Below are 285,368 nucleotides of genomic sequence, written 5' to 3' on the forward strand. Positions count from 1 at the left end.
AAATAATGGGAAGGGTTATTAGAATGGAGTCGTGAGACAGGTAAACTGAGCCTTGGCAGCTAGGAAGTGTCAGGTAGTCTGTAAACCCTGCCGTACCCAACCAACGGGGAACTGGGGAGGGAATTTGCAGTTGGGATTAGGGGTGGATATAAGCAGTGGCTTTTTGCCCTGTTTTGTGTGCCTACCTTTAGGTGGAACACCCGACCTTGCAAAATCGTTAATAAAATATGCTTTGCTGAGAGATCCTACCTGAGCCTATTATATTGGTGAGATGATAACTTCCTGCATGCAATACAGTGCCCAGTGGGCACTGCTGAGCACATGGGCAGAAGGCCTCGATGTGTCTGGGAGGGGACCCATGGCATGCTGCATCCGCCCGCACCTCGCTGCATCCCCTGTACGTTGCTGCATCCGCCCGCACCTCGCTGCATCCCCTGTACGTTGCTGCATCCGCCCGCACCTCGCTGCATCCCCTGTACGTTGCTGCATCCGCCCGCACCTCGCTGCATCCCCTGTACGTTGCTGCATCCGCCCGCACCTCGCTGCATCCCCTGTACGTTGCTGCATCCGCCCGCACCTCGCTGCATCCCCTGTACGTTGCTGCATCCCCCCGCACCTCGCTGCATCCCCTGTACGTTGCTGCATCCCCCCGCACCTCGCTGCATCCCCTGTACGTTGCTGCATCCCCCCGCACCTCGCTGCATCCCCTGTACGTTGCTGCATCCGCCCGCACCTCGCTGCATCCCCTGTACGTTGCTGCATCCCCCCGCACCTCGCTGCATCCCCTGTACGTTGCTGCATCTGCCCGCACCTCGCTGCATCCCCTGTACGTTGCTGCATCCGCCCGCACCTCGCTGCATCCCCTGTACGTTGCTGCATCCCCCCGCACCTCGCTGCATCCCCTGTACGTTGCTGCATCTGCCCGCACCTCGCTGCATCCCCTGTACGTTGCTGCATCCGCCCGCACCTCGCTGCATCCCCTGTACGTTGCTGCATCCCCCCGCACCTCGCTGCATCCCCTGTACGTTGCTGCATCCCCCCGCACCTCGCTGCATCCCCTGTACGTTGCTGCATCCGCCCGCACCTCGCTGCATCCCCTGTACGTTGCTGCATCCCCCCGCACCTCGCTGCATCCCCTGTACGTTGCTGCATCCCCCCGCACCTCGCTGCATCCCCTGTACGTTGCTGCATCCCACCGCACCTCGCTGCATCCCCCTATGCCTCACTCCATCCCCCACACCTCGTTGCATCCCTCTGCGCCTCACTGCATCCCCCTACTCCTCGCTGCAGCCCCTTGTGCCTCCAACGCTCCCTCGCAGCTCCCTCACCCTCTATCTGCCTGACTTCCCTGACACCCACAGCCCAAGATTTCTGCCTCCGCTCCACTGTCTCTGTTCCTCGGAAGCTTTTGGCAGAGCTCAGGCATGCACACAGCTGAGGAGAGTGGAAATTGCAATGCGTCCCTGCCCTGTATTCCCTGTGGAGAGATGCAAATATTCATGTCCCACACAGAGCTGCTGGCTAAAGTGTAAAACACACCAATCTCCTTCCAAAACAGTCACTGCTTTTCCTTCAAATCACCTCTGCCTAGATAATGGTTGTTTGCTGCTGCCTGACAGAAGACAATGTTAGGTGCTCACAGCAGGGGGGTTCACCCCAGCTGAGGCCAAATCCACAGCCGCCTCTGCTCTCAGCGTCGCGGGGCAGCAAGGCCGAGCATCGCGCTCCCCTCGCAGGCTTTGCACTGGGACCACAGTCACAAGCCACAGCAAGAGCAGAGCAAAGCTCCTCTCAACCCAGCTATGAGTAAGCAATCAAGCGGTATTAAAGAAGCGATGGACAACGTGCACCCCAAATCCCTGCAACCCCAAATCCCAACTAACCCTGCACCCCAAATCCTGACCCCCAGATAATGTCCCCAAAACCCCTACATCTCCGATTCTTCCCCCTAAGCTCTGCACCCTTAAAACGTGCACCCCTAAATTCTGCACCCCCAAATCCTTCCTCCCAAGCCATGAACCCCTCAAACCTGTGATACCAAACCCTGCAACCCTGAACCCTGCGCCCCCAAACCCTGCACATCCCATAATCCTGTACCCCCAGATACTGCTCCCCAAAACCCTGCACCCCCAAACTGTATACCCGAAATGCTGCCATCCCCAAACTTGCACCCCAAACCCTGCACCCCAAAATCAAGTCCTCCCCCAACTTGCACTCAAAACGCTGCCCCCTAAGCTTTGCACCCCCAAATGCTGACCCCAAAACCCCGTGCCCCCAAATCCCACCACCCTAAATCCTTCCCCCTAATCAATGCATTTCCAAACCTTGCACCCCCAAATCCTCAACCCCATGTCCTGAACTCCAAAACCCTGCACCCCCAATTCTGCCTCCCCAAACCCGGTACCCACGGGTTCTGCACCCCAAACTCTGCACCCACAGGTTCTGCACCCCAAACTCCTGCTCCCCCAAGCCCTGCCCCCCAAACTCTGCACCCTCAATTCCCGCACTACCAAACCCTGCACCCCCAGATCCCTCACCCAGACCTGCACCCCAAATCTGGCCTCACCCAGCCCTGTGCCCCAAAACCCAAGATCCTGCTCCCCTACATCTTGAACACCCAAACCTTGCACCATCAGATTTTGCATCCTCAAATCCTGCACCCCGAAAGTATTCATGCCCAAATCCTGCACCCCCAGATCCTGCACCCCAAAACCTTCACCACAAACCCTGCACCCTCCACCACCTTAGCACTGCACGCCCAAACCCTGCAGCCCCAAATCCTGCACCCCAAATCCTGCTCCTTCAAACCCTTTGCCCCCAAATTTTACCCCCCTAGACCTGCACCCCCAAGCCTTTCTCCCTAAAACCCTACACCCCCAAATTCTGCACCCTAAACCCTGCACCCCCAGATCCTTCCTGCAAGACTCTGCACCCCAAAATCGAGCACCCCAGATCCCGCACTTCACTGCATCCCTGAACCCCGAACCCTAAATCCTGCACCCAGATCCTGCAGCCCAAAGCGAGCACCCTAAAATCAAGTCCCCCCAAACCTGCACTGAAAATGCTGAACCCCAAATCCTGCCCCCCAGATCCTGCACCCTCAGATCCTCCTGCCAAAAACCCTGCACCCCAAACCCTGAACTCCCAAACTCTGCACCCAGAGCCCTGCACCCTCAAATCCTGCACCCCCAGTTCCTGAACACATGAACCCTGCACCCCCAAACCTCACCCGAAAGTCCTGCGTATCCTGCTCTACCAAACCCTTCAGTGCAGACCCCTGCACCCCAAGATTGTGCTGCCCTAAACACTGAACCCCCAAATCCTGCAGCCCCAGATCCTTGCCTCCCAAAACTCTGCACCCCCAAATCCTGCACCCCAAATCTCTCACCCCCAAATCCTTCCCCCACCACCCTGCAGCCTCAAATCCTTCACCCCATCCCCTGCACCCCAAAACTCCACACCTCCAAATCCTGAACCCTGAAACCCTGCACCCCCAAATCCTGTGCCCCAGTCCTGTGCACCCCACACTCTGCAACCTTAAATTTCCCCCCAAACCCCTGCACCCCAAACTCTGCACTCTTAGACCTGACTTCTAAACCCTGCACCCCCAACAGTGCACCCCCAAATCCTGAAGCCCCAGATCCTTCCCTCCCATACCCTGCAGCCCCAAATCCTGAACCCCACAAATCCTGCACCACTAATCCTCCACGCCCTTAACACTGCACTCCCAAAAACAGCACCACCAAATCCTTCACCCCCAAAACCTCCCTCCTCCAAACCCTGCACTTCAAAATGCTGCACCCCCAAATCCTTCTCCCCAACACCCTGCACGTATTTCACATCTGAGATGGGAGAATTAGAGGCTAAATAGCTCTAAATCCAGCCCTGCTCCAGGTGCTGTGCCCACCTCTGCAGCAGGAAGGGGCTACTGGAGGAATCTGCAGCCTTTTCTTTAATATTTTTAGTTAAAAAGTGTAGTAAGCATTTTAAGAAGCCTAGGAGGCATCAAAAGAGCTATATATTTTCTAAAACGAAGATGGAACAGATGAGTCCTCGCACGAGCTGGGCTGCAGGAACAGCGCTGCCCCTCTCTAAGTGCACATCTCAAAGCCGCATATTTCAACACAGAACTGTCAGCCCAGCTGACAACACATGTTGATTTTTAAAGGGGATTTTGCACACACTGTGGTGTCAGTACGAAGGCACAGACACACAGGATCCTTCACTCATGAAGGAGGATGCCAGATCCACAGCATGTTAAGAAAAGGCAGGTTTCGGGGCACATGCTCCAAAATAAGTCAATATTTTTACTTACTTGTCAATATTTTTTACGTATTTTGATTTTATTGACTTATTTGTCTGGGTTTTTTGTGGGGTTTTTTTGCTGTCTGCAGGGCTGGTCCAGCTCTGGGTCCTCAGCACAGGACACACATGGACCTGCTGGAGCGGGGCCAGAGGAGCCCCAGGAATGATCCGAGGCTGGAACAGCTCTGCTGGGAGGACAGGATGAGAGAGCTGGGGGGTTCAGCTGGAGAAGAGAAGCTCCGGGGAGACCTTAGTGTGGCCTTTTCATACGTCAATGGGGTTGATAAGAAAGATGGGGACAGACTTTTGAGCAGGGCCTGTTGCGATAGGACAAGGGGTGATGGTTTAAACTAAAGGAGGGAGATTCAGGCTGGACATGAGGAAGAAATTGTTGCCCTGAGGGTGGTGAGAGCCTGGCCCAGCTTGGCCAGAGAGGTGGTGGATGAACCATCCCTGGAGACATCCCAGGCCAGGCTGGGTAAAGATGTCCCTGCTGCGCTGCCTTTTTTCTTTTTTTTTTTTTAATTAGCAAAAAACTAAATAAGGATGATGCACAAGATTTGCCATCAGGGAGCTGTGCAGGGACAAACTTTTAGCCTCGTACTTCAGCAGTCGTCATCCTGCAAAAAACGCCCATCATCGGGGACTGAGCGCAGGGAGCCAGCCCAGCACATGCTATGAGTGCTCTGAATGAGCCTCCGGTTCCTCTTCCCCCCCAGGAACACACTGGTTTGAGACAATGAGTGTCCTGAGGACCCAGGTGTAGAGGTAAATTACGTTTTGAAAAACTAGGTGGGAATAATAAGAATTATTAATTAGCCTTTCTTTCAAGGTGTAAGCAAGGCTGGCGAAGAACAGATGAAATGTAGAAAGCAGCAGTAAAAAAAAATCTTTGGATTCCCACTCCACACGTGAGCACAGAGAAGCAGTTTGCTCCAAAGTGGAGGATTTCTCCCCAGGCAGTGACCAGTGTGACAAGTCACGGAATCCCAGAATGTCAGGGGTCGAAGGGACCTGGAAAGCTCATCCAGTGCAATCCCCCCATGGAGCAGGAACACCCAGCTGAGGTTCCACAGGAAGGGGTCCAGGCGGGTTTGAATGTCTGCAGAGAAGGAGACTCCACAACCTCCCTGGGCAGCCTGGGCCAGGCTCTGCCACCCTCACCAGGAAGAAGTTTCTTCTCGTATTTAAGTGGAACCTCCTCTGTTCCAGTTTGCACCCATTGCCCCTTGTCCTATCACTGGTTGTCACCCAGAAGAGCCTGGCTCCATCCTCCTGACACTGCCCCTTTCCATATTGATCCCCATGAATGAGTCACCCCTCAGTCTCCTCTTCTCCAGCTCCAGAGCCCCAGCTCCCTCAGCCTTTCCTCACACGGGAGATGCTCCACTCCCTTCAGCATCTTGGTGGCTGCGCTGGACTCTCTGCAGCAGTTCCCTGTCCTTCTGGAACTGAGGGGCCACCACTGGACACAATATTCCAGGTGTGGTCTCCCCAGGGCAGAGCAGAGGGGCAGGAGAACCTCTCTGACCTACTGACCACCCCCTTCTAACCCACCCCAGGTACCATTGGCCTTCCTGGCCACAAGGGCCCAGTGCTGGCTCATGGTCACCCTGCTGTCCCCAGGACCCCCAGCTCCCTTTCCCTTACACTGCTCCCACCGAAGGGCAAGCACTTACAGCAATCTTGGCCTTGATACTGGCCAGCTTGTCCTGGGCAGCCGCCAGCTCGGCGTTGGCCCTGCTCAGAGCCTGCCGCTTGGGCTGCACCTCGCAGAACACAGCGTGGAACCGCACCATGTTCACCACCCAGGAGCAGAGCCCGGCCGCCGCCAAGGACTTGGTGGTCACAAATTCGGGTTTAAACTTGGGATCCTGTAAATAGGGCTGAAGGGCTTTGAGGCAGTTCTCATGGATGTTCTCCTTGTCGAACTTGATCAAGGAGTCCAGGAAGCCATCCACCCTGGCCATGGCGGCCAGACCTGCACATGAAGAACCAGTCACCCTGCTGCTGCTCGGGAAATTCATTAAAAATACCCGTCTTTATCTACATATTTCAGACATGAAATGACATTTACCGTCTTTCCATTCTCTTGTTGCTGGGTTAATGATGCCAAAGAGCTCATCATTGGTGACTGCCTTGGGGTTGAGGTCTGTCCAGACAGGACGTCGCTTCATTATCTGGTAAGTCCTGTTCAGGGATCTCATCACCTGAGACTTGCCCGTGCCTGCGTTACCCACCACGAAGACAGAGTGCCGGACCGTCAGCAACTCCTCCAGCTGCACCACCTGAGAAAAACACTCCCAAATTTTAGACAAAGATGCCAAACTGAAGTTCAGGTCTATAAAATAGGTCCCACTGGGCCACCTCTTTAGAAAGACGTGACCCTGAGACACAAGCAGATTTGACAATTGAGTTTGGTCCAGCCACTCTAATCACAATGGGTGAAATCCTCAGCCTGCAGATAAACTTTCAGCGCTGTTTATACTTGACAACCACCACCTGATGAGGCCCTGCTCTCCAGGGGCTACACTTTCATGAGCCTACAAAAGTTGGCCCCTTTGGAAGCCCAGAGACTGATCCAGTGCTGACTTCAGGAGCAGGTGCAGCTGCCTCAGACCCAGCACAGCTGACTGCCCTCCAGCGAGATCTGCCTGCAAGGACAATGCTGTGCAGAGCTCTCTTTGTAGAAGCAAAGCTGTTTGAGAAAACCCAAATGATTTGATGGCGATGTGGGTGTAGCAGAAGATCTCTTGGTCTTACTTTGAGCACAAAGTTGTCCTCAGCCTGCAGCCGGAGGTCCAGCACAGCCTGCCTCACAAACGACTCAAAATTCAGGTCACGCTTCCGAGGCACATCCAGTGCAGGGAATAGATCCCCAATCAGCCCCATAAACACCGGCACATCATCCGTCACAATCTTGGGGATGTTGAAGTCACGAAGAGAGCGCATCAGAACCTGGTCTTCGGGTCGCTCTGGGTCATCTCGCTTGAGGGAGCCAGCAACAACCAGCACTGACTTAATGGCACGCAAGCCCCAGTCGTAGTGATCCTACACCAGAGGAAGAAAAAAAAAGAGGCATGAGTTTATGCTTAGACAGTACCATGTAGGGTGAAGAACCACCATTCCCAAACTGCCAGACTAGTAAGCAATGAAAATACATCTAAATCTGTTATTTGCATTGTGGCCAGAGACCTTCTCCAGCCTGAGTGACCTGGTTTCCATCTCAGTAGGTGAGATTCCCGTCAGGGACAGTATTAAAGAGTCAAATAATTCAGCTGTTCAGACCATCACATGGGCTCACAGTTGGCAGTAAGACAGCAGCAGGATTTGCACTCCAGAGACCAAAGCAATTTGTTTCACCTAAATCATAAAGCACCTATAGCAAGGCCAGCCAGCCCCCTGCATCTGCAGGAGCCACCAAGGTGAAAGGCTTGTGAGTCCATTATGAGGCCCCAAAGACCCAAGTTTCTCCACCCTGCCCATCACAAGATGACAAGCCTGTTTGGTCTCAGAGGAGGTCCAGGAATAAGGGGTCAGTAAAGACATTGCTGAAAAAGTACCACAAAACGGCATGAGAAGAACTCTCAAGCCAACAAACAACTGTTCATATTTCTGTCCTGTTAACACCCTCCAGAGCACAGCTCGACAGCTGACTGCTCTGTGTGGGAGGCCATGGCTTCCACCAGGCCCCTCAAGGCACAGCACCAAGTTTCTGCGACAGAGCATATCCCACCCAGCCTCATGCTGGCACAGCCAAGATCAGGTTTGTATCATCAGGAATCCTGATTCAGGTCTCCTCTGGACCCAGCTTCGATCTACACAAATAATGACAAGGAAAAATCTGATTTGCTTTGCACTGACAGTAACTCTAACAAGACCTGGAACCAGCCTAAGGCTGAACTCAGAGAGGGACACCATAAACCCTTTGCAGGCAGGAGAATCAATAGGAAGAGACTGGAAAGCAAAAGGTCACTGAATACTACCCCAAACATGGTGTCATTTAAACTCACTGAAAGGTCTCCCATTAATGCAGCTGGTCAAATGCTTTTGTCCCTGCAGATGCTCCAGTACAGCAGTCTGAAAATTTTATTGCTCCGATGATCACCAACCCTCTCCTCCCCCAGCAGCCAGTGCAAATGCAGCCATTAAATAAAAGCTGTGAAACGTTAGCCATGGAGCTGAGCAGCACAGTGCCATGTTTCTGCTGATTTTGGAGATTCATCATACCACTCAGCCACAGAATCAGGCTCACCTGCTTGGACAGGAGCTCTTTGCAGAGTTGGTAGAGAGTAATGAACTTCCTGGCTAACACCCGGGCCTCGATGAATCCCTCAGCCACCAACATAATTTCACAGATCAGCTCAAAGTCTGGCACAACCATCGCACACGGCCTAAAATGACAGGTGAGGAGGCATTGCAGAACAAGTATTTCTTGACTACAGGTCTTATAGGCAGCGCATTTGCAGCTTCATCTTCTAGGCCTTCTTTTACGAGCCAGGTCACCCTCTGCCTTCCCCACGACAAGGGACAGAGCTCCTTTGCCCTGCCTGTGCGTGCCCAGACCCAGGCCTGTTGTGCAAGGCTTAAACTACCTGCGAATGCCCTATGCAAGTGAATTCCCCAAGGACATGAGGTCGAGCCTGGATGTTCCAAAAGACAGTTTCTGCCAGGTCACAAACCCTGACCTGGGCTCACCTGAAGAGAGCTTTTAAATTCTCAGGTAGCTCTGTTCGCCCTGCGTAACCAGGGTTCATGGTGATGAAAATGCCTACTGATGGTACTAAGTTGATGTCTTCTCCAAGAAAATGGAAGGATTTCTTCTTCTCCCGTATTGCATCCTGCACGCTCTTCACCTAGAAATCAAGACAGTACTATAGTATCAGCGTTCACTGATGAAAAACACATCAGACAACGGTGCTTCCTTCGTTACTCTTGGCCTCGTGACAAATGGGGCTAATCACTGTTTTATTTTTTACCGGCAGCATAAAGCTTTATACACTGTTTGGAGTACATCAGCATGGCAATATCAATTTCCCATCTCAGTCAAACTCTGGCAAAGCAGAAAAAAGAGCTGAAGAGAGTGGAAAGTCAAAATGCAAAGGAGTTGCAAGACTTCACACCTTTGCTCCATGAGACAATGATGAACGTGGGTCAGGAAGAGCAACTCAGGAGCGGGAAATGTCCCCAGCACTGCCTGCATTCACCTTGGCTTTTGACATCACCTGTGGGACACTGCTCAGCACATCTCACAGCAAAAACACCACCAAAGGCTCCACCACCTCTGAACCAGCCAGCCCAGCAGAGGTCTGATGTGTGAGAGAGACACAGGGCAGTACAGGTATCCACAACATAGCCAACACCCAAACGCACTCCCCAAAGTCTATCACAATATGGGCCCATTATTCCCTTTACCCATCTCACCTCTCCCCACACAGCGTTGCTCTTCAGGACATCCCAAAACCCTCCTGTGCCTGCTCTGTTCCCTGACCAGGCCCAGAGAAGGGGTAGCACCTCCCAATAAGCTTGGCCTCAGCTCAGTTGTAAACTGACCACTTGATATCACTTTTAAAGATTTTGGGACATCAGATGTTTGATTTAAAACCAAAACCAGAAGGCAGAAGCTGTAAAACCTCTCCTAACACCTTCACTCACTAATATTATATTGTTTTTTATATTTGCCTGATTGCAGCTTTGTTCTGCTCATTCCTCTCCTTCCGAGGAGTTCACCTCTCTGCAAACAGCACCTCAGCGAGGGGCAAATCTCTCTCTATTCACGGCTCTAACCTCACTACTGTTTGCCATCTCAAAGTAAAGCAATTAATCGAATTTTTCCCTGTAAGGAACCATATCGACATCAGCTGCATGAGTAAGACAGCCAATTAAACATCGCCATGGTAACACTCCTAATAGCAGCCAGGAGACACCATGACGGAATGACGGCCGTGCCGCTTTCTTCAGCTGCCACGCTCCAGCCAGGAGCGAGGGAACCATCAGCAGTTGAGTCATTCCTGGGCTTCTTTTGTTCAGCTTCCCTTTTTATTTCAAGATCCTCAAAGACTTTTTTTCAATGACAACTTTAAACTAGGACCTGACGGAAGAGAAATTGAGAGGGAATGATACATAAACTCTTGTACCTGCCTGGGGCTTCTCTGGGATGCCACATAAGGTACCAATTATGAGTGAAACAGATGAGAAGAATGAGGAGTTCATGGAGGGGTTAAGAACAATGTCTTTGACCGAAACATTTACAGAAGTGTAGAAACTTCTGAGCTTTATATCTTTCTATAACACTGAGCCCAAAAGGGAGTCCAGGAACAATTCAGCACCTCAATCAGATATTAGGATCCTAAAACACGCACTCAGCTGACAGTTGGATCCTGAAGAACTTGGGCACTTTGGCACCTCAGTTTTCTGCACTGAAGCCCCCCAAGGCTTCCCCTGTATAAAATAATGCCAGGTTTCCTCATGGGCTGGTAAGAGGAGGGGAAGGAGGACGCGAAGTGACAGATTATATATATAAGCACGAGAGCACAGGACTTTCTGGCACGATGGGGAGGCCAGTCTCCCTTCCAGCCCTTCTCCAGGGATGCTGCTGCGCTTCACACGAGACTCACCAACACAATGCACTGAGCAGCTGAACTACAGAGGAGATGAGAAACCATTCGCCAGGGGAAACACCCATGCCCAGCTGGGCACCGCTCCAATAGCTCTGTCCCAGGTTTAATCCCACGGTGTCAGGGTACCCTGGGCAAGCGCGTCAGCAAGGGCCGCAGATCTGCCCCAGATTCCAGCTCCCGAGTGTCACCAGCTGACACTGGCTTTTGGGAGCACCACGGGGCTGCACACATTCCTCCAAGGAATGGTGCCAGTTGGCCAGGAATACCTTCCAAAGCCACTTGGCAGAGCTGTCGTTACAGACACCAGAACTAAATCCACAGCCATATAGTTTTGGAGACAGGTTAAGAAAATTAATCCTGAATGTATTCCCATTTCCTGAGTATGACACACAACCTGTGCCTGACCAGGGGTGATAAGGAACCCCCAGAAGTCCAGCGGATCTGCCCCAAACACCCCTCTTCCCCTCTGTGAAAATTATTCCCTACATTGCAGACTGAGCAGCCGCAAGTCAAGGCAGCTTCTCTGTCTTGAAACGATGTGCTGCAATTATCTCACAGCAGATTAATGACACGAGTGCTTTCCTGAGGAGGAACAGGTACAGAGCCATGGTGCGTAGTGGTCTGGGAAAAGATGCTACAAAGAATTGTCTTGGCACAAATGCTGTAACTGGGGCAAGAAAAGTGACAAATATCTTTGCAGCACGTAACTGCGACATCTTGGCAGTGCTGTGATATTCATGTGATTAATCTTGAGATCTAATCCCACACCTGCCTATACACAGAACTGAAACCGGCAATATGCAATTGCCATTTTTACCCTTGCTCCAAAGACTGCAGAATGGCTCTGCTCTGTTTGTATTTATTTATGAGTGTTTCTCCACTCACCTGTACAGCAACCACAGAAAGGACCTCAACTGAGATCCTGTTAAATTCATCAAAACAGCCCCAGGCTCCCGTCTGGGAAAGGCCTTTGTAAATATTCCCACACGACTGGAAAAACAAAACAAAAACAAAGATTACAAGAGTGAAATCATAAATGGAATCAACTCCAGCAAAAAATTGATTTTATTTCCCAGCCTGTTTATTTATAGCAATTTACAGTCTATTGTGGGTATTTAGAAAAGTGCATGGAAACAGCAGGCACAACTCAATTATAATATTTACAGCTCTGCGCAGCTTGCCACTTCATCTGCTAATTGCACTTTCTCGATATATCTGTGCACCAGTTTCATTTAAAGGTCACTTGTGCTGAATTACTGATGGTCCCGTTTCCTGGGAGAGCCCACAAGCTAAATGAAATATGATCCGAGGCTACCAAAATCACTGTACCGTGCCAGACTGGCAGAGAGCAAGACTCAGCCTAATGATTCAGTGCTCTGTAGCGGCTGAAGGTTCACTATGTTTTGGGTTTATTCTGGGAGAGGATCCTGAGAAAACCAGGACAGGTCCCTCCCCGTGCCAGGGGCTGCCAGGTCGCGAGCACGCCGAGAAGAAACGACCAGGGTCCAACTATCAGCACAGCCTTGGTCTCAACTGAACAGACCAACATTTTTGAAGAATTACACATGAAATCTAACTCCAGAAAGGAAGGGAAATGCATAATGAGGCAGAGAAGATAGTTCGGGTCTCTGCCTCCTGAAGAACCTTGTGCAAATCTTAGAGAAGGAACGGGAGGAGAAGGAAAAGGCATTCAGCTTAAAGGAGTGTAGCAGGGATTTGGAGAGAGGTGATCACAGAATCCCAGCCTGGTGGGGCTGAAGGGACCTCTGCAGATCCCCCAGTCCAAGCCCTGCTCACGCAGGGTCACAGAGCAGATCACACAGGTGGGTCCAGGCGGGTTTCAATGTCTCACAGAAGGAGACTCCACACCCGCTCTGGGCAGCCTGGGCCAGGCTCTGGCACCTCCCAGCAAACAAGTTTCTGCTCATGTTCAGATGGAGCCTCCTGTGTTTCAGTCTGTGCCCGTTGTCCCTCACCCTGGCGTTGGGCACCACTGAACAGAGTCTGGTCCATCCTCTGACACCCACCTGAGATATTGATCCCATTGATCAGATCCCTCTCAGCTTCTCTTCTCCAGCTCAACAGCTCCAGCTCTCTCAGTCTCTCCTCACAAGAAAGAAGCTCCAGACCCCTCAGCATCTTTGTAGCCACCGCTGGACTCTGTGCAGTTATTCCTTCTTAAACTGGGGAGCCCAGAACTGGACACAACTCCAGATGTGGCATCACCAGGGCAGAGCAGAGCGGAAGGAACAACCTCCCTTGACCTGCTGGTCATACCTCTCCTAATGCACCCCAGGTACCATTGGATTACTCTCATCCTTCAGGTTTGCTCGGGCCCTGAGCATCCCCAGCCCCATGTGACCGCACTGCAGCCGAGGTGGGAGCCATACCTTGTAGTCCATCTGCTCGGAGCAGTTAAACACGTACACCATGATGCCCAGGGCTCGCCCCAAATCTTTCGTAGTCTCCGTCTTGCCAGTGCCCGCAGGGCCTGCAGGTGCTCCGCTCATGGTCAGGTGCAGTGACTGGGTCAGGGTGATGTAACATCTGTCACAGTGAATGATGAATGAAAAAAGGAAATATGTCCAACAGGTCAACTGTGGGCTGCAGGGCAATAGCACTAGAGCATTGCACTCAGCAGAGCCTCTCCTCTGAAAAGCTGTACGTGAGCAGGGGTCATGTCTGAGCTGAAAGCCTTCTTGGCATTAATTACCACCTCTGCTCAGCTCTGTTTTCTCCAAGAGATACTCATCTTCCACCAAGGTCTGCCCAAACCTCTTCATGTCCAGCTTGTGTTCTCTCTGGATCCTCATACAACTCATGGATATTGGGCACATCTCAGGCAGTATGAGAAAAGGACAGCTTTTCTGGAAGACCTGTCACTGACAGAAACCTGCTCAGGTGGCCTATGAGTGAACCCAACTCAAAGCTGCAGCAAGTCCCAAAGTTTCTCCATCATGTTGATGATGGACACTGGGGTGGTGTCCACATGTGAGTATCTATACTACCTGTATAAGCCACAGAGGTGTAGTCAATATAGCCAACAAAACCTGATGATACCTGGGGGCTTGACGCAGCTGACTAACACAGGTGACTAGAGCCACCTGAGATGCTCTTGGTTGCTGAAATGTCACATAGGGTGGAGAGATATGACAAGGGGTCCATAGGAGACTTTTACACTTCTGGATTGGCAGCTGGAAGCCAGGTGGGACAACACAGAGTATCTCAAGTAACCCTAGGTGTCCCCACTGAGGCAACCAGGTAGATGTCTGCTTCAAGATGGGATGAAAGCTCTCTAGACTCACCAGCTTTATGGACTGTGGACATCTTGTGCACAGGAAGACACCCACAAGTGTTTTAATGTGTGAGCTGAATCCCACCCAGGGATCTGATGTACAAATTCCCCAGAGGGTACCACCAAAAACCAGATAAGAGTTAGAGCTCGACCACTGGAGTGCTGGGACATGGAGACAGAACAAGAGGGATACAGGTGTCTGAACTAAATCCATCTTTGGTTGGCATCTCTCTCTCTACCTGTGTGGCAAAGCCCAGCTATGACATTGTGTCCCAGGGACTTACCTGTCGGTCAGCAGAGTGATCACAAGCCGAGGGGTATTGCCAAGGTATTCATAGGAGTACAGGAACTGGGCGTCACAGATGTTGGCAAAGCAGTGCCGTTCCTCATCTGACCATCTGTGCCGGAGCTGTGACAGCCAAATGAAGGCCTGGGCATTGTCCACCTGCAACACACCCACAAACACCATCACAGGAAGGCCGGGGATGCCAGACACATGCAGCTCGGGGGCCAAAATAGCGACTGCTATAAAATTTTCATGGGGGATGACTGGTCCTCACTGCAAGGCAGGTGTGGTGAGGAAGGCCGCCTCCTTGCAATGCGGTGAGAAATGTCACCTCCCCATCTCCCATCAGTAAAGGGGAGGAACCAAATTAGTGACCACATTGGTGGGAGAGGAAAAAATTAATGGCCAAGAGAAAGAGCCTTACAAAAAGACTCCTGAATAGATTTAAGAAGCAGCAAGTCATGAAGAAGGTCTCATAACGCAACCAGAGTGAGAGAAGGAGCAGAGGCCATCTAGACAAGGAAGAGGTTGCAGACAGCACCAAGGAAACAGACTGGGGACAGGTGGACAAAGACAGGCATGGCCAGCGCTCTCTGCACAACCAGCAGGCAGGTCCAGATGCATCACTTCACCCCAGGCTGGACCGAGGCACCACTGAGCCCAGCTGAGCCTTGAAGACAGAAACCCCGTGAGCAGCCTGGCTGCCTCTGAGATGACACAGATGAGGGAAGAGCCACAACCCAATACATTCAGGGCATCTTCCCACCCACCTGCAAGGCTAAACACTTGGCATGGTGTCAGGGACAGGGGAGTAGTGTGGGAGAGGTGTTGCAGGAGAAGGGAGTCCCACATAAGTCCCTGTGGCCCCACACCAGACAAAGGACGCTACAAAGAACAAAGCTTGAATGCTTTTTCTTACTTTCTAAAGTCAAAACTGAGACTGAGTCCAGCAGCCTCCCAACACACCACCATCATCCACCAGCACATGTCTTGGCACCAGGACGCAGTGCCGCGCTCTCACTCCTGGTGTGAATCTGCAGCAACTACAAGTTGGTGTTGCAGGGCCATGACACAGCACAGCTCTGCAGGCTTACAGGGGCTTTCTGCACACTTACTACAAACATTGTAGAAATAAATTTAGTCATACGTCTCCCACTGAGACCGGCAGTGATCTGAATGGCCAGTGGTTGGGCCCCCTGAAGCCCCCTCTCCAGCACCCACAGAACTGTGCTGAACTGCCAACACCAACCTTCTGTGCTATCATCTTTGCCACCACATCCCGAGCATGCACGTCGATGGTGCAAATGGTCATGATTTTCTGTCTGTCGCCCTTGGAGAGCTGCCCGATCAGCATGGTAACGAGGGTGTTCAGCTGGGTCACTTGCTTCTTGTGATATTCCTTCATCGCATTCTCGTAGCCTTCCTCCACCCTGGCAAAGGCAATCCCAACCTCGGTTGTCCACCAGATCTGGGTGCAGCAAAGCGCCACCTAGGGAAATAGGCTGGTTCAGTATCAGGGAAAATACCAAAGCTTCCTTATGTTCAAGAGTGTCGGATCCACAGGGAGATCAAGGATGAAACATCCGTGACATGAAATTAAGTATTTTTTCATACAGTAGTCACAGCAGACAGTACAACAAGGATCTGCTCCATGACATTCATTTAAAACACCATATCAGTGATAGACACATTTAGCAGCTAGTTATAAGTAAATCAGCACCTTTCACATGCCTGACACAGCAGAGGAGGAAGAGTTGGAGACCACGAGGTTGTCAGAGGTGCATCTGAGGGGCTCTTCACTCTTATCAGGCCTCACCACTTTGCCTTCCTGCTGCACCTCTCACTGCTCTGGCTGTACAGACTGCACTGCCCAAGCCCCTGGGCTCTGTCACCCAACCAAGAGCCCCAACCAGAGCATGGAGCTCAGCCTGAAAACTCCATCAGGAGACCGCCAGGATAAAGGACAACTCATCCTCCCTCTCTCCTGGATAGCAAGGTGGAGGCCAGAAACATGCCTGTCCACAGCTGCTGAAAGAAGGGAAGGGCAGGACTGATGGGGAACCCAAGAGCTACCTTTCCACGAGCCAGCCCGAGTGGTGATAAGAAGCAGTGGCAGATACCTGGGCAGGATAGTCAAAGAGCCATTGTTCCCTTGGTTTTTCCTCATAAGCCATGACGGCTTCTGTCATCTCATCTCTCACAGTAGCCCTCATGCTGTCTAGTACATGACTGAGCCAGACTTCAACCTGGAAAAGAGATTAAATCCCAGTAACACATTTGCTCTTCTTAAGTGCCTTTGGTAATTAGTGAAGATAGGAAATGAGGCAAGCATCTCAGTTCTCTTTAGACTGGACATGAGGGAAAGGTTCTTCACCCAGAGGTGCTGGACACTGAACAGGCTCCCAGGGAGGTGTCACAGCCCCAACCTGACAGTGTTCAAGGAGAGACTGGGCAACGTCCTCAGACACACGGGGTGACCTGTGGGGTTGTCACTGCAGGGACAGGACTTGGACTCCATGATCCTGGTGGGTCCCTTCCAGCTCAGGACATTCTATGAGTTAACCAAACCTCACAGCCTCCTTCAGACTGGGTAGATTTGGCTAATTCTGGTACTGTAGGATTAGCATCTACTTCCAGACACCAAGAACAGAAGACAGATTTTTTTCTTGAACTCTAGCTACAGGAGGAACCAAAATGAACTCCGTCAATGAATAATTTGGTCAGGTGTGTTCCACCTCCAGGCCATGACAGAATCCCTGGTGGGATGTGGGCAGTCTGCCAGCAGCAGAAGAAAGATGCTGCCAAACTTGGGAACACAATTCCTGCTGAATTTCATATTTCACAGGCAAAGCCCTCAACAAGAAGACAGACTGAACGCAGCAAGCTCCATTGCTGGGGAGCTCAGTAGCCGGTATTACGTACTTTAGCTTCCTGTAATAGACCGTGCAGAAAGGTGAAACTACCAGGATAGATAAGCTGAGCAGCAGCTTGATTCTTACATTTCATACTTTCACTCGTGGTATGAAATAATGAAGACTTGAGAAACAGGTAAAAGGCCTTCTCCTGCCAAACACACCCGTGCAGAGGTACTATGGAATAGCTTAGTCTCTTTTCAGTCTGCATCCCCTCCCTCACCGAGGATATTTGTAGCAAGCTTTAAGACTAACCTTCAAAAGGTCTTAGAAAAAATCAAATTAAAAACCTAGTCAGAAAAATGGCACAGCTCTTTCTCTCACAGTGGACTGCGACATCCACGTCCCCCCTTAGTGAGGACCTATCCAGAGTGACACGAAAGGTTGTGGTGTAAGGAGGTACTAAATCACCACCTCTTCCAGCTTTTCTCATGCACCAGGGGAGAGCAGTGAAGCTCTATGACGTCTTGGCAAGGGATCTCACACGAGGGGCAGGGGAGCAGACTCCACCGGACAGTTCTGATAGACAAGGACTTCCCTCTCACCTGCCCACTGCAGTCACAGGGCTCGCTGAAGCTGACGTACTCCTCCTCTCTACTGTACATTCCCAGGCCAACCTTGGTTGGCTTTTGCTCAGAGTCCAGCTGGAATTTCATCCTGGCCAAGCTGTCAAAGAGTTTGGAAAGATGACGTTGCACCTGCAAAACGGGTTGTGTAAATAAAGCAACCGAGATAGGACGAGCGGAATGAAGATCACTATACATGTCACAAGCAAAATCATGTTAACAAAATATCTTGGATATTTAGGTAGCACCACATCTTCTCAAATGTGGCCAACATACTGCCAACAAAAGCCTCTTGCTGTCTCTTGTAATACTTCCACCTATTTCTACGTAATTTAGAAAACAGACATGCCTTAATAAATCATGTTTCTCCATTGGGAAATCTTCCATACAGAGCAAAAGCATAGAAAACATTGAAACACCTCATGACTCCTACCCCAAATTTCCCTACATGTAGTGATGAGAAGTCTGTAGCCATTTCTCCACCTCATCCTATTCTCAGCACAACGTGGAGTTTTCTTCACTATGAACTTTCCTGTTTTTCCACTACTAGAAACTGATTTTGTGCTAGTGAAATATCCTAAATTCTCTTTCATGGAGAAGAAAGATCTTTATTTCTGCCTAAGACCTATGATAAACAGCCCAGACCTCCTATAGAACAACCATGTTCACCAAAAGCACTCTTCCAGAAAGAAAAGAATAATTCAGTTCTCTCCTGTTCACCTCCATCTGAGTCTGCAAAGCCAACAGGGAGATGCTGTGGGCTCTCAACATCAGCATCTGCCTGCTGGGAGCTGAGCAGGTCACCAGCACTTCTTCCAGACCACTGCGTAACACACAACTGCATCACTGCGCGCCCCACGCCAATGAAGGTGAGATTCTCCTAGGATTGACGTCCCCACAGAAAGGGGAAGCTCCCAAAGCAGTCCCAGACAGGAGCTGCCTCTCTCAATTACAGCAGAGAGGTAGAAAAACTCCCATAGGGGAGATGAGAAATGAGGGAAAGGGACCTGGGGGTCCTGGGGACAGCAGGGTGACCATGAGCCAGCACTGGGCCCTTGTGGCCAGGAAGGCCAATGGTACCTGGGGTGGGTTAGAAGGGGGTGGTCAGTAGGTCAGAGAGGTTCTCCTGCCCCTCTGCTCTGCCCTGGGGAGACCACACCTGGAATATTGTGACCAGTTGTGGCCCCTCAGTTCCAGAAGGACAGGGAACTGCTGCAGAGAGTCCAGCGCAGCCACCAAGATGCTGAAGGGAGTGGAGCATCTCCCGTGTGAGGAAAGGCTGAGGGAGCTGGGGCTCTGGAGCTGGAGAAGAGGAGACTGAGGGGGGACTCATTCATGTTTACAGATATATAAAGGGGGAGTGTCAGGAGAATGGAGCCAGGCTCTCCTCAGTGACAACCAGTGATAGGACAAGGGGGAATGGGTTCAAACTGGAACACAGGAGGTTTCACTTAAATTTGAGAAGAAACTTCTTCTCAGTGAGGGTGTCAGAGCCTGGCCCAGGCTGCCCAGGGAGGTTGTGGAGTCTCCTTCTCTGCAGACATTCAAACCCCCTGGACCCCTTCCTGTGGAACCTCAGCTGGGTGTTCCTGCTCCATGGGGGGATTGCACTGGATGAGCTTTCCAGGTCCCTTCCAACCCTGACATTCTGGGATTCTGCGTGAGATGCCCAATGCTCTGATGCTTTCAGAGAAGGAAGGGTGGAGGTGGATTTGTCCATCTAATTCTGACTCACTGACTCACAAAGAACTACAACCCTCCCTCTCATGAGCTGTGCTGCAAGTGGACGCAGCTTCTCACACACATACAAGCAGGGCCAAACCCTGGGAGGTGCTAAGTGACTCTGAGAAGCACAGGGCACTCAGCATCCCCCCAGATCACAGAATCATTTTGGGTGGAAGAAACCCTCAGGATCAAGTCCAGCCATACCCTAGCTCTGGCACTAATCCATGTCCCTAAGAACCTCGTCTAAATGTCTTTTAAACCCCTCCAGGGATGGTGACTCCAGCACTGCCCTGGGCAGCCTGTTCCCATGCCCCACAGCCCTTTCTGGGAAGAATTTTTTTACAATATCCAATCTGAACCTCCCCTGGCACAACTTGAGGCCATTAAGCGTATCTTGAGGCCATAAGCTTATCTCTTTTCAAACCGTAAGTAAACCGTAGAAACTTTTTCTTACATGTAGAAGCTTCTGGTCACAAATCCCCAGCTGCCCCTTCCCAGACCCTGTCCAGTCTGGAGGGTTCGGACACAACCCCAGCACTTGCTGCGATCCTGCTGCCAGAGCCCGAACGCACCTGAATCTGCACAAGTTCAGCACCCAGTTCACGAGGATAATGTCATTGTGTATTTAATCCTCCTTTAGGAATCATCAGACTTTGAAACCACATTGGGAAGGCTGAGAGTGTATCTATGTATGATACTGCTTGACATTTACTTTGATTTTACTGCAAATACTTTTGAATAACAGAAAACACCAGGAATTTCTTCTTACTCAACAGAGCATTTCAACACAGTATCTTTGCTTCCTGTGGTTTTTTTTTCCTCTTCATTTTCAATATCAATCAACTATGTATTTATGATACTCTGTGGGCTGAAATCACCCAGCAGCAGACACAGATAGAAGCAGCGTTAAAGGTTAGAGGGAAACAACAGCATTTCCAAATACACATGCAAACCTGCTCCATTCCTGTGCTCACATCAATACTGAAAATGGTGGAAAGCCTGAAGAAAGTGAAAATACTCGCTACCAAAAGACAGAATTAGGACTTTGTTCATCATCCAACACTCGCCTTTTGCTGTGAACGTTTTGACTGGTTTTATGCACCAACCTCTGAATAAAAGATGCGTCCCAAACAAGGCCAAGCAGAGCTGTGCAGGGGTGGGTGGCAACCCAAGGAAGTCCTGCCTTGGCCACAGCCACTGTCTGACCACCAGCTGTCTTACCTCTTCCAGGCTGTGTTCTGCTCTTCCCCTGTAAACAGGCCATCCCAAAGACCTTTGCATGGGGGAAGGAAGAAGTGGCTGACTAGCAGATGTCTCCTCTGCCTAAAAACAGAGACGTCTCCAAGCCCTCGGTTGTCAACACTGTCACATTTGAATGATCGGTCTGTGGCTCTTTCAACAACAGATGCTGTTTGCTGGCATCCCAGCTTGGGGAACCAAGCTCAGCAACAAGTTTTGGCTGAGATCCTCAAGAAATGGTTTCCCCCAACCTCACTGTATCCCAGCAGAAACAAACCCACTGTTTTTATGGTATCAAGAACATAGCTCTGCTCTGTGCAGTGCTTTCAGAACCATCTGCAAGCATCACCAGGGACAGATGGGACAACATACGGTGTGCGCATTGCCTTTCAGAGACGACAGATGAAGGCCAGCAGTGAAAGAGTTATTGTTAATCCAAGTGAGGGTGGGAGAAAAGGCACTCAAGAAAGGATAAGCTACAGCTGAGTCCCTAGACAGCATCTTCCACCCTGACATTACTGACAGCTGGAAAATGTGAAGGTGACATAGTGCAAGGCTTACCAGCTGTGGGTTGGTGCCATTGGAAAGAATATCCAATACATCTGCTGAAGAAACAAAGTAAAATCTGGGAAAGGCCAATCTTTTCATGTCCAAATATTCAGCCAAAGCCTTCTCACACAGGGACAACCTGGGGAGAAGAGCAGAAAAACAGAGCCCAGGACAGGCGGGTGAATATCCTTTAATGTGTCGTGCTACAGTTTGGGTTATCGAGCAGATTCTCCCCTCCCATGGGGAAATGCCAGACATGAGCTGAGCCTGCAGGCTGGTCCTTTACAGCATTTTCCAAATAGATAACAAAGCACATAGTAACTCATAGATCTCTCTCCACTCCCAAGGGTCAAACAGACAAAGAGTCAGAGAATCCTCACCAAAAAGCAGACACACAGGTGGAAGAAGAGGCTAGAAAGGCTTTGCAGTCTGACTTACTGTTTTAGACAAGCTCTCAACTGCCACAGGTGATTTCACACTAGGATGAAAGTTTCCAAAACTGCTTTTATTCTAATGAGCACATTTTAAAGTCTGATTCAAACCCACTCAGCTTTTTGTGCTTGTGAAGCCTGAAAAGAAACTTGTTTGCTCCGTTCTAAAATGAATCTCTCAGTGTTTACATGTTAAACTGCTGCTGAGCTTTCAAAGCTCATAAATAACATGCAGTTAGTCCTCTGTGGGGAACACGGGCCTTATCTGTTTAGGAAGTAAAATTAGATCTCTATTTTAAATGGACAGTTATTACTGACACAACAGCTATCACGTTAACTTGTTAGGTGTGTTCCAGGTAGAGTAGCTCATATGTTAGGTGAGAACTGTATCCATCTCTGGACATTAAGGTCTTTCTCAGGGAGTTTAGTTATACCATCTGTGAAGGGTACACACACAAAGATAATTTTGTTAATTAAAGCACATGGGATCGGCTCTGCTGCAGATATCCCTGCTTGGACTGCTAAATAGATATTTAAGACACCAAATTTGGGGTGGCAGTGAGGCCACATGTTATTAAAACCAACTGAGTGCCCAGCTTTGTATGTGTGCAAATCAATATTCAAGATAAGAGTTTGCACATGCGCAAAGCCAGAATCCACCTTGGGGGCTTCAGGGTGATGGATCATGAATAAAAAGACTCAATGTGTGAATGCAAAGAACGCACAGTCCAGAAGGAAAGCCTTGGAGCACAGGTTAAACCAACTTGTTAGAGCTGATCCCAGTCTCTGACAAAATCCTGGGACTGAAGTTGTACCTACCTACTCTGAATGTCCTCCAGTTGTTGGGACAGACCTGGTTTATTGGTGGCCTCAACCACATTTGGGGTTTTCTGAGTTTCAGAGGCCAGTTCTTTAAAGTCCGCATCAATCCCTTCAAAGCGTTTGGAGTCCTAAAAAGCAACACAAACATGTTCATGGTAAAACATGGATTTTGTGCTAAAGGTCTCCATCCTCTGGGTGCTGTCTTTGGGTTGAGGGGAAAACCTTCTGTCCAGTGCAGACAGGGACCCCTCCACCATTCCAGAATGGCTCTTCCACTGACTTGCCTGAAACTAGTCTTCAAACAGGCACTTGCCTTCTTGTCACTGTATCCCAAAGGGGTTGTGGATAAAGTGCTCCATGCAGGAGGCAATGTCTAGGACCAACCATTTTCATGGGATTTAATTCCCCTTGGAAAACCTCATAAATCTCTCTCTCCCATGTCCAGGTGAAGTACCAAGTTTCCCTGGCTGCAGCAGCAGGAGATGCTCCCACACCGTGGAAAGGCTCCCAGCCTCATGCGAGTGCACTCCTCCCCTCCTGCTACAGCACAGGAATCCCAACACCCATCCACAAAACGGGTATGATGACTCTTGTAGAGGAGAGCCCTTCCTTGCCTTCAATGAGGGTATGGAAACCCCACGTCAGCACCGGAGGCCCACATCAACAATTATGCTCCATATCTAACAGGGACTCTGAATTTCTGGAGCTAAACACTGAAGAATAAAGCAAGCTATGTTCAAAACATCTCTGCTCCTCCCTTCTTCCCAGGTCAGGCCTCCTAAGTGAGGCGGGACACTGAACAAGTGCTCCAAGCAGTCCAGGTAACACTTCCACGCTACCCTGTGTTCAGCCCCAGGAGCAAGGCTCCATCTGGAAGGTTGAGCCCTCCCTACACTCACGCCACAGATCCAGCTCCAGGTGAGCATCCCACAGCCTGTCAGCACATCCCCCCAGCCCTGGATGCATCCTGAGGGTGCTCAGCTACAGAGACTTTGAGCTTCAGTCTTTCTTTTACGGAAGAGAAGCTGCTGACTGAGCCACCTGCGTCCCTGGAGCCAAGAGGGCCCCGTGTCCTGGTGCATCCAGCACAGCACGGCCAGCCGGGCAGGGAGGGGATTGTCCCGCTCTGCTCTGTGCTGGGGCGGCCTCACCTGGAGCATTCACTGTGTGCAGGGCTGGGGACACAGGAGAAAAGGAGATAAAGGTACTGGAGGGTGTCCAGAGGAGGGACATGAACTTGGTGAAGGGTTCGGAGGGGAAACCGTATGAGGAGCGGCTGAAGTCCCTGGGTTTGCTCAGCTGGAGCAGAGCAGACTGAGGGCAGAGCTCATGGGGCTGCAGGTTCCTCAGCAGGAGCAGGAGGGGCAGGGCTGAGCTCTGCTCTGTGACAGTGACAGAACCCAGGGAATGGCAGAAGATGTGCCAGGGAGGGTCAGTGGGACATGAGGAAAAGGTTCTTCACCCAGAGGTGCTGGACACTGAACAGGCTCCCAGGGCGATGTCACGGCCCCAGCCTGACAGTGTTCAAGGAGAGACTGGGCAATGTCCTCAGACACACGGTGTGAACTGTGGGGTTGTCATTGCAGGGACAGGAGTTGGACTTGACAATCCTGATGGGTCCTTCCAAGTCAGGACATCCTATGGTTCTATGGTTCATACCACTGCCAGACAGCTACTGAGATGCAGACAGCTGCCCAGCAGGATGCAAATGTAAATCATGATGCAATTTCATACATGACATTAGATAGCTCCTGGATATTAAGAGCTTGCTGGCACATGGTACAGCCTCAGGGCACTGGTTATCAGCACCTGTATATATTGCCCAGTGAGCGAGGTGTGCCCAGAATCATAGAATCATTTAGCTGGAGGAGACCATTGAGATCACTGAGTCCAACCATAACCTAAATCTAGTACTAAACCATGTTCCTCATCTATACATCTTCCAGGGATGGTGACTCCAGCACTGCCCTGGGCAGCCTGTTCCAATGCCCCACAGCCCTTTGGGGAAGAAATTGTTCCCCAGATCCAACCTCAGCCTCCCCTGGCGCAACTTGAGGCCGTTTCCTCTGCTCCTGGCGCTTGTTCCTGGGGAGCAGAGCCCGACCCCCCCTGGCTCCAAGCTCCCTTCAGGCAGTTCAGAGATCAGAAGGTCTCCCCTCACCTCCTGTTCTCCAGCTGAACCCCCCAGGTCCCTCAGCCGCTCCCATCACACTTGTGCTCCAGCCCCTCACCAGCTCCATTCCCTTCTCTCAACTTGCTCCAGCACCACAAGGGCTTTCTTGGTGTGAGGGGCCAAAAACTGCCCCCAGGACACTCAGCACAGCGTGCTCTCTGAAGCAGATGGAGGAACAGTCCAAGCAGAGCAGAGTGCAGGGTTGGAGACAGAACAGTGTGTTGTCCAGGGGTCAATGGGCTGCGCACATCCCCTCGTGGGTGTTCGTCCCACAGTGGTGCTGTCAGCGATGCTGCTCGTGAACAGGGACGGGGGTCACACAGCCAACTGTGGGTCACTCGTGAGTGAAAGGCAGGTTCCTCCACAGGGCTGCGAGTGGTCCAGCGGGGCCAGGAACAAGCTTGGAAGATTTTCTAAATAATCAAGAGAATAGGGAATAAGACTGGAAGCTGGACTCAAAGACAGCCCTGAGGAGGTCACAACCCTGAGGAGGGCATCAGTGACAACTCTGCTCAATTTTCTGAAGCTGAAGTGGGAGAAGAGCTGCTCTCCTGCTGCACCAGCACTGGAGGCAGGGAAGCGGATACTGCAAAGCTGCCTGGTCCAGCTCTGATTTGACAATTTGCACCATCTGAGTAATTATCTCCGTCTTCTCCCCTCCAAGGAAAGAGGGAACATGCCTGTATCACTGAAGGAAGCCAGCAGCCTCCTGCTCAGCCTCCAGGAACTCTGCATCTGCTGTGCAATGGTGGAGGGGAGGAAAAACAGTTTCTCAGCAGGGTTCAGGCACAACCAACAGTACAAAAACATCCTGGGGCAACACTGGGGAAACTGCTGTAGCATTAAGGGAGCCTCCAAGAAAGCAATGCAGCAAGAGAACAGTCCTGCTTGGGGGAACACGGCAATATAGACAACCTTCTTCTGTGTAATGGAGGCTCTTCTTCAACGCTTTCCACACAGGAAAAATAGGATTTGGGATTTCATACCTTAGGAAGCTGTGCCCGTATATCTTCTGAGCCTATGAATATGCTCTCCAAGTGAGATCGCGTACGCTGCACTTCGAACCAGAGAGAAATGACGGAATCTGTTGTGGACAGCTTCCTCTGCCATATGGACACTTCCTCCAAGAAGAAAGCAATACATTTGGATGGCATTAAATTCTGCAGCTGCACCTGGTTGTCTTCTAAAGTTTCTATGAGTTCCTCGTCTGACTTCAGCAACGGGATGTTCGTCCGGGGGTGAGGCTCATACTGAAACTCCATGGTGCTCCAACTCATTTTTAGCTCCTTCAGGACTTTCTCCATACCCATTTCTCGTACCGCTTTGTCCACAATGCCACGAACCTCATCCTCAAAGTTATGGAGGTTGAGCTTCAGGAGGTCAGCCAGCGTGGTGTCCGAGTCCATCACAAACCTCACACCCGTCACCTGCATCAGCTGATTCCAGTGCCTTTCCCTAATGGCGGGATTTTGAAGTTCTGCCACAGCTTTCAGGGCCGTCAGCATGTTCTTCACCTTGCTGTCCAGCCCAGTGAAAGCATCCCACGCCCTCACCTCCTTATCCAAATTCCGAATCTCTCTTGCAAACTTTTTACACTCCAGATCCATGTTTTCCACGTTAATATCCGCCCATTTGGTGGTCTGCCAGTCATCAAGGCAAGTGCCCACAAGGGAGATCATATCCCAGAGCTCTTTGAGAAGACACAGCTCCTTTCGGCACTGCTTCAGTTGTTTATAGTCTGGCACTATGACTTCAAACAGACCAGCTGATTCATAAATCGAGGTCATGGCTGACTCCATTTGTTTAATCTCAATGTGCTTTGTGTCCAGCAGTTGATAAGGCTTTTTGGTGTCAAACCTAGAAAGAAATGTTCATTCTTCATAAGTGATATTGTAACAACTTCTAAAGAAAACATAAAACAAATGGTGCCTCTGAGACACAAAGCAGACATGATACATCTATAGTACCCATTGATGGTGCAGCCACATGGCACTGCTGACAACCCCTTTAAGCAATATTGTGCACTCAGCATCCAGATTGAATCTCTTGCTAACACCTTACAGTGTTTGCAGGGACAAAACACCCAGGGCATAACAGATACAACACCGTGAGCAGGTAGGAAATGTATGCAAGGGTTCGAGAACACATCCTCAGGACACTCCGAGATGATCCCATGAAGCTTTTCTTCCTCAGGGCTTCTCTGATGTTATAATTTCACTGTACCTGAACGGTGCTTCTTTCCGAAATCGCTCTCTGAATCTGTGTTGCTCAACATCAAACGCCGCACAGCTCTTGCGCACAACTGTCATTTCGTTCGCCTGCAGAGGAGCCACATGCTGCTTCACAGCTATCGCCAGCTTCTTTATATTGTTCCATTTTTCTGGCAGCTCCTGCAAGCAAAATTTAAATGACGGTAGGCAGTATTTGCTATTTGATATAAGATGTGACTGATCTGTTTAGGGACAATCACAGAACAGGAAAAGCAACAGATTCCATGCCTAAAACTGCAAGGAAGTTTTGTTGTGATGCAAAAGCTAAACACAATTTGGGATAAAACTTATCAGTTATCCACAATTTTGAAGACGAATGAAGACTGAGACTTTAAAACTGACTGCTCTGATTGCAAAAACATGTTAAATAACTTCAGAAGAAGGGTCCCAGACCAGATCCTGGGCTCCCAGGATGGCTCGGTGGTTGAGAGAGCACAGTTCTCCTGACACCGAGCCCAGCGGGACCCAGAGCTGGCTGGAGGCAGGAGGGTGGGCTGAGGATGCAAGTTCATCAGATCGTCCGGCTTCCCAGAGCTAATTAAGAAACAGAGCCTGGGAAATTTCCAGCCAGCTCTTAGAGCAGAAGATATTATGCCAGAAGGACTTCTACAGAGCTTTCTGGGGCAAATCCCTCCAGCCTGCCTGTATAATATTAGTACTAAATAAGACAGTTTCTTTCTCAGGACTGCATCCAAGCTGCTGGTGCACAGCACTGCTAACAATCCACCCTTTGCACCTGGGATTTTATTTAGAAAGAGATTTGATTTCTTCTCTTCTCACTAGACTTCTCGAGCCAAATCCTCACCCCAGACAGTGACACCAGCCAGGGCTCTGCTGTCCTCAAGTCCCACAGCTTTGCTCTCCCACTTCCCCAGGTACTGTGCCAGCCTACAGGAAAGACTTTGGGCTTCCTTTCATCCCAGTGCACATAGTTGAGAAGACTAATGGAGATGCACCAACACTATGCAAAGAAGCGAAATAACCTGGAGGCAGCAGAGGCGGCCAGAGCAGGGCCAGTCCCTCCTGAGGGGTCTCTTTCTGGCACTTCATGTTCCAGTCTCTGTAGAAATCACTATCCATGACCATAGCAGGGCACACATGGAGCTGCTTCCTTGTCCTTCTCATACAAACTATCAGCTCCAGCCCATCCATCTTCATGGCCATGGAGGGAGCGGTACCTGGAGGAACTTACTTTGGTTTTCCTACTGTGTACAGCAGTGAATGAATTATTCAACTATGTGTTGCTGTCACTTGCCAGAAAGAACGAAACTGTTTTGTTATCTCCTCCATCTGAATGGCTGCCCTGCATACCTCATTTCTTCTGTCAGAAAAATAAATCAGTTGTTCAAATCTACACGCACAAACAGGCACCAAGCAAGCAGCTCTTGGGCAGAGGAATCAGCAGAGCTGGGTTCCCCATAGCACCATTTTTTATGCTGAACTGAAGCTGCTGTAGCAGCCAAAACATTCATTTAATGCAGCTCTTCTGTTTTTCAGGGTGTCTGTAGGAATCCAGTTATCTTTAGGACCCTTACCCGTGTCAGATTTGGTGATACAACCATCCGTGGATCACGGCTGCACCAGCAGAAAACTGGGGGATTGCTAAACCCCGCTCAGGTCCCATCCAAGCCTGCAGCAGAGGGAGGAACTTCTCCCCAAAAAGCTCTGCCTTAAACCTGGTGTCCTACACAGAGCCCTCTGCACACAACGCCCCGTGACTAAGGGGTATCCATCAGTATGCAGCCACACGCTCCTCCACCGTAACATGGTGACTGCTGCCAGTTCCCCAAGGCTGGCTGGGCATCCCACAGGCTTTTCCAACCTTCACCTCATGGTCCCCTGTCCAGAAATGAGAAGAATTCCCCAAAGAAAAATTGATTCATCAGGGCCAGATGTGGAAAGGTGCTGAAATACTTTCATAACGTGCTCCCAGTGATGTCCTTTGGGTCAAGCAGATTGGGTGTTATAGACCTAGTGGAGGACTGAAGTCCTATGAGAAGGCGACTCCTCTGCCAACATTATCCTTCCCATCTCCACAGTTGCCAAGAACTGGCTTATTTAAAAATAATTATAATTCAAACTAATTAACAGATGTATTTGAAAATGCATTAATTTTTTTCAAGAGTAATCGCTGAGAGTTGGAGCAGGCAATTCTATGTTTTTCATACATAACAAAAGGCTTAATCTCTGCTTTAAAAGAAAAACCTCAATATAACTCCAAAATTTAGAGCTATTAAGGCACATCCCACAATAGTAAAATACTATCCACTGAGGCCCTCTAATGACAGGGAGTGGGGCTTTAAATATTCCTGCAATGCTCTTAAGCTCATACTCTTTGACGCTGGCTACTCGGCAAACCGCCGTGTCCACCGCAGCTTTTCACCCACCTCCAGTTGCTTATAGACTTCCTCCGGCAGCTCTTGCTCATACGTCTTCAGCAGTTCGACGGTTTGCTTCAGGGGCTCGAACATGGCATCGGTGACACTGTGCCTTTCCTTAACGGCCAGGAGATGCCCCATGATCTCCACCAAACCATCATAATCGCCTTTTTCAACCTTTTTGCTCAAACCTTTGTCAGCAGTTTTTATGAACTCGTCCAGGTCAGACAAGCTGTAGAACACAAAACAGGAAAGCACCAAATGAGAGCAGTTCCTACCGGAATCATCCAGGCAGCTGGACTGGCACGGAGAGGGAAAGGCCTGGCTAACTCTGCCCATCACATGGCAACATGCTGAGGGCATCAGAACCACAGTTCATGCTCACAGGGATCCATAGATGTGGTACAGCTTCCTGTGAGGAACGGATAAATGGGTTGGGACTTCACAGGTTGGAGAAAAGGCATTTGAGGAGCACAAGTCTTACGAGGAGCAGCTGAGGGAGCTGGGGCTGTTCAGCCTGGAGAACAGGAGATGAGGGGAGACCTGATCTCTGCAACTGTCTGAAAGGAGGTTGGAGCATGGAGGGGGTTGGTCTCTTCTCTCAGGTAGCAAGTGATAAGATAAAATGGCCTCAAATTTCTCCAGGGGAGGTTCAGATTGGGTATTAGGAAAAAAATTATTCACAGAAATGGCTGTCGGGCCTTGGAACAGGCTGCCCTGGGCAGTGGTGGAGTCACCATCCCTGGAGGGGTTGGATAGACATATAGATGAGGTTCTCAGGGACATGGGGTAGTGCCAGAGTTAGGTTATGGTTGGACTCTGTGATCTTGATGGTCTCTTCCAACCAAACAGATTCTATGACTCTATCCTATGATTCTATAAGGGAGACCTGTGAGCTCGGGTCTGTGGTCTCAAGAGAGTGAATTTGAAAGGACAGTTTTCATGTCATCTCTTCCAATACAAGAATTCAACAAATGAACCTGGTAGGTTGTAAAGCTACAACAAACAGGGATTCTTCTTCGCACGCTGCCTTATTTCAGAGGGTAAGTCTCTGCTGCAGAAGGATGCAGATGTTAAAAATTCACAGCGGTTCAGAAAAGCAACCGAACATTTGTGGGAGAAAAAAAAATCCATCCAGGTCTTTAGATACAAAGGTACAACCCATGACTCTCAAAGTCCTCAGGTATGAATGGTTAGAGACAAGGAGACTATTTGGGGGAAGTTTCCCTACCTGCTTCTTGATCTCACCAGCTGCTGGACACTGTTAGCAGAGCTTGACGGGCTCCTGGATCTTTGGTCCTTTCCATTCTTCCCTTCTCAAAACGCTTACTTTTGAAGTGCCCGCTTAAATTCTGTGGATGCTGCTGGACCAAAACATAGCCCTAAACACTTCACCTATTAAAGACTAAACTGCTGAGTCAGGAGCTCTTAATAAGAACTCCTAAATGCCTGTTCTAACCTATGCAAAAACCTCTTTGCACAGGAATTATCGTGCTGAAAAGAACGCAAGAGATCACAGCAGCCACCACACGCAGCAGCCTTCACTAGTACATATGTCTGTAAATATTTCTTCGTAAGCATCCAAGCCCTGTGGCATCCTTCAGCTGCTACTACTCAAATAAATCACCTAACACATCATCCTGCAGAGACCAGGCGGCTGAGCAGCTATTCAGAGCAGGGAACACATGTTAATTCAAAACTTACATCCAAAGCTCCTCCTTTTTGTAACCTTGAAACTGCCTCCCCATGACTGCTCATGCCAGGCAACCCAAATTACTTTTTTTACAAAGAGTGCACTCAAAAGAGCACTGCATTTAGAAACGGAGCAAGTATCTCATGGCATTAATGCAGCTTTACTGATGGCAAATTCAACAAAATAAGCATAGAGCCCTAGAAGAGATTAGATTAGTTGGACCAGGATGAACAGACAAACAGACATCCTGTCCAACACCACACAGTAGGTCGTAGGAGCATCAGCTCGCAGGATGTCGATGGTACCGAGTTCGTGGAACTGTTTGCACTTTACACACTCAGCTGGACCAGCTGCTCCCAGCAGAGACGAGGGGATGAAAGTTAGCAGAGATGCGATGGAGCTGGCAGGGGGTGTGTGCCCCCTCCTCTTGCTCCTGTATTAGCCTTTTGCTTATCAGTGTGAAATGATAAAGCCCAGCCAACACAAGAGAAACCCACTTTGGTTCTGGGAAGAAGAGGTAGAACGGTTCCTACCTGTGCATGACGTGGTCCATGAGATGCTGCTTGAACACCAAGCTCCACCGTTTAATCACATTCAGCAGAGACGCTTTGAAAGGCCGAGCATCAACTTTCATCCAACTCTGGAAAATGCTGATGGGCTTGATGCGATTCACCTCCTCATAGATCTTCTCGTAGGAGTCAATCTGCTCTCGGAACTGCTGCAGCGTGGGAGGTGACTCAGGGACCCCGTTCTCTGCATGGGCCTCGATTTCTGCCGCAGTGAGAATGTGCCCGTAGAGGAGGAACTGGCGGAAGAACTCCTTTCTGTCCTCCCCGTACAGGCAGGAGTAGTGGTCGAAGGCACTGCGGTAATCACAGCAGGCCGCCATCACGGCCTGCACACGCCCCATCAGCTCATGGCGCATGTCGGCCAGGTCAGCCATGTCCTCCATGTCAGCCTGGAGAGAAGAGGAGAGGAGCTCGCAGTGATGCGGGGGCAGCGTGGCACCTCCTCACTGCCACACAGCGTGAGGGAGCTCCACAGCCACGGACCTGGTAGTGGAGGAAGCCGCTGTGCTCAGCCAGCCTGGGCACCAGCGATGAGATCCGGTAGATGTCGTTGAGAAGACCTTCCACCACGTCGTAGAAGCCGTCGTTTGTGCCAGGGTCCAAGGAGGGTTGAAATATCAAATCTGGGATCACCAAATCCAGCTGCACCTCAAACAGGGGAGGAAGCCCTGCCTTGGGATCTGGTAGGGAAGAACAGAGGTGCCAGGTTATTTTTGAAGGGGAGAAAAGTGATCTAGAGCCACCACTAACATCCCACCACAAGACACACACATGCCCCACAGGGACACCAGGCAGGTGGGACACCCACTCGCTGGGTCCAGTGACATTGTGTCTGCATACAACGCAGAGGGGAGGCTGCCAAACCAGCTGGTGTTCTGGTACCCACAGGAGATACTGGAGAACAGATGAGACACAAGTGATTTAAGGACCGGAAAAATGCTGTGGAGGGAAGCCTTAAAGAGACCAGGCTCTTCAGCTAATCAAAAGGGAGTCTGAGAGCTGAACAATTACAGCGCATAAGTACTTAAAGAGGAGAAAAACAACAGGAACCAAGAGGCTCTTTAATTTAGTGGAGAAAGGCATGAAAAAATAAAACACCAACTGGTTTCACAAATGTGAAATTATGTGCTTGTTTTTAACAAGATGGTGAGGAACTGGATGCAATTCTCCAGCTCAGTGTGCCTCCACATCCAGGAGGGAAGCGTTCTGAAGATGTGCTTTAGCTGGACACAGCTGCTCTCAGCAGAGTGACCCTCCGTGGCAGCCTTAGGCAGGAGCTCTGCTTTGGTGACCCCTCTCCTCACTCCTCAGTGATGGAGGTTTTTCTTTCATGTCTTTCATCCACAGAACCAACTCTTGAGACTCTCCACAAACGAAAGGTTGTGTCACCTTGATGCTTTGTGCATGGGAGGTCAGGAGATGGCTGATGCCCAAGAACAGACTTGGAATGATGCCTCAATTTTGTCTGTTCACAAATCCCAGCAAATGGTGCACAGTCATCTCTGTCCCTTCCCTTGAGCAAGGCTTTGCTCCAGCGACCAGGGGACAGAGTTACCCTCTGAGTCTGGAGGCTCCTCCAGCACTTGCTGTAGACAATGCAAGAGGCAGAGTAGAAAGACCACCACAAGTCAAAGCACAAAACAGAAACTTCCTTTTGGTGAGACTGAAGATGGTATCACGGCCAGAGCTGAGGAACCAGCAGTTACCTGTGTTTTCGAGGAGGTACTTGAGTGAGCACTCAATGGCAGTGAAGAATCCATCCAGAACTATCTCATCCACGTAATCCACATAGGCCTTCCAGATGTCAGATGCTGGGTCTGCAAGTAAGAGGCTCTGGTTTTCCTGGAAGAAAAAGACGACACTTTGAAATACAGCGGGGCTGAGTCTGTCCTACAAGAGCTGCCCACAGCTGAGGACTCATGGCAATGAGCACACAGGTACCAGCCCTGCGGGGGGTGAGAAACCAGACAGACGGATGTTGCTGCTGGTAGCATGGCCACAATTTTCTCCTTCTGTCAAGGGCTGCTTTGTCATCTGAAGCAACTCAAAATAATCACAAGGTAAAAATGGAGTGCGTGAGAGACTTAGCAGCCCTGCAACCTTCTCCTCCCTCTTCTCTGAGGCCAAAGGGCTCAAGGGTGCTTTGCAGACCTGGGCCAAAGGCTCATCCCAATGCATGAAGCCTCAGTCCTTGTGGCCTGTATAATGTTACCTTGGGTGGATGAGTCCTTCCAAGTGGACTGCTTACACCTCTGCCCTACAAATGGTCATCTCAAAACAAGAGAACTTTAAAATTCAGAAAAGGGTTTTTAAATAAACCAAGTGAAAATAGTTAAAGATTGGGATCAGAAGACAAAGGGTTGGCTTACAGCCTCCCTTCTCAGCTTATTGCGTTCCTTACCTCCAGGCAAGTTCACAGTCAGGAAATTCACGGTTTTCTAGGCCACAGAATGGCCCCATCCTTCTTGCGTCTCCTCTTCCACACCCACAAGACCAGCCTGGGTATCCATCCCCTGCACCTCCCAGGCTCTGCCGTGATCCTGTTCCGGCCTTGCTATGCCCTCTGAGGGCTCTTTCTCCTAAGCCTGCCAGGGGCTCTCAACACAGGCACGGGCTCAAAAAAAACGTAAGGTCCAGCTTGCAGTCTGCTGCCAGGGGTTCAAAGCTGGCTGTATTTCATCTCTGGGGACACAGGAGAGGGTGCCATTCCCAGTGGCATGGCAGCTTGGCACACATGAGATCATAGAATCATTCTGGTTGGAAGAGACCCTCAAGATCATCGAATCCAACCATAACCTAACTCCACCACTAACCCATGTCCCTAAGAACCCCATCTGTACATTTGTTAACACCTCCAGGGATGTGACTCCACCACTGCTCTGGGCAGCCTATTCCAAAGCTTCACAATCCTCTCTGTGAATTATTTTTTCCTAATATCCAATCTGAACTTTCCTTGGTGCAACTTGAGGCCACTTCCTCTCATCCTATCTCTTACTACTTGGGAGAAGAGACCAACCCCCTCCATGCTCCAACCTCCTTTCAGACAGTTGCAGAGAGCAAGAAGGTCTGGCCTCAGCCTCCTCAAGATAGAGTGGCATTGCCAATTGGGCTTGAGTCAACCCAGAGTTGCTGCTCCCCAACTTTACACATCAACGCTGAGTGATTAAACTGTTAACAGAGCAAGCCAGGGCTCTGGTGCCTTGCAGACTCACCTCCACATTTTGCTGACACAAGAGAAAGGGGAACTTCACAGGACTGAACACTATGGGAATGCCCATTTGAAAGCACCACCCCCTCTTCACCGTCCCATGCCCTTGTATTTGACAATGCCCCCTTGTCACTGGTGTTCTACTGAACCTTTACTCCAGAGGCCTCATCCTGGTGCAAAAGGGCAATGCAAGCCAGCATCTCACTGTCCTGCCTGTGCTTGTGGGTGCACGTACCCAAACTCTCTGTGCTCTTCTCTCAGCAGCCTCAAGACTCACCTGCTCAAAAGAAGACCTGAACACCCAAGGGAAACACAGCAGACCAGCTCTTGGCCCCTTTGCTGCTGTTCCTCCAGGTTTGACCAGCACAGCAGGACAGACGCATGGGGACATCCTATTTTGGGCCACGGTGCCTTTCCCTCCCCAGGACCTTCATGCTGCTTTGCAGTTGGTCCTGCCCTGTGAGCCACCAGAGCAGCGGTGCCAGCCCTTCTGCCTTGGCCACAGCCCCATGTTCTCTCCGGTCAATTTAGGAAGTGTTCCCATCTTTTGGGTGTAGCTGGAGGTGGTTGAGCCTGTCACAGCTGTAGCAGCAGGACAACGTGGGCATAGTAAAATCCTCGCCGTGGGTTCAGAGGGTACAGAAGTGGGTCAGAAGCCCAAGGCTGAGTGCAGACAGTGAAGTAAGGTGAGCAACAAGGGCTCAGTGTCCCAGAGAGGGTCAGCCCAGTCTCTCCAGAGTCCAAGGCCAGATGGCGACCCTCAGGAGTGGGCTGGACCTAAAATCCATCTGCCTTCCAGCCAAGGTGCTGTCCCTGACACGCTAAAACCTCTGGGCAGGTGAGGCGCAGAGATTTGGGCTTTCTCCTGCTCTGCAAAGAGGACTCTCAGCTCTGGCAAAGCCACTGGAAAAAACCCAGGGTTCAGACAGCAGCTTTTTTCTTGTTACTCAGCTTCTCCCTGGACTGACAGCGTCACCTCCTGCTCCCACAGAGGAACAACAAGCCTAAAGCAGAAAGGTCAGCCACAGCCAGCTGCCTCTCCATTTTAAGGTGAATATTTCGGAGGAGTTTTTCCTCTGAGCAGGATCCCAAAGCCTGATGCACGACTCCCCTCTAGTGGCTTCACAAGAACCAGGACTGGGAGCCAGACTGGGCCGCATCGGCTCCCACTCCTGCTCCAAACTCGGTGCCTGGTCAGCAGCCCCGCACACTCAGCTGTACCAGCTCACCCATCAAAGTATTCCTTAATCAACAACAGGTAAGTTTTTCAAATGAGTTAAGGGAGTTAATTTTAAGGTGAAGCAGCTCTGGACATTTTCACCAGAGCGGAGAGACACCCAGAGCCTATGAAGAGTCAACAAACCCCTGGAGAAGGTCCCCCCTCACCTTCACCAGCAGATGAATCCTCTGCCCTGACTCTCGGACAAGGCTGTAACGCCGTTCCAGGCGGTCCTGACAGTCCTCCAGGCTCAGCAGCGATTCTCTTTTACAATCTCTTCTCACAAATATGGGCGACGCCCACGATCCCACGATGGTCTGGATCTCCTCAACATTGTTTTTGGCTTTCTGTATCCTCTGCTCGAGGTCATGGACATCATCCATCACCATGGAGATGTGATCCCAGACACCTGGTAAAAAATGAGATGATTGACTACTTTTTTTCAGAGCTGCATGGCCAAGCTCTTGTGCACTCTCCATAAGACTTTTCCCCCACGGTTTCATGTATTTCTCACCCATCATTAACACAAGAGACTTACCACCTCAACCAAAAGAGTCACTTCTAGCTCCCTCCTACCCCAACAATCCATGGTACAGCTGCAGCCTCTGTTTTCTGCCAGGAGCACCAGCACCGTGGGGACGTCTGACACTTCCCCCTTTCCCGTACCCAGATTTAATCTGCTACCAGAGAGAGAACAAGGACAACAGGCTGAGTGTCCCTGCCACTGTCACTAGAGCAGGGACCCACAGCCCCACAAACACAGGCTGTGACAGCCCAAGGTACCAGCGAGGGCTGCATTTAGATTCAGGGAACTTCATCTGCAGGAAAGTCCCTTCATCTTTGTTGTGCAATGGAGAAAGAGCTTTTCAGCATGAGGAATTCTGCTTTGCAAGTTCCCAAGGGAGGACACTTGTTCCTGTTCATACCACAAGCCTGATGACAGAAATATATATTCCAACAGCGAGCAGTTTGCTTTCACCAAGAGGAAACAAATTGTCTTCCTCCATTCTGCTTTGCAGTTCAAACTGATCAAGCAAGAACACTGGTTAAATCATCCCAAAGTCACGGTGCACAAACCTCACCACTAACCACAGTATTTCATCTGGCTGGAAAGGATAACGAGGTGGCCCTGGCCCCCACCGGGAGAAGTCTGTCCCAAGCCAGATGGCTGGGCCAAGGGGTCCCAGTCCCTGCACAACTCAGGGAGAAAGCAGTGCCTTGGGGACACAGGGACATGACCACACAGTGGGTCACTTGGGCTGGCACGGGCAGGGAGCAGACTCTTCAACCCCAGCCTTGCCAGCTCTCACAAACCCCAATCTTGCCGTTTCCTCAGCATCACTGCTTACAGGGCAGCCTCTCTTCCCCAAAAGCCCAGAGGGAAGCTGAAGGGATCAGGATCCTGTCCCCAGCCCAAGCAGATCAAGGTAAGATGGGAAGGAGCAGGCAGGCTGGGGGCTGCCCTTTGTCTCCCCAGTGCTGGCTCTGCTGGAGAGTCCCCTGCCCTGCTGTGAACTGTCACTGGGAACCAGGTGATGGAGGCTGGGGACATGGGAGGAATCTGATGGGACCCAAGTGAGCAGGTTAACCATGAGCAATGTGCCCTGTGGCCAAGAAGGTTGATGGTACCTGGGCTGCGTGAGTAGGAGTGTGGCCAGCAGGTCGAGGGAGGTGAATCCTCCCCCTCTGCTCTGCACTCGTGAGGCCCCATCTGAGTGGTGTGTCCAGTTCTGGGCACCCCAGTTTAAGAAGGACAAGGAATTACTGGGGAGAGCCCAGCGGTGGCTACCAAGATGCTGAGGGGTCTAGAGCATTTTTCTTCTGAGGAAAGGCTGAGAGAGCTGGGGCTGTTGAGCTGGAGAAGAGAAGCTGAGAGGGATCTGATCAATGGGATCAATATCTCAGGGTGGCTGTCAGAGGATGGACCAGACTCTGTTCAGTGGTGCCCAGCACCAGGGTGAGGGGCAACGGGCACAGACTGAAACACAGGAGGCTCCATCTGAACATGAGCAGAAACTTGTTTGCTGGGAGGTGCCAGAGCCTGGCCCAGGCTGCCCAGAGCGGGTGTGGAGTCTCCTTCTCTGAGACATTGAAACCCGCCTGGACCCACCTGTGTGATCTGCTCTGTGACCCTGCGTGAGCAGGGGGGGTTGGACTGGGAGATCTCCAGAGGTCTCTTCAGCCCTCACCAGTCTGGGATTCTGTGAAATCCTGTACGGCCTCTTTTGCCCTAACACAGAGCTAGCTCACCCTCCATCTTCCAGTTGAGTGTTTCTTCTGCCTTCTTCAGCTTCAAGTTAATATCCCACAGCTGCTCCTGTATGAGAGGGTATTCGACCTCCAGGACTGTCTTCAGGACCTTGTTGTATCTGTTCACCATCAGCTCCAAGTTGGCCGCCAGCTGCCGGTATGACTCCTTGGAGGAATAGATTTCTGCTGCCGTGGGTGGGATGGCTCCCAGCCGGCTGCCAGACAGGTAGCTCAGCTCCCTCAGCACCGACACCAGCTGCAGAAACAAGGCAGAGAGCTGAATGTGAGACAATCCTCCCCATTCACCTGGTAGACACCCTCCCGTCAATTCTGGGGATCTTAGGGGGTTCCTGCTGTTTTATTCACAAAGCAGTACGCTCTGAGAAGGGCCTGGACACCTCCTAGTCCAGACCATCTCCCTCCCATTGATCTTTGCCTCTGATTTGCTTCCCAATCAAAGACATCTAGCTCTGTTAACTACCCAGCCAGCAAACCCTGTGCAGCCTCTAAAAGCCATGATGATCTCTGGTCTTCTCAGCTATCCTCATCAATACAGTCTTTCAGCAATACTGTGCCTGCAGGAGGAGGCACAACCAAAAGCATCTTTGAGTTGTGATGGAACGGGATTGAGTGGGTTATTAAACTATAAACCCAAGTAGAAGTGAGTCCCTGCAACAAACGGAGCAGCAAGGTCTTCCAACGCAATATATCACTTCTAAGACAAAAAAAAAAAATCTTTGCTCAGTTTAGTGGCTTGTGAGAGGGAAAATGCTCCTGAAACGGCACATTTTGGCTGGGTGACAGAAATTCAGTATATTGTATGGGCAATGGCAGGGGTGAGGAGTATCTACAATACTAAAGTGACTATGTCCACAATGACAAGAAGAGGAAAGAAAGACGGAGCGCGGAAGGGTGAAGGGAGCAGTTTGAGGAGGTGGATGGAAGAGGATGGGATGGGAGGAAGGGAAAAGCAGGGGATTGAGGGAGCAGGAGGCCAAGTGAGATAGAACCAAACTCCCCTCCCTTTTATGCACTGGAATGTCTGAGACAGCCCCATCATGGTGTCAAGGATGTCTTACCCTCTTTCCCTCTCCTCCATGGAAGGTGAGCTCTGGAAGATTCTTTAATGTTGAAGGGTTGCAAATACATCCTCCCTTTAGGCAAAATGAGGTGCTCCTATCTGCTCTGAAGGGCATGAAGGGGCTGCTAAGCAGGCACCTGAGGACATGAGGCAGTCCTCAGTATGGAAAGCTGAGAGCAGCGCAGAAGCACTCAGAGACTGGAGCTGAGAACATGCTCAGCACGTCACAGGCTCCAAACCCTGGCACCAGGGTGAAGGGTGGAAAACATCCCCTGGGGCCATTTGCTTCCCACCTTAGCAAGGAGATTCCAAGGAGCTGGACAAATCCTTTGTCTGAGAGCCAAGCTGGAATGAGCTCTGGAACCTCAACACTTTTCTCTAACAGCAGCAAGTCCCAGGGAAAGGGGGAAGTGTTTGATGTTTTCCCAGGCCCCTGAGATTCAGCACCTCCGCAGCAAATGGCATTTCACATTTGAGAGGCCCCAGCTCTCATCAGGCCCCAGAACCTTTGAATCCACCTCTGCACTCTGCTGGCTTGGACCCTGCCTCTGCTTTGGGCAGGGGGATGGTCAGGCCTCCCTGTGCTGGAGAGGGCAGCCCTAGGGAACAGAGACCTACTGGAAGCCTCCTGCACCACAATTAAGGAAATCCAACAGCCACAACACTGAAGTAACAAAACAAACCTTTCCTGGGATTTTTATACCCTTTCAGGAAGCTCAGATTTCAGGTAAACATAACACGAACCCACGTCTGTGGGATGATGCTCCTACGCTCCCCACACCAGCGTCAAACCAACCTGCTCTGGAGATGTTGACACCAGTTAACATCTGGCTACTCACAGACTTTCTGGCTTTAATTACAATCTGCGCTGCTTAAACTGTAATCCTGATATTTTACCAGGAGACAGAGCCCACAAAGGGGATGGTTAATTCATGTCACCCATAACAGATGCTCCAGGGACCTCAGCAGAACAGATCTAGTAGCGATCCCACCAGACTTGCCATGCACGGTGGGGCACAGCTTGGAGACGTGCCCTCCGGCAGACAGGAAAGCTAGTTCTTACCTGGGGATCAAAATTAACTGTGATCAGTTTGGTTTCTGGATCTCGCCGGATAAGCGGTTGAGTAAGGTTGTACTGTGATTTTTCAGAGACTGTCTGGGACCAGTCTGCATAGACCTTCTCCTGATACCTGCCGAAAAACAAACAAACAAATTAAAACATCCACCACGTAGCTGCCAAGCCCGCACACCAAGACATAGAACCAAATAAAAGCCAAGTCCACTTCTGAGGGCTGAAGAACATCAAGGAATATTTAAAACCCACCCACACCACCTCCATAAAGATCTTGGCTTCAAAGACAAACACCTGAAAACCAGTGACAGCATCAAGTAAGGAAAACAAAGATCCCCCAAGTACCATTCTTAGCAGAGGATTCAAATTTGGGGACAAACATTCAAAAGCTCAGAGCAATCAGTTCAGTTTTAGCATCAAACATTAAGATATTAAGTGAGGTGCAACGAATCCCACTCCCACTTGTGGAATACACACATTACAGCCACGGTAAGTACACTGTGAATGGGCACAAGTGGATTGAGACTTCTGGTCAGCTCAGGTTTTCTACCACAGCATCTCCTACATCCAAAAGAATCTCGTTCCAACATTTCTGCTGGGCTGCACAGCCCCTGTCCCTCCCATGCAAACTTCTCCTTTCAAGATATCACAGAAAGACTGTGGTGTGTAGCAAAGGATTCCTCCTCCTCTCTCATCACAAAATTCCTTCTGGCTTAGAAAGAGACATTCTCAGGCCCTGGGCTTGCAAACGTGCTGAAAGGTGGTTTAGAGAAGGAGAAGGAAATGGCCTCAAGTTGCACCAGGGGAGGTTCAGACTGGATATTAGGAAACATTTCTTCCCCAAAGGGCTGTCGGGCATTGGAACAGGCTGCGAGGGCAGTGGTGGAGTCATCATCCCTGGAGGGGTGGACAGACGTGGAGACGAGGTTCTCAGGGACACGGGGCAGTGCCAGGGTTGTGTTAATGGATGGACATGAGGGTCTCTTCCAACCAAAACAATTCTATGATTCTATAAGGTTTGGCTTTTTTTCATATAGTTACAGTCATGCCTGAGCCACCACTTACCTGTCGAGCAGCTGGATCATTTCTTCATACTTCTCTATCACCCTTCTTCCTTCAGCAGAGTCCAAGCAGCTGGTGGCACAACAGACAAGCTCAGCGTTACATTTAGCCCTGTGAGGCTGCAGTCTCTATTTACCCCTTCCCAAAACCACCCACCACCTTGCAGGCAGAGCCTGGCTGGGGATCTTACATTCCAACCCCACCATATCGCCCAAAACCATTTCACTGCACAAAAGCTCTCCAAGCCCCAGTGCGCCCTTTTGCGGGTGTTTGCATGGCAACTGGCAAATGAGAACCACGTCCTGGGGGAAGAACAAGGGCCCAGAGCTGCTGGAGGAACACTGGTCTCCGTAACATACTCAATGCTCCGGTGTTTGCACAGAGCAGGGCAACCTCTGCTCACCAGCCACCACTTTCTGAGGTCAAAGAGGCACAGAAAGAAGCAGAGTGTGGCTCCCGGCAGATGAAGCTCTTGGCGGTGCCCAATTCATGCCCCTCAAACCGAAGAGCAAAGGTGTCCCAGAGTGCGGGAGGCAGAGCCCTGGCCACGCTGCCAGGGCTGTACAGCCCAGGGAACAGCAGGCCAGAGGAATTCTTATCATGCTGTCTTTTCCCCACTGTTTCATCTACAATATCCAAGTTTTCCTCAAGATGGTTGTTGATTTTGGAGGACATATTGACAAAACCTGAATTAACTTAACCAAAAGCTGGAAAAAAGGAGCGCCTGAGCAGTCACCGCTGGGCAAGTGCTGAGAAACCTGCTGGAAGTAAACAAGTCCTCTGAGCAAATCCAAGTAAATCCCAGCAAAACCACTTTTGTTTCTCCTTTTTAATCCTTTTTCCCTTTCAACAGCATCATGTCACCACCGTTGCAGAGCATGTTATTAACTACTCTAAACAGAGGACAGAAAATCAGTGTGAAATGCAGATCTGGGTCCTTCATGGTGGACAAAAATTTGCCATTTAGGTTCAAATCAGACATGATAACTTGGGCTCTGTGCTGGGAACAGCCCAAGAGTTTGTTTCATTGCACCAATGTCTTTGCTGCTGCAGAATAACTGTGCACTTAAAGACACTTAATGGCAAGATACAGTGAGAGAAGGTTACAAACATGGTACAGTGACGGTCAAGTTATTTTGGTCAAGTACATTAAAAAAGTGGATCCATTTACACAGAATCCTGACCAGCACACGTGAAGCCATTCCTGTGAGCTACCAGGTGCAGTCCCTAGAACACCCTCAGTTGTCATAAGTCCAACACTGCCTTGCTTACAGAGCTCTTAAATGTTGTCTCATGTGGTGCCAGCTGTGAGTATGAGGCCATACTTCCCTGACACCATCCGTTATAACAAGCATTTGGGTGATAAATATACCAGCATTGGTTTCTTTCCTTGATCTTGGGAGATGGCTCCTTTGTTTAACGCTGAGAAAGTTTTCTTCTGCCCAACAAAATGCTCGTCTGCTCCCCAACATGCAAACCCAGCTCCATCGACCCATCTCAGCTGAGTCCAGCCCAGCACTTCTCTGCTATTCACAGTTTGGATGATGCCAGAACCAGGACTTGCAGCTGAGGAGGTCCTGGAGAACACGCTGAGTGGGATTGCAGCAGGAAAGGTTCTGATACCTCTTTCAATTGCAACCCGGGAACTATGTCTGAAAGCTGAATAGCCCACTGTGCCTCTTAATCGCTTCAAAACAAATCCAGTTAATGAGTTTCTTAAAAAAAATAATGATCACAAGGAAGCTGAAAAGCACCAGTGCAACCACTTCACACCTCTTTGACTAAGAATTATTTCAGCTATAACCATGGGATAATGTTCACCACAGAAAGAAAATCAGATTGATTACAGAGAAGATAGCAAGGTGGTCATAAAGCAACTTAGCTGGAACAGACACGCACAGATGTGGGATGTGCCTGAAGTGATCAAACGGCACCTGGATTCGCGCTCGCAGCTCCTGCGCCCAGCGCAGCGCTCCAGCCACCGGCGGCATGTTCTTGTGCACAGGGGGGATCCTGGGGAGGGCACATTGGAACAGCGTTTGACTGAACGCTGCACTTGTAACCCCAAAGATGCAACAACAGAACCTCATTTGCAGAAAACTGCTCTCATTTCCCAGCTTCCTTCCTTAAATCCAACATCTGCCACACTGATGTAGGTCTGTGACCAAGGCGAGTGCCTCTGGATCTTGAATAAGGAGCTGAGATCGAACGAGAAGCCCAGACTATGTCCAAACCTGAGCTGATGTGAGGTGTCCCTTGCCTGGGACACATTCCCCGCCCCTCACAAACACTGACATAGGGATTTCTGACCAGGAGTTACTTCTGTCCGTCTTATCTAACAGCCACAGAACAATAACCACAAATTCACAGCAAATGATTCTCTCCATGATTCTCTCCAGTCCAGGACTTGTCTCGTTCCAGTATGATCTTTCTGAGGCAAGTAAATAGGTTATTGTTCAAAATGACACACTTGAATCCTCATAATCTGATAGAAATCCACCCATTCCCCCCTGTGCCAACAGTCACGGGGAATAATAAACTTGGAAAAGGCTGATTAAACCCTTGGTTACAAAGTCCCACTCGCATACTTTGCATTTTAAGCATTGTAAGGGAAACAAAATAAATTCATTCTGAGGAGCACATGAGTGGGTTTGCAGGTCCCATGGGGTGTTGGAGGCAGCACACAAATGTGGAGAGAAACCTCCTGTCACAGCCTCGCTGGGAGAAAAGCTCAGCATGTGTCTCCATTCCCAGTCACATATCATGCATACACATTTGAAAAAGGGTATTTTTACTCCTAACCAATTATTTGCTTTAATACTAAGAACAGAGCTTTCCCAGGCATTTCCATTGCCACTAGGAGCTACAGAGGCTGAAAACATCTGCAATTTGTAAAGTTTTGGGTTCCTTAGAAAAATAAATCATTTCCCCCCCAAATTAATCTCAATCAAACTCCCTGTAAAACCCATTTTACTCAGCACGTTCTACCTACCGAGCTTCAGCTCTGCCTGGATGTGCCGGGAGTAGATCAGCCTGGCGTGGTCCAGGGCCCTGCTGAACATGCTGATGAGGACGGAGTATTTGCCAGCAGCATCTGCAGCGACTACCGGTCGCTCCAAAAGGCTCCCGAACATGTCCAGCAGCTGTTGGGGTGAACACGCAGGAAAAGAAGAGGGGAAAAATTTACAACCCCGACTCCTGCAGAGAGATCAGCTGGGACCTTCCTCCCCAGCCCAGAGGCTTCAATACTGTCCGCACCGATGGGCACTTTGGAAAAAGGAAATTTGCTCCCTTTGTTACGGGGCCTCTCAGACTTTCTCTGGGGTTGGACCACATTCCAACTGTTGTTCTTCAAATGCTTCAAGATTTTCTATTTTTTTCAAAAAACTTACAAAGATAAACACTGTCACTTGCTAAAGGCTTTTCTACAAATGCTTATATTGATTTTTTAAAAAAAATACCATTTATTATTTCTGCAAGATAGATTAATTGATAAATAAACCAGCTTTGTTTCTAGAAAACCTGTTTCCAAAACTGAAACAGATCCATGTATTAATAATATTAACAAATTGATACTAACAATATCAATTCTCACCAGGAAATCCTAGAAAAAGCATGATTTCCCCCGACTTGCAGAGAGAGACACAAATATATCTCCTGGCATCCAAAAGCTTTGTGAGGGACCCACCAGCCTGAGCATCCCAAACCAAGAGCAGCCCAAAAGCTACAAGTCCCACTGTCCCACCAGCAAACACCAGCCCCATGTGCCTGTGGCTCCAGCACTGCCTGGTCTCCTCAGCGTGATTCTCACCGAGCCGGGTGCCCTGATTTCCCTTTTAGGGAAGAGCAAGGGAGCGATAAACAAACCTTGAAGGCGTGGTCCAAGTTGGAGGCGTCATCAAAAGCCTGGATGAAAATGGTGCCCAGCCGACGGTCCATGTCTTCTACTTTCTGCTGGAAACCAAAGGCATCCTGCTCAAAGTCCTGCACAAAGGCAAAACACAAGCTGTGAGGCTGCAAGATGGCACTAGGAAGGTACCTGTAACTCCTCGATCCAGAGATGCCCTCTCTTATTCACCGTGAACTAAGCCACGCCTCTGGCCAATCTTCAGCCATCGCAACGTGGCAAAGTCCTCATGAAGCTTGAGAACATTTCTGTGCTGTCCCATGGCTGAGATGTTGGCCCTTTCTCTGGGAGGGACCCTTTGGTCCTGAGGGCTTTCCACAGCCCACATGGCACTATCTTCAGCCTACAGGCAAGATGGACTATTTCCACACCCTCTCCCCCACCACTTGGCCTGAAGACCACACCATCATCCAGAAAACCCACGGATGCACCTGCTGAGTCCCAAATCCAACCTACTTTCAAGTCAAGACAAGCCTGTGGTTCCATGGTGAGCTGGTTGTGAGTGAGGCAGTTTCAAAACACTCGCACAGGTTGCCCAGAGAGGCTGTGGAGTCTCCACACTTGGACATAGGTAATCTTGGAGATATTTCACCTGACCAGTCACAGTCCTGCTCTAGCTGAGCCTGCTTTGAGCAGGGAAGGTGGACTGGGTGATCTCCAGAGGTCCTTTTCAAACTCAACAGTACTGGGTTTCTGTAATTTCCATCATCTTCTTGCACTGCTTTTCTTGCTTCAATTGTAATAAATCCTTTGAACTTCAAGAGTAACATCTATATTTGTTTTCCTACACGTAAAAGAGTCCAAATCAAAGACTGAACTTGACAGTCCGTGACAGTCCTTCTGTTCTAGCTTGGACAAAACCACTAAAAATGAGGTCATGTGTCTCTTTTCCAAAGGACAAAGTGCAAGGAAATAGCTTTTACTATTGCTACTGCTGAGCTCCAGCAGATCCAGATGCCATGTTTTAGCTAAAAAAAACGGCTCCAGCAGTGGCAGAGGGTGCAAAACTAGAGCACTGAAAGAACAAACATGACTCAGAGTCACACAAATGGCCATGGGGTCACCAAACCCAAGCCACCTCCTGCAGAGCCACTGTCACCTCTCCTCTGTGCCTGCCCTGCTGAAGGAGGGGTGCTATGGAGCAAGCAGCTTTCCAGCAAGAAACACTGGGGACGTGCCACCCCCTGCAGAGATGTACTGGGAGCTGCAGGAAGCAAAGCACGAGCCACCCATCCCCACACCAGGCAGGTCCCAGAGGGCTGGGAATATTCCTTTAATTAAAGCACTACTGATAATAAAATAGAGCATCCTTGAATTCTGAGAGCCCCAGATGCCATGTGTTCATCTAGGCAGGAGCGAACACATCCCAGAGATGATCTGAGTTGGCCCTCATCAGGCAAACTACCTTGTTTTTCCAAAACTAAGACAGAGTCTTATATTAATTTTTGCTGCAAAAGATGCTTACTTTTTTACATGTATAGCTGCCTGGACCCTATTTAAATTGACTTTTTTATGAACTGTAACTAGGGCTAATTTTTTGAATAGGGTTCATATTTCAAGCATCCTGAAAAACCATGCTATAGCTTGTTTTTGGGGTAGGTCTTATTTTTGGGGAAACATGGTAAATACCAAGAGCAGGAAAGCAAAGAGATGTGGGTGTTGGTATAGCTCTTATACCTCAGCAAGCACCATGTACAGCAAAAGCTTGTGCATAACTCATGGAAATCCCAGTTTCCCAGCTGCACTGATCTAAGGTGCTGATCTAGCAAGATATGTTAGATATAGACGTGCAAGAAGTCCCAAATCTCTGCAGGAAAGGCCAGCGGCTCCCTGTTCCCTCCAGTACCAGATCAGATCATAATGAAAGGAGGAAAGAGCTGGGAAGAAGATAGCAGGAAACTGCTGCTTTGGAAACATGCACATGTTCCTGATGTTCCCGCAAACTGGTCCCACCTACCGTGTTGGTCAGGTCAAGACAGTCATAGGTTCGCTCTGAAAACACCTTGTATGCCTCCTGGAATTCCTCATACATGTCCAGGACCTGCTGGCCCAGGGTCTTCCCTTTAATCCCACTGAATTCAATTTTCTCCAGCTTCATCAAGTCCAAGGAAGTTGCCAGGAGATCCTTCAAAGTCAACGGAGGGAGACACAGGTCATGATGTTGACAAAAGAAGATGACAACAGTTGTCACGACAGAGTTGCACTTGCTGAGGGACCTTCCCAAGCACAGCGCTGGTGCTCAGGCTGGGTGGCAGGGATGGGAAGGGGGGAGCCTGATCTGCCTGTCCTGAGCATCAGTGGCTGCTCATAACACGTCCCTGCCCAGTGAGACCTGCTGCAGCCACTAGAAATACCATGACAACTGTAAAATCGCTTTTAAGTGTATTTAAAGGACAGATCCAAAGCAGGATATGAGACTCTTATATGTCATCCAGCATAGCTAAGAATCCCAATTTTATAGGTATTAACCAAGGACAGATTTCTAATATTTACAGGTACCCAAACTGTCCAAAGCTCCTGCGCAGTCAAACCTCCACGTGTCCAAGTGGGTGTTGCAGCACCTGCCCCGCTGGCCCTCTCTGCTGAGGTGGCACACGGGTCCTTCCCTTCCCTTCCCATCCTCTGCAGCCTGGCAGTGTCACCTCTTGGGAAAATGTCCCGCTCCCCCAGTGGTGGTGGCAGCACTGGGCAGCTCTGCTGCCATCCCACCTCATCTGTCTCCCTAGGTAGGGCCACGTAAGGGCTGGTTGAACATCCATTGTCTCAGAGGACCAGGAGAAATGTGCACAGGAATGTACTGGTGGCCACTCTCTGCTTGCACTTGTCCTGGGGCCACCCGAGCAGGGCAGCAGGTTTTACCACAGACACGTAATATGAAACAGTGCAACGAACCAAAGGAAAGGGATCCTTCCCTCTTCACGTGCTCATGGGCTACCCATGCACCAGTGTAACTGCAGCTTTTATGAAAATTCGAAAACAAATGCACATATGCATTCATATTCACTTCGACACACCAGCACATCCGCTTGAACAAATACCTAGTAAGGCAAAAAAATAATGTGGAAATACCAGTTGTCCCTTGCTTTGTCTTGCAAGGTTGCTTGAAATGAAGTGATGAGGGGAAATTGAGACGGAGAGAGATGCAGCAGTTTTCCTCATTAAAAGGCTGGTGTGCACTATGCTTTTAATTATTGTTTTACAGCTCACTCCGCAGGCTCTCCCTCTGACTCCAGATACTGCAGCTTCTACTGTCCCTGGAGTGTGGGACAGCCACGGAAGGAGGAAACAGACACTGGTCAAAACGCACAGTGCCCCAGCTCAAAACCTCCCCACTGGCTTTTGTCTGCAGCCCATATCCACAGTGTGCCCATGGCATCCATGGAATCCCAGCAGTCAGTGCCCCAGAGCCTTTACAGGGTCCCAGTAAACCTGTCACCAACACTGTCCTCATGATAACCTGCAGTTATTCCTGTGTCTATTTATATTCCTCTCTACACTGACCAGCATAATTTGGTTTATTTCACATCAAACCCTACTGGAAACCATCATTATGAATACTTTTAAAATAGGCACCAGTCATGACAGTTTTCAACATAGTTAATTAAGGAACACATAAAAGTATATGGCACATTTAAAGCAGTAAAACTGCAAACACCAGCAACCTGTACACTGGCCATCCAACCCTACACACTGAGAACGCAGCAACAATCAACAAAGAAATTCATTTGGGATGTGTGTGGAGAGCAGATGAATGTGTGTGGTTAGCCACGTGAGAGATAACAGGTACATGCAAGGTCTGTACAAGAGGTACATACAGTATCTGTATAAGAGGTATATACAGTGTCTGTATAACAGGTACATATGGTGTCTGTATGTCTGTGGTCTCCAGACACAGCCATGTGGTAAGGAGAGCATAGGGAGCTCCCACATTCACACTCAGACCTGCTCTCTGCAGAACATCTCCTGTGGCTCAAGGAGCCCTTGGCCACACTGGGAGCTCAGGGATGACACCCCAATGTCCCTGCCTCAGGTGACAGATCCGGCAAACAGGGACACCCCTGAGCCACAGCACCCCAGTTTGATGGACTATGAGGATGCGAAGGGACAACCTGGTGAGGAACGTGTCCCTGCTCCTCCCCAGGCCCACGTGGCACAGCCAAGGGGATCCTGCCATCTGGCCTCTCCAAGACAGGCAGGACCCAGCTCCAGGGTGTCATAGAATCATAGAACCATTTCAGTTGGAAGAGACCCTTAAGATCATTGAGTCCAACCATAACCTAAATCTGTCTCTGATGGCACCAGGAGACCTGGGAGATTACATTGCTTTATTTACAGCTGTGCAAACCACACCTCCAGTAATCCTCCTTTTCTTGCCCCAACAGGAGCAAGGAGTCCAACGGGACTCCTGAGAGCAAAAAACACACCTATCAACCTGACCAGCTTACATATGCACTGAGCAGGACATAGTAAAACACAGTCTTAGACTCGCTGTAACAGGAGACCTAACAGCAAAAGAGTGGCCCCATTCCCTGGTATCAGGTGAAGCTATAGAAAGGAAAGATGCCAGCAAGTGATCTCCTGGCTACAGAGTTCTCCTGACGGTTTGCAATGTTTTTCAAGACCAGAGTCTCACCTCCACCATCTCCAGTCTCTTCAGGAAGGTGTCCAGCCTCGCAAACACCATCGTGGAGCTGAAGTCCCACTCCCTCACTTCTTGGCCTGGTTCATAATACATGTGCAGTTTTTCCCTTCTCTCCTCAAATGCCTCTTTGAACATGTTCAGGATACCGAGCACCATTCGCACCTTGCCCAGGCTCTCCTCCATGTCCCCTTTCAGAAGGTCTTCTGGAGACAGGTACACCAGGGCCTGGAAGAGCAAAATCACACCTGAGAGGTCACTAATGCCATCATGGAAAACAAGGACTTCTTGTGTTGAACACATTTGAACCTGTTTATTAAGTTAAATGTTGCCTAAAGAATCACTTTTCCAGGGAAGGACAACAGGAAGAAGGGGAGAGGGGACACAGGGGACTGCAAACACAGGCATCACAGCCACAGACCTGCTCAATGAGAAGGTTGCAGATCTCCTGGAGCAGCACCACTATCCGCACGGGCATGTTGTAGTGCTTGGAGGTGACCCAGATCAAACACACCACGTGGAGCAGGGGGAGCAGGAAAGGCTTCACCTCGCTGAACTCAACCCTCTCTACGTCTTCCAAGCGGCGCTTGAGGGGTGTCAGGTGCAGGTGAACGTCCTGAGCTTCGGTCAAAGCTGTGTTGAGAGACGTGAGAAGCGGTAAGAACCACCCAGCTGCGGTGTGCTGGGTTCCCAGCTAGGTGCTGGCCTCACCACATGGAAAAGTGCCTGGGAAAAGAAACTGTCCTGACAAGCACTGAGCACCCTCAGCCACCTGTGTGCTGCAGGTCACTCACTCGTGAACATCACTCACCTGCGGCAGTAACCAGAACAGAAATAAGCTGATGTGATGGCAGGGGACAGGGAGCTGGGACAGGGCTTCGTGGAGAGCCTGAGTCCACAACTGCTAAAAAGTCACACGGAATTTGCCCAACAGCACCAAAAATACAGTGCTGCCATGGCTGTGAGCCATGGCCTTGCTGTACAGCACGACAGGCTGTACAGCCTTGGCCTGAGCCCTTTTTAGCTCAGTTTTGGCTCAAGCAACTCCTTGTCCAGTGGGCAGATGACGACGGCCCCACTAGTCCTGACTGTAATAGAAAACCTGTCAACAGTAAAGCAACTGATGTCTGACTCGTCGAAAGCTTTAGCTTAGCTCTGTACAGCTGTGTGGTTTTACCCTGAAGAATTACCCCAGAGCGCAAGCATTAATAAAACCAGACCGTTGTGCAATTAAACCTGTGGACCAACAAGAAGTGACAGAAGTGCTTGAATGCATGCAAAAATAACCCCTAAGGCCCAAGACCAAGGAAGAAGAGACTCCCACTATCAGCATCACCCTCCCAGCAAATCCACCAACAGCAGCCACACCAGTACAATGCCAGGGAAAGGGGCAGAGACTTAAAAGCAGGTGCACACAAATCTGAACTGCGCTGTAATGGAAATTAACAATTATAGTCCAAATTATCCAATTAGGGTTAGTATCGCTGTAGCCGGATTAAAACCAAATATTTGTTGTATTTTGATTAAACCCTGAAAGTATTAATTAGTTTAACAATGAACCCTTGGCTCCTTATATAAGGGGTGTTTCTCCAGCCCATTTAAACTGCACAATGCAGAGTGTGACACAGATCCTTAAGAGATTCAATGTTTGCACGTGAAGTGGTGAAGAACAGTGTTTTCTGCCAGCACGTGCACAGCTAACACAGTCTAGATGGTTTCATTGTGCCAGAGAGCAGCTGGGTTGGACATGGATGTCCAGCTGTGTTGGTCTGCAGGGACAGACCAGCAGGACTACACTGTTTTTCACTACAGACAGGGATTTGCAATATTTCCTTGGGCTGCGCTCAACTCCCCTAAGCAAAGCAAAGCAAGGAAATTCGGGCTGCAGTGGCCAAAGCCTGAGAAGCAGCGCTCTAACAAAGCAGTCTTAGGTACAAGATCTGTCCTCTTAGTCTGAACTCCCGTTCCTGCATAATAACACCAGAGGAGCTGGTGGAAGTTGAGGTGAGTCCTGTTAGAGTAATGCAAACACTTTATTACAGCAGAATAAATTCCCAAACCCATTCACCCTGAACTTTGGCAAGAGTCTGGCTCAACAGACCAGCGATGGAGCTTGTCCCAGCCTGGAAACAAAAGCCTAGACTCAAGCACAAGCAGCCCAGTCTCAATTCACAAACTAGAAAGATTTGGCTTGAAATCAGTCACACCAGGCCATGAAGAAAGGCCAGAAGCCAGCACTGTGGTAAAGTTGCCCCAGCATCTCACCTGCCTCAACATCCATTAGCATGGTTTTGAAGGCTGGGATGTAGCTGCTCTCAACTCTCTCCAGCAGCTCCATCATGTTCCTGACCTTCCTCGTTGTCAGCTGGTTGTAAATGCATTCCAGGTCATCACACCTACAGCAACCGAGACACAGAATCACAGAATCAGTTGGTTGGAAGAGACCCTCAAGATCGAGTCCAACCATAACCTAACCCCTGGCACTGCCCCGTGTCCCTGAGAATGTCATCTCTGTGACTGTTCAACCCCTCCAGGGATGGTGACTCCACCACTGCCCTGGGCAGCCTGTTCCAATGCTTCACAACCCCTTCTGGGAAGAAATGTTTCCTAATATCCAACCTCAGCCTCCCCTGGCGCAACTTGAGGCCGTTTCCTCTCATCCTGGCGCTTGTTCCTGGGGAGCAGAGCCCAACCCCCCCTGGCTCCAAGCTCCTTTCAGGCAGTGCAGAGATCAGAAGGTCTCCCCTCAGCTCCTGTTCTCCAGCTGAACCCCCCAGGTCCCTCAGCCACTCCCATCACACTTGTGCTCCAGCCCCTCACCAGCTCTATTCCCTTCTCTCAACTCACTCCACTACCTCAAGGTCTTTCTTGGCCTGAGGGGCCCAAAACTGATTTGAGGTTTGGCTTCCCCAGCGCTGAGTACAGTGGGACAGTCATTGCCCTGGGCCTGCTGGCCACACTGTTCTTGATGCACACCAGGATGCTGGTGGCCATGTTACCCACCTACACTGGGCCATCAGCTGTCCCCCAACATCATCTGTTTCCCCTGGGCCTGATTCAGGGCTTCCTCCAGCTACACATGGACTGTGGAAATGGGAGAAAGCTGCATGAGGCACAGACAAACCCTACAGGACAGAAAGTGCTGAGTTCAGCATGACAGCAGCTCTGCTACTGACAGAACATCGCTGAAAAAAAGCCATCGTGTTTCTGCAGGCATTAGCAACAGCTCTCCAGCCAGCAGGGCTTTGCCCCGAGTCAGCCTGAACCAGTACAGCACAAAGGTTTTCAAAGGGCAGGAGGAAATACCACTCCCAGGCTCCTGAGCATCTAAAGCCCCTCTGGCCCTGACAGATGAACAGCAGCCAGCTGAGATGCACCATTTCCAGACAGCCCCCAGCAGGTGTCCATCAGCAATTACTCCTGTGGATGGCTCCTAGTGAACAGTGACGAAAGAGTGCCCAGAGCGGGTGTGGAGTCTCCTTCTCTGAGACATTCGAACCCGCGTGGACCCACCTGTGTGATCTGCTCTGTGACCCTGCGTGAGCAGGGCTTGGACTGGGGGATCTGCAGAGGTCCCTTCAGCCCAACCAGCCTGGGATCCTGTAAAGGGCATTTCTGAAAAAAGTCCCTTGAGGTGTAGCCCCTGTGGTGGGGCTAAGTTAAAACACAGCCAGCTGCCCAGTGACCTCCCAGGCACTTTGCAGATCATGATGATTTTCTGTGCGGGAGCAATTTTCCTTAGTTGAAGCCTACATGAACCCCAAGTGGCCTGTTCTTCTCAACTCATGGAATTAGCAGCTCCACCACCAGCACTCTCCCTCTACACAAAACCAGCACCACAGGGCACCATGCACTGGCCAGGCTGCTCTGGGTACCTGTTCTTCCAGAACTCCAGCTCCACCTTCGGGTTCGGATTGCTGCCTTGCAGGAGAGGCTCTGAAGACTCTTTCTTCAGTGCCTCCTGGATCTGGTGGCTCCAGTCTATGATGGCCGACTCCATGGCATACACCAGAGATTTATCTATCCGTTCCATGCTGTAGTAAACAGAGTACGTGATTAACTTTGTTGATGTGCATTGCTCAGTTGGATCTACTTCCAATGGCCGTGTGGGCAGCTGGATTTTACAGGGTTTCACATTTCAAAACCACAAAACAATCAAACCCCATAAGATTTTGTCACTGGTTTAATATAGGAATTACACTCTGGAGAAAATGGCTGAATGTCTGCAGCAGTGTGGGCAACAACACTGTTCATAAAGTGAATGGTGGAAATGAAGAGCCAGTCGCCACCTCTCTGCACAGCCAGTCATTGTCACATCAGATCCATTCAGGTTCAGGATCTGACCTGGAGACTCACACATCCAGCAAGATTCTCTCTCCCCATACCATTCTCCCTCAAAATATTCTACATCCCTGCAGTCATTAACTCACTTAATTCAGCAAGAAACACCACCAAGTGGGCTGGGAAGCTGAGGACAGGTCACCCCACTGCCTTGGAAGCAGTAACTTCTCACAAAATCCCACCCGCACCACGTCCTGTCTGAGGAGTGATTCATTCCACTGCACCCACACATCTCCTGGGGTTCCACAGGGGCACGCACGCAGCCCAGACACGATGACAACTTGATGTACAAACGCATCTGCTTCTCTGGACCTTCCAGAACCTGTTATTTTGGGGTGGTACTCACGATTTCTCATTTTCCAGATCAATGTCCTCAATTCCCTCTGAGCCAGCCGGGAGAGGCAGCAAGGTCTTGCCGTCTACTTGGCCAACAACTGTGAAAATGGTACTTTTGAGGTTGTGGACATGACGCACGATGTCTTGTGACACCACTTGTGGCCAGCCCTGATGGTTCTTCTTGTTCGTTAGGATGGGCACGATCACCTACAGCGGGAGTCACGGAAGACCAATGGAGAAAAAAGTGCAGCAGGAGACGGACAGGCCACCAGGCTCTGAGGTCTGTGCTTGGCCAAGCCTGGAGACCCATATTCATTGCTGTCTCAAGCAGTTCCCATGTGAAATAGAGGCAGCTGATGATGAATGGGCATCTCTACAGGCCCACTTTATACAGCAGAACACCCTTTTCCCCAAATCCAAGCAGCCAAGGAGGGTGGAAGCCAGTAGGCAAAGTGAGCAGCCCCATCCCCAGGCTCTCCCAGCCTTTCAAGCCCGCAACTGGAGATGGCCCCATGGGCTGCTGTCCCTTGCCCTCACAACTGTCCCCGGTGCTTGGTCCCCATGTCCCTGCCCATGGGCACAGCCGTCAGGCTGCCCTTTGAGCCTGCCAGGGCTGGGCTGAGCTCAGTGTGCTGCAAGGGAAGGTCTGCTGGTACCCCCTGGGATACACTGGTGGTGAGGGTCCCCCAGGTCCCAGCTGCAGCCCACCAAACAGGAGCTTTGCCTTTATCAGCACTTTTACTGACCCGGCAGCATGGGGTTGTGGGGCTGGTCGGGGTTTGCCCAGATTTGAGCTGCTTTTGGCTTGTTTGAGCTGTGACAGCAACACCGTGTCTGTCACCTATCCTGGCTGGCTCTGCACTGGGACCAGCCTGTGGCAACAGCCTAACAAAGCCAGGTTGTCCCTAGTGACAAACAACAGCCCTTTGTGTTACTGGACTCAGGGTGGGGGTAGGGGAGGGGGGGGAGGTGACTAAAGGCATAAAAATAGCTGCAAATGGACATAAAATTGAAACGGAATAAAGCAGCTCAGCACCTCCATGGTGCTGTCCCAGGATGCTGAAGACTCTTTGGAACTGTGGCTGGCTCTGCAGACCCGAAGAAGACCCGACCAGCCACCTTCGTGCCCAGGGAGCCGTGGGAAGGGGGAGCACAACCCCAGGGAACACACGGGCAGGTGCTGACGAGTTCACCTTCAGCAGTTTTAGCTGCATTATTAGCAAGATGTGTCTCTATTACTTAAAGCATGTGGACTGCTAATGCCAGTGATGTTGTAACCAGGCAAATGATAGCCGTTCATTTTCTTTCTGACTGTTAAAATGACAACTGGACTCAGGATGAAGCCCCAGCCCACAGAGCAGGTGTGTTCCCTTCGGCACCGCAGGAGTGAAGCAACAAGTGGACAAGGTCACCAGCTGTGACCCCTCACTGAATAAAGACAAAGTGTGGGCAGAGGAACACACGACCCCAACCCCAGGAAATTCAAGACCTTTTTCACCTTCACGCAGACCCACCCCATCTGCCTGACCCAGCACCACCGCTGCTTTTGCCTTCAAGTGAAGCTTGAGAGGAAAATCGGATGAAAACCAGGCACAATCTGCTCCCTGCAGAAATACTGCATGTCTGCACAGGGGAGAGCAGAGCCTGCAAACACGCAGCTGGGACGCACAATCCCGGCTCCCAAAGGCATTCAGAAAACAGGATTTAACAGGATCTGCCAAAGTGTTCCTACCCCACCATCTACCCATAGCAGACGGTGCTTGCAATGCTATTGGCCAGCCGTGATGCAAAACCACTGTTTGTGCAGACTTCGCAAGACCACGGGGCTCATCAAAACAAAAGCTCCCCGTATAAATAATGTGTTTTCTCACAAAACCAGGATAACCAGTCTGGCAGCCTGCTCTTGGGAATCCAATCTATCAGTCACCATCTTAATATACCAAACATCATGATCAGAGCTTCTCAAATCCAGCAGCTCCTCTGCTTTCCCATTACAGCCTCATTCCTGAGACTTCTCCAGGTGAGGAGCCATCAGGAATAAACCGAAACAACATTGTCTAGTTCAGGCTAATAACACAGCAAAGCAAAAGCACTCGAACCTCTTGACGATCTCTTTAAGAAAACATCAGCCCACCTGAGATAACCCAACACTGAGCTACAGGAGGCTCCTGAACATCACAAAACACTTTTTCACTATGAGAGTAATCGAGCACTGGCCCAGGTTGCTCAAAGAGGTTGTGAAGTCTCCATCCTTAGAGATAATGAAGAGCTACCTGGACATGGCCCTGGGCAACTGGCTCTGGATGGCCCTGCTTGAGCAGGGGTTTGGAGTAGGTGACCTGCAGATGTCCCCTCCAGCACCTGTGGGTACATCAGTCCCACAAGGACCCCACTGATAGACAGAGCTGATGTGGATCAGCATTCAGGTGGTTTATATGAGTTCTAAAGCCGTCCATGGTACTGCAAAGGGCAGAGTTAAGGGTACAAGTGCATCAGCAGAGAAGGGAGGGAGGCCAAGGAGCCTGTCTGTAGGAGGGGACACCTTCCCCGCTGCCATGTGCGAGGGGCACCCGGTACTCATGGGTGCCAGGGCTCCCTCTGCACCTCCGGGGCTGCCCAGGCCTCACAGGATCCCAGCCTGGTTAGGTTGAAGGGATCTCTGCAGATCCCCCAGTCCAAGCCCTGCTCACGCAGGGTCACAGAGCAGATCACACAGGTGGGTCCAGGCGAGTTTCAATGTCTCAGAGAAGGAGACTCCACACCCGCCCTGGGCAGCCTGGGCCAGGCTCTGCCATCTCCCAGCAAACAAATTTCTCCTCATGTTGAGCCTGCCCCCGTGGCCCCTCATCCTCACCTCCTCCACGAGGGCGGCAAAGTGCCGCAGGGCATCGGCGGGCAGGTCCCCGCAGAGCAGCTCCCCGGGGCCGGCGCCGGGGGCCCGCAGGAAGAACAGCCCCTTGCGGCGGGCGGCGGGGGGCGGCGGGGGCGGCCCCAGCTCCAGCTCCCCGGCCGGGCCCCGCCAGAGCAGCAGCGCCGGCCCCGCCGGCCCCGCCAGGAAGCTCCGCAGCAGCGGCCCCGCCGCCTCCCCGCCTGCCCAGCGCTCCCAGCGCTCCGCCGGCACCCCCAGCCCCCGCGCCGCGCACCGGCACAGCCGCTCGGCGCCGGGCACCGGCTCCACCGCCTGCTCCATCCGGCCGGCACCGGCGGGTGTTTGCGGGGAAGAGCCGCGTTGCCCGGGGGAAGGGACACTGCGAGGAGCCGGGGGCGGGCCGGGGCGGGACCCAGCTCGCCTGGGAGACGCAGCTGCCCCGGGCAACCACGGGTATCAACACAAGCTGGGGATGGAGGGCCTGAGAGCAGCCCTGCGAAGGACTTGGGGGTGCTGGGGGATGCTCCCTCTGGGGGGGGTCTGGATACCACTGGATCCACCTGGGCACCCCCAAAGTGGCTTTTTAGCACTTATTTTTCTCCTGAAAAAGCAAACACAGTGGGGCTTTCTCCCATCCTGCCCCATGGAACCCCACTCAGACCACACCAGTGCTTGGTTGCCCATCACCATTTATTGCAGCTGCTGCCTGCTCAGCGCCCGGGGCAGTGGGACCGGGCCCGAGACCCCCATCCTGCCCGGCTGTCAGGGAGTGATTCACTGCGGGGGGTGGAAACTGGGGATCCCGTACCCCTATATATATGCTAAACCAAATTATTCGGTTGCAAGCAGTGGTTGAAATAATAAGCAACCAGACGGCTGAGGCACCGAATCTCATAGCGAGACAATTGTCTCAGACCAGAGCTGCAGTGTACCAAAATCAGGGAGCGTGAGATTGGCTTTTAGCTGAAGAGAGGGGGGCGTCTGTGGGAAACTGAATACTTCGGAGTGTTGTTTGGAAAGAGATAACGATGGGGAAGCCATAATGAAAATAGCAGAGGAGATAAAACGCGTTGCACATGTACCAGTACAGAAGTGGAATTCTGTACTTACTAGCCATTGGTGGGGTAACTTATTTGGGGGAGCCTGGTGGAAGAAAATAGGCTTCATGATAGTATGTGCATTTCTGGGTTTACTGTTTGTGCCACGTACGACCCCGCGCTTTGTTCAGTTAATACATTCAGTAGTCCAAGTCCTCCCCACCCCCCGCCAGCGAGTTCGCCTCCCCCCCGGGAAGCCGGGGCGTCCCTGCCGGCTCCGTGCCCGGGGTGGACGGGGGTGGACGGCGGGGGGGGGTGGACGGGGGGGGGGGGGGGGGCACGCGGGCGTCCCGCGGTTTCTCAGCCCCGCTGTCGGAGGCCTAACCCCCTCACCTGCCCGTGCTGCCGCCTCCCGCGCTTCTTCCTCGGTGGCTCGCTCGCTCGGTCCCTCGGCCCGCTGCCCGCCCCGGCCGCGGGCTGAAGAAGAAACCGACCCCGCCAGCGGCTTTGCCTCCCCCCGGGGAGGCATAGAGACACCGCGTCCCCGTCCCCGTCTCCCCGTCCCGGCCCGCCTGCCTCCCTGCCTACCCGCGCGCGGGGTTCCTCGGCCGATCGGCAAGACGCTCCCGCGCTGGCCTCCCCGCGACCGCCCGCCCGACGGGCTTGACTCCGAGCGACTGACCGTTGGGCACCTGGCGGGGGGCAGGGGGCCGGTTGCCGGGCGGCGGGGAGAGCGCGCATGCGCGGCGCGCGCAGTTGCCGACCCCCTCCGGCCCTTCCCGCGGGTGGGCCGGAGGGGGCGGGGGGCAAGGCGAGGGCGGGAGAGACCGCGCTTTGGGGTGCGGGCGGGGGGGGGGGTGTTTGTGCTCGCCGTGCAGTCTGAGCCGGAACACGAAGTGAAATTATACGGCGGCGGCGGCGGCAGGTGCGGGTGGGGGGCACGACGACACCACCACGACCCCGCCGCCCCTGCCGAAATAAACCCCCACCAAAAAAAAAAAAAACCACCGCCACGAAACCCGCATCCCCACGCCACGCGCGAGCCCCGAAACTCCAGACACGGACTCGCCGAGCGTGTGCACGGATCGCGAGGGTCGAAAAGCTCGACTCGTAGAGTCGCGTACACTGTCCCGCAGCGGTCCGGTCCGGTTCGGTTCGGTTCGGTTCAGTTCAGGCCTTTCCCGCCAGTCCGGTGCAGTCCGGTTCAGTTCAGTCCTTTCCCGCTGGTCCGGTGCGGTCCGGTCCGGTTCAGTCCTTGCCCGCCGGTCCCGCTTACTTAGAGTAAGCCTAAAATGCACAGATCTCTCCATAAGGATGGGTTTTATACTCTACTTCCACAATCTGCTGGCAGTACAAAAGAATAAGCGGCAGATCTACTTAGGCTGAGTCACGGTGCTTTGCTCCTAAGACCATGCATACCATGGGAATATTTCAGCTGCATGTCCCACCCCAACCCCAGAGAGCAAGAGCTCCAGGAACAGGTGGAGAAACAGGGAAGGACACTGCAGTGCTTCTGAGAAATAAAGCAAGGACAGAAAGGCAGACGGGCATGCTGTGGAACCTTCTCCTTACCCGACTGTGCTGCTGCCACTCACTTAATGACACTGTAGAGCAAGTACTTTTAGCACCTTTTTTGTGTTTCACGTTCCAGGAACCCTGCCCCTGGAGGTCCAGCTGCTGAGGTGGAGACTCAGACCTGGACCCCATGGCTTCGGGGCAGAGGCTCTGATGGAGAGGAGAGGAGATCAGGGGTTGCACTGGGAAATGTGTCTGCACTGCAGGGGATGTGAGAGAGGTTCCTAAATCCCATCCCCAGCATTTCTGGTAGCAGTTAACTCTTCCTGCCCATGTCTGTGCTCCTGCAGCTGTGTCTCTGTCCCTGGGTCTGCTCCCTGTCCGTGTCACAGACCCCGTCCCACCCGCTGTGTGCTCAGCTCTGTCCTGCTCACACCGCCTGGCACTGCCCAGGTGTTGCTTTATCCATGCGAGCCACGGAACCTGACACACCAATGTGATGTTCACAGAGTTCGCTTTATTGTCGGACCGGGCTGGCTTTATAGCAAAGCTGCCCTGTCCACGCGCCTTACAACAACGTGATTGGTTGTAACTCGTGCTATACAATAACATGATAGGCTGCATGTGCTGTCCAGCGCTCTGCACGCGTGTGTCCGGCGATTGCTCACTCATTATCACCTTCTAATGGTGCTCCTTTAGTCTCTTTTGTCTCTGGCTTCACCTCTCAGCCAGGCCGGGGACAACCCCATCCCCCTGGGGCGGGGGGGGCTCTGCCACTACATCTCCCCCTCTTTTATTTAATATTAACAATACGCCATATCATGCTTTAAATACAGTGTGAAATACAGGGTAAGAACATTAAGGCTAATACAATTACAATTAACAAGAACAAACCTGTTTTCAATATTCCTTTTAACCAAACAAGGCATTCACCCCAAAAAACCCAGTATCTTCTGTTATTTTCTTGTTCTGCAAATCTTCTATCTTTTTAACTTTTAAGTTCAAACAACACATACAATCAAACTCTTCATAACTGTGAACATGTCCAATAACAAAAAATTAATTGCTGCTCTGTTTTACAAAGTGGTATTCTCAACATTGGCTACATTCATTGCTTAAAGCGATAACATGTCTGAGGTTAAGGGTTGTCATCACTGCAATCGGTTTCTTCTCTGTTAGCTGGCCAAGGTCTCACCCACTTTGCTGGGATCCATGAATTTTTGTGGTTACCTGTAGAAACACAAGCATATCCCCTTCCCCAGGTTATTAGTGACATAGGACCTTCCCATTGTTGTGTTGTCGGATTAAACACACTAACCTAGGCACATTTTCGGAAAAATCTTTGACATTTTTGATTTGGTGCATAACAACCGGTTCCATTTCAGTTTCACTTTTAGGATTAAGCCAGTTCAGCACATACAATGCCTTCATCAATACCTCTTCTGGGCTCACACCAATTCCCCCTTGTTTTTTCAAAACAGACAAGAGATTTTTAATGCACGGTGTGCACGCTCAATAATTGCTTGGCCAGTAGAATTATAAGGGACTCCAAACAGGTGCTGTACCTTCCACTGGGTGAGGAAGGCTGCGAGTCTGTCAGAGCGGTATGCAGGGCCATTATCTGTTTTGATTTGTGTAGGGACACCCATGACAGCAAAAGCTTGTAGTAAATGACGTTTTACTGCCTTTGCATTTGCTGAGGTCAAGGCTGTAGCCCACAGCAGTCCTGAACAGGTATCTATGGAGACATGAATGTACTTTTGTCTGCCAAATGGTGCAAATTCAGTAATATCAGTTTGCCATAACTGACCTGGCTGCAAGCCCCGAGGATTTACTCCCTTTTGTTGGAGAGGGACTATGCGGGCACAATCAGGACAAGCTGCGATAATGGCTCGAGCTTGTTCCTTTGTAATTGTAAACTGCTTTCGGAGTGCTGCTGAGGATTGATGAAAGAATTCGTGAGCTTGTCTGGCTTGTTCAAAAGGGGATATATCTGCTACTGCCACAAGTTTGTCTATGGTGCTGTTTCCCTCTACTAGACCACCTGGTATGTTAGTATGGCTTTTTATATGCATGATAAATACTGGTGCTGTCCTATAATCTAATACGTTCCACAAATCTAACAATGCTTCAAACAATAAGGAATTGGAAACTCGCTGCAAAAGTGCTCTATGTATTCTTTGTACAATTCCCACAACATAAAGAGAATCTGTTACCAGATTAACTGGAGAGTTATGCCATTTTTGCAATGCTGCTGTCACCGCTCGCAATTCTAAAATTTGAACCGATCCTTCAGCTATGACAATCTGTGAATGCCACTGACCATTCTCAAACCATACAAAGCCTCCTTTGCATGAGCGACTACTCGCATCTGTGAAAATGGTTATAGCATCTAGTGGATGCTCACTAAAAATTGACATAGGCTCTAAGGGGAGGTTGGTCTTAAATATAGGATGTGGTGGATAATGATTGTCCACCTGCACCGGAATCCGGGCAAGAGCTGAGGCAAGATCGTCATGTTTGAGAAGGATCTGTTCAAACAAATTGAGGGAAATAGGGATCACAATTTTAGCAACATATAGTCCAGACAATGTCAGAAATCTGCTTAGTCCTTTCACTATCACTTGGGCAATGGCTTCCCACCTCTGAATGATGGTTTTTTGTTTTTGGCTGTTTAAAAATATCCATTCTAATATTACCAATGGATCCTTTTCTTCCGTGCTCCACTGGGCCAAAAGTCCTGCCACTTCCTTATTGGTATTATAGACATAGAGAGTAACAGGCAATTCTGATCTTACCCGCTGAGCAGTATTCTGTGAAACTTTTCTTGCAATCTGCTCAAGCGCTTTCTGTGCTTCTGGTGTGAGGCACCGTGGTTCTTGGGGGTCTCGTCCCCCACGGAGGAGACTAAACAGCGGTTGCAAATCTGTATTTGTAATACCCACAACATTTCTTATCCACTGTAAGTCCCCTACTAACTTCATTGCATCGTGAAGGGTTGCTATCTTTGCTTTCACAGTAAGCTTCTGAGGTCTAATCATGGCCTGAGTTAGTTCATATCCTAAATATTTCCATGGTGCGGTTTGCTGTACCTTTTCTGGTGCCACAACCAGACCCCATTGACCTAATTGCTTTGTCAACTGAGTTATTATGTCCTTACTAATTTTCTCTTTATTGCACAAAAGGATATCGTCCATATAATGATAGATGATCATCTGAGGGTGTTGTTGCCTGAATGATTTTAAAGCCAAATCTACATACCATTGGCAAATAGTAGGAGAATTTTTCATTCCCTGAGGTAGCACTACCCAATGATATCTTTTTGTGGGAGCTTGATGATTAAGCACTGGAACAGTAAAGGCAAATTTTTCACAATCCTCTGGGTGTAAAGGAATCGTGAAAAAACAATCCTTCAGATCAATGACAGTTATATCCCAATCTTTTGGAAGCATGGTTGGGGTAGGAAGACCTGGTTGTAGTGCCCCCATATCTTTCATTACTGCATTAATTGCCCTGAGGTCCTGTAACAAACGCCACTTCCCTGATTTCTTCTGGATAGTAAAAACAGGTGTATTCCACGGGCTGGTGGAAGGGACCAAATGTCCGAGACTGAGTTGCTCTTCAACCAGCTCCTCTAAATGTGCGAGCTTTTCTTTTGGTAATGGCCATTGATCCACCCAGACAGGATCATTTGTTTCCCAACTCAGCTTCATACATGGCCGGGTGTCGCTCGCTGCAATGGCCATTATTAAAAAGGTGACTGCATAACTATTCCCCACTGAGACATCACATCCCTTCCCAATAATGCAATTGTTGTGTTTAGAACATAAGGTCGTACCCATGCCTCTAAGCCCTCGCCCTCCTCCCTTATCTTAACCATATGTGTGCTGATGTGGGTGGGAGTGGCCCCCCCTATCCCCACTACCATGGTATTTACTGCTTCTAAAGGCCAACACAAAGGCCAGTCAGTGCGAGGGATAATCGTCACATCTGCGCCTGAATCTAAAAGCATTCTTTTCCTCTTAATCTCACTGCCAGGCCCAATAATGGAAACTACCCTAGATGGTTTGTCCAAAGTCAGTTTTTCCGTGAAAGCAACCACAGGGGCTCCAGTAGAACCAAAACCTTTCTGACCTCTTTCTGTATTTAAAGCCTTTGGAACACATGCTTTAAAAGGTACCAATTGTGCTATACGGGTCCCCTGTTTAATAGTCACAGGGGGTGTTAAGACTTGCAACATAATACCTATGGGTCCAACATAATCAGAGTCTATTAATCCTGGCAAAACAAACAACCCCTGTCTTGAAGCAGAAGAACGACCTATTAAAAGTGCACTCAATCCATACCCTAGGGGCCCTGTTACTGTAGATGGAACTACATGTACAGACCGGTCTGTTATTGTGACATCTGTTCCCACGGCCAGATCGACGCCTGCGCTTCCTGAGGTTGCTGCCCTGAGCTCGGACAAGCAACCATGGCTGTTCCCCCTCTCGGCTGGTATTGTGGTGTCATCGCGCCCCAGCCCCTGGCGCTGGTCCTCCCGTTTCCCGGCAGCGGTGTCCCATCTTTTTTAAATCTTGATCGACACTCCACTACTCGGTGTCCATACTTATCACACCGACTGCACGTGCCATCAAAGCGCAAATTATTGAGAGGGGCTGGTGACTGACTAGTGCCATTACTAGGTCCCCCTCTCCGAGTATACTGAGGGCAATTTCTTCTAATATGTCCTGTTTGTCCACAAGTAAAACATGCTAGGCCGCGAGAAGAAGGGCTTCGACCTTTCATTGCAGGCTTAAGTGCTGCAGCCAAGGCCGCAGCGTGGGCTTGAGCATGTATTTTGCTTTTTCTACCTCCTGTTGCATAATTGGTACCTGTGTGCAAGCTTCCACCATCTCTGCTAAAGAAGCACTTTTTCCCAAACCGGCTAGTATCTGTTGGCATTGGGTGTTTGCATTCATCATAGCCAAATCTTTCCCCACAGCAGCTTTTGCCTCTGGAGTCAAGTTAGGACAGGCATCTATAGCTTCTTTCAAACGATCTACAAACTTCATATATGGTTCCCCAGGATCCTGCTTTATTGTAGAATAGGGTGGCACAGGGTTACCTATATTTGGCAATTCTTTCACTGCTGCCAAGGCAAGCCCTTGCGTTTGCTGCAAAATCCTTGGATGAAGTGCTGCCTGAGTAGCACCATCCGCATATTGCCCACGACCCAGTAACTGGTCCATGCTCGCTAACCGCAACGGATCATCAGCTGGTAAACGAACATTTTCTAATACTGCCAATTCCACTTTCCCCTGCCACGTGTCCAAGAACAGCAAATACCCCGTTGGAGGAAGCAATAACTCCATCAATGCCCTAATATCTGTTTGAGTTAGTACTTGCCCCTTGAAAAATGAATTGATTAGCTGCATCACATGCTTATTATCCATACCATATTGCATAACTGCACTTTGCAATTGCTTAACCGTTTTCCAATCAAAAGGCGACCACTGCCTTTGTCCTCTATTATCTATGTGCACTGGCATTGCTGTAATACTACCAGGTAACATGATCCCTTCAATAGTTGCATCTCTGATTACCCCTTGCCAACGTTGCCCTGCATTATAAGAATGATCTCGAGGAATATCTCTACCCTGACGCACAGGGGCAGCACCCAAATTATCATTATTATCACTGCTATACAATTCCCTTGTGTTTCCCTGTGGATCAGTAAGTCGACGCATATTTGCAAACCGATCTGCTAACCCAGTCTCCAGCCCTTTTCCATATCGCGCTCTCAAATATTCATCTGCTTCTCTTACAGACCACATCCCATCTTCAACACATTGTCTAGCCCATTTTTGTATTCGCTCCCTTTTGATACGGAGCTCCTCCGGAGTGAGGTCTAATTCCGCCCCCTCCCTTTCCTGTTTTCCCCGTTTTTCACATTCCCTGCCAATTGCCTCCAGCCCGTCCTTAATTGCATCTGACGCCTTTTTATATGCTATTAACCGCGAAGTTTTACTGTTACCGCCATCCAGTCGTTTCATAGCTTCTAGAACTTCTTGCATCTGGCTCTCCTGCCGTCTCAGTAAGTCCTTCAGGCTCTGCACGTCGCTCTCCTCCTGGCAGTCAGGGCGATTCTGCGGTGCTCCGTCCTGGTGTTCCATCGGGTCCTCCGGCAAAGGCACGTCGGCTGGATTAACTTGTCCTGGCTTGTTGAAACTTGCCGGTTGCTGCCATTCGTTGTCGGAGCCAGGCAATGGCTCAACGGGCGCAGAGGGTGTAATTTGCTCTCCGCCCCAGAACTCCAGATCTGATACGGGACATACCAGCGGTGTTGATTCTTCGGAGTTCTTGGAGGGTGGGCAGCTCGCGGCGGGTGGCTCCGAGGGGACGGCACACAGCTCGGCTCCTCTGAGACTTCCTGCACCAGCTGCCTGACCTCCCGCCAGGGTCCGGCGAGATCGCAAGCCTCGCGGCTCCCCCTTGTAACCGCTTCCCATAGTTCGGTCCCTATGTCCTCCCATGTACCGGGAGAAAAAAATTCGTCCGTCGAACGAACACAGCCCTTACGCTGGGCGAATAGTAAAAGGCGCTCCACCGCGTCTTTTTCCAAAATTCTTCCTGTTCTTGCAGCCAGCTGCAGAATACTTTTCACTATTATTTTTTCTTCCACGGATGCCGTGTTTCCCATGCCACCTGCTTCTTCGTAGGCCTACTTTCCGCTATGATTGAGCGCTGGGCTGGTGTCGCCCCCAGGTGGCGTCCTCGCGTCTTCACTTCCGGCGATCTTGCTTCGATACGAAGGATCACGTCGGGGTCACCAAAGTGTTGCTTTATCCGTGCGAGCCACGGAACCTGACACACCAATATGATGTTCACAGAGTTCGCTTTATTGTCGGACCGGGCTGGCTTTATAGCAAAGCTGCCCTGTCCACGCGCCTTACAACAACGTGATTGGTTGTAACTCGTGTTATACAATAACATGATAGGCTGCATGTACTGTCCACGCGCTCTGCACGCATGTGTCCGGCGATTGCTCACTCATTATTACCTTCTAATGGTGCTCCTTTAGTCTCTTTTGTCTCTGGCTTCACCTCTCAGCCAGGCTGGGGACAACCCCATCCCCCTGGGGCGGGGGGGGCTCTGCCACTACAGGTGAGCTGTGGCCAAGTCCCAGGAAGGGACAGGGCTGGAGCCAGAGCCTTGTTGGGGACAGGGACACTGGGACCCACCATGTGGGATCAGCTCTACAGGGCAGGACCCGGGTTGTCTGGGAGGGCACAGTGACCCCGGACAGGGACAGGTGAGAGCCAGGGCAGGGGATGTTCCCTCTGCTCTGTTCTCAGCTGTGGCTGCAGACTGGACCAGTTGGGGGCTGGCGGTGCAAGGGAAATGGGGTGGGCTGGAGCTGGGCACTGACACCACCCCAGCACTTCCCCCAAGCCCAGCCCTCCTCTCCCAGAGCCCAGGATTCACCAGTGCTCCCCATTGGCAGCGCCACCAGTGACTGAGGATCCCAGTCACCAGCTGTCCACATTGCCCCAGCTGTCCTCCCACCTCCCAGAGTTCCCTAGTCCTGGGGTCCCTGGTGCCCCAAGAAGAGGAGTGACTCCCAGCCCCTCATTTATTTAAGGGGCTGGAAAGGGCTCAGAGATAATTGTGCTTAGAGACCCCAGATTTGAGGCTGGTGTCATCTCTAGGGGGGGTTCCATAGGGAAAGACTGGCCTGGGAGTTGAGGGGCACTGGGAGATGGTGGTGCTGGGAGGTGAGGGGCACTGGCAGGTGGGGGGTTCAGGCTTTTGGGGTTGTTGCAGGATGGTTTCGAGTTGGAGCAGTGGGTCATCACCATAGGGTGTCTGGCTGTCAGGGACACACTGCTGTCCCCCCTCACCACTGTGGATGCCTGGGCCCTTCCCCGTGCAGCTGCCCCATGCAGGAAGCGGCACTGATGCCAGGGAAGGCAGCTGGATCAGTGCTCAAGGCGGGAGTGACTCTGTGCCAAGGCTGGGTTGCCAGGGCGGGTGTCTCTGCCAAGCTTTGCCCTGGGGGCTGGAGGCGTAGGGAGGGGCAGGGAGTCCTCCTGGGAGGGATAAAGGTGCCCTCACCTTTTCTGGCATCACCCAGGACTCGCTGCACCGCAGAGGAAGATGAAGGTCGCAGTGCTCAGCGTGGCCCTGCTCTTCACCATCCTGCTGTGCACCCCAGAGGATGCGCAGGTGAGGCTCCAGTGAGGGCCCCCACCGGTTTCTTGTCTTGGTGCCCCCACACCCCTCCTCTTTGGGCCTCCCCATTCCATCCTTTAAGACCCCTCAGGTATCTCCTCCTCAGGATCTCCTCTGTGTCCTATAGAGGGTCCCCAAATGCTCTCCCTTTGATGGATGCCAACGCCTTTCTTTCCATCTTTCCACTCCGCCCTTTGCCTTTCACCCTGTCCCCTGCGGTAGTGCCCCCAGATCCCCCTCCTTGAACACCCCCTCCCAAACACTTTCCCGATCCCCGCGTTTTGTTCCTCTGCTGTCCTCTTCCTCCTGCCCCCACCAACAACCTCACCTGAATTCCCCGTGTCCCCTCCCCTTGAATTCTTTACCCCTCACTTGCATCCCATGCAGTCCTGTCCCTCCAGCACCCCCAGCCCGGTCCCTTGGGTTCTGCGAGTTCACAACAGTGCCCTGCCTCTGGGTCCCCCCCAGCCACCGTCCTCCTTGGAGGCCCCAAATTCCCATGTTATCCTTTTCTCCAACCCAAGCCCTGGTCCGCCATGAACAGGTATCCCAGGTGAAACTTGGAGGAATGAGGTTGGGGGGAGCAGAAGGGATTTTCACGCTCAGATGAGGGAGAATCCAGGGGCCTTGGTGGGGCTGGGGACACCTGTGCCCCACCCACAGCCCCATTTGTCTCCAACCCCTTTCTCTTCTTTCATAGGCATTTCCAGGAGCATTGCTGGAAGCAAGTGGAGGGTCTCTCCTGCATGTGAGTAGTGGGGCGGACTTGGAGGGCATCCAGTCACAGTATCACAGTATCACAGTATGTTTGGGATTGGAAGGGACCTCAAAAGATCATCTAGTCCAATCCCCCTGCTGGAGCAGGAACGCCTAGGTGAGGTCGCACAGGAATGTGTCCAGGCGGGCTTTGAATGTCTCCAGGGAAGGAGACTCCACAACCTCCCTGGGCAGCCTGTTCCAGTGCTCTGTTACCCTCACTGAGAAGAAGTTCTTTCTCAAATTTAAGTGGAACCTCTTGTGTTCCAGCTTGATCCCATTGCCCCTTGTCCTATCATTGTTTGCCACTGAGAAGAGCCTGACTCCATCCTCGTGGCACTCACCCTTTATATATTTATAAACATTAATAAGGTCACCCCTCAGTCTCCTCTTCTCCAAACTAAAGAGCCCCAGCTCCCTCAGCCTTTCTTCATAAGGGAGATGCTCCACTCCCTTAATCATCTTTGTTGCCCTACGCTGGACCCTCTCCAGCAGTTCCCTGTCCTTCTTGAACTGAGGGGCCCAGAACTGGACACAATATTCCAGATGGGGTCTCACCAGGGCGGAGTAGAGGGGAAGGAGGACCTCTCTCGATCTACTGACCACCCCCCTTGTAATACACCCAAGGATGCCGTTGGCCTTCCTGGCCACAAGGGCACAGTGCTGGCTCATGGGCATCCTGTTGTCCACCAGGACACCCAGGTCCCTTTCCCCTACACTGCTCTCTAATAGGTCATTCCCCAACCTATACTGGAACCTGGGGTTGTTCCTGCCCAGGTGCAGGACTCTACACTTTCCCTTGTTAAATTCCATCAGGTTATCCCCCACCCAACTCTCCAGCCTGTCTAGGTCTCTGGATGGCGGCACAGCTTCCAGTGTCAGCCACTCCTCCCAGCTTAGTGTCATCAGCAAACTTGCTGATGGTACACTCAATTCCCTCGTCTAAATCATTAATGAATATATTGAATAATATTGGCCCCAGTACTGACCCCTGAGGCACTCCGCTAGATACTGGCCTCCAACTGGACTCCGCACCATTGACCACCACCCTCTGGCTTCTCTCTTTAAGCCAGTTTGCAACCCACCTCACTACTCTATTGTCCAGACCACACCTCCTCAATTTAGCTGTGAGGATGCTGTGAGGGACTGTGTCAAAGGCTTTACTGAAGTCAAGGCAGACCACATCCACCGCTCTGCCATCATCCATCCACCTTGGTACATTCTCATAAAAGGCTATGAGGTTGGTCAAGCATGACCCCCTTTGTCACTGGGGCCCATTGTGACATCCCAGGACCCCCCTTTGTCTGCAGGTCCCATTGTGACATTCAGGGGACCCCACTTTGTCCCCAGGGCCCACTGTGACGTCCTAGGACCTCCCTTTGTCCCCAGGGCCCATTGTGACACCGTGGGGACCCTCTGTTTTCCCCAGGGCCCATTGTGACATCTGGTGGACCCCCTTGTCCCCAGGGCCCATCGTGGAACCGTGGGGACCCTCCTTGTCACTAGGGCCCATTGTGACACCATGGGGACCACCCCTTTCTCCCCAGTGCCCATTGTGACATCCTGGGGACCCCACTTGTCCCCAGAGCCCATTATCACATCCTGGGGACCCCTGTGTCCCCAGGGTCCATTGTGACGTCCCAGGACCCCCCATTGTCCCCAGGGTGCATTGTGACACCGTGGGGACCCCCTTTGTCCCCAGAGCCCATTGTGACATCCTGGGGAGCCCCCTTTGTCCCCAGGGCCCATTGTGACATTTCTGGACCCCCCACTGTCTCCAGGGCCCATTGTGAACATCCTGGGGACCCCTCTTTGTCCCCAGGGCCCATTGTGACATCCTGGGGAGCTCCGTATGTCACCAGGGCCCATTTTGACACCGTGGGGAACCCTGTTGTCCTCAGGGCCCATTGTGACATCCCAGGACCCCCAATTGTCCCCAGGGCCCATTGTGGCACCATGGGGAACCCTCTTGTCACTGCGGACGCATTGTGATACAATGGGGACCCCACCTTTGTCTCAAGTGCCCATTGTGACATCCTGGGGACCCCCTTTATCCCCAGGACCCATTGTGACGTCCCAGGACCCCGTTTGTCCCCAGGGCCCATTGTTACAGGGTGGGACCCCCCTTGTCCCCAGGGTCCATTGTGGCACCATGGGGACCCTCTTTGTCACTGGGGCCCATTGTGACATCCCAGGACCCCACTTTGTCTTAGAAGGTCACTGATCGGACTACTGGTACATCCTGACTCTGCTTTCTCAATAAACATTGAAGAACACCTGGGGTTTGTTTGCTCCAAGGGAAAACTTCCCTGCCACGGTTCCTGGTTCCCGGTCCTGTTTCCCGGTCCGGTTTGGCTTCGCTATCAGAACAGCTGCTGCCTCCACAGCCGCGCTCAAAGTCCCCGTTGTGACACCGGGATGGCGGGAGAAGGGGGGTGGCGGGGGCGGCAGCGGCGGCGATTGGGGGGGGGCAGTCGGGGCTGGGCGGACAAGCGGCGGCTGCTGCGGCTCCTCAGGCAGCGACAGCAGCAGCGATCGGGGGGACGTGGGGGGCGGACAAGCGGCGGCTGCTGCGGCTCCTCAGGCAGCGACAGCAGCAGCGATCGGGGGGACGTGGGGGGGCGGACAAGCGGCGGCTGCTGCGGCTCCTCAGGCAGCGACAGCAGCAGCGATCGGGGGGACGTGGGGGGCGGACAAGCGGCGGCTGCTGCGGCTCCTCAGGCAGCGACAGCAGCAGCGATCGGGGGGACGTGGGGGGCGGACAAGCGGCGGCTGCTGCGGCTCCTCAGGCAGCGACAGCAGCAGCGATCGGGGGGACGTGGGGGGGCGGACAAGCGGCGGCTGCTGCGGCTCCTCAGGCAGCGACAGCAGCAGCGATCGGGGGGACGTGGGGGGCGGACAAGCGGCGGCTCCTCCGGCCGCGGCCAGGACGTGGCTTCGCCGGCACCGGGGCCCGAGACCGCGCGCTGTGGGGCTGCGGGGCGGGTGTGGGGCCGGGGGCCTCCGGGGGTCCCGCAGCGGCCGCTGTGGGGCGGGATGGGGCGGCTGTGGAATTACCTGTGGGGCACTCATGGGGCTGCTGTAGGGGTCTTAAGAGGCATGTCTGGAGCACTTATGGGGCGACTATGGGGCAGGTGCTGGGCTGCTACAGCGGGACCTGTGGGGCAGCCATAGGGCTGCTATGGGGTTGGTTATGGGTCACAGATGGGAGGGGGCAGCTGGGTGTGGCCCCGCCTACATGGGGTGGGGTCAGTGCCGAGGGGCGGGTACTGAGAGGGCACGCCCACGGGGAGCCCCTCGGGGGGGCGGAGCCTCTGTGTCACGCCCCATGGGAGGTGGTCTGGGGGCGGGCATTCTCTGGGGCACGCCCCCATGGGAGGAGCCTCTTGGGGTAGGGAGAGCGTGCGGTCAACATGGCACAGCCCCAAGGGGGCGTGGCTTAGCTCGGGAAGAGGTGGAGCCGAGAAGGGGCTGCCCGACCCGGCTCTCCAGGCGGCTCTGAGACGGAGCGGAGCGGGCCGGGCGGGGCCGGGCCGGGCACTCCCCGGGGCCTCGCAGAAACAGCGGCGCAGCGAGTCCGCTCCGGGCTCCAACGGTGCGCGCACGTGGCCGCCGAGAGCGCCCCGTGCACCTCGCAGCGCCCATTTCTGCGCATGCGCATTGGGAAGCCCTCGAGACAACCCTTCCCCCGCGGCCCGCCCCTTCTCTTCCCTCTCCGCAATCTGATTGGCCAGCTAAGCACGTCAATTTCCATTCTCTCCGCCTATCATCACCCGTCCCCGTTTGCCCCGCGCTGCGCTCTGATCCAGTGTCTATTTACACTTAAATACATTTAAACTTCCATTTTAACACTCAGGTATCTTTTCAAATTTACAGATTTTGACATATTTACAATTATATATATTTAGACTGGGATATCGATTTACATTTATTAATAAATTAAAGGTATGTATACGGGTGTGAGTGGATATATATAGATGATATTTATTACCTATTTAGACTATGTAACACGTAGTAATTATACAGAGCTCTGCCTACTCACACTTTTTTCTATTTTAAGTTCCTATCTAGAGATTTTTTTCTTTTTCAAGTCCTTCACTTTTTAATCTACAAATAGATAAGATGTTTGTATTCTTAAAACCATCAACAGAAATTTTTTACATTCTAAAATCCTTTATATAACAGAGTAGAAAAGGGGTTTTATTTTAAAATCATTTTATATCTACATGAATACCATTCTGCAATATATAAATACAAACGACAGACTTCTCTCTGTTTGAAATTCTCACGCTCATATTTACAGGGTTTAATAAGTTTTATCCTCCCCCAGGAATTTTCAGGCATTTTTGGACTGTGACCCCCTCTTTTCAGGGGGACTCCCTTTTGAGCCCCACATTGTGGGGGATTTGAGGGATTTTCTTGCAGTCAGTGAACATTGTATGGAACTGAACTGAACTGAACAGGGCTCTGAGGCCTCTGTGTCCTGCAAGAGAGCAGGAGCGGAGCAGCCCCCGTGTCTACGTGACTGTGCAGCCTTCTTCAGTATTGGAACCGAGCTGCTTCGCCTTCTGTTTGTCCACGTGCACACACACCATTCCTCACTGGAAAACAGGCAGAAACCTTTCCACACGCACCCAGGTCTGTGCACCCAGGCCTTGTCTATTCCTGTCGGGTTTGCTGGGCTCTGTCAGGCTCCTCTGGCTCTGTCGTGCTTTGACAGCCTCTGTCAGGCCCGGCCAGACTCCACTGTTCGCTGTCAGGCGCTGTCGGGATTTGTCGGCCCCTGTTGAGTTCTATCAGGCTCTGTCAAGCCCTGTTGGGCTCTGTCGCGCTTTGTCAGGCTCTGCCTGGCTTTATCATGTTCCATAAGTGCTCCAAAAACTGGATGCTCTTGCGATGCTTGTATTCACACAATTATCGCATATTCATTACAATTTGGGGGAATTTTTAGCATCAAACGCATCTATAGTAAGAAAAAATGTCATAAACCTAGGGTTAGACTGAGGTTAATAATTTCATGGTCTTTGCTGCCATCTAGCGTCCCTTAAGAGAATGCACAGAACACGCATTCGGAGGGTGCCTGCAGGTATGTGCCTGTTCTTGGACGAACCTGTGCGCGAAAGCCTTAGTGCCTATAAACGTTGGTCTGTCCACATGTGAGTGCCTTGATGTCAGCTCCATTTATGCTAAAGCTGGAGCATCATCGTTCAGACGTGTGCGTGTGTGCAGTGTGCCAAACATCCACGCACGTGTTTACCCTCAAGCATGTCAGTACATTTCACGTACGCCTTTCTGTCAATAGATGGGACTGGGCACGCTTGTGGAAGTGTGCGTGTGTGTGGCCACGTGTTTGCTTACACATCAGTGTGTAGCTGCGTGTGCGTGCACGCGGTGCTGGGTGCACATACCTGGGTGCCCCACAGGTCCCGCTGTAGCAGCCCAGCACCTGCCCCATAGTCGCCCCATAAGTGCTCCAGACATGCCTCTTAAGACCCCTACAGCAGCCCCATGAGTGCCCCACAGGTAATTCCACAGCCGCCCCATCCCGCCCCACAGCGGCCGCTGCGGGACCCCCGGAGACCCCCGGCCCCACACCCGCCCCGCAGCCCCACAGCGCGCGGTCTCGGGCCCCGGTGCCGGCGAAGCCACGTCCTGGCCGCGGCCGGAGGAGCCGCCGCTTGTCCGCCCCCCACGTCCCCCCGATCGCTGCTGCTGTCGCTGCCTGAGGAGCCGCAGCAGCCGCCGCTTGTCCGCCCCCCCACGTCCCCCCGATCGCTGCTGCTGTCGCTGCCTGAGGAGCCGCAGCAGCCGCCGCTTGTCCGCCCCCCACGTCCCCCCGATCGCTGCTGCTGTCGCTGCCTGAGGAGCCGCAGCAGCCGCCGCTTGTCCGCCCAGCCCCGACTGCCCCCCTCCAATCGCCGCCGCTGCCGCCCCCGCCACCCCCCTTCTCCCGCCATCCCGGTGTCACAACGGGGACTTTGAGCGCGGCTGTGGAGGCAGCAGCTGTTCTGATAGCGAAGCCAAACCGGACCGGGAAACAGGACCGGGAACCAGGAACCGTGGCAGGGAAGTTTTCCCTTGGAGCAAACAAACCCCAGGTGTTCTTCAATGTTTATTGAGAAAGCAGAGTCAGGATGTACCAGTAGTCCGATTAGTGACCTTCTAAGGCAAAGTGGGGTCCTGGGATGTCACAATGGGCCCCAGTGACAAAGAGGGTCCCCATGGTGCCACAATGGGCCCTGGGGACAAAGGGAGTCACCAGGATGTCACAATGGGCCCTGGGGACAAGGGGGGTCCCACCCTGTAACAATGGGCCCTGGGGACAAAGTGGGGCCCTGGGATGTCACAATGGGCCCTGGGGACAAATGGGGTCCTGGGACGTCACAATGGGTCCTGGGGATAAAGGGGGTCCCCAGGATGTCACAATGGGCACTTGAGACAAAGGTGGGGTCCCCATTGTGTCACAGTGCATCCCCAGTGACAAGAGGGTTCCCCATGGTGTCACAATGGGCCCTGGGGACAATTGGGGGTCCTGGGATGTCACAATGGGCCCTGAGGACAACAGGGGGTCCCCACGGTGTCAAAATGGGCCCTGGTGACATACGGGGCAGCCCAGGATGTCACAATGGGCCCTGGGGACAAAGGGGGCTCCCCAGGATGTCACAATGGGCTCTGGGGACACAGGGGGTCCCCACGGTGTCACAATGCACCCTGGGGACAATGGGGGGTCCTGGGACGTCACAATGGGCCCTGGGGACAAAGGGGGTCCCCCGGAAGTCACAATGGGCCCTGGGGACAAAGTGAGGTCCTGGGAAGTCACAATGGGCCCTGGGCACAAAGGGGGTCCCAATGGTGCCACAATGGGTCCTGGGGAAAAAGGGCGTCCCCAGGATGTCACAATGGGCTCTGGGGACAAGGGGGGGTCCTGGGACATCACAGTGGGCCCTGGGGAACAAGGGGGTCCCCAGGATGTCACAATGGGCTCTGGGGACAAGGGGGGATCCCCATAGTGTTACAATGGGTCCCAGTGACAAGGGTGGTCCCCACGGTGCCACGGTGGGCCCTGGAGACAAGGGGGGTCCCCACGGTGTCACAATGGGCCTTGGGTACAAAGTGGGGTCCTGGGATGTCACATTGGACCACAGTGACAAAAGCGGTCCCCATGGTGTCACAATGGGCCCTGGGGACAAAGGAGGTCCCCACGGTGCCACAACGGGCCAGAGGGACAAGGCGATCCCCATGATGTCACAATGGGCCCTGGGGACAATGGGAGGTCCTGGGATGTCACAATGAGCCCTGGGGACAAACGGGGGTCCCTATGGTGTCACAATGGGTCCCCAGTGACAAGTGGGGTCCTGAGATGTCACAATGGGTCCTTGGGACAATGGGGGGTCCTGGGATGTCACAATGAGCCCTGGGGACAAACGGGGGTCCCCATGGTGTCACAATGGGTCACCAGTGACAAGGGGGGGTCCCCAGGATGTCACAATGGGCCCTGGGGACAATGGGGGTCCCCATGGTGTATACAATGGGTCCCCAGTGACAAGGGGGGTCCCCAGGATGTCACAATGGGCCCTGGGGACAAAGGGGGTCCTGGGACTTCACAATGGGCCCTGCGGACAAGGGCAGGTCCCCAGGATTTCACAATGGGCCCTGGGGACAATTGGGAGGTCCTGGGATGTGACAATGGGCCCTGGAGTCAAAGGGGTGTCCCCATGGTGTCACAATGGGCCCTGGGGACATAGGGGGGTCCTGGGATGTCACAATGGGCACTGGGAATAAAGAGGGGGTCCCCAGGGTGCAACTATGGGCCCTGGGGACAAGAGGGTCCCCAGGATGTCACAATGGGCCCTGAGGACAAGGGCAGGTCCCCATGGTGTCACAATGGGTCCGCAGTGACGAGGAGGGTCCCCATGGTGTCACAATTGGCCCTGGAGACAACAGGGGTCCCGATGGTGTCACAATGGGCCCTTGGGAAAAAGGCTGTCCCCTGAATGTCACAATGGGCCCTGGGGACAATGGGGGTCCCCAGGATGTCACAATGGACCCTGGGGACAATGGGGGGTCCGGGGACGTCACAATGGGCCCTGGGGACAAAGGGGGTCCCCAGGATGTCACAATGGGCCTTCAGTATAAAGTGGGGTCCTGGGATGTCACAATGGGCCCTGGGGACAAAGGGGGGTCCTGGGACGTCACAATGAGCCCTGCGGATCAAGGATGGTGCCCTGGATATCACAATGGGCTCTGGGTACAATGGGGGGTCCTGGAATGTCACAATGGTCCCTAGGGACAAAGGGGGGTCCCTTGGATGTCACAATGGGGCTGGGGACAAAGGGGGTGCTGGGATGTCACAATGGGCCCTGGGGACAAAGGGGGTCCCCACGGTGTCACAGTGGGCCCTGGGGACAAGGGGGTCCTCAGGATGTCACATTGGGCCGTGGGGACAAAGAGGGGTCCCCAGGATTTCACAATGGACCCTGGGGACAAAGGGGGGTCCTGGGACGTCACAATGGGCCCTGGGGACAAAGGGTTCCCCAGGATGTCACAATGGGCTCTGGGGACAAAGGAGGTCCCCAGGATGACACAATGGGCCATGGGGATGACGGGGGGTCCTGGGACGTCACAATGGGCCCTGGGGACAATGGGGCGTCCTGATATGTTACAATGAACCCTGGGCACAATTGGGGGGTCCTTAGATACCACAATGGGCCCTGTGGACAAAGGGGGTCCCCACGGTGTCACAATGGGCTCTGGGGACAAAGGGGAGTCCCCAGTATGTCACAATGGGCCCTGGAGACAATGAGGGTCCTGGGATGTCACAATGGGCCCTGGGGACAACGGGGGTCCCGACGGTGTCACAATGGGCCCTAGGGACAAAGGCTGTCCCCTGAATGTCACAATGGGCCCTGTGGACAATGGGGGATCCGGGGACGTCACAATGGGCCCTGGGGACAAAGGGGGTCCCAATGGTGCCACAATGGGTCCTGGGGAAAATGGGGGTCCCCAGGATGTCACAATGGGCTCTGGGGACAAGGGGGGGTCCCCAGGATGTCACAATGGGCTCTGGGGACAAGGGGGGGTCCCCATAGTGTTACAATGGGTCCCCAGTGACAAGGGTGGTCCCCAGGATGTCACAATGGGCCCTGGGGACAAAGGGGGTCCTGGGACTTCACTATGGGCCCTGGGGACAAGGGGGTCCCCAGGATGTCACAATGGGCCCTTAGGACAAGGGGGGTCCCCAAGGTGTCACAATGGGCCCTGGGGACAATGGGGAGTCCTGGGACATCACAACAGGCCTGGGGACAAGGGGGATCTCCACCCTGTCACAATGGGCCCTGGGGACAAAGGGGGGTCCTGGGATGTCACAATTGGCCCTGGGGACAAAGGGGGTCCCCATGGTGCCACAATGGGCCCTGGGGACAAAGGGGAGTCCCCAGTATGTCACAATGGGCCCTGAGGACAAGGGGAGGTCCCCATGGTGTCACAATGGGTCCTCAGTGAGAAGGGGGTCCCCCATGGTGTCACAATGGGCCCTGGGGACAAGGGGGATCCCCAGGGTGTCACAATGGACCCTGGGGAGAAGGGTTTAGGGGTTGTGTTAGGGGGTTGGAGGATTAGGTGGTGCAGGATTTGGGGGTGCAAGGATTTTGCGGGGCCTGATTTGTGGCTGCAGAGTCTGGGGTTGCAGGTTCCAGGGGTGCAGGATTTGGGGGTTCAGGGTTAGGGCAGTAGGATCTTTGGGTGCAGGAGTTTGGGGTGCCGGGTTTGGGGGCCAGGATTTGGGGTTGCAGGATTTAGGGGTGCAGTGGTTTGGAGTGCAGTGTTTTGGGGTGCAGGGTTTGGGGAAGGAGGATATGGGGGTGCAGGGTTTAGGAGAGCAGGATCTTGGGGTGCAGGGGTTTGGGGTGGGGGGCTTGGTAGGGCAGGATTTGGGGGTGGAAAGTTTAAGCGGTAGGGCTGGGGGTGCAGGATTTGGGGGTGAAGGGGTTGTGGGGTGCAGGGTTGTGGGGTGCAGGGTTTGGGAGATCGGTACGTGGGGCTGGAGGATTTGGGGGTGCAGGGTTTGGAGCAGCAGGATCTGGGGGTGCAGAGTTGGGGGGTGCAAGATTGGGGGTAGCAGGGTTTTGGGGAGCAGGGTTTCGGGGTCAGGCTTTAGGGGGACAGGGTTTGGGGGGCAGGGTTGGGAGGGATGATTTTGGGGTGCAGGGTTTAGGGCAGCACGATCTTGGGGTGAAGGGGTTTGGTGTGAAGGGTTGGGTAGGACAGGATTTGGGGTGCAGGTTTTTAGGGTGCAACTTGTGGGGGTCAGGATTTGGGGTACAGGGTTTGGGGGTGCAGGGTTTAGTGGTGCAGGGTTTGGGGGTGCAGGTCTTGGGGAGGCAGAATTAGGGTGCAAGACTTGAGGGTGCAGGGTTTGGGGGTTTGGGACATGGGGCTGGAGGATTTGGGGGTGCAGGATTTGGGGTGCAGTGTGTGGGGGTGTGTCCTGGTTTTGTTAAAAACAAGTTTCTCTTTTAGTGAATTTGCCTGTCAGCCAAAGCCTTCATGTCAGCTGCATTTTCCTGGAGAACCCAACACATGTTTTGGTTAAACCCAGCAATGGAATGGAAACTTATTGATAAGCACGGATGGACATCTCGCGAGGGGGGCAATGAGAAAACTGATGACTGAGAGACTGACCAACGGTGAATAACATTCCGTTCACGTGAATACTTCATATAAAAGTGGGAGATCACGAGGATCTCGCCCCTTTTCCCTTTTTTTCCTCATGGCTGACATTAGGAGAGGACCTTGCTGGTCGTCCCTGCGAACTGAGGCCAGTGACAGACTGAATCCAGCTCCGGTTGGCTGCAGAGTCTGATCCAGGACTTTGGGTGCTGGCTCTGCAGTTGCTCAGACTTACAAGATGGGTTTTGTATATTTGTATTATTTTCTCTGTTCTCATCAGTAGCATCAGTAAAACATCTTGAACTTTTCCAACTCTCTCCCCTCTGTGCTTCTTCCCCTCCCGATCGCCTGTGCTGAGTGGGAAGGGGGGAGAGGGAGGGGCAAAAGGGGGAAGTGGGGGGGAGAGGAGGTTGACAACACATCTGCCAGGGTTTGATTGTCACCCCGCAATCCTAACCCTCGACAGATAATTGGCGCCCAACGTGGGGCCAGAGAATGGGGTGAATTTGGAGATTTTTGGCTTTTCTCCTGCTCTGACGTACCTTTCAATTTTCTTGGCACGGTGCTAGCTCATAGAGTTGTGATACTCGCGCGTCTGTTTGATTCGAATATTATTTAGTTGTGATGATGATCCTGTGTGGTTTGGCACTGGTTTATTTCATTATACTGCAGCCGCTAATGTATTTTTACTCGTTTTTGCTTTACCTTGAAAAACCTCCAGGAGAGAATAAAGAGCGGAATGGCTCTATATTTGCTAATTGGTCAAGCGAATCTTTAGAAAGGCTGACTAACAATACTTTTGTGATTTCGCTGGGACAGTTTGCAAATGTGTTAGAGAACTTTGAATACCCTTGGAGCTTTGATAGAACTGTGATGGTGTTATCTGGTTTGCTGAATGTGTGTCAGTTTGCGTTACTGTTAAGAGAAATGAGGTTCAATAGGAGGTTTGCGTCTCTTCTTAGTCCTGAGATTTGCAGTGCGTCTTCGGAAGCTTTAGCAAAAAGCACTCCTGGCCGCTCGAGAAAAGGCAAAACAGCCAAAGCTGCTGCTGCAGCCACTGCCCCCCCAACCGCGGCTTCGCAGGCTGAAGCTCCAGCTCCTCCGCAGAGCTCCTCTGCCAAGGGCGCTGCAGATAACGTTACTTCTCCAGCCTCAAAGGCTGACAAGGCAGCCCCCCCGCCTTCACACACTGGGCACTGTTGCTGCTGTAACCACAGCAATCACTGTGACAGTCATTCAGACTCTGGAAATGAATCAAATGATGGTGAACCCATATCAGCATCAGTTGCTGGTTGTAAGAAAGTCACTAGAAAGACCACCCGTGCAGCAGGTGATGGCACAGGGCCAACATCAACCCAAGAGGCATCATCACTAGGACAGGGTGGAGATGAAGTGACCACCACTCGGTCCTTTTCTCCAGGTGAGCTGAGAGACCTGCGAAAAGACTTCAGTCGTCGTGAAGGCGAGAATATTTTAACCTGGCTGCTGCGATGCTGGGACAACGGGGCAGAAACAATTGAATTAGAAGGTGGTGAAGCCAGGCAGCTGGGATCTCTGTCAAAAGATTCCACCATTGATAGGGCAATTTCAAGAGAGTCTAATGCCGCTACTCTCTGGACCCGACTCCTGGCAGCTATGAAAGTCAGATTTCCCTACAAGGAAGATTGTATATCCACGTTAGGGAAATGGAATACAATGGAGAGAGGTATCCAGTTCCTGAGAGAATGAGCTGTGCGAGAGATCATCTATCTAGGACCAAACAGCCAAGAGGGGACAGACCCAGATAGAATCAATTGTACAAAATCTATGTGGCGCAGATTTGTACAAAGTGCACCACCTGCATATGCTAAGTCATTGGCAGGAATGGTCTGGTCAGCTAGAGGTATACAAGAAATTAATGAAGTGATTGAGCAGCTCCGGTACTTTGAGGACAGCCTTGCTGGTTCTCTACGGGCTTGTGCTCCACTGTGGAGAAACTGTGTGAAAAATCTGATGACCGGTTTGAAAAGCTGCTGCAAGAAATCCAAGAGCTCAGAGCAGACTCGTATCGTTCACGACCTGCACAAACCTATGTTTCAGCTGTTAGGAGAAGGCGTTTCCAATCTCGAGAGAGAGGGCAGAGACAGCCCACAAAAAGAGGTTCACTGTGGTTCTTCCTACATGAGCAGGGAGAAAACATGAACAAGTGGCATGGAAGGCCGACCTCAGAACTTCAGGAACGAGTACGTGAGATAAAAGGAAAAACTCCTAGGAAGGTGGCTGCTCCAGTTTACAAAAGGAGCAGAAGAGATTCTGATGCTCTTGAAGGAACCTCTAATCCACACCCAGAGACTGTGCAAAACAGGAATTAGAGGTGCCCTGCCTCCAACCAGGTGGAGGAAAGGGATAAGAGAGTTTATTGGACTGTACAAATACAATGGCCTGGTACAACACAACCCCAGGAGTACAAAGCTTTAGTGGACACTGGTGCTCAGTGCACAATAATTCCTTCTGATTATAAAAGAACACAACCCATCAATATTGTTGGAGTGACTGGGGGATCCCAGGAACTGACTGTTGTAGAGGCTGAAATGAGCCTAACTGGAAAGAACTGGCAAAAGCATCCCATTGTGACTGGTCCAGATGCTCCGTGCATCCTTGGTATAGACTACCTCAGGAGAGGGTATTTTAAGGACCCAAAAGGGTATAGGTGGGCATTTGGTATAGCAGCTGTGGACACTGAGAAAATTGAACAACTGTCTCATTTACCGGGTCTTTCAGATGACCCCTCTGTTGTAGGACTGCTGATGGTTGACGATCAGCAGTGCCAATTGCTACCACGACGGTGCATCGCCGGCAATATCGCACCAGTCGAGACTCTTTGATTCCTATCCAGAAGCTGATCCGTCAATTGGAAAGCCAGGGTGTGATCAGTAAGACTCGCTCACCTTTTAACAGCCCAATCTGGCCAGTGCGTTAGTCTGGTGATGAGTGGAGACCAACTGTAGGCTATCGTGGCCTGAATGAAGTTACAGCACACTGAATGCTGCTGTGCCTGACATGCTAGAACTGCAATTTGAACTGGAGTCAAAGGCAGTGAAGTGCGATGCTACAATTGACATTGCTCATGCATTTTTCTCTATTCCTGCAGCAGCAGAGTGCAGGCCGCAGTTTGCTTTCACCTGGAGGGGCATCCAGTACACATGGAATCGCTTGCCCCAGGGGTGGAAACACAGTCCTACCATCTGCCATGGGCTGATCCAGACCACGCTGGAGCAAGGTGAAGCTCCAGAACACTTGCAATATATTGATGACATCATTGTATGGGGCGACACAGCGAAAGAAGTCTTCAAAAAAGGTGAGAGAATAATTCCTATTCTTTTGGATGTGTCTTTCAGATCAAGACAATGGTGATGAAACCAGCGCTGGCTTCTTCGAGTGGCGCCCGACACCTTCTTCGAAGTTGGTGTCCTTAACCCACCAACAGTGGTCATGAGATGCACTTGGACCATTTTCCCTGCCCTGGGAGACTGTGGTGACAAAATGAACTTAATGAACTTTTCAAAGGATGGTCCACTGATTAATTACTCCTGTGTATATATGTACATATATATATATATATATATATAGTAGTAGTGATTAATTAGATTGTATTGATAGATTGTATTGATAAGGTTTAAGTATTCAGTGAATGTCATATGATAAGGGGTGGAATGTCCTGGTTTTGTTAAAAACAAGTTTCTCTTTTAGTGAATTTGCCTGTCAGCCAAAGCCTTCATGTCAGCTGCATTTTCCTGGAGAACCCAACACATGTTTTGGTTAAACCCAGCAAGGGAATGCAAACTTATTGACAAGCACGGATGGACATCTCGCGAGAGGGGCAACGAGAAACTGGTGATCGAGAGACTGACCAACGGTGAATAACATTCCATTCACGTGAATACTTCATATAAAAGTGGGAGATCACGAGGATCTCGCCCCTTTTCCCCTTTTTTCCTCATGGCCGACATCAGGAGAGGACCTTGCTGGTCGTCCCTGCGAACGGAGGCCAGTGAGAGACTGAATCCAGCTCCGGTTGGCTGCAGAGTCTAATCCAGGACTTTGGGTGCTGGCTCTGCAGTTGCTGAGACTTAGAAGATTGGTTTTGTATATTTTGTATTATTTTCTCTGTTCTTATCAGTAGCATCAGTAAAACATCTTTAACTTTTCCAACTCTCTCCCCTCTGTCCTTCTTTCCCTCCCGATCGCCTGTCCTGAGTGGGAAGGGGGGAGAGGGAGGGGCAGAAGGGGGAAGTGGGGGGGAGAAGAGGTTAACAACACATCTGCCAGGGTTTGATTGTCACCCCGCAATCCTAACCCTCGACACTCTGTCTACAACTACCTAATAGGGAGTTATAGAGAAGACTGAGCCAATTTTTTTTGGAGGTGTATAGCAAAAGGACAAGAGGTAACAAACTGCAGGAAGGGAAATTCCAACTGAAATAAAAATATATCAGCTTCACCGTGGAGTGGGTTTAGTGGTGTGACAAGGGTCGGAGAGGTTATGGGAACTCCAGTCATGGAAACATTCAAAACTTGGCTGATCAGCCTGACCTGACTTTGAAGCCAGCACTGCACAAGAAGGGTTTGGACAAGAGAGTGTGAGCTAAATTATGAGTTTATGAAGATTGAATGAAAGTAACACATGGAAATGCAATCCCGGAGTCCAGAGCTTCTTTCACACTCAATTTCAGGAAGAAAATTGTGTTCCCGTAGGGACAAACAGGATATCAGGAGATCTCAAAAACTCAAGAATATTTAATGTGAAGGAATAATCAAGAATGAATCCAAAAGGTAAGGAAGGATTTCAAGAAAAATTGGACCACTATTTCAATAAACATTATGAAGCCCAGGAGCCAGACTCCCCCACTCCTGAAGCCACGCGATAAACCAAACAACACCTGAGCTCAGTCGCTGCTCCTGCCCCAGCATCCAGACCTGGCAGGACATTTCCTAATATCCCACAACCTGAGCACCTTTCAAGCAGGTTACAGTTAAAATTAAAGCTTCCCATGGAAATGCTGCTTTTCTCTCTCTGCCTTTCAAAGCACAGATTAACTAGAAGTCAGGAGTTAACACGACCCACATCTAACATCAAAAGCTGCTGATGTTTAGCTGAGCATAAGTGACAGGTCTGATTCTTTCTTGGCACAAAAGAGTTATTAACTTTTTCAAGGCCCTGTTTTTGCTTTTCCCACTACGTCATTACTTCAGTTCTTGTGTGATGGACCAGACCACAAGGCACCAAACTTTCAGTACGTACTTAGGAGAACAGGTGTTAAGAAGGACAGCAACAAGTTACAAACCGGGGTTCTACAAGAGTTTATGGTGTTCCAAACCTCTCGATTTGGCTGCTGAGAACCTTCTCAAATTTTACTAATCAGCCTTAAACTCTGAAAGGCTCTTTGAGCAGTAATATCTACTGCTTCAAAGTATGAGATTTCAGGGGAAAAAAAAGTCTCTCCGTTGTTGGAAGAAAATATTTCTAAATCTGAACAACTTCCCCTTGGTACAGAACTGGCTCTGGTGGAAATTCAGGTTTAGCAATTAAGTCAAAGCTGGGTTTGATTCAATTATCACCTTTTTAAATGCCACCCTTCATGCACATACTGAGCATCTGACCATCAAGAAGCTAAGAGGACATGCCAGTACAGGCCAACAAGCTAAGCTGGATCTAACTTCAGGGCCAGTAACCCACTAACTATCCACCACCTGCTTCAGTACAATAAAATACTTTGCCTGTGTGGTGGAACAGTGCCATTAATCCCCACATTTACACGTGTGGAACTGAGGCTCCCAAAGATGAGCGCAGCTCCATCGCACTCACCATCAGTCATTTAAGTGCTGAAGTCGGAAGCCCAAAGCTCCCTTCAGCTGGTCCCTTCTACAGCCAGAGGGCGTTTCAACCCACCCCAAACCTGCACATCCATCTGGAACTACTCATCCCTCCCCGCTGACCACAAGAGGCTGGAAAGTAACTAAGCTTCTCAAAGCCATGGGCAATGGTTCTGGAATCCATCCAAAACTAACAAGGAATTAAGGAATGGCCTAAGGTCACCCACTTTACTCAGGGCACACATGTGCTGTGTCATTTTTAGGTAGGAGACTGCATTCTGCCCACCAGAGCTAGAGGAACACAGCTCCGCAGCCTCTTGTAGCATCGGGACAAGCTTCAAGTCCCACAGGACAGCAACTGCACTTACTTGGAAGATATTGGAGAAGTCTCTCAAGTTGAAAATGTAGTGGAACTTGATGGCTGTTGGAAGGAATGTAGCGGCTACTTTCTGGTGCAGTCCCAGGGCAAGGGCAATCAGCTGCTGAGCTGATTTTTGCACAGCCCCCGAGAAATTTCCACTTGTCAGGTGCTGCGTTAAAATGGTGCTATAGATCCTGGACAAGGCATCCTGCCCAGGGATGGACAGCGCGAAGACACAGAAGTGACGCTGAGGGAGAGAAAGGAAGGCATGGAAAGGTCAGAGAGGTAGAAAAACACCTTTCAAGCAAAATGCCCTTGGGGATTTGCTGTGATAATCTCATCTAGGCTCCCTTTCCCATGAAATGCTGGACCAGATGATCTTTTGAGGTCCCTTCCAACCTGGGTTGTTCTATGATTCTCTGATTTGCAGTCCACCTGAACAAGGTTATTTCCCTCTCCCAGTTTGCCAGCAGAGCTCAGGTGGGAAGTGACATCACTCTGCTCACTAAACCAGGGATTTTCAACTGCATCTCACCAATGCTACACTGCAAGTGCAGTCCATTGAAGAGCCAAAGGGCTCTGAAGGTCCCACCGACCTCTGACAAAGCCCAGTCACTGTCTCTATTAAGAGCAGCCCCTGGAAGGCGCCATCTCCCAGAGGACCTCTTTACTAATTTGGAACTTGCAAAGTTGCCCATGGGACACTTCATTTTAACTCCACACCTTGCTGAAGAGGAGCCAGGGTCCAAGCTGACTCTGGTCATTAGGTTTCTCCATGATGAAATGAATTTTGCTCACTGCTACCCAGTCCCTCCATCGGTTGGCAGCTCCCAAAAATCAAAGTCTAATGTTTAAGATCTCTTCCCAAATCTTCTGTTATCAGCAGCGCTTGAACTGCTTTTTGTTTGGCTTGGGGTTTTTTTGTTCGGTTAGGTTTTTGGGGGGATTTGGTTGGTTGGTTGGTTTTGGTGTTCTTTGTTTTGTTGGTTTTGTTTGGTTGCTTGGTTTGGGGTTTGTTGGGGTTTTTGTTGTTGTTGTGTTTTGGTGTGGCTTGGGTTTTTTTTTAGTTTTGTCTGTTTTCTTCGTTTGGGTTTCTCCCCCACACCTCTTTTTACTGACAGCTGCAGCAGACAATTCTGGAAAGCAGGCGGCGTTAATGCACCATGCTTCAGAGCTAAATACGAGCTAAATGAAGGCGAAATCTGCCTGTATGGACCAGAAGGTTGTCCTGAAAGTAGGTGTTAAGCTGGCTGGCAACTTTTGACTTCCTCCTCTGACGGAGCTGCAGAATGCGAGGAAAAACAAACAAGGGAATAAGGGACCCAGTTCGGTGCTTCACTATTAGGAATCACAGTCACTCGACAGATTCGTGCCATTTGTACTGATAAAACAACAGCAGGATCTGCCAGTGGTTGTCCTCTAACCTCACGTTTAAATGATCCACCCCAAAATAAACCCAGCGATGCACCTGCCGTTGTGCAGGGCTTTACCTGCAGCCGAGGGTTGATGGTGAAGCTCCCCGCCGTCGGGTTCACGCACGACACATACTGCACGTTCGTGATCTCCTTCAGCGACAGCTTGGTCCGGTCGTACCTTCGGGCAAAACACAAGCAGCAGCACAGTGACCACGGCCACTGCCTCTCTCAGTACGTGTCCCTGGGCTGCCAGAGGCCGCTTGTCTTCAGGGGGTCAAATTCTGCGTCTTGCCAAGATGAGGCCCAGGCCCAGGTTGCCGGCCTATCTGTACACGGCCTGGCACACGCGAGTCCTGCTCCTGGTGGAAATCCTTCAGCTTCAACAACCTGTAGCTAATATTTCTATCAGTAATAAGCACTGAGCAAAGCCCCTGGGCCATACTCTTCACTTGCATGGAAATGGCAGAAAACAGCAGGAGTGTCTCTGGTTTGATCCCAACCCGGGACAGGGTGTGAGAGACTACAAGGGTGACTCTCAAACACTGTGGCAAACCCAGCCCTGCAACACCCAGTCATGGGAGACGGGCCATCGTGAGCAGGTGAATGGTGATTTACATGTCAAGGCCGAGGTGACAGCCACAGACAAAGGCTGGGTGACACAGGCAGTGCTGTGTTGAAGGACACGCAGCCTGTGCGCTGACAGGCCCGACACGGTGTCAAGGCCCAGGCTGAGAGACCCTCCGGGCCTCCCCCATCTTCCACAATCACCCCCAGTGACGCCTGCACAAAAGCCCAGGTGATCCCGAGGGCTATAAACCCTATAAAACCTGTGCCAGCACGGGCAGGGTGCCACCCTGGGGACCCTTCCACCCACCGGGCTGACCACGGGAACCGAACCACACACCACAGGGTGCTGAACCCTGACTACAGACCCAAGCATTCCTGCATAGGAACTGGACCTGAGACTACAAACCCCTCAAACACACCACGGAGCCCTAAGGGTGGTGAGACCTTTCCTTTCCCTTTCCTTTTCCTTCCCTTCCCATTTCCTTCCCCCTTCCTTTCCCCTTCTTTTCTTCCTCTCTCTTTCCTTCCTATATTCCTATTTCTTTGCCTTCCTTTTTGTGAGTAATACAGTAACATAAGGTTTAGAGCCCCACTTGTGCCACAAAACTCTTTCATGTGAATCTTTTCGCTGCTAAACTGTTTATCGATTGAGCTTAAGTAACATAAATCCTTCTCCCACTGAGTCATTTGCCAACTGGACCAAGCTACAAAAAATAAAGGTCTTTTGTCTGTGGACCTTCAGGATTGTATGTACTTTTTTCCAACCCAGGGGACTGACAAATCTCAGTCACACTTCCCCCAACCATAGCGCCAGGTGGGACATGACCAGGGTCAGCAGGCTGCTGCTGCCGGGGGAGGACAGGGAGTCCTGGGCTCCCTGGTTTAAGAAGGACAAGGAATTACTGGAGAGAGTCCAGCGGTGGCTACAAAGATGCTAAGGGATCTGGAGCACCTTTCTTGTGACAAGAAACTGAGAGAGCTGGGGCTGTTGAGCTGGAGAAGAGAAGCTGAGAGGGATCTGATCAATGGGATCAATATCTCAGGGTGGGTGTCAGAGGATGGACCAGACTCTGTTCAGTGGTGCCCAACGCCAGGGTGAGGGGCAGCGGGCACAGACTGAAACACAGGAGGCTCCATCTGAACATGAGCAGAAACTTGTTTGCTGGGAGGTGCCAGAGCCTGGCCCAGGCTGCCCAGAGCGGGTGTGGAGGAATTGAAAACCATTCCAGTGGTTAAAATTCAGACAGTCAAGAAAACACACCTTCAATGAAAATAAAGAAATAATGGGAAGGGTTATTAGAATGGAGTCGTGAGACAGGTAAACTGAGCCTTGGCAGCTAGGAAGTGTCAGGTAGTCTGTAAACCCTGCCGTACCCAACCAACGGGGAACTGGGGAGGGAATTTGCAGTTGGGATTAGGGGTGGATATAAGCAGTGGCTTTTTGCCCTGTTTTGTGTGCCTACCTTTAGGTGGAACACCCGACCTTGCAAAATCGTTAATAAAATATGCTTTGCTGAGAGATCCTACCTGAGCCTATTATATTGGTGAGATGATAACTTCCTGCATGCAATACAGTGCCCAGTGGGCACTGCTGAGCACATGGGCAGAAGGCCTCGATGTGTCTGGGAGGGGACCCATGGCATGCTGCATCCGCCCGCACCTCGCTGCATCCCCTGTACGTTGCTGCATCCGCCCGCACCTCGCTGCATCCCCTGTACGTTGCTGCATCCGCCCGCACCTCGCTGCATCCCCTGTACGTTGCTGCATCCCCCCGCACCTCGCTGCATCCCCTGTACGTTGCTGCATCCGCCCGCACCTCGCTGCATCCCCTCTACGTTGCTGCATCCGCCCGCACCTCGCTGCATCCCCTGTACGTTGCTGCATCCCCCCGCACCTCGCTGCATCCCCTGTACGTTGCTGCATCCGCCCGCACCTCGCTGCATCCCCTGTACGTTGCTGCATCCACCCGCACCTCGCTGCATCCCCTGTACGTTGCTGCATCCGCCCGCACCTCGCTGCATCCCCTGTACGTTGCTGCATCCCCCCGCACCTCGCTGCATCCCCTGTACGTTGCTGCATCCGCCCGCACCTCGCTGCATCCCCTGTACGTTGCTGCATCCCACCGCACCTCGCTGCATCCCCCTATGCCTCACTCCATCCCCCACACCTCGTTGCATCCCTCTGCGCCTCACTGCATCCCCCTACTCCTCGCTGCAGCCCCTTGTGCCTCCAACGCTCCCTCGCAGCTCCCTCACCCTCTATCTGCCTGACTTCCCTGACACCCACAGCCCAAGATTTCTGCCTCCGCTCCACTGTCTCTGTTCCTCGGAAGCTTTTGGCAGAGCTCAGGCATGCACACAGCTGAGGAGAGTGGAAATTGCAATGCGTCCCTGCCCTGTATTCCCTGTGGAGAGATGCAAATATTCATGTCCCACACAGAGCTGCTGGCTAAAGTGTAAAACACACCCATCTCCTTCCAAAACAGTCACTGCTTTTCCTTCAAATCACCTCTGCCTAGATAATGGTTGTTTGCTGCTGCCTGACAGAAGACAATGTTAGGTGCTCACAGCAGGGGGGTTCACCCCAGCTGAGGCCAAATCCACAGCCGCCTCTGCTCTCAGCGTCGCGGGGCAGCAAGGCCGAGCATCGCGCTCCCCTCGCAGGCTTTGCACTGGGACCACAGTCACAAGCCACAGCAAGAGCAGAGCAAAGCTCCTCTCAACCCAGCTATGAGTAAGCAATCAAGCGGTATTAAAGAAGCGATGGACAACGTCCTCGGACACACGGTGTGAACTGTGGGGTTGTCCTGTGCAGGGACAGGAGCTGGACTCGATGATCCTTGCGGGTCCCTTCCAGCTCAGGACGTTTTGTGATTCTAAGTGAATTTGTTTGCTGGGGACAGGGGAAGCCCTGAGGGTGCTCAACTCTCAGTTCACCCAGAGCCTCCCAACCAGCTCTAGCCCAGCAGTATGCAATGGGAAGAGGGACCCACGCTTTGAGATTCTCTCAAACCCACTCCCCAGCACTGGAGCTGAACAAAAAGGTCTCCGACAACCAAGCCCAAGCAGGCTCCTACCAGTGGCCGTAGTCCAGGTGCTGCCGGACCAGCGTATGGGGCTGCACTGTCCCGTAAGCGTCCACCTCGGGCATGTTGAGATCATCAATGAAGTACACGAGCTTCTTGGTACCTGGAGGGCCATAATTCCTACCAGCCTTTTTCTCCAGAGGTTTCTCAAGCATACCTGTAGGGAGGCAGAGGTGCAAAGCTCATCTACTGGGAGAGCAACTGCTGCAAAATAAAAATGATTTCTCAGCCCAGCTCAATGCTGTGCTGTGTGTAGCTACAGCGGCCCCTCAAGGAGCTGAGATGTCCCCCAGCTGCAGCTGTATGAGGAGCAGCTGAGGGGCCTGGGGGTTCAGCTGGAGAACAGGAGCTGAGGGGAGACCTTCTGATCTCTGAACTGCCTGAAAGGAGCTTGGAGCCAGGGGGGTCGGGCTCTGCTCCCCAGGAACAAGCGCCAGGAGCAGAGGAAATGGTCTCAAGTTGCACCAGGGGAGGCTGAGGCTGGATCTGGGGAACAATTTCTTCCCCAAAGGGCTGTGGGGCATTGGAACAGGCTGCCCAGGGCAGTGCTGGAGTCACCAGCCCTGGAGGGTTGGACAGACGTGGAGATGAGGTTCTCAGGGACTAGAGTGCTAGAGCTGGGTTACGGTTGGACTCGATGATCCTGAAGGTCTCTTCCAACCAAACTGATTCTATGATTCTACAGTGCAGCTGGGAGCCCTGCAGGGACCCTTGGTCAGCACTTTGGTTTGACTTAAATCAGAAAGCTCTCAACTCTTCCTTCCAAACAAAAATACAACAAACTTCGTCTGCTACAAAACATGTCTACCTCAGAGCAAACAAGAGCTTTTCATGCAAGATAAAGCCTTTTGAATCTCTTCTGCATAATTTTTTAAACGAAATCTTGCTTGCAGAGGTGGCTGTGCCAGAGCAGTGAGCATCCCCTGCTGCCTGCCCCGGCGATGCGGCAACTGCAGCGTGGCCAGGGCAGCAGGCACTGGGCGCTGCGATGGAGAAAGGGAGACGGATGCTGTGGGCACAGAAGCCCACGAGCAAAGCTGCTGGTTTTGTGAATATATGCATCTTTTACCCTGTTAGACAAAAATAGGCGATCTCAGGGCCAAATTCCTGGACATCTTCAGAACAACCAACATGACACTTTTATTTAAATGCATCAAATAATCATAAGTTCCCTGATCTTCTCACCAGCGTTACCCAACCCTCCAGATAATGTGACAAGACTTAATTCCAACACGAGCTGTCAAATTACCACCTAGTTTCAAGTAGGGTCACGCACACGCAAAGGAAAGCACGGAGAGAACAGTTTCGCATTTCAAAGCCTTGGAAGACTTTAATTTGTTTTAGCAGAAGGCTGGGGTCATATGTTGCTCTAGCTCATAAAACGTGGGGAATATTTATAATCCTGGGCTGATATTTAATAAAAATCACCCCACGTCGCTGCACATCATGTTCTATAGGTTATTGATTCCTCTGATTGCAGCCCAGGCAACCTTTACTGTCTCAGTAAGTGGAAAAGCAAACGGAAGCAACGCTCCTCTGCCCAGACCCCGGGTGGGTTTTCTGCCCTGTGCTTACTCGAAGAATTTGTTTCATTAGCAGTTTTGGGTTGGCAACAGACCTATAAGGTGCTATAAAGCAGCACACGGTAAGTAGCAATTCTTTGTAATTAGGGAAGACTGGCAAATGTAAACGGGACTGGGAGTTTTTTTAAGCCATTTATTATCACGTGCAAAAGTTGTTAAGGAAGATTTCTATTCCGTTGGTTTGTTTCAGATCACAGACCTTTCAAAACGCTGGGTTTTTCCTGCTCGGGTGCACTGCAGACAGCTCGCCTTGCTCACCACTCAAAACGCAGCTGATTTCTTGTCACAGACAGTTGCTGCACAAAGGAATGGATTGTGCTACGGAAAATGATGAATCTTTCCTCAGCGGAGCCTCTCTCCCCGTTCAATAAAACCACAATATTTGAAATTTCTGGTAGCAAGTTAAATTAAGTGTTTCAAATAAGCATTTAATTTAAATTTAATTAGTCCCTAATTAACATATAAAATCAGCCCTTTTTGAGGTTAAACAAGTATGCAAGAGATTCATCACACTGAAATGCAATTACTGGGGATCAAGTGACATGTTCGTGGAAGTGGTATTTTAATTCAAAGCCGTATCTCACAATAATAATAAGGGGCGGTGTGTCTGTGTGAGATCCTGACACATACTCAAACCAGCACCTCAAAGAAACAGTCTGGACACCTCGTACCTTCTGGTTGGTGAGCAAGGGAGAGGGAAAAAAAGAACCCAAACAAAAAAACCACAAGATTTATTGCAATTTCTCTGAATGACAGAAGTCAGGGCTACATCTGATGGAGGGGCAGAGGCCCAAGAGGGCACGAAGCAGAGCGAGGCCCAGGGCAAATGCCACAGAATGTGGTATTTAGTCACAATAAACTACAGAAAATCCCCAAACCGGCCCCAGGTTCAGGCAGAGAGAGTGTTGGGCTCCTTTTAACCCCTGTGCACACGGCGCTTCTGGAAGCCACAGGATGCAGGGATGGGTTGAACAACAACTCTGCTTCCCCTAAGGGCTGCATCTTATACATCTCTGCAGCAACAGGCACCTTGTCTAAGGAACTACTGGAACTCAGGTTAGGATCTTTTTTAAGTAAGAAAAAATCCAAAATTACTTTGTGCCCATGTTTTACAAATTTAAAGATGTGCCTGCTGGGGAAAAGAATAAAGCAGCCAAGTGACAAACTACACAAAAAGGGACAAATTAACTCTAAAAAATGAGCAGCAGGGATCCAGGCCAAGCAGTATAAATCATGCTTCTCAATGCAAATCTCACCACCACATCTTCATCCACACACAAGACAACTTGCTCCTCTGTGCAGGGGAAGAAAATCACTGACTCAGCCCACAGCTCATGACCAGGGACACGGTGCCAGGTCTGCCTGTACAAATAACACCTGCACACACTCGCCCATCCAGCTGGAGACAAACGGCTGCACATTCACAGAATCACAGGATCCCAGGCTGGTTGGGCTGAAGGGACCTCTGCAGATCCCCAGTCCAAGCCCTGCTCACGCAGGGTCACAGAGCAGATCACACAGGTGGGTCCAGGCGGGTTTCAATGTCTCAGAGAAGGAGACTCCACACCCGCTCTGGGCAGCCTGGGCCAGGCTCTGGCACCTCCCAGCAAACAAGTTTCTGCTCATGTTCAGATGGAGCCTCCTGTGTTTCAGTCTGTGCCCGCTGCCCCTCACCCTGGCGTTGGGCACCACTGAACAGAGTCTGGTCCATCCTCTGACAGCCACCCTGAGATATTGATCCCATTGATCAGATCCCTCTCAGCTTCTCTTCTCCAGCTCAACAGCCCCAGAGCTCTCAGTCTCTCCCCATAAGAAAGAATCTCTAGGTCCCTCAGCATCTTTGTCCCCCACCCAGGCAGCTGGACAGAGAGACAGACAGACAGCCAGCCAGCCAGACAGCTCAGCCCATTTAGCAGCTCAAGGGCATTTTGCAGAGACCCCAACACAGGGAAAAAAGCAAAGGGGCACCTGGGAGGGAGGAGGGAGACTGCAGCCATCACACACTAGCAAGACCCAAAACCCTTCAGACCTGCCCCAGAAAGCTGCCGTGACTCCACGACACAGCCCCAGGTGACACAGCGTGGGCTGAGCCTGTGCTGTCACCTCTGCGAGTGGATCAGTCCCACAGGGCAACTTTAAACTCTGACACCTTCCTTAAAACATCTGCAGTGTCGGGAGCCCAGCAGAGCACAGACAGGGGCTGTGATGCTCATGGCCGTGAGCGTGTTCGCCCCAGGGCCACCTGGCCAGGAAAAACCCACATGGTGAAGGTTAAAACCTTGGTCTCACTGGTGCTGGTCCTGTAGAGGGAGTAAAGGGATTTCAGGACACTTGGGTCAGACCAAACTCCATAAAGGAAGTTATTTTGGTTTACAGTGACCCACAGCTGTTGTTCAACTCAAAACAAGCAAGGTTGTTTCATTCCTGATTAATAAATACATGTAGAAAATTATCCTCTCTCTTTAGGTCAACTGAAAGTGAAAATACCATTCCAAAATGAGTCACTTTTCAACAATTCCCTCTTTCTCTTCATCTGTGAAAAGACTACACAGCAGAACTGACCTTATCCTGGTCTCAAACTTCATCTTTCACTGATGTGCCAAAATCCTCATCAAAGATATTCTCATGGGCTTCCCCAGGTCAGAGCCTCCCAGGGTCAGCAGCCGTGTCCCCTGGGGCGGTGGGATGTGGCACCCGCTCCGTGGGAGCACACGGGGCTGCATCAGGATGCGGGGGACAGCCCAGGAACCAGCAGCACCTGCACATCCCCATTAGCACTGTCCTCACTGACAACTGGGATGCAATTCCCATCATTGCACTCTGAGGACAGCTTAGATCCCAGCCAAGCAACCCATTCTATTCAGCACGGGCTTAAATTCAAGCGTATTAAAGACACACCTCAAGTCAAGTACGAGCTGTGTGCTGTAGAGAACAGCAGCAGATTTAAGTGTGTGCTTTGCACAGCCCTGAACCAGAGTCCTGGTGTTCAGAATTCAATCCCTCATGTTGGGAAATGCCATTTTCCATAAAACCAGGAGTCTGCGGACCAGTGAGTTTCACAGTGGGATTTAAGAGTCAGTGGGTGCCAGTGCAGTGCCCACAGTGCACACCCAGCTCCAAACCCCGACGGACACCCCAGGAATTTGGTGACCTGCCAGGCAGAAGTCCCACATCTCAGCCATTGTCTTACCTTGCAGCATGGCAGAGGTGGTGTAGTAGTTAAACGGGACCTTCTTCACCACATAGGCGTCTGTATCCAGTGAGCAGAGCTTGTCCCCCACCAGCACAGACTTCCCCGTGCCGGCGTTGCCCACCAGCATCACGGGGCGCCGGCGCTCCAGGAGCCTGTCCATGAAGTACCGCACACGGACCGTCTCGGTGGTGGGCACCAGGCAAGCCTGAGAGGGGCAAAACGAGCAGGTAAGTGTACCCATCTGTGGCACCACCCCACTGCCATGTTCTGAGGAGACATCAAACTGGGAGAGCCAGGAATGAGTGCGGTGACCTGAGTTTCTAGATGGCGCTAGGAAGGGAACAATACACTGCTACCAACCATTCAAGTCAAACTATCTGTACAGACGAAACAATGACAGCGGGATGCTGAGAGCAACATCTGGATCTCCCCGCAAACACACATTTTGCTAAAATGGTAACAATTTTTACAAGTCATCTGCTCACTGTGGCACCTCTAAAAGGAAAGAAAGGCATAGCTGGCAAACGCAATTCACTACCTGCAGCAACTCTCATTTTTCGTCCAAATCATATAAACAACCCTATTTTCAGCCACGCAGAATGACGAGATGGTGTCTCAGGGACTTTGTCACTACGTTGTCCCACATCCTGCTTCTCTCTGCAGGCCAAACGCACCTCCATCCCGCACCCTGGGCACACCAGCCCTGGCTCATAGGTGTCTCTGAGCCTGCGCCTCATGTACATCACTCAGCTCTGGAAGATGGATGGAGGATGAGTCTTCACAGTCAAAGTACAGTAAAGAAAGATGGGTAATTGAGTTGTACTTCATAAAGAATGTGTCAAGGGTTTTGATTGTGGGGTGACAATACAACCATGGCAGATGTGTTGTTAGCCCCCTCTCCCCCACCTTCAGCCCCTCTCTCTCCCCCATTCCCACTCAGGACAGGTGATTGGGAGGGAAAGAAGGATAGATAGAAGAGAATTGGAAAAATTAAAAATGTTTTACTAATGCTACTAATAAGAATAGAGAAAATAATACAAAATATACAAAACCAATCTTGAAAGCCCCAGCAACTGCAGAGCTGGCACCTGAAGTCCTGGACTGGACTGTGCAGCCAACCGGAGCTGGATTCAGTCTGTCATGAGGCCTCAGTTCGCAGGGACGACCAGCAAGGTCCTCTCCTAATCTCGGCCATAAGCAAAATGGACGAGATCCTCGTGATCTCCCACTTTTATATGAAGTATTCACGTGAATGGGATGTTATACTCTGTTTGTCAGTTTCTTGGTCACCTGTTTCTCATTGCCCCTCTCGCGAGATGCGAATCTGTCCTTATCAATAACCTCACATTCCATTGCTATGTTTACCAAAACATGGATCTGGTTCTCCAGGAAAACGCAGCTGATATGAAGGTTTTACCTGACAGGCAAATTCACTAAAAGAGAAACTTGTTTTTAACAAAACCAGGACGGAATGCCATTCTTATTATGAAGTGCTTGACCTCGAATGAGACTTCAATTGAAATGCCTGCATACAGTCACTAAAATGCATGTGCTCTTCCCAGACAAAACACGTGCAAGGTTCACATACCTGTAAGGGCATTTCTGGATCAAATTCAAACTGAGGAATAAGTTTAGACCAAGGTTCAAACTTCTTCGTTTCTGGATCAATGTAGAAGTCAAAGACTGTGCCCTGAGAGGGAAACTTGATAGTCTTGAATTCTGCCACCCACCACCTGCTGAACTCCACTCTGTAGTCCACAAGCTATAAGACAAAAAGTGGAGAAAATACACTAATCTGGATCAATTAATTAGTAATGGAGAATGTTATCTATCCCAGTCCACCAGAGCGGGATTAGTCCTTAAAATATATTCCACAGCATAAAGTTCTTATCATTTTTCCTGCTATTAAGCCTAATTTTTCATTTTCTTCATTTCTGCTCATCAGTCCTATTTATTCATCTAAATAATTCATCCTCTGTGTTGATCACTCTTGGTATGTCTGAGACTAGATAGATGGATCAATTTGAAAAAGAGAAATACGTGCCTATGACTAAACAGACCACTTGATTGATTCTTGGTGCCTACTTCTTCCAACAGACAAGGACACAACATCCGTCTACATCTGTGCTCATGGTCAGTCACAGCATGCATACCAAAGCCTTTCCTCATCAATCACACCACTCTATTCAGAGTGAGTTGTTGTCTTCTGGCTTCTTTTCAAGCCACAACGTTTCAGACAAGCAGGACTGCAGACCCCAGCGTACCAAAGCAGCAGCGAGGGTCTGCCCCTTTGGCCCCGCCGTGATTCTGCGCTGCCACATTCCCCTCAAAGCACCCGTTTCCTTGCTTTTCCCCATTGTATCTTTCTACACATGGAGATTTTGGAGCATCTGAATTTTTTCAACTGGGGTGACAGTTTTGCTTTAGATGCTGGGTCAGGACTCACAAAATGTGCTTAGTCCCCTCCTCTGCCCTAGGTCTCCTGTATGACATTGGGCCAGCCATTCTGCCCAAACACCTTCCCATGTGGACAATGGGAACTGGAGAGAGGTGGAGGGGAGGAGGAGAGGAAAATTGCTGTGAGAAAGATGTTTGTGAAATACCGGACGCATCATTTAGCCCGTTTTAACAGCACAGTTTGTTCCTGGGGTGTCTGCGGGTCTCTCCTCCCCATAGCCATACAATGTGGGGTCACCAACACATTGTCCATAGGCTGCTCGGCCTCCATAAGGAAACCTGGGTTTGTTGCTGAACTGAACCAAGTGTCCTCCATAAAGCCTCCTGAGCCACAGTCCCTCAAAAGACCAGTGGATTTGAAAAACACATTAACAGTATCCACGATTTTGCAGACTCATGCTATTCAGAGAGGCAGAATCCCTGTAATTCTCCATTCTCCTGTTGTTATAACTCCTCAGCAGCGGCAGCAGAGTCGCCCGCAGTGGAGCGGGACGTGCGTGGCTGCTAAAAGCTTTCCCACAAGGGTGCCCTTACCCCGCACAGCCAAACCGCCTGCAAGCGCGCTGTGCCGCGCTGCCCGCCCTCCCTGACCCCGCGGTTAAATGGAGCCACTCCAGCCCCAGCTCTAGTGCCAGAACGGTGTGGAATTCAAACCACTTCCTTAATAAAAACCCCATATGGATTACCGCTAATTTCAGAGCCAGGAAATGGCAAATCTATCATCTGTTTTTATACAGGGGCCCCGCTACCCACCAACAAGCACCGAGTAGTGGGAAGCCTCCCAGACTGTTTCTCCTGACATTTCGGCCGCGAAAGGTCAGCGCGAAGGGCACCTTCGGTGGAAAGCAATAAACAGATTTTATATTGGATCATTTTTCATCAGGCTCCCCATTGCTCGGACTGCTGTATCCTCGCACTCTCAGCTCTGACATTTACAGAGCATCGCGGGCAGCAACGCACAGCCAGGCTCCCGGCGGAGCCTCCCGGAGGGTCGCTGTGCCTGCAGCTGCTCCTGCAGCCCACCCAGAGCCACTACCGCAGGCAGGAGCCCGGCCTGATGCACCCGAGACTGACTGTGCGGCATGGGGAACACAGCGGCCAGCTGCCACAGCACCGCACACCAGCATACTTGCGCTTGTACTGCTGAAGCAAAGACAAGTAGTGCTTCCCAGGCTTTATTGTGTTTTGTTTTGTTTCTTTAAGTCATCCTAGACTGGCAACACTAAGGCTGAGTATTTCCCAGCTGGCACATGGGAAATGGAGGCTTCACAAGGACCAAGGAAGCTGGTCTCGCACAGGTCATTCAATGGTCACAAGGTGTGATGGCACCAAGTGAGCACCCAGCTGAGCTTGAGCTGTGTTGTTCAGCACTTCCTGAAGCATCTGATCCTTGGCATGGAGCAAATCTGAAGAGACCAGCAGACACTCTAGGTCTGGCGTTAAGGTACATGAAAACACACAAAGAGACCCCTGGGAGCGCTTGAGCAGCCATCAAGAACGGCAGTGCCTCCACCCGAGCTGGGGAGGGGTGTCTGGTGTTACATTCGTGGAGAGACCTCCCGCATAGTCCAGACAACACAGAGTTTGACACAAGCCCAGCGGAGATCAGACGTGGATCTCCAAGCCCTTGACAGCAGTGCAGTGTGGGCAGACCCAGACATCAGGACTACACACTTTAGATCTGAGGATAAGGCGTCCTCTGACTAGGGGATGCAACCACCCAAGAGTAGGTGTGCCCCTGTGGCCACGAAAGTCAATGGCACCTGGGGTGCCTTAGGAAAAGTATGACCAGCAGGTCAAGGGAGGTTGTTCCTCCGGCTCTGCTCTGCCCTGGTGACAAAACACCGGCTGGTTTGTGTTATGTAGCACGTCTACCTGTGCAGTCAGAAGGCTGAAAGACTGCTCCACTGATACATCCATCTGATAAATCAGTCTTAATTTGATCACATTATGCACATCCACAGGCTTCTATAAGTTAACCTTATGTTTCTCCCCAGTGAGATGCATCTGCATAAGCAAACATCCCTCCACCTTTACCACTGACCCCTCAGCTGTTCTCTGGTGGTGTTACACCCTGGATAACGAGGCCTTTCGTAAAAGGAATTGTTGTGTTTCTAGTTTATTATCACCTATATGAGAGCCCCAGGAAAACAGCATTACTGGCATAGCACTATGTTTCAGAAAGTATGAAGAAATCAAAACAACACAAAACCACACAAACAAACTGTGTGAAAGATGCTGAAGAGGCATCTTCCGTCTTACCTGATCTCGAAACATTGATCCACCAAAGGCCCAGACGGCAGCAAAGACAAAGTAAAGTTCATAAAGCTCCTTGGGACAGTCAGGAGGTGTGTTCTCCTCTGCCAGGAGACATTCAAGGAGGTAGCACAACATCTGAACCATACTCTGTTCAGGAATGGGAATAATCTTCTTAAATCTAAGGGATGGAAATTAGAAAGCAATACGTCCATCACAACCCAGGAAGACTAGAAATGCTCTTTCAGAATACTGGCATTCTGCTTGTCAGCGGTACGTGTCCTATTCCCAGGTACAATAAAGAGAACACCCATTCTCACACTCAGACCCGCTGGCACCGGCACATACACAAGTAATAACAATAATCAGAAGTTTCAAGCATTTTAAAACTTTGATCTTCTTGAAAGAAGCAGAATGGAAGACTTGCTAAAGGCAATGATTTCCTGCGAGCACGATGAGTTCAAAAGCGGTCAAATAGAGGAGTAATAAAATAAACCCTTTCATCTCGCCATTTTACATTCATTTAAGCTACACTTACAGAATTCCAAACTAATATTGTAGCTGCACTGAAGTCCTCCATAAAGTAATTATAGCTATTTGAAAGGTTGGTTCTACGATTTCTGAATTAAGCAAGCTACCAAAACACTCAGCTCAGGGTTGCCTGCAGCTAATCCCGTGGATTTCACGCTCTGAGACAATGTTCAGCAAACAGAATGGGAAACGTCCGATTGACTTTGCTACCAACAGTCAAAACCAACTTGGTCCCACAGAGAGAAGTTCCCTAGCACAATGTTTAAGTCCTGATTCCAGACCCTTCTGACACATCCCCCTTTTGGCTGACATCTCCCATGCTCACTGATTTTTCTTTTGTTTTTAAAGGAAAGTGCAACTATAGGAAGCAAGTAGAGGATGGGAGATGCTCCCTTAAGTTTTCTGGGACTCTACTTTGGCCAGTCCTCACCACAGTATGAGAAAGAGAATGGTTTCACATGATGATAAGCAAGAACCACATGACTTCCCTGTGGACACTGCTTTAAAGCCAAATCAAGCCAAGAAGCACTAGGACCCTTCCAAATACCCAAGTTCTTAATGAAAAATAACTTGTGGAGTGGGCTCAGGTCTAGCCTGACACATCAGGAGGCTGAAAAGCTTTCTCTTTGGGATCTGCCGGAATTATTTTCCAAGAGATAGAGAGTTGATACAGGAAATACAATAAAAATCAAATCAAAATCAGATGAAAACCAGATCTGACCAACACGATACAGGCAGGAGCGTCACTTTGCCCACCTCGCCCTGCTGGTTCTCTGAGCTTAAGCCAATGATGCTCAGGGCTTCCAGGGGCAAGGAGGATCATGTGCAGCACAACCCAGCGCAGCACAGCTGGGCTGGACAGTGGCAGGTGTCCCCATGCCCTCACCACGGGTGACACAATCACTCATCAGATGGTACCTTGTTCTGAGGGTGTCCAGGCAAATGGGCAGGTACTTATCAAACAAAATGGTCAGGCTGGCTCTTTCGGACTGGATCTCTCGCCTGTCGATCCAGCTGCTCACTGGAGGATTCCAGCCCAGATCCGACGGGTTGATGTACAGGATCCCTTTAGGCCCAGGGTAAGAGAGAACATATAGTGAAGACATAGCAGAAACTGTTCCTTTCTTCCAGCAGAGTTTACCAGGTACTTTCACACAACTAAAACCCTATCAAATATGACGGGACGTCCCATTACCTGCCCCCTTTTCCTGCCCCACTGCAGAGTAGAAACATGAACAGTGAAGAAACTTCACCCTTGAAACCACGGCGCTTTTCATGACCTTGCCCTAAATTCAGAACATTGTCTTGTCTGAGCAGTTTCATTGCTCTGGGCCCCATTTCCCCATGTGTAAAACTAGGGGACACCTCCATTCCCTTCTCCCATACTTCATGCACTTCTTCAGAAGATCAAGAACTCTTTGAGACAGATACTGTCCTTCTCCTCATAAAGTCCATCCAAAGGGCTTTGCACAACAGGAGCACTCAGCAACGCTGAAGCCATGATCACCCACCAACAGCCAGAGTGCTCTGGGTAAATCTCCAGGATGATGACAGCTCCACATGTGCATTTGGGGTCAGGATCCTCAGTTTGTCTGTCAGAAACCTGCCCTGTCCACCCACGGCCGCTGTGATCTCAGGTTGGGTACTTGCAACAGGAGTCAAGTTGGCCAACAGAAGACTGGTTAATGGCACTAGATCCTCCTGGGTTCACGGCAAATCCCAGTGCGGAGCTCAGGCCAGGACTCACCCGCTCGGGACACGGTTGCTGGGGTGGCTGTGCGCAGGTGGCTGATCTCAAACACCAACCGCGTCGTTGGGTTCAGAGGGATTCTCTCATTGCTCGCCAGGGTCAGCACCTGCATTGGGCAGACAGACAGACAGAATGACATCTTCCCCAGGAACAGGAATGAAAAGCATTCAGCACTTTGCACTAAAAAGCTTGGTTGCTGCCAGCACAGTTCCTTGAGGGAATGCAGCTGATTTCCAGCAGGCAGTAGAACTGTCTTCCATGACTCAAAGGAACAGCGCTCCCTTCGAGCGGCGGAAAAAGGTGTGGAATTATGACCCCACCCTATTTTTGAAGGGCCTGGAGTTACAATCAGGACATCTGTGATTATCCATGAGCCCAGTTCCAGGAAGGGAAATTACAATGAAACCATGATTTGAGCTATTTCCCCTCATGCACCATTTTCTATATGTGATATTGTTTGGTGCATCTGAAGAAACACAACCGCATTATTCTAGGAGGTGTTATTTCAGCATCTGCATTTTTAGGCTGAACCATGCCATGCAGTCAAAGAATATCTCCTTCTTTAACTTATATTCATTACCTTATTATCATCCATCACAGTATTAAGAGACTCAATCCACATTGGATCAATATCTCCATCTAGTACCATCCACTTGGGACCGTCATGCGTGATGTTGGCCAGCTCTCGCATGATTGATGAAAACAGGCCTGGGAGGGTGACAGGAAGATGGTGATGAACACTGAACTTGACACCTGCTCTAACGGTTTTCTCCAGCAACACAGTAAAAATTACTCTAATTAATGCTTTCCTCTCAAACATGCAAAACTCTATGTGCCTATACGTAAATATTACTATATCACAATACGGTTCTAGTTTGCTTTAAAGTGAAAAAAGGGTTATCAGTTATCACTACTGAAAATGATTGCAGACCTACGCACGAGCTTCATTCCCACCGAGAATCATAAGGGATAAGAAAAATGTAGAGTAGCTACTCAAAGGCAAAAGGCGGCATGAGTTATACAATGCAGAGAAAACCACCTGAATATGCCTAGGAAATCCTTATAAATATTTTTTTGTGGCTCAAAGTATATCAGGGCAATCAAGATGCATTAAACGCTGGGTCATGGCTTTAGTGAGACTGAGGGGAGAACAAGCACAGAATGACATTGAACGACAGAACAAAATGTTGGTAAAATCAAGGAGAGAGAGGATACAGAGTCTCAAGGGGAGTAAATAATGAATGTTAAGAAGACCACGAAGGCTGGGAATAGAGCAGCAGCACTGCAGAGCAAATGAAAACTCCACAAAACTATTGCTCTCCTCTGCATGTGAAAATACCTCGGGAGATGCTGGTCTTCATGAAAAAACATCAGGCAAACATTAAAAAAAAGCCTCTCTTCCAGTGAATTGTGACAAGGACTCTTTTTTTTTTTCTTTTTTTCTCCAGGACAAGCTATTTCTTTGTGATCCAGATCAGGAACAGCTGGTGGCACCATCTGACTGAAGACAAAGCTTGTGCTCAGCAAATGCAGAACGGCTCACCTGGAACAGGTGTGTGATCCCGAGACTGGGTCAACAAAAATAACGCTTCAGCGCCTCTGCCTCCAGCCAGTTCCTTACGTGTTGGACACGCCTTGGGAACCACTCCGACATTATTAGCATCAGAAACAGTTGCTGTCTCAGGGCATCAGGGCTTCCCTCGGATACACCGCGGCAGCGGGGAGAGGAAAGCGCCTCTGTCCCGACCTTGTGCATCCACAGCACACGGCTCTCTTGGGGTTTAAAAGAAGAGTTTTGTTCTGCAAAGAACACTTTTGGGATTCCCATATGGGACCTTTTACCACCTAACATGTAGGACCTTTTCAACTTCTGATAATGTGACAGGATAAAACTGGGGAGCGGAAAAGCAGGGGCTGATCTGTAAGGGAACAGGTCACCTCTTGCTAGGCTGTGGTGAAGATTGCCTTGCTGGTCTTTGACAACATGAAACAACATTTTCAGGAATGGTTACTGCAGAAAATACCTGCCTTGAAAGCTCAGGGAGGAGTGCCACTATTTCATTTAAACCATCGCAGGCCAGAAACCACTGGACAGTCACCTGTAAAATGTCCCTCCTGCTGTTCGGTGTCACCGCTGCCCTCGATCTGCAGCCACTGCTGCAGCCAGTCTGCACAGTTCAGGCTGTACCCTGCACGTCCCTCTGCCACTTTGATTTAGGCTCCCTAATTACAATTAGAAAAAAATTAACCTGGCATTGGAGCAAAGCAGGGGGTCGGGAAGGGTCCATGGCGGGGCCAGGGGAGGTGGGTGGCAGCTCATCTGCTGCTGTGGATGATTCATGGTAATGTCTTCCCTCACCTCCCCCACACCTCCCAAACCCGCCGCACACGTAAATCGAAGCTGCCTTTATGTATCAGTCACAACCCAACATTTCCACTCCAGATTTTCTGTAATCTTCCAGCAAGTTTGAAATGTTCCTCAGGAGTAAGCAGGATCAACAGCTTGGCAAACGCTGGTGTGCTACAGAGATCGGGCAGCCATACTGAGTGGAAAAACTGACGTTAAGGCTGCTGTGCGTGCTATCAGCAATGAAAACCTGGGGATGGGACATTTTTTGGGGTCCCAGTGCACACCACAGTGCAGGAGGGACATCTCTTCCATCACTGGTCCAGCCAACTCCCAAAAACTGCCTGCCCCACTTAGGAACTGGCAAGTGTTGGTATTAATGGGCATTAAAATTATTCTTAGGGCAATAGGATCAAGTAGGCTTATGCTATATTTCCCATTTGAAGATCAAAGAGCTAAAACATCCTGTGTATCCTTTCAACAACAAACTGTCATGTGGCTGTAGGCAGCAGACAAGCACCTGGGCTCTCAGACCTGCACATGAAGAACCAGTCACCCTGCTGCTGCTCGGGAAATTCATTAAAAACACCCGTCTTTATCTACATATTTCAGACATGAAATGACATTTACCGTCTTTCCATTCTCTTGTTGCTGGGTTAATGATGCCAAAGAGCTCATCATTGGTGACTGCCTTGGGGTTGAGGTCTGTCCAGACAGGACGTCGCTTCATTATCTGGTAAGTCCTGTTCAGGGATCTCATCACCTGAGACTTGCCCGTGCCCGCGTTACCCACCACGCAGACAGAGTGCCGGACCGTCAGCAACTCCTCCAGCTGCACCACCTGAGAAAAACACTCCCAAATTTTAGACAAAGATGCCAAACTGAAGTTCAGGTCTATAAAATAGGTCCCACTGGGCCACCTCTTTAGAAAGACGTGACCCTGAGACACAAGCAGATTTGACAATTGAGTTTGGTCCAGCCACTCTAATCACAATGGGTGAAATCCTCAGCCTGCAGATAAACTTTCAGCGCTGTTTATACTTGACAACCACCACCTGATGAGGCCCTGCTCTCCAGGGGCTACACTTTCATGAGCCTACAAAAGTTGGCCCCTTTGGAAGCCCAGAGACTGATCCAGTGCTGACTTCAGGAGCAGGTGCAACTGCCTCAGACCCAGCACAGCTGACTGCCCTCCAGCGAGATCTGCCTGCAAGGACAATGCTGTGCAGAGCTCTCTTTGTAGAAGCAAAGCTGTTTGAGAAAACCCAAATGATTTGATGGCGATGTGGGTGTAGCAGAAGATCTCTTGGTCTTACTTTGAGCACAAAGTTGTCCTCAGCCTGCAGCCGGAGGTCCAGCACAGCCTGCCTCACAAACGACTCAAAATTCAGGTCACGCTTCCGAGGCACATCCAGTGCAGGGAATAGATCCCCAATCAGCCCCATAAACACCGGCACATCATCCGTCACAATCTTGGGGATGTTGAAGTCACGAAGAGAGCGCATCAGAACCTGGTCTTCGGGTCGCTCTGGGTCATCTCGCTTGAGGGAGCCAGCAACAACTAGCACTGACTTAATGGCACGCAAGCCCCAGTCGTAGTGATCCTACACCAGAGGGAGAAAAAAAAAGAGGCATGAGTTTATGCTTAGACAGTACCATGTAGGGTGAAGAACCACCATTCCCAAACTGCCAGACTAGTAAGCAATGAAAATACATCTAAATCTGTTATTTGCATTGTGGCCAGAGACCTTCTCCAGCCTGAGTGACCTGGTTTCCATCTCAGTAGGTGAGATTCCCGTCAGGGACAGTATTAAAGAGTCAAATAATTCAGCTGTTCAGACCATCACATGGGCTCACAGTTGGCAGTAAGACAGCAGCAGGATTTGCACTCCAGAGACCAAAGCAATTTGTTTCACCTAAATCATAAAGCACCTATAGCAAGGCCAGCCAGCCCCCTGCATCTGCAGGAGCCACCAAGGTGAAAGGCTTGTTAGTCCATTATGAGGCCCCAAAGACCCAAGTTTCTCCACCCTGCCCATCACAAGATGACAAGCCTGTTTGGTCTCAGAGGAGGTCCAGGAATAAGGGGTCAGTAAAGACATTGCTGAAAAAGTACCACAAAACGGCATGAGAAGAACTCTCAAGCCAACAAACAACTGTTCATATTTCTGTCCTGTTAACACCCTCCAGAGCACAGCTCGACAGCTGACTGCTCTGTGTGGGAGGCCATGGCTTCCACCAGGCCCCTCAAGGCACAGCACCAAGTTTCTGCGACAGAGCATATCCCACCCAGCCTCATGCTGGCACAGCCAAGATCAGGTTTGTATCATCAGGAATCCTGATTCAGGTCTCCTCTGGACCCAGCTTCGATCTACACAAATAATGACAAGGAAAAATCTGATTTGCTTTGCACTGACAGTAACTCTAACAAGACCTGGAACCAGCCTAAGGCTGAACTCAGAGAGGGACACCATAAACCCTTTGCAGGCAGGAGAATCAATAGGAAGAGACTGGAAAGCAAAAGGTCACTGAATACTACCCCAAACATGGTGTCATTTAAACTCACTGAAAGGTCTCCCATTAATGCAGCTGGTCAAATGCTTTTGTCCCTGCAGATGCTCCAGTAAAGCAGTCTGAAAATCTTATTGCTCCGATGATCACCAACCCTCTCCTCCCCCAGCAGCCAGTGCAAATGCAGTCATTAAATAAAAGCTGTGAAACGTTAGCCATGGAGCTGAGCAGCACAGTGCCATGTTTCTGCTGATTTTGGAGATTCATCATACCACTCAGCCACAGAATCAGGCTCACCTGCTTGGACAGGAGCTCTTTGCAGAGTTGGTAGAGAGTAATGAACTTCCTGGCTAACACCCGGGCCTCGATGAATCCCTCAGCCACCAACATAATTTCACAGATCAGCTCAAAGTCTGGCACAACCATCGCACACGGCCTAAAATGACAGGTGAGGAGGCATTGCAGAACAAGTATTTCTTGACTACAGGTCTTACAGGCACCGCATTTGCAGCTTCATCTTCTAGGCCTTCTTTTATGAGCCAGGTCACCCTCTGCCTTCCCCACGACAAGGGACAGAGCTGCTTTGCCCTGCCTGTGCGTGCCCAGACCCAGGCCTGTTGTGCAAGGCTTAAACTACCTGCGAATGCCCTGTGCAAGTGAATTCCCCAAGGACATGAGGTCGAGCCTGGATGTTCCAAAAGACAGTTTCTGCCAGGTCACAAACCCTGACCTGGACTCACCTGGAGAGAGCTTCTAAATTCTCAGGTAGCTCTGTTCGCCCTGCGTAACCAGGGTTCATGGTGATGAAAATGCCTACTGATGGTACTAAGTTGATGTCTTCTCCAAGAAAATGGAAGGATTTCTTCTTCTCCCGTATTGCATCCTGCACGCTCTTCACCTAGAAATCAAGACAGTACTATAGTATCAGCGTTCACTTATGAAAAACACATCAGACAACGGTGCTTCCTTCGTTACTCTTGGCCTCGTGACAAATGGGGCTAATCACTGTTTTATTTTCTACCGGCAGCATAAAGCTTTATACACTGTTTGGAGTACATCAGCATGGCAATATCAATTTCCCATCTCAGTCAAACTCTGGCAAAGCAGAAAAAAGAGCTGAAGAGAGTGGAAAGTCAAAATGCAAAGGAGTTGCAAGACTTCACACCTTTGCTCCATGAGACAATGATGAACGTGGGTCAGGAAGAGCAACTCAGGAGCGGGAAATGTCCCCAGCACTGCCTGCATTCACCTTGGCTTTTGACATCACCTGTGGGACACTGCTCAGCACATCTCACAGCAAAAACACCACCAGAGGCTCCACCATCTCTGAACCAGCCAGCCCAGCAGAGGTCTGATGTGTGAGAGAGACACAGGGCAGTACAGGTATCCACAACACAGCCAACACCCAAACGCACTCCCCAAAGTCTATCACAATATGGGCCCATTATTCCCTTTACCCATCTCACCTCTCCCCACACAGCGTTGCTCTTCAGGACATCCCAAAACCCTCCTGTGCCTGCTCCGTTCCCTGACCAGGCCCAGAGAAGGGGTAGCACCTCCCAATAAGCTTGGCCTCAGCTCAGTTGTAAACTGACCACTTGATATCACTTTTAAAGATTTTGGGACATCAGATGTTTGATTTAAAACCAAAACCAGAAGGCAGAAGCTGTAAAACCTCTCCTAACACCTTCACTCACTAATATTATATTGTTTTTTATATTTGCCTGATTGCAGCTTTGTTCTGCTCATTCCTCTCCTTCCGAAGAGTTCACCTCTCTGCAAACAGCACCTCAGCGAGGGGCAAATCTCTCTCTATTCACCGCTCTAACCTCACTACTGTTTGCCATCTCAAAGTAAAGCAATTAATCGAATTTTTCCCTGTAAGGAACCATATCGACATCAGCTGCATGAGTAAGACAGCCAATTAAACATCGCCATGGTAACACTCCTAATAGCAGCCAGGAGACACCATGACGGAATGACGGCCGTGCCGCTTTCTTCAGCTGCCACGCTCCAGCCAGGAGCGAGGGAACCATCAGCAGTTGAGTCATTCCTGGGCTTCTTTTGTTCAGCTTCCCTTTTTATTTCAAGATCCTCAAAGACTTTTTTTCAATGACAACTTTAAACTAGGACCTGACGGAAGAGAAATTGAGAGGGAATGATACATAAACTCTTGTACCTGCCTGGGGCTTCTCTGGGATGCCACATAAGGTACCAATTATGAGTGAAACAGATGAGAAGAATGAGGAGTTCATGGAGGGGTTAAGAACAATGTCTTTGACCGAAACATTTACAGAAGTGTAGAAACTTCTGAGCTTTATATCTTTCTATAACACTGAGCCCAAAAGGGAGTCCAGGAACAATTCAGCACCTCAATCAGATATTAGGATCCTAAAACACGCACTCAGCTGACAGTTGGATCCTGAAGAACTTGGGCACTTTGGCACCTCAGTTTTCTGCACTGAAGCCCCCCAAGGCTTCCCCTGTATAAAATAATGCCAGGTTTCCTCATGGGCTGGTAAGAGGAGGGGAAGGAGGACGCGAAGTGACAGATTATATATATAAGCACGAGAGCACAGGACTTTCTGGCACGATGGGGAGGCCAGTCTCCCTTCCAGCCCTTCTCCAGGGATGCTGCTGCGCTTCACACGAGACTCACCAACACAATGCACTGAGCAGCTGAACTACAGAGGAGATGAGAAACCATTCGCCAGGGGAAACACCCATGCCCAGCTGGGCACCGCTCCAATAGCTCTGTCCCAGGTTTAATCCCACGGTGTCAGGGTACCCTGGGCAAGCGCGTCAGCAAGGGCCGCAGATCTGCCCCAGATTCCAGCTCCCGAGTGTCACCAGCTGACACTGGCTTTTGGGAGCACCACGGGGCTGCACACATTCCTCCAAGGAATGGTGCCAGTTGGCCAGGAATACCTTCCAAAGCCACTTGGCAGAGCTGTCGTTACAGACACCAGAACTAAATCCACAGCCATATAGTTTTGGAGACAGGTTAAGAAAATTAATCCTGAATGTATTCCCATTTCCTGAGTATGACACACAACCTGTGCCTGACCAGGGGTGATAAGGAACCCCCAGAAGTCCAGCGGATCTGCCCCAAACACCCCTCTTCCCCTCTGTGAAAATTATTCCCTACATTGCAGACTGAGCAGCCGCAAGTCAAGGCAGCTTCTCTGTCTTGAAACGATGTGCTGCAATTATCTCACAGCAGATTAATGACACGAGTGCTTTCCTGAGGAGGAACAGGTACAGAGCCATGGTGCGTAGTGGTCTGGGAAAAGATGCTACAAAGAATTGTCTTGGCACAAATGCTGTAACTGGGGCAAGAAAAGTGACAAATATCTTTGCAGCACGTAACTGCGACATCTTGGCAGTGCTGTGATATTCATGTGATTAATCTTGAGATCTAATCCCACACCTGCCTATACACAGAACTGAAACCGGCAATATGCAATTGCCATTTTTACCCTTGCTCCAAAGACTGCAGAATGGCTCTGCTCTGTTTGTATTTATTTATGAGTGTTTCTCCACTCACCTGTACAGCAACCACAGAAAGGACCTCAACTGAGATCCTGTTAAATTCATCAAAACAGCCCCAGGCTCCCGTCTGGGAAAGGCCTTTGTAAATATTCCCACAAGACTGGAAAAACAAAACAAAAACAAAGATTACAGGAGTGAAATCATAAATGGAATCAACTCCAGCAAAAAATTGATTTTATTTCCCAGCCTGTTTATTTATAGCAATTTACAGTCTATTGTGGGTATTTAGAAAAGTGCATGGAAACAGCAGGCACAACTCAATTATAATATTTATAGCTCTGCGCAGCTTGCCACTTTATCTGCTAATTGCACTTTCTCGATATATCTGTGCACCAGTTTCATTTAAAGGTCACTTGTGCTAAATTACTGATGGTCCCGTTTCCTGGGAGAGCCCACAAGCTAAATGAAATACGATCCGAGGCTACCAAAATCACTGTACCGTGCCAGACTGGCAGAGAGCAAGACTCAGCCTAATGATTCAGTGCTCTGTAGCGGCTGAAGGTTCACTATGTTTTGGGTTTATTCTGGGAGAGGATCCTGAGAAAACCAGGACAGGTCCCTCCCCGTGCCAGGGGCTGCCAGGTCGCGAGCACGCCGAGAAGAAACGACCAGGGTCCAACTATCAGCACAGCCTTGGTCTCAACTGAACAGACCAACATTTTTGAAGAAGTACACATGAAATCTAACTCCAGAAAGGAAGGGAAATGCATAATGAGGCAGAGAAGATAGTTCGGGTCTCTGCCTCCTGAAGAACCTTGTGCAAATCTTAGAGAAGGAACGGGAGGAGAAGGAAAAGGCATTCAGCTTAAAGGAGTGTAGCAGGGATTTGGAGAGAGGTGATCACAGAATCCCAGCCTGGTGGGGGCTGAAGGGCCCTCTGCAGATCCCCCAGTCCAAGCCCTGCTCACGCAGGGTCACAGAGCAGATCACACAGGTGGGTCCAGGCGGGTTTCAATGTCTCACAGAAGGAGACTCCACACCCGCTCTGGGCAGCCTGGGCCAGGCTCTGGCACCTCCCAGCAAACAAGTTTCTGCTCATGTTCAGATGGAGCCTCCTGTGTTTCAGTCTGTGCCCGTTGTCCCTCACCCTGGCGTTGGGCACCACTGAACAGAGTCTGGTCCATCCTCTGACACCCACCCTGAGATATTGATCCCATTGATCAGATCCCTCTCAGCTTCTCTTCTCCAGCTCAACAGCTCCAGCTCTCTCAGTCTCTCCTCACAAGAAAGAAGCTCCAGACCCCTCAGCATCTTTGTAGCCCACTGCTGGACTCTGTGCAGTTATTCCTTCTTAAACTGGGGAGCCCAGAACTGGACACAACTCCAGATGTGGCATCACCAGGGCAGAGCAGAGCGGAAGGAACAACCTCCCTTGACCTGCTGGTCATACCTCTCCTAATGCACCCCAGGTACCATTGGATTACTCTCATCCTTCAGGTTTGCTCGGGCCCTGAGCATCCCCAGCCCCATGTGACCGCACTGCAGCCGAGGTGGGAGCCATACCTTGTAGTCCATCTGCTCGGAGCAGTTAAACACGTACACCATGATGCCCAGGGCTCGCCCCAAATCTTTCGTAGTCTCCGTCTTGCCAGTGCCCGCAGGGCCTGCAGGTGCTCCGCTCATGGTCAGGTGCAGTGACTGGGTCAGGGTGATGTAACATCTTTCACAGTGAATGATGAATGAAAAAAGGAAATATGTCCAATAGGTCAACTGTGGGCTGCAGGGCAATAGCACTAGAGCATTGCACTCAGCAGAGCCTCTCCTCTGAAAAGCTGTACGTGAGCAGGGGTCATGTCTGAGCTGAAAGCCTTCTTGGCATTAATTACCACCTCTGCTCAGCTCTGTTTTCTCCAAGAGATACTCATCTTCCACCAAGGTCTGCCCAAACCTCTTCATGTCCAGCTTGTGTTCTCTCTGGATCCTCATACAACTCATGGATATTGGGCACATCTCAGGCAGTATGAGAAAAGGACAGCTTTTCTGGAAGACCTGTCACTGACAGAAACCTGCTCAGGTGGCCTATGAGTGAACCCAACTCAAAGCTGCAGCAAGTCCCAAAGTTTCTCCATCATGTTGATGATGGACACTGGGGTGGTGTCCACATGTGAGTATCTATACTACCTGTATAAGCCACAGAGGTGTAGTCAATATAGCCAACCAAACCTGATGATACCTGGGGGCTTGACGCAGCTGACTAACACAGGTGACTAGAGCCACCTGAGATGCTCTTGGTTGCTGAAATGTCACATAGGGTGGAGAGATATGACAAGGGGTCCATAGGAGACTTTTACACTTCTGGATTGGCAGCTGGAAGCCAGGTGGGACAACACAGAGTATCTCAAGTAACCCTAGGTGTCCCCACTGAGGCAACCAGGTAGATGTCTGCTTCAAGATGGGATGAAAGCTCTCTAGACTCACCAGCTTTATGGACTGCGGACATCTTGTGCACAGGAAGACACCCACAAGTGTTTTAATGTGTGAGCTGAATCCCACCCAGGGATCTGATGTACAAATTCCCCAGAGGGTACCACCAAAAACCAGATAAGAGTTAGAGCTCGACCACTGGAGTGCTGGGACATGGGGACAGAACAAGAGGGATACAGGTGTCTGAACTAAATCCATCTTTGGTTGGCATCTCTCTCTCTACCTGTGTGGCAAAGCCCAGCTATGACATTGTGTCCCAGGGACTTACCTGTCGGTCAGCAGAGTGATCACAAGCCGAGGGGTATTGCCAAGGTATTCATAGGAGTACAGGAACTGGGCGTCACAGATGTTGGCAAAGCAGTGCCGTTCCTCATCTGACCATCTGTGCCGGAGCTGTGACAGCCAAATGAAGGCCTGGGCATTGTCCACCTGCAACACACCCACAAACACCATCACAGGAAGGCCGGGGATGCCAGACACATGCAGCTCGGGGGCCAAAATAGCGACTGCTATAAAATTTTCATGGGGGATGACTGGTCCTCACTGCAAGGCAGGTGTGGTGAGGAAGGCCGCCTCCTTGCAATGCGGTGAGAAATGTCACCTCCCCATCTCCCACCAGTAAAGGGGAGGAACCAAATTAGTGACCACATTGGTGGGAGAGGAAAAAATTAATGGCCAAGAGAAAGAGCCTTACAAAAAGACTCCTGAATAGATTTAAGAAGCAGCAAGTCATGAAGAAGGTCTCATAATGCAACCAGAGTGAGAGAAGGAGCAGAGGCCATCTAGACAAGGAAGAGGTTGCAGACAGCACCAAGGAAACAGACTGGGGACAGGTGGACAAAGACAGGCATGGCCAGCGCTCTCTGCACAACCAGCAGGCAGGTCCAGATGCATCACTTCACCCCAGGCTGGACCGAGGCACCACTGAGCCCAGCTGAGCCTTGAAGACAGAAACCCTGTGAGCAGCCTGGCTGCCTCTGAGATGACACAGATGAGGGAAGAGCCACAACCCAATACATTCAGGGCATCTTCCCACCCACCTGCAAGGCTAAACACTTGGCATGGTGTCAGGGACAGGGGAGTAGTGTGGGAGAGGTGTTGCAGGAGAAGGGAGTCCCACATAAGTCCCTGTGGCCCCACACCAGACAAAGGACGCTACAGAGAACAAAGCTTGAATGCTTTTTCTTACTTTCTAAAGTCAAAACTGAGACTGAGTCCAGCAGCCTCCCAACACACCACCATCATCCACCAGCACATGTCTTGGCACCAGGACGCAGTGCCGCGCTCTCACTCCTGGTGTGAATCTGCAGCAACTACAAGTTGGTGTTGCAGGGCCATGACACAGCACAGCTCTGCAGGCTTACAGGGGCTTTCTGCACACTTACTACAAACATTGTAGAAATAAATTTAGTCATACGTCTCCCACTGAGACCGGCAGTGATCTGAATGGCCAGTGGTTGGGCCCCCTGAAGCCCCCTCTCCAGCACCCACAGAACTGTGCTGAACTGCCAACACCAACCTTCTGTGCTATCATCTTTGCCACCACATCCCGAGCATGCACGTCGATGGTGCAAATGGTCATGATTTTCTGTCTGTCGCCCTTGGAGAGCTGCCCGATCAGCATGGTAACGAGGGTGTTCAGCTGGGTCACTTGCTTCTTGTGATATTCCTTCATCGCATTCTCGTAGCCTTCCTCCACCCTGGCAAAGGCAATCCCAACCTCGGTTGTCCACCAGATCTGGGTGCAGCAAAGCGCCACCTAGGGAAATAGGCTGGTTCAGTATCAGGGAAAATACCAAAGCTTCCTTATGTTCAAGAGTGTCGGATCCACAGGGAGATCAAGGATGAAACATCCGTGACATGAAATTAAGTATTTTTTCATACAGTAGTCACAGCAGACAGTACAACAAGGATCTGCTCCATGACATTCATTTAAAACACCATATCAGTGATAGACACATTTAGCAGCTAGTTATAAGTAAATCAGCACCTTTCACATGCCTGACACAGCAGAGGAGGAAGAGTTGGAGACCACGAGGTTGTCAGAGGTGCATCTGAGGGGCTCTTCACTCTTATCAGGCCTCACCACTTTGCCTTCCTGCTGCACCTCTCACTGCTCTGGCTGTACAGACTGCACTGCCCAAGCCCCTGGGCTCTGTCACCCAACCAAGAGCCCCAACCAGAGCATGGAGCTCAGCCTGAAAACTCCATCAGGAGACCGCCAGGATAAAGGACAACTCATCCTCCCTCTCTCCTGGATAGCAAGGTGGAGGCCAGAAACATGCCTGTCCACAGCTGCTGAAAGAAGGGAAGGGCAGGACTGATGGGGAACCCAAGAGCTACCTTTCCACGAGCCAGCCCGAGTGGTGATAAGAAGCAGTGGCAGATACCTGGGCAGGATAGTCAAAGAGCCATTGTTCCCTTGGTTTTTCCTCATAAGCCATGACGGCTTCTGTCATCTCATCTCTCACAGTAGCCCTCATGCTGTCTAGTACATGACTGAGCCAGACTTCAACCTGGAAAAGAGATTAAATCCCAGTAACACATTTGCTCTTCTTAAGTGCCTTTGGTAATTAGTGAAGATAGGAAATGAGGCAAGCATCTCAGTTCTCTTTAGACTGGACATGAGGGAAAGGTTCTTCACCCAGAGGTGCTGGACACTGAACAGGCTCCCAGGGAGGTGTCACAGCCCCAACCTGACAGTGTTCAAGGAGAGACTGGGCAACGTCCTCAGACACACGGGGTGACCTGTGGGGTTGTCACTGCAGGGACAGGACTTGGACTCCATGATCCTGGTGGGTCCCTTCCAGCTCAGGACATTCTATGAGTTAACCAAACCTCACAGCCTCCTTCAGACTGGGTAGATTTGGCTAATTCTGGTACTGTAGGATTAGCATCTACTTCCAGACACCAAGAACAGAAGACAGATTTTTTTCTTGAACTCTAGCTACAGGAGGAACCAAAATGAACTCCGTCAATGAATAATTTGGTCAGGTGTGTTCCACCTCCAGGCCATGACAGAATCCCTGGTGGGATGTGGGCAGTCTGCCAGCAGCAGAAGAAAGATGCTGCCAAACTTGGGAACACAATTCCTGCTGAATTTCATATTTCACAGGCAAAGCCCTCAACAAGAAGACAGACTGAACGCAGCAAGCTCCATTGCTGGGGAGCTCAGTAGCCGGTATTACGTACTTTAGCTTCCTGTAATAGACCGTGCAGAAAGGTGAAACTACCAGGATAGATAAGCTGAGCAGTAGCTTGATTCTTACATTTCATACTTTCACTCGTGGTATGAAATAATGAAGACTTGAGAAACAGGTAAAAGGCCTTCTCCTGCCAAACACACCCGTGCAGAGGTACTATGGAATAGCTTAGTCTCTTTTCAGTCTGCATCCCCTCCCTCACCGAGGATATTTGTAGCAAGCTTTAAGACTAACCTTCAAAAGGTCTTAGAAAAAATCAAATTAAAAACCTAGTCAGAAAAATGGCACAGCTCTTTCTCTCACAGTGGACTGCGACATCCACGTCCCCCCTTAGTGAGGACCTATCCAGAGTGACACGAAAGGTTGTGGTGTAAGGAGGTACTAAATCACCACCTCTTCCAGCTTTTCTCATGCACCAGGGGAGAGCAGTGAAGCTCTATGACGTCTTGGCAAGGGATCTCACACGAGGGGCAGGGGAGCAGACTCCACCGGACAGTTCTGATAGACAAGGACTTCCCTCTCACCTGCCCACTGCAGTCACAGGGCTCGCTGAAGCTGACGTACTCCTCCTCTCTACTGTACATTCCCAGGCCAACCTTGGTTGGCTTTTGCTCAGAGTCCAGCTGGAATTTCATCCTGGCCAAGCTGTCAAAGAGTTTGGAAAGATGACGTTGCACCTGCAAAACGGGTTGTGTAAATAAAGCAACCGAGATAGGACGAGCGGAATGAAGATCACTATACATGTCACAAGCAAAATCATGTTAACAAAATATCTTGGATATTTAGGTAGCACCACATCTTCTCAAATGTGGCCAACATACTGCCAACAAAAGCCTCTTGCTGTCTCTTGTAATACTTCCACCTATTTCTACGTAATTTAGAAAACAGACATGCCTTAATAAATCATGTTTCTCCATTGGGAAATCTTCCATACAGAGCAAAAGCATAGAAAACATTGAAACACCTCATGACTCCTACCCCAAATTTCCCTACATGTAGTGATGAGAAGTCTGTAGCCATTTCTCCACCTCATCCTATTCTCAGCACAACGTGGAGTTTTCTTCACTATGAACTTTCCTGTTTTTCCACTACTAGAAACTGATTTTGTGCTAGTGAAATATCCTAAATTCTCTTTCATGGAGAAGAAAGATCTTTATTTCTGCCTAAGACCTATGATAAACAGCCCAGACCTCCTATAGAACAACCATGTTCACCAAAAGCACTCTTCCAGAAAGAAAAGAATAATTCAGTTCTCTCCTGTTCACCTCCATCTGAGTCTGCAAAGCCAACAGGGAGATGCTGTGGGCTCTCAACATCAGCATCTGCCTGCTGGGAGCTGAGCAGGTCACCAGCACTTCTTCCAGACCACTGCGTAACACACAACTGCATCACTGCGCGCCCCACGCCAATGAAGGTGAGATTCTCCTAGGATTGACGTCCCCACAGAAAGGGGAAGCTCCCAAAGCAGTCCCAGACAGGAGCTGCCTCTCTCAATTACAGCAGAGAGGTAGAAAAACTCCCATAGGGGAGATGAGAAATGAGGGAAAGGGACCTGGGGGTCCTGGGGACAGCAGGGTGACCATGAGCCAGCACTGGGCCCTTGTGGCCAGGAAGGCCAATGGTACCTGGGGTGGGTTAGAAGGGGGTGGTCAGTAGGTCAGAGAGGTTCTCCTGCCCCTCTGCTCTGCCCTGGGGAGACCACACCTGGAATATTGTGACCAGTTGTGGCCCCTCAGTTCCAGAAGGACAGGGAACTGCTGGAGAGAGTCCAGCGCAGCCACCAAGATGCTGAAGGGAGTGGAGCATCTCCCGTGTGAGGAAAGGCTGAGGGAGCTGGGGCTCTGGAGCTGGAGAAGAGGAGACTGAGGGGGGACTCATTCATGTTTACAGATATATAAAGGGGGAGTGTCAGGAGAATGGAGCCAGGCTCTCCTCAGTGACAACCAGTGATAGGACAAGGGGGAATGGGTTCAAACTGGAACACAGGAGGTTTCACTTAAATTTGAGAAGAAACTTCTTCTCAGTGAGGGTGTCAGAGCCTGGCCCAGGCTGCCCAGGGAGGTTGTGGAGTCTCCTTCTCTGCAGACATTCAAACCCCCTGGACCCCTTCCTGTGGAACCTCAGCTGGGTGTTCCTGCTCCATGGGGGGATTGCACTGGATGAGCTTTCCAGGTCCCTTCCAACCCTGACATTCTGGGATTCTGCGTGAGATGCCCAATGCTCTGATGCTTTCAGAGAAGGAAGGGTGGAGGTGGATTTGTCCATCTAATTCTGACTCACTGACTCACAAAGAACTACAACCCTCCCTCTCATGAGCTGTGCTGCAAGTGGACGCAGCTTCTCACACACATACAAGCAGGGCCAAACCCTGGGAGGTGCTAAGTGACTCTGAGAAGCACAGGGCACTCAGCATCCCCCCAGATCACAGAATCATTTTGGGTGGAAGAAACCCTCAGGATCAAGTCCAGCCATACCCTAGCTCTGGCACTAATCCATGTCCCTAAGAACCTCGTCTAAATGTCTTTTAAACCCCTCCAGGGATGGTGACTCCAGCACTGCCCTGGGCAGCCTGTTCCCATGCCCCACAGCCCTTTCTGGGAAGAATTTTTTTACAATATCCAATCTGAACCTCCCCTGGCACAACTTGAGGCCATTAAGCGTATCTTGAGGCCATAAGCTTATCTCTTTTCAAACCGTAAGTAAACCGTAGAAACTTTTTCTTACATGTAGAAGCTTCTGGTCACAAATCCCCAGCTGCCCCTTCCCAGACCCTGTCCAGTCTGGAGGGTTCGGACACAACCCCAGCACTTGCTGCGATCCTGCTGCCAGAGCCCGAACGCACCTGAATCTGCACAAGTTCAGCACCCAGTTCACGAGGATAATGTCATTGTGTATTTAATCCTCCTTTAGGAATCATCAGACTTTGAAACCACATTGGGAAGGCTGAGAGTGTATCTATGTATGATACTGCTTGACATTTACTTTGATTTTACTGCAAATACTTTTGAATAACAGAAAACACCAGGAATTTCTTCTTACTCAACAGAGCATTTCAACACAGTATCTTTGCTTCCTGTGGTTTTTTTTTCCTCTTCATTTTCAATATCAATCAACTATGTATTTATGATACTCTGTGGGCTGAAATCACCCAGCAGCAGACACAGATAGAAGCAGCGTTAAAGGTTAGAGGGAAACAACAGCATTTCCAAATACACATGCAAACCTGCTCCATTCCTGTGCTCACATCAATACTGAAAATGGTGGAAAGCCTGAAGAAAGTGAAAATACTCGCTACCAAAAGACAGAATTAGGACTTTGTTCATCATCCAACACTCGCCTTTTGCTGTGAACGTTTTGACTGGTTTTATGCACCAACCTCTGAATAAAAGATGCGTCCCAAACAAGGCCAAGCAGAGCTGTGCAGGGGTGGGTGGCAACCCAAGGAAGTCCTGCCTTGGCCACAGCCACTGTCTGACCACCAGCTGTCTTACCTCTTCCAGGCTGTGTTCTGCTCTTCCCCTGTAAACAGGCCATCCCAAAGACCTTTGCATGGGGGAAGGAAGAAGTGGCTGACTAGCAGATGTCTCCTCTGCCTAAAAACAGAGACGTCTCCAAGCCCTCGGTTGTCAACACTGTCACATTTGAATGATCGGTCTGTGGCTCTTTCAACAACAGATGCTGTTTGCTGGCATCCCAGCTTGGGGAACCAAGCTCAGCAACAAGTTTTGGCTGAGATCCTCAAGAAATGGTTTCCCCCAACCTCACTGTATCCCAGCAGAAACAAACCCACTGTTTTTATGGTATCAAGAACATAGCTCTGCTCTGTGCAGTGCTTTCAGAACCATCTGCAAGCATCACCAGGGACAGATGGGACAACATACGGTGTGCGCATTGCCTTTCAGAGACGACAGATGAAGGCCAGCAGTGAAAGAGTTATTGTTAATCCAAGTGAGGGTGGGAGAAAAGGCACTCAAGAAAGGATAAGCTACAGCTGAGTCCCTAGACAGCATCTTCCACCCTGACATTACTGACAGCTGGAAAATGTGAAGGTGACATAGTGCAAGGCTTACCAGCTGTGGGTTGGTGCCATTGGAAAGAATATCCAATACATCTGCTGAAGAAACAAAGTAAAATCTGGGAAAGGCCAATCTTTTCATGTCCAAATATTCAGCCAAAGCCTTCTCACACAGGGACAACCTGGGGAGAAGAGCAGAAAAACAGAGCCCAGGACAGGCGGGTGAATATCCTTTAATGTGTCGTGCTACAGTTTGGGTTATCGAGCAGATTCTCCCCTCCCATGGGGAAATGCCAGACATGAGCTGAGCCTGCAGGCTGGTCCTTTACAGCATTTTCCAAATAGATAACAAAGCACATAGTAACTCATAGATCTCTCTCCACTCCCAAGGGTCAAACAGACAAAGAGTCAGAGAATCCTCACCAAAAAGCAGACACACAGGTGGAAGAAGAGGCTAGAAAGGCTTTGCAGTCTGACTTACTGTTTTAGACAAGCTCTCAACTGCCACAGGTGATTTCACACTAGGATGAAAGTTTCCAAAACTGCTTTTATTCTAATGAGCACATTTTAAAGTCTGATTCAAACCCACTCAGCTTTTTGTGCTTGTGAAGCCTGAAAAGAAACTTGTTTGCTCCGTTCTAAAATGAATCTCTCAGTGTTTACATGTTAAACTGCTGCTGAGCTTTCAAAGCTCATAAATAACATGCAGTTAGTCCTCTGTGGGGAACACGGGCCTTATCTGTTTAGGAAGTAAAATTAGATCTCTATTTTAAATGGACAGTTATTACTGACACAACAGCTATCACGTTAACTTGTTAGGTGTGTTCCAGGTAGAGTAGCTCATATGTTAGGTGAGAACTGTATCCATCTCTGGACATTAAGGTCTTTCTCAGGGAGTTTAGTTATACCATCTGTGAAGGGTACACACACAAAGATAATTTTGTTAATTAAAGCACATGGGATCGGCTCTGCTGCAGATATCCCTGCTTGGACTGCTAAATAGATATTTAAGACACCAAATTTGGGGTGGCAGTGAGGCCACATGTTATTAAAACCAACTGAGTGCCCAGCTTTGTATGTGTGCAAATCAATATTCAAGATAAGAGTTTGCACATGCGCAAAGCCAGAATCCACCTTGGGGGCTTCAGGGTGATGGATCATGAATAAAAAGACTCAATGTGTGAATGCAAAGAACGCACAGTCCAGAAGGAAAGCCTTGGAGCACAGGTTAAACCAACTTGTTAGAGCTGATCCCAGTCTCTGACAAAATCCTGGGACTGAAGTTGTACCTACCTACTCTGAATGTCCTCCAGTTGTTGGGACAGACCTGGTTTATTGGTGGCCTCAACCACATTTGGGGTTTTCTGAGTTTCAGAGGCCAGTTCTTTAAAGTCCGCATCAATCCCTTCAAAGCGTTTGGAGTCCTAAAAAGCAACACAAACATGTTCATGGTAAAACATGGATTTTGTGCTAAAGGTCTCCATCCTCTGGGTGCTGTCTTTGGGTTGAGGGGAAAACCTTCTGTCCAGTGCAGACAGGGACCCCTCCACCATTCCAGAATGGCTCTTCCACTGACTTGCCTGAAACTAGTCTTCAAACAGGCACTTGCCTTCTTGTCACTGTATCCCAAAGGGGTTGTGGATAAAGTGCTCCATGCAGGAGGCAATGTCTAGGACCAACCATTTTCATGGGATTTAATTCCCCTTGGAAAACCTCATAAATCTCTCTCTCCCATGTCCAGGTGAAGTACCAAGTTTCCCTGGCTGCAGCAGCAGGAGATGCTCCCACACCGTGGAAAGGCTCCCAGCCTCATGCGAGTGCACTCCTCCCCTCCTGCTACAGCACAGGAATCCCAACACCCATCCACAAAACGGGTATGATGACTCTTGTAGAGGAGAGCCCTTCCTTGCCTTCAATGAGGGTATGGAAACCCCACGTCAGCACCGGAGGCCCACATCAACAATTATGCTCCATATCTAACAGGGACTCTGAATTTCTGGAGCTAAACACTGAAGAATAAAGCAAGCTATGTTCAAAACATCTCTGCTCCTCCCTTCTTCCCAGGTCAGGCCTCCTAAGTGAGGCGGGACACTGAACAAGTGCTCCAAGCAGTCCAGGTAACACTTCCACGCCACCCTGTGTTCAGCCCCAGGAGCAAGGCTCCATCTGGAAGGTTGAGCCCTCCCTACACTCACGCCACAGATCCAGCTCCAGGTGAGCATCCCACAGCCTGTCAGCACATCCCCCCAGCCCTGGATGCATCCTGAGGGTGCTCAGCTACAGAGACTTTGAGCTTCAGTCTTTCTTTTACGGAAGAGAAGCTGCTGACTGAGCCACCTGCGTCCCTGGAGCCAAGAGGGCCCCGTGTCCTGGTGCATCCAGCACAGCACGGCCAGCCGGGCAGGGAGGGGATTGTCCCGCTCTGCTCTGTGCTGGGGCGGCCTCACCTGGAGCATTCACTGTGTGCAGGGCTGGGGACACAGGAGAAAAGGAGATAAAGGTACTGGAGGGTGTCCAGAGGAGGGACATGAACTTGGTGAAGGGTTCGGAGGGGAAACCGTATGAGGAGCGGCTGAAGTCCCTGGGTTTGCTCAGCTGGAGCAGAGCAGACTGAGGGCAGAGCTCATGGGGCTGCAGGTTCCTCAGCAGGAGCAGGAGGGGCAGGGCTGAGCTCTGCTCTGTGACAGTGACAGAACCCAGGGAATGGCAGAAGATGTGCCAGGGAGGGTCAGTGGGACATGAGGAAAAGGTTCTTCACCCAGAGGTGCTGGACACTGAACAGGCTCCCAGGGCGATGTCACGGCCCCAGCCTGACAGTGTTCAAGGAGAGACTGGGCAATGTCCTCAGACACACGGTGTGAACTGTGGGGTTGTCATTGCAGGGACAGGAGTTGGACTTGACAATCCTGATGGGTCCTTCCAAGTCAGGACATCCTATGGTTCTATGGTTCATACCACTGCCAGACAGCTACTGAGATGCAGACAGCTGCCCAGCAGGATGCAAATGTAAATCATGATGCAATTTCATACATGACATTAGATAGCTCCTGGATATTAAGAGCTTGCTGGCACATGGTACAGCCTCAGGGCACTGGTTATCAGCACCTGTATATATTGCCCAGTGAGCGAGGTGTGCCCAGAATCATAGAATCATTTAGCTGGAGGAGACCATTGAGATCACTGAGTCCAACCATAACCTAAATCTAGTACTAAACCATGTTCCTCATCTATACATCTTCCAGGGCTGGTGACTCCAGCACTGCCCTGGGCAGCCTGTTCCAATGCCCCACAGCCCTTTGGGGAAGAAATTGTTCCCCAGATCCAACCTCAGCCTCCCCTGGCGCAACTTGAGGCCGTTTCCTCTGCTCCTGGCGCTTGTTCCTGGGGAGCAGAGCCCGACCCCCCCTGGCTCCAAGCTCCCTTCAGGCAGTTCAGAGATCAGAAGGTCTCCCCTCACCTCCTGTTCTCCAGCTGAACCCCCCAGGTCCCTCAGCCGCTCCCATCACACTTGTGCTCCAGCCCCTCACCAGCTCCATTCCCTTCTCTCAACTTGCTCCAGCACCACAAGGGCTTTCTTGGTGTGAGGGGCCAAAAACTGCCCGCAGGACACTCAGCACAGCGTGCTCTCTGAAGCAGATGGAGGAACAGTCCAAGCAGAGCAGAGTGCAGGGTTGGAGACAGAACAGTGTGTTGTCCAGGGGTCAATGGGCTGCGCACATCCCCTCGTGGGTGTTCGTCCCACAGTGGTGCTGTCAGCGATGCTGCTCGTGAACAGGGACGGGGGTCACACAGCCAACTGTGGGTCACTCGTGAGTGAAAGGCAGGTTCCTCCACAGGGCTGCGAGTGGTCCAGCGGGGCCAGGAACAAGCTTGGAAGATTTTCTAAATAATCAAGAGAATAGGGAATAAGACTGGAAGCTGGACTCAAAGACAGCCCTGAGGAGGTCACAACCCTGAGGAGGGCATCAGTGACAACTCTGCTCAATTTTCTGAAGCTGAAGTGGGAGAAGAGCTGCTCTCCTGCTGCACCAGCACTGGAGGCAGGGAAGCGGATACTGCAAAGCTGCCTGGTCCAGCTCTGATTTGACAATTTGCACCATCTGAGTAATTATCTCCGTCTTCTCCCCTCCAAGGAAAGAGGGAACATGCCTGTATCACTGAAGGAAGCCAGCAGCCTCCTGCTCAGCCTCCAGGAACTCTGCATCTGCTGTGCAATGGTGGAGGGGAGGAAAAACAGTTTCTCAGCAGGGTTCAGGCACAACCAACAGTACAAAAACATCCTGGGGCAACACTGGGGAAACTGCTGTAGCATTAAGGGAGCCTCCAAGAAAGCAATGCAGCAAGAGAACAGTCCTGCTTGGGGGAACACGGCAATATAGACAACCTTCTTCTGTGTAATGGAGGCTCTTCTTCAACGCTTTCCACACAGGAAAAATAGGATTTGGGATTTCATACCTTAGGAAGCTGTGCCCGTATATCTTCTGAGCCTATGAATATGCTCTCCAAGTGAGATCGCGTACGCTGCACTTCGAACCAGAGAGAAATGACGGAATCTGTTGTGGACAGCTTCCTCTGCCATATGGACACTTCCTCCAAGAAGAAAGCAATACATTTGGATGGCATTAAATTCTGCAGCTGCACCTGGTTGTCTTCTAAAGTTTCTATGAGTTCCTCGTCTGACTTCAGCAACGGGATGTTCGTCCGGGGGTGAGGCTCATACTGAAACTCCATGGTGCTCCAACTCATTTTTAGCTCCTTCAGGACTTTCTCCATACCCATTTCTCGTACCGCTTTGTCCACAATGCCACGAACCTCATCCTCAAAGTTATGGAGGTTGAGCTTCAGGAGGTCAGCCAGCGTGGTGTCCGAGTCCATCACAAACCTCACACCCGTCACCTGCATCAGCTGATTCCAGTGCCTTTCCCTAATGGCGGGATTTTGAAGTTCTGCCACAGCTTTCAGGGCCGTCAGCATGTTCTTCACCTTGCTGTCCAGCCCAGTGAAAGCATCCCACGCCCTCACCTCCTTATCCAAATTCCGAATCTCTCTTGCAAACTTTTTACACTCCAGATCCATGTTTTCCACGTTAATATCCGCCCATTTGGTGGTCTGCCAGTCATCAAGGCAAGTGCCCACAAGGGAGATCATATCCCAGAGCTCTTTGAGAAGACACAGCTCCTTTCGGCACTGCTTCAGTTGTTTATAGTCTGGCACTATGACTTCAAACAGACCAGCTGATTCATAAATCGAGGTCATGGCTGACTCCATTTGTTTAATCTCAATGTGCTTTGTATCCAGCAGTTGATAAGGCTTTTTGGTGTCAAACCTAGAAAGAAATGTTCATTCTTCATAAGTGATATTGTAACAACTTCTAAAGAAAACATAAAACAAATGGTGCCTCTGAGACACAAAGCAGACATGATACATCTATAGTACCCATTGATGGTGCAGCCACATGGCACTGCTGACAACCCCTTTAAGCAATATTGTGCACTCAGCATCCAGATTGAATCTCTTGCTAACACCTTACAGTGTTTGCAGGGACAAAACACCCAGGGCATAACAGATACAACACCGTGAGCAGGTAGGAAATGTATGCAAGGGTTCGAGAACACATCCTCAGGACACTCCGAGATGATCCCATGAAGCTTTTCTTCCTCAGGGCTTCTCTGATGTTATAATTTCACTGTACCTGAACGGTGCTTCTTTCCGAAATCGCTCTCTGAATCTGTGTTGCTCAACATCAAACGCCGCACAGCTCTTGCGCACAACTGTCATTTCGTTCGCCTGCAGAGGAGCCACATGCTGCTTCACAGCTATCGCCAGCTTCTTTATATTGTTCCATTTTTCTGGCAGCTCCTGCAAGCAAAATTTAAATGACGGTAGGCAGTATTTGCTATTTGATATAAGATGTGACTGATCTGTTTAGGGACAATCACAGAACAGGAAAAGCAACAGATTCCATGCCTAAAACTGCAAGGAAGTTTTGTTGTGATGCAAAAGCTAAACACAATTTGGGATAAAACTTATCAGTTATCCACAATTTTGAAGACGAATGAAGACTGAGACTTTAAAACTGACTGCTCTGATTGCAAAAACATGTTAAATAACTTCAGAAGAAGGGTCCCAGACCAGATCCTGGGCTCCCAGGATGGCTCGGTGGTTGAGAGAGCACAGTTCTCCTGACACCGAGCCCAGCGGGACCCAGAGCTGGCTGGAGGCAGGAGGGTGGGCTGAGGATGCAAGTTCATCAGATCGTCCGGCTTCCCAGAGCTAATTAAGAAACAGAGCCTGGGAAATTTCCAGCCAGCTCTTAGAGCAGAAGATATTATGCCAGAAGGACTTCTACAGAGCTTTCTGGGGCAAATCCCTCCAGCCTGCCTGTATAATATTAGTACTAAATAAGACAGTTTCTTTCTCAGGACTGCATCCAAGCTGCTGGTGCACAGCACTGCTAACAATCCACCCTTTGCACCTGGGATTTTATTTAGAAAGAGATTTGATTTCTTCTCTTCTCACTAGACTTCTCGAGCCAAATCCTCACCCCAGACAGTGACACCAGCCAGGGCTCTGCTGTCCTCAAGTCCCACAGCTTTGCTCTCCCACTTCCCCAGGTACTGTGCCAGCCTACAGGAAAGACTTTGGGCTTCCTTTCATCCCAGTGCACATAGTTGAGAAGACTAATGGAGATGCACCAACACTATGCAAAGAAGCGAAATAACCTGGAGGCAGCAGAGGCGGCCAGAGCAGGGCCAGTCCCTCCTGAGGGGTCTCTTTCTGGCACTTCATGTTCCAGTCTCTGTAGAAATCACTATCCATGACCATAGCAGGGCACACATGGAGCTGCTTCCTTGTCCTTCTCATACAAACTATCAGCTCCAGCCCATCCATCTTCATGGCCATGGAGGGAGCGGTACCTGGAGGAACTTACTTTGGTTTTCCTACTGTGTACAGCAGTGAATGAATTATTCAACTATGTGTTGCTGTCACTTGCCAGAAAGAACGAAACTGTTTTGTTATCTCCTCCATCTGAATGGCTGCCCTGCATACCTCATTTCTTCTGTCAGAAAAATAAATCAGTTGTTCAAATCTACACGCACAAACAGGCACCAAGCAAGCAGCTCTTGGGCAGAGGAATCAGCAGAGCTGGGTTCCCCATAGCACCATTTTTTATGCTGAACTGAAGCTGCTGTAGCAGCCAAAACATTCATTTAATGCAGCTCTTCTGTTTTTCAGGGTGTCTGTAGGAATCCAGTTATCTTTAGGACCCTTACCCGTGTCAGATTTGGTGATACAACCATCCGTGGATCACGGCTGCACCAGCAGAAAACTGGGGGATTGCTAAACCCCGCTCAGGTCCCATCCAAGCCTGCAGCAGAGGGAGGAACTTCTCCCCAAAAAGCTCTGCCTTAAACCTGGTGTCCTACACAGAGCCCTCTGCACACAACGCCCCGTGACTAAGGGGTATCCATCAGTATGCAGCCACACGCTCCTCCACCGTAACATGGTGACTGCTGCCAGTTCCCCAAGGCTGGCTGGGCATCCCACAGGCTTTTCCAACCTTCACCTCATGGTCCCCTGTCCAGAAATGAGAAGAATTCCCCAAAGAAAAATTGATTCATCAGGGCCAGATGTGGAAAGGTGCTGAAATACTTTCATAACGTGCTCCCAGTGATGTCCTTTGGGTCAAGCAGATTGGGTGTTATAGACCTAGTGGAGGACTGAAGTCCTATGAGAAGGCGACTCCTCTGCCAACATTATCCTTCCCATCTCCACAGTTGCCAAGAACTGGCTTATTTAAAAATAATTATAATTCAAACTAATTAACAGATGTATTTGAAAATGCATTAATTTTTTTCAAGAGTAATCGCTGAGAGTTGGAGCAGGCAATTCTATGTTTTTCATACATAACAAAAGGCTTAATCTCTGCTTTAAAAGAAAAACCTCAATATAACTCCAAAATTTAGAGCTATTAAGGCACATCCCACAATAGTAAAATACTATCCACTGAGGCCCTCTAATGACAGGGAGTGGGGCTTTAAATATTCCTGCAATGCTCTTAAGCTCATACTCTTTGACGCTGGCTACTCGGCAAACCGCCGTGTCCACCGCAGCTTTTCACCCACCTCCAGTTGCTTATAGACTTCCTCCGGCAGCTCTTGCTCATACGTCTTCAGCAGTTCGACGGTTTGCTTCAGGGGCTCGAACATGGCATCGGTGACACTGTGCCTTTCCTTAACGGCCAGGAGATGCCCCATGATCTCCACCAAACCATCATAATCGCCTTTTTCAACCTTTTTGCTCAAACCTTTGTCAGCAGTTTTTATGAACTCGTCCAGGTCAGACAAGCTGTAGAACACAAAACAGGAAAGCACCAAATGAGAGCAGTTCCTACCGGAATCATCCAGGCAGCTGGACTGGCACGGAGAGGGAAAGGCCTGGCTAACTCTGCCCATCACATGGCAACATGCTGAGGGCATCAGAACCACAGTTCATGCTCACAGGGATCCATAGATGTGGTACAGCTTCCTGTGAGGAACGGATAAATGGGTTGGGACTTCACAGGTTGGAGAAAAGGCATTTGAGGAGCACAAGTCTTACGAGGAGCAGCTGAGGGAGCTGGGGCTGTTCAGCCTGGAGAACAGGAGATGAGGGGAGACCTGATCTCTGCAACTGTCTGAAAGGAGGTTGGAGCATGGAGGGGGTTGGTCTCTTCTCTCAGGTAGCAAGTGATAAGATAAAATGGCCTCAAATTTCTCCAGGGGAGGTTCAGATTGGGTATTAGGAAAAAAATTATTCACAGAAATGGCTGTCGGGCCTTGGAACAGGCTGCCCTGGGCAGTGGTGGAGTCACCATCCCTGGAGGGGTTGGATAGACATATAGATGAGGTTCTCAGGGACATGGGGTAGTGCCAGAGTTAGGTTATGGTTGGACTCTGTGATCTTGATGGTCTCTTCCAACCAAACAGATTCTATGACTCTATCCTATGATTCTATAAGGGAGACCTGTGAGCTCGGGTCTGTGGTCTCAAGAGAGTGAATTTGAAAGGACAGTTTTCATGTCATCTCTTCCAATACAAGAATTCAACAAATGAACCTGGTAGGTTGTAAAGCTACAACAAACAGGGATTCTTCTTCGCACGCTGCCTTATTTCAGAGGGTAAGTCTCTGCTGCAGAAGGATGCAGATGTTAAAAATTCACAGCGGTTCAGAAAAGCAACCGAACATTTGTGGGAGAAAAAAAAATCCATCCAGGTCTTTAGATACAAAGGTACAACCCATGACTCTCAAAGTCCTCAGGTATGAATGGTTAGAGACAAGGAGACTATTTGGGGGAAGTTTCCCTACCTGCTTCTTGATCTCACCAGCTGCTGGACACTGTTAGCAGAGCTTGACGGGCTCCTGGATCTTTGGTCCTTTCCATTCTTCCCTTCTCAAAACGCTTACTTTTGAAGTGCCCGCTTAAATTCTGTGGATGCTGCTGGACCAAAACATAGCCCTAAACACTTCACCTATTAAAGACTAAACTGCTGAGTCAGGAGCTCTTAATAAGAACTCCTAAATGCCTGTTCTAACCTATGCAAAAACCTCTTTGCACAGGAATTATCGTGCTGAAAAGAACACAAGAGATCACAGCAGCCACCACACGCAGCAGCCTTCACTAGTACATATGTCTGTAAATATTTCTTCGTAAGCATCCAAGCCCTGTGGCATCCTTCAGCTGCTACTACTCAAATAAATCACCTAACACATCATCCTGCAGAGACCAGGCGGCTGAGCAGCTATTCAGAGCAGGGAACACATGTTAATTCAAAACTTACATCCAAAGCTCCTCCTTTTTGTAACCTTGAAACTGCCTCCCCATGACTGCTCATGCCAGGCAACCCAAATTACTTTTTTTACAAAGAGTGCACTCAAAAGAGCACTGCATTTAGAAACGGAGCAAGTATCTCATGGCATTAATGCAGCTTTACTGATGGCAAATTCAACAAAATAAGCATAGAGCCCTAGAAGAGATTAGATTAGTTGGACCAGGATGAACAGACAAACAGACATCCTGTCCAACACCACACAGTAGGTCGTAGGAGCATCAGCTCGCAGGATGTCGATGGTACCGAGTTCGTGGAACTGTTTGCACTTTACACACTCAGCTGGACCAGCTGCTCCCAGCAGAGACGAGGGGATGAAAGTTAGCAGAGATGCGATGGAGCTGGCAGGGGGTGTGTGCCCCCTCCTCTTGCTCCTGTATTAGCCTTTTGCTTATCAGTGTGAAATGATAAAGCCCAGCCAACACAAGAGAAACCCACTTTGGTTCTGGGAAGAAGAGGTAGAACGGTTCCTACCTGTGCATGACGTGGTCCATGAGATGCTGCTTGAACACCAAGCTCCACCGTTTAATCACATTCAGCAGAGACGCTTTGAAAGGCCGAGCATCAACTTTCATCCAACTCTGGAAAATGCTGATGGGCTTGATGCGATTCACCTCCTCATAGATCTTCTCGTAGGAGTCAATCTGCTCTCGGAACTGCTGCAGCGTGGGAGGTGACTCAGGGACCCCGTTCTCTGCATGGGCCTCGATTTCTGCCGCAGTGAGAATGTGCCCGTAGAGGAGGAACTGGCGGAAGAACTCCTTTCTGTCCTCCCCGTACAGGCAGGAGTAGTGGTCGAAGGCACTGCGGTAATCACAGCAGGCCGCCATCACGGCCTGCACACGCCCCATCAGCTCATGGCGCATGTCGGCCAGGTCAGCCATGTCCTCCATGTCAGCCTGGAGAGAAGAGGAGAGGAGCTCGCAGTGATGCGGGGGCAGCGTGGCACCTCCTCACTGCCACACAGCGTGAGGGAGCTCCACAGCCACGGACCTGGTAGTGGAGGAAGCCGCTGTGCTCAGCCAGCCTGGGCACCAGCGATGAGATCCGGTAGATGTCGTTGAGAAGACCTTCCACCACGTCGTAGAAGCCGTCGTTTGTGCCAGGGTCCAAGGAGGGTTGAAATATCAAATCTGGGATCACCAAATCCAGCTGCACCTCAAACAGGGGAGGAAGCCCTGCCTTGGGATCTGGTAGGGAAGAACAGAGGTGCCAGGTTATTTTTGAAGGGGAGAAAAGTGATCTAGAGCCACCACTAACATCCCACCACAAGACACACACATGCCCCACAGGGACACCAGGCAGGTGGGACACCCACTCGCTGGGTCCAGTGACATTGTGTCTGCATACAACGCAGAGGGGAGGCTGCCAAACCAGCTGGTGTTCTGGTACCCACAGGAGATACTGGAGAACAGATGAGACACAAGTGATTTAAGGACCGGAAAAATGCTGTGGAGGGAAGCCTTAAAGAGACCAGGCTCTTCAGCTAATCAAAAGGGAGTCTGAGAGCTGAACAATTACAGCGCATAAGTACTTAAAGAGGAGAAAAACAACAGGAACCAAGAGGCTCTTTAATTTAGTGGAGAAAGGCATGAAAAAATAAAACACCAACTGGTTTCACAAATGTGAAATTATGTGCTTGTTTTTAACAAGATGGTGAGGAACTGGATGCAATTCTCCAGCTCAGTGTGCCTCCACATCCAGGAGGGAAGCGTTCTGAAGATGTGCTTTAGCTGGACACAGCTGCTCTCAGCAGAGTGACCCTCCGTGGCAGCCTTAGGCAGGAGCTCTGCTTTGGTGACCCCTCTCCTCACTCCTCAGTGATGGAGGTTTTTCTTTCATGTCTTTCATCCACAGAACCAACTCTTGAGACTCTCCACAAACGAAAGGTTGTGTCACCTTGATGCTTTGTGCATGGGAGGTCAGGAGATGGCTGATGCCCAAGAACAGACTTGGAATGATGCCTCAATTTTGTCTGTTCACAAATCCCAGCAAATGGTGCACAGTCATCTCTGTCCCTTCCCTTGAGCAAGGCTTTGCTCCAGTGACCAGGGGACAGAGTTACCCTCTGAGTCTGGAGGCTCCTCCAGCACTTGCTGTAGACAATGCAAGAGGCAGAGTAGAAAGACCACCACAAGTCAAAGCACAAAACAGAAACTTCCTTTTGGTGAGACTGAAGATGGTATCACGGCCAGAGCTGAGGAACCAGCAGTTACCTGTGTTTTCGAGGAGGTACTTGAGTGAGCACTCAATGGCAGTGAAGAATCCATCCAGAACTATCTCATCCACGTAATCCACATAGGCCTTCCAGATGTCAGATGCTGGGTCTGCAAGTAAGAGGCTCTGGTTTTCCTGGAAGAAAAAGACGACACTTTGAAATACAGCGGGGCTGAGTCTGTCCTACAAGAGCTGCCCACAGCTGAGGACTCATGGCAATGAGCACACAGGTACCAGCCCTGCGGGGGGAGAGAAACCAGACAGACGGATGTTGCTGCTGGTAGCATGGCCACAATTTTCTCCTTCTGTCAAGGGCTGCTTTGTCATCTGAAGCAACTCAAAATAATCACAAGGTAAAAATGGAGTGCGTGAGAGACTTAGCAGCCCTGCAACCTTCTCCTCCCTCTTCTCTGAGGCCAAAGGGCTCAAGGGTGCTTTGCAGACCTGGGCCAAAGGCTCATCCCAATGCATGAAGCCTCAGTCCTTGTGGCCTGTATAATGTTACCTTGGGTGGATGAGTCCTTCCAAGTGGACTGCTTACACCTCTGCCCTACAAATGGTCATCTCAAAACAAGAGAACTTTAAAATTCAGAAAAGGGTTTTTAAATAAACCAAGTGAAAATAGTTAAAGATTGGGATCAGAAGACAAAGGGTTGGCTTACAGCCTCCCTTCTCAGCTTATTGCGTTCCTTACCTCCAGGCAAGTTCACAGTCAGGAAATTCACGGTTTTCTAGGCCACAGAATGGCCCCATCCTTCTTGCGTCTCCTCTTCCACACCCACAAGACCAGCCTGGGTATCCATCCCCTGCACCTCCCAGGCTCTGCCGTGATCCTGTTCCGGCCTTGCTATGCCCTCTGAGGGCTCTTTCTCCTAAGCCTGCCAGGGGCTCTCAACACAGGCACGGGCTCAAAAAAAACGTAAGGTCCAGCTTGCAGTCTGCTGCCAGGGGTTCAAAGCTGGCTGTATTTCATCTCTGGGGACACAGGAGAGGGTGCCATTCCCAGTGGCATGGCAGCTTGGCACACATGAGATCATAGAATCATTCTGGTTGGAAGAGACCCTCAAGATCATCGAATCCAACCATAACCTAACTCCACCACTAACCCATGTCCCTAAGAACCCCATCTGTACATTTGTTAACACCTCCAGGGATGTGACTCCACCACTGCTCTGGGCAGCCTATTCCAAAGCTTCACAATCCTCTCTGTGAATTATTTTTTCCTAATATCCAATCTGAACTTTCCTTGGTGCAACTTGAGGCCACTTCCTCTCATCCTATCTCTTACTACTTGGGAGAAGAGACCAACCCCCTCCATGCTCCAACCTCCTTTCAGACAGTTGCAGAGAGCAAGAAGGTCTGGCCTCAGCCTCCTCAAGATAGAGTGGCATTGCCAACTGGGCTTGAGTCAACCCAGAGTTGCTGCTCCCCAACTTTACACATCAACGCTGAGTGATTAAACTGTTAACAGAGCAAGCCAGGGCTCTGGTGCCTTGCAGACTCACCTCCACATTTTGCTGACACAAGAGAAAGGGGAACTTCACAGGACTGAACACTATGGGAATGCCCATTTGAAAGCACCACCCCCTCTTCACCGTCCCATGCCCTTGTATTTGACAATGCCCCCTTGTCACTGGTGTTCTACTGAACCTTTACTCCAGAGGCCTCATCCTGGTGCAAAAGGGCAATGCAAGCCAGCATCTCACTGTCCTGCCTGTGCTTGTGGGTGCACGTACCCAAACTCTCTGTGCTCTTCTCTCAGCAGCCTCAAGACTCACCTGCTCAAAAGAAGACCTGAACACCCAAGGGAAACACAGCAGACCAGCTCTTGGCCCCTTTGCTGCTGTTCCTCCAGGTTTGACCAGCACAGCAGGACAGACGCATGGGGACATCCTATTTTGGGCCACGGTGCCTTTCCCTCCCCAGGACCTTCATGCTGCTTTGCAGTTGGTCCTGCCCTGTGAGCCACCAGAGCAGCGGTGCCAGCCCTTCTGCCTTGGCCACAGCCCCATGTTCTCTCCAGTCAATTTAGGAAGTGTTCCCATCTTTTGGGTGTAGCTGGAGGTGGTTGAGCCTGTCACAGCTGTAGCAGCAGGACAACGTGGGCATAGTAAAATCCTCGCCGTGGGTTCAGAGGGTACAGAAGTGGGTCAGAAGCCCAAGGCTGAGTGCAGACAGTGAAGTAAGGTGAGCAACAAGGGCTCAGTGTCCCAGAGAGGGTCAGCCCAGTCTCTCCAGAGTCCAAGGCCAGATGGCGACCCTCAGGAGTGGGCTGGACCTAAAATCCATCTGCCTTCCAGCCAAGGTGCTGTCCCTGACACGCTAAAACCTCTGGGCAGGTGAGGCGCAGAGATTTGGGCTTTCTCCTGCTCTGCAAAGAGGACTCTCAGCTCTGGCAAAGCCACTGGAAAAAACCCAGGGTTCAGACAGCAGCTTTTTTCTTGTTACTCAGCTTCTCCCTGGACTGACAGCGTCACCTCCTGCTCCCACAGAGGAACAACAAGCCTAAAGCAGAAAGGTCAGCCACAGCCAGCTGCCTCTCCATTTTAAGGTGAATATTTCGGAGGAGTTTTTCCTCTGAGCAGGATCCCAAAGCCTGATGCACGACTCCCCTCTAGTGGCTTCACAAGAACCAGGACTGGGAGCCAGACTGGGCTGCATCGGCTCCCACTCCTGCTCCAAACTCGGTGCCTGGTCAGCAGCCCCGCACACTCAGCTGTACCAGCTCACCCATCAAAGTATTCCTTAATCAACAACAGGTAAGTTTTTCAAATGAGTTAAGGGAGTTAATTTTAAGGTGAAGCAGCTCTGGACATTTTCACCAGAGCGGAGAGACACCCAGAGCCTATGAAGAGTCAACAAACCCCTGGAGAAGGTCCCCCCTCACCTTCACCAGCAGATGAATCCTCTGCCCTGACTCTCGGACAAGGCTGTAACGCCGTTCCAGGCGGTCCTGACAGTCCTCCAGGCTCAGCAGCGATTCTCTTTTACAATCTCTTCTCACAAATATGGGCGACGCCCACGATCCCACGATGGTCTGGATCTCCTCAACATTGTTTTTGGCTTTCTGTATCCTCTGCTCGAGGTCATGGACATCATCCATCACCATGGAGATGTGATCCCAGACACCTGGTAAAAAATGAGATGATTGACTACTTTTTTTCAGAGCTGCATGGCCAAGCTCTTGTGCACTCTCCATAAGACTTTTCCCCCACGGTTTCATGTATTTCTCACCCATCATTAACACAAGAGACTTACCACCTCAACCAAAAGAGTCACTTCTAGCTCCCTCCTACCCCAACAATCCATGGTACAGCTGCAGCCTCTGTTTTCTGCCAGGAGCACCAGCACCGTGGGGACGTCTGACACTTCCCCCTTTCCCGTACCCAGATTTAATCTGCTACCAGAGAGAGAACAAGGACAACAGGCTGAGTGTCCCTGCCACTGTCACTAGAGCAGGGACCCACAGCCCCACAAACACAGGCTGTGACAGCCCAAGGTACCAGCGAGGGCTGCATTTAGATTCAGGGAACTTCATCTGCAGGAAAGTCCCTTCATCTTTGTTGTGCAATGGAGAAAGAGCTTTTCAGCATGAGGAATTCTGCTTTGCAAGTTCCCAAGGGAGGACACTTGTTCCTGTTCATACCACAAGCCTGATGACAGAAATATATATTCCAACAGCGAGCAGTTTGCTTTCACCAAGAGGAAACAAATTGTCTTCCTCCATTCTGCTTTGCAGTTCAAACTGATCAAGCAAGAACACTGGTTAAATCATCCCAAAGTCACGGTGCACAAACCTCACCACTAACCACAGTATTTCATCTGGCTGGAAAGGATAACGAGGTGGCCCTGGCCCCCACCGGGAGAAGTCTGTCCCAAGCCAGATGGCTGGGCCAAGGGGTCCCAGTCCCTGCACAACTCAGGGAGAAAGCAGTGCCTTGGGGACACAGGGACATGACCACACAGTGGGTCACTTGGGCTGGCACGGGCAGGGAGCAGACTCTTCAACCCCAGCCTTGCCAGCTCTCACAAACCCCAATCTTGCCGTTTCCTCAGCATCACTGCTTACAGGGCAGCCTCTCTTCCCCAAAAGCCCAGAGGGAAGCTGAAGGGATCAGGATCCTGTCCCCAGCCCAAGCAGATCAAGGTAAGATGGGAAGGAGCAGGCAGGCTGGGGGCTGCCCTTTGTCTCCCCAGTGCTGGCTCTGCTGGAGAGTCCCCTGCCCTGCTGTGAACTGTCACTGGGAACCAGGTGATGGAGGCTGGGGACATGGGAGGAATCTGATGGGACCCAAGTGAGCAGGTTAACCATGAGCAATGTGCCCTGTGGCCAAGAAGGTTGATGGTACCTGGGCTGCGTGAGTAGGAGTGTGGCCAGCAGGTCGAGGGAGGTGAATCCTCCCCCTCTGCTCTGCACTCGTGAGGCCCCATCTGAGTGGTGTGTCCAGTTCTGGGCACCCCAGTTTAAGAAGGACAAGGAATTACTGGGGAGAGCCCAGCGGTGGCTACCAAGATGCTGAGGGGTCTAGAGCATTTTTCTTCTGAGGAAAGGCTGAGAGAGCTGGGGCTGTTGAGCTGGAGAAGAGAAGCTGAGAGGGATCTGATCAATGGGATCAATATCTCAGGGTGGCTGTCAGAGGATGGACCAGACTCTGTTCAGTGGTGCCCAGCACCAGGGTGAGGGGCAACGGGCACAGACTGAAACACAGGAGGCTCCATCTGAACATGAGCAGAAACTTGTTTGCTGGGAGGTGCCAGAGCCTGGCCCAGGCTGCCCAGAGCGGGTGTGGAGTCTCCTTCTCTGAGACATTGAAACCCGCCTGGACCCACCTGTGTGATCTGCTCTGTGACCCTGCGTGAGCAGGGGGGGTTGGACTGGGAGATCTCCAGAGGTCTCTTCAGCCCTCACCAGTCTGGGATTCTGTGAAATCCTGTACGGCCTCTTTTGCCCTAACACAGAGCTAGCTCACCCTCCATCTTCCAGTTGAGTGTTTCTTCTGCCTTCTTCAGCTTCAAGTTAATATCCCACAGCTGCTCCTGTATGAGAGGGTATTCGACCTCCAGGACTGTCTTCAGGACCTTGTTGTATCTGTTCACCATCAGCTCCAAGTTGGCCGCCAGCTGCCGGTATGACTCCTTGGAGGAATAGATTTCTGCTGCCGTGGGTGGGATGGCTCCCAGCCGGCTGCCAGACAGGTAGCTCAGCTCCCTCAGCACCGACACCAGCTGCAGAAACAAGGCAGAGAGCTGAATGTGAGACAATCCTCCCCATTCACCTGGTAGACACCCTCCCGTCAATTCTGGGGATCTTAGGGGGTTCCTGCTGTTTTATTCACAAAGCAGTACGCTCTGAGAAGGGCCTGGACACCTCCTAGTCCAGACCATCTCCCTCCCATTGATCTTTGCCTCTGATTTGCTTCCCAATCAAAGACATCTAGCTCTGTTAACTACCCAGCCAGCAAACCCTGTGCAGCCTCTAAAAGCCATGATGATCTCTGGTCTTCTCAGCTATCCTCATCAATACAGTCTTTCAGCAATACTGTGCCTGCAGGAGGAGGCACAACCAAAAGCATCTTTGAGTTGTGATGGAACGGGATTGAGTGGGTTATTAAACTATAAACCCAAGTAGAAGTGAGTCCCTGCAACAAACGGAGCAGCAAGGTCTTCCAACGCAATATATCACTTCTAAGACAAAAAAAAAAAATCTTTGCTCAGTTTAGTGGCTTGTGAGAGGGAAAATGCTCCTGAAACTGCACATTTTGGCTGGGTGACAGAAATTCAGTATATTGTATGGGCAATGGCAGGGGTGAGGAGTATCTACAATACTAAAGTGACTATGTCCACAATGACAAGAAGAGGAAAGAAAGACGGAGCGCGGAAGGGTGAAGGGAGCAGTTTGAGGAGGTGGATGGAAGAGGATGGGATGGGAGGAAGGGAAAAGCAGGGGATTGAGGGAGCAGGAGGCCAAGTGAGATAGAACCAAACTCCCCTCCCTTTTATGCACTGGAATGTCTGAGACAGCCCCATCATGGTGTCAAGGATGTCTTACCCTCTTTCCCTCTCCTCCATGGAAGGTGAGCTCTGGAAGATTCTTTAATGTTGAAGGGTTGCAAATACATCCTCCCTTTAGGCAAAATGAGGTGCTCCTATCTGCTCTGAAGGGCATGAAGGGGCTGCTAAGCAGGCACCTGAGGACATGAGGCAGTCCTCAGTATGGAAAGCTGAGAGCAGCGCAGAAGCACTCAGAGACTGGAGCTGAGAACATGCTCAGCACGTCACAGGCTCCAAACCCTGGCACCAGGGTGAAGGGTGGAAAACATCCCCTGGGGCCATTTGCTTCCCACCTTAGCAAGGAGATTCCAAGGAGCTGGACAAATCCTTTGTCTGAGAGCCAAGCTGGAATGAGCTCTGGAACCTCAACACTTTTCTCTAACAGCAGCAAGTCCCAGGGAAAGGGGGAAGTGTTTGATGTTTTCCCAGGCCCCTGAGATTCAGCACCTCCGCAGCAAATGGCATTTCACATTTGAGAGGCCCCAGCTCTCATCAGGCCCCAGCACCTTTGAATCCACCTCTGCACTCTGCTGGCTTGGACCCTGCCTCTGCTTTGGGCAGGGGGATGGTCAGGCCTCCCTGTGCTGGAGAGGGCAGCCCTAGGGAACAGAGACCTACTGGAAGCCTCCTGCACCACAATTAAGGAAATCCAACAGCCACAACACTGAAGTAACAAAACAAACCTTTCCTGGGATTTTTATACCCTTTCAGGAAGCTCAGATTTCAGGTAAACATAACACGAACCCACGTCTGTGGGATGATGCTCCTACGCTCCCCACACCAGCGTCAAACCAACCTGCTCTGGAGATGTTGACACCAGTTAACATCTGGCTACTCACAGACTTTCTGGCTTTAATTACAATCTGCGCTGCTTAAACTGTAATCCTGATATTTTACCAGGAGACAGAGCCCACAAAGGGGATGGTTAATTCATGTCACCCATAACAGATGCTCCAGGGACCTCAGCAGAACAGATCTAGTAGCGATCCCACCAGACTTGCCATGCACGGTGGGGCACAGCTTGGAGACGTGCCCTCCAGCAGACAGGAAAGCTAGTTCTTACCTGGGGATCAAAATTAACTGTGATCAGTTTGGTTTCTGGATCTCGCCGGATAAGCGGTTGAGTAAGGTTGTACTGTGATTTTTCAGAGACTGTCTGGGACCAGTCTGCATAGACCTTCTCCTGATACCTGCCGAAAAACAAACAAACAAATTAAAACATCCACCACGTAGCTGCCAAGCCCGCACACCAAGACATAGAACCAAATAAAAGCCAAGTCCACTTCTGAGGGCTGAAGAACATCAAGGAATATTTAAAACCCACCCACACCACCTCCATAAAGATCTTGGCTTCAAAGACAAACACCTGAAAACCAGTGACAGCATCAAGTAAGGAAAACAAAGATCCCCCAAGTACCATTCTTAGCAGAGGATTCAAATTTGGGGACAAACATTCAAAAGCTCAGAGCAATCAGTTCAGTTTTAGCATCAAACATTAAGATATTAAGTGAGGTGCAACGAATCCCACTCCCACTTGTGGAATACACACATTACAGCCACGGTAAGTACACTGTGAATGGGCACAAGTGGATCGAGACTTCTGGTCAGCTCAGGTTTTCTACCACAGCATCTCCTACATCCAAAAGAATCTCGTTCCAACATTTCTGCTGGGCTGCACAGCCCCTGTCCCTCCCATGCAAACTTCTCCTTTCAAGATATCACAGAAAGACTGTGGTGTGTAGCAAAGGATTCCTCCTCCTCTCTCATCACAAAATTCCTTCTGGCTTAGAAAGAGACATTCTCAGGCCCTGGGCTTGCAAACGTGCTGAAAGGTGGTTTAGAGAAGGAGAAGGAAATGGCCTCAAGTTGCACCAGGGGAGGTTCAGACTGGATATTAGGAAACATTTCTTCCCCAAAGGGCTGTCGGGCATTGGAACAGGCTGCGAGGGCAGTGGTGGAGTCATCATCCCTGGAGGGGTGGACAGACGTGGAGACGAGGTTCTCAGGGACACGGGGCAGTGCCAGGGTTGTGTTAATGGATGGACATGAGGGTCTCTTCCAACCAAAACAATTCTATGATTCTATAAGGTTTGGCTTTTTTTCATATAGTTACAGTCATGCCTGAGCCACCACTTACCTGTCGAGCAGCTGGATCATTTCTTCATACTTCTCTATCACCCTTCCTCCTTCAGCAGAGTCCAAGCAGCTGGTGGCACAACAGACAAGCTCAGCGTTACATTTAGCCCTGTGAGGCTGCAGTCTCTATTTACCCCTTCCCAAAACCACCCACCACCTTGCAGGCAGAGCCTGGCTGGGGATCTTACATTCCAACCCCACCATATCGCCCAAAACCATTTCACTGCACAAAAGCTCTCCAAGCCCCAGTGCGCCCTTTTGCGGGTGTTTGCATGGCAACTGGCAAATGAGAACCACGTCCTGGGGGAAGAACAAGGGCCCAGAGCTGCTGGAGGAACACTGGTCTCCGTAACATACTCAATGCTCCGGTGTTTGCACAGAGCAGGGCAACCTCTGCTCACCAGCCACCACTTTCTGAGGTCAAAGAGGCACAGAAAGAAGCAGAGTGTGGCTCCCGGCAGATGAAGCTCTTGGCGGTGCCCAATTCATGCCCCTCAAACCGAAGAGCAAAGGTGTCCCAGAGTGCGGGAGGCAGAGCCCTGGCCACGCTGCCAGGGCTGTACAGCCCAGGGAACAGCAGGCCAGAGGAATTCTTATCATGCTGTCTTTTCCCCACTGTTTCATCTACAATATCCAAGTTTTCCTCAAGATGGTTGTTGATTTTGGAGGACATATTGACAAAACCTGAATTAACTTAACCAAAAGCTGGAAAAAAGGAGCGCCTGAGCAGTCACCGCTGGGCAAGTGCTGAGAAACCTGCTGGAAGTAAACAAGTCCTCTGAGCAAATCCAAGTAAATCCCAGCAAAACCACTTTTGTTTCTCCTTTTTAATCCTTTTTCCCTTTCAACAGCATCATGTCACCACCGTTGCAGAGCATGTTATTAACTACTCTAAACAGAGGACAGAAAATCAGTGTGAAATGCAGATCTGGGTCCTTCATGGTGGACAAAAATTTGCCATTTAGGTTCAAATCAGACATGATAACTTGGGCTCTGTGCTGGGAACAGCCCAAGAGTTTGTTTCATTGCACCAATGTCTTTGCTGCTGCAGAATAACTGTGCACTTAAAGACACTTAATGGCAAGATACAGTGAGAGAAGGTTACAAACATGGTACAGTGACGGTCAAGTTATTTTGGTCAAGTACATTAAAAAAGTGGATCCATTTACACAGAATCCTGACCAGCACACGTGAAGCCATTCCTGTGAGCTACCAGGTGCAGTCCCTAGAACATCCTCAGTTGTCATAAGTCCAACACTGCCTTGCTTACAGAGCTCTTAAATGTTGTCTCATGTGGTGCCAGCTGTGAGTATGAGGCCATACTTCCCTGACACCATCCGTTATAACAAGCATTTGGGTGATAAATATACCAGCATTGGTTTCTTTCCTTGATCTTGGGAGATGGCTCCTTTGTTTAACGCTGAGAAAGTTTTCTTCTGCCCAACAAAATGCTCGTCTGCTCCCCAACATGCAAACCCAGCTCCATCGACCCATCTCAGCTGAGTCCAGCCCAGCACTTCTCTGCTATTCACAGCTTGGATGATGCCAGAACCAGGACTTGCAGCTGAGGAGGTCCTGGAGAACACGCTGAGTGGGATTGCAGCAGGAAAGGTTCTGATACCTCTTTCAATTGCAACCCGGGAACTATGTCTGAAAGCTGAATAGCCCACTGTGCCTCTTAATCGCTTCAAAACAAATCCAGTTAATGAGTTTCTTAAAAAAAATAATGATCACAAGGAAGCTGAAAAGCACCAGTGCAACCACTTCACACCTCTTTGACTAAGAATTATTTCAGCTATAACCATGGGATAATGTTCACCACAGAAAGAAAATCAGATTGATTACAGAGAAGATAGCAAGGTGGTCATAAAGCAACTTAGCTGGAACAGACACGCACAGATGTGGGATGTGCCTGAAGTGATCAAACGGCACCTGGATTCGCGCTCGCAGCTCCTGCGCCCAGCGCAGCGCTCCAGCCACCGGCGGCATGTTCTTGTGCACAGGGGGGGATCCTGGGGAGGGCACATTGGAACAGCATTTGACTGAACGCTGCACTTGTAACCCCAAAGATGCAACAACAGAACCTCATTTGCAGAAAACTGCTCTCATTTCCCAGCTTCCTTCCTTAAATCCAACATCTGCCACACTGATGTAGGTCTGTGACCAAGGCGAGTGCCTCTGGATCTTGAATAAGGAGCTGAGATCGAACGAGAAGCCCAGACTATGTCCAAACCTGAGCTGATGTGAGGTGTCCCTTGCCTGGGACACATTCCCCGCCCCTCACAAACACTGACATAGGGATTTCTGACCAGGAGTTACTTCTGTCCGTCTTATCTAACAGCCACAGAACAATAACCACAAATTCACAGCAAATGATTCTCTCCATGATTCTCTCCAGTCCAGGACTTGTCTCGTTCCAGTATGATCTTTCTGAGGCAAGTAAATAGGTTATTGTTCAAAATGACACACTTGAATCCTCATAATCTGATAGAAATCCACCCATTCCCCCCTGTGCCAACAGTCACGGGGAATAATAAACTTGGAAAAGGCTGATTAAACCCTTGGTTACAAAGTCCCACTCGCATACTTTGCATTTTAAGCATTGTAAGGGAAACAAAATAAATTCATTCTGAGGAGCACATGAGTGGGTTTGCAGGTCCCATGGGGTGTTGGAGGCAGCACACAAATGTGGAGAGAAACCTCCTGTCACAGCCTCGCTGGGAGAAAAGCTCAGCATGTGTCTCCATTCCCAGTCACATATCATGCATACACATTTGAAAAAGGGTATTTTTACTCCTAACCAATTATTTGCTTTAATACTAAGAACAGAGCTTTCCCAGGCATTTCCATTGCCACTAGGAGCTACAGAGGCTGAAAACATCTGCAATTTGTAAAGTTTTGGGTTCCTTAGAAAAATAAATCATTTCCCCCCCAAATTAATCTCAATCAAACTCCCTGTAAAACCCATTTTACTCAGCACGTTCTACCTACCGAGCTTCAGCTCTGCCTGGATGTGCCGGGAGTAGATCAGCCTGGCGTGGTCCAGGGCCCTGCTGAACATGCTGATGAGGACGGAGTATTTGCCAGCAGCATCTGCAGCGACTACCGGTCGCTCCAAAAGGCTCCCGAACATGTCCAGCAGCTGTTGGGGTGAACACGCAGGAAAAGAAGAGGGGAAAAATTTACAACCCCGACTCCTGCAGAGAGATCAGCTGGGACCTTCCTCCCCAGCCCAGAGGCTTCAATACTGTCCGCACCGATGGGCACTTTGGAAAAAGGAAATTTGCTCCCTTTGTTACGGGGCCTCTCAGACTTTCTCTGGGGTTGGACCACATTCCAACTGTTGTTCTTCAAATGCTTCAAGATTTTCTATTTTTTTCAAAAAACTTACAAAGATAAACACTGTCACTTGCTAAAGTCTTTTCTACAAATGCTTATATTGATTTTTTAAAAAAAATACCATTTATTATTTCTGCAAGATAGATTAATTGATAAATAAACCAGCTTTGTTTCTAGAAAACCTGTTTCCAAAACTGAAACAGATCCACGTATTAATAATATTAACAAATTGATACTAACAATATCAATTCTCACCAGGAAATCCTAGAAAAAGCATGATTTCCCCCAACTTGCAGAGAGAGACACAAATATATCTCCTGGCATCCAAAAGCTTTGTGAGGGACCCACCAGCCTGAGCATCCCAAACCAAGAGCAGCCCAAAAGCTACAAGTCCCACTGTCCCACCAGCAAACACCAGCCCCATGTGCCTGTGGCTCCAGCACTGCCTGGTCTCCTCAGCGTGATTCTCACCGAGCCGGGTGCCCTGATTTCCCTTTTAGGGAAGAGCAAGGGAGCGATAAACAAACCTTGAAGGCGTGGTCCAAGTTGGAGGCGTCATCAAAAGCCTGGATGAAAATGGTGCCCAGCCGACGGTCCATGTCTTCTACTTTCTGCTGGAAACCAAAGGCATCCTGCTCAAAGTCCTGCACAAAGGCAAAACACAAGCTGTGAGGCTGCAAGATGGCACTAGGAAGGTACCTGTAACTCCTCGATCCAGAGATGCCCTCTCTTATTCACCGTGAACTAAGCCACTCCTCTGGCCAATCTTCAGCCATCGCAACGTGGCAAAGTCCTCACGAAGCTTGAGAACATTTCTGTGCTGTCCCATGGCTGAGATGTTGGCCCTTTCTCTGGGAGGGACCCTTTGGTCCTGAGGGCTTTCCACAGCCCACATGGCACTATCTTCAGCCTACAGGCAAGATGGACTATTTCCACACCCTCTCCCCCACCACTTGGCCTGAAGACCACACCATCATCCAGAAAACCCACGGATGCACCTGCTGAGTCCCAAATCCAACCTACTTTCAAGTCAAAACAAGCCTGTGGTTCCATGGTGAGCTGGTTGTGAGTGAGGCAGTTTCAAAACACTCGCACAGGTTGCCCAGAGAGGCTGTGGAGTCTCCACACTTGGACATAGGTAATCTTGGAGATATTTCACCTGACCAGTCACAGTCCTGCTCTAGCTGAGCCTGCTTTGAGCAGGGAAGGTGGACTGGGTGATCTCCAGAGGTCCTTTTCAAACTCAACAGTACTGGGTTTCTGTAATTTCCATCATCTTCTTGCACTGCTTTTCTTGCTTCAATTGTAATAAATCCTTTGAACTTCAAGAGTAACATCTATATTTGTTTTCCTACACGTAAAAGAGTCCAAATCAAAGACTGAACTTGACAGTCCGTGACAGTCCTTCTGTTCTAGCTTGGACAAAACCACTAAAAATGAGGTCATGTGTCTCTTTTCCAAAGGACAAAGTGCAAGGAAATAGCTTTTACTATTGCTACTGCTGAGCTCCAGCAGATCCAGATGCCATGTTTTAGCTAAAAAAAACGGCTCCAGCAGTGGCAGAGGGTGCAAAACTAGAGCACTGAAAGAACAAACATGACTCAGAGTCACACAAATGGCCATGGGGTCACCAAACCCAAGCCACCTCCTGCAGAGCCACTGTCACCTCTCCTCTGTGCCTGCCCTGCTGAAGGAGGGGTGCTATGGAGCAAGCAGCTTTCCAGCAAGAAACACTGGGGACGTGCCACCCCCTGCAGAGATGTACTGGGAGCTGCAGGAAGCAAAGCACGAGCCACCCATCCCCACACCAGGCAGGTCCCAGAGGGCTGGGAATATTCCTTTAATTAAAGCACTACTGATAATAAAATAGAGCATCCTTGAATTCTGAGAGCCCCAGATGCCATGTGTTCATCTAGGCAGGAGCGAACACATCCCAGAGATGATCTGAGTTGGCCCTCATCAGGCAAACTACCTTGTTTTTCCAAAACTAAGACAGAGTCTTATATTAATTTTTGCTGCAAAAGATGCTTACTTTTTTACATGTATAGCTGCCTGGACCCTATTTAAATTGACTTTTTTATGAACTGTAACTAGGGCTAATTTTTTGAATAGGGTTCATATTTCAAGCATCCTGAAAAACCATGCTATAGCTTGTTTTTGGGGTAGGTCTTATTTTTGGGGAAACATGGTAAATACCAAGAGCAGGAAAGCAAAGAGATGTGGGTGTTGGTATAGCTCTTATACCTCAGCAAGCACCATGTACAGCAAAAGCTTGTGCATAACTCATGGAAATCCCAGTTTCCCAGCTGCACTGATCTAAGGTGCTGATCTAGCAAGATATGTTAGATATAGACGTGCAAGAAGTCCCAAATCTCTGCAGGAAAGGCCAGCGGCTCCCTGTTCCCTCCAGTACCAGATCAGATCATAATGAAAGGAGGAAAGAGCTGGGAAGAAGATAGCAGGAAACTGCTGCTTTGGAAACATGCACATGTTCCTGATGTTCCCGCAAACTGGTCCCACCTACCGTGTTGGTCAGGTCAAGACAGTCATAGGTTCGCTCTGAAAACACCTTGTATGCCTCCTGGAATTCCTCATACATGTCCAGGACCTGCTGGCCCAGGGTCTTCCCTTTAATCCCACTGAATTCAATTTTCTCCAGCTTCATCAAGTCCAAGGAAGTTGCCAGGAGATCCTTCAAAGTCAACGGAGGGAGACACAGGTCATGATGTTGACAAAAGAAGATGACAACAGTTGTCACGACAGAGTTGCACTTGCTGAGGGACCTTCCCAAGCACAGCGCTGGTGCTCAGGCTGGGTGGCAGGGATGGGAAGGGGGGAGCCTGATCTGCCTGTCCTGAGCATCAGTGGCTGCTCATAACACGTCCCTGCCCAGTGAGACCTGCTGCAGCCACTAGAAATACCATGACAACTGTAAAATCGCTTTTAAGTGTATTTAAAGGACAGATCCAAAGCAGGATATGAGACTCTTATATGTCATCCAGCATAGCTAAGAATCCCAATTTTATAGGTATTAACCAAGGACAGATTTCTAATATTTACAGGTACCCAAACTGTCCAAAGCTCCTGCGCAGTCAAACCTCCACGTGTCCAAGTGGGTGTTGCAGCACCTGCCCCGCTGGCCCTCTCTGCTGAGGTGGCACACGGGTCCTTCCCTTCCCTTCCCTTCCCATCCTCTGCAGCCTGGCAGTGTCACCTCTTGGGAAAATGTCCCGCTCCCCCAGTGGTGGTGGCAGCACTGGGCAGCTCTGCTGCCATCCCACCTCATCTGTCTCCCTAGGTAGGGCCAAGTAAGGGCTGGTTGAACATCCATTGTCTCAGAGGACCAGGAGAAATGTGCACAGGAATGTACTGGTGGCCACTCTCTGCTTGCACTTGTCCTGGGGCCACCCGAGCAGGGCAGCAGGTTTTACCACAGACACGTAATATGAAACAGTGCAACGAACCAAAGGAAAGGGATCCTTCCCTCTTCACGTGCTCATGGGCTACCCATGCACCAGTGTAACTGCAGCTTTTATGAAAATTCGAAAACAAATGCACATATCCATTCATATTCACTTCGACACACCAGCACATCCGCTTGAACAAATACCTAGTAAGGCAAAAAAATAATGTGGAAATACCAGTTGTCCCTTGCTTTGTCTTGCAAGGTTGCTTGAAATGAAGTGATGAGGGGAAATTGAGACGGAGAGAGATGCAGCAGTTTTCCTCATTAACAGGCTGGTGTGCACTATGCTTTTAATTATTGTTTTACAGCTCACTCCGCAGGCTCTCCCTCTGACTCCAGATACTGCAGCTTCTACTGTCCCTGGAGTGTGGGACAGCCACGGAAGGAGGAAACAGACACTGGTCAAAACGCACAGTGCCCCAGCTCAAAACCTCCCCACTGGCTTTTGTCTGCAGCCCATATCCACAGTGTGCCCATGGCATCCATGGAATCCCAGCAGTCAGTGCCCCAGAGCCTTTACAGGGTCCCAGTAAACCTGTCACCAACACTGTCCTCATGATAACCTGCAGTTATTCCTGTGTCTATTTATATTCCTCTCTACACTGACCAGCATAATTTGGTTTATTTCACATCAAACCCTACTGGAAACCATCATTATGAATACTTTTAAAATAGGCACCAGTCATGACAGTTTTCAACATAGTTAATTAAGGAACACATAAAAGTATATGGCACATTTAAAGCAGTAAAACTGCAAACACCAGCAACCTGTACACTGGCCATCCAACCCTACACACTGAGAACGCAGCAACAATCAACAAAGAAATTCATTTGGGATGTGTGTGGAGAGCAGATGAATGTGTGTGGTTAGCCACGTGAGAGATAACAGGTACATGCAAGGTCTGTACAAGAGGTACATACAGTATCTGTATAAGAGGTATATACAGTGTCTGTATAACAGGTACATATGGTGTCTGTATGTCTGTGGTCTCCAGACACAGCCATGTGGTAAGGAGAGCATAGGGAGCTCCCACATTCACACTCAGACCTGCTCTCTGCAGAACCTCTCCTGTGGCTCAAGGAGCCCTTGGCCACACTGGGAGCTCAGGGATGACAGCCCAATGTCCCTGCCTCAGGTGACAGATCTGGCAAACAGGGACACCCCTGAGCCACAGCACCCCAGTTTGATGGACTATGAGGATGCGAAGGGACAACCTGGTGAGGAACGTGTCCCTGCTCCTCCCCAGGCCCACGTGGCACAGCCAAGGGGATCCTGCCATCTGGCCTCTCCAAGACAGGCAGGACCCAGCTCTAGGGTGTCATAGAATCATAGAACCATTTCAGTTGGAAGAGACCCTTAAGATCATTGAGTCCAACCATAACCTAAATCTGTCTCTGATGGCACCAGGAGACCTGGGAGATTACATTGCTTTATTTACAGCTGTGCAAACCACACCTCCAGTAATCCTCCTTTTCTTGCCCCAACAGGAGCAAGGAGTCCAACGGGACTCCTGAGAGCAAAAAACACACCTATCAACCTGACCAGCTTACATATGCACTGAGCAGGACATAGTAAAACACAGTCTTAGACTCGCTGTAACAGGAGACCTAACAGCAAAAGAGTGGCCCCATTCCCTGGTATCAGGTGAAGCTATAGAAAGGAAAGATGCCAGCAAGTGATCTCCTGGCTACAGAGTTCTCCTGACGGTTTGCAATGTTTTTCAAGACCAGAGTCTCACCTCCACCATCTCCAGTCTCTTCAGGAAGGTGTCCAGCCTCGCAAACACCATCGTGGAGCTGAAGTCCCACTCCCTCACTTCTTGGCCTGGTTCATAATACATGTGCAGTTTTTCCCTTCTCTCCTCAAATGCCTCTTTGAACATGTTCAGGATACCGAGCACCATTCACACCTTGCCCAGGCTCTCCTCCATGTCCCCTTTCAGAAGGTCTTCTGGAGACAGGTACACCAGGGCCTGGAAGAGCAAAATCACACCTGAGAGGTCACTTCTGCCATCATGGAAAACAAGGACTTCTTGTGTTGAACACATTTGAACCTGTTTATTAAGTTAAATGTTGCCTAAAGAATCACTTTTCCAGGGAAGGACAATAGGAAGAAGGGGAGAGGGGACACAGGGGACTGCAAACACAGGCATCACAGCCACAGACCTGCTCAATGAGAAGGTTGCAGATCTCCTGGAGCAGCACCACTATCCGCACGGGCATGTTGTAGTGCTTGGAGGTGACCCAGATCAAACACACCACGTGGAGCAGGGGGAGCAGGAAAGGCTTCACCTCGCTGAACTCAACCCTCTCTACGTCTTCCAAGCGGCGCTTGAGGGGTGTCAGGCGCAGGTGAACGTCCTGAGCTTCAGTCAAAGCTGTGTTGAGAGACGTGAGAAGCGGTAAGAACCACCCAGCTGCGGTGTGCTGGGTTCCCAGCTAGGTGCTGGCCTCACCACATGGAAAAGTGCCTGGGAAAAGAAACTGTCCTGACAAGCACTGAGCACCCTCAGCCACCTGTGTGCTGCAGGTCACTCACTCGTGAACATCACTCACCTGCGGCAGTAACCAGAACAGAAATAAGCTGATGTGATGGCAGGGGACAGGGAGCTGGGACAGGGCTTCGTGGAGAGCCTGAGTCCACAACTGCTAAAAAGTCACACGGAATTTGCCCAACAGCACCAAAAATACAGTGCTGCCATGGCTGTGAGCCATGGCCTTGCTGTACAGCACGACAGGCTGTACAGCCTTGGCCTGAGCCCTTTTTAGCTCAGTTTTGGCTCAAGCAACTCCTTGTCCAGTGGGCAGATGACGACGGCCCCACTAGTCCTGACTGTAATAGAAAACCTGTCAGCAGTAAAGCAACTGATGTCTGACTCGTCGAAAGCTTTAGCTTAGCTCTGTACAGCTGTGTGGTTTTACCCTGAAGAATTACCCCAGAGCGCAAGCATTAATAAAACCAGATCGTTGTGCAATTAAACCTGTGGACCAACAAGAAGTGACAGAAGTGCTTGAATGCATGCAAAAATAACCCCTAAGGCCCAAGACCAAGGAAGAAGAGACTCCCACTATCAGCATCACCCTCCCAGCAAATCCACCAACAGCAGCCACACCAGTACAATGCCAGGGAAAGGGGCAGAGACTTAAAAGCAGGTGCACACAAATCTGAACTGCGCTGTAATGGAAATTAACAATTATAGTCCAAATTATCCAATTAGGGTTAGTATCGCTGTAGCCGGATTAAAACCAAATATTTGTTGTATTTTGATTAAACCCTTAAAGTATTAATTAGTTTAACAATGAACCCTTGGCTCCTTATATAAGGGGTGTTTCTCCAGCCCATTTAAACTGCACAATGCAGAGTGTGACACAGATCCTTAAGAGATTCAATGTTTGCACGTGAAGTGGTGAAGAACAGTGTTTTCTGCCAGCACGTGCACAGCTAACACAGTCTAGATGGTTTCATTGTGCCAGAGAGCAGCTGGGTTGGACATGGATGTCCAGCTGTGTTGGTCTGCAGGGACAGACCAGCAGGACTACACCGTTTTTCACTACAGACAGGGATTTGCAATATTTCCTTGGGCTGCGCTCAACTCCCCTAAGCAAAGCAAAGCAAGGAAATTCGGGCTGCAGTGGCCAAAGCCTGAGAAGCAGCGCTCTAACAAAGCAGTCTTAGGTACAAGATCTGTCCTCTTAGTCTGAACTCCCATTCCTGCATAATAACACCAGAGGAGCTGGTGGAAGTTGAGGTGAGTCCTGTTAGAGTAATGCAAACACTTTATTACAGCAGAATAAATTCCCAAACCCATTCACCCTGAACTTTGGCAAGAGTCTGGCTCAACAGACCAGCGATGGAGCTTGTCCCAGCCTGGAAACAAAAGCCTAGACTCAAGCACAAGCAGCCCAGTCTCAATTCACAAACTAGAAAGATTTGGCTTGAAATCAGTCACACCAGGCCATGAAGAAAGGCCAGAAGCCAGCACTGTGGTAAAGTTGCCCCAGCATCTCACCTGCCTCAACATCCATTAGCATGGTTTTGAAGGCTGGGATGTAGCTGCTCTCAACTCTCTCCAGCAGCTCCATCATGTTCCTGACCTTCCTCGTTGTCAGCTGGTTGTAAATGCATTCCAGGTCATCACACCTACAGCAACCGAGACACAGAATCACAGAATCAGTTGGTTGGAAGAGACCCTCAAGATCATCGAGTCCAACCATAACCTAACCCCTGGCACTGCCCCATGTCCCTGAGAATGTCATCTCTGTGACTGTTCAACCCCTCCAGGAATGGTGACTCCACCACTGCCCTGGGCAGCCTGTTCCAATGCTTCACAACCCCTTCTGGGAAGAAATGTTTCCTAATATCCAACCTCAGCCTCCCCTGGCGCAACTTGAGGCCGTTTCCTCTCATCCTGGCGCTTGTTCCTGGGGAGCAGAGCCCGACCCCCCCTGGCTCCAAGCTCCTTTCAGGCAGTGCAGAGATCAGAAGGTCTCCCCTCAGCTCCTGTTCTCCAGCTGAACCCCCCAGGTCCCTCAGCCGCTCCCATCACACTTGTGCTCCAGCCCCTCACCAGCTCTATTCCCTTCTCTCAACTCACTCCACTACCTCAAGGTCTTTCTTGGCCTGAGGGGCCCAAAACTGATTTGAGGTTTGGCTTCCCCAGCGCTGAGTACAGTGGGACAGTCATTGCCCTGGGCCTGCTGGCCACACTGTTCTTGATGCACACCAGGATGCTGGTGGCCATGTTACCCACCTACACTGGGCCATCAGCTGTCCCCCAACATCATCTGTTTCCCCTGGGCCTGATTCAGGGCTTCCTCCAGCTACACATGGACTGTGGAAATGGGAGAAAGCTGCATGAGGCACAGACAAACCCTACAGGACAGAAAGTGCTGAGTTCAGCATGACAGCAGCTCTGCTACTGACAGAACATCGCTGAAAAAAAGCCATCGTGTTTCTGCAGGCATTAGCAACAGCTCTCCAGCCAGCAGGGCTTTGCCCCGAGTCAGCCTGAACCAGTACAGCACAAAGGTTTTCAAAGGGCAGGAGGAAATACCACTCCCAGGCTCCTGAGCATCTAAAGTCCCTCTGGCCCTGACAGATGAACAGCAGCCAGCTGAGATGCACCATTTCCAGACAGCCCCCAGCAGGTGTCCATCAGCAATTACTCCTGTGGATGGCTCCTAGTGAACAGTGACGAAAGAGTGCCCAGAGCGGGTGTGGAGTCTCCTTCTCTGAGACATTCGAACCCGCCTGGACCCACCTGTGTGATCTGCTCTGTGACCCTGCGTGAGCAGGGCTTGGACTGGGGGATCTGCAGAGGTCCCTTCAGCCCAACCAGCCTGGGATCCTGTAAAGGGCATTTCTGAAAAAAGTCCCTTGAGGTGTAGCCCCTGTGGTGGGGCTAAGTTAAAACACAGCCAGCTGCCCAGTGACCTCCCAGGCACTTTGCAGATCATGATGATTTTCTGTGCGGGAGCAATTTTCCTTAGTTGAAGCCTACATGAACCCCAAGTGGCCTGTTCTTCTCAACTCATGGAATTAGCAGCTCCACCACCAGCACTCTCCCTCTACACAAAACCAGCACCACAGGGCACCATGCACTGGCCAGGCTGCTCTGGGTACCTGTTCTTCCAGAACTCCAGCTCCACCTTCGGGTTCGGATTGCTGCCTTGCAGGAGAGGCTCTGAAGACTCTTTCTTCAGTGCCTCCTGGATCTGGTGGCTCCAGTCTATGATGGCCGACTCCATGGCATACACCAGAGATTTATCTATCCGTTCCATGCTGTAGTAAACAGAGTACGTGATTAACTTTGTTGATGTGCATTGCTCAGTTGGATCTACTTCCAATGGCCGTGTGGGCAGCTGGATTTTACAGGGTTTCACATTTCAAAACCACAAAACAATCAAACCCCATAAGATTTTGTCACTGGTTTAATATAGGAATTACACTCTGGAGAAAACGGCTGAATGTCTGCAGCAGTGTGGGCAACAACACTGTTCATAAAGTGAATGGTGGAAATGAAGAGCCAGTCGCCACCTCTCTGCACAGCCAGTCATTGTCACATCAGATCCATTCAGGTTCAGGATCTGACCTGGAGACTCACACATCCAGCGAGATTCTCTCTCCCCATACCATTCTCCCTCAAAATATTCTACATCCCTGCAGTCATTAACTCACTTAATTCAGCAAGAAACACCACCAAGTGGGCTGGGAAGCTGAGGACAGGTCACCCCACTGCCTTGGAAGCAGTAACTTCTCACAAAATCCCACCCGCACCACGTCCTGTCTGAGGAGTGATTCATTCCACTGCACCCACACATCTCCTGGGGTTCCACAGGGGCACGCACGCAGCCCAGACACGATGACAACTTGATGTACAAACGCATCTGCTTCTCTGGACCTTCCAGAACCTGTTATTTTGGGGTGGTACTCACGATTTCTCATTTTCCAGATCAATGTCCTCAATTCCCTCTGAGCCAGCCGGGAGAGGCAGCAAGGTCTTGCCGTCTACTTGGCCAACAACTGTGAAAATGGTACTTTTGAGGTTGTGGACATGACGCACGATGTCTTGTGACACCACTTGTGGCCAGCCCTGATGGTTCTTCTTGTTCGTTAGGATGGGCACGATCACCTACAGCGGGAGTCACGGAAGACCAATGGAGAAAAAAGTGCAGCAGGAGACGGACAGGCCACCAGGCTCTGAGGTCTGTGCTTGGCCAAGCCTGGAGACCCATATCCATTGCTGTCTCAAGCAGTTCCCATGTGAAATAGAGGCAGCTGATGATGAATGGGCATCTCTACAGGCCCACTTTATACAGCAGAACACCCTTTTCCCCAAATCCAAGCAGCCAAGGAGGGTGGAAGCCAGTAGGCAAAGTGAGCAGCCCCATCCCCAGGCTCTCCCAGCCTTTCAAGCCCGCAACTGGAGATGGCCCCATGGGCTGCTGTCCCTTGCCCTCACAACTGTCCCCGGTGCTTGGTCCCCATGTCCCTGCCCATGGGCACAGCCGTCAGGCTGCCCTTTGAGCCTGCCAGGGCTGGGCTGAGCTCAGTGTGCTGCAAGGGAAGGTCTGCTGGTACCCCCTGGGATACACTGGTGGTGAGGGTCCCCCAGGTCCCAGCTGCAGCCCACCAAACAGGAGCTTTGCCTTTATCAGCACTTTTACTGACCCGGCAGCATGGGGTTGTGGGGCTGGTCGGGGTTTGCCCAGATTTGAGCTGCTTTTGGCTTGTTTGAGCTGTGACAGCAACACCGTGTCTGTCACCTATCCTGGCTGGCTCTGCACTGGGACCAGCCTGTGGCAACAGCCTAACAAAGCCAGGTTGTCCCTAGTGACAAACAACAGCCCTTTGTGTTACTGGACTCAGGGTGGGGGTAGGGGAGGGGGGGAGGTGACTAAAGGCATAAAAATAGCTGCAAATGGACATCAAATTGAAACGGAATAAAGCAGCTCAGCACCTCCACGGTGCTGTCCCAGGATGCTGAAGACTCTTTGGAACTGTGGCTGGCTCTGTAGACCCGAAGAAGACCCGACCAGCCACCTTCGTGCCCAGGGAGCCGTGGGAAGGGGGAGCACAACCCCAGGGAACACACGGGCAGGTGCTGACGAGTTCACCTTCAGCAGTTTTAGCTGCATTATTAGCAAGATGTGTCTCTATTACTTAAAGCATGTGGACTGCTAATGCCAGTGATGTTGTAACCAGGCAAATGATAGCCGTTCATTTTCTTTCTGACTGTTAAAATGATAACTGGACTCAGGATGAAGCCCCAGCCCACAGAGCAGGTGTGTTCCCTTCGGCACCGCAGGAGTGAAGCAACAAGTGGACAAGGTCACCAGCTGTGACCCCTCACTGAATAAAGACAAAGTGTGGGCAGAGGAACACACGACCCCAACCCCAGGAAATTCAAGACCTTTTTCACCTTCACGCAGACCCACCCCATCTGCCTGACCCAGCACCACCGCTGCTTTTGCCTTCAAGTGAAGCTTGAGAGGAAAATAGGATGAAAACCAGGCACAATCTGCTCCCTGCAGAAATACTGCATGTCTGCACAGGGGAGAGCAGAGCCTGCAAACACGCAGCTGGGACGCACAATCCCGGCTCCCAAAGGCATTCAGAAAACAGGATTTAACAGGATCTGCCAAAGTGTTCCTACCCCACCATCTACCCATAGCAGACGGTGCTTGCAATGCTATTGGCCAGCCGTGATGCAAAACCACTGTTTGTGCAGACTTCGCAAGACCACGGGGCTCATCAAAACAAAAGCTCCCCGTATAAATAATGTGTTTTCTCACAAAACCAGGATAACCAGTCTGGCAGCCTGCTCTTGGGAATCCAATCTATCAGTCACCATCTTAATATACCAAACATCATGATCAGAGCTTCTCAAATCCAGCAGCTCCTCTGCTTTCCCATTACAGCCTCATTCCTGAGACTTCTCCAGGTGAGGAGCCATCAGGAATAAACCGAAACAACATTGTCTAGTTCAGGCTAATAACACAGCAAAGCAAAAGCACTCGAACCTCTTGACGATCTCTTTAAGAAAACATCAGCCCACCTGAGATAACCCGACACTGAGCTACAGGAGGCTCCTGAACATCACAAAACACTTTTTCACTATGAGAGTAATCGAGCACTGGCCCAGGTTGCTCAAAGAGGTTGTGAAGTCTCCATCCTTAGAGATAATGAAGAGCTACCTGGACATGGCCCTGGGCAACTGGCTCTGGATGGCCCTGCTTGAGCAGGGGTTTGGAGTAGGTGACCTGCAGATGTCCCCTCCAGCACCTGTGGGTACATCAGTCCCACAAGGACCCCACTGATAGAGCTGATGTGGATCAGCATTCAGGTGGTTTATATGAGTTCTAAAGCCGTCCATGGTACTGCAAAGGGCAGAGTTAAGGGTACAAGTGCATCAGCAGAGAAGGGAGGGAGGCCAAGGAGCCTGTCTGTAGGAGGGGACACCTTCCCCGCTGCCATGTGCGAGGGGCACCCGGTACTCATGGGTGCCAGGGCTCCCTCTGCACCTCCGGGGCTGCCCAGGCCTCACAGGATCCCAGCCTGGTTAGGTTGAAGGGATCTCTGCAGATCCCCCAGTCCAAGCCCTGCTCACGCAGGGTCACAGAGCAGATCACACAGGTGGGTCCAGGCGGGTTTCAATGTCTCAGAGAAGGAGACTCCACACCCGCCCTGGGCAGCCTGGCCAGGCTCTGCCATCTCCCAGCAAACAAATTTCTCCTCATGTTGAGCCTGCCCCCGTGGCCCCTCATCCTCACCTCCTCCACGAGGGCGGCAAAGTGCCGCAGGGCATCGGCGGGCAGGTCCCCGCAGAGCAGCTCCCCGGGGCCGGCGCCGGGGGCCCGCAGGAAGAACAGCCCCTTGCGGCGGGCGGCGGGGGCGGCCCCAGCTCCAGCTCCCCGGCCGGGCCCCGCCAGAGCAGCAGCGCCGGCCCCGCCGGCCCCGCCAGGAAGCTCCGCAGCAGCGGCCCCGCCGCCTCCCCGCCTGCCCAGCGCTCCCAGCGCTCCGCCGGCACCCCCAGCCCCCGCGCCGCGCACCGGCACAGCCGCTCGGCGCCGGGCACCGGCTCCACCGCCTGCTCCATCCGGCCGGCACCGGCGGGTGTTGGCGGGGAAGAGCCGCGTTGCCCGGGGGAAGGGACACTGCGAGGAGCCGGGGGCGGGCCGGGGCGGGACCCAGCTCGCCTGGGAGACGCAGCTGCCCCGGGCAACCACGGGTATCAACACAAGCTGGGGATGGAGGGCCTGAGAGCAGCCCTGCGAAGGACTTGGGGGTGCTGGGGGATGCTCCCTCTGGGGGGGGTCTGGATACCACTGGATCCACCTGGGCACCCCCAAAGTGGCTTTTTAGCACTTATTTTTCTCCTGAAAAAGCAAACACAGTGGGGCTTTCTCCCATCCTGCCCCATGGAACCCCACTCAGACCACACCAGTGCTTGGTTGCCCATCACCATTTATTGCAGCTGCTGCCTGCTCAGCGCCCAGGGCAGTGGGACCGGGCCCGAGACCCCCATCCTGCCCGGCTGTCAGGGAGTGATTCACTGCGGGGGGTGGAAACTGGGGATCCCGTACCCCTATATATATGCTAAACCAAATTATTCGGTTGCAAGCAGTGGTTGAAATAATAAGCAACCAGACGGCTGAGGCACCGAATCTCATAGCGAGACAATTGTCTCAGACCAGAGCTGCAGTGTACCAAAATCAGGGAGCGTGAGATTGGCTTTTAGCTGAAGAGAGGGGGGCGTCTGTGGGAAACTGAATACTTCGGAGTGTTGTTTGGAAAGAGATAACGATGGGGAAGCCATAATGAAAATAGCAGAGGAGATAAAACGCGTTGCACATGTACCAGTACAGAAGTGGAATTCTATACTTACTAGCCATTGGTGGGGAGCCTGGTGGAAGAAAATAGGCTTCATGATAGTATGTGCATTTCTGGGTTTACTGTTTGTGCCACGTACGACCCCGTGCTTTGTTCAGTTAATACATTCAGTAGTCCAAGTCCTCCCCACCCCCCGCCAGCGAGTTCGCCTCCCCCCCGGGAAGCCGGGGCGTCCCTGCCGGCTCCGTGCCCGGGGTGGACGGGGGTGGACGGCGGGGGGGGGTGGACGGGGGCGGGGGGGGCACGCGGGCGTCCCGCGGTTTCTCAGCCCCGCTGTCGGAGGCCTAACCCCCTCACCTGCCCGTGCTGCCGCCTCCCGCGCTTCTTCCTCGGTGGCTCGCTCGCTCGGTCCCTCGGCCCGCTGCCCGCCCCGGCCGCGGGCTGAAGAAGAAACCGACCCCGCCAGCGGCTTTGCCTCCCCCCGGGGAGGCATAGAGACACCGCGTCCCCGTCCCCGCCTCCCCGTCCCGGCCCGCCTGCCTCCCTGCCTACCCGCGCGCGGGGTTCCTCGGCCGATCGGCAAGACGCTCCCGCGCTGGCCTCCCCGCGACCGCCCGCCCGACGGGCTTGACTCCGAGCGACTGACCGTTGGGCACCTGGCGGGGGGCAGGGGGCCGGTTGCCGGGCGGCGGGGAGAGCGCGCATGCGCGGCGCGCGCAGTTGCCGACCCCCTCCGGCCCTTCCCGCGGGTGGGCCGGAGGGGGCGGGGGGCAAGGCGAGGGCGGGAGAGACCGCGCTTTGGGGTGCGGGCGGGGGGGGGGGGGTGTTTGTGCTCGCCGTGCAGTCTGAGCCGGAACACGAAATGAAATTATACGGCGGCGGCAGGTGCGGGTGGGGGGCACGACGACACCACCACGACCCCGCCGCCCCTGCCGAAATAAACCCCCACCAAAAAAAAAAAACACCACCGCCACGAAACCCGCATCCCCACGCCACACGCGAGCCCCGAAACTCCAGACACGGACTCGCCGAGCGTGTGCACGGATCGCGAGGGTCGAAAAGCTCGACTCGTAGAGTCGCGTACACTGTCCCGCAGCCACCCGCGAGAGGCTCGCTCGGTCGCGTCCAGCTCCTGTCCCTGCGTAGGACCAACCGCCCCGCCGTTCCGGTTCAGTCCTTGCCCGCCGGTCCCACTTACTTAGACTAAGCCTAAAATGCACAGATCTCTCCATAAGGATGGGTTTTATACTCTACTTCCACAATCTGCTGGCAGTACAAAAGAATAAGCGGCAGATCTACTTAGGCTGAGTCACGGTGCTTTGCTCCTAAGACCATACATACCATGGGAATATTTCAGCTGCATGTCCCACCCCAACCCCAGAGAGCAAGAGCTCCAGGAACAGGTGGAGAAACAGGGAAGGACACTGCAGTGCTTCTGAGAAATAAAGCAAGGACAGAAAGGCAGACGGGCATGCTGTGGAACCTTCTCCTTACCCGACTGTGCTGCTGCCACTCACTTAATGACACTGTAGAGCAAGTACTTTTAGCACCTTTTTTGTGTTCCACGTTCCAGGAACCCTTCCCCTGGAGGTCCAGCTGCTGAGGTGGAGACTCAGGACCTGGACCCCATGGCTTTGGGGCAGAGGCTCTGATGGAGAGGAGAGGAGAGGAGATCAGGGGTTGCACTGGGAAATGTGTCTTTGCTGCAGAGGATTTGAGAGAGGTTCCGAAATCCCATCCCCAGCATTTCTGGTAGCAGTTAACTCCTCCTTCCCATGTCTATGTGGCCTGTAGTTGTGTCTCTGTCCCTGGGTCTGCTCCCTGTCCGTGTCACAGACCCCGTCCCACCCGCTGTGTGCTCAGCTCTGTCCTGCTCACACCTCCTGGCACTGCCCAGGGGCAGCTCTGTGTGTGCAGGGGCTCAGGAGCAGCTCAGACAAGTCCTAACGAGAACTGGGGTCTCAGTGTCTTCTCCAAAGAGAGAAATAAATCCCCATCTCCCACTGCACACCCAGACAACCAAGAGTGGAAAACTGAAAGCACAGACTCCTTCCCTTGCAGCTGTTCCTGTCTTGATGTCCTTGTTCAGAAGGACTCTCTGCCATGTCCGTGGGGTTGATCTGGCGCTCTGAGCAGCCTTGACCCACACAGCACCCTCCAACCCCACAAGGTCCCTGCCTGCCCTGCCGGGGGTCGCTCCTTCCACCCACAGCTGCTGCCATGGGATCTCCCGGGCAGGCTGAGCGCTGACCCTGGCAGGCGGCAGAGTCCCTGCCCTGGCACAGCCCTGGGGTGCAGGGACCCTGCTCTGCAGGACAGCGCTGGGCACCCCTGGGTGCTCACCCAGCTTCACAGTTGTTCAACATTGCCTGACAAGAGCCCCCTCCTTACAGATCCCACCAGCTGTGCCTGTACCAGTTTTAGGAGATGCCTCCAGGAGCTACAGCTGCATTGCCCTGCACCCAGAGACTTACCATGGCAAGGGCTGCAAAGGTTTCTCCTCCAGTGAGCTCTCAGTCATCCTCCCAGTCCTGACCACCTTTAATCTCTCTCTGCCTTGCTCGTCTCCCTGAGATCCCCAGGCAGAGCCCTCAGCCCTGCTGCGTGTGCAGAGGAGCTGCTCCTGGGCAGAGCTGTCTCTCTGCAGCGCTGCCGCTTGCCAGGAGCTCCCTCTGTCCCAGGAGCCCAGCCCAGCTCAGCAGCACAGGAGCAGCCCAAGGCGCTTTAATGACCCCTCTGGTAGCTTTGGTGCTGAGTCCATGGACCTCAGACCCTGAGGGCAAGTTGAAGAAGTCAAACTCAGATCTAAACTTCAAAGTTTCTTGTAATGTTAATGAATCCCACTGAGGGACACAGCTGAGAAACCATCCCCAGGGCAGCTGGGACAGAAAACTTGAAGCAGAACAAAGGGTAAGCAAGTGAAAGGTGGCTCTGATGCTGAGTAAACCTGGATGTGTTTCATTAACCAAAGGTCAAGCCCTGACCCCCAGCCCTGGGAAGGCAGATCCTGTCCCTCCCACGTTGCCCAGGGCCCTTCCTGGCCAGTGTGATGTGGGGCTGTGCAAGGCCAAGGGCAGGACTATGGTCCCACACCTCCCAGGTTCCTGGCTGGGGACAAGGAGGGTTTTGGAGCTCATTGACAACGTCTTCCTGACATGGGTGACTCAGGAGTCAGTGAGGTGAGGTGCCCAGCCACTCTCACTCCCAGTTCCAAGACTTAGCCGTGTACATCCAGTTGGATGTTACAAATTACTTGACCGTGGAGAAGAAATGGAAAACATCTTCTGTCAGCAACCTTAGGATGTCTCCAGTCAATGAGCAGGTTCCTATGGAGAACTGTAATGACCCTGACACTCACTGGCCAGGAGGTGATCTTGGGCCGACTTCTTAACATGTCTGCCTGGTGGGCCAATAGGGGTGATGTTCACCTGGATCTATTCCTGATCAAGAAGGAAGAGCTGGTGAGAGATGTGAACGTCAGTGTCCACCTTGGTTGTTGTGACCAGGAAACAGTGGAGTCCCAGGCACCAGAGGGGAGGGAGGAAGGCCAGCAGCAGAGCACAGGCTGGTGGGCTGCAGAGAAGGCTTTGACGTACTGGGGGATGGCAGATGAGGTGGTTACGTGGAAGCAGGCCTGAAAGGTGAAGAAGCTCAGGAAACCAGAGCAGCCTTACAGGACAGGCTGCTCCAAGCACATGAATGATTTCTTTGAGAACCCATGAAAAGAAGCATTTATCTCGTGAGGCTGCTCATCTGAACTGATGGAGCTCCAGGACAAAAAGGCAGCACACAGGAGGTGGGAGCAGGGGAAGCTGCAGAGGAGGAATTCAGAAACCTTGTCCATCGATGTAAAGATGATGCCAAAGCTGATCTGAACTTCATAGCTGCAGGGGAGAATGAAGGCAGCAAGACGAGCTTACACAGTTTCCTTAAAATAAGAGACGTGGGCCTCCTGCTGAACTTTGTAAGAGTACAATCAGACAGGACTGAGGTTCTTCACGGCTTCTTTGCCCCCATCTTCACCAGCAAGGTCTCCTGGGAGTTCATTCCGAAACTCAGGAGTCTGGAGAAAACCCAGCAATGGATGGGGCTCAAGTCAGGGTGACCTGAGGCAACTCAGATACTCAGACACCATTACAGAAAATGAAAACTGAGCATGGAAGGAAATAGAAGAAATTTAGCTTTATTGCTATTTATTATGGAAATGCTCTCTGTTTTACTATTTCTGAAATCTCCCTAATCATCAACAACAGACTTGAAGCCTTTAGGAAAAAGATGCACAGAGCCTTGCCTTGTAAGAGCATTTCAGATGTTACTGAGCCCTCTGCTGCCATGATCCTGAACTGCAGATGCTGAAACAACGAACAAATCTATAATGAAGTGAAAGGCAGAAGCAAACCCCAAGTTTCTGAGGGTGTGTGGGACCCCACGAAGGGCCATCAGTGACACAGCTGTGAAGGAAACAACCAGTGCAGGTCCCTGTCCCTGGAGACCGGTGAAGGAAAGACTTGGAGACACTGGTTACAGGTGGTGAGGGCCATGGGGAGGTGGCTCTGATGCCATGTGAGCCCTTGATGCTTGTTCATCATCACAATGGGTGAGCCCTGACCCCTGGGACCTGGTAGATTTTTCTCAAATGTTTTACAAGGCTTCTCCTGTGGTCACTGTGAGTGTTTCATGCTTTGGGGGTGGGTTTTATGTCAAGTGCTGTCGCTTTAACTGCAAGGCTCTGGTTTTCTGTGGAGCTGCAAATGCCTGTGAGTTCCTCACAACTCACCCAGCTTCTTTCATACATGTGGCAATGGTCACCAATCACCTCAATGTCCCAGTCCCACACTTGCTTGAATCCTCTATTTGGATCCATACCCATCACTCCAGGAGGTTCATGGATCCACCAGGCTCATGGATGATTCCTGAGGCCCATCCAAGTGTGGGCAGTGTAAGAGAGGAGCAGAGCAGGGTCAGCTCATGGGCCATGGCTGAGCACAAACACCCCAGCAGCAGCCATTCCCCATCTCCCAGGCACAGCCATGCCCACAGCATGCAAATGACACTGCCATACATGATTAGCCCAAGAGAGGCCTTTCTTCCTTCCACATTCCCAGGAAAATCTTCCTCCTGTTCCTCCTCCACCTGCAGACATCGACTGCTTTCCATTTCTGGGCTCAGACATGGCTGGAAGGGTTCACTGAAGCCATCAGCCATCTCATTGCTTCTCCCTGACAGGCCCTGACCCTCTCCCACATCTACACATGGCCAAGCACGGCTGCTCAGGGCCTCCCACTCTTCAGAAGACGCCTTAAGCTTCTTGGTTCTTCCTGGTGCTTATTATAAACTTCCTCTCTCTCTCCAGAGTTTATGGTGAGCTTTCTTGTCCATAACAGCCCCTTTATGGCCATGTCTTACTGAATGGCTGTCTTTGTATGATCATTTGTGCAGAAAGGGCAGTCACAGGACAGCACCCAATGTGTCAAAACTGATGCCGAGGGAAATGCCGTAACGACCTGATGAGTTCCCCCTGTGTCTGTGTCTCTCCTGGAAGGAGTCTGTCCCGAGAAGGGGATCCAGCTCCTGCCACTCTCTGCAGGGGCACATGAGCAGTGTCCGTGCACCTGGGGACACAAAGGTGACGTTTGCCAGACCACCCTGCATCTGAACCACTTAGATGTCTGCTTGTGGGTGGGGTATCATGCCTTATAGTGCAAATATCTATTTAATTGTCATTGCCAGAGGGGCTATCACGGATACAGAGTACTATTTTACAGATATTTAAATATTAGCCTGTTAAACTTTTATTTTTCTTTAAAAACTGACATTCCTAGACGTATTACACAAACACTTGAAGGATGCTTTTTAACATGATTGTCCACAGAAGCCCACCAGCTGTGCAGCTCAAGGAATGGGATTTCAAGGGCAGGATGGTTTGGGCTCTGTCCTGGGATCTGGAAACTGAAACGCGCTCCCATCTCCCACCCCCTGCCCTCCTCAGTGGGGCTGTGAGACATTCTGCCAGCAGGAAACACAGGTCAGCCAGGAGTGGTGGTGGAGCTGCTCTCTATGTGAGAGAGCAACTGCAATGTACTAAATTCTGCCCAGGAGCGGATGAGGAACGAGTCAAGAGTGTATGGGTCAGGATCAAGGGACAGGCTGGCAGGGGTGATACTGTTGTAGGTGTCTATTACAGGCCACCAGATCAGGCTGAGGAAGTTGATGAGGCCTTCTATGCGCAGCTGAGAGTGGCCTCACAGTCACAGGCCCTGGTTGTTATGGGTGATTTTAACTTCCCTGATGTTTGCTGGAAGGACCATTCAGCCAGCCAGCCACAGTCCAGGAGGTTCCTCCAGCGCATTGATGATAACTTCCTCATGCAGATGGTGGAGGAGCCGACCAGGAGAGGTGCCCTGCTGGATCTCATCCTCACTAACAAAGAGGGTCTGGTCGAAGCAGTAAAGGTCGAGGGCTGCCTGGGTTGCAGTGACCACGAGATGGTGGAGTTCAGCATCTCGTGTGGCAGGAACAGAATAGCAAGTAGAATTGCAACCCTGGACTTTGGCAGGGCTAATTTCGGCCTTTTCAAGCAATTGCTGGGGGAAATCCCATGGGCAAGACTGCTTGAAGGAAAAGGGGCCCAAGAGAGCTGGATTGCATTCAGAGATTGCTTCTTCCATGCTCAGGATCAGAGCATCCCCACACGTAGGAAGTCGAGGAAGGGAGCCAGAAGGCCTGCGTGGTTGAATAGGGATCTGTTGGGTATGCTCAAGCAGAAGAGGAGAGTTTACAGGTCATGGAAGCAGGGACTGGCCACTTGGGAGGAATATAAGGCTGCTGTTAGAGGATGCAGGAGGGCAGCTAGGGTAGCCAAGGCCTCCTTAGAATTACAGCTGGCGAGAGGGGTCAAGGACAGCAAGAAGAACTTTTTCAAATACATAGCAGATAAAACTAATACCAGAGGCAATGTAGGCCCACTGATGAATGAGGTGGGTGCCCTGGTGGCAGAAGACACAGAGAAGGCAGAATTGCTGAATGCCGCCTTTGTCTCTGTCTACTCCGCTGGAGGCTGTCCTGGGGAACCCTGTACCCCTGAGACCCCGGATGAAGCCAGGTCAATGGAGGAGTTTGCTTTAGTCGATGAGGACTGGGTTAGGGAACAATTAAATAGTCTGGACATCCATAAATCCATGGGCCCAGATGAGATGCATCCGCGGGTGCTGAGGGAGCTGGCTGAAGTCATTGCCGGACCGCTCTCCATCATTTTTGCCAAGTCTTGGGAAACGGGAGAGGTGCCCGAGGATTGGAGGAAAGCAAATGTCACTGCAGGCTTCAAAAAGGGCAAGAAGGAGGACCCGGGTAATTATAGACCGGTCAGCCTCACCTCTGTCCCTGGGAAAGTAATGGAACAGCTTATCCTTGGTGTCATCTCAAGGCACATCAGGGATAAGAGGGTCATTAGGGGCAGTCAGCATGGCTTTACCAAGGGTAAGTCATGCTTGACCAACCTCGTAGCCTTTTATGAGAATGTACCAAGGTGGATGGATGATGGCAGAGCGGTGGATGTGGTCTACCTTGACTTCAGTAAAGCCTTTGACACAGTCCCTCACAGCATCCTCACAGCTAAATTGAGGAGGTGTGGTCTGGACAATAGAGTAGTGAGGTGGGTTGCAAACTGGCTTAAAGAGAGAAGCCAGAGGGTGGTGGTCAATGGTGCGGAGTCCAGTTGGAGGCCAGTATCTAGTGGAGTGCCTCAGGGGTCAGTACTGGGGCCAATATTATTCAATATATTCATTAATGATTTAGATGAGGGAATTGAGTGTACGATCAGCAAGTTTGCTGATGACACTAAGCTGGGAGGAGTGGCTGACACTGGAAGCTGTGCTGCCATCCAGAGACCTGGACAGGCTGGAGAGTTGGGCGGGGGATAACCTGATGGAATTTAACAAGGGCAAGTGTAGAGTCCTGCATCTGGGCAGGAACAACCCCAGGGTCAGTATAGGTTGGGGAATGACCTATTAGAGAGCAGTGTAGGGGAAAGTGACCTGGGGGTCCTGGTGGACAACAGGATGCCCATGAGCCAGCACTGGGCCCTTGTGGCCAGGAAGGCAATGGCATCCTGGGGTGTATTACAAGGGGGGTGGTCAGTAGATCGAGAGAGGTCCTCCTTCCCCTCTACTCCGCCCTGGTGAGACCCCATCTGGAATATTGTGTCCAGTTCTGGGCCCCTCAGTTCAAGAAGGACAGGGAACTGCTGGAGAGGGTCCAGCGTAGGGCAACAAAGATGATTAAGGGAGTGGAGCATCTCCCTTATGAAGAAAGGCTGAGGGAGCTGGGGCTCTTTAGTTTGGAGAAGAGGAGACTGAGGGGTGACCTTATTAATGTTTGTAAATATATAAAGGGTGAGTGCCAGGAGGATGGAGTCAGGCTCTTCTCGGTGGCAAACAATGATAGGACAAGGGGCAATGGGATCAAGCTGGAACACAAGAGGTTCCACTTAAATTTGAGAAAGAACTTCTTCTCAGTGAGGGTAACAGAGCACTGGAACAGGCTGCCCAGGGAGGTTGTGGAGTCTCCTTCCCTGGAGACATTCAAAGCCCGCCTGGACACCTTCCTGTGCGACCTCACCTAGGCGTTCCTGCTCCAGCAGGGGGATTGGACTAGATGATCTTTTGAGGTCCCTTCCAATCCCAAACATACTGTGATACTGTGATACTGTGACCCCGCTGACTCCCATTGACCCCCATTGACCCATTGATCCCCATTGACCCCATTGACCCCCATTGATCCCATTGACCCATTGACCCCATTGACTCCCATTGACTCCCATTGACTCCCATTGACCCCATTGACCCCCATTGATCCCATTGACCCATTGACTCCCATTGACCCCCATTGACCCCGTTGACTCATTGATCCCCATTGCCCCCCATTGATCCCCATTGATCCCCATTGACCCCATTGACCCCCATTGACACCCATTGACCCCATTGACCCCCATTGATCCCATTGATCCCATTGACCCATTGACCCCATTGACTCCCATTGACCCATTGACCCCATTGACCCATTGATCCCCATTGACCCCATTGACCCCCATTGACCCCATTGACTCCCATTGACCCATTGATCCCCATTGACCCCATTGACCCCCATTGACCCATTGATCCCCATTGACCCCATTGACCCCATTGCCCCATTGACCCCCATTGACCCATTTATCCCCATTGACCCCATTGACCCCCATTGATCCCATTGACCCATTGACCCATTGATCCCCATTGACCCATTGACCCCATTGACCCATTGATCCCCATTGACCCCATTGACCCCCATTGACCCCATTGACTCCCATTGACCCATTGATCCCCATTGACCCATTGACCCCATTGACCCCATTGCCCCATTGACCCCCATTGATCCCATTGACCCCATTGACCCCGCTGACTCCCATTGACCCCCATTGACCCCATTGATCCCCATTGACCCCATTGACCCCCATTGATCCCATTGACCCATTGACCCCATTGACTCCCATTGACCCCATTGACCCCCATTGACCCCATTGACCCATTGACCCCACTGACCCCATTGACCCATTGACTCCCATTGACCCCCATTGACCCCGTTGACTCATTGATCCCCATTGCCCCCCATTGCCCCCCATTGATCCTCATTGATCCCCATTGCCCCCCATTGATCCCCATTGCCCCCATTGCCCCCCATTGATCCCCATTGCCACCATTGACTCCCATTGCCCCCCATTGCCCCCATTGTCCCATTTCAGGTAAAAGAGGACATAAACAAGAGAGAAAAAACAAAACACAACACATTTGGGTACTCCTGGGTCCTTTGGGGCACTCCTGGGTCCTTTGGGGCACTCCTGGGTCCCTCCTGAACTCCTGGGTCCTTTGGGGCACTCCTGGGTCCCTCCTGAACTCCTGGGTCCTTTGGGGTACTCCTGGGTCCCTTGGGGTACTCCTGGGTCCCTCCTGAACTCCCCATAGACCCCCATAATTTCCCCCTTAGGGACCCAGGAGTGCCGCATAGTGACCCATAAGTGACTCATGGAGCCCCCTAAGTGCGTTCGGGTCCCCTCGGGTCCCTTCGGGTGAGTTCGGGCCCCACTCGGGTCCCTTCGGGTCCCTTCGGGTGTGTTCGGGTCCCCTCGGGTCCCTTCGGGTGCGTTCGGGTCCCACTCGGGTCCCTTCGGGTGCGTTCGGGTCCCTTCGGGTGCCTTCGGGTCCCCTCGGGTGCGTTCGGGCCCCACTCGGGTCCCTTCGGGTGCGTTCGGGTCCCTTCGGGTGCCTTCGGGTCCCCTCGGGTCCCTTCGGCTCCCTTCGTGTATCTTCGGCTCCTCTCGGAGCCGCCTCCGCGCACGCCACGCACAGTGGGCGTGGCCACGCACCCCCCCCCTTCCCATTGACCGCCGCCTGAGGAAGGGGGCGTGGCCTCGCTCGCAGCCGCCGCCGCGGCGGGAAACGATCGTGAGGCGGGAAAAGGGGGAGAAAGTTGGGGGGGGAGGAAGAGGAGGGGCCGGGGGGGGAGCGGAACACGGGTTTTGGGGTAAAAAGGGGGGGATTTGGGAGTTTGGCGCCTTTTGGGGCACTTTCGGGTGGGTTCGGGTCCCTTCGGGGAGACTTCGGGCCCCTTCGGGTGGGTGCGGGTCCACTCGGGTGGGTTCGGGCTCCTTCGGGTGGGTTCGGGCCCCTTCGGGTGGGTTCGGGTCCACTCGGGTGGGTTCGGGTCCACTCGGGTGGGTTCGGGTCCCTTCGGGTGGGTTCGGGTCCACTCGGGTGGGTTCGGGTCCCTTCGGGTGCGTTCGGCTCCACTCGGACCCCTTCGGGAAGACTTCGGGTCCCTTCGGGTGCGTTCGGCCCCGGCCGGGACTCGGGCGCCGTTCGGCTCCGCTCGGGCGCCGTTCGGCTCCGCTCGGGCGCCGTTCGGCTCCGCTCGGACGCCGCTCGGCTCCGCTCGGGCGCCGTTCGGCTCCGCTCGGCTCCGCTCGGGCCCATTCGGCTCCGCTCGGGCCCATTCGGCTCCGCTCGGGCGCCGTTCGGCTCCGCTCGGGCCCATTCGGCTCCGCTCGGGCCCATTCGGCTCCGCTCGGGCCCATTCGGCTCCGCTCAGCTCTTTCCGTCTCCGCTCGTTTTCCCGCGCTTTCCCTCAGAGCGCGAAACGAAGCGCGGGGACCCCCGGGGCCGCTTTTTTCGCGCTTTTCCCGAGGTGACAACAGCGGGGGCTTTGGGGACACAGCTCGGGGAGCCTCAGCGGGAGGGTTTTGGGTTGAAAAAGCGCTATTTTGGGTCAATTTTGAGGTGGTTTGTGGCCCTCCCGGCGGGGCAAGATGGCGGCTGCGGACATCGAGGGGCTGCTGGGTGAGTAATGAGGGGGAATTAGGGGTGATTAGCGCGAATTAGGGGGTAATTAGGGGGCAGCGGGGATATGGGGGGGTGGGGGGGGTGTTAATTAGCGCTGCTGAGGGTGTTAATTGTTAATGAATGCAGAGGAGGAGCCGTTCCCCAGGGCCATTGTCCCCAGGGCCCATTGTGACATCCTCTGCACCCCCTTGTCCCCAGGGCCCATTCTGACATTCAGGGGACCCCTCTTTGTCCCCAGGGCCCATTGTGACATCCTGGGGATCCCTCATTGTCCCCAGGGCCCATTGTGACGTCCCAGGACCCCCCATTGTCCCCAGGACCTATTGTGACATTCAGGGGGCCCCTTTGTCACTGGGGCCCATTGTGACACCATGGAGACCCCCGCTTGTCCTCAGGGTCCATTGTGACATCCTGGGCACCCCCCATTTTCCCCAGGACCCATTGTGACATCCTGGCCACCCCCTTGCTCCCAGGGCCCGTTGTGGCACCATGGGGACACCCCCTTTGTCCCCAGGGCCCATTGTGACATCCCAGGACCCCCCTTTGTCCCCAGGGCCATTGTAGCACCATGGGGACCCCCTTTGACCCCAGGGCCCATTGTGGCACCATGGCAACCCCTTTTGTCCCCAGGGCCCATTGTGACATTCTTGGACCCCACTTTGTCCCCAGGGCCTATTGTGACACCATGGGGATCCCTCCTTGTCACTGGGGACCCATTGTGACACCATGGGGACCTCCCCTTGTCCTCAGGACTCATTCTCACATCCTGGACACCCCCCATTGTCCCCAGGGCCCATTGTGACATCCACTGCACCCCCTTGTCCCCAGGGCCCATTGTGACATTCAGGGGACCCCTCTTTGTCCCCAGGGCCCATTGTGACATCCTGGGGACCCCCCCTTGTCCCCAGGGCCCATTGTGATGTCCCAGGACCCCCCACTGTCCCCAGGGCCCATTGTGACATTCAGGGGACCCCCCTTTGTCCCCAGGGCCCATTCTGATACCGTGGGGACCCCCTTTGTCCCCAGGGCCCATTGTGACATGCTGGGGACGCTCTTTGTCCACAGGGCCCATTGTGACATCCTGGGGACCCTCCTTGTCCCCAGAGCCCATTGTGACATCCCAGGACCCCACTTTGTCCCCAGGGCTTATTGTGACACCATGGGGATCTCCCTTGTCCCCAGGGCCCATTGTGACATCCCATGACCCCCCTTTGTCCCCAGTGCTATTGTGAAATCCTGGGGACCCCTTTTGTCCCCAGGGCCCATTGTGACACCATGGGGAACCCCTTTGTCACTGGGGGCCATTGTGACATTCCAGGATTCCACTTTGTCCCCAGGGCTCGTTCTGACACCTTGGGGACTCCCATTGTCCCCAGGGCCCATTGTGACATCCTGGGCAACCCCATTGTCCCCAGGGCCCATTGTGACATCCTGGGCAACCCCATTGTCCCCAAGGCCCATTGTGACATTCCAGGACCCCCCATTGTCCCCAAGGCCCATTGTGACATCCACTGCACCCCCTTGTCCCCAGGGCCCATTGTGACATCCTGGGGATCCCTTCTTGTCCCCAGGGCCCATTGCGATATCTGGGGGACCCCTTTGTCCCCAGGGCCCATTGTGACACCATGGGGACCCCCCTTTTCCCCAGTGCCCATCGTGACATCCTGGGGACCCCCTTTGTCCCCAGGGCCCATTGTGACATCCCAGGACCCCCCATTGTCCCCAGGGCCCATTGTGACATCCCAGGACCCCCCTTTGTTTCCAGGGTCCATTGTGACATCCTGGGGTCCCCCCTTTGTCCCCAGGGCCCATTGAAATGTCCCAGGAAAACCCTTTGTCCCCAGGGTTCATTGTGACATCCTGCGGACCCCATTTGTCCCCAGGGCCCATTGTGGCACCATGGGGACCCCCTTTGTCACTGGGGCCCATTGTGACATCCCAGGACCCCACTTTGTCCCCAGGGCTTATTGTGACACCATGGGGATCTCCCTTGTCCCCAGGGCCCATTGTGACATCCCATGACCCCCCTTTGTCCCCAGTGCTATTGTGAAATCCTGGGGACCCCTTTTGTCCCCAGGGCCCATTGTGGCACCATGGGGAACCCCTTTGTCACTGGGGGCCATTGTGACATTCCAGGATTCCACTTTGTCCCCAGGGCTCGTTCTGACACCTTGGGGACTCCCATTGTCCCCAGGGCCCATTGTGACATCCTGGGCAACCCCATTGTCCCCAGGGCCCATTGTGACATCTGGGGGACGCCCTTGTCCCCAGGACCCATCGTGGCACCGTGGGAACCTCCTTGTCACTTGGGCCCATTGTGACACCATGGGGACCCACCCTTTGTCCCCAGTGCCCATTGTGACATCCTGCGGACCCCCCGTTGTCCCCAGGGCCCATTGTGATATTCAGGGGACCCACCATTGTCCTCAGGGCCCATTGTGACGTCCCAGGACCCCCCATTGTCCCCAGGGCCCATTGTGACATCCTCAGCACCCCCTTGTCCCCAGGGCCCATTGTGACATCCTGGGGATCCCTTCTTGTCCCCAGGGCCCATTGTGACGTCCCAGGACCCGCCATTGTCCCCAGGGCCCATTGTGACATTCAGGGGCCCCCGTTTGTCACTGGGGCCCATTGTGACATCCCAGGACCCCACATTGTCCCCAGGGCCCATTGTGACATCCTGGGGACCCCACTTGTCCCCAGGACCCATTGTGACACTATAGGGACCCCCCCTTGAGCCCAGTGCCCATTGTGACACCGTGGGTACCACCCTTGTCCGCAGGGCCCATTGTGACATCCTGGGAATCCCTCCTTGTCCCCAGGGCCCATTTTGACATTCAGGGGACCCCACATTGTCCCCAGGGCCCATTCTGACATCCTGGGGACCCCCCTTTGTCCCCAGGGCCCATTGTGACATCCTGGGGACCCCCCCTTGTCCCCAGGGCCCATTGTGACGTCCCAGGACCCCCCACTGTCCCCAGGGCCCATTGTGACATTCAGGGGACCCCCCGTTGTCCCCAGGGCCCGTTCTGATACCGTGGGGACCCCCTTTGTCCCCAGGGCCCATTGTGACATCCTGGGGACCCTCCTTGTTCCCAGAGCCCATTGAGACATCCAGGGTTCCCCCTTTGTCCCCAGGGCCCATTGTGGCACCGTGAGGACCCTCTTTGTCACTGGGGCCCATTGTGACATCCCAGGACCCCCTTTGTCCCCAGGGCCCATTGTGACATCCTGGGGGACCCTCCTTGTCCCCAGAGCCCATTGTGACATCCCAGGACCCTACTTTGTCCCCAGGGCTTATTGTGACACCATGGGAATCTCCCTTGTCCCCAGGGCCCATTGTGACATCCCATGACCCCCCTTTGTCCCCAGTGCTATTGTGAAATCCTGGGGACCCCTTTTGTCCCCAGGGCCCATTGTGGCACCATGGGGAACCCCTTTGTCACTGGGGGCCATTGTGACATTCCAGGATTCCACTTTGTCCCCAGGGCTCGTTCTGACACCTTGGGGACTCCCATTGTCCCCAGTGCCCATTGTGACATCCTGGGCAACCCCATTGTCCCCAGGGCCCATTGTGACATCCTGGGGACCCCCATTGTCCCCAAGGCCCATTGTGACATTCCAGGACCCCCCATTGTCTCCAGGGCCCATTGTGACATCCACTGCACCCCCTTGTCCCCAGGGCCCATTGAGACATTCAGTGGACCCCTCTTTGTCCCCAGGGCCCATTGTCACATCCTGGGGACCCCCGTTGTCACTGGGGCCCATTGTGACGTCGCAGGACCCCCCGTTGTCCCCAGGACCCATTGTGACATTCAGGGGGCCCCTTTGTCACTGGGACCCATTGTGACATCCCAGGACCCCACATTGTCCCCAGGACACATTGTGACATCCTGGGGACCCCACTTGTCCCCAGGACCCATTGTGACACTATGGGGACCCCCCCTTGTTCCCAGGGCCCATTGTGACACCGTGGGTACCACCCTTGTCCGCAGGGCTCATTGTGACATCCCAGGACCCACATTTGTCCCCAGGGCCCATTCTGATACCGTGGGGATCCCCTTTGTCCCCAGAGCCCATTGTGACATCCAGGGGACCCCCTTTGTCCCCAGGGCCCATTGTGACATCGCAGGACCCCCCTGGGCTCCAGGGCGCATTTTGACATCCTGGGGATGCCCCCTTGTCACCGGGACCCATTGTGACGTCCCAGGACCACCCATTGTCTCCAGGGCCCATTGTGACATCCTGGGGATCCCTGCTTGGCCCCAGAGCCCATTGTGACGTCTTAGGACCCCCCCTTGTCCCGAGGGCCCATTGCGACATTCAGGGGACGCCTCTTTGTACCCAGGGCACATTGTGACATCCTGGGGACCCCCCCTTGTCCCCAGGGCCCATTGTGACATCCTGGGGATCCCTCCTTGTCCCCAGGGTCCATTGTGACGTCCCAGGACCCCCATTGTCCTCAGGACCCATTGTAACATTCAGGGAACCCCTTTGTCACTGGGGCCCATTGTGACATCCCAGGACCCCACATTGTCCCCAGGGCCCATTGTGACATCCTGGGGACCCCATTTTCCCCAGGACCCATTGTGTCACTATGGGCAACCCCACTTGTTCCCAGGGCCCATTGTGACACTGTGGGTACCACCCTTGACCGCAGGGCTCATTGTGACATCGCAGGACCCCCCTTTGTCCCCAGAGCCCATTGTGAAAACCAGGGGACACCCTTTGTCCCCAGGGCCCATTGTGACATCGCAGGACCACCCTGGTCCCCAGGGCCCATTGTGACATCCTGGGCACCCCTTTTGTCCCCACGGCCCATTGTGGCACCATGGGGACCCCCTTTGTCACTGGGGCCCATTGTGACATCCCAGGACCCCACTTTGTCCCCAGGGCTGATTGTGACGTCCCAGGGCCCCTCTGTGTCCCCAGGGCCCATTGTGACACTTTAGGGACCCCTCTTTGTCCCCAGGGCCCGTTGTGACATCCTGGAGACCCCCGCTTGTCCCCAGGGCCCATTGTGACGTCCCAGGACCCCCCATTGTTCCCAGGGCCCATTGTGATGTCCTGGGGAGCCCCCTCTGTTCCCAGGGCTCATTGTGACTTTCAGGGGACCCCCCGTTGTCCCCAGGGCTGATTGTGACGTCCTAGGGCCCCTCTGTGTCCCCAAGGCCCATTGTGACATCCCATGACCCCCTTTGTCCCCAGTGCTATTGTGAAATCCTGGGGACCCCTTTTGTCCCCAGGGCCCATTGTGACACCATGGGGAACCCCGTTGTCACTGGGGGCCATTGTGACATTCCAGGATTCCACTTTGTCCCCAGGGCTCGTTCTGACACCTTGGGGACTCCCATTGTCCCCAGGGCCCATTGTGACATCCTGGGCAACCCCATTGTCCCCAGGGCCCATTGTGACATCCTGGGGACCCCCATTGTCCCCAAGGCCCATTGTGACATTCCAGGACCCCCCATTGTCCCCAGGGCCCATTGTGACATCCACTGCACCCCCTTGTCCCCAGGGCCCATTGTGACATCCTGGGGACCCCCGTTGTCACGGGGGCCCATTGTGACGTCCCAGGACCCCCCATTGTCCCCAGGGCCCATTGTGACATCCTGGGGATCCCTCCTTGTCCCCAGGGCCCATTGTGACGTCTTAGGACCCCCCATTTTCCCCAGGCCCCATTGTGACAATCAGGGCACCCCCTTGTCCCCAGGGCTCATTGTGACATTCTAGGACCCCACTTTGTCCCCAGGGCACACTGTGACATCCTGGGGACCCCCCCTTGTCACTGGGGCCCATTGTGACGTCCCAGGACCCCCCATTGTCCCCAGGGCCCATTGTGACATTCAGGGGGCCCCTTTGTCCCCAGGGCCCAGTGTGACGTCCCAGGACCCCCCATTGTCCCCAGGGCCCATTGTGACATCCTCAGCACCCCCTTGTCCCCAGGGCCCATTGTGACATTCAGGGGACCCCTCTTTTTCCCCAGGGCCCATTGTGATATCCTGGGGACCCCCCCTTGTCCCCAGGGCCAATTGGGACGTCCCAGGACCCCCATTGTCCCCAGAGCCCATTGTGACATTCAGGGGCCCCCGTTTGTCACGGGGGCCCATTGTGACATCCCAGGACCCCACATTGTCCCCAGGGCCCTTGTGACATCCTGGGGACACCCCCTTATCTCCAGGGCCCATTGTGACATCCTGGGAATCCCTCCTTGTCCCCAGGGCCCATTTTGACATTCAGGGGACCCCCCATTGTCCCCAGGGCCCATTGTGACATCCTCGGCACCCCCTTGTCCCCAGGGCCCATTGTGACATTCAGGGGACCCCACATTGTCCCCAGGGCCCATTGTGACATCCTGGGGACCCCACTTGTCCCCAGGACCCATTGTGACACTATGGGGACCCCCCATTGTCCCCAGGGCCCATTGTGACATTCAGGGGACCCCCCTTTGTCCCCAGGGCCCATTCTGATACCGTGGGGACCCCCTTTGTCCCCAGGGCCCATTGTGACATGCTGGGGACGCTCTTTGTCCCCAGGGCCCATTGTGACATCCTGGGGACCCTCCTTGTCCCCAGAGCCCATTGTGACATCCAGGGGACCCCCTTTGTCCCCAGGGCCCATTGTGGCACAATAGGGACCCCCTTTGTCACTAGGGCCCATTGTGACATCCCAGGACCCCCCCTAGTCCCCAGGGCCCATTGTGACATCCTGCGGACCCTCCTTGTCCCCAGAGCCCATTGTGACATCCATGGGACCCCCTTTGTCCCCAGGGCCCATTGTGGCACAATAGGGACCCCCTTTGTCACTGGGGCCCATTGTGACATCCCAGGACCCCCCCTGGTCCCCAGGCCCCATTGTGACATCCTGGGGACCCCTTTGTCCCAAGACTTCATTGTGACATCCTGGGGACCCCCCTTGTCCTCAGGGTCCATTGTGACAGCCCAGGACCTTACATTTTCCCCAGGACCCATTGTGACATCCTGGGGCCACCCCCTTGCTCCCAGGGCCCGTTGTGGCACCGTGGGGACACCCCGTTTGTCCCCAGGGCCCACTGTGACATCCCAGGACCCCCCTTTGTCCCCAGGGCCATTGTAGCACCATGGGGTCCCCTTTGACCCCAGGGCCCGTTGTGGCACCATGGCAACCCCTTTTGTCCCCAGGGCCCATTGTGACACCATGGGGACCCCTCCTTGTCACTGGGGACCCAATGTGACACCATGGGGACCCCCCATTGTCCCCAGGGCCCATTGTGACATCCTGGGCAACCCCATTGTCCCCAGGGCCCATTGTGACATCCACTGCACCCCCTTGTCCCCAGGGCCCATTGTGACATTCAGGGGACCCCTCTTTGTCCCCAGGGCCCATTGTGACATCCTGGGGACCCCCCCTTGTCCCCAGGGCCCATTGTGACGTCCCAGGACCCCCCATTGTGTCCAGGGCCCATTGTGACATCCAGGGGATCCCTGCTTGGCCCCAGGGCCCATTGTGACGTCTTAGGACCCCCCGTTGTCCCCAGGGCCCACTGTGACATCCTGGGGATCCCTCCTTGTCCCCAGGGCCCATTGTGACATCCCAGGACCCCCCACTGTCCTCGGGACCCATTGTAACATTCAGGGTACCCCCTTTGTCACTGGGGCCCATTGTGACATCCCAGGACCCCACATTGTCCCCAGGGCCCATTGTGACATCCTGGGGACCCCATTTTCTCCAGGACCCATTGTGACACTATGGGTACCCCCCCTTGTTCCCAGGGCCCATTGTGACATCCTGGAGACCCGCCCTTGTCCCCAGGGCCAATTGTGACGTCCCAGGACCCCCCATTGTTCCCAGGGCCCATTGTGATGTCCTTGGGAGCCCCCTCTCTTCCCAGGGCTCATTGTGACTCTCAGGGGACCCCACCTTGTCCCCAGGACTGATTGTGACGTCCTAGGGCCCCTCTGTGTCCCCAGGGCCCATTGTGACGTCCCAGGACCCCCATTGTCCCCAGGGCCCATTGTGACATCCTCGGCACCCCCTTGTCCCCAGGGCCCATTGTGACATTCAGGGGACCCCTCTTTGTCCCCAGGGCCCATTGTGACATCCTGGGGACCCCCTCTTGTCCCCAGGGCCCATTGTGACGTCCCAGGACCCCCCATTGTCCCCAGGGCCCATTGTGACATCCTGGGGATCCCTCCTTGTCCCCAGGGCCCATTGTCACGTCCCAGGACCCCCCATTGTCCCCAGGGCCCATTGTGACATTCAGGGGACCCCCTTTGTCACTGGGGCCCATTGTGACATCCCAGGACCCCCCTTTGTCCCCAGGGCCCATTGTGACATCCTGGAGACCCCCTTTGTCTCCAGGGCCCATTGTGACATCCCAGGACCCCCCATTTTCCCCAGGGTCCATTGTTAAATCCTGGGGACCCCCTTGTCACTGGGACCCATCATGACACCATGGGGACCCTCCTTGTCACTGGGGACCCATTGTGACACCATGGGGACCCCCCCTTGTCCTCAGGGCCCATTGTGACATCCTGGGCATCCCCCCTGTCCCCCGGGACCATTGTAACACCGTGCGGACCCCCTTTGTCCCCAGGGCCCATTGTGACACTGTGGGGAACCCCCTTGTCCCGAGGGCCTATTGTTACGTCCCAGGAACCCCCATTGTCCCCAGGGCCCATTGTGACACCTTGGGGACCCCCTTGTCACTGGAGACCCATTGTGACAGCATGGGGACCACCCCTTGTCCTCAGGGCCTATTGTGAACATCCTGGGGAACCTCCATTGTCCCCAGAGCCCATTGTGAGTTCCTGGAGACCCCCTTGTCCCCAGGTCCCATTGTGACATCCTGGGGAGCCTCTTTGTCCCCACGGCCCATTGTGACATCCTGGGGACCTCCTTGTCCCCAGGACCCATCCTGGCACCGTGGAGACCTCTCTTGTCACTGGGGACCCATTGTGACACCATGGGGACCTCCCATTGTCCTCAGGGCCCATTGAGACATCCTGGGGACCCCCTTTGTCACTGGAGACCCATTGTGACATCCCAGGAACCCCATTGTCCCAAGGGCCCATTGTGACATCCTGGGGACCCCCCTTTGTCTCCAGGACATATTGTGACACCGTGGGGACCACATTAGTCCCCAGGGCCCATTGTGACATCCTAGGGATCCCCTCTTGTCCCCAGGGCCCATTGTGACGTCCCAGGACCCCCCATTGTCCCCAGGGCCCATTGTGACATCCTGGGGACGCCCTTTGTCCCCAGGGCCCATTTTGACACCGTCGACACCCCCCTTTGTCCCCAGGGCCCATTGTGACATCCTGGGGACCCTCCTTGTCCCCAGGGCCCATTGTGACATCCTGGGTTCCCCCCTTTGTCCCTGGGGCCCATTGTGATATCCTGGGGATCCCTCCTTGTCCCCAGGGCCCATTGTGACGTCCCAGGACCCCCCATTGTCCCCAGGGCCCATTGTGACATTCAGGGGACCCCCTTTGTCTCTGGGGCCCATTGTGACATCCCAGGACCCCGCTTTGTCCCCAGGGCCCATTGTGACATCCTGGGCATCCCCCCTGTCCCCCGGGACCATTGTAACACCGTGCGGACCCCCTTTGTCCCTAGGGCCCATTGTGACACTGTGGGGAAACCCCTTGTCCCCAGGGTCCATTGTGACATCCTAGGGATCCCCTCTTGTCCCCAGGGCCCATTGTGACGTCCCAGGACCCCCCATTGTCCCCAGGGCCCATTGTGACATCCTGGGGACGCCCTTTGTCCCCAGGGCCCATTTTGACACCGTCGACACCCCCCTTTGTCCCCAGGGCCCATTGTGACACCATGGGGACCCCCCCTTTGCCCCCAGGGTCCATTGTGACATCCTGGGCAACCCCATTGTCCCCAGGGCCCATTGTGAAATCTGGGGGACGCCCTTGTCCCCAGGACCCATCATGGCACCGTGGGGACCCTCCTTGTCACTTGGGCCCATTGTGACATTCAGGGGACCCCCCCTTTGTCTCCAGTACCCATTGTGACATCCTGGGGATCCCTCCTTGTCCCCAGGGCCCATTGTGACGTCCCAGGACCCCCCATTGTCCCCAGGACCCATTGTGACATTCGGGGACCGCCTTTGTCACTGGGGCCCATTGTGACATCCCAGGACCCCACATTGTCCCCAGGGCCCATTGTGACATCCTGGGGACCCCACTTGTCCCCAGGACCCATTGTGACACTATGGGGACCCTCCCTTGTGCCCAGAGCCCATTGTGACACTGTGGGTACCACCCTTGTCCGCAGGGCTCATTGTGACATCCCAGGACCCCCCTTTGTCCCCAGGGCTCATTGTGACATTCTAGGACCCCACTTTGTCCCCAGGGCCTATTGTGACACCATGGGGAACCCTCCTTGTCACTGGGGACCCATTGTGACACCATGGGGACGCCCCCTTTGTTCCCAGTGCCCATTGTGACATCCTGCGCACCCCCCTTTGTCCCTAGGGTCCATTGTGACATCCTGGGCAACCCCATTGTCCCCAGGGCCCATTGTGACATCTAGGGGGACGCCCTTGTCCCCAGGACCCATCGTGGCACCGTGGGGACCCCCATTGTCCCCAGGGCCCGTTGTGACGTCCCAGGACCCCCATTGTCCCCAGGGCCCATTGTGACATCCCAGGACCCCACTTTGTCCCCAGGGCTTATTGTGACACCATGGGGATCTCCCTTGTCCCCAGGGCCCATTGTGACATTCAGGGGCCCCCGTTTGTCACAGGGGCCCATTGTGACATCCCAGGACCCCACATTGTCCCCAGGGCCCATTGTGACTTTCAGGGGACCCCACTTGTCCCCAGGACCCATTGTGACACTATAGGGACCCCCCCTTGTGCCCAGTGCCCATTGTGACACCGTGGGTACCACCCTTGTCCGCAGGGCCCATTGTGACATCCTGGGGACAGCCCCTTGTCCCCAGGGCCCATTGTGACATCCTGGGAATCTCTCCTTGTCCCCAGGGCCCATTGTGACATCCAGGGGACCCCCCCTTGTCCCCAGGGCCCATTGTGACGTCCCAGGACCCGCCATTGTCCCCAGGGCCAATTGTGACATCCTGGGGATCCCTCCTTGTCCCCAGGGCCCATTGTGACATCCCAGGACCCCGCATTGTCCCCAGGGCCCATTGTGACATTCAGGGGCCCCCATTTGTCACAGGGGCCCATTGTGACATCCCAGGACCCCACATTGTCCCCAGGGCCCATTGTGACTTTCAGGGGACCCCACTTGTCCCCAGGACCCATTGTGACACTATAGGGACCCCCCCTTGTGCCCAGGGCCCATTGTGACATCCTGGAGACCCCCCCTTTGTCCCCAGTGCCCATTGTGACATTCAGGGGACCCACCATTGTCCTCAGGGCCCATTGTGAGGTCCCAGGACCCGCCATTGTCCCCAGGGCCCATTGTGACATCCTCGGCACCCACTTGTCCCCAGGACCCATTGTGACACTATGGGGACCCCCCCTTGTGCCCAGGGCCCATTGTGAAACCGTGGGTACCACCCTTGTCTGCAGGGCTCATTGTGACATCCCAGGACCCCCCATTGTCCTTAGGGCCCATTGTGACATTCAGGGGACCCCCCTTTGTCCCCAGGACCCATTCTGATACCGTGGGGACCCCCTTTGTCCCCAGGGCCCATTGTGACATGCTGGGGACGCTCTTTGTCCCCAGGGCCCATTGTGACATCCTGCGGACCCTCCTTGTCCCCAGAGCCCATTGTGACATCCAGGGGACCCCCTTTGTCCCCAGGGCCCATTGTGACATCCTGGGGACCCTCCTTGTTCCCAGAGCACATTGTGACATCCAGGGGACCCCCTTTGTCCCCAGGGCCCATTGTGGCACCATAGGGACCCCCTTTGTAACTGGGGCCCATTGTGACATCCAAGGACCCCCCATTGTCCCCAGGGCCCATTGTGATATCTGGGGGACCCCCTTGTTCCCAAGGCCCATTGTGACATCCTGGGGACCCCCCCTTGTCCCCAGGGCCCATTGTGACATCCCAGGACCCCCCATTGTCCCCAGGGCCCATTGTGACATCCTCGGAACCCCCTAGGTACCAGGGCCCATTGTGACATCCTGGGGACCCCCCCTTGTCCCCAGGGCCCATTGTGACGTCCCAGGACCCCCCATTGTCCCCAGGGCCCATTGTGGCACCATAGGGACCCCCCCTTGTCCCCAGGGCCCATTGTGACATCCCAGGACCCCTCCTGGTACCCAGGCCCCATTGTGTCATCCTGGGGACCCCCCTTGTCCTCAGGGTCCATTGTGACAACCCAGGACCTTACATTGTCCCCAGGGCCCATTGTGATATCTGGGGGACCCCCTTGTTCCCAAGGCCCATTTTGACATCCTGGGGACCCACCCTTGTCCCCAGGGCCCATTGTGACATCCCAGGACCCCCCATTGTCCCCAGGGCCCATTGTGACATCCTCGGCACCCCCTTGTCCCCAGGGCCCACTGTGACATCCTTGGGACCCCCCCTTGTCCCCAGGGCCCATTGTGACGTCCCAGGACCCCCCATTGTCCCCAGGGCCCATTGTGACATCCTGGGGATCCCTCCTTGTCCCCAGGGCCCATTGTGATGTCCCAGGACCCCCCATTGTCCCCAGGGCCCATTGTGACGTCTTCTGCACCCCCTTGTCCCCAGGGCCCATTGTGACATTCAGGGGACCCCTCTTTGTCCCCAGGGCCCATTCTGACATCCTGGGGATCCCTCCTTGTCCCCAGGGCCCATTGTGACGTCCCAGGACCCCCCATTGTCCCCAGGACATATTGTGACATTCAGGGGACCCCTTTGTCACTGGGGCCCATTGTGACACCATGGAGACCTCCGCTTGTCCTCAGGGTCCATTGTGACATCCTGGGCACCCCCCATTTTCCCCAGGACCTATTGTGACATCCTGCCCCCCCCCTTGCTCCCAGGGCCCGTTGTGGCACCATGGGGACACCCCCTTTGTCCCCAGGGCCCATTGTGACATCCTGGGGACCCTCCTTGTCCCCAGAGCCCATTGTGACATCCAGGGGACCCCCTTTGTCCCCAGGGCCCATTGTGGCACCATGAGGACCCTCTTTGTCACTGGAGCCCATTGTGACATCCCAGGACCCCCTTTGTCCCCAGGGCCCATTGTGACATCCTGGGGACCCTCCTTGTCCCCAGAGCCCATTGTGACATCCCAGGACCCCACTTTGTCCCCAGGGCTTATTGTGACACCATGGGGATCTCCCTTGTCCCCAGGGCCCATTGTGACATCCCATGACCCCCCTTTGTCCCCAGTGCTATTGTGAAATCCTGGGGACCCCTTTTGTCCCCAGGGCCTATTGTGACACCATGGGGAACCCCTTTGTCACTGGGGGCCATTGTGACATTCCAGGATTCCACTTTGACCCCAGGGCTCGTTCTGACACCTTGGGGACTCCCATTGTCCCCAGGGCCCATTGTGACATCCTGGGCAACCCCATTGTCCCCAGGGCCCATTGTGACATCTGGGGGACGCCCTTGTCCCCAGGACCCATCGTGGCACCGTGGGGACCCTCCTTGTCACTTGGGCCCTTTGTGACACCATGGGGACCCCCCCTTTGTCCCCAGGGCCCATTGTGACATTCAGGGGACCCACCATTATCCCCAGGGCCCATTGTGACATCCTCTGCACCCCCTTGTCCCCAGGGCCCATTGTGACATTCAGGGGACCCCTCTTTGTCCCCAGGGCCCATTCTGACATCCTGGGGATCCCTCCTTGTCCCCAGGGCCCATTGTGACGTCCCAGGACCCCCCATTGTCCCCAGGACCTATTGTGACATTCAGGGGACCCCCTTTGTCACTGGGGCCCATTGTGACACCATGGAGACCTCCGCTTGTCCTCAGGGTCCATTGTGACATCCTGGGCACCCCCCATTTTCCCCAGGACCCATTGTGACATCCTGGCCATCCCCTTGCTCCCAGGGCCCGTTGTGGCACCATGGGGACCCCCTTTTACCCCAGGGCCCATTGTGACATTCAGGGGACCCCTCTTTGTCCCCAGGGCCGATTGTGACATCCTGGGGACCCCCCCTTGTCCCCAGGGCCCATTGTGACGTCCCAGGACCCGACATTGTCCCCAGGGCCCATTGTGACATCCTCTGCACCCCCTTGTCCCCAGGGCCCATTGTGACGTCCCAGGACCCCCCATTGTCCCCACGGCCCATTGTGACATTCAGGGGACCCCACTTTGTCCCCAGGGCCCATTGTGACATGCTGGGGACGCTCTTTGTCCCCAGGGCCCATTGTGACATCCTGGGGACCCTCCTTGTCCCCAGAGCCCATTGTGACATCCAGGGGACCCCCTTTGTCGCCAGGGCCCATTGTGGCACCATGAGGACTCTCTTTGTCACTGGAGCCCATTGTGACATCCCAGGACCCCCCTTTGTCCCCAGTGCTATTGTGAAATCCCAGGACCCCTTTTGTCCCCAGGGCCCATTGTGGCACCATGGGGAACCCCTTTGTCACTGGGGGCCATTGTGACATTCCAGGATTCCACTTTGTCCCCAGGGCTCGTTCTGACACCTTGGGGACTCCTGTTGTTCCCAGGGCCCACTGTGACATCCTGGGCAACCCCATTGTCCCCAGGGCCCATTGTGACATCTGGGGGACCCCCTTGTCCCCAGGACCCATCGTGGCACCGTGGGGACCCTCCTTGTCACCTGGGCCCATTGTGATACCATGGGGACGCCCCCTTTATCCCCAGTGCCCACTGTGACATCCTGCGGACCCCCCTTTGTCCCCAGGGCCCATTGTGACATTCAGGGGACCCACCATTGTCCTCAGGGCCCATTGTGAGGTCCCAGGACCCCCCATTGTCCCCAGGGCCCATTGTGACATCCTCGGCACCCCCTTGTGCCCAGGGCCCATTGTGACATTCAGGGGACCCCTCTTTGTCCCCAGGGCCCATTGTGACATCCTGGGGACCCCCCCTTGTCCGCAGGGCTCATTGTGACATCCCAGGACCCCCTATTGTCCCCAGGGCCCATGGTGACATCCTGGGGAAGCCCTTTGTCCCCAGGGCCCATTTTGACACCGTCGACACCCCCCTTTGTCCCCAGAGCCCATTGTGACATCCAGGGGACCCCCTTTGTCCTCAGGGCCAATTGTGGCACCATGAGGACCCTCTTTGTCACTGGGGCCCATTGTGACATCCCAGGACCCCCCCTGGTCCCCAGGGCCCATTGTGACATCCGGAGGACCCCCCTTGTCCTCAGGGTCCATTGTGACAGCCCAGGACCTTACTTTGTCCCCAGGGCCCATTGCGATATCTGGGGGACCCCCTTGTCCCTAGGGCCCATTGTGACACCATGGGGACCCCCCTTTGTCCCCAGGGCCCATTGTGACATCCTGGGGTCCCCCCTTTGTCCCCAGGGCCCATTGTAATGTCCCAGGACCACCCTTTGTCCCCAGGGTTCATTGTGACATCCTGGAGACCCCATTTGTCCCCAGGGCCCATTGTGGCACCATGGGGAACCCCTTTGTCACTGGGGCCCATTGTGACATCCCAGGACCCCACTTTGTCCCCAGGGCTTATTGTGACACCATGGGGATCTCCCTTGTCCCCAGGGCCCATTGTGACATCCCACGACCCCCCTTTGTCCCCAGTGCTATTGTGAAATCCTGGGGACCCCTTTTGTCCCCAGGGCCCATTGTGGCACCATGGGGAACCCCTTTGTCACTGGGGGCCATTGTGACATTCCAGGATTCCACTTTGTCCCCAGGGCTCGTTCTGAACACCTTGGGGCCTCCCATTGTCCCCAGGGCCCATTGTGACATCCTGGGCAACCCCATTGTCCCCAGGGCCCATTGTGACATCTGGGGGACGCCCTTGTCCCCAGGACCCATCGTGGCACCGTGGGGACCCTCCTTGTCACTTGGGCCCATTGTGACACCATCGGGACCCCCCTTTTAACCCCAGTGCCCATTGTGACATCCTGCGGACCCCCCTTTATCCCCAGGGCCCATTTTGACATTCAGGGGACCCACCGTTGTCCTCAGGGCCCATTGTGAGGTCCCAGGACCCCCCATTGTCCCCAGGGCCCATTGTGACATCCTCGGCACCCCCTTGTCCCCAGGGTCCATTGTGACACTATGGGGACCCCCCATTGTGCCCAGGGCCCATTGTGACACGGTGGGTACCACCCTTGTCCCCTGGGCTCATTGTGACATCCCAGGACCCCCCATTGTCCCCAGGGCCCATTGTGACATTCAGGGGACCCCCCTTGTCCCCAGGGCCCATTCTGACACCGTGGGGACCCCCTTTGTCCCCAGGGCCCTTTGTGACATCCTGGGGACCCCCTTTGTCCCAAGACTTCATTGTGACATCCTGGGGTCCCCCCTTGTCCTCAGGGTCCATTGTGACAGCCCAGGACCTTACATTGTCCCCAGGGCCCATTGTGATATCTTGGGGACCCCCTTGTTCCCAAGGCCCATTGTGACATCCTGGGGACCCCCCCTTGTCCCCAGGGCCCATTGTGACATCCCAAAACCCCCCATTGTCCCCAGGGCCCATTGTGACATCCCAGGACCCCCCATTGTCCGCAGGACCCATTGTGACATCCTCGGCACGCCCTTGTCCCCAGGGCCCATTGTGACATCCTGGGGACCCCCTTTATCCCAAGACTTCATTGTGACATCCTGGGGACCCCCCTTGTCCTCAGGGTCCATTGTGACAGCCCAGGACCTTACATTGTCCCCAGGGCACATTGTGATATCTGGGGGACCCACCCTTGTCCCCAGGGCCCATTGTGACATCCCAGGACCCCCCATTGTCCCCAGGGCCCATTGTGACATCCTCGGTACCCCCTTGTCCCCAGGGCCCATTGTGACATCCTGGGGATCCCTCCTTGTCCCCAGGGCCCATTGTGACGTCCCAGGACCCCCCATTGTCCCCAGGACCTATTGTGACATTCAGGGGACCCCCTTTGTCACTGGGGCCCATTGTGACACCATGGAGACCCCCGCTTGTCCTCAGGGTCCATTGTGACATCCTGGGCACCCCCCATTTTCCCCAGGACCCATTGTGACATCCTGGCCACCCCCTTGCTCCCAGGGCCCGTTGTGGCACCATGGGGACACCCCCTTTGTCCCCAGGGCCCATTGTGACATCCCAGGACCCCCCTTTGTCCCCAGGGCCCATTGTAGCACCATGGGGACCACCTTTGACCCCAGGGCCCATTGTGGCACCATGGCAACCCCTTTTGTCCCCAGGGCCCATTGTGACATTCTTGGACCCCACTTTGTCCCCAGGGGCTATTGTGACACCATGGGGACCCCTCCTTGTGACTGGGGACCCATTGTGACACCATGGGGACCCCCCCTTGTGCTCAGGACTCATTCTGACATCCTGGACACCCCCCATTGTCCCCAGGGCCCATTGTGACGTCCCAGAACCCCCCATTGTCCCCAGGGCCCATTGTGACGTCCCAGAACCCCGCATTGTCCCCAGGGCCCATTGTGACACTATGGGGACCCCCTGTTGTGCCCAGGGCCCATTGTGACACCGTGGGTAGCACCTTTGTCTGCAGGGCTCGTTGAGACATCCCAGGACCCCCCATTGTCCCCAGGGCCCATTGTGACATTCAGGGGACCCCCCTTTGTCCCCAGGACCCATTGTGACATGCTGGGGACTCTCTTTGTCCCCAGGGCCCATTGTGACATCCTGGGGACCCTCCTTATCCCCAGAGCCCATTGTGACACCCTGGGGACCCCCCCTTGTCCCCAGGGCCCATTGTGATGTCCCAGGACCCCCCATTGTCCCCAGGGCCCATTGTGATATGCTGGGGAGCCCTCTTTGTCCCCAGGGCCCATTGTGAAATTCAGGGGACCCCAACTTGTCCCCAGGGCCCATTGTGACACTATGGGGACCCCCCCTTGTCCGCAGGGCCCATTGTGACATCCTGGGGATCCCTCCTTGTCCCCAGGGCCCATTGTGACGTCCCAGGACCCCCCATTGTCCCCAGGGCTCATTGTGACATTCAGGGACCCCTGTTTGTCACTGGGGCCCATTGTGACATCCCAGGATCCCCCCTAGTCCCCAGGGCCCATTGTGACATCCTGGGGACGCTCTTTGTCCCCAGGGCCCATTGTGACATCCTGGGGACCCTCCTTGTCCCCAGAGCCCATTGTGACATCCAGGGGACCCCCTTTGTCCCCAGGGCCCATTGTGGCACCATAGGGACCCCCTTTGTCCCCAGGGCCCATTGTGACAACCTGGGGACCCCCTTTGTCCCAAGACTTCATTGTGACATCCTGGGGACCCCCCTTGTCCTCAGGGTCCATTGTGACAGCCCAGGACCTTACATTGTCCCCAGGGCCCATTGTGATATCTGGGGGACCCCCTTGTTCCCAAGGCCCATTGTGACATCCTAGGGACCCACCCGTGTCCCCAGGGCCCATTGTGACACCATGGGGACCCCCCCTTGTCCTCAGGACTCATTCTCACATCCTGGACACCCCCCATTGTCCCCAGGGCCCATTGTGACATCCACTGCACCCCCTTGTCCCCAGGGCCCATTGTGACATTCAGGGGACCCCTCTTTGTCCCCAGGGCCCATTGTGAGATCCTGGGGACCCCCCCTTGTCCCCAGGGCCCATTGTGACGTCCCAGGATCCCCCATTGTCCCCAGGGCCCATTGTGACATCCTCGGCACCCCCTTGTCCCCAGGGCCCATTGTGACATCCTGGGGACCCCCCCTTGTCCCCAGGGCCCATTGTGACGTCCCAGGACCCCCCATTGTCCCCAGGGCCCATTGTGACATACTGGGGATCCCTCCTTGTCCTCAGGGCCCATTGTGATGTCCCAGGACCCCCCATTGTCCCCAGGGCCCATTGTGACATCCTCTGCACCCCCTTGTCCCCAGGGCCCATTGTGACATTCAGGGGACCCCTCTTTGTCCCCAGGGCCCATTGTGACATCCTGGGGACCCCCCCTTGTCCCCAGGGCCCATTGTGACGTCCCAGGACCCCCCATTGTCCCCAGGGCCCATTGTGACATTCAGGGGACCCCCCTTTGTCCCCAGGGCCCATTCTGATACCGTGGGGACCCCTTTTGTCCCCAGAGCCCATTGTGACATCCAGGCGACTCCCATTGTCCCCACGGCCCATTGTGGCACCATAGGGACCCCCTTTGTCACTGGGGCCCATTGTGACATCCCAGGATCCCCCCTAGTCCCCAGGGCCCATTGTGACATCCTGGGGACGCTCTTTGTCCCCAGGGCCCATTGTGACATCCTGGGGACCCTCCTTGTCCCCAGAGCCCATTGTGACATCCAGGGGACCCCCTTTGTCCCCACGGCCCATTGTGGCACCATAGGGACCCCCTTTGTCACTGGGGCCCATTGTGACATCCCAGGACCCCCTCTGGTCCCCAAGGCCCATTGTGACATCCTGGGGACCCCCTTTGTCCCAAGATTTCATTGTGACATCCTGGGGACCCCCCTTGTCCTCAGGGTCCATTGTGACAGCCCAGGACCTTACATTGTCCCCAGGGCCCATTGTGATATCTGGGGGACCCCCTTGTTCCCAAGGCCCATTGTGACATCCTGGGGACCCACCCTTGTCCCCAGGGCCCATTGTGACATCCCAAAACCCCCATTGTCCCCAGGGCCCATTGTGACATCCTCGGTACCCCCTTGTCCCCAGGGCCCATTGTGACATCCTGGGGACCCCCCCTTGTCCCCAGGGCCCATTGTGACGTCCCAGGACCCCCCATTGTCCCCAGGGCCCATTGTAACATCCTGGGGATCCCTCCTTGTCCCCAGGGCCCATTGTGATGTCCCAGGACCCCCCATTGTCACCAGGGCCCATTTTGACATCCTCGGCACCCCCTTGTCCCCAGGGCCCATTGTGAGATCCTGGGGACCCCCCGTTGTCCCCAGGGCCCATTGTGACGTCCCAGGACCCCCCATTGTCCCCAGGCCCCATTGTGACATTTTGGGGATCCCTCCTTGTCCCCAGGGCCCATTGTGATGTCCCAGGACCCCCCATTGTCCCCAGGGCCCATTGTGACATCCTCTGCACCCCCTTGTCCCCAGGGCCCATTGTGACATTCAGGGGACCCCTCTTTGTCCCCAGGGGCCATTGTGACATCCTGGGGATCCCTCCTTGTCCCCAGGGCCCATTGTGACGTTCCAGGACCCCCCATTGTCCCCAGGACCTATTGTGACATTCAGGGGAGCCCCTTTGTCACTGGGGCCCATTGTGACACCATGGAGACCCCCGCTTGTCCTCTGGGTCCATTGTGACATCCTGGCCACCCCCTTGCTCCCAGGGCCCGTTGTGGCACCATGGGGACACCCCCTTTGTCCCCAGGGCCCATTGTGACATCCCAGGACCCCCCTTTGTCCCCAGGGCCCATTGTGACATTCTTGGACCCCACTTTGTCCCCAGGGCCTATTGTGACACCATGGGGACCGCACCTTGTCACTGGGGAACCATTGTGACACCATGGGGACCCCCCCTTGTCCTCAGGACTCATTCTGACATCCTGGACACCCCGCATTGTCCCCAGGGCCCATTGTGACATCCTCGGTACCCCCTTGTCCCCAGGGCCCATTGTGACATTCAGGGGACCCCTCTTTGTCCCCAGGGCCCATTGTGAGATCCTGGGGACCCCCCTTCTCCCCAGGGCCCATTGTGACATCATGGGGATCCCTCCTTGTCCCCAGGGCCCATTGTGATGTCCCAGGATCCCCCATTGTCCCCAGGGCCCATTGTGACATCCTCGGCACCCACTTGTCCCCAGGGCCCATTGTGACATCCTGGGGATCCCTCCTTGTCCGCAGGGCCCATTGTGATGTCCCAGGACCCCCCATTGTCCCCATGGCCCATTGTGACATCCTCTGTACCCCCTTGTCCCCAGGGCCCATTGTGACATTCCGGGGACCCCTCTTTGTCCCCAGGGCCCATTGTGACATCCTGGGGACCTCCCCGTGTCCCCAGGGCCCATTGTGACGTCCCAGGACCTGACATTGTCCCCAGGGCCCATTGTGACATCCTCTGCACCCCCTTGTCCCCAGGGCCCATTGTGACGTCCCAGGACCCCCCCTTGTCCCCAGGGCCCATTGTGACATTCAGGGGACCCCCCTTTGTCCCCAGGGCCCATTCTGATACCGTGGGGACCCCCTTTGTCCCCAGGGCCCATTGTGACATGCTGGGGACGCTCTTTGTCCCCAGGGCCCATTGTGACATCCTGGGGACCCTCCTTGTCCCCAGAGTCCATTGTGACATCCAGGGGACCCCCTTTGTCCCCAGGGCCCATTGTGGCACCATAGGGACCCCCTTTGTCACTGGGGCCCATTGTGACATCCCAGGACCCCCCCTGGTCCCCAGGGCCCATTGTGACATCCTGGGGACCCCCTTTGTCCTCAGGGTCCATTGTGACAGCCCATGACCTTACATTGTCCCCAGGGCCCATTGTGATATCTGGGGGACCCCCTTGTTCCCAAGGCCCATTGTGACATCCTGGGGACCCACCCTTGTCCCCAGGGCCCATTGTGACATCCCAAAACCCCCCATTGTCTCCAGGGCCCATTGTGACATCCTCGGCACTCCCTTGTCCCCAGGGCCCATTGTGACGTCCCAGGACCCCCCATTGTCCCCAGGGCCCATTGTAACATCCTGGGGATCCCTCCTTGTCCCCAGGGCCCGTTGTGATGTCCCAGGACCCCCCATTGTCCCCAGGGCCCATTGTGACATCCTGGGCAACCCCATTGTCCCCAGGGCCCATTGTGACATCTGGGGGACGCCCTTGTCCCCAGGACCCATCCTGGCACCGTGGGGACCCTCCTTGTCACTTGGGCCCATTGTGACACCATGGGGACCCCCCCTTTGTCCCCAGTGCCCATTGTGACATTCTGCGGACCCCCCTTTGTCCCCAGGGCCCATTGTGACATTCAGGGGACCCACCATTGTCCCCAGGGCCCATTGTGACATCCTCGGCACCCCCTTGTCCCCAGGGCCCATTGTGACATTCAGGGGACCCCTCTTTGTCCCCAGGGCCCATTGTGACATGCTGGGGATCCCTCCTTGTCCCCAGGGCCCATTGTGACGTCCCAGGACCCCCCATTATCCCCAGGACATATTGTGACATTCAGGGGATCCCCTTTGTCACTGGGGCCCATTGTGACACCATGGAGACCCCCGCTTGTCCTCAGGGTCCATTGTGACATCCTGGGCACCCCCCATTTTCCCCAGGACCCATTGTGACATTCTGGCCACCCCCTTGCTCCCAGGGCCCGTTGTGGCACCATGGGGACACCCCCTTTGTCCCCAGGGCCCATTGTGACATCCCAGGACCCCCCTTTGTCCCCAGGGCCCATTGTAGCACCATGGGGACCCCCTTTGACCCCAGGGCCCATTGTGGCACCATGGCAACCCCTTTTGTCCCCAGGGCCCATTGTGACATTCTTGGAACCCACTTTGTCCCCAGGGCCTATTGTGACACCATGGGGACCCCTCCTTGTCACTGGGGACCCATTGTGACACCATGGGGACCCCCCTTGGCCTTCAGGACTCATTCTCACATCCTGGACACCCCGCATTGTCCCCAGGGCCCATTGTGACGTCCCAGGACCCCCCCTTGTCCCCAGGGACCATTGTGACATTCAGGGGACCCCTCTTTGTCCCCAGGGCCCATTGTGAGATCCTGGGGACCCCCCCTTGTCCCCAGGGCCCATTGTGACGTCCCAGGACCCCCCATTGTCCCCAGGGCCCATTGTGACATCCTCTGCACCCCCTTGTCCCCAGGGCCCATTGTGACGTCCCAGGACCCCCCATTGTCCCCAAGGCCCATTGTGACATTCAGGGGACCCCCCTTTGTCCCCAGGGCCCATTCTGATACCGTGGGGACCCCCTTTGTCCCCAGGGCCCATTGTGACATGCTGGGGACGCTCTTTGTCCCCAGGGCCCATTGTGACATCCTGGGAACCCTCCTTGTCCCCAGAGCCCATTGTGACATCCAGGGGACCCCCTTTGTCCCCAGAGCCCATTGTGGCACCATGAGGCCCCTCTTTGTCACTGGGGGCCATTGTGACATCCCATGACCCCCCTTTGTCCCCAGTGCTATTGTGAAATCCTGGGGACCCCTCTCGTCCCCACGGCCCATTATGACACCATGGGGAACCCCTTTGTCACTGGGGGCCATTGTGACATTCCAGGATTCCACTTTGTCCCCAGGGCTCGTTCTGACACCTTGGGGACTCCCATTGTCCCGAGGGCCCATTGTGACATCCTGGGCAACCCCATTGTCCCCAGGGCCCATTGTGACATCCTCGGCACCCCCTTGTGCCCAGGGCCCATTGTGACATTCAGGGGACCCCCCCTTTATCCCCAGGGCCCATTGTGACATTCTGCACACCCCCCTTTGTCCCCAGGGCCCATTTTGACATTCAGGGGACCCACCATTGTCCTCAGGGCCCATTGTGAGGTCCCAGGACCCCCCATTGTTCCCAGGGCCCATTGTGACATCCTCGGCACCCCCTTGTCCCCAGGGTCCATTGTGACACTATGGGGACCCCCCATTGTCCCCAGGGCCCATTGTGACATTCAGGGGACCCCTCTTTGTCCCTAGGGCCCATTGTGACATCCTGGGGACCCCCCCTTGTCCCCAGGGCCCATTGTGACGTCCCAGGACCCCCCTTTGTCCCCAGCGCTATTGTGAAATCCTGGGGACCCCTTTCGTCCCCAGGGCCCATTGTGGCACCATGGGGAACCCCTTTGTCACTGGGGGCCATTGTGACATTCCACGATTCTACTTTGTCCCCAGGGCTCGTTCTGACACCTCGGGAACTCCCATTGTCCCCAGGGCCCATTGTGACATCCTGGGCAACCCCATTGTCCCCAGGGCCCATTGTGACATCTGGGGAACGCCCTTGTCCCCAGGACCCATCGTGGCACCGTGGGGACCCTCCTTGTCACTTGGGCCCATTGTGATACCATGGGGACGCCCCCCTTTGTCCCCAGTGCCCATTGTGACATCCTGCGGACCCCCCTTTGTCCCCAGGGCCCATTGTGACATTCAGGGGACCCCTCTTTGTCCTCAGGGCCCATTGTGACATCCTGGGGACCCCCCCTTGTCCCCAGGGCCCATTGTGACGTCCCAGGACCCGCCATTGTCCCCAGGGCCCATTGTGACATCCTGGGGATCCCTCCTTGTCCCCAGGGCCCATTGTGACGTCCCAGGACCCCCCATTGTCCCCAGGGCCCATTGTGACATTCAGGGGCCCCCGTTTGTCACTGGGGCCCATTGTGACATCCCAGGACCCCCTATTGTCCCCAGGGCCCATGGTGACATCCTGGGGAAGCCCTTTGTCCCCAGGGCCCATTTTGACACCGTCGACACCCCCCTTTGTCCCCAGAGCCCATTGTGACATCCAGGGGACCCCCTTTGTCCTCAGGGCCAATTGTGGCACCATGAGGACCCTCTTTGTCACTGGGGCCCATTGTGACATCCCAGGACCCCCCCTGGTCCCCAGGGCCCATTGTGACATCCGGAGGACCCCCCTTGTCCTCAGGGTCCATTGTGACAGCCCAGGACCTTACTTTGTCCCCAGGGCCCATTGCGATATCTGGGGGACCCCCTTGTCCCTAGGGCCCATTGTGACACCATGGGGACCCCCCTTTGTCCCCAGGGCCCATTGTGACATCCTGGGGTCCCCCCTTTGTCCCCAGGGCCCATTGTAATGTCCCAGGACCACCCTTTGTCCCCAGGGTTCATTGTGACATCCTGGAGACCCCATTTGTCCCCAGGGCCCATTGTGGCACCATGGGGAACCCCTTTGTCACTGGGGCCCATTGTGACATCCCAGGACCCCACTTTGTCCCCAGGGCTTATTGTGACACCATGGGGATCTCCCTTGTCCCCAGGGCCCATTGTGACATCCCACGACCCCCCTTTGTCCCCAGTGCTATTGTGAAATCCTGGGGACCCCTTTTGTCCCCAGGGCCCATTGTGGCACCATGGGGAACCCCTTTGTCACTGGGGGCCATTGTGACATTCCAGGATTCCACTTTGTCCCCAGGGCTCGTTCTGAACACCTTGGGGCCTCCCATTGTCCCCAGGGCCCATTGTGACATCCTGGGCAACCCCATTGTCCCCAGGGCCCATTGTGACATCTGGGGGACGCCCTTGTCCCCAGGACCCATCGTGGCACCGTGGGGACCCTCCTTGTCACTTGGGCCCATTGTGACACCATCGGGACCCCCCTTTTAACCCCAGTGCCCATTGTGACATCCTGCGGACCCCCCTTTATCCCCAGGGCCCATTTTGACATTCAGGGGACCCACCGTTGTCCTCAGGGCCCATTGTGAGGTCCCAGGACCCCCCATTGTCCCCAGGGCCCATTGTGACATCCTCGGCACCCCCTTGTCCCCAGGGTCCATTGTGACACTATGGGGACCCCCCATTGTGCCCAGGGCCCATTGTGACACGGTGGGTACCACCCTTGTCCCCTGGGCTCATTGTGACATCCCAGGACCCCCCATTGTCCCCAGGGCCCATTGTGACATTCAGGGGACCCCCCTTGTCCCCAGGGCCCATTCTGACACCGTGGGGACCCCCTTTGTCCCCAGGGCCCTTTGTGACATCCTGGGGACCCCCTTTGTCCCAAGACTTCATTGTGACATCCTGGGGTCCCCCCTTGTCCTCAGGGTCCATTGTGACAGCCCAGGACCTTACATTGTCCCCAGGGCCCATTGTGATATCTTGGGGACCCCCTTGTTCCCAAGGCCCATTGTGACATCCTGGGGACCCCCCCTTGTCCCCAGGGCCCATTGTGACATCCCAAAACCCCCCATTGTCCCCAGGGCCCATTGTGACATCCCAGGACCCCCCATTGTCCGCAGGACCCATTGTGACATCCTCGGCACGCCCTTGTCCCCAGGGCCCATTGTGACATCCTGGGGACCCCCTTTATCCCAAGACTTCATTGTGACATCCTGGGGACCCCCCTTGTCCTCAGGGTCCATTGTGACAGCCCAGGACCTTACATTGTCCCCAGGGCACATTGTGATATCTGGGGGACCCACCCTTGTCCCCAGGGCCCATTGTGACATCCCAGGACCCCCCATTGTCCCCAGGGCCCATTGTGACATCCTCGGTACCCCCTTGTCCCCAGGGCCCATTGTGACATCCTGGGGATCCCTCCTTGTCCCCAGGGCCCATTGTGACGTCCCAGGACCCCCCATTGTCCCCAGGACCTATTGTGACATTCAGGGGACCCCCTTTGTCACTGGGGCCCATTGTGACACCATGGAGACCCCCGCTTGTCCTCAGGGTCCATTGTGACATTCTGGGCACCCCCCATTTTCCCCAGGACCCATTGTGACATCCTGGCCACCCCCTTGCTCCCAGGGCCCGTTGTGGCACCATGGGGACACCCCCTTTGTCCCCAGGGCCCATTGTGACATCCCAGGACCCCCCTTTGTCCCCAGGGCCCATTGTAGCACCATGGGGACCACCTTTGACCCCAGGGCCCATTGTGGCACCATGGCAACCCCTTTTGTCCCCAGGGCCCATTGTGACATTCTTGGACCCCACTTTGTCCCCAGGGGCTATTGTGACACCATGGGGACCCCTCCTTGTGACTGGGGACCCATTGTGACACCATGGGGACCCCCCCTTGTGCTCAGGACTCATTCTGACATCCTGGACACCCCCCATTGTCCCCAGGGCCCATTGTGACGTCCCAGAACCCCCCATTGTCCCCAGGGCCCATTGTGACGTCCCAGAACCCCGCATTGTCCCCAGGGCCCATTGTGACACTATGGGGACCCCCTGTTGTGCCCAGGGCCCATTGTGACACCGTGGGTAGCACCTTTGTCTGCAGGGCTCGTTGAGACATCCCAGGACCCCCCATTGTCCCCAGGGCCCATTGTGACATTCAGGGGACCCCCCTTTGTCCCCAGGACCCATTGTGACATGCTGGGGACTCTCTTTGTCCCCAGGGCCCATTGTGACATCCTGGGGACCCTCCTTATCCCCAGAGCCCATTGTGACACCCTGGGGACCCCCCCTTGTCCCCAGGGCCCATTGTGATGTCCCAGGACCCCCCATTGTCCCCAGGGCCCATTGTGATATGCTGGGGAGCCCTCTTTGTCCCCAGGGCCCATTGTGAAATTCAGGGGACCCCAACTTGTCCCCAGGGCCCATTGTGACACTATGGGGACCCCCCCTTGTCCGCAGGGCCCATTGTGACATCCTGGGGATCCCTCCTTGTCCCCAGGGCCCATTGTGACGTCCCAGGACCCCCCATTGTCCCCAGGGCTCATTGTGACATTCAGGGACCCCTGTTTGTCACTGGGGCCCATTGTGACATCCCAGGATCCCCCCTAGTCCCCAGGGCCCATTGTGACATCCTGGGGACGCTCTTTGTCCCCAGGGCCCATTGTGACATCCTGGGGACCCTCCTTGTCCCCAGAGCCCATTGTGACATCCAGGGGACCCCCTTTGTCCCCAGGGCCCATTGTGGCACCATAGGGACCCCCTTTGTCCCCAGGGCCCATTGTGACAACCTGGGGACCCCCTTTGTCCCAAGACTTCATTGTGACATCCTGGGGACCCCCCTTGTCCTCAGGGTCCATTGTGACAGCCCAGGACCTTACATTGTCCCCAGGGCCCATTGTGATATCTGGGGGACCCCCTTGTTCCCAAGGCCCATTGTGACATCCTAGGGACCCACCCGTGTCCCCAGGGCCCATTGTGACACCATGGGGACCCCCCCTTGTCCTCAGGACTCATTCTCACATCCTGGGGACCCACCCTTGTCCCCAGGGCCCATTGTGACATCCCAAAACCCCCATTGTCCCCAGGGCCCATTGTGACATCCTCGGTACCCCCTTGTCCCCAGGGCCCATTGTGACATCCTGGGGACCCCCCCTTGTCCCCAGGGCCCATTGTGACGTCCCAGGACCCCCCATTGTCCCCAGGGCCCATTGTAACATCCTGGGGATCCCTCCTTGTCCCCAGGGCCCATTGTGATGTCCCAGGACCCCCCATTGTCACCAGGGCCCATTTTGACATCCTCGGCACCCCCTTGTCCCCAGGGCCCATTGTGAGATCCTGGGGACCCCCCGTTGTCCCCAGGGCCCATTGTGACGTCCCAGGACCCCCCATTGTCCCCAGGCCCCATTGTGACATTTTGGGGATCCCTCCTTGTCCCCAGGGCCCATTGTGATGTCCCAGGACCCCCCATTGTCCCCAGGGCCCATTGTGACATCCTCTGCACCCCCTTGTCCCCAGGGCCCATTGTGACATTCAGGGGACCCCTCTTTGTCCCCAGGGGCCATTGTGACATCCTGGGGATCCCTCCTTGTCCCCAGGGCCCATTGTGACGTTCCAGGACCCCCCATTGTCCCCAGGACCTATTGTGACATTCAGGGGAGCCCCTTTGTCACTGGGGCCCATTGTGACACCATGGAGACCCCCGCTTGTCCTCTGGGTCCATTGTGACATCCTGGCCACCCCCTTGCTCCCAGGGCCCGTTGTGGCACCATGGGGACACCCCCTTTGTCCCCAGGGCCCATTGTGACATCCCAGGACCCCCCTTTGTCCCCAGGGCCCATTGTGACATTCTTGGACCCCACTTTGTCCCCAGGGCCTATTGTGACACCATGGGGACCGCACCTTGTCACTGGGGAACCATTGTGACACCATGGGGACCCCCCCTTGTCCTCAGGACTCATTCTGACATCCTGGACACCCCGCATTGTCCCCAGGGACCATTGTGACATCCTCGGTACCCCCTTGTCCCCAGGGCCCATTGTGACATTCAGGGGACCCCTCTTTGTCCCCAGGGCCCATTGTGAGATCCTGGGGACCCCCCTTCTCCCCAGGGCCCATTGTGACATCATGGGGATCCCTCCTTGTCCCCAGGGCCCATTGTGATGTCCCAGGATCCCCCATTGTCCCCAGGGCCCATTGTGACATCCTCGGCACCCACTTGTCCCCAGGGCCCATTGTGACATCCTGGGGATCCCTCCTTGTCCGCAGGGCCCATTGTGATGTCCCAGGACCCCCCATTGTCCCCATGGCCCATTGTGACATCCTCTGTACCCCCTTGTCCCCAGGGCCCATTGTGACATTCCGGGGACCCCTCTTTGTCCCCAGGGCCCATTGTGACATCCTGGGGACCTCCCCGTGTCCCCAGGGCCCATTGTGACGTCCCAGGACCTGACATTGTCCCCAGGGCCCATTGTGACATCCTCTGCACCCCCTTGTCCCCAGGGCCCATTGTGACGTCCCAGGACCCCCCCTTGTCCCCAGGGCCCATTGTGACATTCAGGGGACCCCCCTTTGTCCCCAGGGCCCATTCTGATACCGTGGGGACCCCCTTTGTCCCCAGGGCCCATTGTGACATGCTGGGGACGCTCTTTGTCCCCAGGGCCCATTGTGACATCCTGGGGACCCTCCTTGTCCCCAGAGTCCATTGTGACATCCAGGGGACCCCCTTTGTCCCCAGGGCCCATTGTGGCACCATAGGGACCCCCTTTGTCACTGGGGCCCATTGTGACATCCCAGGACCCCCCCTGGTCCCCAGGGCCCATTGTGACATCCTGGGGACCCCCTTTGTCCTCAGGGTCCATTGTGACAGCCCATGACCTTACATTGTCCCCAGGGCCCATTGTGATATCTGGGGGACCCCCTTGTTCCCAAGGCCCATTGTGACATCCTGGGGACCCACCCTTGTCCCCAGGGCCCATTGTGACATCCCAAAACCCCCCATTGTCTCCAGGGCCCATTGTGACATCCTCGGCACTCCCTTGTCCCCAGGGCCCATTGTGACGTCCCAGGACCCCCCATTGTCCCCAGGGCCCATTGTAACATCCTGGGGATCCCTCCTTGTCCCCAGGGCCCGTTGTGATGTCCCAGGACCCCCCATTGTCCCCAGGGCCCATTGTGACATCCTGGGCAACCCCATTGTCCCCAGGGCCCATTGTGACATCTGGGGGACGCCCTTGTCCCCAGGACCCATCCTGGCACCGTGGGGACCCTCCTTGTCACTTGGGCCCATTGTGACACCATGGGGACCCCCCCTTTGTCCCCAGTGCCCATTGTGACATTCTGCGGACCCCCCTTTGTCCCCAGGGCCCATTGTGACATTCAGGGGACCCACCATTGTCCCCAGGGCCCATTGTGACATCCTCGGCACCCCCTTGTCCCCAGGGCCCATTGTGACATTCAGGGGACCCCTCTTTGTCCCCAGGGCCCATTGTGACATGCTGGGGATCCCTCCTTGTCCCCAGGGCCCATTGTGACGTCCCAGGACCCCCCATTATCCCCAGGACATATTGTGACATTCAGGGGATCCCCTTTGTCACTGGGGCCCATTGTGACACCATGGAGACCCCCGCTTGTCCTCAGGGTCCATTGTGACATCCTGGGCACCCCCCATTTTCCCCAGGACCCATTGTGACATTCTGGCCACCCCCTTGCTCCCAGGGCCCGTTGTGGCACCATGGGGACACCCCCTTTGTCCCCAGGGCCCATTGTGACATCCCAGGACCCCCCTTTGTCCCCAGGGCCCATTGTAGCACCATGGGGACCCCCTTTGACCCCAGGGCCCATTGTGGCACCATGGCAACCCCTTTTGTCCCCAGGGCCCATTGTGACATTCTTGGAACCCACTTTGTCCCCAGGGCCTATTGTGACACCATGGGGACCCCTCCTTGTCACTGGGGACCCATTGTGACACCATGGGGACCCCCCTTGGCCTTCAGGACTCATTCTCACATCCTGGACACCCCGCATTGTCCCCAGGGCCCATTGTGACGTCCCAGGACCCCCCCTTGTCCCCAGGGACCATTGTGACATTTAGGGGACCCCTCTTTGTCCCCAGGGCCCATTGTGAGATCCTGGGGACCCCCCCTTGTCCCCAGGGCCCATTGTGACGTCCCAGGACCCCCCATTGTCCCCAGGGCCCATTGTGACATCCTCTGCACCCCCTTGTCCCCAGGGCCCATTGTGACGTCCCAGGACCCCCCATTGTCCCCAAGGCCCATTGCGACATTCAGGGGACCCCCCTTTGTCCCCAGGGCCCATTCTGATACCGTGGGGACCCCCTTTGTCCCCAGGGCCCATTGTGACATGCTGGGGACGCTCTTTGTCCCCAGGGCCCATTGTGACATCCTGGGAACCCTCCTTGTCCCCAGAGCCCATTGTGACATCCAGGGGACCCCCTTTGTCCCCAGAGCCCATTGTGGCACCATGAGGCCCCTCTTTGTCACTGGGGGCCATTGTGACATCCCATGACCCCCCTTTGTCCCCAGTGCTATTGTGAAATCCTGGGGACCCCTCTCGTCCCCACGGCCCATTATGACACCATGGGGAACCCCTTTGTCACTGGGGGCCATTGTGACATTCCAGGATTCCACTTTGTCCCCAGGGCTCGTTCTGACACCTTGGGGACTCCCATTGTCCCGAGGGCCCATTGTGACATCCTGGGCAACCCCATTGTCCCCAGGGCCCATTGTGACATCCTCGGCACCCCCTTGTGCCCAGGGCCCATTGTGACATTCAGGGGACCCCCCCTTTATCCCCAGGGCCCATTGTGACATTCTGCACACCCCCCTTTGTCCCCAGGGCCCATTTTGACATTCAGGGGACCCACCATTGTCCTCAGGGCCCATTGTGAGGTCCCAGGACCCCCCATTGTTCCCAGGGCCCATTGTGACATCCTCGGCACCCCCTTGTCCCCAGGGTCCATTGTGACACTATGGGGACCCCCCATTGTCCCCAGGGCCCATTGTGACATTCAGGGGACCCCTCTTTGTCCCTAGGGCCCATTGTGACATCCTGGGGACCCCCCCTTGTCCCCAGGGCCCATTGTGACGTCCCAGGACCCCCCTTTGTCCCCAGCGCTATTGTGAAATCCTGGGGACCCCTTTCGTCCCCAGGGCCCATTGTGGCACCATGGGGAACCCCTTTGTCACTGGGGGCCATTGTGACATTCCACGATTCTACTTTGTCCCCAGGGCTCGTTCTGACACCTCGGGAACTCCCATTGTCCCCAGGGCCCATTGTGACATCCTGGGCAACCCCATTGTCCCCAGGGCCCATTGTGACATCTGGGGAACGCCCTTGTCCCCAGGACCCATCGTGGCACCGTGGGGACCCTCCTTGTCACTTGGGCCCATTGTGATACCATGGGGACGCCCCCCTTTGTCCCCAGTGCCCATTGTGACATCCTGCGGACCCCCCTTTGTCCCCAGGGCCCATTGTGACATTCAGGGGACCCCTCTTTGTCCTCAGGGCCCATTGTGACATCCTGGGGACCCCCCCTTGTCCCCAGGGCCCATTGTGACGTCCCAGGACCCGCCATTGTCCCCAGGGCCCATTGTGACATCCTGGGGATCCCTCCTTGTCCCCAGGGCCCATTGTGACGTCCCAGGACCCCCCATTGTCCCCAGGGCCCATTGTGACATTCAGGGGCCCCCGTTTGTCACTGGGGCCCATTGTGACATCCCAGGACCCCACATTGTCCCCAGGGCCCATTGTGACTTTCAGGGGACCCCACTTGTCCCCAGGACCCATTTTGACACTATAGGGACCCCCCCTTGTGCCCAGTGACCATTGTGACACCGTGGGTACCACCCTTGTCCGCAGGGCCCATTGTGACATCCTGGGAACAGCCCCTTGTCCCCAGGGCCCATTGTGACATCCTGGGCATCCCTCCTTGTCCCCAGGGCCCATTGTGACGTCCCAGGACCCCCATTTTCCCCAGGGCCCATTGTGACATCCTCGGCACCCCCTTGTCCCCAGGGCCCATTGTGACATTCAGGGGACCCCTCTTTGTCCCCAGGGCCCATTGTGACATCGTGGGGACCCCCCCTTGTTCCCAGGGCCCACTGTGACGTCCCAGGACCCGCCATTGTCCCCAGGGCCCATTGTGACATCCTGGGGTGCCCTCCTTGTCCCCAGGGCCCATTGTGACGTCCCAGGACCCCCCATTGTCCCCGGGGCCCATTGTGACATTCAGGGGACCCCCTTTGTCACTGGGGCCCTTTGTGACATCCCAGGACCCCACATTGTCCCCAGGACCTATTGTGACATCCTGGGGACCCCACTTGTCCCCAGGACCCATTGTGACACTATGGGGACCCCCCCTTGTGCCCAGGGCCCATTGTGACACCATGGGTACCCCCCTTGTCCGCAGGGCTCATTGTGACATCCCAGGACCCCCTATTGTCCCCAGGGCCCATGGTTACATCCTGGGGACCCCATTGTCCCCAGGGCCCATTGTGATATCCTGAGGACCGCCCTTTGTCCCCAGGGCCCATTGTGACATTCAGGGGCCCCCGTTTGTCATTGGGGCCCATTGTGACATCCCAGGACCCCACATTGTCCCAAGGGCCCATTGTGACTTTCAGGGGACTCCACTTGTCCCCAGGACCCATTGTGACACTATAGGGACCCCCCCTTGTGCCCAGTGCCCATTGTGATACCGTGGGTACCACCCTTGTCCGCAGGGCCCATTGTGACATCCTGGGGACACCCCCTTGTCCCCAGGGCCTATTGTGACATTTTGGGCATCCCTCCTTGTCCCCAGGGCCCATTGTGACGTCCCAGGACCCCCCATTGTCCCCAGGACCCATTGTGACATTCAGGGGACCCCCTTTGTCACTGGGGCCCATTGTGAAATCCCAGGACCCCCCTTTGTCCCCAGTGCCCATTGTGACATCCTGCGGACCCCCCTTTGTACCCAGGGCCCATTTTGACATTCAGGGGACCCACCATTGTCCTCAGGGCCCATTGTGAGGTCCCAGGACCCCCCATTGTCCCCAGGGCCCATTGTGACACTATGGGGACCCCTCCTTGTGCCCAGGGCCCATTGTGACACTGTGGGTACCACCCTTGTCTGCAGGGCTCATTGTGACATCCCAGGACCCCCCATTGTCCCCAGGGCCCATTGTGACATTCAGGGGACCCCTCTTTGTCCCCAGGGCCCATTGTGACATGCTGGGGATCCCTCCTTGTCCCCAGGGCCCATTGTGACGTCCCAGGACCCCCCATTATCCCCAGGACCTATTGTGACATTCAGGGGATCCCCTTTGTCACTGGGGCCCATTGTGACACCATGGAGACCCCCGCTTGTCCTCAGGGTCCATTGTGACATCCTGGGCACCCCCCATTTTCCCCAGGACCCATTGTGACATTCTGGCCACCCCCTTGCTCCCAGGGCCCGTTGTGGCACCATGGGGACACCCCCTTTGTCCCCAGGGCCCATTGTGACATCCCAGGACCCCCCTTTGTCCCCAGGGCCCATTGTAGCACCATGGGGACCCCCTTTGACCCCAGGGCCCATTGTGGCACCATGGCAACCCCTTTTGTCCCCAGGGCCCATTGTGACATTCTTGGAACCCACTTTGTCCCCAGGGCCTATTGTGACACCATGGGGACCCCTCCTTGTCACTGGGGACCCATTGTGACACCATGGGGACCCCCCCTTGGCCTTCAGGACTCATTCTCACATCCTGGACACCCCGCATTGTCCCCAGGGCCCATTGTGACGTCCCAGGACCCCCCCTTGTCCCCAGGGACCATTGTGACATTCAGGGGACCCCTCTTTGTCCCCAGGGCCCATTGTGAGATCCTGGGGACCCCCCCTTGTCCCCAGGGCCCATTGTGACGTCCCAGGACCCCCCATTGTCCCCAGGGCCCATTGTGACATCCTCTGCACCCCCTTGTCCCCAGGGCCCATTGTGACGTCCCAGGACCCCCCATTGTCCCCAAGGCCCATTGTGACATTCAGGGGACCCCCCTTTGTCCCCAGGGCCCATTCTGATACCGTGGGGACCCCCTTTGTCCCCAGGGCCCATTGTGACATGCTGGGGACGCTCTTTGTCCCCAGGGCCCATTGTGACATCCTGGGAACCCTCCTTGTCCCCAGAGCCCATTGTGACATCCAGGGGACCCCCTTTGTCCCCAGAGCCCATTGTGGCACCATGAGGCCCCTCTTTGTCACTGGGGGCCATTGTGACATCCCATGACCCCCCTTTGTCCCCAGTGCTATTGTGAAATCCTGGGGACCCCTCTCGTCCCCACGGCCCATTATGACACCATGGGGAACCCCTTTGTCACTGGGGGCCATTGTGACATTCCAGGATTCCACTTTGTCCCCAGGGCTCGTTCTGACACCTTGGGGACTCCCATTGTCCCGAGGGCCCATTGTGACATCCTGGGCAACCCCATTGTCCCCAGGGCCCATTGTGACATCCTCGGCACCCCCTTGTGCCCAGGGCCCATTGTGACATTCAGGGGACCCCCCCTTTATCCCCAGGGCCCATTGTGACATTCTGCACACCCCCCTTTGTCCCCAGGGCCCATTTTGACATTCAGGGGACCCACCATTGTCCTCAGGGCCCATTGTGAGGTCCCAGGACCCCCCATTGTTCCCAGGGCCCATTGTGACATCCTCGGCACCCCCTTGTCCCCAGGGTCCATTGTGACACTATGGGGACCCCCCATTGTCCCCAGGGCCCATTGTGACATTCAGGGGACCCCTCTTTGTCCCTAGGGCCCATTGTGACATCCTGGGGACCCCCCCTTGTCCCCAGGGCCCATTGTGACGTCCCAGGACCCCCCTTTGTCCCCAGCGCTATTGTGAAATCCTGGGGACCCCTTTCGTCCCCAGGGCCCATTGTGGCACCATGGGGAACCCCTTTGTCACTGGGGGCCATTGTGACATTCCACGATTCTACTTTGTCCCCAGGGCTCGTTCTGACACCTCGGGAACTCCCATTGTCCCCAGGGCCCATTGTGACATCCTGGGCAACCCCATTGTCCCCAGGGCCCATTGTGACATCTGGGGGACGCCCTTGTCCCCAGGACCCATCGTGGCACCGTGGGGACCCTCCTTGTCACTTGGGCCCATTGTGATACCATGGGGACGCCCCCCTTTGTCCCCAGTGCCCATTGTGACATCCTGCGGACCCCCCTTTGTCCCCAGGGCCCATTGTGACATTCAGGGGACCCCTCTTTGTCCTCAGGGCCCATTGTGACATCCTGGGGACCCCCCCTTGTCCCCAGGGCCCATTGTGACGTCCCAGGACCCGCCATTGTCCCCAGGGCCCATTGTGACATCCTGGGGATCCCTCCTTGTCCCCAGGGCCCATTGTGACGTCCCAGGACCCCCCATTGTCCCCAGGGCCCATTGTGACATTCAGGGGCCCCCGTTTGTCACTGGGGCCCATTGTGACATCCCAGGACCCCACATTGTCCCCAGGGCCCATTGTGACTTTCAGGGGACCCCACTTGTCCCCAGGACCCATTTTGACACTATAGGGACCCCCCCTTGTGCCCAGTGACCATTGTGACACCGTGGGTACCACCCTTGTCCGCAGGGCCCATTGTGACATCCTGGGAACAGCCCCTTGTCCCCAGGGCCCATTGTGACATCCTGGGAATCCCTCCTTGTCCCCAGGGCCCATTGTGACGTCCCAGGACCCCCATTTTCCCCAGGGCCCATTGTGACATCCTCGGCACCCCCTTGTCCCCAGGGCCCATTGTGACATTCAGGGGACCCCTCTTTGTCCCCAGGGCCCATTGTGACATCGTGGGGACCCCCCCTTGTTCCCAGGGCCCACTGTGACGTCCCAGGACCCGCCATTGTCCCCAGGGCCCATTGTGACATCCTGGGGTGCCCTCCTTGTCCCCAGGGCCCATTGTGACGTCCCAGGACCCCCCATTGTCCCCGGGGCCCATTGTGACATTCAGGGGACCCCCTTTGTCACTGGGGCCCTTTGTGACATCCCAGGACCCCACATTGTCCCCAGGACCTATTGTGACATCCTGGGGACCCCACTTGTCCCCAGGACCCATTGTGACACTATGGGGACCCCCCCTTGTGCCCAGGGCCCATTGTGACACCATGGGTACCCCCCTTGTCCGCAGGGCTCATTGTGACATCCCAGGACCCCCTATTGTCCCCAGGGCCCATGGTTACATCCTGGGGACCCCATTGTCCCCAGGGCCCATTGTGATATCCTGAGGACCGCCCTTTGTCCCCAGGGCCCATTGTGACATTCAGGGGCCCCCGTTTGTCATTGGGGCCCATTGTGACATCCCAGGACCCCACATTGTCCCAAGGGCCCATTGTGACTTTCAGGGGACTCCACTTGTCCCCAGGACCCATTGTGACACTATAGGGACCCCCCCTTGTGCCCAGTGCCCATTGTGATACCGTGGGTACCACCCTTGTCCGCAGGGCCCATTGTGACATCCTGGGGACACCCCCTTGTCCCCAGGGCCTATTGTGACATTTTGGGCATCCCTCCTTGTCCCCAGGGCCCATTGTGACGTCCCAGGACCCCCCATTGTCCCCAGGACCCATTGTGACATTCAGGGGACCCCCTTTGTCACTGGGGCCCATTGTGAAATCCCAGGACCCCACATTGTCCCCAGGGCCCATTGTGACATCCTGGGGACCCCCCCTTTGTCCCCAGTGCCCATTGTGACATCCTGCGGACCCCCCTTTGTACCCAGGGCCCATTTTGACATTCAGGGGACCCACCATTGTCCTCAGGGCCCATTGTGAGGTCCCAGGACCCCCCATTGTCCCCAGGGCCCATTGTGACACTATGGGGACCCCTCCTTGTGCCCAGGGCCCATTGTGACACTGTGGGTACCACCCTTGTCTGCAGGGCTCATTGTGACATCCCAGGACCCCCCATTGTCCCCAGGGTCCATTGTGACATTCAGGGGACCCCCCTTGTCCCCAGGGCCCATTCTGATACCGTGGGGACCCCCTTTGTCCCCAGGGCCCATTGTGACGTCCCAGGACCCCCCATTGTCCCCAGGACCCATTGTGACATTCAGGGGACCCCCTTTGTCACTGGGGCCCATTGTGAAATCCCAGGACCCCACATTGTCCCCAGGGCCCATTGTGACATCCTGGGGACCCCCCCTTTGTCCCCAGTGCCCATTGTGACATCCTGCGGACCCCCCTTTGTACCCAGGGCCCATTTTGACATTCAGGGGACCCACCATTGTCCTCAGGGCCCATTGTGAGGTCCCAGGACCCCCCATTGTCCCCAGGGCCCATTGTGACACTATGGGGACCCCTCCTTGTGCCCAGGGCCCATTGTGACACTGTGGGTACCACCCTTGTCTGCAGGGCTCATTGTGACATCCCAGGACCCCCCATTGTCCCCAGGGTCCATTGTGACATTCAGGGGACCCCCCTTGTCCCCAGGGCCCATTCTGATACCGTGGGGACCCCCTTTGTCCCCAGGGCCCATTGTGACGTCCCAGGACCCCCCATTGTCCCCAGGACCTATTGTGACATTCAGGGGACCCCCTTTGTCACTGGGGCCCATTGTGACACCATGGAGACCCCCGCTTGTCCTCAGGGTCCATTGTGACATCCTGGGCACCCCCCATTTTCCCCAGGACCCATTGTGACATCCTGGCCAACCCCTTGCTCCCAGGGCCTGTTGTGGCACCATGGGGACACCCCCTTTGTCCCCAGGGCCCATTGTGACATCCCAGGACCCCCCTTTGTCCCCAGGGCCCATTGTGGCACCATGGCAACCCCTTTTGTCCCCAGGGCCCATTGTGACATTCTTGGACCCCACTTTGTCCCCAGGGCCTATTGTGACACCATGGGGAGCCCTCCTTGTCACTGGGGACCCATTGTGACACCATGGGGACCCCCCCTTGTCCTCAGGACTCATTCTGACATCCTGGACACCCCGCATTGTCCCCAGGGCCCATTGTGACATCCACTGCACCCCCTTGTCCCCAGGGCCCATTGTGACATTCAGGGGACCCCTCTTTGTCCCCAGGGCCCATTGTGACATCCTGGGGACCCCCCCTTGTCCCCAGGGCCCATTGTGACGTCCCAGGACCCCCCATTGTCTACAGGGCCCATTGTGACACTATGGGGACCCCCCCTTGTGCCCAGGGCCCATTGTGACACCGTGGGTACCACCCTTGTCCGCAGGGCCCATTGAGACATCCCAGGACCCCCCATTGTCCCCAGGGCCCATTGTGACATTCAGGGGACCCCTCTTTGTCCCCAGGGCCCATTGTGACATCCTGGGGACCCCATTGTCACCAGAGCCCATTGTGATATCCTGGCGACCACCCTTTGTCCCCAGGGCCCATTGTGACATCCCAGGACCCCCTTTGTCCCTGTCGAGGGTTAGGATTGCGGGGTGACAATCACACCCTGGCAGATGTGTTGTCAACGTCCTCTCCCCCCCCAATTCCCCCTTTTTCCCCTCCCTCTCCCCCTTCCCACTCAGCACAGGCGATCGGGAGGGGAAGAAGCACAGAGGGGAGAGAGCTGGAAAAGTTCAAGATGTTTTACTGATGCTACCAATAAGAACAGAGAAAATAATACAAATATACAAAACCAATCTTGTAAGTCTGAGCAACTGCGGAGCCAGCACCCAAAGTCCTGGATTGGACTCTGTAGCCAACCGGAGCTGGATTCAGTCTCTCACTGGCCTCAGTTCACAGGGACGACCAGCAAGGTCCTCTCCTGATGTCGGCCATGAGGAGAAAAGGGCCGAGATCCTCGTGATCTCCCGCTTTTATATGAAGTATTCACGTGAACGGAATGTTATACACAGTTGGTCACCGGTTTCTCGTTGCCCCTCTCGCGAGATGTGCATCCGTGCTTATCAATAAGTTTGCATTCCCTTGCTGGGTTTAACCAAAACATGTGTCCGGTTCTCCAGGAAAATGCAGCTGATATGAAGCTTGAGCTGACAGGCAAATTCACTAAAAGAGAAACTTGTTTTTACCAAAACCAGGACATTCCACCCCTTATCATATGACATTCACTGAATACTTAAACCTTATCAATACAATCTATCAATACAATCTAATTAATCACTACTACTATATATATATATATATATATACATATGTACATATATACACAGGAGTAATTAATCAGTGGACCATCCTTTGAAAAGTTCATTAAGTTCATTTTGTCACCACAGTCTCCCAGGGCAGGGAAAATGGTCCAAGTGCATCTCATGACCCCTGTTGGTGGGTTAAGGACACCAACTTCGAAGAAGGTGTCGGGCGCCACTCGAAGAAGCCAGCGCTGGTTTCATCACCATTGTCTTGATCTGAAAGACACTTATTAAACATTGTTAGTGCGGCAATTCACATCGTACAGTTCAGCATTGCACATTTTCACCTGAAATCAAATCCCCGTGAGGTGCACACCGAACTTCTCCATCCTTAAGCATCACCCACCAGGTGCTGCCAGGTCCCTGGGCGAAAACAATCCCACGAATAGGTTTGCCTGTGCCCGATGCAGGAGGAACCCAGACTGCCTTTCCTAACATATTTTTCATGTGTACTACAGGGACTTTATCTCCTTCTACAGTCCATAGAATTTCTGATTGGGCAGGCCCGGCTCGATTGGTTGATCCCCTGGTGTTGACCAACCAAGTGGCTTTTGCTAAATGTGAATCCCAGTTTTTAAAGGCTCCACCACCAAGTGCCTTTAGTGTAGTTTTTAACAAACCATTGCACCTTTCAGTTTTCCCAGAGGCTGGTGCATGATATGGAATATGATACACCCACTCAATACCATGTTCTTTGGCCCAATTGTCTATAATACTGTTTTTGAAATGAGTACCATTGTCTGATTCAATTCTTTCTGGCGTACTGTGCCGCCAAAGGACTTGCTTCTCAAGGCCCAAGATGGTATTTCGGGCTGTAGCAGGAGGTGCGGCAGATGTTTCCAACCATCCAGTGGTTGCTTCCACCATTGTAAGTACATAACGCTTACCTTGGCGTGTTTGTGGAAGTGTAATATAATCAATCTGCCAAGCTTCTCCATACTTATACTTTAACCATCGCCCCCCATACCATACAGGTTTTAACTGTTTTGCTTGTTTGATTTCGGCGCAAGTTTCACATTCATGAATAACGTGTGAAACAGTGTCCATAGTTAAATCCACCCCTCGATCACGAGCCCGTTTGTATGTTGCATCTCTACCTTGATGCCCTGAAGCACCATGGGCCCACCGAGCTAGGAAAAGTTCACCTTTATGTTGCCAGCCCAAGTCCACCTCAGCTACTTTAATCTTAGCAGCTTGATCCGCTTGTTGGTTGTTTCGATGTTCCTCGGTGGCTTGACTTTTAGGCACATGAGCATCTACATGACCAACTTCCCCAGGCAGGCTCTCCAGCCGAGCAGCAATGTCTTGCCACAGCGTGGTTCCCAATGGTTTCACCTCTGCGCTGCCAGTTGCTTTTCTTCCATTGCCGTAGCCACCCCCACAAGGCATTTGCTCCCATCCATGAGTCAGTATAGAGACAAAGCATTGGCCACTTCTCTCGTTCAGCAATGTCCAAAGCCAGCTGGATGGCTTTCACTGCTGCAAACTGACTGGATTCACCTTGTCCTTCAGTGGCTTCTGTAACTTGTCGTGTGGGACTCCACACAGCAGCTTTCACCTTCGATGTTTTCCTACAGACGACAGGATCCATCTGTGAACAGTGCACACTGCTTATCAGTCTCTGAAAGCGGATTATATGGTGGTGCTTCTTCAGCACGTTTTACTTCCTCCTCATCTGGAGACATCCCAAAGTCTTTGCTTTCTGGCCAGTCTGTAATCACTTCCAAGATCCCTGGACGGTTGGGACTCCCAATTCGAGCTCATTGCGTGATCAGTGCAATCCATTTACTCCATGTAACTTCGGTGCCATGATGTGGAGAGGGAACCGTCCCTTTGCACACCCAGCTCAGCACCGGCAGTCGAGGTGCAGGAGGAGCTGTGCTTCAGTGCCCATCACTTCTGAAGCAGCTCCAACTCCTTCATATGCTGCTAGTATCTCCTTTTCAGTTGGAGTACAGTTGGCCTCAGATCCTTTGTATCCTCGACTCCAAAAACCTAAGGGTCGACCTCGGGTTTCTCCTGGTGCTTTCTGCCAGAGGCTCCAGGTAAGTCCATTATCTCCGGCTGCGGTGTAGAGCACATTTTTAACATCTGGTCCAGTTCGGACTGGTCCCAGGGCCACCGCATGAGTTATCTCACGCTTCATTTGTTCAAAGGCTTGGCGTTCAGGGCCCCACTCAAATTGGTTCTTTTTACGAGTCACTCGATAGAGAGGGCTCACAATGTGGCTGTGGTCAGGAATGTGCATTCTCCAAAAACCTACAACGCCCAAGAAAGTCTGTGTCTCCTTTTTATTAGTAGGTGGAGACATTGCTGCAGTTTTGTTGATCACATCCACTGGGATCTGACGACGGCCATCTTGCCATTTTATTCCTAAAAACTGGATCTCCCGTGCATGTCCCTTGACCTTGCTTCGTTTTATGGCAAAACCAGCATCCAAAAGAACAGGAATTATTCTCTCACCTTTTTTGAAGACTTCTTTCGCTGTGTCGCCCCATACGATGATGTCATCAATGTATTGCAAGTGTTCTGGAGCTTCACCTTGCTCCAGCGTGGTCTGGATCAGCCCATGGCAGATGGTAGCACTGTGGTCCCTGGGGTCATTGGTTGGGTCATGGAGTCACTGGTTGGGTGATGGGGTCATTAGTTGAATAATGGGGTCATTTGTTGAATGATGGGGTCATTGGTTGAATGATGGGGTCATTGGTTGGGTCATGGGGTCACTGATTGCGTGATGGGGTCATTGGTTGAACGATGGAGTCATTGGTTGGGTTGTGGAGTCACTGATTGGGTGATGGGGTCACTGGTTGGGTTCAGGATTGGTTGGTTGGATGATGATGATGATGGTTGGATGATGATGGTGGTTGGATGATGATGGTGGTTGGATGATGATGGTGGTGGTTGGATGATGATGGTGGTGGTTGGATGATGATGGTGGTTGGATGATGATGGTGGTGGTTGGATGATGATGGTGGTGTTTGGATGATGATGGTGGTTGGATGATGATGGTGGTTGGATGATGATGGTGCTCTATGCCAAGGATGCACGGAGCATCTGGGCCAGTCACAAGAGGATGCTTTTGGATATTGGGGTGCAGGGCTTTGGTGTGAAGGTTCGGGAGACAGACTTTTGGGTGCAGGGATTTGGGCACCAAGAGTTCTGGGTGCAGCATTTGGGTCTGCAGGGTTCAGGTGTTCAGGACCTGGGGGTGCAGGACTTGTGGGCTGGAGGATTTGAGCGTGCAGGGATTTGGGGTGAGGGATTTCAGGGTGCCAGTTATGGGAGGGAAGGATCTGGGGTGCAGGGTTAAGGGGTTTAGGATTTTGGGGTGCAGAGTTTAGGGTGCACGTTCTGGGCATGTATGATTTGAGAGTGCAGGGCTTTGGGGTACAGGATTTGGGGTGCAGAGTTTTGGGGTCAGGATCTGGGGGTGCAGGGTGTTGGGGAGAAGGATTTGGGGGTGCAGCATTTTGAAGTCTAGGGTTTGGAGGAGGGAGGTTTTGGGGGTGAAGGATTTGGTGGTTCACGTTTTGGGGGTGCAGTGTTAAGGGCGTGGAGGATTAGGGGTGCAGGATTTGTGGGGTTCAGGATTTGGGGCTCCAGGGTATGGGAGGGAAGGATCTGGGGCTTCAGGATTTGGGGGTGCACCGTTTGGGGGTGCAGGGTTTAGAAGTCAGGTCTAAGAGTGCAGAGTTTGGGGTGCAGGGATTTGGGGGGAAATTTAAGGTTGCAGAGTGTGGGGTGCACAGGACTGGGGCACAGGATTTGGGGGTGCGGGGTTTCAGGGTTCAGGATTTGGAGGTGTGGAGTTTTGGGGTGCAGGGGATGGGGGTGAAGGATTTGAGGCTGCAGGGTGGTGGGGGAAGGATTTGGGGGTGAGAGATTTGGGGTGCAGGATTTGGGGGTGCAGAGTTTTGGGAGGCAAGGATCTGGGGCTGCAGGATTTGGGGGTTCAGTGTTTAGGGCAGCACAATCTTGGGGTGCAGGGGTTTGCACTGAAGGGTTTGGTAGAGCAGGATTTGGGGGTGCAGGACTTTCGGGTGAGGTTTGGGGTGCAGGGGTCGTGTGTTCAGGGATAGGGGTGCAGGATTTGAGGGTGCAGGGCTCTGGGTGCAGAGTTTGGGAGTTCAGGGTTTGGGGTGCAGGGTTTTTGGCAGGAGGATCTGAGGGTGCAGGATCTGGGGGGCAGGATTTGGGGTTCAGCATTTTCAGTGCAGGTTTGGGGGGACTTGATTTTAGGGTGCTCGCTTTGGGCTGCAGGATCTGGGTGCAGGATTTAGGGTTCGGGGTTCAGGGATGCAGTGAAGTGCGGGATCTGGGGTGCTCGATTTTGGGGTGCAGAGTCTTGCAGGAAGGATGTGGCGGTGCAGGGTTTAGGGTGCAGAATTCGGGGGTGTAGGGTTTTAGGGAGAAAGGCTTGGGGGTGCAGGTCTAGGGGGGTAAAATTTGGGGGCAAAGGGTTTGAAGGAGCAGGATTTGGGGTGCAGGATTTGGGGGTGCAGGGTTTGGGCGTGCAGTGCTAAGGTGGTGGAGGGTGCAGGGTTTGTAGTGAAGGTTTTGGGGTGCAGGATCTGGGGGTGCAGGATTTGGGCATGAATACTTTTGGGGTGCAGGATTTGAGGGTGCAAAATCTGATGGTGCAAGGTTTGGGTGTTCAAGATGTAGGCGAGCAGGATCTTGGGTTTTGGGGCACAGGGCTGGGTGAGGCCAGATTTGGGGTGCAGGTCTGGGTGAGGGATCTGGGGGTGCAGGGTTTGGTAGTGCGGGAATTGAGGGTGCAGAGTTTGGGGGGCAGGGCTTGGGGGAGCAGGAGTTTGGGGTTCAGAACCTGTGGGTGCAGAGTTTGGGGTGCAGAACCCGTGGGTACCGGGTTTGGGGAGGCAGAATTGGGGGTGCAGGGTTTTGGGGTTCAGGACATGGGGTTGAGGATTTGGGGGTGCAAGGTTTGGAAGTGCATTGATTAGGGGGAAGGATTTAGGGTGGTGGGATTTGGGGGCACGGGGTTTGGGGGTCAGCATTTGGGGGTGCAAAGCTTAGGGGGCAGCGTTTTGAGTGCAAGTTGGGGGAGGACTTGATTTTAGGGTGCAGGGTTTGGGGTGCGAGTTTGGGGATGGCAGCATTTCGGGTATACAGTTTGGGGGTGCAGGGTTTTGGGGAGCAGTATCTGGGGATACAGGATTATGGGATGTGCAGGGTTTGGGGGCGCAGGGTTCAGGGTTGCAGGGTTTGGTATCACAGGTTTGGGGGGTTCATGGCTTGGGAGGAAGGATTTGGGGGTGCAGAATTTAGGGGTGCACGTTTTAAGGGTGCAGAGCTTAGGGGGAAGAATCGGAGATGTAGGGGTTTTGGGGACATTATCTGGGGGTCAGGATTTGGGGTGCAGGGTTTTGAGGTGCAGGGTTCAAGTGTTCAGGGTTTGAGGGAAGGATCTGGAGGTGCAGGGTTTTGGAGTGGAGGATTTTGGGGTGCAGGGTTAGTTGGGATTTGGGGTTGCAGGGATTTGGGGTGCAGGGTTTGGTGGTGCATTGGTTTTGGGGGTGGAGGACTGGGGGACACAGGGTTTCAGGGTGCAGGATGTGGGGGTGCAGGATTTGGGAGTGCAGAGTTGGGGGGCAGAATTTTTGGTGCAGGGCTTTGGGGTACAGGACTTGGGGGTGCAGGGGTTTGGGTGGGGAATTTGGGGTGCAGGGTGCTGAGGAAGGATCTGGGGGTGCATTGTTTGGGGGGCTGGATGAGGAGGTGCACGATTTAGGGCTGCAGAGCCTGGGGGACAGGGGTTTGTTGGCAGAATGTGGGGGTGCGGGGTTCTGGGGTGCAGAGTTTGGGAGATCAGGGGTTTGGGGTGCAGGGGTTTGGGGGGAAATTTAACGTTGCGCAGTGTGGGTTGCATTGGTTTTGGGGTGAAGGATTTGGGGGTGCGGGGTTTGGGGGTCAGGATCTGGGGGTGAAAGGCAGTGGGGAAGGATCTGGGGGTGAGATATTTGGGGTGCAGGGTTTGGGATGCCAGGTTTGGGGTGAAGGGTTTGGGGGCAAGGATCTGGGGTGCAGGATTAGGGCAATCAGGGCTGGGGGGATAAGTTTGTGTGGGGCAGAATTTCGGGGTGCAGGGTCTGGGTGGGCAGGATTTCGGGGGATCCGGGCTTGGGAGTGCAGGATTTTGGAGTACAGGGTTTGGGGGTGCAGGCTTGGGGAGGCAGAATTTGGGGGTGCAGGTTTGGAAGGGTCAGGACCTCGGGGGGCACAGTTTGACAGCACAATGTGGGGTGCAGGATTTGGGAGAGAAGGATCTGGGGGGGCAGGGTTTGGGCTGAAGGGTTTGGTAGGGCAGGGGTTGGGGGGGCAGGATTTGCGGGTTCAGAACCTGAGGGTGCAGGGTATTGGGGAGCAGGATCTAGAAGGGCAGGGTTTGGGGGTGCAGGATTTTGGGGAGCAGAGTTTGGGGGTTCATGACGTGGGGATGGAGGAATTCGGGGCGCAGGGTTTGTGGGTGCAGGGTTCACATGTTTAGGACCTGGGGGTGCAGAATTTAGGTGTGCAGGGGTCTGGGGTGCTGGGTTTTGGGGTGCAGGATCAGGGGGTGCAAGGTTTGGAAGTGCAGGGTTTTGGGGTGCAGGGTTTGGGAAATCAAGGTTTGGGGTTCCAGGATTTGGGGGTGCAGTGTTAGGGGGTGAATGCTTTCGAGGGGCAGGGTTTGGGGGTGTATGATCTGGGGGTGAAGGGTTTCAGGGTGCAGGGTCAGGGGGAAGGATTTGGGGGGCAGGGTTAGGTGGGATGTGGGGCTGCAGGGTTTAAGCGTGCAGGATTTTGGGGTGTAGGGGTTTGTAGTGCAAGGTTCGGTAGGGCAGGATTTGGGGGTGCAGGGCTTTGGGGTGAGGGATTTCAGGGTGCCGGGTTTGGGAGGGAAGGATCTGGGGGTACAGGTTTTGGGGCTTTGGGCTTTTAGGGTGCAATTTGTGGAGCACGGGGTTTCAGGGTGCAAAGTTCCGTGGTGTGGGGTTTGAGGGTGAAGGGTTTGGGGAGACAGAATTGGGGGTGCAGGGTTTGGGATTGCAGGGTGTGGGGGAAGGATCTAGGGGTACAAGGTTTGGGGTAGCAGGGTTTTGGGGAGCAGGGTTTCGGGGTCAGGCTTTAGGGGACAGGGTTTGGGGGGCAGGGCTGGGAGGGATGATGTGGGGGTGCAGGGTTTAGGGCAGGAGGATCTTGGGGTGAAGGGGTTTGGGCTGAAGGGTTGGGTAGGACAGGATTTGGGGTGCAGGATTTTAGGGTGCAACTTGTGGGGGCAGGATTTGGGGTACAGGAGGTTGGGGGTGCAGGGTTTGGGGTGTAGGATTTGTGGAGCAGGGACTGGGGGTGAAGGTCTTGTGGAGGCAGAATTGGGGGTGCAGATTTTGGGTGTTCAGGACCTGGGCCTTCAGGATTTGGGGGTGCACTGTTTGGGGGTGCAGGGTTTAGAAGTCAGGTCTAAGAGTGCAGCGTTTGGGGTGCAGAGTGTGGGGTGCACAGGACTGGGGCACAGGATTTGGGGGTGCAGGGTTTCAGGGTTCAGGATTTGGAGGTGTGGAGTTTTGGGGTGCAGGGGATGGGGGTGAAGGATCTGAGGGTGTAGGGTGGTGGGGGAAGGATTTGGGGGTGAGAGATTTGGGGTGCAGGATTTGGGGGTGCAGAGTTTTGGGAGGCAAGGATCTGGGGCTGCAGGATTTGGGGGTTCAGTGTTTAGGGCAGCACAATCTTGGGGTGCAGGGGTTTGCAGTGAAAGGTTTGGTAGGCAGGATTTGGGGTGCAGGATTCTGGGGTGCTGGTTTGGGGTACAGGATTTGGTGTTGCAGGGATGGGGTTGAAGGGCTTGGGTTTCCAGGCCTTTGAGGTGCAGGATTTGGAGGTGCAAGGTTTGGGAGGGAATTCTTTGGGGTGCAGGGTTTGGGGGCAGGGTTTGGGGCTGTAGGCAACGAGAAGAGAGGAGATGGAGAGAACAGTGGGGAGGTGGAGGAGCAGGAGTGGAGGTGAATACCAGAGAGAGCGAGTGTGTGCGGATCAGCAGTGATCACCCCAAACCTGCCCCGCAGACACGGCACCCAAAATCCTGCACCCCAAAATACTCTTCCCAAACCTGCACCCCAGATCCTGACCCCAAGCCCTGCACCAAAACCCTGCCCCTCAATCCTGCACCCCCAAATCCTCCACCCCGATCCTGTCTTCCCAAACCCTGCACCCCAAATCCTGCACCCCCAAATTCGGCCCTACCAAACTCTGCACCCCTAAACCCTACAACTGAAACCTTGCACCCCCTAATCCTGCCCTCCCTACCTTCCTGAACCCCGAAACCTGCACCCCAAACCCTGCATTCCCAAATCTTTCCGTCCTATACCCTACACCCCTAAACCTGCCCCCAAACCCTGCACCCCAAAGAATTCCCTCCCAAACCTTGCACCTCCAAATCCTGCACCTCAAAGGCCTGGAAACCCAAGCCCTTCAACCCCATCCCTGCAAAACCAAATCCTGTACCCCAAACCAGCACCCCAGAATCCTGCACCCCAAATCCTGCCTGCCAAACCTTTCACTGCAAACCCCTGCACCCCAAGATTGTGCTGCCCTAAACACTGAACCCCCAAATCCTGCAGCCCCAGATCCTTGCCTCCCAAAACTCTGCACCCCCAAATCCTGCACCCCAAATCTCTCACCCCCAAATCCTTCCCCCACCACCCTACACCCTCAGATCCTTCACCCCCATCCCCTGCACCCCAAAACTCCACACCTCCAAATCCTGAACCCTGAAACCCTGCACCCCCAAATCCTGTGCCCCAGTCCTGTGCACCCCACACTCTGCACCCCAAACGCTGCACTCTTAGACCTGACTTCTAAACCCTGCACCCCCAAACAGTGCACCCCCAAATCCTGAAGGCCCAGGTCCTGAACACCCAAAATCTGCACCCCCAATTCTGCCTCCACAAGACCTTCACCCCCAGTCCCTGCTCCACAAATCCTACACCCCAAACCCTGCACCCCCAACCTCCTGTACCCCAAATCCTGCCCCCACAAGTTGCACCCTAAAATCCTGCACCCCAAATCCTGTCCTACCCAACCCTTCAGCCCAAACCCCTTCACCCCAAGATCCTCCTGCCCTAAACCCTGCACCCCCACATCATCCCTCCCAGCCCTGCCCCCCAAACCCTGTCCCCTAAAGCCTGACCCCGAAACCCTGCTCCCCAAAACCCTGCTACCCCAAACCTTGTACCCCTAGATCCTTCCCCCACACCCTGCACCCCAAATCCTGCACCCCCAAATTCGGCCCTACCAAACTCTGCACCCCTAAACCCTACAACTGAAACCTTGCACCCCCTAATCCTGCCCTCCCTACCTTCCTGAACCCCGAAACCTGCACCCCAAACCCTGCATTCCCAAATCTTTCCGTCCTATACCCTCCACCCCTAAACCTGCCCCCAAACCCTGCACCCCAAAGAATTCCCTCCCAAACCTTGCACCTCCAAATCCTGCACCTCAAAGGCCTGGAAACCCAAGCCCTTCAACCCCATCCCTGCAACAGCAAATCCTGTACCCCAAACCCAGCACCCCAGAATCCTGCACCCCAAATCCTGCCTACCAAACCTTTCACTGCAAACCCCTGCACCCCAAGATTGTGCTGCCCCAAACACTGAACCCCCAAATCCTGCAGCCCCAGATCCTTGCCTCCCAAAACTCTGCACCCCCAAATCCTGCACCCAAATCTCTCACCCCCACCACCCTGCACTCCCAACCCCTGCACCCCAAAGCTCCACACCTCCAAATCCTGAACCCCCGCACCCCCAAATCCTGTGCCCCAGTCCTGTGCACCCCACACTCTGCAACCTTAAATTTCCCCCCAAGCCCCTGCACCCCAAACGCTGCACTCTTAGACCTGACTTCTAAACCCTGCACCCCCAAACAGTGCACCCCCAAATCCTGAAGCCCCAGATCCTTCCCTCCCATACCCTGCAGCCCCAAATCCTGAACCCCCAGATCCTGAATTCCAGGATCTTGCACCCCCAGACCCTGCACCCCCAAATCAGACACACGAACACCCTGCACCCCCAAATCTTGCACCTCTAAGCCTCCACCCCTTAACACTGCACCCCCAAATCTTTCACCCCAAAACCTCAACCCAGAACCCTGTACCCCAAAACCCTACACCTCCAAATCCTGAACCCTTAAACCCTGCACCCCCAGATCCTCCCCCCAAAGGAATGAACCCCCAAAACCTGCACCCCCAGATCCTGCTGCCCCATACCCAGCACCCCAAACTCTGCACCCAGAAATCCTGCACTCTCATAACCCTGCACCTCAAACAATTCCCTCAACCCTGCACCCCCAAAACCTGTAACCCCAAATGCTGCACCCCCAGGTCCTGTCCCCACACTCTGCACTGCCAGATCCTGCCCCCCTAAACCCTTAAAGCCCAAATATTGCACCCTCAGATCCTTCCTCAACACCCTGCACCCCCAAATTCCCCACCGAAAACCTGCACCCCCAGATCCTGCAGCACCAAGTTCTGTGCCCTGAAGCCCTGCACTGAAAATCCTGCCCCCTAACTCTGCACTTCCAAATCCTGCACCCCCAAATCCTGCATCCCTAAACCCTGCACCCCCAAATCCTTCAACCCCCAAAGCCAATGCACTGCCAAACCCTGGACCCCCAGATACTGCACCCCAGAACCCTGCACGTTGAAATCCTGCACCCCCAAACCCTGCAGCCCAGAACCCTGTACCCGATATCCTGCCGCCCCACAACTTGCACCCCCAAACCTGCAACCCCAAATACTGCACCCCAAATCCTGCATCTTGAAACCCTGCTCCCCTAAATCCTTCCTCCCAAGCCATGTTTCCCCAAAACCTGTAATACCAAATCCTGCACCCCCAAATCCTGCACTCCAAAATTGTTCCCCCAAACCATTCGCCCCCGAATCTTTTATGTCCAAACCTGTCCCCCAAAACCTTGCACCCCTGAACTCTGCTCCCCCAAAGCCGGCCTGCGAAACCTTGTCAACCAATTCCATCACCCCCAGATCCTGCTCCCCAAACCCTGCACCCAAAATCCTGCCCCACAAACCCTGCGCCCTCAGATCCTTCCTTACCCAACCCTGCACCCCCAAATCCTCCAACACCCAAGTCCTGAACACCTGAACCCTGCACCCCCAACTCCTCACCCCAAAGCCCTGCACCCCCAAATTCTGCCTCTAAACCCTGAACAACAAGGTTCTGCACCCCATATCCTGCTCCCCAGATCCTGCTCCCCAGATCCTGCACCCCAGAATCCTGCACCCCCATGCTGTGATCCCTGCACCCTGCACCCCCAGATCCTTCCCTCCCAAAACCCGTAGCCCGATAACCCTGCACCCCAAAACGCTGCACCTCCAGATCGTGAACCTTTAAACCCTGCACCCCAAATCCTTCCTCCCCAAAACCTGCACCCCAAAACCCTACAATCCCAGATCTTGCACCTGCAAATCTCTGCACTCCACAACCTTGCACCCTCAAATCCTGCACCCCTATATCCTGCCCCCCAAAACCCTGGCACCTCCAGACCCTTGATCCGCAGATCCTGCAACCCTAAACCAGGCACCCCCAAACCCTTCCCCACCAAACCCTGCACCCCTCAGACCCTGAAGCCCAAATCCCTCTCCCAAAGCCCCTGCACCCCTGAAATCCTGTTCCCTAAGACCCTGCAGCCACAGGTCCTGAACCCCAAACCCCTGCACCCCAAAATACTGCACCCCAATCCCTGCAGGCCAACCCCGGCACCCCAGAGCCCTTCAACGCAAAATCCTGCACCCCCAGTTCCTGAACACGCAAATCCTGCCCTCCTAAACCCTGCACCCCAAAACCTGGCCCCCAACACTGCAGCCCAAAGCCCAGCACCCCAAGACCCTTCATCCCCAAACCCTGAGCCCCCAAATCATGCACCTCCAGATCCTGAACCCCAAACCCTTTACCCACAAACACTGCACCCCCATATCCTGCACCCCAAGATCCTGCTACCCTGAACCCCCAAATCCTGCACCCCCGATTCCTCTCTCACAAGCCCTGCACCCCAAAACTCTGCACCCCCAAATCCTCTCCCCCCAAACAATGCACCTGGAACCTTGAACCCGCAAAGCCTGCACGCCCAGGTCCTGAACACCTGAACCCTGCCCCCGCAAATCCTTTAACCCCCAAACCCAGCACCCCAAACCCTGTACCCCCAGATCGTTCCCCAAACACCCTGCACCCCCAAACCCTGCACCCCAAATTCCTGCCCTACCAAGCCCTTCACCCAAACCCCCGCACCCTTAAATCCTGCACCCCTAAACCCTGCACCCCCAAATCCTGCACCTCCAGATCCTTCTTTCCTTCCTTCCTTCCTAAAGCCTGCACCCCAAATCGTGCCCTACCAAACCCTTCACCCCAAACCCCTGCACCCCACAGTCTTGCTCCCCCTAATCCTGCCATCCCAAACCCTGCACCCCAAATTCTCCCCCCAAACCCCGATCCCTGAAACACTGCACCTCCAAACCCTGTACCCCCAAATCCTTCCCCAACACCCTGCACCCCCAAACCCTGCACCCCTAAGCCTGAACCCTAAATCCCTCACCCAAAACCCCTGCAGCCCCAAACCCTGCACCCCAAGATCCTGCTCCCCTAAATCTTGAACACCCAAACCTTGCACCCTCAAACCCTGCACCCCTAAATCCTGCAGCACCAAACCCTGCCCCCCAAATCCTGCACCCCTAAATTCATCCCTACCAAACTTTGCCCCCCTAAATCCTGAAATCTTACACCCCCTAATGCTGCCCTCCCAAATCCTGAGCCCTGCACCCCCAAAGCCTGCATTCCCAAACGCAGCACCCCCGGTCCTGAACACCCAAACACTGCACCCCCAAATTAGGCAGCCCCAAACCCAGCACCCCAAAATCCTCTGTTCACAAACTCTGCACGCCCCGAACCTGGACCCCCACATGTGCACCCCCAAAATCATGCCCCCCGGAAACGCTGCACTTCAAAACCCTGCACCCCCAAATCCTTCCCCCAAAACCCTGCCCCCCCAAACCCTACACCCCAAGGTCCTTCCCCCACCTCCTGGAACCGCAAACCCTGCACCCCAAAGAATTCCCTCCCAAACCTTGCACCTCCAAATCCTGCACCTCAAAGGCCTGGAAACCCAAGCCCTTCAACCCCATCCCTGCAACACCAAATCCTGTACCCCAAACCAGCACCCCAGAATCCTGCACCCCAAATCCTGCCCTACCAAACCTTTCACTGCAAACCCCTGCACCCCAAGATTGTGCTGCCCTAAACACTGAACCCCCAAATCCTGCAGACCCGGATCCTTGCCTCCCAAAACTCTGCACCCCCAAATCCTGCACCCCAAATCTCTCACCCCCAAATCCTTCCCCCACCGCCCTGCAGCCTCAGATCCTTCACCCCCATCCCCTGCACCCCAAAACTCCACACCTCCAAATCCTGAACCCTGACACCCCACACCCCCAAATCCTGTGCCCCAGTCCTGTGCACCCCACACTCTGCACCCCAAACGCTGCACTCTTAGACCTGACTTCTAAACCCTGCACCCCCAAATCGTGAAGTCCCAGATCCTTCCCTCCCATACTCTGCAGCCCCAAATCCTGAACCCCCAAATCCTGCACCCCTAATCCTCCACCCTCTTAACACTGTACCCCCAAAACCTGAACCACCAAATCTTTCACCCCCAAAACCTCCCTCCTCCAAACCCTGCACTTCAAAATGCTGCACCCCCAAATCCTTCTCCCCAACACCCTGCACCCCCAGATCCTGACCTCAAAAGCCTGCACCCCAAATCCTGTACCCCAAAGCCCTGCACTCTCAAATCATACATGCCCAGAACGTGCACCCTAAACTGTGCACCCCAAAATCCTAAACCCCTTAACCCTGCACCCCCAAATCCTCCAGACCCATGTGCCGAACCCAGCACCCCAAAATCTACCCCCCAAAACCTACATCCCCAAATCCTGCACCCCCAGGTCCTGAACAGCCAAAATCTGCACCCCCAATTCTGCCTCCCCAAGACCTGCACCCCCAATTCTGCCTCCACAAGACCTTCACCCCCAGTCCCTGCTTCACTAAATCCTACACCCCCAAACCCTGCACCCCCAACCTCCTGGACCCCAAACCCTGCCCCCACAAGTTGCACCCTAAAATCGTGCACCCCAAATCCTGTCCTACCCACCCTTCACCCCAAACCCCTTCACCCCAAGATCCTGCTGCCCTAAACCCTGCACCCCCAAATCATCCCTCCCAGCCCTGCCCCCCAAACCCTGTCCCCCTAAAGCCTGACTCCGAAACCCTGCTCCCCAAAACCCTGCTACCCCCAATCTTGTACCCCCAGATCCTTCCCCCAACACCCTGCAATCCCAAACCCTGCACCCCCAATTCTGGCGCTAAACCCTGCACCCCCAAAGCCCTGCACCCCAAAACCTTCTACCCCATAATTTGCACCCCAAAGCCCTGCACCCCCAAATCCCTGCACCCCAAATCCTGCCTCTAAATGCTGAACTACAAGGTTCTGTACCCCAACAGCCTGCTCACCCAGATCCTGCACCCCAGAACCCTGCACCCCCATATTCTGATCCCTACAGCCTGCACCCCCAGCTCCTGCACCCCCAAAACCTGTACCCCTAAATCCTGCACCCTTCAACCCTGCAGCCCACAACGCTGCACCCCCAACCTCTGCAGCCCCAGTTCCTTAACGTGTGAAACCTGCGCCCCCAAGTCCTGCACCTCAAAACCTTACACCCGGAATCCTGCCCCCCAAACCATGCACCCCAAAATCAAGGCCCCTCAAACTTGCACTCAAAGGTCCACACCAAGAAACCCTCCCCGCCCAGTTCCTAAAGACATGGAACCTGCACCCCCAAATCCCGCACCCCAAAACCCTGCCCCCCAGTACCCCAGACCACCAAATCTTGCACCTCCAAATCCTGCCCCCTTTAGCCCTGCACTTAAAACCCTGCACCCCAAATCCTGCAACCAAACCCTGTACCCCAAATCCTGCAACCAGCCCTTGTACCCCTAAATCCTTGACCTCCACATCCCGAATCTCCAAACGCAGCAACCCCAAAACCCTACACCCCCAATCCCTGCACCCCCAAATCATTGTCCTTCAAATCCCACACACAAAGCTCGTACACCCCCAGATCTTGCACCCCAACACATTGCACCCCAAATCCTGCACCCCCAAATCCTCCAGCCCCATGTCCCAAACCCCCAAACCCTGCACCCTCAAGTCTTGCACCCTAATTCTGCCTCCCCAAGACCTGCACCCCCAAACCCTGCACCACTAAACCCTGCACCCCCAAACCCTGTACCCCAAATCCTGACCCCCACAAGTTGCACCCTAAAAACCTGCACCCCAAATCTTGTCCTACCCAACCCTTCACACCAAACCCCTTCACCCCAAGATCCTGCTGACCTAAACCCTGCACCCCAAAATCATCCCTCCCAGCCCTGCCCCCCAAACCCTGTCCCCCTAAAGCCTGACCCCTAAACCCTGCTCCCCAAAACCCTGCTACCCCCAATCTTGCACCCCCCAACTCTGCACCCTCAGATCCTGCTGCTCCAAACCCTGCACCCCCAAATCCTCCAGCCCCACGTCCCGATCTCCCAAACCGTGCACCCCACAACCCTGCACCCCACAACCCCTTCACCCCCAAATCCTGCACCCCCAGCCCTACCCAATAAAATTTCCACCCCCAAATCCTGCCCTACCAAGCCCTCCACCCCAAACCCCTGCACCCCAAGATCCTGCTCTCCTATACCCTGCACCCCCATATCCTCCTTCCCCAAACCCTGCACCCCAAAACACTTCAAACCACTGCACCCCTAAATCCTGCAACCCCAAATCCTGGCCCCCAAACCCGGCAACCCAAACTCCTGCACCCAAATATCCTACTGCCCTAAACCCTGAACCCCCAAATCCTGCACCCCTGGAACCTGCAACCCCAGACTCTGCAGCCACAAATCAGGCCCCGCAAAATCCTTGCACCCCCAAATCCTGCACCACCTAATCCTCCAACCCCCTAACACAAACACCTAACCCCTTCTCCCCAGGGTCCATTGTGACACCCTGGGGATCCCCCTTGTCCCCAGGGCCCATTGTGACACCATGGGGGACCCCCTTCTCACTGAGGACCCATTGTGACATCGCAGGACCCACCCTGGTCCCCAGGGCCCATTGTGACATCCTGGGCACCCCTTTTGTCCCCAGGGCCCATTGTGGCACCATGGGGACCCCCTTTGTCCCCAGGGCCCATTGTGACATCCCAGGACCCCCCTTTGTCCCCAGGGCCCATTGTGACAGGGTGGAGATCCCCCTTGTCCCCAGGCCTGTTGTGATGTCCCAGGACTCCCCATTGTCCCCAGGGCCCATTGTGACACCTTGGGGACCCCCCTTGTCCTAAGGGCCCATTGTGACATCCTGGGGACCCCCTTGTCCCCAGGGCCCATAGTGAAGTCCCAGGACCCCCTTTGTCCCAAGGGCCCATTGTGACGTCCCCGGATCCCCCATTGTCCCCAGAGCCCATTGTGACATCCTGGGGACCCCCATTGTCCACAGGGCCCATTGTGACATTCAGGGGACAGCCTTGGTCCCTAGGGCCCATTGTGACACCGTCGGGACCCCCGTTGTCCCCAGGGCCCATTGTGACATCCCAGGACCCCCCCTTGTCTCCAGGGCCCATTGTGACATACTGGGGACTCCCCTTTGTCCCCAGAGCCCATTGTGACACCGTGGGGACCCCCTTTGTCCACAGGGCCCATTGTGACATCCCAGGACCCCCCAATTGTGCCCAGGGTTCATTGTAACATATCAGGACGTCCCATTGTCCCCAGGGCCCATTGTGACGTCCCAGGACCCCCCGTCATCCCCAGGGCCCATTGTGTCATCCTGGGGACCTCCTTTGTCCCCAGAGCCCATTGTGACATCCTGGGGAACCCTTTGTCCCCAGGGCCCATTGTGACGTCCCAGGACCCCCCTTTGTCCCCAGGGTCCATTGTAAAATCCTGGGGACCCCTCTTTGTCCCCAGGGCCCATTTTGAAACCGTGGGTATCCCCCTTGTCCCCAGGACCCATTGTGACATCCTGAGGACCCCCTTTGTCCCCAGGGCCATTGTGAACACCGTGGGGTCCTTTTGTCCCCAGGGCCCATTGTGACAACCTGGGGACCCCCTTTGTCCCCAGGGCGCATTGTGACATCCCAGGACCCCCTTTGTCCCCAGCCCCATTGTGACATCCAAGGGACCCCCCTTTGTCCCTAGGGCCCATTGTGACATTCCAGGACCCCCCATTGTCCCCAGAGCCCATTGTGATATCCAGGGCACCATCCTTGATCCGCAGGGCCCATTGTGACGTCCCAGGAACCCCCTTTGTCCCCAGGGCCCATTGTGACATCCCAGGACCCCACTTTATACTGAAGGCCCATTGTGACATCCTGGGGACCCTCTTTGCCCCAGGGCCCATTGTGACGTCCCCGGACCCCCCATTGTCCCCAGGGTCCATTCTGACATCCTGGGGACCCCCATTGTCCCCAGGGCCCATTGTGACATTCAGGGGACAGCCTTTGTCCCAAGGGCCCATTGTGACACCGTTGGGACCCCTGTTGTCCCCAGAGCCCATTGTGACATCCTGGAAACCCCCTTTGTGCCCAGGGCACATTGTGACCTCCCAGGACCCCATTTTGTCACCAGGGCCCATTGTGACATCCTCGGGACGCCCCTGGTCCCCAGAGCCCGTTGTGACATCCTGGGGACTCCCCTCTGTCCCCTGGGCCCATTGTGACACCGTGGGGACCCCCTTTGTCCCCAGGGCCCATTGTGACATTTAGGGACCTCCCAGTTGTGCCCAGGGCTCATTGTGACATCCCAAGACCCCCCATTGTCCCCAGGGCCCATTGTGACGTCCCAGGACCCCCCGTCATCCCCAGGGCCCATTGTGACAGGGTGGGGACTCCCTTTGTCCTCAGGGGCCATTGTGATGTCCCAGGATCCCCGTTTGTCCCCAGGGCCCATTGTGACATCTCAGGACACCCCAATTGTTTCCAGGGCCCATTGTGACATCCTGGGGACCGCCCAGTTGTCCCCAGGGCCCATTGTGGCATCCTGGGTACCCCTTTTATCCCCAGGGCCCATTGTGACATCCTGGGGACTCCCCTTGTCACTGGGGACCCATTGTGACACCATGGGGACCACCCCTTTCTCCCCAGTGCCCATTGTGACATCCTGGGGACCCCTTTGTCCCCAGGGCCCATTGTGACATCCCAGGACCCCCCTTTGTCACCAGGGCCCATTGTGACGTCCCAGGACCCCTCTTTGTCCCCAGGGCCCATTGTGACATCCCCGGACCCCTCATTGTCCCCAGAACCCATTGTGACATCCTGGGGACCCCCCTTGTCACTGGGGACCCATTGTATACACCATGGGGACCCCCATTGTCCCCAGGGCCCATTGTGACATCCTGGGGACCCCCCCTTGTCACTGGTGACCCATTGTGACACCATGGGGACCCCCGTTTGTCCCCAGGGCTCATTGTGACATCCCAGGACCCCCCATTGTCCCAAGGACCCATTGTGACATCTCAGGACCCCACTTGTCACTGGGGACCCATTGTGACACCATAGGGACCCCCGTTTGTCCCCAGGGCTCATTGTGACATCCCAGGACCTCCCATTGTCCCCAGGGCCCATTGTGACATCATGGGGACCGCCTTGTCCCTCTGGCCCGTTGTGGCACCGTGGGGACCTCCTTTGTCCCCAGGGCCCATTGTGACACCATGGGGACCCCTTTTGTCACTGTGGTCCAATGTGACATCCCAGGACCCCACTTTGTACCCAAGGCCCATTGTGACACCGTGGGGACCCCCCTTGTCACCAGAGCCCATTGTGACATCCTGGGGACCCCCTTGTTCCCCAGGGCCCACTGTGATGTCCCAGGACCCCCCCTTGTCCCCAGAGCCCATTGTGACATCCTGGGGACCCCCTTGTTCCCCAGGGCCCACTGTGATGTCCCAGGACCCCCCCTTGTCCCCAGAGCCCATTGTGACATCCTGGGGACGCCCTTTTTCCCCAGGACCCATTGTGGCACCATTGGGACCCCCTTTGTCACTGGGGCCCATTGTGACTTCCCAGGACCTCACTTTGTCCCCAGGGCCCATTGTGACTTCCGGGGGACCCCCTTTGTCACCAGGGCCCATTGTGACCTCCCAGGACCCCTCCTTGTCCCCAGGGCCCATTGTGACGTCCCCGGACCCCCCATTGTTCCCAGACCCATTGTGACATCCTGGGGACCCCCTTTGTCCCCAGGGCCCATTGTGACATTCAGGGGACAGCCTTTGTCCCAAGGGCCCATTGTGACATCACAGGACCCCCTTTGTCCCCAGGACCCATTGTGACATCCTGGGCACCCCCTTTGTCCCCAGGGCCTATTGTGACAGTGTGGGGACTCCCTTTGTCCCCAGGGTCCATTGTGAAATTCTGGGGACCCCCTTTGTCCCCAGGGCCCATTGTGACATCTCAGGACCCCCCAATTGTTTCCAGGGCTTATTGTGACATCCTGGGGACCCCCCTTTGTCCCCAAGGCCCATTGTGATAGGGTGGGGAACCCCTTTGTCTCCAGGGCCCATTGTGCCATCCTGGGGACCCCACTTTGTTCCCAGGACCCATTGTGATGTCCACAATGGCCCCGTTGTCCCAAGGGGTCATTGTGACATCCTGGGGACCTCCTTTGTCCCCAGGGCCCATTGTGACGTCCCAGGACCCTCCATTTTTCCAAGAGCCCATTGTGACATCCTGGCGACCCTGCTTTTTCCTCAGGGCCCATTGTGGCACCATGGGGAGCCCCTCTGTCTCCAGGGCCCATTGTGACATTTAGGGGACTCCTCTTTGTCCCCAGGGCCCATTGTGACATCCCAGGATCGCCCAATTGTCCCCAGGGCCCATTGTGACATCCTCGGGACCCCCCTTTGTCCCCAGGGCCCATTGTGACACCGTGGGTACCCTGCTTGTCCCCAGGGCTCATTGTGACATCCTGGAGACCCCCCGTTGTCCCAGGTCCCATTGTGACATCCCAGGACCCCCCTTTTTCCCCAGGGCCCATTGTGACTTCCTGGGGACCCCCTTTGTCCCCAGGGCCCATTTTGGCACCATAGGGACGCCCTTTGTCACTGGGGCCCATTGTGACATCCCAGGACACCCCTTGTCTCCAGGGCCCATTGTGATATTCAGGGAACTGCTATTTGTCCCCAGGGTCCATTGTGACATCCCAGGACACCCCCTTGTCCCCAGGGCCCTTTGTGACATTCAGGGGACCCCTCTTTGTCCCCAGGGCCCGTTGTTGCATCCTCAGGTCCCCCCTTGTCCCCAGGGCCCATTTTGACATTCAGGAGAGCCCTCTTTGTCCCCAGGGCCTGTTGTGACATCCTGGGGACCCCCTTTGTCACTGGGGCCCATTGTTACATCCCAGGACCCCCCTTTGTCTGCAGGTCCCATTGTGACATTCAGGGGACCCCACTTTGTCCCCAGGGCCCACTGTGACGTCCTAGGACCTCCCTTTGTCCCCAGGGCCCATTGTGACACCGTGGGGACCCCCTGTTTTCCCCAGGACCCATTGTGACATCTGGTGGACCCCCTTGTCCCCAGGGCCCATTGTGGAACCGTGCGGACCCTCCTTGTCACTAGGGCCCATTGTGACACCATGGGGACCACCCCTTTCTCCCCAGTGCCCATTGTGACATCCTGGGGACCCCACTTATCCCCAGAGCCCATTATCACATCCTTGGGACCCCTGTGTCCCCAGAGCCCATTGTGACATCCTGGGGAGCCCCCTTTGTCCCCAGAACCCATTATCACATCCTGGGGACCCCTGTGTCCCCAGGGCCCATTGTGACGTCCCAGGAACCCCCATTGTCCTCAGGGTGCATTGTGACATTCAGGGGACCCCCATTTGTCCCCAGGGCCTATTGTGACATCCTGGGGAGTCCCCTTTGTCCCCAGGGCCCATTGTGACACCATGGGGAACCCCCTTTGTCCCCAGGGCCCATTGTGACATCCCAGGACCCCCCCTTGTCCTCAGGGCCCATTGTGACATCCTGGGGAGTCCCCTTTGTCCCCAGGGTCCATTGTGACATCCCAGGACCCCCCTTTTTCCCCAGGGCCCATTGTGACACCATGGGGAACCCCCTTGTCACTGGGGACGCATTGTGACACAATGGGGACCCCCCCTTTGTCTCAGGTGCCCATTGTGACATCCTGGGGACCCCCTTTATCCCCAGGACCCATTGTGACGTCCCAGGACCCTCCATAGTCCCCAGAGCCCATTGTGACATCCTGGGGTCCCCCCTTCCCCCCAGGGCCCATTGTGACATCCTGGGGACTCCTCTGTGTCCCCTGGGCCCATTATGACATCCTGGGCACCCCGTTTGTCCCCAGGGCCCATTGTGACATCCCAGGGCCCCACTTTGTCCCCAGGGCCCATTGTTACAGGGTGGGACCCCCCTTGTCCCCAGGGCCCATTGTGACATCCTGGTGACTCCCTTTGTCCCCAGGGCCCATTGTGGCACCATGGGGACCCTCTTTGTCACTGGGGCCCATTGTGACATCCCAGGACCCCACTTTGTCTTAGAAGGTCACTGATCGGACTACTGGTACATCCTGACTCTGCTTTCTCAATAAACATTGAAGAACACCTGGGGTTTGTTTGCTCCAAGGGAAAACTTCCCTGCCACGGTTCCTGGTTCCCGGTCCTGTTTCCCGGTCCGGTTTGGCTTCGCTATCAGAACAGCTGCTGCCTCCACAGCCGCGCTCAAAGTCCCCGTTGTGACACCGGGATGGCGGGAGAAGGGGGGTGGCGGGGGCGGCAGCGGCGGCGATTGGGGGGGGGCAGTCGGGGCTGGGCGGACAAGCGGCGGCTGCTGCGGCTCCTCAGGCAGCGACAGCAGCAGCGATCGGGGGGACGTGGGGGGCGGACAAGCGGCGGCTGCTGCGGCTCCTCAGGCAGCGACAGCAGCAGCGATCGGGGGGACGTGGGGGGCGGACAAGCGGCGGCTGCTGCGGCTCCTCAGGCAGCGACAGCAGCAGCGATCGGGGGGACGTGGGGGGCGGACAAGCGGCGGCTGCTGCGGCTCCTCAGGCAGCGACAGCAGCAGCGATCGGGGGGACGTGGGGGGCGGACAAGCGGCGGCTGCTGCGGCTCCTCAGGCAGCGACAGCAGCAGCGATCGGGGGGACGTGGGGGGCGGACAAGCGGCGGCTGCTGCGGCTCCTCAGGCAGCGACAGCAGCAGCGATCGGGGGGACGTGGGGGGGCGGACAAGCGGCGGCTGCTGCGGCTCCTCAGGCAGCGACAGCAGCAGCGATCGGGGGGACGTGGGGGGCGGACAAGCGGCGGCTGCTGCGGCTCCTCAGGCAGCGACAGCAGCAGCGATCGGGGGGACGTGGGGGGCGGACAAGCGGCGGCTCCTGCGGCTCCTCAGGCAGCGACAGCAGCAGCGATCGGGGGGACGTGGGGGGCGGACAAGCGGCGGCTGCTGCGGCTCCTCAGGCAGCGACAGCAGCAGCGATCGGGGGGACGTGGGGGGCGGACAAGCGGCGGCTCCTGCGGCTCCTCAGGCAGCGACAGCAGCAGCGATCGGGGGGACGTGGGGGGCGGACAAGCGGCGGCTCCTCCGGCCGCGGCCAGGACGTGGCTTCGCCGGCACCGGGGCCCGAGACCGCGCGCTGTGGGGCTGCGGGGCGGGTGTGGGGCCGGGGGTCTCCGGGGGTCCCGCAGCGGCCGCTGTGGGGCGGGATGGGGCGGCTGTGGAATTACCTGTGGGGCACTCATGGGGCTGCTGTAGGGGCTCTTAAGAGGCATGTCTGGAGCACTTATGGGGCGACTATGGGGCAGGTGCTGGGCTGCTACAGCGGGACCTGTGGGGCAGCCATAGGGCTGCTATGGGGTTGGTTATGGGTCACAGATGGGAGGGGGCAGCTGGGTGTGGCCCCGCCTACATGGGGTGGGGTCAGTGCCGAGGGGCGGGTACTGAGAGGGCACGCCCACGGGGAGCCCCTCGGGGGGGCGGAGCCTCTGTGTCACGCCCCATGGGAGGTGGTCTGGGGGCGGGCATTCTCTGGGGCACGCCCCCATGGGAGGAGCCTCTTGGGGTAGGGAGAGGGTGCGGTCAACATGGCACGGCCCCAAGGGGGCGTGGCTTAGCTCGGGAAGAGGTGGAGCCGAGAAGGGGCTGCCCGACCCGGCTCTCCAGGCGGCTCTGAGACGGAGCGGAGCGGGCCGGGCGGGGCCGGGCCGGGCACTCCCCGGGGCCTCGCAGAAACAGCGGCGCAGCGAGTCCGCTCCGGGCTCCAACGGTGCGCGCACGGGGCCGCCGAGAGCGCCCCGTGCACCTCGCAGCGCCCATTTCTGCGCATGCGCATTGGGAAGCCCTCGAGACAACCCTTCCCCCGCGGCCCGCCCCTTCTCTTCCCTCTCCGCAATCTGATTGGCCAGCTAAGCACGTCAATTTCCATTCTCTCCGCCTATCATCACCCGTCCCCGTTTGTCCCGCGCTGCGCTCTGATCCGGTGTCTATTTACACTTAAATACATTTAAACTTCCATTTTAACACTCAGGTATCTTTTCAAATTTACAGATTTTGACATATTTACAATTATATATATTTAGACTGGGATATCGATTTACATTTATTAATAAATTAAAGGTATGTATACGGGTGTGAGTGGATATATATAGATGATATTTATTACCTATTTAGACTATGTAACACGTAGTAATTATACAGAGCTCTGCCTACTCACACTTTTTTCTATTTTAAGTTCCTATCTAGATATTTTTTTCTTTTTCAAGTCCTTCACTTTTTAATCTACAAATAGAGAAGATGTTTGTATTCTTAAAACCATCAACAGAAATTTTTTACATTCTAAAATCCTTTATATAACAGAGTAGAAAAGGGGTTTTATTTTAAAATCATTTTATATCTACATGAATACCATTCTGCAATATATAAATACAAACGACAGACTTCTCTCTGTTTGAAATTCTCACGCTCATATTTACAGGGTTTAATAAGTTTTATCCTCCCCCAGGAATTTTCAGGCATTTTTGGACTGTGACCCCCTCTTTTCAGGGGGACTCCCTTTTGAGCCCCACATTGTGGGGGATTTGAGGGATTTTCTTGCAGTCAGTGAACATTGTATGGAACTGAACTGAACTGAACAGGGCTCTGAGGCCTCTGTGTCCTGCAAGAGAGCAAGAGAGCAGGAGCGGAGCAGCCCCCGTGTCTACGTGACTGTACAGCCTTCTTCAGTGTTGGAACCGAGTTGCTTCGCCTTCTGTTTGTCCACGTGCACACACACCATTCCTCGCTGGAAAACAGGCAGAAACCTTTCCACACGCACCCAGGTCTGTGCACCCAGGCCTTGTCTATTCCTGTCGGGTTTGCTGGGCTCTGTCAGGCTCCTCTGGCTCTGTCGTGCTGTGACAGCCTCTGTCAGGCCCTGCCAGACTCCACTGTTCGCTGTCAGGCGCTGTCGGGATTTGTCGGCCCCTGTTGAGTTCTATCAGGCTCTGTCAAGCCCTGTTGGGCTCTGTCGCGCTTTGTCAGGCTCTGCCTGGCTTTATCATGTTCCATAAGTGCTCCAAAAACTGGATGCTCTTGCGATGCTTGTATTCACACAATTATCGCATATTCATTACAATTTGGGGGAATTTTTAGCATCAAACGCATCTATAGTAAGAAAAAATGTCATAAACCTAGGGTTAGACTGAGGTTAATAATTTCATGGTCTTTGCTGCCATCTAGCGTCCCTTAAGAGAATGCACAGAACACCCATTCGGAGGTGCCTGCAGGTATGTGCCTGTTCTTGGACGAACCTGTGCGCGAAAGCCTTAGTGCCTATAAACGTTGGTCTGTCCACATGTGAGTGCCTTGATGTCAGCTCCATTTATGCTAAAGCTGGAGCATTATCGTTCAGACGTGTGCGTGTGTGCAGTGTGCCAAACATCCACGCACGTGTTTACCCTCAAGCATGTCAGTACATTTCACGTACGTCTTTCTGTCAATAGATGGGACTGGGCACGCTTGTGGAAGTGTGCGTGTGTGTGGCCACGTGTTTGCTTACACATCAGTGTGTAGCTGCGTGTGCGTGCACGCGGTGCTGGGTGCACATACCTGGGTGCCCCACAGGTCCCGCTGTAGCAGCCCAGCACCTGCCCCATAGTCGCCCCATAAGTGCTCCAGACATGCCTCTTAAGAGGCATGTCTACAGCAGCCCCATGAGTGCCCCACAGGTAATTCCACAGCCGCCCCATCCCGCCCCACAGCGGCCTCTGCGGGACCCCGGAGCCCCCCGGCCCCACAGCCGCCCCATCCCGCCCCACAGCGGCCTCTGCGGGACCCCTGGAGCCCCCCGGCCCCACAGCCGCCCCGCAGCCCCACAGCGCGCGGTCTCGGGCCCCGGTGCCGGCGAAGCCACGTCCTGGCCGCGGCCGGAGGAGCCGCCGCTTGTCCGCCCCCCACGTCCCCCCGATCGCTGCTGCTGTCGCTGCCTGAGGAGCCGCAGCAGCCGCCGCTTGTCCGCCCCCCACGTCCCCCCGATCGCTGCTGCTGTCGCTGCCTGAGGAGCCGCAGGAGCCGCCGCTTGTCCGCCCCCCACGTCCCCCCGATCGCTGCTGCTGTCGCTGCCTGAGGAGCCGCAGCAGCCGCCGCTTGTCCGCCCCCCACGTCCCCCCGATCGCTGCTGCTGTCGCTGCCTGAGGAGCCGCAGGAGCCGCCGCTTGTCCGCCCCCCACGTCCCCCCGATCGCTGCTGCTGTCGCTGCCTGAGGAGCCGCAGCAGCCGCCGCTTGTCCGCCCCCCACGTCCCCCCGATCGCTGCTGCTGTCGCTGCCTGAGGAGCCGCAGCAGCCGCCGCTTGTCCGCCCCCCACGTCCCCCCGATCGCTGCTGCTGTCGCTGCCTGAGGAGCCGCAGCAGCCGCCGCTTGTCCGCCCCCCACGTCCCCCCGATCGCTGCTGCTGTCGCTGCCTGAGGAGCCGCAGCAGCCGCCGCTTGTCCGCCCAGCCCCGACTGCCCCCCTCCAATCGCCGCCGCTGCCGCCCCCGCCACCCCCCTTCTCCCGCCATCCCGGTGTCACAACGGGGACTTTGAGCGCGGCTGTGGAGGCAGCAGCTGTTCTGATAGCGAAGCCAAACCGGACCGGGAAACAGGACCGGGAACCAGGAACCGTGGCAGGGAAGTTTTCCCTTGGAGCAAACAAACCCCAGGTGTTCTTCAATGTTTATTGAGAAAGCAGAGTCAGGATGTACCAGTAGTCCGATCAGTGACCTTCTAAGACAAAGTGGGGTCCTGGGATGTCACAATGGGCCCCAGTGACAAAGAGGGTCCCCATGGTGCCACAATGGGCCCTGGGGACAAAGGGAGTCACCAGGATGTCACAATGGGCCCTGGGGACAAGGGGGGTCCCACCCTGTAACAATGGGCCCTGGGGACAAAGTGGGGCCCTGGGATGTCACAATGGGCCCTGGGGACAAATGGGGTCCTGGGACGTCACAATGGGTCCTGGGGATAAAGGGGGTCCCCAGGATGTCACAATGGGCACTTGAGACAAAGGTGGGGTCCCCATTGTGTCACAATGCGTCCCCAGTGACAAGAGGGTTCCCCATGGTGTCACGATGGGCCCTGGGGACAATTGGGGGTCCTGGGATGTCACAATGGGCCGTGAGGACAACAGGGGGTCCCCACGGTGTCAAAATGGGCCCTGGTGACATACGGGGCAGCCCAGGATGTCACAATGGGCCCTGGGGACAAAGAGGGGTCCCCAGGATGTTCACAATGGGCCCTGGAGATAGTGGGGGGTCCAGAAATGTCACAATGGGCCCTGAGGACAAAGGGGGCTCCCCAGGATGTCACAATGGGCTCTGGGGACAAAGGGGGTCCCCACGGTGTCACAATGCACCCTGGGGACAATGGGGGGTCCTGGGACGTCACAATGGGCCCTGGGGACACAGGGGTCCCAAGGATGTGATAATGGGCTCTGGGGACAAGTGGGGTCCCCAGGATGTCACAATGGGCACTGGGGAGAAAGGGGTGGTCCCCATGGTGTCACAATGGGCCCTAGTGACAAGGAGGGTCCCCACGGTTCCACGATGGGCCCTGGGGACAAAGGGGGTCCCCAGGATGTCACAACAGGCCCTGGGGACAAAGAGGGCTCTCCTGAATGTCAAAATGGGCCCTGGGGACAAGGGGGGACCCCAGGATGCAACAACGGGCCCTGGGGACAAAGAGGGGTCCCCTGAATGTCACAAAGGGCCCTGGAGACAAGGGGTGTCCTGGGATGTCACAATGGGCCCCAGTGACAAAGGGCGTCCCTGTGGTGCCAAAATGGGCCCTGGGGACAAAGGGGGTCCCCAGGATGTCACAATGGGTCCTGGGGACAAAGGGCATCCCCATGGTGCCACAATGGACCCTAGTGACAAACGAGGTCCCCAGGATGTCACAACGGGCCCTGGGGACAAAGGGGGGTCCTGGGATGTCACAATGGGCCCTGGGGACAAAGATGAGTCCCCTAAATGTCACAATGGGCCCTGGAGACAGAGTGGCTCCCCATGGTGCCACAATGGGCCCTGAGGAAAGAGCGGGGTCGCCAGGATGTCACAATGGGCTCTTGGAAAAATGGAGGGTCCAGGGACGTCACAATGGGCCCTGGGGACAAAGGAGGTCCCCAGTATGTCACAATGACCCCTTGGGACAACGGGGCCATTGTGGACATCACAATGGGTCCTGGGAACAAAGTGGGGTCCCCAGGATGTCACAATGGGCCCTGGGGACAAAGGGGGTCCCCAGAATTTCACAATGGACCCTGGGGACAAAGGGAGTCCCCACACTGTCACAATAGGCCCTGGGGACAAAGGGTGTGCCCAGGATGTCACAATGGGTCCTGGGGACAAAGGGGGTCCCCAGGATTTCACAATGGGCCCTGGGGACAAAGGGGGTCCCCATGGTGCCACAATGGACCCTGGGGACAAACGAGGTCCCCAGGATGTCACAATGGGCCCTAGGGACAAAGGGAGTCCCCACCCTGTCACAATAGGCCCTGGGGACAAAGGGGGTGCCCAGGATGTCACAATGGGTCCTGGGGACAAAGGGCATCCCCATGGTGCCACAATGGACCTTAGTGACAAACGAGGTCCCCAGGATGTCACAACGGGCCCTAGGGACAAAGGGGGGTCCCCAGGATGTCAAAATAGGCCCTGGGGACAAAGGGGGGGCCTAGGACATCACAATGGGCCCTGGGGACAATGGGGGGTCCTGGGATGTCACAATGAGCCCTGGGCACAATTGGGGGGTCCTTAGATGTCACAACGGGCTCTGGGGACAAAGGGCGTCTCCAGGATGTCACAATGGGCCCTGGGGACAAAGTGGGGTCCTGAAATGTCACAATGGGCCCTGGGCACAAAGGGGGTTCCCAGGATGTCACAATGGGCTCTGAGGACAACGGGGATTCCAACGGTGTCACAATGGGCCCTTGGGACAAAGGCTGTCCCCTGAATGTCACAATGGGCCCTGGGGACAAAGCGGGTCCCCAAGATGTCACAATGGGTCTGGGGACAATGGGGGGTCCGGGGACGTCACAATGGGCCCTGGTGACAAAGGGGGTCCCCCGGAAGTCACAATGGGCCCTGGGGACAAAGTGAGGTCCTGGGAAGTCACAATGGGCCCCAGTGACAAAGGGGGTCCCAATGGTGCCACAATGGGTCCTGGGGAAAAAGGGCGTCCCCAGGATGTCACAATGGGCTCTGGGGACAAGGGGGGGGTCCTGGGACATCACAGTGGGCCATGGGGAACAAGGGGGTCCCCAGGATGTCACAATGGGCTCTGGGGACAAGGGGGGATCCCCATAGTTTTACAATGGGTCCCAGTGACAAGGGTGGTCCCCACGGTGCCACGGTGGGTCCTGGAGACAAGGGGGGTCCCCACGGTGTCACAATGGGCCTTGGGTACAAAGTGGGGTCCTGGGATGTCACATTGGACCACAGTGACAAAAGGGGTCCCCATGGTGTCACAATGGGCCCTGGGGACAAAGGAGGTCCCCACGGTGCCACAACGGGCCAGAGGGACAAGGCGGTCCCCATGATGTCACAATGGGCCCTGGGGACAATGGGAGGTCCTGGGATGTCACAATGAGCCCTGGGGACAAATGGGGGTCCCCATGGTGTCACAATGGGTCACCAGTGACAAGGGGGGTCCCCAGGATGTCACAATGGGCCCTGGGGACAATGGGGGTCCCCATGGTGTATACAATGGGTCCCCAGTGACAAGGGGGGTCCCCAGGATGTCACAATGGGCCCTGGGGACAAAGGGGGTCCTGGGACTTCACAATGGGCCCTGCGGACAAGGGCGGGTCCCCAGGATGTCACAATGGGCCCTGGGGACAATTGGGAGGTCCTGGGATGTGACAATGGGCCCTGGAGTCAAAGGGGTGTCCCCATGGTGTCACAATGGGCCCTGGGGACATAGGGTGGTCCTGGGATGTCACAATGGGCACTGGGAATAAAGAGGGGGTCCCCAGGGTGCAACTATGGGCCCTGGGGACAAGAGGGTCCCCAGGATGTCACAATGGGCCCTGAGGACGAGGGCAGGTCCCCATGGTGTCACAATGGGTCCGCAGTGACGAGGAGGGTCCCCATGGTGTCACAATTGGCCCTGGGGACAACGGGGGTCCCGATGGTGTCACAATCGGCCCTTGGGAAAAAGGCTGTCCCCTGAATGTCACAATGGGCCCTGGGGACAATGGGGGTCCCAAGGATGTCACAATGGGCTCTGGGGACAATGGGGGGTCCGGGGATGTCACAATGGGCCCTGGGGACAAAGAGGGGTCCTGGGACGTCACAATGGGCCCTGGGGAGAAAGGGGTGGTCCCCATGGTGTCACAATGGGTCCCCAGTGACAAGGGGAGTCCCCAGGATGTCACAATGGGCCCCGGGGATAAAAGGGGTACCCAGGATGCCACAATGGGCCCTGGAGACAACTGGGCGGTCCCCAGGATGTCACAATGGGCCCTGGAAACAATTGGGGTGTCCTGAGATGTCACAATGGGCCCTGGGGACAAAGGGGGATCCTGAGATGTCACAATGGGCCCTGGGGACAAAGGGAGTCCCCACCCTGTCACAATGGGCCCTGGGGACAAAGAGGGTCCCCAGGATGTCACAATGGACCCTGGGGACAAAGGGGGGTCCTGGGACGTCACAATGGGCCCTGGGGACAAAGGAGGTCCCCAGGATTTCACAATGGGCCATGGGGACAAGGGGTGTCCTGGAATGTCACAATGGGCCCTGGGGATAAAGGGGGTGCCCAGGATTTCACAATAGGCACTGGGGACAAGGGGGTCCCCAGGATGTCACAATGGGCCCTGGGGACAAAGAGCGTCCCCAGCATGTCACAATGGGCCCTGGGGACAAAGAGGGGTCCCCTGAATGTCACAATGGGCCCTGGGGACAAGGGGGTGCAGTGGATGTCACGATGGGCCCTGGGGACAATGGGGGGTGTCCAGGATGTGAGAATGAGTCCTGAGGACAAGGGGGGGTCCCCATGGTGTCACAATGGGTCCCCAGTGACAAGGAGGTGTCCCCATGGTGTCACAATAGGCCCTGGGGACAAAGTGGGGTCCAAGAATGTCACAATGGGCCCTGGGGACAAAAGGGCTTGCCATGGTGCCACAATGGGCCCTGGGGTCAAAGGGGGTGTCCCCATGGTGCCACAACGGGCCCTGGGAGCAAGGGGGTGGCCAGGATGTCACAATGGGTCCTGGGGAAAATGGGGGGTGCCCAGGATGTCACAATGGACCCTGAGGACAATGAGGGTCCCCAGGATGTCACAATGGGCCCTGGGGACAATGGCGGGTGCCCAGGATGTGAGAATGAGTCCTGAGGACAAGGAGGGGTCCCCATGGTGTCACAATAGGCCCTGGGGACAAAGTGGGGTCCTAGAATGTCACAATGGGCCCTGGGGACAAAAGTGGTCCCCATGGTGCTACAATGGCTCCTGGGGACAAAGGGGGGTCCTGGGATGTCACAATGGGCACCGGGGACAAGGGGGTGTCCCCATGGTGCCACAATGGGCCCTGGGAGCAAGGGGGTGGCCAGGATGTCACAATAGGTCCTGGGGACAATGGGGGGTCCTGCGATGTCACAATGGGCCTTGGGGTCAAGGAGGGATCCCCAGGATGTCACAATGGGCCCTGGGGACAAAGAGGGGTCCCCTGAATGTCACAATGGGCCCTGGGGACAAGGGGGTGCCGAGGATGTCACAATGGGCCCTGGGGACAATGGGGGTCCTGGGATGTCACAATGGGCCCTGGGGACAAGGGTGGGTCCCCAGGATGTCACAATGAAGTCCTGGGACAAAGGGGGTCCCCAGGATGTCACAATGGGGCCTGGGGACCAGGGGGGGTCCTGGGATGTCACAATGGGCCCCAGTGACAAAGGGGGTCCCTATGGTGCCACAATGGGCCCTGGGGACAAAGGGGGTACCCAGGATGTCACAATGGGCCCTGGGGACAAAGAGCGTCCCCAGCATGTCACAATGGGCTCTGGGGACAAAGGGGGTCCCCTGAATGTCACAATGGGCCCTGGGGACAATGGGGGGTCCTGGGATGTCACAATGAGCCCTGCAGACAAGGGTGGTACCCACGGTGTCACAATGGGCCCTGGGCACAAGGGGGGGTCCCATAGTGTCACAATGGACCCTGGGGACAAGTGGGGTCCCCACGATGTCACAATGGGCCCTGGGGACAATGGGGGGTACCCAGGATGTGAGAATGAGTCCTGAGGACAAGGAGGGGTCCCCATGGTGTCACAATAGGCCCTGGGGACAAAGTGGGGTCCTAGAATGTCACAATGGGCCCTGGGGACAAGGGGGTATCCCCATGGTGCCACAATGGGCCCTGGGAGCAAGGGGGTACCCAGGATGTCACAATGGACCCTGAGGACAAGCAGGGGTCTCCATGGTGTCACAATGGGCCCCCAGTGACAAGGGGGAGTCCCCATGGTGCCAAAATACGCCGTGGGGAGAAACGGGTCCCCAGGATGTCACAATGGGCCCTAGGGACAAAGGGGGGTCCGCCGGATGTCACAATGGGCCCTGGGGACCAGGGGGGGTCCTGGGATGTCACAATGGGCCCCAGTGACAAAGTGGGTCCCTATGGTGCCACAATGGGCCCTGGGGACAAAGGGGGTCCCCTGGATGTCACAATGGGCTCTGGAGACACGGAGGATCCCCAGGATGTCACAATGGGCCCTGGAGACAAAGAGGGGTCCCTAAAGTGTCACAATGGGCCCTGGGGACACAGAGGGGCCCTGGGACGTCACAATCAGCCCTGGGGACAAAGTGGGGTCCTGGGATGTCACAATGGGCCCCAGTGACAAAGGGGGTCCCCATGGTGCCACAATGGGCCGTGGGGACAAAAGGGGTGCCCAGGATGTCACAATGGGCCCTGGGGACCAGGGTGGGTCCTGCGATGTCAGAATGGGCCCTGGGGACAAAGGGGGTCCCCTGTATGTCACAATGGGCTCTGGGGACAAAGGGGGGTCCTGCGATGTCACAATGAGCCCTGCGGTCAAGGGTGGTACCCACGGTGTCACAATGGGCCCTGGGAACAAGGGGGGGTCCCCATAGGGTCACAATGGGTCCTGGGGAAAATGGGGTCCCCAGGATGTCACAATGGGCCCTGGAGACAATGGGCGGTCCTGGGATGTCACAATGGGCCCCAGTGACAAAGGGGTTCCCTGAATGTTACAATGGGTCCGGAGGACAATGGGGGGTCCTGGGACGTCACAATAGGCCCTGGGGACAAGGAGGGATCCCCAGGATGTCACAATGGGCCCTGGGGACAAGGGGGGGTCCCCAGGATGTCACAATGTGCCCTGGGTACAAAGAGGCGTCCCCTGAATGTCGCAATGGGCCCTGGGGACAATGGGGGGTCCTAAGACGTCACAATGGGCCCTGGGGACAAGGAGGGATCCCCAGGATGTCACAATGGGCCCTGGGGACAATGGGGGGTCCTGGGACGTCACAATGGGCCCTGGTGACAACGGGGGTCCCCAGGATGTCAGAATGGGCCCTGGGGACAAAGAGGGGTCCCCTGAATGTCACAATGGGCCCTGGGGACAAGGGGGTGCAGTGGATGTCACAATGGGCCCTGGGGACCAGGGTGGGTCCTGCGATGTCAGAATGGGCCCTGGGGACAAAGGGGGTCCCCTGTATGTCACAATGGGCTCTGGGGACAAAGGGGGGTCCTGCGATGTCACAATGAGCCCTGCGGTCAAGGGTGGTACCCACGGTGTCACAATGGGCCCTGGGAACAAGGGGGGGTCCCCATAGGGTCACAATGGGTCCTGGGGAAAATGGGGTCCCCAGGATGTCACAATGGGCCCTGGGGACAATGGGCGGTCCTGGGATGTCACAATGGGCCCCAGTGACAAAGGGGTTCCCTGAATGTTACAATGGGTCCGGAGGACAATGGGGGGTCCTGGGACGTCACAATAGGCCCTGGGGACAAGGAGGGATCCCCAGGATGTCACAATGGGCCCTGGGGACAAGGGGGGGTCCCCAGGATGTCACAATGTGCCCTGGGTACAAAGAGGCGTCCCCTGAATGTCGCAATGGGCCCTGGGGACAATGGGGGGTCCTGGGACATCACAATGGGCCCTGGGGACAAGGAGGGATCCCTAGGATGTCACAATGGGTCCTGGGGAAAATGGGGTCCCCAGGATGTCAAAATGGGCCCTGGGGACAAGGGGGTGCAGTGGATGTCACAATGGGCCCTGGGGACAATGGGGGGTGTCCAGGATGTGAGAATGAGTCCTGAGGACAAGGGGGGGTCCCCATGGTGTCACAATGGGTCCCGAGTGACAAGGAGGGGTCCCCATGGTGTCACAATAGGCCCTGGGGACAAAGTGGGGTCCAAGAATGTCACAATGGGCCCTGGGGACAAAAGGGGTTGCCATGGTGCCACAATGGGCCCTGGGGTCAAAGGGGGTCCCCATGGTGCTACAATGGCCCTGGGGACAAAGTGGGATCCAAGAATGTCACAATGGGCCCTGGGGACAAAAGGGGTTGCCATGGTGCCACAATGGGCCCTGGGGTCAAAGGGGGTCCCCATGGTGCTACAATGGCCCTGGGGACAAAGGGGGGTCCTGGGATGTCACAATGGGTCCTGGGGACAAAGGGGGTGTCCCCATGGTGCCACAACGGGCCCTGGGAGCAAGGGGGTGGCCAGGATGTCACAATGGGTCCTGCGGAAAATGGGGGGTGCCCAGGATGTCACAATGGACCCTGGGTACAAAGAGGCGTCCCCGGAATGTCACAATGGGCCCTGGGGACAAGGGGGTGCCCTGAATGTCACAATGGGCCCTGGGGACAATGGGGGGTCCTGGGACATCACAATGGGCCCGAGTGACAAGTGGGGGTCCCCAGGATGTCACAATGGGCCCTGGGGACAAAGAGGGGTCCCCTGAATGTCACAATGGGCCCTGGGGACAAGGGGGTGCCCTGAATGTCACAATGGGCCCTGGGGACAATGGGGGGTCCTGGGACGTCACAATGGGCCCGAGTGACAAGGGGGGGTCCCCAGGATATCACAATGGGCCCTGGGGACAATGGCGGGTCCCCTGAATGTCACAATGGGCCCTGGGGACAAGGGGGTGCAGTGGATGTCACAATGGGCCCTGGGGACAATGGGGGGTCCTGGAATGTCACAATGGGCCCTAGGGACAATGGGGGTCCCCAGGATGTCACAATGGGCCCTGGGGACAAAGGGGGGTCCTGGGATGTCACAATGGGCCCCAGTGACAAAGGGGGTCCCCATGGTGCCACAATGGGCCCTGGGGACAAGGGGGTTCCCCTGGATGTCACAATGGGCTCTGGGGACAAGGAGGGTCCCCAGGATGTCACAATGGGCCCTGGGGACAATGGGGGGTCCCGTGAATGTCACAATGGGCCCTAGGGACAAGGGGGTGCCGAGGAGGTCACAATGGGCCCTGGGGACAATGGGGGGTCCTGGGACGTCACAATGGGCCCTGGGGACAAGAGGGGATCCCTAGGATGTCACAATGGGCCCTGGGGACTAATGAGGTCCCCACGGTCTCACAATATGTCCTGGAGACAAAGGGGGGTCCCCTGAATGTCACAATGGGCCCTGGTGACAAGGGGGGATCCCCAGGATGTCACAATGGGCCCTGGGGACAATGGGGGGTCCTGGGACGTCACAATGGGCCCTGGGGACAAGAGGGGGTCCCCAGGATGTCACAATGGGCCCTGGGGACAAAGAGGGGTCCCCTGAATGTCACAATGGGCCCTGGGGACAAGGGGGTGCCGAGGATGTCACAATGGGCCCTGGGGACAATGGGGGTCCTGGGACGTCACAATGGGCCTTGGGGACACAGAGGGGCCCTAGGACGTCACAATCAGCCCTGGGGACAAGGGGGGATCCCCTGAAAGTCACAATGAGCCCTGGGAACAGAGGGGGGTCCTGGGACGTCACAATGGGCCCTGGGGACAAGGGGGGGTCTCCAGGATGTCACAATGGGCCCTGGGGACAAAGAGGGGTCCCTAAAGTGTCACAATGGGCTCTGGGGACACAGAGGGGCCCTGGGACGTCACAATCAGCCCTGGGGACAAAGTGGGGTCCTGGGATGTCACAATGGGCCCCAGTGACAAAGGGGGTCCCCATGGTGCCACAATGGGCCGTGGGGACAAAAGGGGTGCCCAGGATGTCACAATGGGCCCTGGGGACCAGGGTGGGTCCTGCGATGTCACAATGGGCCCTGGGGACAAAGGGGGTCCCCTGTATGTCACAATGGGCTCTGGGGACAAAGGGGGGTCCTGCGATGTCACAATGAGCCCTGCGGTCAAGGGTGGTACCCACGGTGTCACAATGGGCCCTGGGAACAAGGGGGGGTCCCCATAGGGTCACAATGGGTCCTGGGGAAAATGGGGTCCCCAGGATGTCACAATGGGCCCTGGGGACAATGGGCGGTCCTAGGATGTCACAATGGGCCCCAGTGACAAAGGGGTTCCCTGAATGTTACAATGGGTCCGGAGGACAATGGGGGGTCCTGGGACATCACAATAGGCCCTGGGGACAAGGAGGGATCCCCAGGATGTCACAATGGGCCCTGGGGACAAGGGGGGGTCCCCAGGATGTCACAATGTGCCTTGGGTACAAAGAGGCGTCCCCTGAATGTCGCAATGGGCCCTGGGGACAATGGGGGGTCCTAAGACGTCACAATGGGCCCTGGGGACAAGGAGGGATCCCCAGGATGTCACAATGGGCCCTGGGGACAATGGGGGGTCCTGGGACGTCACAATGGGCCCCAGTGACAACGGGGGTCCCCAGGATGTCACAATGGGCCCTGGGGACAAAGAGGGGTCCCCTGAATGTCACAATGGGCCCTGGGGACAAGGGGGTGCAGTGGATGTCACAATGGGCCCTGGGGACAATGGGGGGTCCTGGAATGTCACAATGGGCCTTGGGGACAATGGGGGTCCCCAGGATGTCACAATGGGCCCTGGGGACAATGGGGTTGCCCAGGATGTCACAATGGGCCCTGGGGACAATGGGAGTCCCCAAGGTGTCAGAACGAGCCCTGGGGACAAAGTGAAATCCTGGAATGTCACAATGGCCCCCAGTGACAAAGGGGTTCCCCACGGTGTCACAATGGGCCCTGGGGACAAAAGGGGTCCCCAGGATTTCACAATAGCACTGGGGACAAAGGGGGGTCATGGGATGTCACAATGGGCCCTGGGGACAAGGGAGATCCCCATGGTGTCACAATAAGCCCTGGGGACAAAGTGGGGTCCTGGGATGTCACAATGGGCTCTGGGGACAAGGAGGGTCCCCAGGATGTCACAATGGGCCCTGGGGACAAAGGGGGGTCCTGTGATGTCACAGTGGGCCCCAGTGACAAAGAGGGTCCTCATGGTGCCACAATGGGCCCTGGGGACAAAGGGGGTCCCCTGGATGTCACAATGGGCCCTGGGGACAATGGGCGGTCCTGGGATGTCACAATGGGCCCCAGTGACAAAGGGGGTCCCCTGAATGTCACAATGGGTCCTGTTGACAATGGTGGGTCCTGGGACGTCACAATGGGCCCTGGGGACAAGGAGGGATCCCCAGGATGTCACAATGGGCCCTGGGGACAATGGGCGGTCCTGGGACGTCACAATGGGCCCTGAGGACAAGGAGGGATCCCCAGGATGTCACAATGGGCCCTGGGGACAATGGAGGGTCCTGGGACGTCACAATGGGCCCTGGGGACAAGAGGGGGTCCCCTGGATGTCACAATGGGCTCTGGGGACAAGGGGGGTCCTCAGGATGTCACAATGGGCCCTGGGGACAAAGGGGGGTGTCGACGGTGTCACAATGGGCCCCAGTGTCAAAGGGGGTCCCCATGGTGCCACAATGGGCCCTGGAGACAAAGGGGGTCCCTTGGATGTCACAATGGGCTCTGGGGACAAGGAGGGTCCCCAGGATGTCACAATGGGCCCTGGGGACAAGGAGGGATCCCCAGGATGTCACAATGGGCCCTGGGGACAATGGGGGGTCCTTTGACTTCACAATGGGTCCTGGGGACAAAGAGGGGTCCCCTGAATGTCACAATGGGCCCTGGGGACAATGGGGGGTCCTGGCACGTCACAATGGGCCCCAGTGATAAGAGGGGGTCCCCAGGATGTCACAATGGGTCCTGGGAACAAAGGGGGTCCCCTGAATGTCACAATGGGCCCTGGGGACAAGGGGGTGCCGAGGATGTCACAATGGGCCCTGGGGACAATGGGGGTTCCTGGGACGTCACAATGGGCCCTGCGGACAAGGAGGGATCCCCAGGATGTCACAATGGGCCCTGGGGACAATGGGGGGTCCTGGGACGTCACAATGAGCCCTGCGGACAAGGGTGGTACCCAGGATGTCACAATGGGCCCTGGGAACAAGGGGGGGTCCCCATAGTGTCACAATGGGTCCTGGGGACAAGTGGGGTCCCCAGGATGTCACAATAGGTCCTGGGGACAATGTGGGGTCCTGGGATGTCACAATGGGCCCCAGTGACAAAGGGGCCCCCTGACTGTCACAATGGGCCCTGGGGACAATGGGGTGTCCTGGGACGTCACAATGGGCCCTGGGGACAAGGAGGGATCCCCAGGATGTCACAATGGGCCCTGGGGACAATGGGGGGTCCTGGGACGTCACAATGGGCTCTGGGGACAAGGGGGGGTCCCCAGGATGTCACAATGTGCCCTGGGTTTCAAAGAGGCGTCCCCTGAATGTCACAATGGGCCCTGGGGACAATGGGGGGTCCTAAGACGTCACAATGGACCCTGAGGACAAGGAGGGATCCCCAGGATGTCACAATGGGTCCTGGGGACAATGGGGGGTCCTGGGACGTCACAAAGGGCCCCAGTGACAAGGGGGGGTCTCCAGGATGTCAGAATGGGCCCTGGGGACAAAGAGGGGTCCCCTGAATGTCACAATGGGCCCTGGGGACAAGGGGGTGCAGTGGATGTCACAATGGGCCCTGGGGACAATGGGGGGTCCTGGAATGTCACAATGGGCCCTGGGGACAAAGGGGATGTCCCCATGGTGCCACAATGGGCCCTGGGAGCAAGGGGGTGCCCATGATGTCACAATGGACCCTGAGGACAAGCAGGGGTCTCCATGGTGTCACAATGGGTCCCCAGTGACAAGGGGGGGTCCCCATGGTGTCACAATGGGCTCTGGGGACAAACGTGGTTCCCCTCAATATCAAAATGGGTCCTGGGGACAAAGTGGGCTCCTCGGATGTCCCAATGGACACTGGGGACAACGGGAGGTCCTGGGACGTCACAATGGGCCCTGGGGACAAAGTTGGTCCCCACGATGTCTCAATGAGCCCCAGTGACAAAGGGGGGTACCCAGGATGTCACAATGGGCCGTGGGGACAATGAGGGGTCCTGGGACATCACAATGGGTCCTGGGGACAAGGGGGGCACCCCTGAATGTCACAATGGGCCCTGGGGACAATGTGGGGTCCTGGGATGTCACAATGGGCCCCAGTGACAAAGGGGGTCCCCTGAATGTCACAATGGGCTCTGGGGACAATGGGGGATCCTGGGACGTCAGAATGGGCCCTGGGGACACGGAGGGATCCCCAGGATGTCACAATGGGCCCTGGGGACAAGGAGGGATCCCCAGGATGTCACAATGGGCTCTAGGGACAATGGGGGGTCCTGGGAAGTCACAATGGGCCCTGGGGACAAGGGGGGGGGTCCCCTGAATGTCACAATGGGCCCTGGGGAGAAAGGGGGTCCCCAGCATGTCTCAATGGGCCCTGAGGACAATGGGAGGTCCCCATGGTGTCACAAAGGGTCCCCAGTGACAAGGGAGGTCCCCACGGTGCCAGGATGGGTCCTGCGGACAAGGAGGTCCCCAGGATGTCACCATGGGCCCTGGGGACAAAGGGGGTCCCCAGGATGTCACAATGGGCCCTGGGGACAAAGAGACTCCCCAGGATGTCACAATGGGACCTGGGGACAAGGGGGTCCCCAGGAACTCACAATGGGCTCTGGGGACAATGGAGGTTCCCCAGGATGTTCACAATAGTCCCTGAGGACAAGGGGTGGTCCCCATGGTGTCACAATGGGTCCCCAGTGACAAGGGGGTCCCCAAGGTGTCACAATGGGCCCTGGGAACAATGGGGGGTCCTGGGACGTAACAATAGGTCCTAGGGACAAAGGGGGTCCCCACGGTGTTACTATGGTCCCGGGTGACAAAGGGGGATGCCCAGAATGTCACAATGGGCCCTGAGGACAAGGAGGGGTCTCCATGGTGTCACAATGGGTCCCCAGTGACAAGGAGGGTCCCCATGGTGTCACGATGGGTCCTGGGGACAAGGGGGTCCCCAGGATGTAAGAATGAACCCTGGGGACAATGGGGGGTCCTGGGACGTCACAATGGGTCCTGGGGACAAAGGGTGTCTCCAGGATGTCACAATGGGCTCTGGGGACAATGCAGGGTCCTGGGACGTCACAATGGGTCCTTAGGACAAAGAGGGGTCCCCAGGATGTCACAATGGGCCCTGGGGACAATGTGGGGTCCTGGGATGTCACAATGGGCCCCAGTGACAAAGGGGGTCCCCTGAATGTCACAATGGGCCCTGGGGACAATGGGGGGGTCCTGGGACGTCACAATGGGCCCTGGGGACAAGGAGGGATCCCCAGGATGTCACAATGGGCCCTGGGGACAATGGGGGGTCCTGGGACGTCACAATGGGCCCTGGGGACAAGGGGGGGTCCCCAGGATGTCACAATGGGCCCTGGGGACAAAGAGGTGTCCCCTGAATGTCACAATGGGCCCTGGGGACAAGGGGGTGCAGAGGATGTCACAATAGGCCCTGGGGACAATGGGGGGTCCTGGGACGTCACAATGGGCCCTGGGGACAAGGAGGGATCCCCAGGATGTCACAATGGGCCATGGGGACAATGGGGGGTCCCAGGACATCACAATGGGCCCGGGGAACAAGGGGGTTCCCCAGGATGTCACAATGGGCCCTGGGGACAAAGAGGGGCCCTACAACGTCACAATCAGCCCTGGGTACAAGGGGGGATCCCCTGAAAGTCACAATGAGCCTTGGGATCAGAGGGGGCTCCCCAGGACGTCACAATGGGCCCTGGGAACAATGGGGGTCCCTTGAAGGTCACAATGGGCCCTGGGGACAATGGTGGGTCCCCTGAATGTCAAAATGGGCCCTGGAGACAAAGGGGGGTCCGCAGGATGTCACAATGGGCACTGGCGACAAAGGGGAGGTCCCCATGGTGTCACAATGGGCCCAAGTGACAAGGAGGGTCCCCACGGTGCCACGATGGGTCCTGGGGACAAGGGGGTCCCCCAGATGTCACAATGGGCCGTGGGGACAATGGGGTTGCCCAGGATGTCACAATGGGCCCTGGGGACCAGGGGGGTCCTGCGATGTCACAATGGGCCCTGGGGACAATGGAGTTGCCCAGGATGTCACAATGGACCCTGGGGACAAAGAGGGATCCCCAGGATGTCACAATGGGCCCTGGGGATCAGGGGGGTCCTGCGATGTCACAATGGGCCCTGGGGAGAAAGGGGGTCCCCTGGATGTCACAATGGGCTCTGGGGACAAGGAGGGTCCCCAGGATGTCACAATGACCCCTGCGGACAAGGGGGGTGTCGATGGTGTCACAATGGGCCCTGGGAACAAGGGGGGGTCCCCATAGTGTCACAATGGGTCCTGGGGACAAGTGGGGTCCCCAGGATGTCACAATGGGTCCTGGGGACAATGTGGAGTCCTGGGATGTCACAATGGGCCCTAGTGACAAAGGGGTTCCCCATGGTGCCACAATGGCCCCTGGGGACAAAGGGGGTCCCCAGGATTTGACAATAGCACTGGGGACAAATGGGGGTCATGGGATGTCACAGTGGGCCCTGGGGACAAGGGAGGTCCCCATGGTGTCACAATAAGCCCTGGGGACAAAGTGGGGTGCTGGGATGTCACAATGGGCCCCAGTGACAAAAGGGGGTCCCCATGGTGCCACAATGGGCCGTGGGGACCAGGGGGGGTACTGCGATGTCACAATGGGCCCTGGGGATAAAGGGGGTCCCCTGGATGTCACAATGGGCTCTGGGGACAAGGAGTGTCCCCAGGATGTCACAATGGGCCCTGGGGACAAACGGGGGTGTCGACGGTGTCAAAATGGGTCCTGGGGACAAAGGGCGTCCCCAGGATGTCACAATATGCCCTGGGGACAAAGGGGGTCCCCACGGTATCAGAATGGGCCCTGGGGACAAAGGGGGGTCCCCTGAATGTCACAATGGGCCCTGGGGACAATGGGGGTCCTGGGATGTCACAATGAGCCCTGCGGACAAGGGTGGTACCCACAGTGTCATAATGGGCCCTGGGCACAAGGGGTGGTCCCCATAGTGTCACAATGGGTCCTGGGGACAAGTGGGGTCCCCAGGATGTCACAATAGGTCCTGGGGACAATGTGGGGTCCTGGGATGTCACAATGGGCCCCAGTGACAAAGGGGGTCCCCTGAATGTCACAATGGGTCCTGGGTACAATGTGGGGTCCTGGGACGTCACAATGGGCCCTGGGGACAAGGAGGGATCCCCAAAATGTCACAATGGGCCCTGGGGACAATGGGGGGTCCTGGGACGTCACAATGGCCCCAGTGACAAGGGGGGGTCCCCAGGATGTCACAATGGGCCCTGAGGACAAAGAGGGGTCCCCTGAATGTCACAATGGGCCCTGGGGACAAGGGCGTGCCGAGGATGTCACAATGGGCCCTGGGGACAATGGGGGGTCCTGGAATGTCACAATAGGCACTGGGGACTATGGGGGTCCCCAGGATGTCACTATGGGCCTTGGGGACAATAGGAGGTTCTGGGATGTCACAATGGGCCCTGGGGACAATGGGGGGTGCCCAGGATGTGAAAATGAGTCCTGAGGACATGGGGGGGTCCCCATGTTGTCACAATGGGTCCCCAGTGACAAGGAGGGGTCCCCATGGTGTCACAATAGGCCCTGGGGACAATGGGGTCCCCTGAATGTCACAATGGGCCCTGGGAACAAAAGTGGTTGCCATGCTGCCACAAGGGGCCCTGGGGTCAAAGGCGGTCCCCATGGTGCTAAAATGGGCCCTGGGAGCAAGGGGGTGGCCAGGATGTCACAATGGGTCCCGGGGACAATGGGGGGTGCCCAAGATGTCACAATGGACCCTGAGGACAAGGGGGGGTCTCCATGGTGTCACAATGGGTCCCCAGTGACAAGGGGGGGTCCCCATGGTGCCACAATGAGCCCTGGGGACAAAGGGAGGTCCCTACGATGTCACAATGGGCCCTGGGGACTAATGAGGTCCCCACGGTGTCACAATGCGTCCTGGAGAAAAAGGGGGGTCCCCAGGATGTTACAATGGGCTCTTGGCACAATGGGGTTCCTGGGATGTCACAATGGGTCCCCAGTGACAAAGGGGGTCCCCAGGATGTCTCAATGGGCCCTGAGGACAATGGGAGGTCCCCATGGTGTCACAAAGGGTCCCCAGTGACAAGGGAGGTCCCCACGGTGCCACGATGGGTCCTGGGGACAAGGAGGTCCCCAGGATGCCACAATGGGCCCTGGGGATAAAGGGGGTCCCCAGGATGTCACAATGGGACCTGGGGACAAGGGGCTCCACAGGATCTCAGAATGGGCTCTGGGGACAATGGAGGTTCCCCAGGATGTTCACAATAGGCCCTGAGGACAAGGGGTGGTCCCCATGGTGTCACAATGGGCCCTGGGGACAATGGGGGTCCTGGGACGTAACAATAGGCCCTGGGGAGAAGGGGGGGTCCCCTGAATGTCACAATGGCCCCTGGGGAGAAAGGGGGTCCCCAGGATGTCCAAATGGGCCATGGGGACAAAGTGGGGTTCTGGGATATCACAATGTGCCACAGTGACAAAGGGGGTCCCCATGGTGCCACAATGAGCCCTGGGGACAAAGGGAGGTCCCTAGGATGTCACAATGGTCCCCGGGGACTAATGAGGTCCCCACGGTGTCACAATGCGTCCTGGAGACAAAGGGGGGTCCCCTGGATGTCACAATGGGCCCTTGGGACAATGGGGTTCCTGGGATGTCGCAATGGGTCCCCAGTGACAAAGGGGGTCCCCAATATGTCTCAATGGGCACTGAGGACAATGGGAGATCCCCAGGATGTCACAATGGGCCCTGGCGACAATGGGGGGTCCTGGGACGTCACAATGGGCCCTGGGGACAAAGGGGGTCCCCTGAATGTCACAATGGGCCCTGGGGACTAATGAGGTCCCCACGGTCTCACAATATGTCCTGGAGACAAAGGGGGGTCCCCTGAATGTCACAATGGGCCCTGGTGACAAGGGGGGATCCCCAGGATGTCACAATGGGCCCTGGGGACAATGGGGGGTCCTGGGACGTCACAATGGGCCCTGGGGACAAGAGGGGGTCCCCAGGATGTCACAATGGGCCCTGGGGACAAAGAGGGGTCCCCTGAATGTCACAATGGGCCCTGGGGACAAGGGGGTGCCGAGGATGTCACAATGGGCCCTGGGGACAATGGGGGTCCTGGGACGTCACAATGGGCCTTGGGGACACAGAGGGGCCCTAGGACGTCACAATCAGCCCTGGGGACAAGGGGGGATCCCCTGAAAGTCACAATGAGCCCTGGGAACAGAGGGGGGTCCTGGGACGTCACAATGGGCCCTGGGGACAAGGGGGGGTCTCCAGGATGTCACAATGGGCCCTGGGGACAAAGAGGGGTCCCTAAAGTGTCACAATGGGCCCTGGGGACACAGAGGGGCCCTGGGACCTCACAATCAGCCCTGGGGACAAAGTGGGGTCCTGGGATGTCACAATGGGCCCCAGTGACAAAGGGGGTCCCCATGGTGCCACAATGGGCCGTGGGGACAAAAGGGGTGCCCAGGATGTCACAATGGGCCCTGGGGACCAGGGTGGGTCCTGCGATGTCACAATGGGCCCTGGGGACAAAGGGGGTCCCCTGTATGTCACAATGGGCTCTGGGGACAAAGGGGGGTCCTGCGATGTCACAATGAGCCCTGCGGTCAAGGGTGGTACCCACGGTGTCACAATGGGCCCTGGGAACAAGGGGGGGTCCCCATAGGGTCACAATGGGTCCTGGGGAAAATGGGGTCCCCAGGATGTCACAATGGGCCCTGGGGACAATGGGCGGTCCTGGGATGTCACAATGGGCCCCAGTGACAAAGGGGTTCCCTGAATGTTACAATGGGTCCGGAGGACAATGGGGGGTCCTGGGACATCACAATAGGCCCTGGGGACAAGGAGGGATCCCCAGGATGTCACAATGGGCCCTGGGGACAAGGGGGGGTCCCCAGGATGTCACAATGTGCCTTGGGTACAAAGAGGCGTCCCCTGAATGTCGCAATGGGCCCTGGGGACAATGGGGGGTCCTAAGACGTTACAATGGGCCCTGGGGACAAGGAGGGATCCCCAGGATGTCACAATGGGCCCTGGGGACAATGGGGGGTCCTGGGACGTCACAATGGGCCCCAGTGACAACGGGGGTCCCCAGGATGTCACAATGGGCCCTGGGGACAAAGAGGGGTCCCCTGAATGTCACAATGGGCCCTGGGGACAAGGGGGTGCAGTGGATGTCACAATGGGCCCTGGGGACAATGGGGGGTCCTGGAATGTCACAATGGGCCTTGGGGACAATGGGGGTCCCCAGGATGTCACAATGGGCCCTGGGGACAATGGGGTTGCCCAGGATGTCACAATGGGCCCTGGGGACAATGGGAGTCCCCAAGGTGTCAGAACGAGCCCTGGGGACAAAGTGAAATCCTGGAATGTCACAATGGCCCCCAGTGACAAAGGGGTTCCCCACGGTGTCACAATGGGCCCTGGGGACAAAAGGGGTCCCCAGGATTTCACAATAGCACTGGGGACAAAGGGGGGTCATGGGATGTCACAATGGGCCCTGGGGACAAGGGAGATCCCCATGGTGTCACAATAAGCCCTGGGGACAAAGTGGGGTCCTGGGATGTCACAATGGGCTCTGGGGACAAGGAGGGTCCCCAGGATGTCACAATGGGCCCTGGGGACAAAGGGGGGTCCTGTGATGTCACAGTGGGCCCCAGTGACAAAGAGGGTCCTCATGGTGCCACAATGGGCCCTGGGGACAAAGGGGGTCCCCTGGATGTCACAATGGGCCCTGGGGACAATGGGCGGTCCTGGGATGTCACAATGGGCCCCAGTGACAAAGGGGGTCCCCTGAATGTCACAATGGGTCCTGTGGACAATGGGGGGTCCTGGGACGTCACAATGGGCCCTGGGGACAAGGAGGGATCCCCAGGATGTCACAATGGGCCCTGGGGACAATGGGCGGTCCTGGGACGTCACAATGGGCCCTGAGGACAAGGAGGGATCCCCAGGATGTCACAATGGGCCCTGGGGACAATGGAGGGTCCTGGGACGTCACAATGGGCCCTGGGGACAAGAGGGGGTCCCCTGGATGTCACAATGGGCTCTGGGGACAAGGGGGGTCCTCAGGATGTCACAATGGGCCCTGGGGACAAAGGGGGGTGTCGACGGTGTCACAATGGGCCCCAGTGTCAAAGGGGGTCCCCATGGTGCCACAATGGGCCCTGGAGACAAAGGGGGTCCCTTGGATGTCACAATGGGCTCTGGGGACAAGGAGGGTCCCCAGGATGTCACAATGGGCCCTGGGGACAAGGAGGGATCCCCAGGATGTCACAATGGGCCCTGGGGACAATGGGGGGTCCTTTGACTTCACAATGGGTCCTGGGGACAAAGAGGGGTCCCCTGAATGTCACAATGGGCCCTGGGGACAATGGGGGGTCCTGGGACGTCACAATGGGCCCCAGTGATAAGAGGGGGTCCCCAGGATGTCACAATGGGTCCTGGGAACAAAGGGGGTCCCCTGAATGTCACAATGGGCCCTGGGGACAAGGGGGTGCCGAGGATGTCACAATGGGCCCTGGGGACAATGGGGGTTCCTGGGACGTCACAATGGGCCCTGCGGACAAGGAGGGATCCCCAGGATGTCACAATGGGCTCTGGGGACAATGGAGGTTCCCCAGGATGTTCACAATAGGCCCTGAGGACAAGGGGTGGTCCCCATGGTGTCACAATGGGCCCTGGGGACAATGGGGGTCCTGGGACGTAACAATAGGCCCTGGGGAGAAGGGGGGGTCCCCTGAATGTCACAATGGCCCCTGGGGAGAAAGGGGGTCCCCAGGATGTCCAAATGGGCCATGGGGACAAAGTGGGGTTCTGGGATATCACAATGTGCCACAGTGACAAAGGGGGTCCCCATGGTGCCACAATGAGCCCTGGGGACAAAGGGAGGTCCCTAGGATGTCACAATGGTCCCCGGGGACTAATGAGGTCCCCACGGTGTCACAATGCGTCCTGGAGACAAAGGGGGGTCCCCTGGATGTCACAATGGGCCCTTGGGACAATGGGGTTCCTGGGATGTCGCAATGGGTCCCCAGTGACAAAGGGGGTCCCCAATATGTCTCAATGGGCACTGAGGACAATGGGAGATCCCCAGGATGTCACAATGGGCCCTGGCGACAATGGGGGGTCCTGGGACGTCACAATGGGCCCTGGGGACAAAGGGGGTCCCCTGAATGTCACAATGGGCCCTGGGGACAAAGAGGCTCCCCAGGATGTCACAATGGGCCCTGGGGAAAATGTGGGGTCCTGGGACATCACAATGGGCCCTGGGGACAAAGGGGGTCCCCAGGATGTCACAATGGGCCCTGGGGACAAAGAGGCTCCCCAGGATGTCACAATGGGACCTGGGGACAAGGGGGTCCCCAGGACTAACAGTGGGCTCTGGGGACAATGGAGGTTCCCCAGGATGTTCACAATAGGCCCTGAGGACAAGGGGTGGTCCCCAAGGTGTCACAATGGGCCCTGGGGACAATGGGGGTCCCGGGACGGAATAATAGGCCCTGGGGACAAGGGGGGTCCCCACAGTGTCACAATGGGCCCTGGGGACAAAGGGGGTCCCCACGGTGTTAAAATGGTCCCGGGGGACAAAGGGGGATGCCCAGGATGTCACAATGGGCCCTGGGGACAATGGGGGGTCCTGGGACGTCACAATGGGCCCTGGGGACAAGAGGGGGTCCCCAGGATGTCACAATGGGCCCTGGGGACAAAGAGGGGTCCCCTGAATATCACAATGGGCCCTGGGGACAAGGGGGGGTCCCCAGGATGTCACAATGGGCCCTGGGGACAAAGAGGGGTCTCTAAAGTGTCACAATGGGCCCTGGGGACACAGAGGGGCCCTAGGACATCACAATCAGCCCTGGGGACAAGGGGGGGGTCCCCTGAAAGTCACAATGAGCCCTGGGAACAGAGGGGGTCCCCAGGACGTCACAATGGGCCCTGGGAACAATGGGGGTCCCTTGAAGGTCACAATGGGCCCTGGGGACAATGGTGGGTCCCCTGAATGTCAAAATGGGCCCTGGGGACAAAGGGGGGGTCCGCAGGATGTCACAGTGGGCACTGGGGACAAAGGGGGCGTCCCCATGGTGTCACAATGGGCCCAAGTGACAATGAGGGCACCCACGGTGCCACAATGGGTCCTGGGGACAAGGGGGTCCCCCAGATGTCACAATGGGCCGTGGGGACAATGGGGTTGCCCAGGATGTCACAATGGACCCTGGGGACAAAGGGGGATCCCCAGGATGTCACAATGGGCCCTGGGGACAATGGGAGTGCCCAAGGTGTCAGAACGAGCCCTGGGGACAAAGTGGAATCCTGGAATGTCACAATGGCCCCCAGTGACAAAGGGGTTCCCCATGGTGCCACAATTGGCCCTGGGCACAAAGGGGGTCCCCAGGATTTCACAATAGCACTGGGGACAAAGGGGGGTCACGGGATGTCACAATGGGCCCTGGGGACAAAGTGGGGTCCTGGGATGTCACAATGGGCCCCAGTGACAAAGGGGGTCCCCATGGTGCCACAATGGGCCGTGGGGACAAAAGGGGTCCCCTGGATGTCACAATGGGCCCTGGGGACCAGGGGGGGTCCTGCGATGTCACAATGGGCCCTGGGGACAAAGGGGGTCCCCTGGATGTCACAATGGGCTCTGGGGACAAGGGTGGTACCCACGGTGTCACAATGGGCCCTGGGAACAAGGCGGGGTGCCCATAGTGTCACAATGGGTCCTGGGGACAAGTGGGGTCCCCAGGATGTCACAATGGACCCTGGGGACAATGTGGGGTCCTGGGATGTCACAATGGGCCCTGGGGACAAGGGGGGGTCCCCAGGATGTCACAATGTGCCCTGGGTACAAAGAGGCGTCTCCTGAATGTCGCAATGGGCCCTGGGGACAATGGGGGGTCCTGGGATGTCACAATGGGCCCTGGGGCCAAACAGGGATCCCCAGGATGTCACAATGGGCCCTGGGGACAATGGGGGGTCCTGGGAACGTCACAATGGGCCCCAGTGATAAGGGGGCATCCCCAGGATGTCATAATGGGCCCTGGGGACCAGAGGGGTCCTTCAATATCACAATGGGCCCTGGGGACAAAGGGGGTCCCCTGGATGTCACAATGGGCCCTGGGGACAAAGGGGGGTCCTGGGATGTCACAATGGGCCCCAGTGACAAAGGGGCCCCCTGAATGTCACAATGGGTCCTGGGGACAATGGGGTGTCCTGGGACGTCACAATGGGCCCTGGGGACAAAGAGGCGTCCCCGGAATGTCACAGTGGGCCCTGGGGACAAGGGGGTGCCCTGAATGTCACAATGGGCCCTGGGGACAATGGGGGATCCTGGGACGTCACAATGGGCCCCAGTGACAAGGGGGGGTCCCCAGGATGTCACAATGTGCCCTGGGGACAAAGAGGCGTCCCCGGAATGTCACAATGGGCCCTGGGGACAAGGGGGTGCCCTGAATGTCACAATGGGCCCTGGGGACAAGTGGGGTCCTAAGACTTCACAATGGGCCCTGGGGACAAGGAGGGATCCTGGGACGTCACAATGGGCCCCAGTGACAAGGGGGGGTCCCCAGGATGTCACAATGGGCCCTGGGGACAAAGAGGGGTCCCCTGAATGTCACAATGGGCCCTGGGGACAAGGGGGTGCAGTGGATGTCACAATGGGCCCTGGGGACAATGGGGGTTCCTGGAATGTCACAATGGGCCCTGGGGACAATGGGGTTCCCCAGGATGTCACAATGGGCCCTGGGGACAATAGGAGGTTCTGGGATGTCACAATGGGCCCTGGGGACAATGAGGTCCCCAGGATGTCACAATGGGCCCTGGGGACAATGGGGGGTGCCCAGGATGTGAGAATGAGTCCTGAGAAGAAGGGGGGGTCCCCATGGTGTCATAATGGGTCCCCAGTGACAAGGAGGGGTCCCCATGGTGTCACAATAGGCCCTGGGGACAAAGTGGGGTCCTAGAATGTCACAATGGGCCCTGGGGCAAAAGGGGTTGCCATGGTGCCACAATGGGCCCTGGGGTAAAAGGGGGTCCCCATGGTGCTAAAATGGGCCCTGGGGACAAAGCGGGGTCCTGGGATGTCACAATGGTTCCTGGGGACAAAGGTGATGTCCTCATGGTGCCATAATGGGCCCTGGGAGCAAGGGGGTCCCCAGGATGTCACAATAGGTCCTGGGGACAATGGGAGGTGCCCAAGATGTCACAATGGACCCTGAGGACAAGCGGGGGTATCCATGGTGTCACAATGGGCCCCCAGTGACAACGGGGGGTCCCCATGGTGTCACAATGGGTCCTGGGGTCAATGGGAGGTGCCCAAGATGTCACAATGGACCCTGAGGACAAGCGGGGGTCTCCATGCCCGACAGATCCTGACAGGGCCCGAGCAAACCTGACAGGGCCCGACGGAGCCCGACAGGGCACGAGCAAACCCGACAGGGCCCGAGCAAACCCGACAGGGTTTGACAAAGCCTGACAGGGCTCGATGGAGCCCGACAGGGCCCGAGGAAACCCGACAGGGCCCGACGGAGCCTGACAGGGCCCGAGCAAACCCGACAGGGCTCGACGGAGCCTGACAGGGCCCGAGCAAACCCGACAGGGCCCGAGCAAACCTGACAGGGCACGAAGGAGCCCGACAGGGCCCGAGCAAACCCGACAAGGCCAAATGGATCCCGACAGGGCCTGAGCAAACCTGACAGGGCCCGACGGAGCCCGACAGGGCCTGAGCAAACCCGACAGGGCCCGAGCAAATCTGACAGGGCCCGACGGAGCCCGACAGGACGCAGGCAAACCCGACAGGTCCCGAGCAAACCCGACAGGGCCTGACAAGGCCTGACAGGGCCCGAGCAAACCCGACAGGGCCCGAGCAAACCTAATAGGGCACGAAGGAGCCCGACAGGGCCCGAGCAAACCCGACAAGGCCCAATGGATCCCGACAGGGCCCGAGCAAACCTGACAGGGCCCGAGAGAACCTGACAGGGCCCGACGGAGCCCGACAGGGCGCGAGCAAACCCGACAGAGGCTGACAAGGCCCGACAGGGCCTGAGCAAACCCGACAGGACCCGCCAAAGCCTGATAGGGTCCGATGGAGCCCGACAGGGCCCGAGCAAACCCGACACGGCCCGAGCAAACCTGACAGGGCTCGATGGAGCCCGACAGGGCCCGAGGAAACCCGACAGGGCGCGACGGAGCCTGACAGGGCCCGAGCAAACCCGACAGGGTTCGACGGAGCCCGACAGGGCCCGAGCAAACCTGACAGGGTCCGACGAAGCCTGACAGGGCTTCAGCAAACCCGACAGGGCCCGAGCAAACCCGACAGGGCCCGAGCAAACCCGTCAGGGCCAGACGGAGCCCGACAGGGCCCGAGGAAACCCGACAGGGCCCGACGGAGCCTGACAGAGCCCGAGCAAACCCGACAGGGCTCGACGGAGCCCGATAGGGCCCGAGCAAACCCGACAGGGCCTGACGGAGCCCGACAGGGCCCGAGCAAACCCGAAAGGGCCCGACGAAGCCTGACAGGGCTCGATGGAGCCCGACAGGGCCCGAGGAAACCCGACAGGGCCCGAGGAAACCCGACAGGGCTCGACGGAGCCCGATAGGGCCCGAGCAAACCCGACAGGGCCCGATGGAGCCCGACAGGGCTCGAGCAAACCCGACAGGGTCCGACGAATCCTGACAGGGCTTCAGCAAACCCGACATGGCCCGAGCAAACCCGACAGGGCCCGACGGAGCCCAACAGAGCCCGAGGAAACCAGACAGGGCCCGATGGAGCCCGACAGGGCCCGAGCAAACCCGAAAGGGCCCGACAGAGCCTGACAGGGCTCGATGGAGCCAGACAGGGCCCGAGGAAACCCGACAGGGCCTGATTGAACCCGATAGGGCCCGAGCAAACCCGACAGGGCCTGACGGAGCCTGACAGGGCCCGGGCAAACCCGACAGGGCACGCTGGAGCCCGACAGAGCCCGAGCAAACCCGACAGGGCCCGACAAGGCCCGACAGGGCCCGAGCAAACCTGACACGTCCTGACAAAGCCTGACAGGGCCCGACGGAGCCCACCAGGGCCCGAGCAAACCCGACAGAGCCCGACGGAGCCTGACAGAGCTCAGTGGAGTCCGACAGGGCCCGAGGAAACCCGACAGGGCCCGACGGAATCCGACAGGGCCTGAGCAAACCCGACAGGGCCCGAGCAAACCCGACAGGGCCCGAAGGAGCCTGACAAGGCCCGAGAAAACCTGACAGGGCTCGACGGAGCCCGACAGGGCCCGAGCACACTTGACAGGGTCCGACGAAGCCTGACAGGGCTTCAGAAAACCCGACAGGGCCCGAGCAAGCTGACAGAGCCCAACGGAGCCTGACAGGGCCCGATGAAATCCGACAGGGCCCGACGGAGCCCAATAGGGCCCGAGCAAACCTGACAGGACCCGATGGAGCCCGACAGGGCTCGAGCAAACCCGACAGGGCCTGAGCAAATCCGACAGGGCCCGACGGAGCCCGACAGGGCCCGAGGAAACCCGAAAGGGCCCGACGGAGCCTGACAGGGCTCGATGGAGCCCGACAGGGCCCGAGGAAACCCGACAGGGCCCCACGGAGCCCGATAGGGCCCGAGCAAACCCGACAGGGCCTGATGGAGCCTGACAGGGCCCGGGCAAACCCGACAGTTCACGCTGGAGCCCGACAGAGCCTGAGCAAACCCGACAGGGCCCGACAAGGCCCGACAGGGCCCGAGCAAACCTGACAGGACCTGACAAAGCCTGACAGGGCCCGACGGAGCCCGACAGGGCCTGAGCAAACCCGAAAGAGCCCGACGGAGCCTGACAGGGCTCGATAGAGTCCGACAGGGCCCGAGGAAACCCGACAGGGCCCGAGGAAACCCGACAGGGCCCGACGGAACCCAAGAGGGCCCGACGGAACCCGAGAGTGCCCGAGGGAATCCCACAGGGCCCGACGGAGCCTGACAGGGCCCGAGCAAACCCGACAGGGCCCGACAGGGCCCGACAGGACCCGAGCAAACCCGACAGGGCCCGAGCAAACCCGACAGGGTTCGACAAAGCCTGCCAAAGCTCGATGGAGCCCGACAGGGCCCGAGGAAACCCGACAGGGCCCGACGGAGCCTGACAGGGCCCGAGCAAACCCGACAGGGCTCGACGGAGCCTGACAGGGCCCGAGCAAACCCGACAGGGCCCGAGCAAACCTGACAGGGCTCGATGGAGCCCGACAGGGCCCGAGCAAACCCGACAAGGCCCAACGGATCCCGACAGGGCCTGAGCAAACCTGACAGGGCCCGACGGAGCCCGACAGGGCACGAGCAAACCCGACAGGGCCTGACGGAGCCTGACAGGGCCCGAGCAAACCCGACAGGGCCCGAGCGAATCTGACAGGGCCCGACGGAGCCCGACAGGACGCGGGCAAACCCGACAGGTCCCGAGAAAACCCGACAGGGCCTGACAAGTCCCGACAGGGCCCGAGCAAACCTGACAGGGCTCGATGGAGCCCGACAGGGCCCGAGGAAACCCGATAGGGCCTGACGGAGCCTGACAGGGCCCGAGCAAACCCGACATGGTTCGACGGAGCCCGACAGGGCCCGAGCAAACCCGACAGGGTCGGACGAAGCCTGACAGCGCTTCAGCAAACCCGACAGGGCCCGAGCAAACCCGGCAGGGCCCAACGGAGCCCGACAGGGCCCGAGGAAACCAGACAGGGCCCGACAGAGCCCGACAGGGCCCGAGCAAACCTGACAGAGCCTGAGCAAACCCGACAGGGTTCGACAAAGCCTGACAGGGCCCGACGGAGCCCGACAGTGCCCAAGCAAACCTTACAGGGCCCGACGGAGCCCGACAGGGTACGAGCAAACCAGACAGGGCCTGACGGAGCCTGACAGGGCCCGAGCAAACCCGACAGGGCTCGACGGAGCCTGACAGGGCCTGAGCAAACCCAACAGGGCCCGAGCAAACCTGACAGGGCTCGAAGGAGCCCGACAGGGCCCGAGCAAACCCGACAGGGCCCAACGGATCCCGACAGGGCCTGAGCAAACCTAACAGGGCCCGACGGAGCCTGACAGGGCCCGAGCAAACCCGACAGGGCCTGACGGAGCCTGACAGGGCCCGAGCAAACCCGACAGGGCCCGAGCGAATCTGACAGGGCCCGACGGAGCCCCACAGGACGCGGGCAAACCCGACAAGGCCCGAGCAAACCCGAAAGGGCCTGACAAGGCCCGACAGGGCCTGAGCAAACCCGACAGGACCCGACAAAGCCTGACAGGGTCCGATGGTGCCCGACAGGGCGTGAGCAAACCCGACAGGGCTCGATGGAGCCCGACAGGGCCCGAGGAAACCCGACAGGGCGCGACGGAGCCTGACAGGGCCCTAGCAAACCCGACAGGGCCTGAGCAAACCCGACAGGGCTCGACGGAGCCCGACAGGGCCTGAGGAAACCAGACAGGGCCCAACGGAGCCCGACAGGGCCCTAGCAAACCCGACAGGGCTTGACAAAGCCTGACAGGGCCCGAGCAAACCCGACAGGGCCCGAGCAAACCCGACAGGGCCCGACGGAGCCCGACAGGGCCCGAGCAAACCCGAAAGGGCCCGACGGAGCCTGACAGGGCTCGATGGAGCCCGACAGGGCCCGAGCAAACCCGACAGGGCTCGACGGACCCCGATAGGGCCCGAGCAAACCCGACAGGGCCTGACGGAGCCCGACAGGGCCCGAGCAAACCCGACAGGGCGCGACAGAGCCTGACAGGGCCCGAGCAAACCCGACAGGGTTCGACGGAGCCCGACAGGGCCCGAGCAAACCCGACAGGGTCCGACGAAGCCTGACAGGGCTTCAGCAAACCCGACAGGGCCCGAGGAAACCCGACAGGACCCGAGCAAACCCGACAGGGTCCAAGGGAGCCCGACAGGGCCCGAGGAAACCGGACAGGGCCCGACAGAGCCCGACAGGGCCCGAGCAAACCCGACAGGGTTCGACAAAGCCTGACAGGGCTCGATGGAGCCCGACAGGGCCCGAGGAAACCCGACAGGGCCCGACGGAGCCTTACAGGGCCCGAGCAAACCCGACAGGGCTCGACGGAGCCTTACAGGGCCCGAGCAAACCCGACAGGGCCCGAGCAAACCTGACAGGGCACGAAGGAGCCTGACAGGGCCCGAGCAAACCCGACAAGGCCCAACGAAACCCGACAGGGCCTGAGCAAACCTGACAGGGCCCGACGGAGCCCGACAGGGCACGAGCAAACCCGACAGGGCCCGAGCGAATCTGACAGAGCCTGACGGAGCCCGACAGGACGCGGGCAAACCCGACAGGTCCCGAGCAAACCCGACAGGGCCTGACAAGGCCCGACAGGGCCCGAGCAAACCTGACAGGGCCTGACGGAGCCCGACAGGGCTCGAGCAAACCCGATAGGGCCTGACGGAGCCTGACAGGGCCCGAGCAAACCTGACAGGGCCCAAGAGAACCTGACAGGGCCCGACGGAGCCCGACAGGGCGCGAGCAAACCCGACAGGGGCTGACAAGGCCTGACAGGGCCTGAGCAAACCCGACAGGACCCGCCAAAGCCTGATAGGGTCCGATGGAGCCCGACAGGGCCCGAGCAAACCCGACAGGGCCCGAGCAAACCTGACAGGGCTCGATGGAGCCCGACAGGGCCCGAGGAAACCCAACAGGGCGCGACAGAGCCTGACAGGGCCCGAGCAAACCCGACAGGGTTCGACGGAGCCCGACAGGGCCCGAGCAAACCCGACAGGGTCCGACGAAGACTGACAGGGCTTCAGCAAACCCGACAGGGCCCGAGGAAACCCGACAGGACCCGAGCAAACCCGACAGGGTCCGAGGGAGCCCGACAGGGCCCGAGGAAACCGGACAGGGCCCGACAGAGCCCGACAGGGCCCGAGCAAACCCGACAGGGTTCGACAAAGCCTGACAGGGCTCGATGGAGCCCGACAGGGCCCGAGGAAACCCGACAGGGCCCGACGGAGCCTTACAGGGCCCGAGCAAACCCGACAGGGCCCGAGCAAACCTGACAGGGCACGAAGGAGCCCGACAGGGCCCGAGCAAACCCGACAATGCCCAACGAAACCCGACAGGGCCTGAGCAAACCTGACAGGGCCCGACGGAGCCCGACAGGGCACGAGCAAACCCGACAGGGCCTGACGGAGCCTGACAGGGCCCGAGCAAACCCGACAGGTCCCGAGCGAATCTGACAGGGCCCGACGGAGCCCGACAGGACGCGGGCAAACCCGACAGGTCCCGAGCAAACCCGACAGGGCCTGACAAGGCCCGACAGGGCCCGAGCAAACCTGACAGGGCCTGACGGAGCCCGACAGGGGTCGAGCAAACCCGATAGGGCCTGACGGAGCCTGACAGGGCCCGAGCAAACCTGACAGGGCCCGAGAGAACCTGACAGGGCCCGACGGAGCCCGACAGGGCGCGAGCAAACCCGACAGGGGCTGACAAGGCCCGACAGGGCCTGAGCAAACCCGACAGGACCCGCCAAAGCCTGATAGGGTCCGATGGAGCCCGACAGGGCCTGAGGAAACCCGACAGGGCGCGACGGAGCCTGACAGGGCCCGAGCAAACCCGACAGGGTTCGACGGAGCCCGACAGGGCCCGAGCAAACCGACAGGGCCCAACGGAGCCCGACAGGGCCCGAGGAAACCAGACAGGGCCCGACGGAGCCTGACAGGGCCCGAGCAAACCCGAAAGGGCCCGACAGAGCCCGACAGGACCCGAGCAAACCCGACAGGGCCCGAGCAAACCCGACAGGGTTCGACAAAGCCTGACAGGGCTCGATGGAGACCGACAGGGCCCGAGGAAACCCGACAGGGCCCGACGGAGCCTGACAGGGCCCGAGCAAACCCGACAGGGCTCGACAGAGCCTTGCAGGGCCCGAGCAAACCCGACAGGGCCCGAGCAAACCTGACAGGGCACGAAGGAGCCCGACAGGGCCCGAGCAAACCCGACAAGGCCCAACGGATTCCGACAGGGCCTGAGCAAACCTGACAGGGCCCGACGGAGCCCGACAGAGCCAGAGCAAACCCGACAGGGCCCGAGCGAATCTGACAGGGCCCGACGGAGCCCGACAGGATGCGGGCAAACCCGACAGGTCCCGAGCAAACCGGACAAAGCCTGACAAGGCCTGACAGGGCCCGAGCAAACCAGACAGGGCCTGACGGAGCCCGACAGGGCTCCAGCAAACCCGATAGGGCCTGACGGAGCCTGACAGGGCCCGAGTAAACCTGAAAGGGCCCGAGAGAACCTGACAGGGCCCGACGGAGCCCGACAGGGCGCGAGCAAACCCGACAGGGGCTGACAAGGCCCGACAGGGCCTGAGCAAACCCGACAGGACCCGCCAAAGCCTGATAGGGTCCGATGGAGCCCGACAGGGCCCGAGCAAACCCGACAGGGCTCGAGCAAACCTGACTGGGCTCGATGGAGCCTGACAGGGCCCGAGGAAACCCGACAGGGCCCCACGGAGCCCGATAGGGCCCGAGCAAACCCGACAGGGCCTGATGGAGCCTGACAGGGCCCGGGCAAACCCGACAGGGCACGCTGGAGCCCGACAGAGCCCGAGCAAACCCAACAGGGCCCGACAAGGCCCGACAGGGCCCGAGCAAACCTGACACGACCTGACAAAGCCTGACAGGGCCCGACGGAGCCCAACAGGGCCTGAGCAAACCCGAAAGAGCCTGACGGAGCCTGACAGGGCTCGATAGAGTCCGACAGGGCCCGAAGAAACCCGACAGGGCCCGACGGAACCCGAGAGGGCCCGACGGAACCCGAGAGGGCCCGACGGAACCCGAGAGGGCCCGAGGAAATCCGACAGGGCCCGACGGAGCCTGACAGGGCCCGAGCAAACCCGAAAGGGCCCGACGGAGCCTGACAGGGCTCGATGGAGCCCGACAGGGCCCGAGGAAACCCGACAGGGCCTGATTGAGCCCGATAGGGCCCGAGCAACCCCGACAGGGCCTGACGGAGCCTGACAGGGCCCGGGCAAACCCGACAGGGCACGCTGGAGCCCGACAGAGCCCGAGAAAACCCGACAGGGCCCGACAAGGCCCGACAGGGCCCGAGCAAACCTGACACGTCCTGACAAAGCCTGACAGGGCCCAACGGAGCCCGCCATGGCCCGAGCAAACCCGAAAGAGCCCGACGGAGCCTGACAGGGCTCAGTGGAGTCCGACAGGGCCCGAGGAAACCCGACAGGGCCCGACGGAGCCCGATAGGGCCCGAGGAAACCCGACAGGGCCCGATGGAGCCTGACAGGGCTCGAACAAACCCGACAGGGCCTGAGCAAATCCGACAGGGCCCGACGGAGCCCGACAGGGCCCGAGCAAACCCGAAAGGGCCCGACAAAGCCTGACACGGCTCGATGGAGCCCGACAGGGCCCGAGGAAACCCGACAGGGCCCCACGGAGCCCGACAGGGCCCGAGCAAACCCGACAGGGCCTGACGGAGCCCGACAGGGCCCGAGCAAACCCGACAGGGCACGCTGGAGCCCGACAGAGCCCGAGCAAACCCGACAGGGCCTGACAAGGCCCGACAGGGCCCGAGCAAACCTGACACGACCTGACAAAGCCTGACAGGGCCCGACGGAGCCCGACAGGGCTTGAGCAAACCCGAAAGAGCCCGACGGAGCCTGACAGGGCTCGATGGAGCCCGACAGGGCTCGAGGAAACCCGACAGGGCCCCACGGAGCCCGATAGGGCCCGAGCAAACCCGACAGGGCCTGATGGAGCCTGACAGGGCCTGGGCAAACCCGACAGGGCACGCTGGAGCCCGACAGAGCCCGAGCAAACCCAACAGGGCCCGACAAGGCCCGACAGGGCCCGAGCAAACCTGACAGGACCTGACAAAGCCTAACAGGGCCCAACGGAGCCCGACAGGGCCTGAGCAAACCCGAAAGAGCCCGACGGAGCCTGACAGGGCTCGATAGAGTCCGACAGGGCCCGAGGAAACCTGACAGGGCCTGACAGAACCCGAGAGGGCCCGACGGAACCCGAGAGAGCCGAGGAAATCCGACAGGGCTTGACAGAGCCCGACAGGACCCGAGCATACCCGACAGGGCCCGAGCAAACCCGACAGGGTTCGACAAAGCCTGACAGGGCTCGATGGAGCCCGACAGGGCCCGAGGAAACCCGACAGGGCCCGACGGAGCCTGACAGGGCCCGAGCAAACCCGACAGGGCTCGACGGAACCCGAGAGGGCTCGACGGAACCCGAGAGGGCCCGAGGGAATCCGACAGGGCCTGACGGAGCCTGACAGGGCCCGAGCAAACCCGACAGGGCCCGACAGAGCCCGACAGGACCCGAGCAAACCCGACAGGGCCCGAGCAAACCCGACAGGGTTCGACAAAGCCTGACAGGGCTCGATGGAGCCCGACAAGGCCCGAGGAAACCCGACAGGGCCCGACGGAGCCTGACAGGGCCCGAGCAAACCCGACAGGGCTCGACGGAGCCTGACAGGGCCCGAGCAAACCCGACAGGGCCCGAGCAAACCTGACAGGGCACGAAGGAGCCCGACAGGGCCTGAGCAAACCTGACAGGGCCCAACAGAGCCCGACAGGGCACTAGCAAATCCGACAGGGCCTGACGGAGCCTGACAGGGCCCGAGCAAACCCGACAGGGCCCGAGCAAACCTGACAGGGCACGAAGGAGCCCGACAGGGCCCGAGCAAACCCGACAAGGCCCAACGGATCCCGACAGGGCCTGAGCAAACCTGACAGGGCCCGACGGAGCCCGACAGAGCCCGAGCAAACCCGACAGGGCCCGAGCGAATCTGACAGGGCCCGACGGAGCCCGACAGGATGCGGGCAAACCCGACAGGTCCCGAGCAAACCGGACAAAGCCTGACAAGGCCTGACAGGGCCCGAGCAAACCTGACAGGGCCTGACGGAGCCCGACAGGGCTCCAGCAAACCCGATAGGGCCTGACGGAGCCTGACAGGGCCCGAGTAAACCTGAAAGGGCCCGAGAGAACCTGACAGGGCCCGACGGAGCCCGACAGGGCGCGAGCAAACCCGACAGGGGCTGACAAGGCCCGACAGGGCCTGAGCAAACCCGACAGGACCCGCCAAAGCCTGATAGGGTCCGATGGAGCCCGACAGGGCCCGAGCAAACCCGACAGGGCTCGAGCAAACCTGACAGGGCTCGATGGAGCCCGACAGGGCCCGAGGAAACCCGACAGGGCCCCACGGAGCCCGATAGGGCCCGAGCAAACCCGACAGGGCCTGATGGAGCCTGACAGGGCCCGGGCAAACCCGACAGGGCACGCTGGAGCCCGACAGAGCCCGAGCAAACCCAACAGGGCCCGACAAGGCCCGACAGGGCCCGAGCAAACCTGACACGACCTGACAAAGCCTGACAGGGCCCGACGGAGCCCAACAGGGCCTGAGCAAACCCGAAAGAGCCTGACGGAGCCTGACAGGGCTCGATAGAGTCCGACAGGGCCCGAAGAAACCCGACAGGGCCCGACGGAACCCGAGAGGGCCCGACGGAACCCGAGAGGGCCCGAGGAAATCCGACAGGGCCCGACGGAGCCTGACAGGGCCCGAGCAAACCCGAAAGGGCCCGACGGAGCCTGACAGGGCTCGATGGAGCCCGACAGGGCCCGAGGAAACCCGACAGGGCCTGATTGAGCCCGATAGGGCCCGAGCAACCCCGACAGGGCCTGACGGAGCCTGACAGGGCCCGGGCAAACCCGACAGGGCACGCTGGAGCCCGACAGAGCCCGAGAAAACCCGACAGGGCCCGACAAGGCCCGACAGGGCCCGAGCAAACCTGACACGTCCTGACAAAGCCTGACAGGGCCCGACGGAGCCCGCCAGGGCCCGAGCAAACCCGAAAGAGCCCGACGGAGCCTGACAGGGCTCGATAGAGTCCGACAGGGCCCGAAGAAACCCGACAGGGCCCGACGGAACCCGATAGGGCCCGAGCAAACCCGACAGGGCCCGAGCGAATCTGACAGGGCCCGACGGAGCCCGACAGGATGCGGGCAAACCCGACAGGTCCCGAGCAAACCGGACAAAGCCTGACAAGGCCTGACAGGGCCCGAGCAAACCAGACAGGGCCTGACGGAGCCCGACAGGGCTCCAGCAAACCCGATAGGGCCTGACGGAGCCTGACAGGGCCCGAGTAAACCTGAAAGGGCCCGAGAGAACCTGACAGGGCCCGACGGAGCCCGACAGGGCGCGAGCAAACCCGACAGGGGCTGACAAGGCCCGACAGGGCCTGAGCAAACCCGACAGGACCCGCCAAAGCCTGATAGGGTCCGATGGAGCCCGACAGGGCCCGAGCAAACCCGACAGGGCTCGAGCAAACCTGACTGGGCTCGATGGAGCCTGACAGGGCCCGAGGAAACCCGACAGGGCCCCACGGAGCCCGATAGGGCCCGAGCAAACCCGACAGGGCCTGATGGAGCCTGACAGGGCCCGGGCAAACCCGACAGGGCACGCTGGAGCCCGACAGAGCCCGAGCAAACCCAACAGGGCCCGACAAGGCCCGACAGGGCCCGAGCAAACCTGACACGACCTGACAAAGCCTGACAGGGCCCGACGGAGCCCAACAGGGCCTGAGCAAACCCGAAAGAGCCTGACGGAGCCTGACAGGGCTCGATAGAGTCCGACAGGGCCCGAAGAAACCCGACAGGGCCCGACGGAACCCGAGAGGGCCCGACGGAACCCGAGAGGGCCCGACGGAACCCGAGAGGGCCCGAGGAAATCCGACAGGGCCCGACGGAGCCTGACAGGGCCCGAGCAAACCCGAAAGGGCCCGACGGAGCCTGACAGGGCTCGATGGAGCCCGACAGGGCCCGAGGAAACCCGACAGGGCCTGATTGAGCCCGATAGGGCCCGAGCAACCCCGACAGGGCCTGACGGAGCCTGACAGGGCCCGGGCAAACCCGACAGGGCACGCTGGAGCCCGACAGAGCCCGAGAAAACCCGACAGGGCCCGACAAGGCCCGACAGGGCCCGAGCAAACCTGACACGTCCTGACAAAGCCTGACAGGGCCCAACGGAGCCCGCCATGGCCCGAGCAAACCCGAAAGAGCCCGACGGAGCCTGACAGGGCTCAGTGGAGTCCGACAGGGCCCGAGGAAACCCGACAGGGCCCGACGGAGCCCGATAGGGCCCGAGGAAACCCGACAGGGCCCGATGGAGCCTGACAGGGCTCGAACAAACCCGACAGGGCCTGAGCAAATCCGACAGGGCCCGACGGAGCCCGACAGGGCCCGAGCAAACCCGAAAGGGCCCGACGGAGCCTGACACGGCTCGATGGAGCCCGACAGGGCCCGAGGAAACCCGACAGGGCCCCACGGAGCCCGACAGGGCCCGAGCAAACCCGACAGGGCCTGACGGAGCCCGACAGGGCCCGAGCAAACCCGACAGGGCACGCTGGAGCCCGACAGAGCCCGAGCAAACCCGACAGGGCCTGACAAGGCCCGACAGGGCCCGAGCAAACCTGACACGACCTGACAAAGCCTGACAGGGCCCGACGGAGCCCGACAGGGCTTGAGCAAACCCGAAAGAGCCCGACGGAGCCTGACAGGGCTCGATGGAGCCCGACAGGGCTCGAGGAAACCCGACAGGGCCCCACGGAGCCCGATAGGGCCCGAGCAAACCCGACAGGGCCTGATGGAGCCTGACAGGGCCTGGGCAAACCCGACAGGGCACGCTGGAGCCCGACAGAGCCCAAGCAAACCCAACAGGGCCCGACAAGGCCCGACAGGGCCCGAGCAAACCTGACAGGACCTGACAAAGCCTAACAGGGCCCAACGGAGCCCGACAGGGCCTGAGCAAACCCGAAAGAGCCCGACGGAGCCTGACAGGGCTCGATAGAGTCCGACAGGGCCCGAGGAAACCCGACAGGGCCTGATAGAACCCGACAGGGCCCGACGGAACCCGAGAGAGCCCGAGGAAATCCGACAGGGCTTGACAGAGCCCGACAGGACCCGAGCAAACCCGACAGGGCCCGAGCAAACCCGACAGGGTTCGACAAAGCCTGACATAGCTCGATGGAGCCCGACAGGGCCCGAGGAAACCCGACAGGGCCCGACGGAGCCTGACAGGGCCCAAGCAAACCCGACAGAGCTCGACGGAACCCGAGAGGGCTCGACGGAACCCGAGAGGGCCCGAGGGAATCCGACAGGGCCTGACGGAGCCTGACAGGGCCCGAGCAAACCCGACAGGGCCCGACAGAGCCCGACAGGACCCGAGCAAACCCGACAGGGCCCGAGCAAACCCGACAGGGTTCGACAAAGCCTGACAGGGCTCGATGGAGCCCGACAAGGCCCGAGGAAACCCGACAGGGCCCGACGGAGCCTGACAGGGCCCGAGCAAACCCGACAGGGCTCGACGGAGCCTGACAGGGCCCGAGCAAACCCGACAGGGCCCGAGCAAACCCGACAGGGCACGAAGGAGCCCGACAGGGCCTGAGCAAACCTGACAGGGCCCAACAGAGCCCGACAGGGCACTAGCAAATCCGACAGGGCCTGACGGAGCCTGACAGGGCCCGAGCAAACCCGACAGGGCTCGACGGAGCCTTACAGGGCCCGAGCAAACCCGACAGGGCCCGAGCAAACCTGACAGGGCACGAAGGAGCCCGACAGGGCCCGAGCAAACCCGACAAGGCCCAACGAAACCCGACAGGGCCTGAGCAAACCTGACAGGGCCCGACGATGCCCGACAGGGCACGAGCAAACCCGACAGGGCCTGACGGAGCCTGACAGGGCCCGAGCAAACCCGACAGGGCCCGAGCGAATCTGACAGGGCCCGACGGAGCCCGACAGGACGCGGGCAAACCCGACAGGTCCCGAGCAAACCCGACAGGGCCTGACAAGGCCCGACAGGGCCCGAGCAAACCTGACAGGGCCTGACGGAGCCCGACAGGGCTCGAGCAAACCCGATAGGGCCTGACGGAGCCTGACAGGGCCCGAGCAAACCTGACAGGGCCCAAGAGAACCTGACAGGGCCCGACGGAGCCCGACAGGGCGCGAGCAAACCCGACAGGGCCCGAGCAAACCTGACAGGGCTCGATGGAGCCCGACAGGGCCCGAGGAAACCCGACAGGGCGCGACAGAGCCTGACAGGGCCCGAGCAAACCCGACAGGGTTCGAGGGAGCCCGACAGGGCCCGAGCAAACCCGACAGGGTCCGACGAAGCCTGACAGGGCTTCAGCAAACCCGACAGGGCCCGAGGAAACCCGACAGGACCCGAGTAAACCCGACAGGGTCCGAGGGAGCCCGACAGGGCCCGAGGAAACCGGACAGGGCCCGACAGAGCCCGACAGGGCCCGAGCAAACCCGACAGGGCCCGAACAAACCCGACAGGGTTCGACAAAGCCTGACAGGGCTCGATGGAGCCCGACAGGGCCCGAGGAAACCCGACAGGGCCCGACGGAGCCTGACAGGGCCCGAGCAAACCCGACAGAGTTCGACGGAGCCCGACAGGGCCCGAGCAAACCCGACAGGGTCCGACGAAGCCTGACAGGGCTTCAGCAAACCCGACAGGGCCCGAGCAAAACCGACAGGACCCGAGCAAACCCGACAGGGTCCGAGGGAGCCCGACAGGGCCCGAGGAAACCAGACAGGGCCCGACAGATCCCGACAGGGCCCGAGCAAACCCGACAGGGCCCGAGCAAACCCGACAGGGTTCGACAAAGCCTGACAGGGCTTGATGGAGCCCGACAGGGCCCGAGGAAGCCCGACAGGGCCCGACGGAGCCTGACAGAGCCCGAGCAAACCCGACAGGGCTCGACGGAGCCCGATAGGGCCCGAGCAAACCCGACAGGGCCCGATGGAGCCCGACAGGGCTCGAACAAACCCGACAGGGCCTGAGCAAATTTAACAGGGCCCGACGGAGCCCGACAGGGCCCAAGCAAACCCGAAAGGGCCCGACGGAGACTGACACGGCTCGATGGAGCCTGACAGGGCCCGAGGAAACCCGACAGGGCCCCACGGAGCCCGATACGGCCCGAGCAAACCCGACAGGGCCTGATGGAGCCTGACAGGGCCCGGGCAAACCCGACAGGGCACGCTGGAGCCCGACAGAGCCCGAGCAAACCCAACAGGGCCCGACAAGGCCCGACAGGGCCCGAGCAAACCTGACAGGACCTGACAAAACCTGACAGGGCCCGACGGAGCCCGACAGGGCTTGAGCAAACCCGAAAGAGCCCGACGGAGCCTGACAGGGCTCGATAGAGTCCGACAGGGCCCGAGGAAACCCGACAGGTCCCGACGGAACCCGAGAGGGCCCGACAGAACCCGAGAGGGCCCGAGGAAATCCGACAGGGCTTGACAGAGCCCGACAGGACCCGAGCAAACCCGACAGGGCCCGAGCAAACCCGACAGGGTTCGACAAAGCCTGACAGGGCTCGATGGAGCCCGACAGGGCCCGAGGAAACCCGACAGGGCCCGACGGAGCCTGACAGGGCCCGAGCAAACCCGACAGGGCTCGATGGAGCCTTACAGGGCCCGAGCAAACCCGACAGGGCCCGAGCAAACCTGACAGGGCACGAAGGAGCCCGACAGGGCCCGAGCAAACCCGACAAGGCCCAACGAAACCCGACAGGGCCTGAGCAAACCTGACAGGGCCCGACGGAGCCCGACAGGGCACGAGCAAACCCGACAGGGCCTGACGGAGCCTGACAGGGCCCGAGCAAACCCGACAGGGCCCGAGCGAATCTGACAGGGCCTGACGGAGCCCGACAGGACGCGGGCAAACCCGACAGGTCCCGAGCAAACCCGACAGGGCCTGACAAGGCCCGACAGGGCCCAAGCAAACCTGACAGGGCCTGACGGAGCCCGACAGGGCTCAAGCAAACCCGATAGGGCCTGACGAAGCCTGACAGGGCCCGAGCAAACCTGACAGGGCCCAAGAGAACCTGACAGGGCCTGACGGAGCCCGACAGGGCGCGAGCAAACCCGACAGGGGCTGACAAGGCCCGACAGGGCCTGAGCAAACCCGACAGGACCCGCCAAAGCCTGATAGGGTCCGATGGAGCCCGACAGGGCCCGGGCAAACCCGACAGGGCCCGAGCAAACCTGACAGGGCTCGATGGAGCCCGACAGGGCCCGAGGAAACCCAACAGGGCGCGACAGAGCCTGGCAGGGCCTGAGCAAACCCGACAGGGTTCGACGGAGCCCGACAGGGCCCGAGCAAACCCGACAGGGTCCGACGAAGCCTGACAGGGCTTCAGCAAACCCGACAGGGCCCAAGGAAACCCGACAGGACCCGAGCAAACCCGACAGGGTCCGAGGGAGCCCGACAGGGCCCGAGGAAACCGGACAGGGCCCGACAGAGCCCGACACGGCCCGAGCAAACCCGACAGGGCCCGAGCAAACCCGACAGGGTTCGACAAAGCCTGACAGGGCTCGATGGAGCCCGACAGGGCCCGAGGAAACCCGACAGGGCCCGACGGAGCCTGACAGGGCCCGAGCAAACCCGACAGGGCTCGACGGAGCCTTACAGGGCCCGAGCAAACCCGACAGGGCCCGAGCAAACCTGACAGGGCACGAAGGAGTCCGATAGGGCCCGAGCAAACCCGACAAGGCCCAACGAAACCCGACAGGGCCTGAGCAAACCTGACAGGGCCCGACGGAGCCCGACAGGGCACGAGCAAACCCGACAGGGCCTGACGGAGCCTGACAGGGCCCGAGCAAACCCGACAGGGCCCGAGCGAATCTGACAGGGCCCGACGGAGCCCGACAGGACGCGGGCAAACCCGACAGGTCCCGAGCAAACCCGACAGGGCCTGACAAGGCCCGACAGGGCCCGAGCAAACCTGACAGGGCCTGACGGACCCCGACAGGGGTCGAGCAAACCCGATAGGGCCTGACGGAGCCTGACAGGGCCCGAGCAAACCTGACAGGGCCCGAGAGAACCTGACAGGGCCCGACGGAGCCCGACAGGGCCCGAGCAAACCCGACAGGGGCTGACAAGGCCCGACAGGGCCTGAGCAAACCCGACAGGACCCGCCAAAGCCTGATAGGGTCCGATGGAGCCCGACAGGGCCTGAGGAAACCCGACAGGGCGCGACGGAGCCTGACAGGGCCCGAGCAAACCCGACAGGGTTCGACGGAGCCCGACAGGGCCCGAGCAAACCGACAGGGCCCAACGGAGCCCGACAGGGCCCAAGGAAACCAGACAGGGCCCGACAGAGCCCGACAGGGCCCGAGCAAACCCGAGAGGGCCTGAGCAAACCCGACAGGGTTCGACAAAGCCTGACAGGGCTCGATGGAGCCCGACAGGGCCCAAGGAAACCCGACAGGGCCTGACGGAGCCCGACAGTGCCCAAGCAAACCTGACAGGGCCCGACGGAGCCCGACAGGGCACGAGCAAACCAGACAGGGCCTGACGGAGCCTGACAGGGCCCGAGCAAACCCGACAGGGCCCGAGCAAACCTGACAGGGCCCAACGGATCCCGACAGGGCCCAAGCAAACCTGACAGGGCCCGACGGAGCCCGACAGGGCACGAGCTAACTCGACAGAGCCTGACGTAGCCTGACAGGGCCCGAGCAAACCCGACAGGGCCCGAGCGAAACTGACAGGGCCCGACGGAGCCCGACAGGACGTGGGCAAACCCGACAGGGCCCGAGCAAACCCGACAGGGCCAGACAAGACCCGACAGGGCCTGAGCAAACCCGACAGGACCCGACAAAGCCTGACAGGGCTCGATGGAGCCCGACAGGGCCCAAGGAAACCCGACAGGGCCCGACAGAGCCCGATAGGGCCCGAGCAAACCCGACAGGGCCTGACGGAGCCCGACAGGGCCCGAGCAAACCTGAAAGGGCCCGACGAAGCCTGACAGGGCTCGATGGAGCCCGACAGGGCCCGAGGAAACCCGACAGGGCCCGACGGAGCCCGATAGGGCCCGAGCAAACCCGACAGGGCCCGATGGAGCCCGACAGGGCTCGAACAAACCCGACAGGGCCTGAGCAAATCCGACAGGGCCCGACAGAGCCCGACAGAGCCCGACAGGGCCCGAGCAAACCCGAAAGGGCCCGACGGAGCCTGACAGGGCTCGATGGAGCCCGACAGGGCCCGAGGAAACCCGACAGGGCCCCAGGGAGCCCGATAGGGCCCGAGCAAACCCGACAGGGCCTGACGGAGCCCGACAGGGCCCGAGCAAACCCGACAGGGCACGCTGGAGCCCGACAGAGCCCGAGCAAACCCGACAGGGCCCGAGAAGGCCCGACAGGGCCCGAGCAAACCTGACACGACCTGACAAAGCCTGACAGGGCCCGACGGAGCCCGACAGGGCTTGAGCAAACCCGAAAGAGCCCGACGGAGCCTGACAGGGCTCGATGGAGCCCGACAGGGCCTGAGGAAACCCGACAGGGCCCGACGGAGCCTGACAGGGCCCGAGCAAACCCGAAAGGGCCCGACAGAGCCCGACAGGACCCGAGCAAACCCGACAGGGCCCGAGCAAACCCGACAGGGTTCGACAAAGCCTGACAGGGCTCGATGGAGACCGACAGGGGCCGAGGAAACCCGACAGGGCCCGACGGAGCCTGACAGGGCCTGAGCAAACCCGACAGGGCTCGACAGAGCCTTGCAGGGCCCGAGCAAACCCGACAGGGCCCGAGCAAACCTGACAGGGCACGAAGGAGCCCGACAGGGCCCGAGCAAACCCGACAAGGCCCAACGGATCCCGACATGGCCTGAGCAAACCTGACAGGGCCCGACGGAGCCCGACAGAGCCCGAGCAAACCCGACAGGGCCCGAGCGAATCTGACAGGGCCCGACGGAGCCCGACAGGATGCAGGCAAACCCGACAGGTTCCGAGCAAACCCGACAAAGCCTGACAAGGCCCGACAGGGCCCGAGCAAACCTGACAGGGCCTGACGGAGCCTGACAGGGCCCGAGCAAACCTGACAGGGCCCGAGAGAACCTGACAGGGCCCGACGGAGCCCGACAGGGCGCGAGCAAACCCGACAGGGGCTGACAAGGCCCGACAGGGCCTGAACAAACCCGACAGGACCCGCCAAAGCCTGATAGGGTCCGATGGAGCCCGACAGGGCCCGAGCAAACCCGACAGGGCTCGAGCAAACCTGACAGGGCTCGATGGAGCCCGACAGGGCCCGAGGAAACCCGACAGGGCCCCACGGAGCCCGATAGGGCCCGAGCAAACCCGACAGGGCCTGATGGAGCCTGACAGGGCCCGGGCAAACCCGACAGGGCCCGACAGAGCCCGACAGGACCCGAGCAAACCCGACAGGGCCCGAGCAAACCCGACAGGGTTCGACAAAGCCTGACAGGGCTCGATGGAGCCCGACAGGGCCCGGTGAAACCGGACAGGGCCCAACGGAGCCTGACAGGGCCCGAGCAAACCCGACAGGGCTCGAGCAAACCTGACAGGGCACGAAGGAGCCCGACAGGGCCCAAGCAAACCCGACAAGGCCCAACGGATCCCGACAGGGCCTGAGCAAACCGGACAGGGCCCGACGGAGCCCGACAGGGCACGAGCAAACCCGACAGGGCCTGACGGAGCCTGACAGGGCCCGAGCAAACCCGACAGGGCCCGAGCGAATCCAACAGGGCGCGACGGAGCCCGACAGGACGCGGGCAAACACGACAGGTCCCGAGCAAACCCGACAGGGCCTGACAAGGCCCGACAGGGCCCGAGCAAACCTGACAGGGCCTGACGGAGCCTGACAGGGCCCGAGCAAACCTGACAGGGCCCGAGAGAACCTGACAGGGCCCGACGGAGCCCGACAGGGCGCGAGCAAACCCGACAGGGGCTGACAAGGCCCAACAGGGCCTGAGCAAACCCGACAGGACCCGCCAAAGCCTGATAGGGTCCGATGGAGCCCGACAGGGCCCGAGCAAACCCGACAGGGCCCGAGCAAACCTGACAGGGCTCGATGGAGCCCGACAGGGCCCGAGGAAACCCGACAGGGCGCGACGGAGCCTGACAGGGCCCGAGCAAACCCGACAGGGTTCGACGGAGCCCGACAGGGCCCGAGCAAACCCGACAGGGTCCGACGAAGCCTGACAGGGCTTCAGCAAACCCGACAGGGCCCGAGCAAACCCGACAGGACCCGAGCAAACCCGACAGGGTTTGACGGAGCCCGACAGGGCCCGAGGAAACCAGACAGGGCCCGACAGAGCCCGACAGGGCCCGAGCAAACCCGACAGGGCCCGAGCAAACCCGACAGGGTTCGACAAAGCCTGACAGGGCTTGATGGAGCCCGACAGGGCCCGAGGAAACCCGACAGGGCCCGACGGAGCCTGACAGAGCCCGAGCAAACCCGACAGGGCTCGACGGAGCCCGATAGGGCCTGAGCAAACCCGACAGGGCCTGACGGAGCCCGACAGGGCCCGAGCAAACCCGAAAGTGCCCGACGAAGCCTGACAGGGCTCGATGGAGCCCGACAGGGCCCGAGGAAACCCGACAGGGCGCGACAGAGCCCGATAGGGCCCGAGCAAACCTGACAGGGCCCGATGGAGGCCGACAGGGCTCGAGCAAACCCGACAGGGTCCGACGAAGCCTGACAGGGCTTCAGCAAACCCGACATGGCCCGAGCAAACCCGACAGGGCCCGACGGAGCCCGACAGGGGTCGAGCAAACCCGATAGGGCCTGACGGAGCCTGACAGGGCCCGAGCAAACCTGACAGGGCCCGAGAGAACCTGACAGGGCCCGACGGAGCCCGACAGGGCGCGAGCAAACCCGACAGGGGCTGACAAGGCCCGACAGGGCCTGAGCAAACCCGACAGGACCCGCCAAAGCCTGATAGGGTCCGATGGAGCCCGACAGGGCCTGAGGAAACCCGACAGGGCGCGACGGAGCCTGACAGGGCCCGAGCAAACCCGACAGGGTTCGACGGAGCCCGACAGGGCCCGAGCAAACCGACAGGGCCCAACGGAGCCCGACAGGGCCCGAGGAAACCAGACAGGGCCCGACAGAGCCCGACAGGGCCCGAGCAAACCCGAGAGGGCCTGAGCAAACCCGACAGGGTTCGACAAAGCCTGACAGGGCTCGATGGAGCCCGACAGGGCCCAAGGAAACCCGACAGGGCCTGACGGAGCCCGACAGTGCCCAAGCAAACCTGACAGGGCCCGACGGAGCCCGACAGGGCACGAGCAAACCAGACAGGGCCTGACGGAGCCCGACAGGGCCCGAGCAAACCCGACAGGGCCCAACGGATCCCGACAGGGCCCAAGCAAACCTGACAGGGCCCGACGGAGCCCGACAGGGCACGAGCTAACTCGACAGAGCCTGACGTAGCCTGACAGGGCCCGAGCAAACCCGACAGGGCCCGAGCGAAACTGACAGTGCCCGACGGAGCCCGACAGGACGTGGGCAAACCCGACAGGGCCCGAGCAAACCCGACAGGGCCAGACAAGACCCGACAGGGCCTGAGCAAACCCGACAGGACCCGACAAAGCCTGACAGGGCTCGATGGAGCCCGACAGGGCCCAAGGAAACCCGACAGTGCCCGAAGGAGCCCGATAGGGCCCGAGCAAACGCGACAGGGCCTGACGGAGCCCGACAGGGCCCGAGCAAACCTGAAAGGGCCCGACAAAGCCTGACAGGGCTCGATGGAGCCCGACAGGGCCCGAGGAAACCCGACAGGGCCCGACGGAGCCCGATAGGGCCCGAGCAAACCCGACAGGGCCCGATGGAGCCCGACAGCGCTCGAACAAACCCGACAGGGCCTGAGCAAATCCGACAGGGCCCGACAGAGCCCGACAGAGCCTGACAGGGCCCGAGCAAACCCGAAAGAGCCCGACGGAGCCCGACAGGGCTCGATGGAGCCCGACAGGGCCCGAGGAAACCCGACAGGGCCCCACGGAGCCCGATAGGGCCCGAGCAAACCCAACAGGGCCTGACGGAGCCCGACAGGGCCCGAGCAAACCCGACAGGGCACGCTGGAGCCCGACAGAGCCCGAGGAAACCCGACAGGGCCCGACAAGGCCCGACAGGGCCCGAGCAAACCTGACACGACCTGACAAAGCCTGACAGGGCCCGACGGAGCCCGACAGGGCTTGAGCAAACCCGAAAGAGCCCGACGGAGCCTGACAGGGCTCGATGGAGCCCGACAGGGCCTGAGGAAACCCGACAGGGCCCGACGGAGCCTGACAGGGCCCGAGCAAACCCGAAAGGGCTCGACAGAGCCCGACAGGACCCGAGCAAACCCGACAGGGCCCGAGCAAACCCGACAGGGTTCGACAAAGCCTGACAGGGCTCGATGGAGACCGACAGGGCCCGAGGAAACCCGACAGGGCCCGACGGAGCCTGACAGGGCCTGAGCAAACCCGACAGGGCTCGACAGAGCCTTGCAGGGCCCGAGCAAACCCGACAGGGCCCGAGCAAACCTGACAGGGCTCGATGAAGCCCGACAGGGCCCGAGCAAACCCGACAAGGCCCAACGGATCCCGACAGGGCCTGAGCAAACCTGACAGGGCCCGACGGAGCCCGACAGAGCCCGAGCAAACCCGACAGGGCCCTAGCGAATCTGACAGGGCCCGACGGAGCCCGACAGGATGCAGGCAAACCCGACAGGTCCCGAGCAAACCCGACAAAGCCTGACAAGGCCCGACAGGGCCCGAGCAAACCTGACAGGGCCTGACGGAGCCCGACAAGGCTCGAGCAAACCCGATAGGGCCTGACGGAGCCTGACAGGGCCCGAGCAAACCTGAAAGGGCCCGAGAGAACCTGACAGGGCCCGACGGAGCCCGACAGGGCGCGAGCAAACCCGACAGGGACTGACAAGGCCCGACAGGGCCTGAGCAAACCCGACAGGACCCGCCAAAGCCTGATAGGGTCCGATGGAGCCCGACAGGGCCCGAGCAAACCCGACAGGGCTCGAGCAAACCTGACAGGGCTCGATGGAGCCCGACAGGGCCCGAGGAAACCCGACAGGGCCCCACGGAGCCCGATAGGGCCCGAGCAAACCCGACAGGGCCTGATGGAGCCTGACAGGGCCCGGGCAAACCCGACAGGGCACGCTGGAGCCCGACAGAGCCCGAGCAAACCCAACAGGGCCCGACAAGGCCCGACAGGGCCCGAGCAAACCTGACAGGACCTGACAAAGCCTGACAGGGCCCGACGGAGCCCAACAGGGCCTGAGCAAACCCGAAAGAGCCTGACGGAGCCTGACAGGGCTCGATAGAGTCCGACAGGGCCCGAAGAAACCCGACAGGGCCCGACGGAACCCGAGAGGGCCCGACGGAACCCGAGAGGGCCCGAGGAAATCCGACAGGGCCCGACGGAGCCTGACAGGGCCCGAGCAAACCCGACAGGGCCCGACAGAGCCCGACAGGACCCGAGCAAACCCGACAGGGCCCGAGCAAACCCGACAGGGTACGACAAAGCCTGACAGGGCTCGATGGAGCCCGACAGGGCCCGGGGAAACCCGACAGGGCCCGACGGAGCCTGACAGGGCCCGAGCAAACCCGACAGGGCTCGAGCACACCTGACAGGGCACGAAGGAGCCCGACAGGGCCCGAGCAAACCCGACAAGGCCCAACGGATCCCGACAGGGCCTGAGCAAACCTGACAGGGCCCGACGGAGCCCGACAAAGCACGAGCAAACCCGACAGGGCCTGACGGAGCCTGACAGGGCCCGAGCAAACCCGACAGGGCCCGAGCGAATCCGACAGGGCGCGACGTAGCCCGACAGGACGCGGGCAAACCCGACAGGTCCCGAGCAAACCCGACAGGGCCTGACAAGACCCGACAGCGCCCGAGCAAACCTGACAGGGCCTGACGGAGCCCGACAGGGCCCGAGCAAACCTGACAGGGCCCGAGAGAACCTGACAGGGCCCGACGGAGCCCGACAGGGCGCGAGCAAACCCGACAGGGGCTGACAAGGCCCGACAGGGCCTGAGCAAACCCGACAGGACCCGCCAAAGCCTGATAGGGTCCGATGGAGCCCGACAGGGCCCGAGCAAACCTGACAGGGCCTGAGCAAACCTGACAGGGCTCGATGGAGCCCGACAGGGCCCAAGGAAACCCGACAGGGTCCGACGAAGCCTGACAGGGCTTCAGCAAACCCGACAGGGCCCGAGCAAACCCGAAAGGACCCGAGCAAACCCGACAGGGTCCGACGGAGCCCGACAGGGCCCGAGGAAACCAGACAGGGCCCGACAGAGCCCGACAGGGCCCGAGCAAACCCGACAGGGTTCGACGAAGCCCGACAGGGCCCAAGCAAACCCGACAGGGTCTGACGAAGCTTGACAGGGCTTCAGCAAACCCGACAGGGCCCGAGCAAACCCGACAGGACCCGAGCAAACCCGACAGGGTCCGACGGAGCCCGACAGGGCCCGAGGAAACCAGACAGGGCCCGACAGAGCCCGACAGGGCCCGAGCAAACCCGACAGGGCCCGAGCAAACCCGACAGGGTTCGACAAAGCCTGACAGGGCTTGATGGAGCCCGACAGGGCCTGAGCAAACCCGACAGGGCCCGACGGAGCCTGACAGAGCCCGAGCAAACCCGACAGGGCTCGACGGAGCCCGATAGGGCCCGAGCAAACCCGAAAGTGCCCGACGAAGCCTGACAGGGCTCGATGGAGCCCGACAGGGCCCGAGGAAACCCGACAGGGCTCGACAGAGCCCGATAGGGCCAGAGCAAACCTGACAGGGCCCGATGGAGGCCGACAGGGCTCGAGCAATCCCGACAGGGTCCGACGAAGCCTGACAGGGCTTCAGCAAACCCGACATGGCCCGAGCAAACCCGACAGGGCCCGACGGAGCCCGACAGGGGTCGAGCAAACCCGATAGGGCCTGACGGAGCCTGACAGGGCCCGAGCAAACCTGACAGGGCCCGAGAGAACCTGACAGGGCCCGACGGAGCCCGACAGGGCGCGAGCAAACCCAACAGGGGCTGACAAGCCCGACAGGGCCTGAGCAAACCCGACAGGACCCGCCAAAGCCTGATAGGGTCCGATGGAGCCCGACAGGGCCTGAGGAAACCCGACAGGGCGCGACGGAGCCTGACAGGGCCCGAGCAAACCCGACAGGGTTCGACGGAGCCCGACAGGGCCCGAGCAAACCGACAGGGCCCAACGGAGCCCGACAGGGCCCAAGGAAACCAGACAGGGCCCGACAGAGCCCGACAGGGCCCGAGCAAACCCGAGAGGGCCTGAGCAAACCCGACAGGGTTCGACAAAGCCTGACAGGGCTCGATGGAGCCCGACAGGGCCCAAGGAAACCCGACAGGGCCTGACGGAGCCCGACAGTGCCCAAGCAAACCTGACAGGGCCCGACGGAGCCCGACAGGGCACGAGCAAACCAGACAGGGCCTGACGGAGCCTGACAGGGCCCGAGCAAACCCGACAGGGCCCAACGGATCCCGACAGGGCCCAAGCAAACCTGACAGGGCCCGACGGAGCCCGACAGGGCACGAGCTAACTCGACAGAGCCTGACGTAGCCTGACAGGGCCCGAGCAAACCCGACAGGGCCCGAGCGAAACTGACAGTGCCCGACGGAGCCCGACAGGACGTGGGCAAACCCGACACGGCCCGAGCAAACCCGACAGGGCCAGACAAGACCCGACAGGGCCCGAGCAAACCCGACAGGACCCGACAAAGCCTGACAGGGCTCGATGG

At 55.5% G+C, this 285,368-nt stretch overlaps 6 protein-coding genes and 3 long non-coding RNA genes across 9 annotated transcripts; 2 read left to right on the plus strand and 7 right to left on the minus strand.

Annotated features, from left to right (window-relative positions):
- Nucleotides 1-5,788: 5,788 nt before the first annotated feature.
- LOC139825774 (dynein axonemal heavy chain 9-like) lies at nucleotides 5,789-43,962 on the minus strand. Its single transcript, XM_071799951.1, has 24 exons — nucleotides 43,625-43,962; nucleotides 41,729-41,797; nucleotides 40,655-40,781; nucleotides 38,511-38,766; nucleotides 36,428-36,669; nucleotides 33,540-33,675; nucleotides 32,317-32,513; nucleotides 31,798-32,222; nucleotides 29,581-29,803; nucleotides 27,147-27,313; nucleotides 25,910-26,780; nucleotides 22,748-22,878; nucleotides 21,510-21,636; nucleotides 17,964-18,116; nucleotides 16,627-16,752; nucleotides 15,756-15,995; nucleotides 14,505-14,665; nucleotides 13,316-13,472; nucleotides 11,811-11,915; nucleotides 9,004-9,161; nucleotides 8,561-8,699; nucleotides 7,069-7,356; nucleotides 6,383-6,593; nucleotides 5,789-6,286 (listed from the first exon to the last, which is right to left on the minus strand). Exons 1-24 carry the CDS (start codon nucleotides 43,813-43,815, stop codon nucleotides 5,952-5,954), a joined length of 5,235 nt encoding a protein of 1,744 aa, XP_071656052.1. The 5' UTR covers nucleotides 43,816-43,962; the 3' UTR covers nucleotides 5,789-5,951.
- Nucleotides 43,963-45,532: 1,570 nt separating this feature from the next.
- On the minus strand, nucleotides 45,533-59,618 carry LOC139825731 (dynein axonemal heavy chain 9-like). Its single transcript, XM_071799829.1, has 8 exons — nucleotides 59,443-59,618; nucleotides 54,959-55,155; nucleotides 54,147-54,305; nucleotides 52,537-52,667; nucleotides 50,693-50,904; nucleotides 50,266-50,499; nucleotides 47,590-47,757; nucleotides 45,533-45,709 (listed from the first exon to the last, which is right to left on the minus strand). The coding sequence occupies exons 1-8, from the start codon at nucleotides 59,593-59,595 to the stop codon at nucleotides 45,533-45,535; spliced, it is 1,431 nt and encodes a 476-aa protein (XP_071655930.1). The 5' UTR covers nucleotides 59,596-59,618.
- A 25,147-nt stretch (nucleotides 59,619-84,765) lies between these two features.
- LOC139825776 (uncharacterized) lies at nucleotides 84,766-90,075 on the minus strand. Its single transcript, XR_011735975.1, has 2 exons — nucleotides 87,712-90,075; nucleotides 84,766-86,468 (listed from the first exon to the last, which is right to left on the minus strand). It is a non-coding gene; the product is annotated as an uncharacterized lncRNA (long non-coding RNA).
- A 1,185-nt stretch (nucleotides 90,076-91,260) lies between these two features.
- LOC139825775 (dynein axonemal heavy chain 9-like) lies at nucleotides 91,261-126,968 on the minus strand. Its single transcript, XM_071799960.1, has 21 exons — nucleotides 126,803-126,968; nucleotides 125,566-126,436; nucleotides 122,404-122,534; nucleotides 121,166-121,292; nucleotides 117,620-117,772; nucleotides 116,283-116,408; nucleotides 115,412-115,651; nucleotides 114,161-114,321; nucleotides 112,972-113,128; nucleotides 111,464-111,568; nucleotides 108,657-108,814; nucleotides 108,214-108,352; nucleotides 106,722-107,009; nucleotides 106,036-106,246; nucleotides 103,639-103,766; nucleotides 103,056-103,164; nucleotides 102,227-102,374; nucleotides 100,784-100,958; nucleotides 97,653-97,826; nucleotides 96,062-96,269; nucleotides 91,261-91,445 (listed from the first exon to the last, which is right to left on the minus strand). Exons 1-21 carry the CDS (start codon nucleotides 126,886-126,888, stop codon nucleotides 91,276-91,278), a joined length of 4,065 nt encoding a protein of 1,354 aa, XP_071656061.1. The 5' UTR covers nucleotides 126,889-126,968; the 3' UTR covers nucleotides 91,261-91,275.
- Nucleotides 126,969-129,166: 2,198 nt separating this feature from the next.
- Nucleotides 129,167-143,798, minus strand: LOC139825796 (dynein axonemal heavy chain 9-like). Its single transcript, XM_071800043.1, has 9 exons — nucleotides 143,281-143,798; nucleotides 141,385-141,453; nucleotides 140,311-140,437; nucleotides 138,167-138,422; nucleotides 136,084-136,325; nucleotides 133,196-133,331; nucleotides 131,973-132,169; nucleotides 131,454-131,878; nucleotides 129,167-129,459 (listed from the first exon to the last, which is right to left on the minus strand). The coding sequence occupies exons 1-9, from the start codon at nucleotides 143,370-143,372 to the stop codon at nucleotides 129,195-129,197; spliced, it is 1,809 nt and encodes a 602-aa protein (XP_071656144.1). The 5' UTR covers nucleotides 143,373-143,798; the 3' UTR covers nucleotides 129,167-129,194.
- A 1,391-nt stretch (nucleotides 143,799-145,189) lies between these two features.
- Nucleotides 145,190-150,092, minus strand: LOC139825732 (dynein axonemal heavy chain 9-like). The gene is made up of 3 exons (XM_071799830.1): nucleotides 149,928-150,092; nucleotides 147,247-147,414; nucleotides 145,190-145,366 (listed from the first exon to the last, which is right to left on the minus strand). Exons 1-3 carry the CDS (start codon nucleotides 150,090-150,092, stop codon nucleotides 145,190-145,192), a joined length of 510 nt encoding a protein of 169 aa, XP_071655931.1.
- LOC139825733 (dynein axonemal heavy chain 9-like) lies at nucleotides 150,082-159,226 on the minus strand. The gene is made up of 6 exons (XM_071799832.1): nucleotides 159,074-159,226; nucleotides 154,624-154,820; nucleotides 153,812-153,970; nucleotides 152,199-152,329; nucleotides 150,355-150,566; nucleotides 150,082-150,161 (listed from the first exon to the last, which is right to left on the minus strand). Exons 1-6 carry the CDS (start codon nucleotides 159,224-159,226, stop codon nucleotides 150,093-150,095), a joined length of 921 nt encoding a protein of 306 aa, XP_071655933.1. The 3' UTR covers nucleotides 150,082-150,092.
- A 9,704-nt stretch (nucleotides 159,227-168,930) lies between these two features.
- On the plus strand, nucleotides 168,931-209,751 carry LOC139825789 (uncharacterized). The gene is made up of 3 exons (XR_011735989.1): nucleotides 168,931-168,996; nucleotides 169,828-169,887; nucleotides 209,164-209,751. It is a non-coding gene; the product is annotated as an uncharacterized lncRNA (long non-coding RNA).
- Nucleotides 209,752-211,725: 1,974 nt separating this feature from the next.
- LOC139825790 (uncharacterized) lies at nucleotides 211,726-212,246 on the plus strand. The gene is made up of 2 exons (XR_011735990.1): nucleotides 211,726-211,829; nucleotides 212,083-212,246. It is a non-coding gene; the product is annotated as an uncharacterized lncRNA (long non-coding RNA).
- The last annotated feature ends 73,122 nt before the right edge of the window (nucleotides 212,247-285,368 follow it).

The sequence above is a fragment of the Patagioenas fasciata genome, chromosome 28, assembly GCF_037038585.1.
Source record: "Patagioenas fasciata isolate bPatFas1 chromosome 28, bPatFas1.hap1, whole genome shotgun sequence".
In the NCBI taxonomy this organism is placed as follows: domain Eukaryota; kingdom Metazoa; phylum Chordata; class Aves; order Columbiformes; family Columbidae; genus Patagioenas; species Patagioenas fasciata.

What these genes read in the sequence shown, in the direction of transcription:
- LOC139825774 (XM_071799951.1), bottom strand. Translation starts at nt 43,815, where the DNA reads ATGAGGTTCTGTTGTTGCATCTTTGGGGTTACAAGTGCAGCGTTCAGT. An exon ending in GGATTCATCTGCTGGTGAAG is followed by an intron (nt 33,676 to 36,427) that starts GTGAGGGGGGAC and finishes TTTTTCTTCCAG; the next exon opens with GAAAACCAGAGCCTCTTACT. An exon ending in CAAAGATGATAGCACAGAAG is followed by an intron (nt 14,666 to 15,755) that starts GTTGGTGTTGGC and finishes GGTGTGTTGCAG; the next exon opens with GTGGACAATGCCCAGGCCTT.
- LOC139825731 (XM_071799829.1), bottom strand. Translation starts at nt 59,595, where the DNA reads ATGCGCGCTCTCCCCGCCGCCCGGCAACCGGCCCCCTGCCCCCCGCCA. An exon ending in CCGAGGAACCCCGCGCGCGG is followed by an intron (nt 55,156 to 59,442) that starts GTAGGCAGGGAG and finishes CTCCCGCTGTAG; the next exon opens with GTGATCGTGCCCATCCTAAC. An exon ending in CTGGAGTTCTGGAAGAACAG is followed by an intron (nt 52,668 to 54,146) that starts GTACCCAGAGCA and finishes CGGTTGCTGTAG; the next exon opens with GTGTGATGACCTGGAATGCA.
- LOC139825775 (XM_071799960.1), bottom strand. Translation starts at nt 126,888, where the DNA reads ATGACAGTTGTGCGCAAGAGCTGTGCGGCGTTTGATGTTGAGCAACAC. An exon ending in ATCACTCTGCTGACCGACAG is followed by an intron (nt 113,129 to 114,160) that starts GTAAGTCCCTGG and finishes TCACTGTGAAAG; the next exon opens with ATGTTACATCACCCTGACCC. An exon ending in GATCAATGTTTCGAGATCAG is followed by an intron (nt 97,827 to 100,783) that starts GTAAGACGGAAG and finishes TTTGTCTTATAG; the next exon opens with CTTGTGGACTACAGAGTGGA.
- LOC139825796 (XM_071800043.1), bottom strand. Translation starts at nt 143,372, where the DNA reads ATGCCGCCGGTGGCTGGAGCGCTGCGCTGGGCGCAGGAGCTGCGAGCG. An exon ending in TTCAGGCACATCCCACATCT is followed by an intron (nt 141,454 to 143,280) that starts GTGCGTGTCTGT and finishes TTGTGCCACCAG; the next exon opens with CTGCTTGGACTCTGCTGAAG. An exon ending in GCGGCTTCCTCCACTACCAG is followed by an intron (nt 131,879 to 131,972) that starts GTCCGTGGCTGT and finishes TCTTCTCTCCAG; the next exon opens with GCTGACATGGAGGACATGGC.
- LOC139825732 (XM_071799830.1), bottom strand. Translation starts at nt 150,092, where the DNA reads ATGGTGCTCGGTATCCTGAACATGTTCAAAGAGGCATTTGAGGAGAGA. An exon ending in AGAGACTGGAGATGGTGGAG is followed by an intron (nt 147,415 to 149,927) that starts GTGAGACTCTGG and finishes TTGACTTTGAAG; the next exon opens with GATCTCCTGGCAACTTCCTT. An exon ending in GTCTTGACCTGACCAACACG is followed by an intron (nt 145,367 to 147,246) that starts GTAGGTGGGACC and finishes GCCTTTGTGCAG; the next exon opens with GACTTTGAGCAGGATGCCTT.
- LOC139825733 (XM_071799832.1), bottom strand. Translation starts at nt 159,226, where the DNA reads ATGCGCGCTCTCCCCGCCGCCCGGCAACCGGCCCCCTGCCCCCCGCCA. An exon ending in GCTAATGGATGTTGAGGCAG is followed by an intron (nt 150,567 to 152,198) that starts GTGAGATGCTGG and finishes CTCTCAACACAG; the next exon opens with CTTTGACTGAAGCTCAGGAC. An exon ending in GCAACCTTCTCATTGAGCAG is followed by an intron (nt 150,162 to 150,354) that starts GTCTGTGGCTGT and finishes TTGCTCTTCCAG; the next exon opens with GCCCTGGTGTACCTGTCTCC.